Source organism: Erythrolamprus reginae, chromosome 2, assembly GCF_031021105.1.
Source record: "Erythrolamprus reginae isolate rEryReg1 chromosome 2, rEryReg1.hap1, whole genome shotgun sequence".
Taxonomy (NCBI): Eukaryota; Metazoa; Chordata; class Lepidosauria; order Squamata; family Dipsadidae; genus Erythrolamprus; species Erythrolamprus reginae.
In genome coordinates this window covers 9,706,359-9,989,240 of record NC_091951.1, presented here as the reverse complement: position 1 = coordinate 9,989,240, position 282,882 = coordinate 9,706,359, and the positions used below count along the sequence as shown (strand labels likewise).

Genomic DNA, 282,882 nt, shown 5'->3' with positions numbered 1-282,882 from the left:
GTAATTAGTGAGGCTGCTATAAAGAGCAGTCTGTGGGTTTGGCCATTGTGGAGGATTATCTGATCTTTGTGTTTCGTGACTGCTTTACTGACTTTGACTTTTTGTGTGCTGATTTTCCCCCCGCTTTGAAACTAAAGCAGAGCAAAGTGTGTTTCACTTTGTGAAAGAAGAAGGACTGTGAATTGCCTCACAGCTGCAAGCTAAGTATCACAGAACTGATAAGGGACTTGTATAAATTACCAGTTTGTTTGGAGTGCTCTTGGCTATACCAAAAGAGGGCTTGGTTTAAGTGAATTTTCATTATAAAGAACATTGTTTTGAATTTTCAAACGTGTGTGTGTCTGAAATTTGTACCTGTGAATTTTTGGGAGGATTCTACCAGAGAGCCCGACAGAACAGTCAGCAAGCCACTCTCACCCAGTCACCGATGCCCACCAAAATAATTTTTGAGAGGGGTTGAGGGGGAAGAGAGAGAAAGAAAGAAACAAAAAAGATATTTTAGGACAATGGAGAAAATATATATTTTTTACTTTATTTATAAATATTAAGAAAAAGAAAAAGGGAATAGGGGGGTAGGAAGGGATGAACAGAAAAAAAGGGGAAATATAAAAGGGGGGATGGGGAAGGGAAATACAAATTTAAGGGGTTCAGGTAAGTAGTAACATTGTACATTGTAGATTGTGAATCATAATACATATATTTCTTAATATCATTATTGTATTTCTTAAACAGTAAATAAACAGTATCCTTAGTATTATCAAAAATTATCTTAAATTTTAATAATAAATCTTACATCTTGTTTCAATAGTCTATCAATTCCTAATATTCATATGTATCTATATATATTAGATAATAGCAAATAAATGAGAATATTTTTATAAATGTAAAAAGTAAAGAGAAAAATGTACCAGATTTGTAAGAAAAAAGATTGGTAAAGGGGGAAGGAAATAAGAATATGAAAAAGGGAAACAAGAAAATATAAAAAGAAAAAAGAAAATCTGCGTGTAACACAGACGTTTTTAGGTACGACATTGTGTGAGAAGATAGTAGGAGGTGAATATGTATAGTGTAGTAAATATATTTTTGTGTATAAAAAGAGAAAATGTAGTAATTGAGATCATTGTTAGTAAGTATTAGTAGTGATATAATATATGATGTATATTCTATTAGTTTAAAAACGAATAAAAAGAGATATGGTATAAAAGTTTTTTCCAAATTTTATTGCGAATTAATTGGTTTTTGGAGTTAACTTTTTAAGTTAGTTTAGGTTTGATTTGAACATTTTTAATGTGCTCTAAAATAAGTTTATCAAAGAGAAAACAAAGAAGCTCATATAGGAAAGAGATGAAGGCTGGGGTCCATTTGTGTTTCCATGAGGAAATCTTACACAGCAGAAAAAATTGTAATTCCCACATCCTGCATTTGGGGCTGAACTAGAAGATAAGGTTCCTAATTTGCATCTAGAACAAATTCAGTTTGGGCTGACCAAACTGAATTATCCCCCAATTATTTTAATCAGAGTGAGAATCTTACCATTGTTGTTGTTGCCTAATAAATGTTGTTGCCTAATAAATGTTAAGAACTGTATACAGTATACTCAAACAGATACAAATCTGGTATCCAATCTTTCTTTCTTTTTTTAATAGATGTATGAGACATCGATATACATACTAAAATTAGACTGGCTTTATTAAAACCTCTTTACCTTGATTTATTGCATTGGCAGTTCTGTGTTAGCAAAAACTTCAGAAGAGAAGGATTTAGGGGTAGTGATTTCTGACAGTCTCAAAATGGGTGAGCAGTGTGGTCAGGCAGTAGGAAAAGCAAGTAAATTAGATTAGATTTATTGGATTTATATGCCGCCCCTCTCTGCAAACTCGGTTCACAACAATAATAAAAACAGTACATAGTAACAGATCCAATGCCCATCAATCTAATTACAATTTTAAATTAAAAAATTCATAAAACAATCCCAATATATATAAAAAACAGGCACACAGTCAATCAATCAAACGGCAAAACAACATGGGCAAGGGGGAGATGTTTTAGTTCCCCCATGCCTGATGACAGAGGTGGGTTTTAAGGAGTTTACGAAAGGCAGGGAGGGTGGGGGCAATCCTAATCTCAGGGGGGAGCTGGTTCCAGAGGGTCGGAGCCCCCACAGAGAAGGCTCTTCCCCTGGGTCCCGCCAGACGACATTGTTTAGTCGACGGGACCCGAAGAAGGCCGAAGAAGGCTTGGCTGTATAGCTAGAGGTATAACAAGCAGGAAGAGGGAGATTGTGATCCTCTTATATAGAGCGCTGGTGAGACCACATTTGGAATACTGTGTTCAGTTCTGGAGACCTCACCTACAAAAAGATATTGACAAAATTGAACGGGTCCAAAGACAGGCTACAAGAATGGTGGAAGGTTTTAAGCATAAAACGTATCAGGAAAGACTTAATTAACTCAATCTGTATAGTCTGGAGGACAGAAGGAAAAGGGGGGGACATGATCGAAACATTTAAATATGTTAAAGGGTTAAATAAGGTTCAGGAGGGAAGTGTTTTTAATAGGAAAGTGAACACAAGAACAAGGGGACACAATCTGAAGTTAGTTGGGGGAAAGATCAAAAGCAACGTGAGGAAATATTATTTCACTGAAAGAGTAGTAGATCCTTGGAACAAACTTCCAGCAGACGTGGTTGGTAAATCCACAGTAACTGAATGTAAACATGCCTGGGATAAACATATATCCATCCTAAGATAAAACACAGGAAATAGTATAAGGGCAGACTAGATGGACCATGAGGTCTTTTTCTGCCGTCAGTCTTCTATGTTTCTATGTTTCTATTCAACACTTTCTCTTATTTATCTACAATCTTAAATATTAGATATAAGGAAATGAGCTACTGAAAGTATATCTAGTTCACAATTTTAACACAGATCTACCGTACACCCGCCCGCCCTTTCTTTCCTTCTACTCTTCTCTTTCTTCTTCTTTCCTTTCTTTTCTTCTGTATGTTTATATATTTGTCAATGTGTTTTGTCTATTTGTCTCTGTCTATTGTCAAATGCATACTGTTTAAACTATCATTCGACAGGATTGTTGTTTTAATCTCTAATTACCCATTTTTCGCATTTCTTTTTTTCCTGTAATTTAACATGTCTATACTGTTAATTGTAACCAATGTATTTATTGTATATCTGTAAATAAAAACTTTTTTTAAAAAAAGAGTGAGAATCTTACCCAAAATGTAGTGTATCCCTTTCAAAGGTTAGTTGGTTGTGAGTCATTGTGAAATTGGACCTAGAGGTTCAGGTGGGCTCGTTGCTCATGTACCTACCTCCCAGCTGCATGGCAATAGCCCTGCCTGTGTTACTCAAGGAGGTAGCCGGGTTGGTGGTTGAGTTCCCCAGACTGATAGTCTTGGGGTCTTTAACATGCCGTCACTTGGCGAATCCTCAGGGTTACTGCAGGAGATCATGGCTTCCATGGCAACCATGGACCTGACCTAGGTAATTCAGGGCCGGACTCATAAGGAGGGCAACCCCTAACATGTATTCCTCTTAGGGCAGTTGAGCAATCATCTGAATTTAGGGGGCTTAGACATCTTGCCTTTGTCATGGTCAGATCATTTTCTGCTATGGCTTGACTTTAGGGCTCCAATCCTTCCTCGCAGGGAGACAGACCCAATTAGGTGGTTCAACCTCAGACACCTAATGGACCCACTGGCTTTTCAGAGGGCATTTGGAGAAATATTAGATTCACTTATAAACAATTTATTTATTTATTTATTTTATTTATTGGATTTGTATGCCGCCCCTCTCCGTGGACTCGGGGCGGCTAACAACAGTGGCAAAAAAACAGAATGTAAAAATCCAATACTACAACAGCTAAAAACCTTTGTTATAAAACCAATCATACATACAAACATACCATGCATAAATTGTAGAAGCCTAGGGGGAAAGATTATCTTAATTCCCTCATGCCTGACGGCAGAGGTGGGTTTTGAGGAGCTTACGAAAGGCAAGGAGGGTGGGAGCTATTCTAATCTCTGGGGGGAGTTGGTTCCAGAGGGTTGGGGCCGCAACAGAGAAGGCTCTTCCCCTGGGCCCCGCCAACCGACATTGTTTAGTTGAGGGGACCCGGAGAAGACCCACTCTGTGGGACCTAACTGGTCGCTGGGATTCGTGCGGCAGAAGGCGGTCCCTGAGATAAACTGGCCCGGTGCCATGAAGGGCTTTATAGGTCATAACCAACACTTTGAATTGTGACCGGAAACTGATTGGCAACCAATGCAGACTGTGGTGGAGTCCCTGGTAATTGCCTGGAATATGGCTGCAAGGGGGGCTCTAGACCAGATTGCGCCTTTTTGATGTCTCTGGCAGTAGACCCAGAAGATCACCTTGGTTCATCGAGGAACTCAGGGGGATGAATGCCAGAAGAGACGTGTAGAGGACCGTTGGAGGGACAGTAAATCTGGATCTGACTGAGCACTATTAAGTTCTTATATTAAGACTTACTTAGTGGTGCTCAAGGCGTCAAGATCCGTGTATGATTCCACCTTGATTGCATCAATGGAATCTCGCCCAGCCACCCTGTTTAGGGTGACTCGTTCCCTCCTTAACATGAGGGGGATTGATGAACCCTTGCAGGGCAGTGTTGAGGATTTTAATAAATTTATCACTGATAAAGTCACTCAGATCTGGACGGACCTGGACTCCAACTGGAATGCATTGTCGACTGATGAGTCAATTGAGGTGACAGGGACCTGTCTTAGTCCTGTTGTGTGGGAGGAGTTTGACCTGGTGACACCTGTTGAAGTAGACAAGGCCATGGGAGCTGTGAGCTCCGCCACCTATTTATAGGACCTGTGTCCTTCCTGGCTGGTTTTGGCCAGCAGGGAGGTGACCCGAGGCTGGATCTAGGTGGTTGTCAATGCTTCTCTGAGGGAGGGGTCCTTTCTGGCTCCCTTTTAAAGAAGGCAATTGTGCACCCCCTCCTCAAGTAGCCTTCCCTGGATCTGGCTATTTTAAACAACTATCGTCCTGTCTCCAAGCTTCCCTTTTTAGGGAAGGTTGTCGAGAAGGTGGTATCACTCCAGCTCCTACGGCCCTTGGATGAATGCGATTATCTCGACCCTCAACAGTCCGGGTTCAGGCCTGACTGCAGCACAGAAACTGCTTTAGTCATGTTGACGGATGGTCTCTGGCAGGCCCGGGGTAAGGGTCATTCCTATATCCGAGGAACATCCGAGACGCTCAGCGTGGGGGCGGGTGAGAGCCGCTGCGACCTGGGCGTCTCCTGAGGAGCCCAGCCCAGCTGAGGACCGGAGGGGGCTGCTGGCGGCTACTTAAGATCCCCCAAGACGCCAGAAAAGCGGAGGAACATCCGAGACGCTCAGCGTGGGGGCGGGTGAGAGCCGCTGCGACCTGGGCGTCTCCTGAGGAGCCCAGCCCAGCTGAGGACCGGAGGGGGCTGCTGGCGGCTACTTAAGATCCCCCAAGACGCCAGAAAAACGGAGGAACATCCGAGACGCTCAGCGTGGGGGCGGGTGAGAGCCGCTGCGACCTGGGCGTCTCCTGAGGAGCCCAGCCCAGCTGAGGACCGGAGGGGGCTGCTGGCGGCTACTTAAGATCCCCCAAGACGCCAGAAAAGCGGAGGAACATCCGAGACGCTCAGCGTGGGGGCGGGTGAGAGCCGCTGCGACCTGGGCGTCTCCTGAGGAGCCCAGCCCAGCTGAGGACCGGAGGGGGCTGCTGGCGGCTACTTAAGATCCCCCAAGACGCCAGAAAAGCGGAGGAACATCCGAGACGCTCAGCGTGGGGGCGGGTGAGAGCCGCTGCGACCTGGGCGTCTCCTGAGGAGCCCAGCCCAGCGGAGGACCGGAGGGGGCTGCTGGCGGCTACTTAAGATCCCCCAAGACGCCAGAAAAGCGGAGGAACATCCGAGACGCTCAGCGTGGGGGCGGGTGAGAGCCGCTGCGACCTGGGCGTCTCCTGAGGAGCCCAGCCCAGCGGAGGACCGGAGGGGGCTGCTGGTGGCTACTTAAGATCCCCCAAGACGCCAGAAAAGCGGAGGAACATCCGAGACGCTCAGCGTGGGGGCGGGTGAGAGCCGCTGCGACCTGGGCGTCTCCTGAGGAGCCCAGCCCAGCGGAGGACCGGAGGGGGCTGCTGGCGGTTTTTCTTTTCCGGTTCCGGCGGAGCAGCGGGAAGGAAGGAGGGATGCCGCTGCTCCGCCGGACTACGGTGATAACAACAATAATATAGGTAATTTTGAATTAGTTTGAACGCCAGTGTGCATGTTGGTGAGTTGAAAGTTCCTAGTCTCGGTGTCCGGTTCCTGTGTGTGCGTCCTCTCCTTGGTTTTGCCGTGGGAGAGTTAAGAGCTGGGAGCCTCGATCAGCTAGGGCTCGGAAGATGGCGGCCCCTGTGGAGCGAGTGAACTTGACAGCCAGGCAGACCAAGACGCCGAGCAGCTGTGCGGTGGGTGCGCTCGGCGCTGGAGGAGACCTGGCGGACGGAGGACCGACCATTGCGATAGGAGAGAGGAGATTGAAAGGAGACCAAGGGAGGAGGACTGGTAGATCAAGGTCTGATGGTGGGAGAGTTTTACAGACATGGATGCCCCCCTCCCTAGTCTGGGGGGGAGGGAGAGAGATGCTGAATGATCCTTGACTTTTGAATAACCTCTGCCCCTGAGAACTTGGCACTTTGAGAAAATTGGCACTTTTGAGGAACTTGGCACTTTGAAAAACTTGGCACTTTGAAAAACTTGACATTTTGGGAAACTTGGCACTTTGAGAACTTAGCACTTTTATTAGTTGCTGCTGACCGTATTTCCTAATCGAATTGAATTATTCATTATTACCTATGTTTGTATTTTTATTGTTATTTTTAGTTAGTTTTAATAGTGTTTTTAATATTAATATCGTTCTTAATTGCTATTTTTATACTGCTATCAATTTAATTGCTTTTTTAACATAATTGGGGTTTTATATAATGGGTGACTGGGGTACATATACGTGTGGGTATGAATGGAATGATTGGTATGATTGGGGGGGTCGGGGTGGGTGGGGATATGGTATGGATGAGTTGATTGACAGTAGTGCGAATGACAGATTTGGCCCACCTGACGCCCGGGAGACAGGGGAGGGAGGGACACCGATCTCTGGGGTGGCAGAGGGTCGGAATATTTCAGTGTTGCTGGGGAGAGGCAGATATGGCGGGGGCCACGGAGTTAGCCGTTCCAGGGGAACGAGGGACCGTTGCTTAATAACGGTCCCTTGTTCCAACTCTGTGAGCCCAATCCTGGGTACTGGTGATGAGTGTAACTCTGGCCCTGGACTCAGGTTGCTGCTGCTTAATGCCAGGTCGGTGGTAAATAAAGCTCTCCTCATCCGGGATTTGATCCTGGATGAGGAGGCCGACCTGGCATGTATCACTGAAACCTGGCTGGGCCCAGAGGGAGGTGTTCCTCTCTCTGAAATTTGCCCAGCTGGGTTTCAGATATGGCATCAACCTCGACCCCAGGGAAGGGGGGGAGGAGTGGCTATTATAGCCAGGGAGAGCCTTTGCCTACGTGGACTCATTGCTCCGGAAATTGCGGGTTGCGAGTCACTCTTTATGAGGTTGGACTTAGGGGTTCAGGTGGGCTTATTTCTCACGTACCTGCCTCCCAGCTGCGTGTCAAAAGCCCTGCCTGTGCTACTCGAGGAGGTAGCCGGGTTGGCGGTGGAGTTCCCCAGACTTATTGTCTTGGGGGACTTCAACCTGCCGTCACTCGGCGAAACCTTGGGGTTGGCACAGGAGTTCATGGCCACCATGACAGCCATGGACCTGACTCAAGTAGTACGGGGTCCGACTCATGAGGGGGGGCACGCACCTGACATGGTATTCCTTTCCGAGCAATTGAGCAATGGTCTGAGACTAAGGGGCTTAGAAGCAGTGCCTTTGTCATGGTCAGACCATTTTCTACTAAGGCTTGACTTCCTGGCTCCAATCCTTCCCCGCAGGGAGGCGGAACCAATGAAGATGTTCCGCCCCAGACGCCTAATGGATCCAGAGGGTTTCCAGACGGCGCTTGGGGTTATTCCAGAGGCACTCATCCACAGTTCGGTGGAGTCTCTTGCGGAGGCCTGGAATACGGCTGCTGCGGAGGCTCTCGACCGGATTGCGCCTTTGCGACCTCTCCGTGGCGCTAGACCCCGTAGAGCCCCATGGTTCAACGAGGAGCTCCGGGAGTTGAAACGCCAAAAGAGACGTCTAGAGAAGCGATGGAGGAAGAGTAGGTCTGAATCTGATCGAACACTTGTAAGAGCTTTTATTAAGACTTACAAAGTGGCGCTCAAGGCGGCAAGATGCGCGTACCATGCCGCCTTGATTGCATCAGCGGAATCCCGCCCGGCCGCTCTGTTTAGGGTGACCCGCTCCCTTCTTAACCAGGGGGGAGTTGGGGAGCCCTTGCAGAGTAGTGCCGAGGAGTTTAACACGTTTTTCGCTGATAAAGTCGCTCAGATCCGGGCCGACCTCGACTCCAATTGTAAAACAGAGTCGACTGACAACGAGTCAGTCGAGGTGACTGGGGCACGTACTTGTCCACCTGTCTGGGAAGAGTTTGATCTGGTGACACCTGATGAAGTGGACAAGGCCATTGGAGCTGTGAGTTCCGCCACCTGTTTACTGGATCCGTGTCCCTCCTGGTTGGTCTCGGCCAGCAGGGAGGTGACACGGAGCTGGGCCCAGGAGATTACCAACGCTTCCTTGGGGAGGGGAGTTTTTCCATCACTCTATAAAGAAGCGCTTGTGCGCCCCCTCCTCAAGAAGCCTTCCCTGGACCCAGCAGTACTCAACAACTATCGTCCAGTCTCCAACCTTCCCTTCATGGGGAAGGTTGTCGAGAAGGTGGTGGCACTCCAGCTCCAGCGGTCCTTGGAAGAAGCTGATTATCTAGGTCCCCAGCAGTCGGGCTTCAGGCCCGGTTACAGCACAGAAACCGCTTTGGTCGCGTTGATGGATGATCTCTGGCGGGCCCGGGACAGGGGTTTATCCTCTGTCCTGGTGCTCCTCGATCTCTCAGCGGCTTTCGATACCATCGACCATGGTATCCTTCTGCACCGGTTGGAGGGGTTGGGGGTGGGAGGCACTGTGCTTCAGTGGTTCTCCTCCTACCTCTCTGGCCGGTCGCAGTCGGTGTTAGTGGGGGGTCAGAGGTCGACTCCGAGGTCTCTCCCTTGTGGGGTGCCTCAGGGGTCGGTCCTCTCCCCCTTGCTATTTAACATCTACATGAAACCGCTGGGTGAGATCATCCAAGGACATGGGGTGAGGTATCATCAATATGCCGATGATACCCAGCTTTACATCTCCACCCCATGCCCAGTCAACGAAGCGGTGGAAGTGATGTGCCGGTGCCTGGAGGCTGTTGGGGCCTGGATGGGTGTCAACAGACTCAAGCTCAACCCGGATAAGACGGAGTGGCTGTGGGTTTTGCCTCCCAAGGACAATCCCATCTGTCCGTCCATTACCCTGGGGGGGGAATCATTGACCCCCTCAGAGAGGGTCCGCAACTTGGGCGTCCTCCTCGATCCACAGCTCACATTAGAGAACCACCTTTCAGCTGTGGCGAGGGGGGCGTTTGCCCAGGTTCGCCTGGTGCACCAGTTGCGGCCCTATCTGGACCGGGACTCATTACTCACAGTCACTCATGCCCTCATCACCTCGAGGTTCGACTACTGTAATGCTCTCTACATGGGGCTACCTTTGAAAAGTGTTCGGAAACTTCAGATCGTGCAGAATGCAGCTGCGAGAGCAGTCATGGGCTTACCCAGGTATGCCCATGTTTCTCCATCACTCCGCAGTCTGCATTGGCTGCCGATCAGTTTCCGGTCACAATTCAAAGTGTTGGTTATGACCTTTAAAGCCCTTCATGGCACTGGACCAGAATATCTCCGAGACCGCATTCTGCCGCACGAATCCCAGCGACCGATTCGGTCCCACAGAGTGGGCCTCCTCCGGGTCCCGTCAACTAAACAATGCCGGTTGGCGGGCCCCAGGGGGAGAGCCTTCTCTGTGGCGGCACCGGCCCTCTGGAACCAACTCCCCCCGGAGATCAGAACTGCCCCTACTCTTCCTGCCTTCCGTAAACTCCTCAAAACCCACCTTTGCCGTCAGGCATGGGGAAACTAAACATCTCCCCTGGGCACGTTGAAGTTATATATGGTATGCCTGTATGTGTGTATGTTAGTATAGGGGATTTTCTTAAACTCATAATATTTTAATTAATTGGATTGTATTGGATTGTTTTTCACTTGTTGTGAGCCGCCCCGAGTCTTCGGAGAGGGGCGGCATACAAATCCAAATAATAAATAATAAATAAATAAATAAATAAATCCTGGTGCTTCTTGACCTCTCAGCAGCCTTTGATACCATCGACCATGGTATCCTTCTGTGCCGACTGGTGAGGTTGGGGGTAGGAGGCACCATATTATAGTGGTTCTCCTCCTACCTCTTTGGTCGGTCACAGTTGGTGTTGGCAGGAGGTCAGAGGTCAGCTCCTAGGCCCCTCCTTTGTGGGGTTCCTCAAGGGTCGGTTCTCTCCTCCCTGTTGTTTAATGTCTACATGAAACCGCTGGATGAGATCATCCGAGGGTACGGGGTGAACTACCATCACTACACTGATGACACTCAGCTGTACATCTCCACCCCGTGTCAACTCAGTGAAGCAGTGGAAATGAGAGAGAAAAATGGGGAAGGGCTGGAAAAATATAGGAGGCCATTCCCCAAAAGTTGCTTATCAATGAAGGGATAAGGGAATATGGGGGAAAAGTGAAGAAGGAGGTGTTTGTAAGAATGGGAATTGCAAGCCTGTCTCCTCTTTGGCTGCTTTTCTTCCTGCCTATTGAATGCGAAATACAGTATTCCCTTGATTTTCGCGGGAGATGCGTTCCGAGACAGCCCGCGAAAGTCGAATTTCCGCGAAGTAGAGATGCGGAAGTAAATACACTATTTTTGGCTATGAACAGTATCACAAGCCTTCCCTTAACACTTTAAACCCCTGAATTGCCATTTCCCATTCCCTTAGCAGCCATTTAGATCATTACTCACCATGTTTATTTATTAAAGTTTATTTTAAAAAAAATTATTAAAGGCAGATGAAAGTTTGGCGATGACATATGATGTCATCGGGCAGGAAAAACTGTGGTACAGTATAGGGAAAGAACCCGCAAAGTATTTTTTAATTAATATTTTTTGAAAAACCGTGGTATAGACTTTTTGCGAAGTTCAAACCCGCGAAAATCGAGGGAACACTGTAGAATAGAAATAGAATATCCTACGAGACTAGACTTTCAATCCTGGGCCTAGAAAGTTTAGAACTAAGACACCTTAAACAAGATCTAAGTATTGCCTACAAGATCATATGCTGCAACATCCTGCCTGTCGGCGACTACTTCAGCTTCAACCACAACAACACAAGAGCACACAACAGATTTAAACTTAATATTAACCGCTCCAAACATGACTGTAAAAAATATGACTTCAGTAACCGAGTTGTTGAAGCGTGGAACTCATTACCGGACTCCATAGTGTCAACCCCAAACCCCCAACACTTTACCCTTAGATTATCTACAGTTGACCTATCCAGATTCCTAAGAGGTCAGTAAGGGGCAGGTACAAGTGCACTAGAGTGCCTTCCGTCCCCTGTCCTATTGCTCTCCTATACCTCCTATACCTTTCTTCCATTCCTTTATCTCTTCTTCTGTTCTTTCATTGGTATGTGTATATAGATATATACCCACTAAATCCCTCATTGTGTATTGGACAAAATAAATAAATGAAGAAATGAAGAAAGAAAGAAAGAAAGAAAGAAAGAAAGAAAGAAAGAAAGAGTCATAGTGGGAGTAATTGATTGCAAAGAGGAGGAAAGAAAACACACATCCCTATACAAACTTTGGTGTTGACTTCCTGTTAGAAATTCTGTTTATATAGCCCTACAGCACAAAGTGCATTGTCATTCTGTGCTTTAAGGCTTAATTGTAACAGGAAACTTTACTCCTTACAAAAAACAAACAAACAGTATATCATAGATACAAATGTATAAACATTGCCATCTAACTGGTTGAATACTGCTGTGGTTGTTGCACAAAATACATTCCAACAATGTATTCCAACACTTCTTAATTTTCTCTCTTTTGCAGCCTGAGGAGTTATAGAAACATAGAAACATAGAAGACTGACAGCAGAAAAAGACCTCATGGTCCATCTAGTCTGCCCTTATACTGTTTTCTGTATTTTATCTTAGGATGGATATATGTTTATCCCAGGCATGTTTAAATTCAGTTACTGTGGATTTATCTACCACGTCTGCTGGAAGTTTGTTCCAAGGTTCTACTACTCTTTCAGTAAAATAATATTTTAATTATTTTAAAATAATTTTAAAATATATTATTATATTATGATTATATAATAATTATATGAAGGGCTGGGGCCCCCAGGAGGCTCTTGATGCTGCTGTGCCAACATTACACAAATGAGAAAAGAGATTGTAGAGGGACATATTTCTCCCAGCATGGAACTGCACAGGGTTTTTCTTCCAACAGTGGAGGATGGAAGGATTGATATTCTTTGCAGTCAGCCTCCACCATTCAGTCAGAACTGAAGAAGCTTCTTGGATGAGAAGCAAAATGACTTCAAGGAAAAAAAACGAAGTCCAATTACCTTTTGAAAAAAACATCTTTGGGACAACATGGCCTGGAGCTTGAAAATCTCCATACTCCTTTGGAATATTGTCCCCAGAGAACTGAGACAGATCCCGCCTCTCCTGGGCTTTCAAAAATGTTTACATATCTTCCATTTTACTTGGAGCTTACAGAGGAGCCCGGAGCCATGGGTCTGATTGGGCCTGAAGGCCTTCCACCCATTTTTTAAATCTTCAATTTTAATTATCTTTGCTGCTTATATATATTTATTTTATTTTTATATTATACTTGCCACCCAGCCCAGATTTTCTGGGGCAATTTCTAAACTTGATCCATAAAATTAAAAAATGGATATGAGAGGGCGGCATACAAATCTAATAAATTATTATTGTTATTATTATTAGTAAAATAATGCTCAGAGAACTCCCATTTTATTAATATGAAATGCACTTATTTAACAAAAAATATAAATGCTTATTTAATCATAAAACCTTTAAAGGTTGTTTAATTGTAACAAAATTATTAAAGGTGGTGCAATTATTACAAAATAATTGAAACTTATTTGATATTGTTGGGAAAGTCAGTCCCATATTCCAGAGCTGTAGCTATAGTTCCGTCGCTCCCCTTCCCTTTCTTCTTCCTGGACTGGATTAATTTACGGACCATCAAAATTTTCTCACTTACCACCAGTAATCCACGGGCCACAGGTTGATGACCTGTGGACTAGATGGCCCACAAGGTCCCTTTTAGACTCGACTCGACTCCCATTCCACTCCACTCTCCCATCCCCAACCTCAACGCTATCCCATGAAGGGCTGTTGCCTCTACGAATGGGAAGGCGTGATTTTTATAAAGAGCTCCCGACGGCAAGTGTGAGGGTTGGCTGGCTGGAGAACTTCAGCGGAGTTCGGAAGGGGTGGGAGGGGCCGGAGTGAAAGTGATCTCAGTCGGAAGGCGCCAATGCCCAGATGGTTTTAGAAGAAAATGCCTCTATGCCCAGCGTGCCTCTTAACCCTGGGGGCGACGCTGGGGGTTTCCGTGCCAGGGAGCTGTTGCGGTGAGTATCTAGGTGGGCAGGAGAAGGAGGGGACGCATTTTCTGGGTTATGTGTCACTCCCCTTCCTTCCGCCTCCGTTCTCGTGAATTTCGCCGAGAGTCTTTTAAAAACTTTTAAAAAGTTGGGGTGAGGCTGCTATGGGTGAGTTCCCGAAAGGATTGGACCTCGGGCTTTGGGGTGGGAGAGTAAACTGCACGGGGGCGCCGGAGCGTGGTCTTCCTGGGTCTCTCCCCCTCCCTCCGTCACCTTCCCAAACTCCTTCCTGTTTCGTTGAGCCTCTTTTGAGACGTTTTTAAGTCTTTCTATTCCAAGCGGTTCGCGTTTAAATAATCAAACTTTAGGACTTAAAGCTTCAACTCCTAGATTTTTTATTTTTTTTAAGTTTCCCATGAAAACAGAAAGCGAAAATGAACAGAGCGAAATGTGCAAAGCGGCGGCTGCGAGGGCGGGGAGGTTGCTGCGGCGACTTACTGGAAGGATTGGAAACCTGGGGAGCAGATATGGTGGTGGAGGGGGGAAACTTAAAGGGAGGGGGAACGGGTCCTGCCTGGGTCTCTTTCGCGCGCGCAAGTGCGCACACACCCCTCCCCCTCCGTCCCAAACTCGTTTCTTCGCGCTTCATTGAGCCTCGTTTAAGGAAGTTTGAATTTATTTATTTTTTGTAATCACCTCGCCTTTGTATCTCTTATCAAAGGGAGTGAATGTGAAATATAATCACTCGGTAAAGCCTTAGTAAGTCCACCCCTGGAATACTGCACCCAGTTTTACTCATCACACTTATAAATAGCTGTTGGGATTCTAGAAAGAGTGCAGAGAAGAGCCACCAGGATGATTAGGCGCAGTGTTTCCCAACCTTGGCAACTTGAAGGTATTTGGATTTCAACTCCCAGAGTTCCCCAGCTAGCGAATGCTGGCTGGGGAATTCTGGGAGTTGAAGTCCACATATCTTCAAGTTGCCAAGGTTTGGAAAAACTGGATTAGGGGACAGGAGACTATAACATACAATGAAGGGTTGCAGGAAATGGACATGGCTAGTCTGATGAAGAGAAGGACCAGGTGAGACATGATATCAGTCTTCCAATATTTGAGGGGCTGCCACAGAGAGGAAGGGGTCAAGCTATTTTCTATGGCACACAAAGGCCAGACAAGGAATAATGATGAGTGATTCCGGGTTCCTTAGAGCGTGATTTTCAACCTTTTTTGAGCCATGGCACATTATCTACATTTACGAAACCCTGGGGCACATTGAGTGGGGTGAGGAGGGCTAAAAAAAGTTTGGACAAAAAGATTCTCTCTCTTCCTCCCTTTCGCTTTATTTCTCTCTCTCTCCTTCTCTCCCTTCCTTCCTCTTTCTTTCTCTCCATCCCTCTTTCTTTCTCTTCCTTCCTCTCTTTTTGCTCTTTCTCTCTCTCTCCCTCCTTCCCTCTATGTCTTTCTCTCTCTCTCCTTCCCTCCCTCTCTTTCTCTCTCTCTCTTGCTTTCTTTCTCTCTCTTTCTCTTGCTTTCTTTCTCTTGTTCTCTTTCTCTCTTTCTTGCTTTCTTTCTCTCTTGTTCTCTTTCTCTTGCTTTCTTTCTTTCTCTCTCTTGCTTTCTTTTTCTCTCTGAGCTTCGCGGCACACCTGATTATGTCTCACGGCACACTAGTGTGCCGCGGCACACTGGTTGAAAAACACTGCCTTAGAGGTCAGTAAGGGGCGTGCATAAGTGCACCAGTGTGCCTTCCTTGCCCTGTCCAATTGTCTCTCCTTATCTCATTTATCTTTTCTTCCATTCAAATTTGTTCACCTATACTTTTATATCTTTTCTTCTATTCGTTTCTTTAGTTATATTACTACATATCTATTCTCTTCAATGTGTATTATGTATTGGACTAAATAAATAAAATAAATAAAAAAATAAAATAACCTAGAAAAAAGGAGGAACTTTATGACAGTCAGAACAATCAACCAATGGAACAACTTGCCTTCTGGAAGTTGTGCGAACTCCATCACTGGAGACTTTGAAGAAGAGACTGGACTGCGATTTGTCAGAAATGATGTAGTGCAGAGGTGGGTTCCTCCAGCTTCACAACGGTTCAGTAGTAAACTGGTGGTGATGTCATGGAGTTGATTCTGATGGTGCTGGTCAGTGAACGCTGCCATCTTATTTTTTGGATTATTATTTATTTTTTCAAAAAAAATTGGGGGGGGGATTTTTTGCTGGTTTTTGTCTTCTGCGCATTCGCTAAAGCCAAGTTTGCAGCGCTGTGCATGTGCCACTATTTTGTTTTGGGCTTTTTATTTCTTTATTTGTATTGTTCCCTTGTTTTTGGGCACTGCACGTATGTACATGTGCATATAAAGCATGCATGCTCCCACATGATGCACTCAGGCGGTGTGCAATGCACGCACAGCCACGCATTGCAGGAGAAAGCAAAGTGGCAGCTAGGTGAGTTAGAACCCACAACTGATGTAGTGTCTCCTATTTGGGTGTGTCAGTGTATTGAACTAGATGACTTACAAAGTACACACTTGTTACAGCAGAGAGGGCTACTGTGGGTCATTAAATTTTGGAGAAGGACATTTAAAAACTAGAGAAGAACTTAAGAATGACGGGAAGGAGATTGATTGGTTGTTAAACTTTCAAATACAAAGTACAGTGATACCTCGTCTTACAAACGCCTCATCATACAAACTTTTCGAGATACAAACCCGGGGTTTAAGATTTTTTTTGCCTCTTCTTACAAACTATTTTCACCTTACAAACCCACTGCCACCGCTGGGATGCCCCGCCTCTGGATTTCCGTTGCCAGGGAAGTGCCTGTTTTTGCACTGCTGGGATTCCCCTGAGGCTCCCCTCCATGGGAAACCCCACCTCCGGACTTCCACGTATTTGTGCTGCTGCAGGGGAATCCCAACAGGGCAATCCCAGAAGCGCAAAAACGGGCGCTTCACTGGCAACAGAAGTCCGGTGGTGGGGTTTCCCAGCAAGGGGAGCCTCAGTGAAATTGCAGCATCACAAAAACACAGAGGTCTGGAGGTGGGGTTTCCCATGGAGGGGGGCCTCAGGAGAATCCCAGCAGTGCAAAAACGGGTGCTTTGGCTGGCAAAAGGGGTGAATTTTGTGCTTGCACGCATTAATCGCATTTCCATTGATTCCTATGGGGAACATTGTTTCGTCTTACAAACTTTTCACCTTAAGAACCTCGTCCCGGAACCAATTAAGTTTGGAAGACAAGGTATCACTGTAGATACAAAAGAGATTGAGTTTGGAATATGTTAAAAAAAAACCAATGTAGTAGATAAAATTTTAACTGGCCCACTATGAAAGTATAGAAGAAACAGTAATAGAAAACATGATAGAGTGGATGACCAACTTTGGTTTGATAGTTTCAAGGCAGGATTAGACAGATTCATGGACGTCAAGCATATAGATGGTTATTGAAATGGATCTCCAAGTGCTGCCCCTATGTTGGTTGAGGCAGGCAGGATTCCCTTGAGTACCACTTGTTGGGGGTCAACGGAAAGGGAGGGTCTTGCCTTCCCTTTCTGCTCAAGATCCCCATGGACAATTGGTGGGCCATTGTGTGACACAGAATGCTGGACTCGATGGGCTTTGGCATGATTCAGCAGGGCTCTTCTTATGTCCTTATGTTCTTAGGTTACACCCTCAAGCTTGAAGACTTGGAAAGGCTATGGAAACTTAATTATAAAATGACAGTATCAGTACCATATAAAGAAAACTTGTATAAGAAGTTGTACCAGTGGCATTACGCCCTAGCAAGATTGATTAAAATGTCCTAGAATTGATAACAAATGTTAGAAACAAAAACTAGCATACGGCACGTATTACAATACAGTGTTACCTCTAGTTAAGAACTTAATTCGTTCCGTGACCAGGTTCTTAAGTAGAAAAGTTTGTAAGTAGAAGCAATTTTTCCCATAGGAATCAATGCAAAAGCAAATAACGTGTGCAAACTCATTAGGAAAAAAAATAAAAGCTCGGAATTTGGGTGGGAGGAGGAGGAGGAGAAAGAGGAGGAGGAGGACAGTGGCTGCCGAAGGAAGAAGGTAAGGTGAGGGGAATCAAAAAGTCCAAAACTTTAAGGCTTAAAAAAAAAGAGAGACTCTGAGGTGGCGAGGAGGAGCACACGCCTCCCATACACCCGTGTGAGGCTGCCTCCCATCAGAGAGAGAAACCCAGGTGGGCGACAGGTGGGAACCTCCCTCTACTTTGACCGAATGGTGGCTGCTGCTGCTACCTGCTTCCTCTTCCTTCCCATGCTGAAGGGCTCTCCTCTCCTCTTGCTTGCTCGCTCTGTAGCCAGCGCCTTTCCTTCACTGTGGTGACTCCTCAGTTTGACTGAAGCTGAGTTGATCCAGGCGGGGCAAAGGACCCCTTTTTGCCTTTCTGCACCCAAATGTTCCGGGAGGCAACCTCGCACTGGGTGTATGGGAGGCAGTGCAAGGGAGTCACCAGAGCGAAGTGGTTTATACCCTCTCCAAGCGTCCAGAGAAAGGAAAACGCTCCATTCGCTGAAGTGAGTGTTTCTTTTCTCTGGGCGCTGGCATAGACTTATTCCCTCTCCGAGTGTCCAGAGAAAGGAAAATGGTTTGTTCGCTCTGGACTGCCAAAGCCTTCTTAAGCGCCACTGAACGGCTCCTCTGGCAGTCCAGAATAGCCCGAGATGGTTGGGATTAAAGGGGGAATGGCAGGAAACTGGCCGGGCCTTCGTGCAGCTCTCAAATTTCCTGGGAAATTTTTTCGGGCTTGGGTTCTTAAGTAGAAAATGGTTCTTAAGAAGAGGCAAAAAAATCTTGAACACCTGGTTCTTATCTAGAAAAGTTCTTAAGTAGTTCTCTTCTTAGGTAGAGGTACCACTGTATTTGGTGGACATGCCCAGAAACAAAAAAATTCTGGTCTATCATTTAAAATTGGTTAAAAGGAATTTTAAATTATGAATTAGAATTAAATCCAGACATTTGTCTTCTAGGAAGACAACACAAAAAGGGAAATTATTATTTAATAACGCACATATTAACAGCGGCAACAAACTGGAAAAAAGAAAACATACCAACTGAGGAGATGGTTATCGGGAAAATATTAGATTGTGCAAAATTAAGCAAACTTACATTTAAATTACAAAATAAACAAGAAAAAGAACACCATACCATATGGGGAAAACTTTGTAGCTGGGTTGAAAAGAAAAAGGAATTAGAATAATTGTAAAAGAGAGGGGAAACTGTAGAAACAGAAATGTAAATATGAATTTATTATTATTATTATTATTATTATTAGTAGTAGTAGTAGTATTAGTATTAGTATTAGTTATAGTATTAGTATTAGTATTATTTATTAGATTTGTATGCTGCCCTTCTCTGAGGACTCGGAGCGGCTTGTTGACTTGTTGTTTTTGCGTTCTTGGTATTGTTTGTGTTTTCAATAAAAATTAAAAAATAAATAAATTTTGGAGGGGCTGGAACTGCAGTACAGACCCTCTAATTCTCCTTGTCTCCCTTCCCAGGCTCGCACTCCCTGAATTATTTCTACCTGCGACTATTCGAACCCAGCCAGGAGCAGCCTCTGTCCTTCATTAGGGGCTACCTGAATGACCAGCCCATCATTCGCTATGACAGCCTCACTGGGATTGTGGAGCCTCTGGTGTCCTGGATGAAGGAATTGAAGAAGGACACCTTTCTGTCCCTTGAGTTGGTCTTCAGCAGCGAGCTGGAGAAGTTGTCAAGACTCAACCACCCGACTGATGGTGAGCAGTTGTGATTAGCTCTGGCCCAGCTCCTGCCCCAAGGACTGTGGATGTGGGGGAGACATCCACATGCCACAGGCCTGTTTTGCTTCCGGTGGAATCTGCTGATGAAGGCTCCTCTGACCAAGAAGACATGAGTGACAGGGAGGAGGAGAGTGTGGCAGACAGCTCAGAAGGAGATCAATTATCTCTCTCCTCCTTGGATTCAGAACAAGAGTTAATGATACCGCCACGCATGCGGAGAGTGATGCATAGGCAGCAACAACTGAGAGATTATTATCAAAGAAAATGAGGCCACCTGTGGTTGGGTGGAGCTGTGGTAATTAGTGAGGCTGCTATAAAGAGCAGCGTGTGGGTTTGGCCATTGTAGAGGATTATCTGATCGTTGTGTTTCGTGCCTGCCTTGCTGACTTCAACCTTGGTGTGTTGCTTTTTCCCGCTTTGAAACTAAAGCAGAGCAAAGGGTGTTTCCCTTTGTGAAAGAAGAAGGACTGTGAATTACCTCACAGCTGCAAGCTAAGTATCTCTGAACTGATAAGGGACTTGTACCGATTACCAGTTTGTTTGGAGATGAGTGCTCTTTGCTATACAAAAAGAGGGCTTAGTTTAAGTGAATTTTCATTAGAAAGAACATTGTTTTGAATTTTCAAACATGTGTGTGTCTGAAATTTGTACCTGTGACTTTTTGGGAGGATTCTACCAGAGAGCCCGACAGAACAGCTACCAGAAAGTTTCTCTTTCACCTCAAGCTAATATGTCTGTCCAGTGGGGAGATGAATAAGTTGTCTTCCGCATCTATTCCTCTCCACCCCCTGCCCTTTATCCCCAAAGCTAGGGTAGGGCTTCGCTAACAATGGTGTCCAAGAATCAGCACACAGATTTCCACTGCTCTCCTCTGTCTTCTGTGCTACCATGCATCAGGCAATGGACTCAGCTGTCCCTCCTCTTCCTCATCAACCACCTTCAGAGGTGGGGGCTGTTAACTCTCCATCTGAAGCCCAGGCTCCACCTCTGTTTCTTTCTGACAGTTCCATTCCTTCTCCGCCTTGGAGTTCTCAGGTTGCCTTGATGCTAATTCTGACTCCCACACCTCCTCCTCCTCTGATTCAGCTGATGGAGGGGCTGGCGGCCAGCGGGCCACAACAGATAGACCTTGAGTTACAACAATTTGTTTCATGACCATTATTATTTAAAATATAGGTGCTGGAGCAGTGAAGGCTTAGACAAGGAATTGTGGGGATTTATTTATTTTATTTTATGTATTCATTTGTCCAATACACAAAGACATAGGAAGAAAGATAGACATGTGATAATATAAAAGAGGGTGAAAGTGAACTTAGAGGAGAGGATCTATGAAAGGAAGAGAATATATAGGATAGTTGGAAGAAAGGAAAGACAATTGGACAGGGGACGAAAGGCACACCAGTGCACATGTACGTCCCTTACTGGCCTCTTAGGAACCTGGAGAGGTCAATCGTGGAGAGTCTAAGGGAGAAGTGATGGGGGTTAGGGATTGACACAATTGAGTCCGGTAATGAGTTCCATGCTTCGATAACTCAGTTGTTGAAATCATATTTTTTACGGTCAAGTTTGGAGCGGTTCGTATTGTTTGAATCTGTTGCGTGCTCTTGTGTTATTGCGGTTGAAGCTGAAGTAGTCATTGACCGGTAGGACATTGCAGCATATGATCTTGTAGGCAATACTCAAATCGTGTTTTAGGCGTCGTAGTTCTAGGCTTTCTAGGCCCATGATTGTTAGTCTATTTTCGTAGGATGTTCTGTTTCGAGTGGAGGAGTGAAGGGCTCTTCTGGTGAAATATCTTTGGACATTTTCAAGGGTGTTGATGTCTGAGATGTGATATAGGTTCCAGACAGATGAGCAGTAATCTAGGATGGGTCTGGCAAAAGTTTTGTAGGCTCTTGTGAGTAGAGTGAGACTGCCTGAGCAGAAGCTGCGTAGGTTAACAACTCTAGAGGCTTTTTTGGTGATATTGTTGCAGTGGGCTTTAGCACTTAGGTCATTCGATATTAGTATTCCAAAGTCTTTTACAGAATGTGGGTTAGCAGTGAGAGATTGTTTATTCAGTTCATATGTGTGGTTTGGATTCTTTTTGCCGATGTGGAGGGTAGAGCATTTGTTGGTTGATATTTGAAGTTGCCAGGTGTTAGACTAGTCTGAGACAAATTTCAGGTCTTTTTGGAGAGTGAGTGTGTTATCAGTGGTGTTGAAAAGTTTCACATCGTTGGCAAAAAGAACACAGTTTCTTTCGATATGGTCACAGAGATCATTGATGTAGAGAATTAAGAGAGTAGGAAGGGGTGGTTTTCATAAGGGAACAGATGCAGCCATAAAGCATTCTTTCGAATGGTTTCAAGGACATCCTATGCAGACCCACCTGGGGGGAAGTGGAGGAAGGACTTGCCACACTGGCACAATAAGAACCCATCAGTACAGCTAATTGGTTAAAGAGAGCCGCCCATTGCATGAGGGAATCTGAGCTGTGATTGGTTGCTATGGGAGTAAAGGGGAAATTTCCTGGTTTCCCCGTCATTTTGCTCTGTGTGTACAGGTAGTTCCTGCAATGGAGCCCCAACCTGATGTTAAGTGAGACACAGGTTGCTTTTTTCAGTGCTACTATAACTTAACAGTCACCAAGTAAACTGCTGTTAAGTCAAGGAGTACCTGTACCCTCTCACCCACCCCTCTTTGGATCGCTTTCAGGACTTCCTATCTGGCAGGTGATTTGGGGATGTCAACTCCGGGAAGATGGAAGCAAAGATGGCATTTTCCGCTATGGCTACAATGGGACAGACTTCATCAAGTTCCAGAAGGAGACCCTCAGATGGGTAGCAGCTCAGCCCCTGGCCCAGGACGTCAAGGAGAAGTGGGAGAAGGATCGAGAGTGGTCCAATAAAAATAAAGTCTACATGGAGGAGGCTTGTATTCATTGGCTGAAGAAGTACAAGTCCTACAGGAAAGACTCTTTGAGGAAGACAGGTGAGTGGCCAAATTTATTTATTTATTCATTCATTCATTTGTCCAATACACAATACATATGGAAGAGAATAGGCATGAAGTAATATATATAAAGATAATATGTAAAAATAGAGAAGATATATGAAAGGAAGAAAATATATATGATATATGAGATAAAGGAAAGACAACCAACTTTCTCCCTCCTGGCGGCGGCGGCTTTCCATCGAGCAGCAGCAGCGCCGGGAACGTCACATGAGAAAGGGAAGCTGCTGACGTTCCCTGCGCTGCTGCTGCTTGATGGAAAGCTGCCGCCGCCACCACCGGGAAGGAGAAAGTTGGTGCAGCTGCCTACAAGTAACAAGATGAACCACTGAGGAAAGGAGCCCCCCGAAGTTGCCGGTATTGCAGCTGCACCCACCTTTCCTAGAGCTTGGAGCGCTTAGACTAGAGACTGGGAGGCTGTTAAGTGGGCAGCCAGGATGGGCATGTCCCCTCAGATCTTGTAGCATTTCGGATAATAAACAAAAATTTATGTGGCTGTTTGGTATCTGAATTTTTGTTCAGATACCGGACCAATTTTTTGCCAAAAAGTTTGTTCCATATCCGAAATGTACGAGAACCAAAGCGTTCGAGAACCGAGGTACCACTGTATATCCATCCTAAGATAAAATACAGGAAATAGTATAAGGGCAGACTAGATGAATCATGAGGTCTTTTTCTGCCATCAGTCTTCTATGTATCTATGTATCTATGGTGAGTTGTCCCTGAGTGAGTTGGCCACGGTCAGTTGGCTGCATCAAGTTGACTATGGTCAGTTGGCTGCATCAAGTTGGCCATGGTAAGTTGTCCTGCAGTGAGTTGGTCATTGTCAGTTGTCCCACAGCGAGTTGGCCATAGTCAGTTGGCTGCAGTAAGTTGACTATGGTTAGTTAGCTGCGGTGAGTTGGCCATAGTCAGTTGGCTGCAGTAAGTTGTCCCATTCCTGAACCAAAAGAGGAGGCTTTTCCTGAATAACTTGAACACATTCAGTTTGCAATGTCAAAACTGAATCAAATCCCGAGCATTACAATTATTTGGGCAGCTGGAGAACCTTACCCAAAATTCTGTGTATCGCTTTCAAAAATAAATGTCAAGCACTTCGATGCCTCATCGTTGAATATCCCACAAGCTCAAGAGAATAGAAGGAGCAGTGGGAGAGGATGACCAGATAAAGTTTTCAGTGTTACCTGACCAGAAAATCTCAGGAACTCTGGTGGTGGTCTCTTTTTACAGAGCCCCCAGTGGGGAAGATGACTCTCAAGGTGGTGGATGAAAGCCTGGAGGTCCTCGTCTGCCAGGCCTATGGCTTTTACCCAAAGGACATTCAGGCCACCTGGGAACATGGGACCTCCCGTAAGAATGTGGTCCCCAACTCAGATGGGACCTATTATGTCTGGATCAGCATTGAGATCGACCCCAAGGAGAGGAACCGTTTTCGGTGTCACCTGGAGCATGACGGCTTGCAGAAGCCCCTGGCCTTGGCCTGGGAGGAGAAAACAGGTGAGACCTGGGCAATTATGACATATAGACTTATCTGTAGAGATTCTCAATCATTCAGCTCATGGTTCTCAATCATCCGGCTTCCTGTTGCTGGAGAACAGGAAGTATCATCCTGCATTTAGTGACGGGGAGAAATGATTTTTTTCTGGGGGGTGGGAGCTGGAAGTGGGAATTTGTGGACAAAGGTATGAGGTTATTGTAGGGAAGGGCAGCGGAGCACAAGCACAGCAGGCCACAGCAGGGCAGAGCAAGGAAAGGCAAGACAGTGCAAGGCAGGGTATGGTTGGTATGATATACAGGCAGTCTGGGACTTAATCATTTATCAATGATGACATGAAATCACAACACCTTCAGAAGCATTGCTTTATGGTTTGTAAATCACTTCTGGTTGTCACAAAATGTTGAAACAGAGAGAGGGGGAGGGGAGAAGAGAGGAAGGAAGGAAGGAAGGAAAGAAGGAAAGAAAGAAAAGATGGTAGAAGGAAAGGAAAGGAAGAAAAGAAAGAAAAGGAGAGAGAGGAAGGAAGGAAAAAAGAAAGAAATAGAAAGAAAGAAAAAAGAAAGAAAGGGAAGTTGAAAGAAGGAAATGAAAGGAAGAAAAGAAGGAAAAGAAGAGAGGAAGGAAGAAAGGAAGGAAGGAAGGAAAAAAGGAAGGGGGAGAGAAATAAATAAAGAACAAAAGAAAGATAGAAAGAAAGAAGATGGTAGAAGAAAGGAAAGGAAGAAAAGAAAGAAAAGAAGAGAGAGAGGAAGGAAGGAAAGAAGAAAAAAGAAAGAAAGAAAGAAAGATAGAAAGAAAGAAAGGGAAGAAGGAAAGGAAAGGAAGAAAAGAAGGAAAAGAAGAGAGGGGAAGGGGAGAGAGAGAAAGAGAGAAGGAAGGAAGGAAGGAAGGAAGGAAGGAAAGAGAGAGAGGTCACTTTACTGTTTTTCCAGTGCTTCTACAGGACTAGCTATCAGATAAGCCTTCCGGAAAGAAAATATCGTTTTATAATGCTTTATATTATGAAACCTTCTTTCATAACAAATCTATACTATGAAACTGAAACAATGTTTAATTTCTGGAAGGACACTTTGACACATTTCCTTAAACTGATTTCTTGACTTAAGCTCCTTATCAGATCACTGCCTTGATTGTGGCTTTTCCTTCTGTCCTTCAAGGCCTTTTCTTCTGCCTTCTTCAACCCCCAGGAAGTGCCCCCACATGAAGGAAGCCCCCCCCCGCTCCAAGGCTGCAGGGGTCAGAAGGAATTGTCTTGAGGGGAGGGGGGCAGTTCTTCCTTCAGGTGAGGGCTCTTCCTGGAGACTAGCGCAGCTTGGGAAATGCTTCCATTGCTCAGCACCTCTAGTTCAGGGAGCTCAGGATCTGTCTCATCATCCGGGAGTTTGAAGTCTATTGTTCCTAAAGTTGGCAAGGTTGTTTAGTCCTGATCTAGACAACCTCAATCAAAACCTCTCTTTTGATACTATGTTGTTTCAACACAACAATATTGTGTTTATAAAAAAAATATTTTTTGGGAGAATACCGTATGAGACTAGACTTTCAATCCTGGGCCTAGAAAGTTTAGAACTAAGACGCCTTAAACAAGATCTAAGTATTGCCCACAAGATCATATGCTGCAACGTCCTGCCTGTCGGTGTCTACTTCAGTTTCAACCACAACAACACAAGAGCGCACAACAGATTTAAACTTAATATTAACCGCTCCAAACTTGACTGTAAAAATATGACTTCAGTAACCAAGTTGTCGAAGCGTGGAACTCATTACCGGACTGCATAGTGTCATCTCCAAACCCCCAACACTTTACCCTTAGATTATCTACGGTTGACCTATCCAGATTCCTAAGAGGCCAGTAAGGGGCGAGTACAAGTGCACTAGAGTGCCTTCCATCCCCTGTCCTATTGCTCTCCTATATCGCCTGTTCCTTTCTTCTATTCCTATATCTCTTCTTCTATTCTTTCATTGATATGTTCTATCACTATATCTTCTTTTCTATTCTTTCTTAGATATATTTTACTATGAGTATCTCCTCTATAACTTTTATCATGTATTTTACTATGTGTATATAGATATATACCCACTAAAACCCTCATTGTGTATTGGACTAACTAACTAACTAACTAAATAAATAAATAAATAAATAAATAAATAAATAAATAAATAAATAAATAAATAATAAGGCGCACTGGAGCTTCACCCTAGCTTTGGGGTATATCAAAGGAAAAAAATTCTGCCTTCCAGCAATTTGCCTCCCAGCAAACAGTCCAAATGATATACAACATTATTAGTAAATATTACATAAATAGTTCAAGGGTGGGGGAGAGGAATTTGCTGCCACATCATTTCATCTTTTCAGGTGCAGAGAAGAAAATACAGTCCTGTATTTACTGGTATGTGAGAAGTGATTTCTTTCAGGGGTGTTGAAAGTGATAACCTAACAGCAAAGGTTATTAAAAATGATGATACAAGAGATGATTGGTTGTAGTTCTTCCTTCTGCCCTTCAAGGCCATTCTCTTTCCCCTCTGCAGCCTTGGAGGAGAGGGAAGGCTTCCTTCAGGTGGGGGCACCTTTTGGAGGCCAGTCCCCAGCATCTACTTTAGGGATCTCAGTATCTCTCTAATCAGAACCATGTTTCTCCTTCTTTAGCTACCACATTGTGGATTTCTCTGGCAGTTGTGGCTGTCCTTATCTTGGGAGCCGGGATTCTTTACCTATGTAAGTGAAACAAACACGTCCACTGACTGACCCCTCTCTCCCATCCCTGTGTCTTTCTGTGTTGACTGAGCTGTTATGGCTGGCAGAGCCTTCCTGAGAGTTTCCCCCATATTCTCTACAAGACCCTTCCCCATTTACAACATTCGGAAGAGGAGTCAGAAAGGAAGGCGAAAACAATGCAGCTATTTTTTCCCATTTCCTCTAAATCTCAGAAGGTTACACTTTCCTCTTGTTTGGGAGAAAGTTGTCAGAGTTTGTTACAGCAATCAAATTTATTATTTATTTATTAGATTTGTATGCCGCCCCTTTCCGTAGACTCGGGGCGGCTCACAACATAATAAAACAATTCATAACAAATCTAATAATTTACAATTTAAAATTTAAAGTAGTTAAGAAAGCCCCATTTTTAAGCAGACATACCTACAAGCATACCATACATAAATTATATAGGCCCGGGGGAGATATCTCAATTCCCCCAAGCCTGACAACAAAGGTGGGTTTTGAGGAGTTTACGAAAGGCAAGGAGGGTAGGGGCAGTTCTAATCTCTGGGGGGAGCTGGTTCCAGAGAGTCAGGGCCGCCACAGAGAAGGCTCTTCCCCTGGGGCCCGCCAACCGACATTGTTTAGTTGACGGGACCCAGAGAAGGCCGACTCTGTGGGACCTAATCGGTCGCTGGGATTCGTGCAGCAGAAGGCGATCTCGGAGATATTCTGGTCCGATGCCATGAAGGGCTTTATAGGTCATAACCAACACTTTGAATTGTGACCGGAAATTGATCGGCAACCAATGCAGACTGTGGAGTGTTGGTGTAACATGGGCATACTTTGGGAAGCCCATGATTGCTCTCGCAGCTGCATTCTGCATGATCTGAAGTTTCCAAACACTTTTCAAAGGTAACCCCATGTAGAGAGCGTTACAAATTTAAAAAGCATACTCAGATAACTGATACAGTAGGTTTCATTAACTTCTCTTTATATACATAACAACACTCAGGACATATATACAATACCAAGAGTGGTTCTTCCAATGTGGTAGAGTGGAGAGATTGTAATTAAGTACAAATACTGGCAGAGTAGATCAGAGAAGAATTCCAGTTTCAATTCAACAGACAGACTAGATCAGTTTTTGCACAGAGCTGAACGCAGCTTAACTGAAACCAGGCTCCAAAACTGTTTCAGTTACCAATCAGCTCCCATTGGCTGACCTTGTTTCTATACCTATACCCTTCCACTAGTTAGGAAGTTTCTCCTTGGTTCTAGGCTAATTCTCTCCTTGGTTAGTTTCCATCCATTGTTTCTTCTCCATTCACACCCACATAATATTCTCAGCAACGGTGTAGAAGTGTTTTGCCATTTCTTTTTCCAAGATGGGCCTTTTGACCCGCTTGTGATTTGTCTTTCTTGGGTGCAAATGCCAAACTAGTCAGACCAGCTTAGCTTTCTACAACCAGCCATGGTTTCTTCTTAGATCTAGCTAGGTTGGAATCGGACTTTGGAGTAGAAATAAAACTAAATGGGATAGACCTATGTTCGCGGACCTGTGGAACGTGTGCCACAAGTGGCATATGGAGCGGTAAGTTCAGATCCGACATGCACAGTTGATTTTGGGACCTTCTAGGCCCACTGGGAGTCCGGAAACAGCCTGTTTTCAGCCAATGGAGGAGGTGGGGAAGGCCCATTTTTTGTTCTCCTCAAGCTCCAGAGCCTTTCCAGGAGCCTGGGCACAGTAAAAACAGCCTTCCACACCAACCTGGAGGTTCTCTGGAGGCCAGAATGGCCCGTTTCCCAACTTGAAAGAGGCCATTTCTGGCCTCCAGAGGATTCCCAGTGGGGAGGCCATTTTTTTCGGAAGCCTGGGGAGAGCGAAAAACAGCATCACGTACCAGGAGCAGTGGGGAGGGTCATGTGCGCATGCAGGGGGCCATGGAATTTGAATGTAATAATAATAATAATGATAATGATAATAATAATAATAATAATAATAATAATAATAATAATAATTATTATTATTATTATTATTATTATTATTATTATTATTATTATTATTATTATTATGTCAGTACAACACAGCAAATGAGATCACTATGCTGGATTTCGTATTTCATCTCCAGTCAGGCGCCTCCCAAGCACCTAGGACTGCATGATGTAGCGGCGAATTATGTTTGTCGATCCCAGTAAAGCAGCCTTTTGCAATTGACAGATGGAGATTTTGTCAATTCCAATGGTTTTTAACTGTCCGCTGAGATCCTTTGGTACTGCGCCCAGCGTGCCAAGTACCACTGGGATCACTTTCACGGGCTTATGCCAGAGTCGTTGCAGCTCGATTTTTAGATCTTCGTATTTCACTAATTTCTCTAGCTGCTTCTCCTCAATTCTGCTGTCTCCTGGGATTGTGGTGTTGATGATCCATACTTTCTTTTTCTCCACGATCACAATGTCTGGTGTTTTATGCTTCAGAATTCGGTCAGTCGGAAGTCGGAAGTCCCACAGTAGTTTTGCTTGCTCATTTTCAACCACTTTTTCGGGCTTATGATCCCACCAGTTCTTTGCCACGGGTAAATGGTAGTTCTGGCACATGTTCCAGTGGATCATCTGTGCCACAGCATCATGTCTATGCTTGTAGTCAGTCTATGCGATCTTTTTGCAGCAGCTGAGTATGTGATCGATTGTTTCATCTGTTTCTTTACAGAGTCTGCACTTTGGATCGTCTGTTGATTTTTCAATTCTGGCTTTGGCAGCATTTGTTCTAATGGCCTGTTCTTGTGCAGCCAGTATTAGTCCTTCTGTCTCCTTTTTCAGTGTTCCACTTGTAAGCCATGACCAGGTCTTTTCTTTATCCACTTTGCCTTCAATCTTCTCCAAGAACTGGCCATGCAATGCTTTGTTCCGCCTATTGTCCGGAACAAAGCATTGCATGGACAGGTGTTGTTATTATTATTATTATTATTATTATTATTATTATTATTATTATTTGTATTTCCAAGGACTCTTTCCAAGGACTTTGCATAACCCCCCCCATGCTTCGCCCCCTCTTTTTTGGCATGCAATCCAAGAAAGGTTTGCCATCACTGGGATAGACTCTCACAACTGCAACAGTTGGCTGGCAAGCAAGCAAGACATGAAGAAAAAGGAAATAGCAAAGATCTTCCTCACTGTTGCTTAATTCATGATGATTCAGTATAAATTAAGGACCATTTAGTATGATTGGGAACAGCTCTACTTGACCAGCTTTGAATGGCTTCATCGGTGGTGGGAAAAAACAGCATTGGGGTATCATATGCCTTACTCTATTAGGAGTAAGAAGATTTTGACTTATTCATCAATATAATAAAATATTTTATAATATTTTATAATATAATATAAAAGCAGTCTCCTTTTGATCCCCAGGGTGTCCTCTCTGTCTTTATCAATCCTCCAGGGTGATTTAGGTCCCTAGGAATCTCCAAGCATGTCAAATTTGGCATGATCCAATGGAACCCTTTGGAGATGTGTTGTATCACCCTGATGTCAGCCCCATCTCCTCCCATCTGGGCCTTCTGAAGGTCTTCAGCATAGGTCAAGGCAGGAGCTGCTGCCCCCCAAATTAACCAGCTGTGCTCTCTTTTTGCCATCAGTCTGGTACTGGAGAGATAGAATCTTCCATCAGAAAGTGAGGACTTCTACTGACACAGAAGAAGATAAGATTCAATTAGAATCGATGCTCCAATCTGAAGTAACCATGGAGGTGAGTCTGACTGAAGTCCATGTAAGATTCAAAACTCTGGGCTTGGGAAATACCCAAGCACTTAGCGCCAAGGCCACTGAGGTGTTGGGTGGGGGAACTTTCATCTCCAAAGTCTTTCTAAGACTTTCAAGGTAACCATGAAGACCCTTGAATTGTGGGTTGCTTGGCACTCCACTGCGACTCAGCCCCTCCTGCTGGAGACTCTTTGATTGGCAGCTCTGCAGGGAAGATCCAGCTCAGCCTCAGCCTCTTCATTTTTGCCAGCGCTGCTTTGAATCCCAGTGAGGGGAGCCTCAGGGGCAATCCCCGTGCTTCAGCAGGCAACGGAAGTCCGGAGGCAGGGATTCCCAGCGGCACAAGGCAAAAGGGGTGACTTTTGGGATGGGGTTGCATGCATTATTTGCTTTTGCATTGATTCCTATGGGAAAATTGCTTCGCCTTACAAACTTTTCATCTTACGAACCTGGTCTCGGAACGAATTAAGTTTGTAAGATGAGGTAGCACTGTACTTTGCCAGTCCAAAACTGTGGTTTTGATATTTTCATTTTCTCTCTTTGCAGGACAAGACAACCTGTGAACAGCAGTTTGTTGAAGAGTCTGTGCCAATAGTTCGCAGGCGAGAAGGGAACAGACAGGGGCTCCAAAGGTCTCTGTCATGGGTTGAGGACTTGAAAACCCTGGACAAAAATTGGTCAAATTATAATCAGCTATCATGGCCTAGAAGTTAATAACTGGACCTGTATGTATTCTGAAAAGTACTCAAAGCACGACTACCTCTGATGAAGGAAAAAGTTTAGCAACTTCCAACAGCCAAACAGTCTTAGAAAGGAAAGAAATCCAGGAAACCTCCCCCTTCCCCACCCTTTTCTCTCCTCTTGAATTTGTCAGATTTTGCTACTGATGCTGCTCTTGAGAGTGGGTGGAAGCGAGAGGGCAAAAGGAGGGAGATAGGAGTGGAGAAATGTAGCACCCCAGGTGCAGTAGAAGGGTGTCAAAAGGAACTGAGGAGGGTGGTGACATTCAGGTTGGCTTAGAACAGGATGCTAAGAGACACTTGGTGCTGGGCCTTCCAAGGTCTCTTCCATCCCCCATCTCACTCTTTACGTAGGACTTTACTTAATGACTGATAAGATCATTTAACAACCTCAACTAGGAGAGCTGGGATTGCCATCCATGAACGAAGGATTCCGTTAGGATATTGAATTTAGCAGCTGGAACAGTAAAACTTATGATAGGACAGAACTTCAGAACTGAAGAAGCTCCTTGGATGAGAAGTAAAACATCTTGAAAGAAAAATCAGAAAGTCCAATTGCCTTTTCAAAAAGCACCTTTGGGAGGGGTCTGTAATATGGTAAATGATTTAGCTTTAATAGATAAATGGTCAAAGCAATGGAAACTGAAGTTTAATGTTTCCAAATGTAAAATAATGCACTTGGGGAAAAGGAATCCTCAATCTGAGTATTGCATTGGCAGTTCTGTCTTAGCAAAAACTTCAGAAGAGAAAGATTTAGGGGTAGTGATTTCTGACAGTCTCAAAATAGGTGAGCAGTGTGGTCGAGCAGTAGGAAAAGCAAGTAGGATGCTTGGCTGCATAGCTAGAGGTATAACAAGCAGGAAGAGGGAGATTGTGATCCCCTTATATAGAGCGTTGGTGAGACCACATTTGGAATACAGTACTGTGTTCAGTTCTGGAGACCTCACCTACAAAAAGATATTGACAAAATTGAACGGGTCCAAAGACGGGCTACAAGAATGGTGGAAGGTCTTAAGCATAAAACGTATCAGGAAAGACTTCATGAACTCAATCTGTATAGTCTGGAGGACAGAAGGAAAAGGGGGGACATGATCGAAACATTTAAATATGTTAAAGGGTTAAATAAGGTTCAGGAGGGAAGTGTTTTTAATAGGAACGTGAACACAAGAACAAGGGGACACAATCTGAGGTTAGTTGGGGGAAAGATCAAAATCAATGTGAGAAAATATTATTTTACTGAAAAAGTAGTAGATCCTTGGAACAAAATTCCAGCAGATGTGGTTGGTAAATCCACAGTAACTGAATTTAAACATGCCTAGGATAAATATATATCCATTGTAAGATATAATACAGGAAATAGTATAAGGGCAGACTAGATGGACCATGAGGTCGTCAGTCTTCTATGTTTCTAACTGTGACCTGGATGGCTGGGAGTCTCCATAGACCAGTGATGATGGGACCTATGGCACATGTGCCATAGGTGGCATATGGAGCCATATCTCAGGACAAGCAAGATATTGCCCTCTGTCAGCTCCAGTGCGCATGCACACGTTGGCCAGCTTATTTTTGGCCTTTTCAGATATTTTTGCTCTCCCCAGGTTTCTGGAAAGCTTCCTGAACAATACTGGAAGTCCGGACGCTTCCTGAACCCTACCGGAAGTCCGGAAGCTTCAATGAGGGCTGTACACATGCTGTGTGTGTGTGCAGTGCACATGTGTGGGGGCAGCATGGGGAGTTGTGCACATGTGCAGGGAGACACATTGCATTATGGAAGTGTTCAGAAACTTCAGATCGTGCAGAATGCAGCTGCGAGAACTATCATGGGCTTTCCCCAATATGCCCATGTTACACCAACACTCCGCAGTCTGCATTGGTTGCCGATCAGTTTCCGGCCACAATTCAAAGTGTTGGTTATGACCTATAAAGCCCTTCATGGCACCGGACCAGATTACCTCAGGGACCGCCTTCTGCTGCATTAATCCCAGCCACCAGTTAGGTCCCACAGAGTGGGTCTTCTCCGGCTCTTGTCAACCAAACAATGTCACTTGGCGGGACCCAGGGGAAGAGCCTAATTAGCAGAGGTGGGAGAAAGGCTAAATCAGACCCATGATTGGCCAGGTAGAGCAGTGTTCCCAACCTTGATCACTTGAAGATATCTGAACTTCAACTCCCAGAATTCCCCAGCCAGCGTTCGCTGGCTGGGGGATTCTGGGAGTTGAAGTCCAAATATCTCCAAGTATCAGGCCCAAGGTTAATATGTGAATTATTCAATTAACCTTGGGCCTGACACTAAGTGGCCAAGGTTGGGAAACACTAATGTAGAGAATGCATGTCTAATGATGAAGGCATTGTTGTCACAGATCTGCAGGAGAGGAAACCACATTTGGATTTGTTTAGTTTTTAAGTGGGGGTTTTGGAGGTTCAAGATGGAGATCCCCCCCACCTCATTGATGAGATGCCCAGCAGTTGAGCCTCTCTGGGTGGAGGCATTCTTCTGGGCAGGATGGAAGGAAGCACAAGGAGGAGCCTCATGGTTGAGGAATGCAATCCGTCTCATGATGCACCCAACTGTTTCTCCAACGTCCGAGATCTACTGTGACATCTAAGATGTGCAGAACTCTCACTTCCAGGAAGAGCAGAAAAGAAGGAGCAAGAACAGAACAGAACAACTGAATTGTAAGGTACCGCAGAAGTTTTCTAGTCCACTCCCCTTCTCAAGCAGGAAAACATATACCATTTCAGGCTAACAGGTTGTCCAATCTCTTCTCACATCTGGACATAAATTGTTTCAACTCCTACTCTCAAAACAATGCAATAGAGCACTGCACACCAAGACAACTAGAAACAAGAGTTTTTTTTCCATCACTGCTAAACAAATAATTCCCTCCATACTCTCAAAATATTCACTAAGGCTGCATTACTATTACTATTACAGTGGTACCTCAAGATACGAACCCCTCGTCTTACGAACAACTCGTGATACGAACCCGGGGTTCAGAAAATTTTTGCCTCTTCTTACGAACTTTTTTCGAGTTACGAACCGGCGTTCGGAGACTGCTGGGAAGAGGCGCGGCTGTTTTAAAAGGTGACAGCCGGGCAGCGGGGCTTCCCAGAAGCCTCCCGAACGCCGGTTCGTAACTCGAACAAAGTTCGTAAGAAGAGGCAAAATTTTTCTGAACCTGGGGTTCGGTTCGGGAGGTTGCTAGGAAGCCCCCCAGGCCGGCTGTCACCTTATAAAACAGCCGCGCGGCTTCCCAGCAATCGCCGAAAGCCGTTTTTTTGCGGGGGGGTTTTGGTTGCACGGATTAATTGACTTTACATTGTTTCCTATGGGAAACAATGTTTCGTCTTACGAACCTTTGTCATACGAACCTCCTCCTTGCACCAATTAAGTTCGTATCATGAGGTATTACTGTAGTCTTCTCATCATTTCTATCACCCATCTGCTCCCACTTATGACTGTATGACTGTAACTTGTTGCTTGTATCCTTATGATTTTTATTGTTTCCTGATTGTGTCAGTGTTTATTATCATTATTTATTATTATTTCTTGGATTTGTATGCCGCCCCTCTCCGCAGACTTGGGGCGGCTAACAACAATGATAAAAACAGCATGTAACAATCCAATTAATAAAACAACTAAAAACCCTTATTATAAAAGCCAAACATACAAACAAACATACCATGCATAACTTGTAATGGTCTAGGGGGAAGGAATATCTTAACTCCCCCATGCCTGGTGATAAAGGTGGGTCTTGAGTAATTTGTGAAAGACAAGGAGGGTGGGGGCCGTTCTAATCTCTGGGGGGAGTTGATTCCAGAGGGCTGGGGCCGCCATAGAGAAGGCTCTTCCCCTGGGGCCCGACAAACAACATTGTTTGGTCGATGGGACCTGGAGAAGGCCAACTCTGTGGGACCTTATCAGCTCCTGGGATTCGTGCGGTAGAAGGCGGTTCCAGATGTATTCTGGCCCAATGCCATGTAGGGCTTTAAAGGCCATTACCAACACTTTGAATTGTGACCGGAAACCGATCAGCAGTCAGTGCAGGCCACGGAGTGTTGCAGAAACGTGAGTGAATCTAACATCTAAGTTTAAATCAGAGTTTAAAGCAAAGACTTTCTCAAAGTTCTAATTTATTCTTAAAGTCATTTTGGCAAGTCTCTGGGGAAACCCAGATCGGATTTCCCCAGGATTTTTACGTCCAGGTTCCAGTTCATTCTCCTGTCCCACACCCACAAGTTTGTCACACAGACCATTAATCTTCTGCCACCAGGTCCGTGCACGCCCATCTTCTTCTGGCCCGGTGCTGACAAAAGATAACCTTGAAACTCTGAATTTATTTTGTCTACCTCTAATTCCTCATGCAACCGCCCCACCCAACGTCTATAGCAAAGTCTATGCAACCGCCCCACCCAACGTCTATAGCAATGTCTATGCAACCGCCCCACCCAACGTCTATAGCAAGAAAAGGACATAGCATAATGTGGCAGGCCAAGGCCTGCCACCTGTGGGACTGATTCTGGCTTTGGCCCAACAGATTGCTTATTTGTACCTTATGACAATAATTAAATGCTGGACCTCATGATTATTGACAAATGTGTCTTGTCTTTAATGTACATTGAGAACATATGCACCAAAGACAAATTCCTTGTGTGTCCAATCACTTCACCAATAAAGAATTCTATTCTATTCTATTCTTTAAAAACTTTCAGTGTTGGAGCATGCATTAAATATGTCAAAGGGTTAAATAAGGTTCAGGAGGGAAGTGTTTTTAATAGGAAAGTGAACACAAGAACAGGGGGACACAATCTGAAGTTAGTTGGGGGAAAGATCAGAAGCAACATGAAAATATTATTTTATTGAAAGAGTAGTAGATCCTTGGAACAAACTTCCAGCAGATGTGGTTGGTAAATCCACAGTCACTGAATTTAAACATATATCCATCCTAAGATAAAATACATGAAATAGTATAAGTGCAGGCTAGATGGATCATGAGATCTTTTTCTGCCATCAGTCTTCTATGTTTCTATAACTTCTGGAGGCAAATCGTTCCAATGAATAATTCTTCTGTCAGGAATTTTCTCCTTCATTCCAGATTGCTTCTCTCCTTGATTAGTCTCCACCCACAACTTCCAACAGAAGTTGTGAATGGTCCAGCACTTCCAGAGGAAAGTTAAAGGAAATTGCTGGCATGGTTGCCAAATAAAAGGAGTTTTTATGCATATGCTCTGGGAATGTGTTTAAGTTCAAAAATTTTGGAAGGAAGTACAGAATGAAATTAACAATATGCTAAACATTAATTGGATAATCACGAAAGAATTAGCAACACTAGTTAAATATGGGAAAATACGAGAATTTAAAGAAATCAAAACAGCAGCTTTGGAAAGTGCTCAAGCAGTAGTGGAAGGATAGCAATAAATGGACAATCCAAAATTGGTACTAGTACATGGTGGACCACATTCATTTTGAAATTATGGAAATAAGATTAAATAACTTTGATCAAAATAAATTGGACAAGCTGATGGCACAATGGAATAAGGTGAAAAATTATATCTTAAGTAGAATTTATGATGACAATGTGAAAAATAAATTCCAATCACTTTTTGTATGTAAAGAAATGTAAACCGGAGCTAAGGAAGAAATTGAAACTTATATAATATAATAATAATATAACCCCCTATGTGGTGGTGGGGTTTTATTGGTGATGGGCACGTCTTCTTTTATGTATTTTTTGATTGTTGTTAATTTAGTAAATAAACCAATAAAAAAATTTATTAAAAAAACCCACATTCATAGTCCATGAGAGGTCCTCTGAGATATAAGTGCCCAGAAATGTGAAACTACCAACCCTCTCTACCTCCTCGCTATTTATGTGCAATGGTGAATATACATCTTTCTTTCTCCTAAAGTCAATTATCAGTTCTTTAGTTTTTTTGGTGTTAAGTGTAAGATTGTTTTCTTTACACCATAATATCAGCCTTTGTACTTCATTTCTATAAGCAGACTCATTGTTCTTATTAATGAGCCCACCACTGTCGTATCATCTGCAAATTTAATAATTGCATTGGTATTATACAGTGGGGTGCAGGAAAGGGCTTAGCACACAACCCTGGGGGGCTCCTGGGCTTAGTATCTGAATGGAAGAATAATGAGATCCCATCCTTCCTGACTGTGGCCTATCTATCAAAAAATCCTTTACCCACAAACAAATCCTCTGGTTTATACCCAAATTAGACATTTTAAAAAACATCCTATTGGGTAGAATACAGTGATCCCTCGATTTTCGCGGGGGTGGTGTTCCCAGACTGCCCGCAAAAGTTGAATTTCCGCAACGTAGAGATGCGGAAGTAAAAACAGCATTTTTGGCTAAAAACTACCCCCTCGCACCCTTTTCCAAGGCTGCGCAAGGAGCCGGGCTTGAAGTTGGAGGCGGGGAGCAACGAAAGTGCAAAGGCCGGCAAAGATTGTTTTGAATGTCGGCCGCCCCCGCTCCCCCAGCGCCTCCAGCTCCCTCGTCGCTACCCCCACCCACCCGATCTGCCCCTCTCACCAGCTTTCTTGGGGCACGTGTCCTCCTGCAGCAGCGCTGGCGACTACGGCTGCTCATCCTCCTCATTCGGCCGCTAGCCACTCTGAGCGCTTTGATTCAAGAATGCCCACCCCGCCCCTCTCGCAGTCCCTTAGCTGAGAGCATTTTCGTCCCAGCTGTCAGTAAGGGAGCTGCAGGAGTGGCAGGGCAGGCATTCTCACAGACAGAGAGCAACAGACAGAGCAAGATAGAAAGGAGAGAGGGAGAGAGAGAGAGGGAGAAAGAGAGAGAGCAAGTGGGGGGAGAGTGGAAGGTAGAGAGAGAGAGAGAAATGAGAAAATGATTGAAGCTGAGAATGACAGGAAAGAGAGAGAAAGAGAGAGAAAAGTGACTCTTGGTGATGACGTATGACGTCATTGGGTGGAAAAAACCGTGGTATAGAAAAAAAACCGTGGAGTATTTTTTAATTTATATTTTTTGAAAAAACGTGGTATAGCCGTTTCGCGAAGTTTGAACCCGCAAAAATCGAGGGATCACTGTAGTGTTAAGAGCAGAGCTATAATCCACAAATATATAAGTTCCCTGTTGTTCCAAATGATTGAATACAGTATGGACCACAATAGACACAACACCATCAGTTGATCTATTACTCCTATATGCAAATTGGTATAGATCCAAAGTAGGTGGAATACTAGCCTTAATATAGTTCAACACCAGTCTCTCAAAACATTTCATGATAACAGATGTCAAAGCTATTGGTCTATAATCATTAAGGGACACCACTACCGTCTGCTTGGGGACTGGTACTATAATAGATGTCTTCAAACAGGTAGGGGTAGAGCACTGCAACAGGGATAGATTGAAAATATCTGTGAACACTCCCCTGGTCTGGTCTTCCCAGAGACAATGTAAGTCAATAGCCTCCCTTGGAATGGTAGGATCAAGCCACGTCTCTGTAAGAACCATAACACAGTAGTCCTAAATGTTTTTCTGCAGGGAAATAGCTATTATAATTTTTGACAATCATTTATTATAAAATCCCAAATTGAAAAGATACAAAAATAGAAAAAATACAAAAATACTCCAACTACTCAATTTCTTTGTATCAGAAATATATCCATCTCTTTGTTCCATGGCTCTTTAATGTAATGAGGAGAAGGCAATGATGGGGAGAAGGCAGGAGATCTCATTAAGTAGCAGAAGGAGGCCGAATTCCTGGAATGAAAAACATATTATACTTTGTTGTAAAAACTACCCTTTTAGAAGTTGGATGAAATATAAAAGGGAAGGATGCTTTAGATAATTGGTTTTTTTAACCTTCTGAACAATAATGCCCTTTCCGAACATTTTGTTACCAGGCTTCAGCAGAGTTTATGGAGTTAATTCCCTAAACTCCGCTGAAGATTTTACCTGGAATGGTTCAAAAACCAACCCACAACCTGGGAGAACAAACGTTCACTTTTGTCCTACACCCGAGCTACAGATAATCACCACTATTGCAAAATAATTCCCAAAGGTTCGTTGTGTAATTATTTGAAATAAACAAACACCAGCCAAACCACCAAAACTCCCAAGAGAAAACAATGGTAATTTTATTTACTACTTTGCAAAGAGGGTGTCCAACCATGGACATGAAGATATATTTATATCTTCCCTAAATGGCATTGGACCAGATTACCTCCGGAACCGCCTGCTACCGCTCGAATCCCAGCAACCGATAAGGTCCCACAGAGTTGGCCTTCTCTGGGTCCCGTCGACTAAACAATGTCGTTTGGCGGGCCCCAGGGGAAGAGCCTTCTCTGTGGCGGTGGCGGCCCTGGCCCTCTGGAACCAACTCCCCCCGGAGATTAGAATTGCCCCCACCCTCCCTGTCTTTCATAAACTACTCAAGACTCATTTATACCGCCAGGCATGGGGGAGTTGAGATATTCCTTCCCCCTAGGCCATTACAGGTTATGCATGGTATGTTTGTGTGTATGCTTGGTTTTTTATAAATAAGGGTTTTTAGCTGTTTTATTATTGGATTGTCACATGCTGTTTTTATCATTGTTGTTAGCCGGCCCGAGTCTACGGAGAGGGGTGGCAGACAAATCCAATAAATTATTATTATTATTATTATTATTATTATTATTATTATTATTATTATTATTATATTCGATACAATCTAAGTCAGTGATGGCTAAACTTTTTCTTGCTGTGTGCCGAAAGCGCACATGCGTGCTGGTACCCATAATGTGCCCCTGCTCATGCACTCATGCTATCCCACCAACTATGCATATGTGATTCCCCTGCCCTCCATGCATGCGTGTGACCACCCCCGCCATTTTGGGCCTAACAGGCTTCGCTGCAACCTCCTGGGACCAAAAACGGGCCATGAGGGTCACTACACCCTCGTGCATTCCTCTCCTGTGCATGCATGCACAACCCCCTGCTGCACATGCATCTCCCACATGTGCACCCCCATGCATCCCAAAAATCAACTGGCTGGCGGGAGGCATGTGTACGCATGCGTGGTAGAGCTGAGCTGGGTGGCAGATCGTGTGCCCGCAGAGAGGGCACAAGGTTCTCCATCACGGCCCAAAGTCACTAATATGTTTCCCTTATACTGTATTCCCTATTGCTGTTATAAATTTACCTCCCACCTTTTCCTCATTGGCTTAGTACTCAGGCTGTCACAACCTATCTGGAGCGTCTCAAATGAATACATTATCTCTGCCCCTGATTACATCCCCAAACCCCCAACACTTTACCCTTAGATTATCCATGGTTGACCTATCCAGATTCCTAAGAGGTCAGTAAGGGGCAAGTACAAGTGCACTAGAGTGCCTTCCGTCCCATGTCCTATTGCTCTCCTATATCACCTATTCCTTTCTTCTATTCCTATACAGTGATCCCCCGGTCATTACGAGGGTTCCGTTCCAGGACCCCCCGCAATGAGCGGATTTTCGCGAAGTAGCGCTGCGGAAGTAAAAACACCATTTGCGCATGCGCGCCATTTTTTTTCATGGCCACGCGTGCGCAGATGGTGTTTTTACTATAGCCGCAGCAGCGAGCCGAAGATTGGGGTTGGGGGTCTTACCGGCCGCCCACGAGCCGCGCGTGTGTCGGTGCGTCGCGGCTCTCTGTCCATTCTTCTCTTTCCCCCTCTCGGGCTCCGAATGCGGCGGCGGCGGGAAGAGGAAACGAGGCAGTCCCGGATCTCTTGCTTCACCGGCCAGCAAGCCGGCTGCCTGGGAAAGAGAAGAATGGAGAGAGGCATTCCCAGGCAGCCGGCTTTCTGGCCGGTGAAGCAAGCGATCCGGGACTGCCTCGTTTCCTCTTCCCGCCGCCGCCGCATTCGGAGCCCGAGAGGGGGAAAGAGAAGAATGGAGAGAGAGCCGCGCGTGTGTCGGTGCATCGCGGCTCTCTGTCCATTCTTCTCTTTCCCCCTCTCGGGCTCCGAATGCGGCGGCGGCGGGAAGAGGAAACGAGGCAGTCCCGGATCGCTTGCTTCACCGGCCAGCAAGCCGGCTGCCTGGGAAAGAGAAGAATGGAGAGAGGCATTCCCAGGCAGCCGGCTTTCTGGCCGGTGAAGCAAGCGATCCGGGACTGCCTCGTTTCCTCTTCCCGCCGCCGCCGCATTCGGAGCCCGAGAGGGGGAAAGAGAAGAATGGAGAGAGAGCCGCGCTAAACAGAAAGAAGCGGCAACTGCCCGGTTAAGAAGGGAGAATCCACCCCCTAACCAAATGGCTTTTTTCCTGTTTAGCGCTCGAACGCTGCGCTAAACAGTAAAAAAGCCGTTTGGCTAGGGAGTGGATTCTCCCTTCTTAACCGGGCAGTTGCCGTTTCTTTCTGTTTAGCGCTCCAAAGCTGCGCTAAACAGAAAGAAACGGCAACTGCCCGGTTAAGAAGGGAGAATGCACCCCCTAGCCAAACGGCTTTTTTGTTGTTTAGCGCTCGAACGCTGCGCTAAACAGTAAAAAAGCCGTTTGGCTAGGGAGTGGATTCTCCCTTCTTAACCGGGCAGTTGCCGCTTCTTTCTGTTTAGCGCTCGAACGCTAAACGTCGTCGCCGCCGGCATGGGGGGGCTTCCTAGCAGCCAAAGGCGAACTTCCCCGTTTGGCTTGGGACTCAGTTGCGAAGCCGCGCCGCTGTTTTAAAACATCGCCGCCGGCATGGGGGGCTTCCTAGCAGCCCCCCAAACCCGGGTTGGGGGTCCGGGGGGTGCTGGCAAGCCCCCCATGCCGGCGGCGACATTTTAAAACAGCGGCGCGCTTCCCAACTGAGTCCCGAAGCCAAACGAACCCGGGTGGCCGGGCGAGCAGCGAGCGAAGGGCGGGTGGCCGGACGAAGGGCAAGCGGGTGCTGGGGGGGGCTTCTCACCCTCCCGCCAGCTAGAGGGGGAAGACCCAGGGAAGCCACCCAGCAGCTGATCTGCCCAGCGCCATCTACGCATGCGTGCCCATAGAAAAAAAGGGCGCGCATGCGCAGATGGTGGAGTTTACTTCCGGGTTCAAAAATCGCAAATTACCCTGTTCGCAATGGTTGGGGACGCAATGAGCGGGGGATCACTGTATCTCTTCTTCTATTCTTTCATTGATATGTTCTATTCCTATATCTTCTCTTCTATTCTTTCTTAGATATATTTCACTATGAATATCTCCTCTATAACCTTCATCATGTATTTTACTCTGTGTGTGTGTGTGTGTGTGTGTATTATATATGTCAAATGTTTTTAGCTGGAATATACACACACATACACACCCACTAAAACCCTCATTGCGTATTGGACAAAATAAAAAAATAAAATAAAATAAAATAAAATAATAAAATAAAATAAAATAATAAAATAAAAAAAATAAAAAATAAAATAAAATAAAATAAAATAAAATAATAAAATAAAAAATAAAATAAAATAAAATAAAATATAAAATAAAATAAAATAAATACATCTCCTATCAGTCTCATTCTATCACCCCCTGCCCTTATTTACAAATTACCTTTTATGGTCCTAGTTCCTAGGGTTTCTCTCTAGAGTAACTATCATATCAGCAAATTCTGGTTAAGACCAGTTTTTAGCTTAGTAGAGGCCTTCCTATATACAATTCTTAAGCTTCAGCCCAGCCCAGTGATGGCGAACCTATGACACAGGTGCCACAGGTGGCACGCAGAGCCATATCTGCTGGCACACGAGCCATTGCCCTAGCTCAGCTCCAGCATGCATGTGCGTGCTGGCTGGCTGATTTTTGGCTTTGCTAGAGACTCTGGGAGGGCATTTTCGTCTTCCGGAGAGTCTCTAGGGGACGTGGGAAGGCATTTTTACCCCTGGAACATGGAGAGGGTGAAAAATGGGCCTACTGGGCCCACCAGAGGTTGGAAAATGGGCTGTTTCAGGCCTCCAGAAGGCCTTGGGAGGCGGGGGAGCGAGGCCATTTTCCCCATCCCCAGGCATTGAATTATGGATGTGGGCACTCGTGCATGTGCGATACCGTAATCACACACACTTTCGACACCCAAGGGAAAAAAGGTTCGCCATCACTGGCCTAGTCCATGAGATTAGACATATGTACAATGTATTTTCTTCACAGATTACAATGTCTTTCTTCTGTCCTTTCTGTAAAAACAGCAGGCTCTGCTTCTCACAGAGATGAAGCTAGAAACTCTGGGAATGAACCTTCACCCTCATTCGACACCAAGCTACAGGTATTTGCCACTGTTGCAAAATAATTTCCTTCTTAAGGTTATGAAAATAAATGTGTGGACAACCTTGGCAGATGTTTCTTAAGAAACAATTGCGGGAAAGCATGAGGTGCCCAGAGTAGTTTAAAAGCTCAGAGAAAGAAATTAGAAAAGGATTTGCCTTAATGAATTCAAGCAGTTAAAAGTGGCAGTTGGAGAACTTTGTACCCACAGACTTGGCAAGAGTCTGTTTCCTGCTTGGTTTTAACGGTTGGGCTGATCTAAATTCCAAGAAGGCAGGTGCGGATAATGAAATGGTTACTTGGGATGCCATTCTAACTCATAGAAACATAGAAGACTGAGGGCAGAAAAAGACCTCATGATCCATCTAGTCTGCCTTTATACTATTTCCTGTATGTTATCTTAGGATGGATCTATGTTTATCCCAGGCATGTTTAAATTCAGTTACTGTGGATTTACCAACCATGTCTGCTGGAAGTTTGTTCCAAGGATCTACTACTCTTTCAGTAAAATAATATTTTCTCATGTTGCCTTTGATCTTTCCCCAACTAACTTCAGATTGTGTCCCCTTGTTCTTGTGTTCACTTTCCTATTAAAAACACTTCCCTCCTGAACCTTATTTAACCCTTTAACATATTTAACTCTTTATGGGAGGATGTTTATGGAGATTCTCTATTCTCTATACAAATCTAATAAACTATTATTATTAATTATGATCCAGGTCAGGGTTGTCCTGATGATGCTTCCCCTACCCACCCTACTAAAAGGCAACTGGACTTTATTGGCTTCTTTTTCTTGTTTGAAAATGTTTTGCTTCTTGGTCAAAAAGCTTAGAACTGAACTTCAACTTGAAGAAGGTTCTTGGATTAGATGCAAAACTTTTTCAAAAAAAATGGGTTCAGATGTGTTCTATGAGAAACTTTTGTGCTCTTCTGTACATAATAGAATTCCCTATGCTACTAGGCTCGAAATTCTTGGTTTGGACAATTTGGAACTGTGTTGCTTGTAGTCAGACTTAGCTATTGCATACAAAATTGTACGTAGTAATGTTTTTACCTGTAAGTGACTTTTTCAGTTTTAATTCTAATAACACACACATAAACAACTGCTTTAAAGTCAATGTAAATCTTTTAAAACTCGACTGTAAAAATAATGATTTATGTCCATAACCCTGGGGGGCAACTTGGGCGTCCTCCTCGATCCACAGCTCACATTAGAGAAACATCTTTCAGCTGTGGCGAGGGGGGCGTTTGCCCAGGTTCGCCTGGTGCACCAGTTGCGGCCCTATCTGGACCGGGACTCACTGCTCACAGTCACTCATGCCCTCATCACCTCGAGGTTCGACTATTGTAATGCTCTCTACATGGGGCTACCTTTGAAAAGTGTTCGGAAACTTCAGATCGTGCAGAATGCAGCTGTGAGAGCAATCAAGGGCTTCCTAAAGTATGCCCATGTTACACCAACACTCCGCAGTCTGCATTGGTTGCCGATCAATTTCCGGTCACAATTCAAAGTGTTGGTTATGACCTATAAAGCCCTTCATGACATTGGACCAGAATATCTCCGGGACCGCCTTCTGCCGCACGAATCCCAGCGACCGGTTAGGTCCCACAGAGTTGGCCTACTCTGGGTCCCGTCGACTAAACAATGTCATTCGGCGGGACCCAGGAGAAGAGCCTTCTCTGTGGTGGCCCCGACACTCTGGAAGCAGCTCCCCCCGGGGATCAGAACTTTCCTTGCCTTTTGTAAATTTCTTAAGACCCATCTCTGCCGTCAGGCATGGGGGAACTGAGACATCTCCCCCAGGCCTATACAGTTTATACATGGTATGTTTGTGTGTATGCTTGCTTTAAATAATGGGGTTCTTAGTGTTTTTTAAATTATTAGATTTGTTCTTACATTGTCTTTTTTATTGTTGTGAGCCACCCCGAGTCTATGGAGAGGGGAGGCATACAAATCTAATAAATAATAATAATAAATAATAATAATGTAATAGAGTTGTCAAAGTCTGGAATGCTCTACCTGATTCAGTTGTCTCAGCTACAAATGTTCACAATTTGACTTCCGAGGACCTCAATTCATACTTAACAGATCCGTAGAAGAAGTGAGCCTAAGTACACTAACATGCCTATCATCCCTGTCATTGTATTTTTTTATTATTCCTGTTATTATTTCTGTTTGACAAATTACAATAAATAAAAATAAACAACAACAAAAAGTCCAGTTGCCTTTTGTAGAAAAAGAACTTTTGGGTCTTTATTGGAAGGGGTTTTTTTGGGGGGGAGGGGATCCTGGCACCCTTATTTCCAGTTCACTTACGTCTCAAGAGGAACACCATCAGAAGCAGCAACAGGCCAAAAGGGACGATTCCCAGCAAAGCAAATCTCGTTCTGGCTAAAGGAGGAGAAATCCATTTCTGATTAGAATAGTGAGATAGACAACCTCACCACCAGATGTACAACTGGTTGGCAAACCGTACTCAACAAGTAGTCCTTAATAGGTCTAAGTCCACAAGAAGAGCAGTAAGCACTGGGGTACCACAAGGCTCCATCTTAAGCCCAGTATTCTTCAATATCAAAGGCTACCCCCGCCAGCTTGGTGTCATCTGAGAATTTGATCAGTTGCCCTTCTATTCCCTCGTCCAAGTCGTTGATGAAAATGTTGAAGAGCACAGGGCCCAGGACTGAACCCTGTGGTACCCCACTGCCTATGTTCTTCCATGTGGATTTGGAACCGCTGAGGACAACTCGTTGGGTGCGGTTGGTCAGCCAGCTATTGATCCCTCTGCATGTGTTGTAGTCTACTCCGCTTTTTTCTAATTTGTTGATTAGGAGATGGTGGTGGTGATTTGATTTAACATATAATCAGGTTTTGTTTTTTCTTTTTTTCTCTTTTAGAAAACATATATAGATTAATATATTAGTAGATTTGTTTTTAAATAGCGAATTGTTCTAGATATTTTTCTATATTCTCTGGATTGATCTAAATAATAATAAGTTCTTTTTTCTTCTGTACAATGATGACTTCTATCTTGAGCGGAGCGATTGTAGCTCCTTTTTATGTTTTGTGTTGTGTTTGTTATGTGTCTTTTGAAAAATAATAAAAACATTTGAAAAAAAAGGAGAAGCCTCTATCAGAAACAACTTCTTACTCTGCATCTCTAGATCTGAGATAGTTTAACAGATAACCTTTTCACCCTCATTCTTCCCAATGTGAACGCTTAATTCCCTTCTACTTACCTGTCTGTTGCAGTGAATCATCAGGCGCTTTCTTCCAAGCCAAGGCCAGGGGCTCCTGCAAGCCTTCATGTTCCAGGTGACACCAAAAATGGTCTCTCTCCTTGGGGTCAATCTCAATGCTGAGCCAGATATAATAGGTCCAATCCGAGTTGGGGGCCACATTCTTAGGGAGGGTCTCATACTTGCAAACCTCTTCATCCCTCATCCAAGTGGCCTGGATCTCCTTGGGGTAGAAGCCAAAGGCCTGGCAGATGAGGACCTCCACATTGTCCCTGGCAGTTTTGTGCATCACCTTCCCTACTGGAGGCTCTGCAAAAACCAAGAAACAAAATGATTTAGAATGGAATGGAATATAAAAAAGAAATTATTTATTATTATTATTTAATAATTCACATTTTAGTTGTGGCAAGGATTACATTTGCGCAGAAATGGAAAGAAAAGGAAATACCAAAAGATGAAGAAGTATTTAAAAAAATCATGGAATGTGCAGAATTCGATATGATGACAAGACGTTTGAACAATCAAGTGGAAACAGAATTTTACAAAATATGGGACAAAGTGTATAAATGGTGGAATCTTAAAAAATAGTTTTAAAATTATATATGAATAAATTTAAAACCATTTGAATTTATTAAATTGAATATATATAGTAGAAAATTAAGAAATTAAAAGGATAAGGTTTTTAGATTGAATAAGTGATTTTAATTATTTTATAATATTGTTATAATAGATATAAAGCAGTAGATTAAAAATAGTATAATCACAGAGTATTTTTGCAATTTTAGTAATTTTAAATGCATTTTTATCTGTTTAATTAATTGACTCTAACTAGTTTAATTAAAGTATCAAAATGATATTTTAGAAATAAATTGAAAAAAATCAATAGACATGAGAACTCATTTGAGTTATATGAATTATAACATAAAATGGAAATATAGAGGTAAATTTAATAAGAACGTAGAATATTATAAACTGTATTTCTGTATTGATCTGACTATAGTTAGATTTTTCTTTTTGTATTAGTTAGACTTCTATGACAAGCAGAGCAATGGTAGCTCCTTTAAATGTTAAATGTTGTCCGTCTTGTCTGTTTAAAGAAAAACAATAAAAGTATTATATAACAAAAAGAATAGAATAGAATAGAATAACAGAGTTGGAAGGGACCATGGAGGGAGCACTTCAGACAAATAGTTATCCAACATCTCCTTAAAAACTTCCAGTGTTGGAGCATGCACAACCTCTGAAAGCAAGTTGTTCCAGGGATTGATTCTTTTAACTGTCGGGAAATTTCTCCTTAGTTCAAAGTTGCTTCTCTCTTTGTTTAGTTTCCACCTATTGCTTCTTGTTCTGCCCTCAGGTTTTTGGGAGTATAGCCAAGGGTGGGCTGCTGCCCAGAAGGGGTGGGGTGAACTCAGTGGGGTAGCGAAAACGGAGCTTCACCCCAGAGTACCTAATTTGCACTGAAAGATGAAAGAAAATGCAGGGCATCCTGCATAAGCCATGCCCACAGTGTGGTAGTAAAAATTTTGGTAGCCCTTCACTTAGTATAGACTGACTCCCTCTTCCTTGTGGCAACCCCTGAGATACTGGAACATTGCTATCATGTCTCCTTCTTTTCATTAAACTAGACATACCCAGTTCCTGCAACCGTTCTTCATATGTTTTAGCCTCCAGTCCCCTTATCATCTTTGTTGTTCTTCTCTTCACTCTTTCTAGAGTCTCAACATTCTTTTTGCATTGTGGCAACCAAAACAGAATGTTGTATTCCAAGTGTGTGTTCTCACTAAGGTATTATAAAGTGGTATTAACATCTCATGTGAAATGTTTCATAGTAGGAATGTCCTCGTATGACTGTCTCTGCTTCGCTCTTGAATGTCTAGTAGGCTTCAAAGCAGGGGTGGGCTACCAATCGCAGCCCTATCAAAATCCCTATCAAAATCCCACAGAGTTGGCCTTCTCTGGGTCCCGTCGACTAAACAATGTCGTTTGGCGGGACCCAGGGGAAGAGCCTTCTCTGTGGTGGCCCCGCCCCTCTGGAACCAACTCCCCCCGGATATCAGGGTTGCCCCCACCCTCCTTGCCTTTCGTAAGCTTCTTAAAACCCACCTCTGTCGTCAGGCATGGGGGAATTGAGATATTCCCTTCCCCCTAGGCTTATAAAATTTATGCATGGTATGTCTGTTTGTATGATTGGTCTCTTAAATTGGGGTTTTTAAAATTACTTTTTATATTAGATTTGTTTTATTTGTCTTTTTTACTGCTGTTAGCCGCCCCGAGTCTGCGGAGAGGGGCGGCATACAAATCAAATCAAATCAAATCAAATCAAATCAAATCAAATCAAATCAAATTGTAAGTAAGTAAACAAACAAACAAACAAACAAAAAACAAATAAATAAACAAACGTGCTGGGAGCGCGCCCCTGCCCAGCGCACAATTTCCGGGGTTTTTTGCTTCCGCGCTTACGGGAAAAAACCCGGAAATTGGAAACAAGAGTTGCCGGTCGCTTGCGACCAGAAAAACAAGGTAAGAGCTGCCAGCCCTGCTGCGCCACTCGTCCTCGCTCCCCCACCACACGTCTCGCCCTCGTTCCCCCTGCCATGCCCCTCATCCCTGCTTACCTGGATCACCTCCTGCAGGGGCCATGACACAGGGAGCAGGCTGGGTGGCCCCAATTCTAGCCGTGCGACCTGTTCTGTGGTCTCCCACGCTGCAGGCATCTCTCCTTTGTACCTATGCGCTCCATTTCCATCGATGGAACAGCGTCCCCCCCCTGTTCCACCTAGTAGCCCACCCCGGCTTCATAGTTTAGACATGCTAGAGCCTCCTTGGAATCAAGGAGCATTTCATTTCATTCATTTTATTGGATTTGTATGCCGCTCCTCTCCGTAGACTCGGGGCAGCTAACAACAGTGGTAAAAACAACATGCGACAATCCAATACTAAAGCAGCTAAAAACCCTTATTTTAAAACCAATCATACATACAGACGTACCATACATAAATTGTAGAAGCCTAGGGGGAAAGAATATCTCAGTTCCCCCATGCCTGATGACAGAGGTGGGTTTTAAGAAGCTTACAAAAGGCAAGAAGGGTGGGGGCTATTCTAATCACTGGGGGGAGTTGGTTCCAGAGGGCCGGGGCCGCCACAGAGAAGGCTCTTCCCCTGGGCCCCACCAAACAACATTATTTAGTTGATGGGACCCGGAGAAGGCCCACTCTGTGGGACCTAATTGGTCGCTGGGATTCGTGCGGCAGAAGGCGGTCCCGGAGATAACCTGGCCCGGTGCCATGAAGGGCTTTATAGGTCATAACCAACACTTTGAATTGTGACCGGAAACTGATCGGCAACCAATGCAGACTGCGGAGTGTTGGTGTAACATGGGCATGCCTTGGGAAGCCCATGATTGCTCTCGCAGCTGCATTTTGCACAATCTGAAGTTTCGGAAAATATAGAGAGCCCCATGTAGAGAGCATTACAGTAGTCGAGCCGCGAGGTGATGAGGGCATGAGTGACTGTGAACAGTGACTCCCGATCCAAATAGGGCCCAACTGGTGCACCAGGCGAACCTGAGCAAACACATTGGCTTTTTCCCAAAACAGGATCTCCCTCCCCACCTGCATCCTCTAATGTCCAATCTGAAAAAATCCCCCGATTTTCTTCTCCAATGGACTCACCTCTCCTCTGTAGAGCTTCCTTCCCAGAGGACAGGTATCTCTTCAGCAACACAATGCAGGTCTCCTCCAAGAAGTGTTTATTTTCCTGAGACCAGCTTGGATCATCCTCCCACTTCTCCTTGACCTTGTAGGCCCGGGACTGAGCTGTCACCCATCTGAGGGCCTCCTTGTCAAAGCTGATAAAATCCATCCCGTCGTAGCCATAGTGGAAATAGCCTACTTGGCTCCCGTCTTCCTTGAGCTCACAGCCCAAAATCACCTGCCAGGTGTAAAGCCCTGAAGTAGAAACTCAATGAGATTGGAAATGGTGGGGATTCCTCCCCACTCCCCCATGCATTTCCTTCTCCTCACCAGGAGTTTCAAAATCTTTCTAGAGGAAGAAGACATGGATGTTACTGTTAGGAGCTGCAACACTGGTTCACAAATGAATAGAGACAGAAATGGCCTTTAAAGGTGTTCTGTCTGGCTCTCTGGTAGAATCCTCCCAAAAATTCACAGGTACAAATTTCAGACACACATGTTTGAAAATTCAAAACAATGTTCTTTATAATGAAAATTCATTTAAACTAAGCCCTCTTTTGGTATAGCAAAGAGCACTCGTCTCCAAATAAACTGGTAATTTGTACAAGTCCCTTATCAGTTCTGTGATACTTAGCTTGCAACTGTGAGGCAATTCACAGTCACAAAGTGACACACACTTTGCTCTGGTTTAGTTTCAAAGCAGGGAAATATCAGCACACAAAAAGTCAAAGTCAGTAAAGCAGTCACAAAACACAACGATCAGATAATGGCCAAAACCACAGGTTGCTATTTATAGCAGCCTTACTAATTACCACAGCCCCACCCAACCACAGATGGCCTCATTTTCTTTGATAATAATCTCTCAGTTGTTGTTGCCTATGCATCGCTCTCCGCATGCGTGGCTGTATCATTAACTCTTGTTCTGAATCCAAGGAGGAGCTAGATAATTGATCTCCTTCTGAACTGTCTGCCACACTCTCCTCCTCCCTGTCACTCCTATCTTCTTGATCAGAGGAGCCTTCATCAGCAGATTCCACTGGGGGCAAAAAAGGCCTGCAGCATGTGGATGTCTCCGCCACATCCACAGTCCTTGGGGCAGGAGCTGCGCCAGAGCTAACCACAACAAAAGGGGAGGGGGAGATATATTTTTTTTCTTTCGCTATTCCTCCCATCTCCAAAGAAAAAAAATTACATCATTATCTCTGCATCCTTGGAGACCAAGAGACAAAGAATTCCTGGCATTTGAATATGGTTCCTGAAATGCATGTGTGGACGGTTTCATAGTTGCTTCATCCAGTCTGTTGTTGCCTGCCAATGAGAGGAAACTGACTTGGTGATGTTCCAGTGGCCTGTGCAGCAGAGGTTCAGCCAGGGCCTTCCAAACCTCCAGCACCTCATAGCAGAGATGAGGAAAAAGAGGCTTCTCCTCTTCTTGATGCAAGAGCCCGCAGAGCTGCCAAGAGACAGGAGTGGTTACTCCAGAGGAGGTCTCTTCAGGAGTAAGACTGGAGGCTAATTGGCCACTCCCCTAGTCTACTTAAGAACAGCAGAGGCCGCTGAAAAGCTGCAGAAAATAATATTTTTGGCTGATGTATCTGTTTTCAGTGTCTTGGGAATTCCTGTTTCTCTTCTTTGGATTTCTTATTGTGGAAGAATTCCTGAGCATTTTCCTGAACATTTGTGAGATAGCAAGAACTAATTGCATTGGTTTGAGTTAAGACTGTTTGAACTTACTCTAGCTGCTCATGAAGATTAATTAGCAGCTGACTTTTTGCAAACAAGGATTTTGGAAAAAAGCAATTTAAGGGAATAACCGAAACCAATTTTTTTCATATTACCGTCTGATTAGCCATGGAATATACTCATTATAAGATGTGTTTGATGGATATGTACCAAATGATCAATTAATTGATATTTTTTCTGTTTTGTTTTGCTAGTTTCATTTTGTTTTGTATGTCCATTTTTCTTTGTTATGTATGTTATATTTTCATTGTAGCTTTTATGTTTTGTTTTTAATGTAAATAACTCAATAAAAATTATTTTTTAAAAAAGGATTGCTTTTTGATTTGTGTGTCTGTGTGTGTGTGTCTCCACTGTTAAGCCAGTTATTAACAATGATTCATTGATTAAACTAAATTCATTCAATTGGTATGTGTGTTATGTTTGTAACTGGTGACAGAACACAGTCTTTTTGAAGTCTGCGTGGGTCGTGTGTGTGTGTCATACTGCTTCATTCTGGGAACTTGTTTCTTTCCTTGATAGTTGAAATGACAGGGTGTGGAAGTCAAGAACTGAGAGTGAATTCACAGCGGAAGGGAAGAATCTACCTGCTCACCTTCATTCTGGGAGTAGAGGTTTTGCACACTCGGTAGGTCAGGCCTGAACACCCAATCAGGGTCCAGATAGCTTTTGAGCTCCACCTTCTCCATCCAGGGCACCAGAGGCTCCATTTTCCTGGTAATGTTGTCATAGCGAGCTATGGGTTGGTCATCCAGGTGGACCATGATGAGGAACTGGAGCAGCCCCTGAATAGGTTCTGACACTTGTAGGTAGGAATAAGAGAGAGTGTGTTTGGAAGAGCCTGGAAAGAGAAGCGATAAAGGGTCAGAATTAGGAGGTCTACAACTCAAGGCCCTCTCTGAATCTCAATGTCCCGAGTAACCCTCTTTTGGAATTATGGTACCAATGAAGGTGTGTGTCCTGGTTCCCAGTATTGAACTCTGAGATGTCAGGACCCTAAAGCTTGGATCAGGTTCAAGAATCCCATTATTGAGTACTGTATTTTTCAGAGTATAAGACACGCCATTTTCCCTCCTAAAAGAGGGTGAAAATCTGGTGCGTCTTATATACCGAATGTAGTCCCACCCAGCATCTCAAACAGAGCTTTTGGAGGCTGAAACAACCTCTCAAATGGAACTTTGCAAAACTGAAAAAACAGCCCCTGAAATGGAGCTTTGCAAGGCTGAAAAAACAGCATTTCAAATGGAGCTTTGCAAGGCTAATATACCCGTTCCAGGCTGTTTGCTAAGGACACTAGCCAAATGGATGCTGATAGGCAGATTTTTTTAAAAATTCCCTCCCCAAAAACTAAGCTGCTTCTCATAGACCAAAAAATACGATACATCATATTGGCACATAGAAAGATGAGACAAGCTCTAAATCAGTAATGGCAAACATTTTTTTCCTTGGGTGCTGAAAGAGCATGCATGCACGCTATCGTACGTGTGTGAGCACTGTTCACTGTAAGCTGCACGCATGCGCATGCCCCAAAAATACCCCCCGCACATCCTTTTCCAAGGGCGCGTGCTCCCCATCCCCCTGCCAGCCGGCGTGGGGTGTGTGTGTGAGGCAACGGCAGTAGACACGGGTGGAAGGAAAGGGAGCTGCAGCCGCCCCTGCCTCCCCACGATGCCTCCGCCCCCCCTCGCACCCCTGGCCTCTCGGCGCTGCCCCCCGCCCACCCGATCCACCCCCTTTCCAGCTTTCTCCTCCTCCACCTCCTGCCTTGGGGCGCGACTTCTCCCGCGGTGGTAGCGAGAGGCTTTTCTCCACGCGCTTCGGGAATGCCTGCCCCGCCCCTCACAGCCCCTTCTCTGAGAATGCTTTCCTCCCGAGCTTTCAGCAAGGGAACTGCAGTAGAGGCAGGGCAAGCGTTCCCGAAGCACTCAGAGAAAGTGCTCTCGCAGCCCCCTCACTGACAGAGAGAGAGCAACAGAAAGAGCAAGATGTAAAGAGAGAAGGAGAGAGAAAGTAAGTGAGAAAGAGAGAGAGAGAGAGAAAGAGGGGGGGAGAGAGATAGCAAGAGAAAGAACAATAGAAAGAAAGAAAGAGAGAGAGAGAGAGAGAGAGAGAGAGAGAAAGCAATATATATAGAGAGAAATAAAACGAGAGAGAACAAGAGAGAGAGCAACAGACAGAGCAAGATGGAAAGAGAGGGAGAGAGAAAGTGAGAAAAAGAGAGAGAGAGAGAAAGAGAGGGGAGAGAGATAGCAAGAGAAAGAACAAGAGAAAGAAAGCAAGAGAGATAGAAAGAAAGAGTGAGAGAGAAAGAAAGCAATATATATATACAGAGAAATAAAACAAGAGAGAGAGAACAAGAGAGAGAGCAATAGACAGAGCAAGATGGAAAGAGGGGGAGAGAGAAAGAGAGAGAAATGACTCTTGATTTAAAGCATATGGTAAAAAGCACCCAAATAACAGACAAAAAACCCCCCAGCCGTGTGTGTGTGTGTGAACTCTTGAACCATTTCCAATAGCCCTCACCTGTTATTGGAAATGGTTCAAGAGTTCACACACACACACACACACGCACACAAGGGGGGAGGAGACAGGGATGGAAAAAGAGGAGAAGATAGTAATAATAGTAATAGACTTTGGTTTTGTTTTATTATTAATTTCTTTTAATAAAAAAGAAGGGAATTTTTTTCTTATTTATTTATTTGTTTGTTTGTTTGTTTATACTTCTATGCCACCCAGTCCCAAAGGGACTGCCACTCAGACACTATACTTTTCCGCCCACACTGAAAAAAATTAGAGGGAACATTGTTTGCAAGTAATTCATAATTCGATGCCTGGGAACTGTGAAAATAGCTTCCCCCACCCCTCCTGGAGGCCCTCTGGAGGCTGGAAACGGCCTGTTTCCTAATTTCTGGTGGGCCCAGTAGGCTCATATTTCACCCTCCCCAGACTCCAAAGACTTCCCTGGAGGGTAAAATGTCCTTCCCCATCCCTTCAGAGACTCTCTGGAAGCCAAAAATGCCCTCCCAAAGCCACTGTGAGAGCCAAAAATCAGGTGGTCGGCACACCCATGCACGTTGGAGCTGAGCTAGGGCAAACGCTCGTGTGCCAGCAGATATGGCTCCACGTGCCGCCTGTGGCACCCATGCCATAGGTTCGCTATCACTACTCTAAATTATCCCTGCGCATAGTGACAATTAAAAGAAGAGGATTTCCCCACCCCACAGGTCTCTCAGGTTACATGGGCCAATCAGTCCAGTCACAGGTTCCTACCCAGCTCCAACAGGTGTCCAATGACATGGCCTTGGTTCACATTATTATTATTATTATTATTATTATTATTATTATTATTATTATTATTATTTATTAGATTTGTATGCCGCCCCTCTCCGAAGACTCGGAGCGGCTCACAACAATAAAACAGTACAAATCCAATTGATTAAAACAATTTAAAAACCCTTAATATAAAAAGCAATCATACATCAACAACACAAAGAAAATAAATCTGTAATTAACCCTGCTGTTCTGTTCGGGTCGTATGTGACCCGAAGCCAAGTTTGAGTCCCTGTAAAAAAAAATTCTTGCATATCTGAAACTTGAAATTTCATGACTTTTCATCATTTCAGGGGTTCTCTCTATGAGAATTTTTTTTGAGGGGTGGGGGGTTTCTTTCTTGCTGAAAAGCAAAAAGTGACACTTCTTCTGTTCCCGGGTCACCCTGATCTGGACCGAAAACTCTTCATTTAAAGTGCTTATGTTTGGTCAATTTGAAAACTTTTTTCACTTGGAAAGTAGTCTGAACATTTCTGCACACAATGATATGAAAATTGAACTGAAAAAAATTATGCATATTGCTTTAATTTGGTTATAATTGAATTTTTTTCAATTTATAGATAGTTTAGCTTGCAAAATGTGTTCAATTTTACTAAAGTTGGTGTGGGATTGGTAGTTTGAACATTTCTGAGTATAAGAAAAATATAAATGAACTGAAAGAAATGTTTCATATTGGTTGTTTACAATCATAAATAAGCCCCCCCCCCTTGGCTGCTTGCAAACATTTTCACTTTATATTTACGCAAGCTTCAAATCCGAAATATTTTTAATATCTTATGCATTCATTTACTCAATTTACCATGGCTGATCATCATACAAATATTTGTGGGGGTGGGGGGGCTAATTTTTTTCTGGGGGGAAAAAAGTCACGTTTACTCTGTTCGGGTCATATAGACCCGGACCAAAATGATTTTTTTTAGGTACTTGAATTTGGTCTTTTTGAAACCTTTTTCCACTGGGAAACTAGTTTGAACATTTATGAACATAATGATATGAAAATTGAACTGGAAAAATTGAGACTTATATTTTTATTTTGATCAAAACCCCCCCCCCCATTCTTTCTGAATTTTGTGTCAATTTATATTTTTTAAGGCTACAAATCTCTAAGGAATTTTCCCCCAAAAGGTTTGATATACTAAATTGAACAATCCTGAACATAGGAAAAATATAAATGAACAGAAAAAAATGATTCTTATTGGTTTATTTTTGCCACAAAAGGGCCACCCCCCCCCGGCCTTGCTGTGTGCCATTATTTTCACTTTTTATACATATTTGGCTAGAAATATTTGGAATATCCTTTTGAAAAGCAAGCATATTGTAGCCAGACAACTAATTTTATGAAAGAAATCCATTTTACTAATTTTATGTAAGTTTGAAATTAACAGCATAATTTTTATATACATTGAAATAGGGAGGGAGAGACCTTTATGTGCAAAATAAATGAATATGCCTCAATTTTTCCAGTTCAATTTTCATATCATTATGTTCAGAAATGTTCAAGCTACCAATCCCACACCAACCTTAGTAAAATAGAATGCATTTTGCAAGCAAAATTATCCATAAACCTAAAAAAAATTCACAAAAACGGGGGGGGAGAGGCACATTTATGTGCAAAATAAACCAATAAGGATTAATTTTTTCATTTCAATTTTCATTCCATTGTGTGCAGAAATGTTCAAACTTTCAAAAAGACCAAATATAAGTACCTAAAATGATCAAGACCCGGAACATAAGATTAAGGAGGTTTTTTGAACTTAAACTAATAAAGAGAAAAGCTTGAATTTCTTCCCTAAAAGTTAAAAAACATGGCAGTTGTGTGCAACTATAGAGGAATGCAGAAAAATACATCTACCTCCCTCCTGTGTGCCACAGGGAAAAAATTCAAAAAGTGGAGGCAATGTGAGGATGGTCTTTAATGATGTCCAGAAAATAACTGGTTATCTGTGCAAGACTTTTTGTATCACCTACATTGTGCACTATGTAGAAGCTTGGACACTGATTTTTGGATTGAAATTCAAGACACTCATTATGGGCAGCTCCATGAAGCCCACAATCCAGTTGTCATGGTGGAATTAAGCTATTTGTAACTTGAAAAAAAAGATCACTTTCTTCCTCTAAAAATTAAATTATTTTGGCCTGTGAATTACCCAGAAATAAGGGTGCACTTGTGTAATGTCAGAAAATGAATGACATTTTATAAATAAACATGTTTCATTCTTCTTTTCCATATCAGATTGTAGCTCTAGTAACCATATCTTTCTATTTCAGTAGCTACGGAAGTTTTTTCCGATCCGTGTATGCCACTGAGCCTTTTAGGAGCATATCCAATAGAGTCTCATAAATATCTTTTTACAAATATCAAAGTAATGAGTGATGTCAGGTTATAGCTATCCTGCTGATGCAGGGGTGGGATTCAGCATATTCGGTCCAGATTGGGCAAGCTGTTTACTCCAATGATCAGCTGAGAGTGAACCAGTTTGCTCTGATCATCAGCTGGGCCTCCCACCTGCCCCTGTGCTATATCTAGCTACATTTCTTTCGTTTGAAGCCCAACTGATAGGCACAGCAGAGCGGATTGCTGAACCTCAGCTGTTTCACTCACTGGGCAAGTAGAAGGTACCTTTTAATGGTGTTTTCAAATGGAAATTGTTCGTGTGCTCAGCGAACTGATTGTTACACAGGTTGAATCCTACAACTGCACCCCATTCCTAAGTCTCCCCACCACCACTCTTCAATAGCAACCAAAAACAAAGCAGAAGTAAGCATGGTTTTAGTTGAAGTCATTTAGCAGGTTGACAGAGAATACTGTATTTGTAGCTGAGGGTTGAAATCAGAAGTCCTTGCTGATATCTGAACTTGCTTGTTCCCTGGCAATTTCACTACCAAAATTAGGTAACATCTTTGGGTACGGAAACATCTGCAAGAAAACAAGCTTAAATTTATGGTGGCATTTTAACTGTCATTTTAATGCGGTGACAGCTGCAAGCGGCCACTTAACTTATCTTGGCCTATTTCTGGGGGTTTTCGTTTCTTTGCATGCAAATTCAGAAATAGCACGCGCCCTCGCATGCACAAAAGCCGAGTCTCTCGCAGGGTGTGTGCGTGCGCTCCCGGCCCATTCCATGCTGTGGTTAGCTCTGGCCCAGCTCCTGCCCCAAGGACTGTGAATGTGGGGGAGACATCCATATGCTGCAGGCCTGTTTTGCCCCCGGTGGAATCTGATGATGAAGGCTCCTCTGACCAAGAAGACATGAGTGACAGGGAGGAGGAGAGTTTGGCAGACAGCTCAGAAGAAGATCAATGATCTAGTTCCTCCTTGGATTCAGAACAAGAGTTAATGATACAGCCACGCATGCGGAGAGCAATGCATAGGCAGCAACAACTGAGAGATTATTATCAAAGAAAATGAGGCCACCTGTGGTTGGGTGGGGCTGTGGTAATTAGTGAGGCTGCTATAAATAGCAGCCTGTGGGTTTGGCCATTGTGGAGGATTATCTGATCGTTGTGTTTCGTGACTGCTTTACTGACTTTGACCTTTTGTGTGCTGATTTTTCCCCGCTTTGAAACTAAACCAGGGCAAGGAAAGGAGAAGGACTGTGAATTGCCTCACAGCTGCAACTAAGTATCACATAACTGATAAGGGACTTGTACAAATTACCAGTTTGTTTGGAGACGAGTGCTCTTTGCTATACCAAAAGAGGGCTTGGTTTAAGTGAATTTTCATTATAAAGAACATTGTTTTGAATTTTCAAATGTGTGTGTCTGAAATTTGTACCTGTGAATTTTCGGGAGGAGTCTACCAGAGAGCCTGACAGAACATTCCAATAGGGCCGGGAATGGTAGCCCGCACCTGTATATAAGAGACCATCTGAGGGAAAGTGGGTGTGGTGAACAACATTTATATCATGGCAGCGGAGGGGACTTTCTGCTTTCAGATCTTTGTCATCCCTGCCAATTTCATTTTACTGAATTGTAAGTTTTGGGCAAACTGCCAGAAACACTTCAAGGACTTAGGTTAATGACTCTCTGGCTCGCAGCCCAGACTTCTCTTATCTTTGGCTCATTAGCCAGGAACACTGCTATCATGGAATTCTTTAAAATTAACCAATTTATTGCATGAACTTGTTTTACCAAAAGACTTTTGCTATGATCAAATCTGGAAAACATATGTGGCTTTTTTATTTCTGATTGTTGACCCGGCCGGACAAAACAAATAGAACAGAATAACAGCACTGGACGGGACCTTGGAGGTTTTCTAGTCCAACCCCCTGCTCAGACCAGAAACCCTATATCCTTTGTCCAGTCAGTGAAGCAGTGGAAGTGATGTGCCGGTGTCTGGAGGCTGTTGGGGTCTGTATGGGTGCCAACAGACTCAAACTCAACCCTGATAAGACGGAGTGGCTGTGGGTTTTGCCTCCCAAGGACAACTCCATCTGTCCGTCCATTACCCTGGGGGGGGGGAAATCATTAACCCCCTCAGAGAGGGTTCGCAACTTGGGCATCCTCCTCGATCCACAGCTCACATTAGAGAAACATCTTTCAGCTGTGGCGAGGGGAGCGTTTGCCCAGGTCTGCCTGGTGCACCAGTTGCGGCCCTATTTGGACCGGGACTCACTGCTCACAGTCACTCAGGCCCTCATCACCCCGAGGCTCGACTACTGTAACGCTCTCTACATGGGGCTACCTTTGAAAAGTGTTCGGAAACTTCAGATCATGTAGAATGCAGCTGCAAGAGCTATCATGGGCCTTTCTAAATATGCCCATATCACACCAAAACTCCACAGTCTGCACTGGTTGCCAGTCGCTTTCCGGTCACAATTCAAAGTGTTGGTTATGACCTATAAAGCCCTTCATGGCATCGGACCAGAATATCTCTGGGACCGTCTTCTGCCACACGAATCCCAGCGACCAGTTAGGTCCCACAGAGTTGGCCTTCCCTGGGTCCCATCGACTAAACAATGTCATTTGGCGGGACCCAGGGAAAGAGCCTTTGCTGTGGTGGCCCGGACCCTCTGGAACCAACTCCCCTCCCGATATCAGAGTTGCCCCCACCCTCCTTGCCTTTCATAAGCTCTTTAAAACCCACCTCTATTGTCAGGCATGGGGGAATTGAGATATTCCCTTCCCCCTAGGCGTATAAAATTTATGCAAGGTACGTCTGTCTGTATATATGATTGGCTTCCTAAAATGGGGGTATTTTAAATTATTTTTAATATTAGATTTGTACATATTGCCTTTTTACTGTTGTTAGCCACCCCAAGTCTACGGAGAGGGGTGGCATACAAATCTAATTAATAAATAATAAATAATAAATGAATAATAAATAAATAGTTGTCCAATAACTTAATAACTGTTGGAGCATTCACAACTTCCAAATGCAAGCCTTCTCTTGATTAATTGTTCTAATTAATCACCCCTCTTCTGGGAAATCCAGGTTTTGCTAGAAATGAACTACTCCACAAAGATCAAAGCAGTGGAAGAAGATAAAAAGTGAAAACCCAGTGGGGAAAACCCAGAGAACTCCTTCAGTCCTCAACTGGAGGAAAGCTAAGATTCTACACATGCAATCTAGGACTAGGGAGGTACTAATACCACTCTATAAAGCCTCGGGCTGCTACAGAAAGGAGGGCGTCAGGCTGTTTTCCAAGATACCAGAAGACAAGGAATAATGGATGGAAGCTGACCAAGGAGAGATTCAACCTAGAAATAAGGAGGAACTTTCTGACAGCGAGAGCGATCAACCAATGGAACAACTTGCTTGCCGAGATAGTGAAAGCTCCAACACTGCCATTTGTCTGAAATGGTGTAGGGACTCCTGCTTGAGCGGGGTGATGGTGGTAGACTAGATCAGTGTTTTTTAACCAGTGTGCCGTGGCACACTAGTGTGCCGCGAGATATGGTCAGGTGTGCCGCGAAGCTCAGAGAGAGAAAGAGAGGAAGAGAGAGAAAGAGAAAGAAAGAGAGAAAGAAAGCAAGAGAGAGAACAAGAGAGAGAAAGAAAGCAAGAGAGAGAGAGAACAAGAGAAAGAAAGAAAGCAAGAGATAGAGAAAGAGAACAAGAAAAAGAAAGCAAGAGAGAGAGAAAGAGAGCAAGAGAGAGAGAAAGAAAGAGAGAAAGAAAGCAAGAGAGAAAGAGAACATGAGAGAGAGAAAAAAAGCAGGAGAGAGAAAGAGAACAAGAAAAAGAAAACAAGGGAGAGAGCAAGAGAGAGAAAGAAAGCAAGAGAGAGAGAAAGAAAGCAAGACGGAAAGAGAACAAGAGAGAGAAAGAAAGCAAGAGAGAAAGAGAACAAGAAAAAGAAAGCAAGAGAGAGAGCAAGAGAGAGAAAGAAAGCAAGAGAGAGGGGGGGAAGGAGAGAGAGAGAAAGACATAGAAGGAGGTAGGGAGGGAGAGAGAAAGAGAGCAAAAAAGAGAGGAAGGAAGAGAAAGAAAGAGGAAGGGAGAGAGAAATAGAGCGAAAGGGAGGAAGAGAGAGAGAGAATTTTTTTGTCCAAACTTTTTTTAACTCTCCCCCCCCCCCCCCCGCCGCTCAATGTGTCCCAGGGTTTCGTAAATGTAAAAAATGTGCCTCGGCTCAAAAAAGGTTGAAAGTCACTGGACTAGATGACCTACATAGGTCCCTCCTAACTCTAATAATCTAATATAAATAGGAACCAAGGTTCTACACGCGCAACAATGAACGTTAAGGCGGTGGGAACTCAGGGACTGGAACGTCTTGGGTCCTGGGTGATCGAAGGGGTCGTTGGACAAAGGCTGAAAAAGGGAGCGCTTAACTGAGAAGACGGAACGGCAGAGCAAAAGGACAAACGTCAGTGCTCTGAGGGGCCCTTTTTCCCACGTAGAAGCCTCCGCCTCTCCAAACAGGTCCGCGCAGTCCTTCTGGGCATCGGCAGAGCGCCAGAAACGGATCTCCGGCGGAGAAAGAATCCTGAAAGGGCGGCAAGCCAGCTATGCCCACGTTTCGTCCCTTCCCCGATCCCCGAGATACTCACCGCAGCAGTCCCGCAACAAGATAACCCCCAAAGTCACCCCGAGGAGCCAGAAGGGAGCAGAATGGAACAGCATCCATGCAGTCCGGAGTCGATTTGCGCGCGAAGGTATTTTGCCCTCCCATCTATTTTGGCGCGAAAACCAGTAAGTATAAATGCAATGAGGGGGAACTAAAACCAGAAACTGAGGCAAGTTTGAACAACTATCACCTCCTACTGAATCTTTGTCTCCTCCACATTAAAAAAATGGTCCCTTTTTTAGAAGTTATTTTTACTAGTAAGCTAACTTACAATTGACCCTCAGAAGAGCTGTCTGATCCATTATATTTTTAAGAGATTAACTTTCAATGTAACTTGTTAATCTCAAAATAGTAATTTTGTTTGCCAGCTAAATTTCGGAGTGTTGTTTACAAAGGATTAATTAACAAGCCATTTTCTGTGGAATTGTTATCACTTATTTGGTCACTTATTACAGAGAATCCAGTTGACATCATTTTCAACCCAGCAATCATTTCTGATTATTCCACAGTGTTTCTTTGTCTTTTTCCAAGCCTGATTCACGCTAATTTTGGGGGAGTTAGCAGTGTGGATAAAGTACTACTGAGGCACTAATCCCTTGGTTAGAATCTTATTCATATGTATATTACAGGTACATGCAGGAAAATATCCTATTTATATTGCTGTAAGCAACCATGAGTCCCTCAGGATTGTGTGTCATAGAAGTCTAATTAAATAAATAAATAAATAAACAAATAAGTAAAGAATAAGTACGATCCAGAGTGGGATTGGTGTGGGGGATTCTAAATAACATGCAGGATGATAGAATTCTAATCCAATGTTTACTTATTTATTTATTTATTAATCAGATTTGTATTCCGCCCCTCTCCGCAGACTCGGGGCGGCTAACAGCAGCAATAATACAATGTAAACAAATCTAATATTTAAGAGGGTGGGGGCAACTGTGATATCTGTGGGGAGTTGGTTCCAAAGGGTCGGGGCCACCACAGAGAAGGCTCTTCCCCTGGGTCCCGCCAAATGACATTGTTTAGTTGACGGGACCCGGAGAAGGCCAACTCTGTGGGACCTAACTGGTCGCTGGGATTTGTGCAGCAGAAGGCGGTCCCGGAGATATTCTGGTCCGATGCCATGAAGGGCTTTATAGGTCATAACCAACACTTTGAATTGTGACCGGAAACTGATCGGCAACCAATGCAGACTGTTGTTGTTGTTTTATTGCAGAAATAAAGAACGTGCATCCAGGTGTTTATTTATTTATTATTATTATTTATTATTATTATTATTATTTATTATTTATTTATTTATACATTAGATTTCTATGCTGCCCTTCTCCTGAGACTCAGGGCGGCTTACACCAGAGCTGTTTGTAATGTTTCTAAGATAGCAGCACACACTGCCTGTACCTTAATTTGTACTCTACCTTTGTTGTGTTTGCAAATAATTGAAGGCTGCGAACATATCCCAGTTTAACATTTTGATTGATGTGTAAACTATTGTAAGATACAAAATAGAAAAGCAGTGGGAGGGGGAAGAGAAGTGACGAGAGATTGGGCAGGAGAAAAAGCATTGACTTCCGGACTTTTTCTGTTAGAGTAAAAGAAGGCATTCACATCAAATAACAACTTTATATTTTCCCATAATAGTATGAACAAGTCATTTCTATAAACCTCTTATTGATCTAATATGTAAAACCCACGATCAGAGTTTCATTATTTTTCTGCTTCAAGATCAAAGTTCAGAAGCAGTTTCCACATGGAAACAAAAGTACTGTGGTGTAGGAGGCCTAAGCAAGGGGCTGGACTAGAAGATCTCCAAGGTCCCTTCCAACTCTGTCTATTTTATTCTATATTCTATTCTATTCTATTCTATTTTTCTTTAATCAAAATAGTCAGTTTTGCCCATTTCACCCAACTCCATCAGCTTCTGCAACCATTTATCCATAATAGGAATCAAGGTGTCTTTCCATTTTTGTGAAGGCTATCCAACACAACTTCCTCTTCCTATTTTCCACAAAAATCAGCCCTGTGAAGTAGGTTGAGCTCAGAGGGAGTGACCGGTTCAAAATTCAACCATCCTGCTTTCATGGCTAAGGCAGGATTTGAACTCTAGCACCACTAGATCAAAGTTGATATATACATAATGATCTATGGTCCATCCCATAATATATGAGTAGGGGGTGCAAATTACAGCAGCACTGGAAGCACCTTTGCTATTCAATATCTACATGAAACTGCTGGGTGAGATCATCCAGGGGCCTGGGGTGAGGTGTCATCAGTACGCTGATGATACCCAGCTGTACATCTCTACCCCATGTCCAGTCAAGGAAGCAGTGGAAGTGATGTGCTGGTGCCTGGAGGCTGTTAGGGTCTGGATGGGTGTCAACAAACTCAAACTCAACCCTGATAAGACGAAGTGGCTGTGGGTTTTGACAATCCATCTGTCCATCCATTACCCTTGGGGGGGGATTATTGACCTCCTCAGAGAGGGTCCGCAATTTGGGCATCCTCCTCGATCCACAGCTTACATTGGACAACCAGGGCATGGTTTCAGCTGTGGCGAGGGGGGCGTTTGCCCAGGTTCGCCTCGTGCACAAGTCGCGGCCCTATCTGGACCGGGTGTCACTGCTCACAGTCACTCGTGCCCTCATCACCTTGAGGCTTGACTGCTGTAACGCTCTCTACATGGGGCTATCTTTGAAGAGTGTTCGGAAACTTCAGATCGTGCAGAATGCAGCTGCGAGAGCAATCATGGTATTCCCCAGGTATTCCCATGCTATACCAACACTCCACACTCTGCATTGGTTGCCGATAAGTTTCCAGTCACAATTCAAAGTGTTGGTTATGACCTATAAAGCCCTTCATGGCATTGGACCATAATATCTCTGGGACTGCCTTCTGCCGCACGAATCCCAGTGACCAGTTAGGTCCCACAGAGTTGGCCTTCTCTGGGTCCCGTCGATGAAACAATATCATCTGGCGGGACCCAGGGGAAGAGCCTTCTCTGTGGCGGCCCTGACCCTCTGGAATCAACTCCCCCCCAGAGATTAGGACTGCCCCCACCTCCTTGCCTTTCGCAAACTCCTCAAAACCCACCTCTGTCATCAGGCATGGGGAAATTGATTCCCCTGGGCCATTTCTGCTTTATGTATGGTCTGTATGAGATGTATGATTGTTTTTTATGTTACGGGTTTTAAATTGTTTTAACCATTGGATTTGTACTGTTCTGTTGTTGTCAGCTGCTCCAAATTTTCGGAGAGGGGTGGCATGCAAATCTAATAAATAAATAAATAAATAAATAAAATAAGGTAAGTACAGTCTAAGTGCCCAACCAGTATTGTCCGAGTTCTGGCAGTCAATTTGGGATTGCTACTCAACTTTCATAACTAACAATAGTTGATAAAGGAGCTATCATCCCTCCCTCATGGGATTTGCCCCCCACCCCAAACATTTTGGCTTTCCTGAGAGAGTAACCGGACTTACACTCTGCAGTTGCAGGATTTAATGACATGCAAAACAAGAATAATATATAATTTTAAAATTATGCATTGTTTTAAATGTTTATGCCAACTGACTCCCAACAACTCTGAATGGTTTACAAATGGTTAAAAATATTAAAACAAAAAACAAAAAACCAAGGGAAAAACAGAGATAATCCTCAAGAAGAAGGAGGGGGAAGAAGAGAAAGAGAAGGAGAGGGGGGAGGAGGGATAGACCAGAGGAGGGAGGGAAGCCAAGCAGCAGCTGCAGCTGCTATCCTACTTGTCAAAAGCCTGAGTCAAGACCCACGTTTTCAGTGACCTTCAAAAGGATCAGTAGGTGATGGCTCTTCAAATCTTGATTTGGTCCGGTAGTGGCCAGATCAAACCAAGTGAGTACATATAGAAACATAGAAGACTGACGGCAGAAAAAGATCTCATGGTCCATCTAGTCTGCCCTTGTACTATTTCCTTTATTTTATCTTAGGATAGATTTATCCCAGGCATGTTTAAATTCAGTTACTGTGGATTTATCAACCGCGTCTGCTGGAAGTTTGTTCCAAGAATCTACTACTCTTTCAGTAAAATAATATTTTCTCATGTTGCTTTTGATCTTTCCCCCAACTAACTTCAGATTGTGTCCCCTTGTTCTTGTGTTCACTTTCCTATTAAAAAAACACTTCCCTCCTGAACCTTATTTAACCCTTTAACATATTTAAATGTTTCAATCATATCCCACCTTTCCCTTCTGTCCTCCAGACTATACAGATTGAGTTCATGAAGTCTTTCCTGATATGTTTTATGCTTAAGACCTTCCACCATTCTTGTAGCCCGTCTTTGGACCCGATCAATTTTGTCAATATCTTTTTGTAGGTCAGGTCTCCAGAACTGAACACAGTATTCCAAATGTGGTCACACCAGCACTCTATATAGCGGGATCACAATCTCCCTCTTCCTGCTTGTTATACCTCTAGCTATGCAGCCAAGCATCCTACTTGCTTTTCCTACCGCCCGACCATACTTCTGGGAGTTGAAGTCCAAATATCTTCAAGATGCCAAGGTTGGGAAACACTGTACTAGAAGATCCGTCCTGTACTTGTTTCTATGTTATATGTACAGTATGTCTTGTCTATTTTTTATTTGTTTTATAAATAAAAAACATTTCAAAAGACCATATGCAAGATTCAATGTTATTCGAGACCTAAACGGAGACCGGAGAAGAAACACCCGAGACGAACCGGAGTGTGTGCGCACCCGTGGGGGAAAACCCGCAACTCAGCCCGTCCTGATCGTGGCCGGCAAAGCTCTGAAGTGCACCCGAAGAACCGGAGCCACCGGTAGCGGGCTTAAACAAGAGCAAACGCCGATCTCCGTGCGGCTCCTCAGCCCCTCAAGACGCAGCATTTGCCCACCTGCCTGCCTGCCCGCCTACCTACTGAGTTTATCTCTTGCTCCGTCCTCCCGCTTGCTTATTGGTCTCCCTTTGGGAACTTTCACCCGCCCACCTTCCTCTCGCTCTCCTCCCCTGTTACTCTTACTGTTCACTGCTTCAGGAAATCACCGCCTAGTCTTTTCTTCTCCGAGAGATCTTTGTTTTCCCCACGGATTCTTCTTTCCTTCTCCCTCTCTCCGTCACCTTTTCCCTCCTTGCTTCCTTGCTTCCTTCCCTCCCTTTCTTTCCTCCTTCCCTTCTTTCTTTCTCTTTCTTTTTCTTCCTTCTTTCCTTCTTTCCTTCTCCTCACTCTGTCTCTTCCACCCTCCCTCTCTCCCTCCTTTCTTCCTGTCACTCAACTATTTAGAATATAGAATAGAGTTGGGAGGAACCTCAATAACCATCAATATGCGGATGATACCCAGCTTTACATCTCCACCCCATGCCCAGTCAATGAAGCGGTGGAAGTGATGTGCCGGTGCCTGGAGGCTGTTGGGGCCTCGATGGGTGTCAACAGACTCAAGCTCAACCCGGATAAGATGGAGTGGCTGTGGGTTCTGCCTCCCAAGGACAATCCCATCTGTCCGTCCATCACTCTGGGGGGGGGAATTATTGACCCCCTCAGAGAGGGTCCGCAACTTGGGCGTCCTCCTCGATCCACAGCTCACATTAGAACAACATCTTTCAGCTGTGGCGAGGGGGGCGTTTGCCCAGGTTCGCCTGGTGCACCAGTTGCGGCCCTATTTGGACCGGGACTCATTGCTCACAGTCACTCATGCCCTCATCACCTCGAGGTTCGACTACTGTAATGCTCTCTACATGGGGCTACCTTTGAAAAGTGTTCGGAAACTTCAGATCGTGCAGAATGCAGCTGCGAGAGCAGTCATGGGCCTACCTAGGTATGCCCATGTTTCACCATCACTCCGCAGTCTGCATTGGCTACCGATCAATTTCCGGTCACAATTCAAAGTGTTGGTTATGACCTTTAAAGCCCTTCATGGCATCGGACCAGAATATCTCCGAGACCGCCTCCTGCCGCACGAATCCCAGCGACCGATTAGGTCCCACAGAGTGGGCCTTCTCCGGGTCCCGTCAACTAAACAATGTCGGTTGGCGGGCCCCAGGGGAAGAGCCTTCTCTGTGGCGGCACCGGCCCTCTGGAACCAACTCCCCCCGGAGATTAGAACTGCCCCTACTCTTCCTGCCTTCCGTAAACTCCTTAAAACCCACCTTTGCCGTCAGGCATGGGGGAACTGAAACATCTCCCCCTGGGCACGTTTAATTTATGCATGGTATGTCTGTGTGTGTGACTGTTAGCATATGGGGTTTTTAAATATTTAAATATTTTAAATTTGTCTGATTGCTTATGATTTGTTTCTACATGTTGTGAGCCGCCCCGAGTCTTCGGAGAGGGGCGGCATACAAATCTAAGTAATAAATAAATAAATAATAAAACCTTCTAGTCCAACTCCTTACTCAAGCAGAAAATCCTATGTGACCAATTTCGGACAAACAGGTATCCCGTTTCTATTTCTGAAGGCAACCTATTCTATTTGGCCGGTTGCTCTCACCATCAGGAATTTTCGCCATTGTTCTATGGGTTCTCTCACGCTTTCCTGCCATTTTCTTTCGGCCTTGCCATCAAAGGAGCCTCAGTCACCCTCTTCCCGGGGCAAATCCGGGGTCGGTCGGAAGGGAAGGCGCTCCATTTGAGCTGTTTCTCCAAGCCGGTCCTGTCACTTAGCTTAGATTCTTAAGGGCAATTTTAAATAGCCGAGGAAAAATTGGGCAGGATTCCTTTATTCTGTAAGGTTTCTCTTAAAAACTCCCTCCTGCTTGATTTTTCTTGGAGCTCTCCTGCAGCTGTTTCTCTGCTAGCAAAAACAAAAAACAAAACCCTCTAATGACAACGGAAAACGAGAAAAGAATGAAGATCGGAGGACCTAAAATCGTCCCTTGGCTTTGCTTCTCCTCCACCTCCTCAGACGAATGTCTTAAATTGGAAGGTTGCTCTGTTTCCATTTCCGGATTTTCCAGAAAGATCTGCAACAGTTCTAATATTCTAATTTTTAGCGACTCACCATGACACCACTGCGTTTGTTCTTTTCCTGCATTCCCCATTTACTGACCTCATGCTTGTCCCTTCTGGCACAGAAAACAATAAGAACACGCAAACAAAAATACATTAACCGCATTAAAACCACCGGAGAAAAGGAAGTGAGCCATTGAATCCGCGCCGAAAATTCACCTTGCTTCTCGGTAAGGTAAACCATTCTTCTCTTGCTTCCCATCTCTTTTCCAGAATTTCAGCACCTGGACAGCAACTCTCGACACTGGGATTAGGAAAATCCAGGGCTGCCCTCCTAGGGCAGGAGTCTCCAAACTTGGTGACTTGAGGACTTGACCGGCTGAAGAATTCTGGGAGTTGAAGTCTGCAAGTGCCAAGTTCGAAGATCCCTGGTCTAGGGCAGCCTTAGCAACTTTAAGATCTTTTTGTAGGTGGAGACCTCATCTACAAAAAGATATTGACAAAATTGAACGGGTCCAAAGACGGGCTACAAGAATGGTGGAAGGTCTTAAGCATAAAACGTATCAAGAAAGACTTAATGAACTCAATCTGTATAGTCTGGAGGACAGAAGGAAAAGGGGGGACATGATCGAAACATTTAAATATGTTAAAGGGTTAAATAAGGTCCAGGAGGGAAGTGTTTTTAATAGGAAAGTGAACACAGGAACAAGGGGACACAATCTGAAGTTAGTTGGGGGAAAGATCAAAAGCAACATTAGAAAATATTATTTTACTGAAAGAGTAGTAGATCCTTGGAACAAACTTCCAGCAGACGTGGTAGATAAATCCACAGTAACTGAATTTAAACATGCCTGGGATAAACATCTATCCATCCTAAGATAAAATACAGGAAATAGTATAAGGGCAGACTAGATGGACCATGAGGTCTTTTTCTGCCGTCAGTCTTCCATGTTTCTATGTTTCTATCTGTGGATGTCAACTCCCAAAATCCCTGACTCCCCACATCGGATAACCATTTGTCTGAAGTAGTGTAGGAATTCTGTCTAAGCAGAGGGTTGGACTAGAAGACCTCCAATGTCTATTCTATTCTATTCTATTCTATTCCATTCCATTCCATTCCATTCTATCAAGGTGCTGTCTAGTGACTACTGAGATCTGATATTTTAATGCGGTGACAGCTGCAAGCGGCCACTTAACTTATCTTGGCCTATTTCTGGGGTTTTCCGTTTCTTTGCATGCAAATTCAGAAATAGCATGCGCCCTCGCATGCACAAAAGCCGAGTCTCTCGCAGGGTGTGTGCGTGCGCTCCCGGCCCATTCCATGCTGTGGTTAGCTCTGGCCCAGCTCCTGCCCCAAGGACTGTGAATGTGGGGGAGACATCCATATGCTGCAGGCCTGTTTTGCCCCCGGTGGAATCTGATGATGAAGGCTCCTCTGACCAAGAAGACATGAGTGACAGGGAGGAGGAGAGTTTGGCAGACAGCTCAGAAGAAGATCAATGATCTAGTTCCTCCTTGGATTCAGAACAAGAGTTAATGATACAGCCACGCATGCGGAGAGCAATGCATAGGCAGCAACAACTGAGAGATTATTATCAAAGAAAATGAGGCCACCTGTGGTTGGGTGGGGCTGTGGTAATTAGTGGGGCTGCTATAAATAGCAGCCTGTGGGTTTGGCCATTGTGGAGGATTATCTGATCGTTGTGTTTCGTGACTGCTTTACTGACTTTGACCTTTTGTGTGCTGATTTTTCCCCGCTTTGAAACTAAACCAGGGCAAGGAAAGGAGAAGGACTGTGAATTGCCTCACAGCTGCAACTAAGTATCACATAACTGATAAGGGACTTGTACAAATTACCAGTTTGTTTGGAGACGAGTGCTCTTTGCTATACCAAAAGAGGGCTTGGTTTAAGTGAATTTTCATTATAAAGAACATTGTTTTGAATTTTCAAATGTGTGTGTCTGAAATTTGTACCTGTGAATTTTCGGGAGGAGTCTACCAGAGAGCCTGACAGAACATTCCAATAGGGCTGGGAATGGTAGCCCGCACCTGTATATAAGAGACCATCTGAGGGAAAGTGGGTGTGGTGAACAACATTTATATCATGGCAGCGGAGGGGACTTTCTGCTTTCAGATCTTTGTCATCCCTGCCAATTTCATTTTACTGAATTGTAAGTTTTGGGCAAACTGCCAGAAACACTTCAAGGACTTAGGTTAATGACTCTCTGGCTCGCAGCCCAGACTTCTCTTATCTTTGGCTCATTAGCCAGGAACACTGCTATCATGGAATTCTTTAAAATTAACCAATTTATTGCATGAACTTGTTTTACCAAAAGACTTTTGCTATGATCAAATCTGGAAAACATATGTGGCTTTTTTATTTCTGATTGTTGACCCGGCCGGACAAAACAAATAGAACAGAATAACAGCACTGGACGGGACCTTGGAGGTTTTCTAGTCCAACCCCCTGCTCAGACCAGAAACCCTATATCCTTTGTCCAGTCAGTGAAGCAGTGGAAGTGATGTGCCGGTGTCTGGAGGCTGTTAGGGTCTGTATGGGTGCCAACAGACTCAAACTCAACCCTGATAAGACGGAGTGGCTGTGGGTTTTGCCTCCCAAGGACAACTCCATCTGTCCGTCCATTACCCTGGGGGGGGGGAAATCATTAACCCCCTCAGAGAGGGTTCGCAACTTGGGCGTCCTCCTCGATCCACAGCTCACATTAGAGAAACATCTTTCAGCTGTGGCGAGGGGAGCGTTTGCCCAGGTCCGCCTGGTGCACCAGTTGCGGCCCTATTTGGACCGGGACTCACTGCTCACAGTCACTCAGGCCCTCATCACCCCGAGGCTCGACTACTGTAACGCTCTCTACATGGGGCTACCTTTGAAAAGTGTTCGGAAACTTCAGATCATGTAGAATGCAGCTGCAAGAGCTATCATGGGCCTTTCTAAATATGCCCATATCACACCAAAACTCCACAGTCTGCACTGGTTGCCAGTCGCTTTCCGGTCACAATTCAAAGTGTTGGTTATGACCTATAAAGCCCTTCATGGCATCGGACCAGAATATCTCTGGGACCGTCTTCTGCCACACGAATCCCAGCGACCAGTTAGGTCCCACAGAGTTGGCCTTCCCTGGGTCCCATCGACTAAACAATGTCATTTGGCGGGACCCAGGGAAAGAGCCTTTGCTGTGGTGGCCCGGACCCTCTGGAACCAACTCCCCTCCCGATATCAGAGTTGCCCCCACCCTCCTTGCCTTTCATAAGCTCTTTAAAACCCACCTCTATTGTCAGGCATGGGGGAATTGAGATATTCCCTTCCCTCTAGGCGTATAAAATTTATGCATGGTACGTCTGTCTGTATATATGATTGGCTTCCTAAAATGGGGGTATTTTAAATTATTTTTAATATTAGATTTGTACATATTGCCTTTTTACTGTTGTTAGCCACCCCAAGTCTACGGAGAGGGGTGGCATACAAATCTAATTAATAAATAATAAATAATAAATGAATAATAAATAAATAGTTGTCCAATAACTTAATAACTGTTGGAGCATTCACAACTTCCAAATGCAAGCCTTCTCTTGATTAATTGTTCTAATTAATCACCCCTCTTCTGGGAAATCCAGGTTTTGCTAGAAATGAGCTACTCCACAAAGATCAACGCAGTGGAACAAGATAAAAAGTGAAAACCCAGTGGGGAAAACCCAGAGAACTCATTCAGTCCTCAACTGGAGGAAAGCTAAGATTCTACACATGCAATCTAGGACTAGGGAGGTACTAATACCACTCTATAAAGCCTCGGGCTGCTACAGAAAGGAGGGCGTCAGGCTGTTTTCCAAGATACCAGAAGACAAGGAATAATGGATGGAAGCTGACCAAGGAGAGATTCAACCTAGAAATAAGAAGGAACTTTCTGACAGCGAGAGCAATCAACCAATGGAACAACTTGCTTGCCGAGATAGTGAAAGCTCCAACACTGCCATTTGTCTGAAATGGTGTAGGGACTCCTGCTTGAGCGGGGTGGTGGTGGTGGACTAGATCAGTGTTTTTTAACCAGTGTGCCGTGGCACACTAGTGTGCCGCGAGATATGGTCAGGTGTGCCGCGAAGCTCAGAGAGAGAAAGAGAGGAAGAGAGAGAGAGAGAAAGAAAGAGAGAAAGAAAGCAAGAGAGAGAACAAGAGAGAGAAAGAAAGCAAGAGAGAGAGAGAACAAGAGAAAGAAAGAAAGCAAGAGATAGAGAAAGAGAACAAGAAAAAGAAAGCAAGAGAGAGAGAAAGAGAGCAAGAGAGAGAGAAAGAAAGAGAGAAAGAAAGCAAGAGAGAAAGAGAACATGAGAGAGAGAAAAAAAGCAGGAGAGAGAAAGAGAACAAGAAAAAGAAAACAAGGGAGAGAGCAAGAGAGAGAAAGAAAGCAAGAGAGAGAGAAAGAAAGCAAGACGGAAAGAGAACAAGAGAGAGAAAGAAAGCAAGAGAGAAAGAGAACAAGAAAAAGAAAGCAAGAGATAGAAGTTATTTTTACTAGTAAGCTAACTTACAATTGACCCTCAGAAGAGCTGTCTGATCCATTATATTTTTAAGAGATTAACTTTCAATGTAACTTGTTAATCTCAAAATAGTAATTTTGTTTGCCAGCTAAATTTCGGAGTGTTGTTTACAAAGGATTAATTAACAAGCCATTTTCTGTGGAATTGTTATCACTTATTTGGTCACTTATTACAGAGAATCCAGTTGACATCATTTTCAACCCAGCAATCATTTCTGATTATTCCACAGTGTTTCTTTGTCTTTTTCCAAGCCTGATTCACGCTAATTTTGGGGGAGTTAGCAGTGTGGATAAAGTACTACTGAGGCACTAATCCCTTGGTTAGAATCTTATTCATATGTATATTACAGGTACATGCAGGAAAATATCCTATTTATATTGCTGTAAGCAACCATGAGTCCCTCAGGATTGTGTGTCATAGAAGTCTAATTAAATAAATAAATAAACAAACAAATAAGTAAAGAATAAGTACGATCCAGAGTGGGATTGGTGTGGGGGATTCTAAATAACATGCAGGATGATAGAATTCTAATCCAATGTTTATTTATTTATTTATTTATTAATCAGATTTGTATTCCGCCCCTCTCCGCAGACTCGGGGCGGCTAACAACAGCAATAATACAATGTAAACAAATCTAATATTTAAGAGGGTGGGGGCAACTGTGATATCTGTGGGGAGTTGGTTCCAAAGGGTCGGGGCCACCACAGAGAAGGCTCTTCCCCTGGGTCCCGCCAAATGACATTGTTTAGTTGACGGGACCCGGAGAAGGCCAACTCTGTGGGACCTAACTGGTCACTGGGATTTGTGCAGCAGAAGGCGGTCCCGGAGATATTCTGGTCCGATGCCATGAAGGGCTTTATAGGTCATAACCAACACTTTGAATTGTGACCGGAAACTGATCGGCAACCAATGCAGACTGTTGTTGTTGTTTTATTGCAGAAATAAAGAACGTGCATCCAGGTGTTTATTTATTTATTATTATTATTTATTATTATTATTATTATTTATTATTTATTTATTTATACATTAGATTTCTATGCTGCCCTTCTCCTGAGACTCAGGGCGGCTTACACCAGAGCTGTTTGTAATGTTTCTAAGATAGCAGCACACACTGCCTGTACCTTAATTTGTACTCTACCTTTGTTGTGTTTGCAAATAATTGAAGGCTGCGAACATATCCCAGTTTAACATTTTGATTGATGTGTAAACTATTGTAAGATACAAAATAGAAAAGCAGTGGGAGGGGGAAGAGAAGTGACGAAAGATTGGGCAGGAGAAAAAGCATTGACTTCCGGACTTTTTCTGTTAGAGTAAAAGAAGGCATTCACATCAAATAACAACTTTATATTTTCCCATAATAGTATGAACAAGTCATTTCTATAAACCTCTTATTGATCTAATATGTAAAACCCACGATCAGAGTTTCATTATTTTTCTGCTTCAAGATCAAAGTTCAGAAGCAGTTTCCACATGGAAACAAAAGTACTGTGGTGTAGGAGGCCTAAGCAGGGGGCTGGACTAGAAGATCTCCAAGGTCCCTTCCAACTCTGTCTATTTTATTCTATATTCTATTCTATTCTATTCTATTTTTCTTTAATCAAAATAGTCAGTTTTGCCCATTTCACCCAACTCCATCAGCTTCTGCAACCATTTATCCATAATAGGAATCAAGGTGTCTTTCCATTTTTGTGAAGGCTATCCAACACAACTTCCTCTTCCTATTTTCCACAAAAATCAGCCCTGTGAAGTAGGTTGAGCTCAGAGGGGGTGACCAGTTCAAAATTCAACCATCCTGCTTTCATGGCTAAGGCAGGATTTGAACTCTAGCACCACTAGATCAAAGTTGATATATACATAATGATCTATGGTCCATCCCATAATATATGAGTAGGGGGTGCAAATTACAGCAGCACTGGAAGCACCTTTGCTATTCAATATCTACATGAAACTGCTGGGTGAGATCATCCAGGGGCCTGGGGTGAGGTGTCATCAGTACGCTGATGATACCCAGCTGTACATCTCCACCCCATGTCCAGTCAAGGAAGCAGTGGAAGTGATGTGCTGGTGCCTGGAGGCTGTTAGGGTCTGGATGGGTGTCAACAAACTCAAACTCAACCCTGATAAGACGAAGTGGCTGTGGGTTTTGCCTCCCAAGGACAATCCATCTGTCCATCCATTACCCTTGGGGGGGATTATTGACCTCCTCAGAGAGGGTCCGCAATTTGGGCATCCTCCTCGATCCACAGCTTACATTGGACAACCAGGGCATGGTTTCAGCTGTGGCGAGGGGGGCGTTTGCCCAGGTTCGCCTCGTGCACAAGTCGCGGCCCTATCTGGACCGGGTGTCACTGCTCACAGTCACTCGTGCCCTCATCACCTCGAGGCTTGACTGCTGTAACGCCCTCTACATGGGGCTATCTTTGAAGAGTGTTCGGAAACTTCAGATCGTGCAGAATGCAGCTGCGAGAGCAATCATGGTATTCCCCAGGTATTCCCATGCTATACCAACACTCCACACTCTGCATTGGTTGCCGATAAGTTTCCAGTCACAATTCAAAGTGTTGGTTATGACCTATAAAGCCCTTCATGGCATTGGACCATAATATCTCTGGGACCGCCTTCTGCCGCACGAATCCCAGTGACCAGTTAGGTCCCACAGAGTTGGCCTTCTCTGGGTCCCGTCGATGAAACAATATCATCTGGCGGGACCCAGGGGAAGAGCCTTCTCTGTGGCGGCCCTGACCCTCTGGAATCAACTCCCCCCCAGAGATTAGGACTGCCCCCACCTCCTTGCCTTTCGCAAACTCCTCAAAACCCACCTCTGTCATCAGGCATGGGGAAATTGATTCCCCTGGGCCATTTCTGCTTTATGTATGGTCTGTATGAGATGTATGATTGTTTTTTATGTTACGGGTTTTAAATTGTTTTAACCATTGGATTTGTACTGTTCTGTTGTTGTCAGCTGCTCCAAATTTTCGGAGAGGGGTGGCATGCAAATCTAATAAATAAATAAATAAATAAATAAAATAAGGTAAGTACAGTCTAAGTGCCCAACCAGTATTGTCCGAGTTCTGGCAGTCAATTTGGGATTGCTACTCAACTTTCATAACTAACAATAGTTGATAAAGGAGCTATCATCCCTCCCTCATGGGATTTGCCCCCCACCCCAAACATTTTGGCTTTCCTGAGAGAGTAACCGGACTTACACTCTGCAGTTGCAGGATTTAATGACATGCAAAACAAGAATAATATATAATTTTAAAATTATGCATTGTTTTAAATGTTTATGCCAACTGACTCCCAACAACTCTGAATGGTTTACAAATGGTTAAAAATATTAAAACAAAAAACAAAAAACCAAGGGAAAAACAGAGATAATCCTCAAGGAGAAGGAGGGGGAAGAAGAGAAAGAGAAGGAGAGGGGGGAGGAGGGACAGACCAGAGGAGGGAGGGAAGCCAAGCAGCAGCTGCAGCTGCTATCCTACTTGTCAAAAGCCTGAGTCAAGACCCACGTTTTCAGTGACCTTCAAAAGGATCAGTAGGTGATGGCTCTTCAAATCTTGATTTGGTCCGGTAGTGGCCAGATCAAACCAAGTGAGTACATATAGAAACATAGAAGACTGACGGCAGAAAAAGATCTCATGGTCCATCTAGTCTGCCCTTGTACTATTTCCTTTATTTTATCTTAGGATAGATTTATCCCAGGCATGTTTAAATTCAGTTACTGTGGATTTATCAACCGCGTCTGCTGGAAGTTTGTTCCAAGAATCTACTACTCTTTCAGTAAAATAATATTTTCTCATGTTGCTTTTGATCTTTCCCCCAACTAACTTCAGATTGTGTCCCCTTGTTCTTGTGTTCACTTTCCTATTAAAAAAACACTTCCCTCCTGAACCTTATTTAACCCTTTAACATATTTAAATGTTTCAATCATATCCCACCTTTCCCTTCTGTCCTCCAGACTATACAGATTGAGTTCATGAAGTCTTTCCTGATATGTTTTATGCTTAAGACCTTCCACCATTCTTGTAGCCCGTCTTTGGACCCGATCAATTTTGTCAATATCTTTTTGTAGGTCAGGTCTCCAGAACTGAACACAGTATTCCAAATGTGGTCACACCAGCACTCTATATAGCGGGATCACAATCTCCCTCTTCCTGCTTGTTATACCTCTAGCTATGCAGCCAAGCATCCTACTTGCTTTTCCTACCGCCCGACCATACTTCTGGGAGTTGAAGTCCAAATATCTTCAAGATGCCAAGGTTGGGAAACACTGTACTAGAAGATCCGTCCTGTACTTGTTTCTATGTTATATGTACAGTATGTCTTGTCTATTTTTTATTTGTTTTATAAATAAAAAACATTTCAAAAGACCATATGCAAGATTCAATGTTATTCGAGACCTAAACGGAGACCGGAGAAGAAACACCCGAGACGAACCGGAGTGTGTGCGCACCCGTGGGGGAAAACCCGCAACTCAGCCCGTCCTGATCGTGGCCGGCAAAGCTCTGAAGTGCACCCGAAGAACCGGAGCCACCGGTAGCGGGCTTAAACAAGAGCAAACGCCGATCTCCGTGCGGCTCCTCAGCCCCTCAAGACGCAGCATTTGCCCACCTGCCTGCCTGCCCGCCTACCTACTGAGTTTATCTCTTGCTCCGTCCTCCCGCTTGCTTATTGGTCTCCCTTTGGGAACTTTCACCCGCCCACCTTCCTCTCGCTCTCCTCCCCTGTTACTCTTACTGTTCACTGCTTCAGGAAATCACCGCCTAGTCTTTTCTTCTCCGAGAGATCTTTGTTTTCCCCACGGATTCTTCTTTCCTTCTCCCTCTCTCCGTCACCTTTTCCCTCCTTGCTTCCTTGCTTCCTTCCCTCCCTTTCTTTCCTCCTTCCCTTCTTTCTTTCTCTTTCTTTTTCTTCCTTCTTTCCTTCTTTCCTTCTCCTCACTCTGTCTCTTCCACCCTCCCTCTCTCCCTCCTTTCTTCCTGTCACTCAACTATTTAGAATATAGAATAGAGTTGGGAGGAACCTCAATAACCATCAATATGCGGATGATACCCAGCTTTACATCTCCACCCCATGCCCAGTCAATGAAGCGGTGGAAGTGATGTGCCGGTGCCTGGAGGCTGTTGGGGCCTGGATGGGTGTCAACAGACTCAAGCTCAACCCGGATAAGACGGAGTGGCTGTGGGTTCTGCCTCCCAAGGACAATCCCATCTGTCCGTCCATCACCCTGGGGGGGGGGAATTATTGACCCCCTCAGAGAGGGTCCGCAACTTGGGCGTCCTCCTCGATCCACAGCTCACATTAGAACAACATCTTTCAGCTGTGGCGAGGGGGGCGTTTGCCCAGGTTCGCCTGGTGCACCAGTTGCGGCCCTATTTGGACCGGGACTCATTGCTCACAGTCACTCATGCCCTCATCACCTCGAGGTTCGACTACTGTAATGCTCTCTACATGGGGCTACCTTTGAAAAGTGTTCGGAAACTTCAGATCGTGCAGAATGCAGCTGCGAGAGCAGTCATGGGCCTACCTAGGTATGCCCATGTTTCACCATCACTCCGCAGTCTGCATTGGCTACTGATCAATTTCCGGTCACAATTCAAAGTGTTGGTTATGACCTTTAAAGCCCTTCATGGCATCGGACCAGAATATCTCCGAGACCGCCTCCTGCCGCACGAATCCCAGCGACCGATTAGGTCCCACAGAGTGGGCCTTCTCCGGGTCCCGTCAACTAAACAATGTTGGTTGGCGGGCCCCAGGGGAAGAGCCTTCTCTGTGGCGGCACCGGCCCTCTGGAACCAACTCCCCCCGGAGATTAGAACTGCCCCTACTCTTCCTGCCTTCCGTAAACTCCTTAAAACCCACCTTTGCCGTCAGGCATGGGGGAACTGAAACATCTCCCCCTGGGCACGTTTAATTTATGCATGGTATGTCTGTGTGTGTGACTGTTAGCATATGGGGTTTTTAAATATTTAAATATTTTAAATTTGTCTGATTGCTTATGATTTGTTTCTACATGTTGTGAGCCGCCCCGAGTCTTCGGAGAGGGGCGGCATACAAATCTAAGTAATAAATAAATAAATAATAAAACCTTCTAGTCCAACTCAACCCTGATAAGACGAAGTGGCTGTGGGTTTTGACAATCCATCTGTCCATCCATTACCCTTGGGGGGGGATTATTGACCTCCTCAGAGAGGGTCCGCAATTTGGGCATCCTCCTCGATCCACAGCTTACATTGGACAACCAGGGCATGGTTTCAGCTGTGGCGAGGGGGGCGTTTGCCCAGGTTCGCCTCGTGCACAAGTTTTCCCCACGGATTCTTCTTTCCTTCTCCCTCTCTCCGTCACCTTTTCCCTCCTTGCTTCCTTGCTTCCTTCCCTCCCTTTCTTTCCTCCTTCCCTTCTTTCTTTCTCTTTCTTTTTCTTCCTTCTTTCCTTCTTTCCTTCTCCTCACTCTGTCTCTTCCACCCTCCCTCTCTCCCTCCTTTCTTCCTGTCACTCAACTATTTAGAATATAGAATAGAGTTGGGAGGAACCTCAATAACCATCAATATGCGGATGATACCCAGCTTTACATCTCCACCCCATGCCCAGTCAATGAAGCGGTGGAAGTGATGTGCCGGTGCCTGGAGGCTGTTGGGGCCTGGATGGGTGTCAACAGACTCAAGCTCAACCCGGATAAGACGGAGTGGCTGTGGGTTCTGCCTCCCAAGGACAATCCCATCTGTCCGTCCATCACCCTGGGGGGGGAATTATTGACCCCCTCAGAGAGGGTCCGCAACTTGGGCGTCCTCCTCGATCCACAGCTCACATTAGAACAACATCTTTCAGCTGTGGCGAGGGGGGCGTTTGCCCAGGTTCGCCTGGTGCACCAGTTGCGGCCCTATTTGGACCGGGACTCATTGCTCACAGTCACTCATGCCCTCATCACCTCGAGGTTCGACTACTGTAATGCTCTCTACATGGGGCTACCTTTGAAAAGTGTTCGGAAACTTCAGATCGTGCAGAATGCAGCTGCGAGAGCAGTCATGGGCCTACCTAGGTATGCCCATGTTTCACCATCACTCCGCAGTCTGCATTGGCTACTGATCAATTTCCGGTCACAATTCAAAGTGTTGGTTATGACCTTTAAAGCCCTTCATGGCATCGGACCAGAATATCTCCGAGACCGCCTCCTGCCGCACGAATCCCAGCGACCGATTAGGTCCCACAGAGTGGGCCTTCTCCGGGTCCCGTCAACTAAACAATGTCGGTTGGCGGGCCCCAGGGGAAGAGCCTTCTCTGTGGCGGCACCGGCCCTCTGGAACCAACTCCCCCCGGAGATTAGAACTGCCCCTACTCTTCCTGCCTTCCGTAAACTCCTTAAAACCCACCTTTGCCGTCAGGCATGGGGGAACTGAAACATCTCCCCCTGGGCACGTTTAATTTATGCATGGTATGTCTGTGTGTGTGACTGTTAGCATATGGGGTTTTAAAATATTTAAATATTTTAAATTTGTCTGATTGCTTATGATTTGTTTCTACATGTTGTGAGCCGCCCCGAGTCTTCGGAGAGGGGCGGCATACAAATCTAAGTAATAAATAAATAAATAATAAAACCTTCTAGTCCAACTCAACCCTGATAAGACGAAGTGGCTGTGGGTTTTGACAATCCATCTGTCCATCCATTACCCTTGGGGGGGGATTATTGACCTCCTCAGAGAGGGTCCGCAATTTGGGCATCCTCCTCGATCCACAGCTTACATTGGACAACCAGGGCATGGTTTCAGCTGTGGCGAGGGGGGCGTTTGCCCAGGTTCGCCTCGTGCACAAGTCGCGGCCCTATCTGGACCGGGTGTCACTGCTCACAGTCACTCGTGCCCTCATCACCTTGAGGCTTGACTGCTGTAACGCTCTCTACATGGGGCTATCTTTGAAGAGTGTTCGGAAACTTCAGATCGTGCAGAATGCAGCTGCGAGAGCAATCATGGTATTCCCCAGGTATTCCCATGCTATACCAACACTCCACACTCTGCATTGGTTGCCGATAAGTTTCCAGTCACAATTCAAAGTGTTGGTTATGACCTATAAAGCCCTTCATGGCATTGGACCATAATATCTCTGGGACTGCCTTCTGCCGCACGAATCCCAGTGACCAGTTAGGTCCCACAGAGTTGGCCTTCTCTGGGTCCCGTCGATGAAACAATATCATCTGGCGGGACCCAGGGGAAGAGCCTTCTCTGTGGCGGCCCTGACCCTCTGGAATCAACTCCCCCCCAGAGATTAGGACTGCCCCCACCTCCTTGCCTTTCGCAAACTCCTCAAAACCCACCTCTGTCATCAGGCATGGGGAAATTGATTCCCCTGGGCCATTTCTGCTTTATGTATGGTCTGTATGAGATGTATGATTGTTTTTTATGTTACGGGTTTTAAATTGTTTTAACCATTGGATTTGTACTGTTCTGTTGTTGTCAGCTGCTCCAAATTTTCGGAGAGGGGTGGCATGCAAATCTAATAAATAAATAAATAAATAAATAAAATAAGGTAAGTACAGTCTAAGTGCCCAACCAGTATTGTCCGAGTTCTGGCAGTCAATTTGGGATTGCTACTCAACTTTCATAACTAACAATAGTTGATAAAGGAGCTATCATCCCTCCCTCATGGGATTTGCCCCCCACCCCAAACATTTTGGCTTTCCTGAGAGAGTAACCGGACTTACACTCTGCAGTTGCAGGATTTAATGACATGCAAAACAAGAATAATATATAATTTTAAAATTATGCATTGTTTTAAATGTTTATGCCAACTGACTCCCAACAACTCTGAATGGTTTACAAATGGTTAAAAATATTAAAACAAAAAACAAAAAACCAAGGGAAAAACAGAGATAATCCTCAAGAAGAAGGAGGGGGAAGAAGAGAAAGAGAAGGAGAGGGGGGAGGAGGGATAGACCAGAGGAGGGAGGGAAGCCAAGCAGCAGCTGCAGCTGCTATCCTACTTGTCAAAAGCCTGAGTCAAGACCCACGTTTTCAGTGACCTTCAAAAGGATCAGTAGGTGATGGCTCTTCAAATCTTGATTTGGTCCGGTAGTGGCCAGATCAAACCAAGTGAGTACATATAGAAACATAGAAGACTGACGGCAGAAAAAGATCTCATGGTCCATCTAGTCTGCCCTTGTACTATTTCCTTTATTTTATCTTAGGATAGATTTATCCCAGGCATGTTTAAATTCAGTTACTGTGGATTTATCAACCGCGTCTGCTGGAAGTTTGTTCCAAGAATCTACTACTCTTTCAGTAAAATAATATTTTCTCATGTTGCTTTTGATCTTTCCCCCAACTAACTTCAGATTGTGTCCCCTTGTTCTTGTGTTCACTTTCCTATTAAAAAAACACTTCCCTCCTGAACCTTATTTAACCCTTTAACATATTTAAATGTTTCAATCATATCCCACCTTTCCCTTCTGTCCTCCAGACTATACAGATTGAGTTCATGAAGTCTTTCCTGATATGTTTTATGCTTAAGACCTTCCACCATTCTTGTAGCCCGTCTTTGGACCCGATCAATTTTGTCAATATCTTTTTGTAGGTCAGGTCTCCAGAACTGAACACAGTATTCCAAATGTGGTCACACCAGCACTCTATATAGCGGGATCACAATCTCCCTCTTCCTGCTTGTTATACCTCTAGCTATGCAGCCAAGCATCCTACTTGCTTTTCCTACCGCCCGACCATACTTCTGGGAGTTGAAGTCCAAATATCTTCAAGATGCCAAGGTTGGGAAACACTGTACTAGAAGATCCGTCCTGTACTTGTTTCTATGTTATATGTACAGTATGTCTTGTCTATTTTTTATTTGTTTTATAAATAAAAAACATTTCAAAAGACCATATGCAAGATTCAATGTTATTCGAGACCTAAACGGAGACCGGAGAAGAAACACCCGAGACGAACCGGAGTGTGTGCGCACCCGTGGGGGAAAACCCGCAACTCAGCCCGTCCTGATCGTGGCCGGCAAAGCTCTGAAGTGCACCCGAAGAACCGGAGCCACCGGTAGCGGGCTTAAACAAGAGCAAACGCCGATCTCCGTGCGGCTCCTCAGCCCCTCAAGACGCAGCATTTGCCCACCTGCCTGCCTGCCCGCCTACCTACTGAGTTTATCTCTTGCTCCGTCCTCCCGCTTGCTTATTGGTCTCCCTTTGGGAACTTTCACCCGCCCACCTTCCTCTCGCTCTCCTCCCCTGTTACTCTTACTGTTCACTGCTTCAGGAAATCACCGCCTAGTCTTTTCTTCTCCGAGAGATCTTTGTTTTCCCCACGGATTCTTCTTTCCTTCTCCCTCTCTCCGTCACCTTTTCCCTCCTTGCTTCCTTGCTTCCTTCCCTCCCTTTCTTTCCTCCTTCCCTTCTTTCTTTCTCTTTCTTTTTCTTCCTTCTTTCCTTCTTTCCTTCTCCTCACTCTGTCTCTTCCACCCTCCCTCTCTCCCTCCTTTCTTCCTGTCACTCAACTATTTAGAATATAGAATAGAGTTGGGAGGAACCTCAATAACCATCAATATGCGGATGATACCCAGCTTTACATCTCCACCCCATGCCCAGTCAATAAAGCGGTGGAAGTGATGTGCCGGTGCCTGGAGGCTGTTGGGGCCTGGATGGTGTCAACAGACTCAAGCTCAACCCGGATAAGACGGAGTGGCTGTGGGTTCTGCCTCCCAAGGACAATCCCATCTGTCCGTCCATCACCCTGGGGGGGGGGAATTATTGACCCCCTCAGAGAGGGTCCGCAACTTGGGCGTCCTCCTCGATCCACAGCTCACATTAGAACAACATCTTTCAGCTGTGGCGAGGGGGGCGTTTGCCCAGGTTCGCCTGGTGCACCAGTTGCGGCCCTATTTGGACCGGGACTCATTGCTCACAGTCACTCATGCCCTCATCACCTCGAGGTTCGACTACTGTAATGCTCTCTACATGGGGCTACCTTTGAAAAGTGTTCGGAAACTTCAGATCGTGCAGAATGCAGCTGCGAGAGCAGTCATGGGCCTACCTAGGTATGCCCATGTTTCACCATCACTCCGCAGTCTGCATTGGCTACTGATCAATTTCCGGTCACAATTCAAAGTGTTGGTTATGACCTTTAAAGCCCTTCATGGCATCGGACCAGAATATCTCCGAGACCGCCTCCTGCCGCACGAATCCCAGCGACCGATTAGGTCCCACAGAGTGGGCCTTCTCCGGGTCCGTCAACTAAACAATGTCGGTTGGCGGGCCCCAGGGGAAGAGCCTTCTCTGTGGCGGCACCGGCCCTCTGGAACCAACTCCCCCCGGAGATTAGAACTGCCCCTACTCTTCCTGCCTTCCGTAAACTCCTTAAAACCCACCTTTGCCGTCAGGCATGGGGGAACTGAACATCTCCCCCTGGGCTACGTTTAATTTATGCATGGTATGTCTGTGTGTGTGACTGTTAGCATATGGGGTTTTTTAATATTTAAATATTTTAAATTTGTCTGATTGCTTATGATTTGTTTCTACATGTTGTGAGCCGCCCCGAGTCTTCGGAGAGGGGCGGCATACAAATCTAAGTAATAAATAAATAAATAATAAAACCTTCTAGTCCAACTCCTTACTCAAGCAGAAAATCCTATGTGACCAATTTCGGACAAACAGGTATCCCGTTTCTATTTCTGAAGGCAACCTATTCTATTTGGCCGGTTGCTCTCACCATCAGGAATTTTCGCCATTGTTCTATGGGTTCTCTCACGCTTTCCTGCCATTTTCTTTCGGCCTTGCCATCAAAGGAGCCTCAGTCACCCTCTTCCCGGGGGCAAATCCGGGGTCGGTCGGAAGGGAAGGCGCTCCATTTGAGCTGTTTCTCCAAGCCGGTCCTGTCACTTAGCTTAGATTCTTAAGGGCAATTTTAAATAGCCGAGGAAAAATTGGGCAGGATTCCTTTATTCTGTAAGGTTTCTCTTAAAAACTCCCTCCTGCTTGATTTTTCTTGGAGCTCTCCTGCAGCTGTTTCTCTGCTAGCAAAAACAAAAAACAAAACCCTCTAATGACAACGGAAAACGAGAAAAGAATGAAGATCGGAGGACCTAAAATCGTCCCTTGGCTTTGCTTCTCCTCCACCTCTCAGACGAATGTCTTAAATTGGAAGGTTGCTCTGTTTCCATTTCCGGATTTTCCAGAAGATCTGCAACAGTTCTAATATTCTAATTTTTAGCGACTCACCATGACACCACTGCGTTTGTTCTTTTCCTGCATTCCCCATTTACTGACCTCATGCTTGTCCCTTCTGGCACAGAAAACAATAAGAACACGCAAACAAAAATACATTAACCGCATTAAAACCACCGGAGAAAAGGAAGTGAGCCATTGAATCCGCGCCGAAAATTCACCTTGCTTCTCGGTAAGGTAAACCATTCTTCTCTTGCTTCCCATCTCTTTTCCAGAATTTCAGCACCTGGACAGCAACTCTCGACACTGGGATTAGGAAAATCCAGGGCTGCCCTCCTAGGGCAGGAGTCTCCAAACTTGGTGACTTGAGGACTTGACCGGCTGAAGAATTCTGGGAGTTGAAGTCTGCAAGTGCCAAGTTCGAAGATCCCTGGTCTAGGGCAGCCTTAGCAACTTTAAGATCTTTTTGTAGGTGGAGACCTCATCTACAAAAAGATATTGACAAAATTGAACGGGTCCAAAGACGGGCTACAAGAATGGTGGAAGGTCTTAAGCATAAAACGTATCAAGAAAGACTTAATGAACTCAATCTGTATAGTCTGGAGGACAGAAGGAAAAGGGGGGACATGATCGAAACATTTAAATATGTTAAAGGGTTAAATAAGGTCCAGGAGGGAAGTGTTTTTAATAGGAAAGTGAACACAGGAACAAGGGGACACAATCTGAAGTTAGTTGGGGGAAAGATCAAAAGCAACATTAGAAAATATTATTTTACTGAAAGAGTAGTAGATCCTTGGAACAAACTTCCAGCAGACGTGGTAGATAAATCCACAGTAACTGAATTTAAACATGCCTGGGATAAACATCTATCCATCCTAAGATAAAATACAGGAAATAGTATAAGGGCAGACTAGATGGACCATGAGGTCTTTTTCTGCCGTCAGTCTTCCATGTTTCTATGTTTCTATCTGTGGATGTCAACTCCCAAAATCCCTGACTCCCCACATCGGATAACCATTTGTCTGAAGTAGTGTAGGAATTCTGTCTAAGCAGAGGGTTGGACTAGAAGACCTCCAATGTCTATTCTATTCTATTCTATTCCATTCCATTCCATTCTATCAAGGTGCTGTCTAGTGACTACTGAGATCTGATATTTTAATGCGGTGACAGCTGCAAGCGGCCACTTAACTTATCTTGGCCTATTTCTGGGGTTTTCCGTTTCTTTGCATGCAAATTCAGAAATAGCATGCGCCCTCGCATGCACAAAAGCCGAGTCTCTCGCAGGGTGTGTGCGTGCGCTCCCGGCCCATTCCATGCTGTGGTTAGCTCTGGCCCAGCTCCTGCCCCAAGGACTGTGAATGTGGGGGAGACATCCATATGCTGCAGGCCTGTTTTGCCCCCGGTGGAATCTGATGATGAAGGCTCCTCTGACCAAGAAGACATGAGTGACAGGGAGGAGGAGAGTTTGGCAGACAGCTCAGAAGAAGATCAATGATCTAGTTCCTCCTTGGATTCAGAACAAGAGTTAATGATACAGCCACGCATGCGGAGAGCAATGCATAGGCAGCAACAACTGAGAGATTATTATCAAAGAAAATGAGGCCACCTGTGGTTGGGTGGGGCTGTGGTAATTAGTGGGGCTGCTATAAATAGCAGCCTGTGGGTTTGGCCATTGTGGAGGATTATCTGATCGTTGTGTTTCGTGACTGCTTTACTGACTTTGACCTTTTGTGTGCTGATTTTTCCCCGCTTTGAAACTAAACCAGGGCAAGGAAAGGAGAAGGACTGTGAATTGCCTCACAGCTGCAACTAAGTATCACATAACTGATAAGGGACTTGTACAAATTACCAGTTTGTTTGGAGACGAGTGCTCTTTGCTATACCAAAAGAGGGCTTGGTTTAAGTGAATTTTCATTATAAAGAACATTGTTTTGAATTTTCAAATGTGTGTGTCTGAAATTTGTACCTGTGAATTTTCGGGAGGAGTCTACCAGAGAGCCTGACAGAACATTCCAATAGGGCTGGGAATGGTAGCCCGCACCTGTATATAAGAGACCATCTGAGGGAAAGTGGGTGTGGTGAACAACATTTATATCATGGCAGCGGAGGGGACTTTCTGCTTTCAGATCTTTGTCATCCCTGCCAATTTCATTTTACTGAATTGTAAGTTTTGGGCAAACTGCCAGAAACACTTCAAGGACTTAGGTTAATGACTCTCTGGCTCGCAGCCCAGACTTCTCTTATCTTTGGCTCATTAGCCAGGAACACTGCTATCATGGAATTCTTTAAAATTAACCAATTTATTGCATGAACTTGTTTTACCAAAAGACTTTTGCTATGATCAAATCTGGAAAACATATGTGGCTTTTTTATTTCTGATTGTTGACCCGGCCGGACAAAACAAATAGAACAGAATAACAGCACTGGACGGGACCTTGGAGGTTTTCTAGTCCAACCCCCTGCTCAGACCAGAAACCCTATATCCTTTGTCCAGTCAGTGAAGCAGTGGAAGTGATGTGCCGGTGTCTGGAGGCTGTTAGGGTCTGTATGGGTGCCAACAGACTCAAACTCAACCCTGATAAGACGGAGTGGCTGTGGGTTTTGCCTCCCAAGGACAACTCCATCTGTCCGTCCATTACCCTGGGGGGGGGGAAATCATTAACCCCCTCAGAGAGGGTTCGCAACTTGGGCGTCCTCCTCGATCCACAGCTCACATTAGAGAAACATCTTTCAGCTGTGGCGAGGGGAGCGTTTGCCCAGGTCCGCCTGGTGCACCAGTTGCGGCCCTATTTGGACCGGGACTCACTGCTCACAGTCACTCAGGCCCTCATCACCCCGAGGCTCGACTACTGTAACGCTCTCTACATGGGGCTACCTTTGAAAAGTGTTCGGAAACTTCAGATCATGTAGAATGCAGCTGCAAGAGCTATCATGGGCCTTTCTAAATATGCCCATATCACACCAAAACTCCACAGTCTGCACTGGTTGCCAGTCGCTTTCCGGTCACAATTCAAAGTGTTGGTTATGACCTATAAAGCCCTTCATGGCATCGGACCAGAATATCTCTGGGACCGTCTTCTGCCACACGAATCCCAGCGACCAGTTAGGTCCCACAGAGTTGGCCTTCCCTGGGTCCCATCGACTAAACAATGTCATTTGGCGGGACCCAGGGAAAGAGCCTTTGCTGTGGTGGCCCGGACCCTCTGGAACCAACTCCCCTCCCGATATCAGAGTTGCCCCCACCCTCCTTGCCTTTCATAAGCTCTTTAAAACCCACCTCTATTGTCAGGCATGGGGGAATTGAGATATTCCCTTCCCTCTAGGCGTATAAAATTTATGCATGGTACGTCTGTCTGTATATATGATTGGCTTCCTAAAATGGGGGTATTTTAAATTATTTTTAATATTAGATTTGTACATATTGCCTTTTTACTGTTGTTAGCCACCCCAAGTCTACGGAGAGGGGTGGCATACAAATCTAATTAATAAATAATAAATAATAAATGAATAATAAATAAATAGTTGTCCAATAACTTAATAACTGTTGGAGCATTCACAACTTCCAAATGCAAGCCTTCTCTTGATTAATTGTTCTAATTAATCACCCCTCTTCTGGGAAATCCAGGTTTTGCTAGAAATGAGCTACTCCACAAAGATCAACGCAGTGGAACAAGATAAAAAGTGAAAACCCAGTGGGGAAAACCCAGAGAACTCATTCAGTCCTCAACTGGAGGAAAGCTAAGATTCTACACATGCAATCTAGGACTAGGGAGGTACTAATACCACTCTATAAAGCCTCGGGCTGCTACAGAAAGGAGGGCGTCAGGCTGTTTTCCAAGATACCAGAAGACAAGGAATAATGGATGGAAGCTGACCAAGGAGAGATTCAACCTAGAAATAAGAAGGAACTTTCTGACAGCGAGAGCAATCAACCAATGGAACAACTTGCTTGCCGAGATAGTGAAAGCTCCAACACTGCCATTTGTCTGAAATGGTGTAGGGACTCCTGCTTGAGCGGGGTGGTGGTGGTGGACTAGATCAGTGTTTTTTAACCAGTGTGCCGTGGCACACTAGTGTGCCGCGAGATATGGTCAGGTGTGCCGCGAAGCTCAGAGAGAGAAAGAGAGGAAGAGAGAGAGAGAGAAAGAAAGAGAGAAAGAAAGCAAGAGAGAGAACAAGAGAGAGAAAGAAAGCAAGAGAGAGAGAGAACAAGAGAAAGAAAGAAAGCAAGAGATAGAGAAAGAGAACAAGAAAAAGAAAGCAAGAGAGAGAGAAAGAGAGCAAGAGAGAGAGAAAGAAAGAGAGAAAGAAAGCAAGAGAGAAAGAGAACATGAGAGAGAGAAAAAAAGCAGGAGAGAGAAAGAGAACAAGAAAAAGAAAACAAGGGAGAGAGCAAGAGAGAGAAAGAAAGCAAGAGAGAGAGAAAGAAAGCAAGACGGAAAGAGAACAAGAGAGAGAAAGAAAGCAAGAGAGAAAGAGAACAAGAAAAAGAAAGCAAGAGATAGAAGTTATTTTTACTAGTAAGCTAACTTACAATTGACCCTCAGAAGAGCTGTCTGATCCATTATATTTTTAAGAGATTAACTTTCAATGTAACTTGTTAATCTCAAAATAGTAATTTTGTTTGCCAGCTAAATTTCGGAGTGTTGTTTACAAAGGATTAATTAACAAGCCATTTTCTGTGGAATTGTTATCACTTATTTGGTCACTTATTACAGAGAATCCAGTTGACATCATTTTCAACCCAGCAATCATTTCTGATTATTCCACAGTGTTTCTTTGTCTTTTTCCAAGCCTGATTCACGCTAATTTTGGGGGAGTTAGCAGTGTGGATAAAGTACTACTGAGGCACTAATCCCTTGGTTAGAATCTTATTCATATGTATATTACAGGTACATGCAGGAAAATATCCTATTTATATTGCTGTAAGCAACCATGAGTCCCTCAGGATTGTGTGTCATAGAAGTCTAATTAAATAAATAAATAAACAAACAAATAAGTAAAGAATAAGTACGATCCAGAGTGGGATTGGTGTGGGGGATTCTAAATAACATGCAGGATGATAGAATTCTAATCCAATGTTTATTTATTTATTTATTTATTAATCAGATTTGTATTCCGCCCCTCTCCGCAGACTCGGGGCGGCTAACAACAGCAATAATACAATGTAAACAAATCTAATATTTAAGAGGGTGGGGGCAACTGTGATATCTGTGGGGAGTTGGTTCCAAAGGGTCGGGGCCACCACAGAGAAGGCTCTTCCCCTGGGTCCCGCCAAATGACATTGTTTAGTTGACGGGACCCGGAGAAGGCCAACTCTGTGGGACCTAACTGGTCACTGGGATTTGTGCAGCAGAAGGCGGTCCCGGAGATATTCTGGTCCGATGCCATGAAGGGCTTTATAGGTCATAACCAACACTTTGAATTGTGACCGGAAACTGATCGGCAACCAATGCAGACTGTTGTTGTTGTTTTATTGCAGAAATAAAGAACGTGCATCCAGGTGTTTATTTATTTATTATTATTATTTATTATTATTATTATTATTTATTATTTATTTATTTATACATTAGATTTCTATGCTGCCCTTCTCCTGAGACTCAGGGCGGCTTACACCAGAGCTGTTTGTAATGTTTCTAAGATAGCAGCACACACTGCCTGTACCTTAATTTGTACTCTACCTTTGTTGTGTTTGCAAATAATTGAAGGCTGCGAACATATCCCAGTTTAACATTTTGATTGATGTGTAAACTATTGTAAGATACAAAATAGAAAAGCAGTGGGAGGGGGAAGAGAAGTGACGAAAGATTGGGCAGGAGAAAAAGCATTGACTTCCGGACTTTTTCTGTTAGAGTAAAAGAAGGCATTCACATCAAATAACAACTTTATATTTTCCCATAATAGTATGAACAAGTCATTTCTATAAACCTCTTATTGATCTAATATGTAAAACCCACGATCAGAGTTTCATTATTTTTCTGCTTCAAGATCAAAGTTCAGAAGCAGTTTCCACATGGAAACAAAAGTACTGTGGTGTAGGAGGCCTAAGCAGGGGGCTGGACTAGAAGATCTCCAAGGTCCCTTCCAACTCTGTCTATTTTATTCTATATTCTATTCTATTCTATTCTATTTTTCTTTAATCAAAATAGTCAGTTTTGCCCATTTCACCCAACTCCATCAGCTTCTGCAACCATTTATCCATAATAGGAATCAAGGTGTCTTTCCATTTTTGTGAAGGCTATCCAACACAACTTCCTCTTCCTATTTTCCACAAAAATCAGCCCTGTGAAGTAGGTTGAGCTCAGAGGGGGTGACCAGTTCAAAATTCAACCATCCTGCTTTCATGGCTAAGGCAGGATTTGAACTCTAGCACCACTAGATCAAAGTTGATATATACATAATGATCTATGGTCCATCCCATAATATATGAGTAGGGGGTGCAAATTACAGCAGCACTGGAAGCACCTTTGCTATTCAATATCTACATGAAACTGCTGGGTGAGATCATCCAGGGGCCTGGGGTGAGGTGTCATCAGTACGCTGATGATACCCAGCTGTACATCTCCACCCCATGTCCAGTCAAGGAAGCAGTGGAAGTGATGTGCTGGTGCCTGGAGGCTGTTAGGGTCTGGATGGGTGTCAACAAACTCAAACTCAACCCTGATAAGACGAAGTGGCTGTGGGTTTTGCCTCCCAAGGACAATCCATCTGTCCATCCATTACCCTTGGGGGGGATTATTGACCTCCTCAGAGAGGGTCCGCAATTTGGGCATCCTCCTCGATCCACAGCTTACATTGGACAACCAGGGCATGGTTTCAGCTGTGGCGAGGGGGGTGTTTGCCCAGGTTCGCCTCGTGCACAAGTCGCGGCCCTATCTGGACCGGGTGTCACTGCTCACAGTCACTCGTGCCCTCATCACCTCGAGGCTTGACTGCTGTAACGCCCTCTACATGGGGCTATCTTTGAAGAGTGTTCGGAAACTTCAGATCGTGCAGAATGCAGCTGCGAGAGCAATCATGGTATTCCCCAGGTATTCCCATGCTATACCAACACTCCACACTCTGCATTGGTTGCCGATAAGTTTCCAGTCACAATTCAAAGTGTTGGTTATGACCTATAAAGCCCTTCATGGCATTGGACCATAATATCTCTGGGACCGCCTTCTGCCGCACGAATCCCAGTGACCAGTTAGGTCCCACAGAGTTGGCCTTCTCTGGGTCCCGTCGATGAAACAATATCATCTGGCGGGACCCAGGGGAAGAGCCTTCTCTGTGGCGGCCCTGACCCTCTGGAATCAACTCCCCCCCAGAGATTAGGACTGCCCCCACCTCCTTGCCTTTCGCAAACTCCTCAAAACCCACCTCTGTCATCAGGCATGGGGAAATTGATTCCCCTGGGCCATTTCTGCTTTATGTATGGTCTGTATGAGATGTATGATTGTTTTTTATGTTACGGGTTTTAAATTGTTTTAACCATTGGATTTGTACTGTTCTGTTGTTGTCAGCTGCTCCAAATTTTCGGAGAGGGGTGGCATGCAAATCTAATAAATAAATAAATAAATAAATAAAATAAGGTAAGTACAGTCTAAGTGCCCAACCAGTATTGTCCGAGTTCTGGCAGTCAATTTGGGATTGCTACTCAACTTTCATAACTAACAATAGTTGATAAAGGAGCTATCATCCCTCCCTCATGGGATTTGCCCCCCACCCCAAACATTTTGGCTTTCCTGAGAGAGTAACCGGACTTACACTCTGCAGTTGCAGGATTTAATGACATGCAAAACAAGAATAATATATAATTTTAAAATTATGCATTGTTTTAAATGTTTATGCCAACTGACTCCCAACAACTCTGAATGGTTTACAAATGGTTAAAAATATTAAAACAAAAAACAAAAAACCAAGGGAAAAACAGAGATAATCCTCAAGGAGAAGGAGGGGGAAGAAGAGAAAGAGAAGGAGAGGGGGGAGGAGGGACAGACCAGAGGAGGGAGGGAAGCCAAGCAGCAGCTGCAGCTGCTATCCTACTTGTCAAAAGCCTGAGTCAAGACCCACGTTTTCAGTGACCTTCAAAAGGATCAGTAGGTGATGGCTCTTCAAATCTTGATTTGGTCCGGTAGTGGCCAGATCAAACCAAGTGAGTACATATAGAAACATAGAAGACTGACGGCAGAAAAAGATCTCATGGTCCATCTAGTCTGCCCTTGTACTATTTCCTTTATTTTATCTTAGGATAGATTTATCCCAGGCATGTTTAAATTCAGTTACTGTGGATTTATCAACCGCGTCTGCTGGAAGTTTGTTCCAAGAATCTACTACTCTTTCAGTAAAATAATATTTTCTCATGTTGCTTTTGATCTTTCCCCCAACTAACTTCAGATTGTGTCCCCTTGTTCTTGTGTTCACTTTCCTATTAAAAAAACACTTCCCTCCTGAACCTTATTTAACCCTTTAACATATTTAAATGTTTCAATCATATCCCACCTTTCCCTTCTGTCCTCCAGACTATACAGATTGAGTTCATGAAGTCTTTCCTGATATGTTTTATGCTTAAGACCTTCCACCATTCTTGTAGCCCGTCTTTGGACCCGATCAATTTTGTCAATATCTTTTTGTAGGTCAGGTCTCCAGAACTGAACACAGTATTCCAAATGTGGTCACACCAGCACTCTATATAGCGGGATCACAATCTCCCTCTTCCTGCTTGTTATACCTCTAGCTATGCAGCCAAGCATCCTACTTGCTTTTCCTACCGCCCGACCATACTTCTGGGAGTTGAAGTCCAAATATCTTCAAGATGCCAAGGTTGGGAAACACTGTACTAGAAGATCCGTCCTGTACTTGTTTCTATGTTATATGTACAGTATGTCTTGTCTATTTTTTATTTGTTTTATAAATAAAAAACATTTCAAAAGACCATATGCAAGATTCAATGTTATTCGAGACCTAAACGGAGACCGGAGAAGAAACACCCGAGACGAACCGGAGTGTGTGCGCACCCGTGGGGGAAAACCCGCAACTCAGCCCGTCCTGATCGTGGCCGGCAAAGCTCTGAAGTGCACCCGAAGAACCGGAGCCACCGGTAGCGGGCTTAAACAAGAGCAAACGCCGATCTCCGTGCGGCTCCTCAGCCCCTCAAGACGCAGCATTTGCCCACCTGCCTGCCTGCCCGCCTACCTACTGAGTTTATCTCTTGCTCCGTCCTCCCGCTTGCTTATTGGTCTCCCTTTGGGAACTTTCACCCGCCCACCTTCCTCTCGCTCTCCTCCCCTGTTACTCTTACTGTTCACTGCTTCAGGAAATCACCGCCTAGTCTTTTCTTCTCCGAGAGATCTTTGTTTTCCCCACGGATTCTTCTTTCCTTCTCCCTCTCTCCGTCACCTTTTCCCTCCTTGCTTCCTTGCTTCCTTCCCTCCCTTTCTTTCCTCCTTCCCTTCTTTCTTTCTCTTTCTTTTTCTTCCTTCTTTCCTTCTTTCCTTCTCCTCACTCTGTCTCTTCCACCCTCCCTCTCTCCCTCCTTTCTTCCTGTCACTCAACTATTTAGAATATAGAATAGAGTTGGGAGGAACCTCAATAACCATCAATATGCGGATGATACCCAGCTTTACATCTCCACCCCATGCCCAGTCAATGAAGCGGTGGAAGTGATGTGCCGGTGCCTGGAGGCTGTTGGGGCCTGGATGGGTGTCAACAGACTCAAGCTCAACCCGGATAAGACGGAGTGGCTGTGGGTTCTGCCTCCCAAGGACAATCCCATCTGTCCGTCCATCACCCTGGGGGGGGGGAATTATTGACCCCCTCAGAGAGGGTCCGCAACTTGGGCGTCCTCCTCGATCCACAGCTCACATTAGAACAACATCTTTCAGCTGTGGCGAGGGGGGCGTTTGCCCAGGTTCGCCTGGTGCACCAGTTGCGGCCCTATTTGGACCGGGACTCATTGCTCACAGTCACTCATGCCCTCATCACCTCGAGGTTCGACTACTGTAATGCTCTCTACATGGGGCTACCTTTGAAAAGTGTTCGGAAACTTCAGATCGTGCAGAATGCAGCTGCGAGAGCAGTCATGGGCCTACCTAGGTATGCCCATGTTTCACCATCACTCCGCAGTCTGCATTGGCTACTGATCAATTTCCGGTCACAATTCAAAGTGTTGGTTATGACCTTTAAAGCCCTTCATGGCATCGGACCAGAATATCTCCGAGACCGCCTCCTGCCGCACGAATCCCAGCGACCGATTAGGTCCCACAGAGTGGGCCTTCTCCGGGTCCCGTCAACTAAACAATGTTGGTTGGCGGGCCCCAGGGGAAGAGCCTTCTCTGTGGCGGCACCGGCCCTCTGGAACCAACTCCCCCCGGAGATTAGAACTGCCCCTACTCTTCCTGCCTTCCGTAAACTCCTTAAAACCCACCTTTGCCGTCAGGCATGGGGGAACTGAAACATCTCCCCCTGGGCACGTTTAATTTATGCATGGTATGTCTGTGTGTGTGACTGTTAGCATATGGGGTTTTTAAATATTTAAATATTTTAAATTTGTCTGATTGCTTATGATTTGTTTCTACATGTTGTGAGCCGCCCCGAGTCTTCGGAGAGGGGCGGCATACAAATCTAAGTAATAAATAAATAAATAATAAAACCTTCTAGTCCAACTCAACCCTGATAAGACGAAGTGGCTGTGGGTTTTGACAATCCATCTGTCCATCCATTACCCTTGGGGGGGGATTATTGACCTCCTCAGAGAGGGTCCGCAATTTGGGCATCCTCCTCGATCCACAGCTTACATTGGACAACCAGGGCATGGTTTCAGCTGTGGCGAGGGGGGCGTTTGCCCAGGTTCGCCTCGTGCACAAGTTTTCCCCACGGATTCTTCTTTCCTTCTCCCTCTCTCCGTCACCTTTTCCCTCCTTGCTTCCTTGCTTCCTTCCCTCCCTTTCTTTCCTCCTTCCCTTCTTTCTTTCTCTTTCTTTTTCTTCCTTCTTTCCTTCTTTCCTTCTCCTCACTCTGTCTCTTCCACCCTCCCTCTCTCCCTCCTTTCTTCCTGTCACTCAACTATTTAGAATATAGAATAGAGTTGGGAGGAACCTCAATAACCATCAATATGCGGATGATACCCAGCTTTACATCTCCACCCCATGCCCAGTCAATGAAGCGGTGGAAGTGATGTGCCGGTGCCTGGAGGCTGTTGGGGCCTGGATGGGTGTCAACAGACTCAAGCTCAACCCGGATAAGACGGAGTGGCTGTGGGTTCTGCCTCCCAAGGACAATCCCATCTGTCCGTCCATCACCCTGGGGGGGGAATTATTGACCCCCTCAGAGAGGGTCCGCAACTTGGGCGTCCTCCTCGATCCACAGCTCACATTAGAACAACATCTTTCAGCTGTGGCGAGGGGGGCGTTTGCCCAGGTTCGCCTGGTGCACCAGTTGCGGCCCTATTTGGACCGGGACTCATTGCTCACAGTCACTCATGCCCTCATCACCTCGAGGTTCGACTACTGTAATGCTCTCTACATGGGGCTACCTTTGAAAAGTGTTCGGAAACTTCAGATCGTGCAGAATGCAGCTGCGAGAGCAGTCATGGGCCTACCTAGGTATGCCCATGTTTCACCATCACTCCGCAGTCTGCATTGGCTACTGATCAATTTCCGGTCACAATTCAAAGTGTTGGTTATGACCTTTAAAGCCCTTCATGGCATCGGACCAGAATATCTCCGAGACCGCCTCCTGCCGCACGAATCCCAGCGACCGATTAGGTCCCACAGAGTGGGCCTTCTCCGGGTCCCGTCAACTAAACAATGTCGGTTGGCGGGCCCCAGGGGAAGAGCCTTCTCTGTGGCGGCACCGGCCCTCTGGAACCAACTCCCCCCGGAGATTAGAACTGCCCCTACTCTTCCTGCCTTCCGTAAACTCCTTAAAACCCACCTTTGCCGTCAGGCATGGGGGAACTGAAACATCTCCCCCTGGGCACGTTTAATTTATGCATGGTATGTCTGTGTGTGTGACTGTTAGCATATGGGGTTTTAAAATATTTAAATATTTTAAATTTGTCTGATTGCTTATGATTTGTTTCTACATGTTGTGAGCCGCCCCGAGTCTTCGGAGAGGGGCGGCATACAAATCTAAGTAATAAATAAATAAATAATAAAACCTTCTAGTCCAACTCAACCCTGATAAGACGAAGTGGCTGTGGGTTTTGACAATCCATCTGTCCATCCATTACCCTTGGGGGGGGATTATTGACCTCCTCAGAGAGGGTCCGCAATTTGGGCATCCTCCTCGATCCACAGCTTACATTGGACAACCAGGGCATGGTTTCAGCTGTGGCGAGGGGGGCGTTTGCCCAGGTTCGCCTCGTGCACAAGTCGCGGCCCTATCTGGACCGGGTGTCACTGCTCACAGTCACTCGTGCCCTCATCACCTTGAGGCTTGACTGCTGTAACGCTCTCTACATGGGGCTATCTTTGAAGAGTGTTCGGAAACTTCAGATCGTGCAGAATGCAGCTGCGAGAGCAATCATGGTATTCCCCAGGTATTCCCATGCTATACCAACACTCCACACTCTGCATTGGTTGCCGATAAGTTTCCAGTCACAATTCAAAGTGTTGGTTATGACCTATAAAGCCCTTCATGGCATTGGACCATAATATCTCTGGGACTGCCTTCTGCCGCACGAATCCCAGTGACCAGTTAGGTCCCACAGAGTTGGCCTTCTCTGGGTCCCGTCGATGAAACAATATCATCTGGCGGGACCCAGGGGAAGAGCCTTCTCTGTGGCGGCCCTGACCCTCTGGAATCAACTCCCCCCCAGAGATTAGGACTGCCCCCACCTCCTTGCCTTTCGCAAACTCCTCAAAACCCACCTCTGTCATCAGGCATGGGGAAATTGATTCCCCTGGGCCATTTCTGCTTTATGTATGGTCTGTATGAGATGTATGATTGTTTTTTATGTTACGGGTTTTAAATTGTTTTAACCATTGGATTTGTACTGTTCTGTTGTTGTCAGCTGCTCCAAATTTTCGGAGAGGGGTGGCATGCAAATCTAATAAATAAATAAATAAATAAATAAAATAAGGTAAGTACAGTCTAAGTGCCCAACCAGTATTGTCCGAGTTCTGGCAGTCAATTTGGGATTGCTACTCAACTTTCATAACTAACAATAGTTGATAAAGGAGCTATCATCCCTCCCTCATGGGATTTGCCCCCCACCCCAAACATTTTGGCTTTCCTGAGAGAGTAACCGGACTTACACTCTGCAGTTGCAGGATTTAATGACATGCAAAACAAGAATAATATATAATTTTAAAATTATGCATTGTTTTAAATGTTTATGCCAACTGACTCCCAACAACTCTGAATGGTTTACAAATGGTTAAAAATATTAAAACAAAAAACAAAAAACCAAGGGAAAAACAGAGATAATCCTCAAGAAGAAGGAGGGGGAAGAAGAGAAAGAGAAGGAGAGGGGGGAGGAGGGATAGACCAGAGGAGGGAGGGAAGCCAAGCAGCAGCTGCAGCTGCTATCCTACTTGTCAAAAGCCTGAGTCAAGACCCACGTTTTCAGTGACCTTCAAAAGGATCAGTAGGTGATGGCTCTTCAAATCTTGATTTGGTCCGGTAGTGGCCAGATCAAACCAAGTGAGTACATATAGAAACATAGAAGACTGACGGCAGAAAAAGATCTCATGGTCCATCTAGTCTGCCCTTGTACTATTTCCTTTATTTTATCTTAGGATAGATTTATCCCAGGCATGTTTAAATTCAGTTACTGTGGATTTATCAACCGCGTCTGCTGGAAGTTTGTTCCAAGAATCTACTACTCTTTCAGTAAAATAATATTTTCTCATGTTGCTTTTGATCTTTCCCCCAACTAACTTCAGATTGTGTCCCCTTGTTCTTGTGTTCACTTTCCTATTAAAAAAACACTTCCCTCCTGAACCTTATTTAACCCTTTAACATATTTAAATGTTTCAATCATATCCCACCTTTCCCTTCTGTCCTCCAGACTATACAGATTGAGTTCATGAAGTCTTTCCTGATATGTTTTATGCTTAAGACCTTCCACCATTCTTGTAGCCCGTCTTTGGACCCGATCAATTTTGTCAATATCTTTTTGTAGGTCAGGTCTCCAGAACTGAACACAGTATTCCAAATGTGGTCACACCAGCACTCTATATAGCGGGATCACAATCTCCCTCTTCCTGCTTGTTATACCTCTAGCTATGCAGCCAAGCATCCTACTTGCTTTTCCTACCGCCCGACCATACTTCTGGGAGTTGAAGTCCAAATATCTTCAAGATGCCAAGGTTGGGAAACACTGTACTAGAAGATCCGTCCTGTACTTGTTTCTATGTTATATGTACAGTATGTCTTGTCTATTTTTTATTTGTTTTATAAATAAAAAACATTTCAAAAGACCATATGCAAGATTCAATGTTATTCGAGACCTAAACGGAGACCGGAGAAGAAACACCCGAGACGAACCGGAGTGTGTGCGCACCCGTGGGGGAAAACCCGCAACTCAGCCCGTCCTGATCGTGGCCGGCAAAGCTCTGAAGTGCACCCGAAGAACCGGAGCCACCGGTAGCGGGCTTAAACAAGAGCAAACGCCGATCTCCGTGCGGCTCCTCAGCCCCTCAAGACGCAGCATTTGCCCACCTGCCTGCCTGCCCGCCTACCTACTGAGTTTATCTCTTGCTCCGTCCTCCCGCTTGCTTATTGGTCTCCCTTTGGGAACTTTCACCCGCCCACCTTCCTCTCGCTCTCCTCCCCTGTTACTCTTACTGTTCACTGCTTCAGGAAATCACCGCCTAGTCTTTTCTTCTCCGAGAGATCTTTGTTTTCCCCACGGATTCTTCTTTCCTTCTCCCTCTCTCCGTCACCTTTTCCCTCCTTGCTTCCTTGCTTCCTTCCCTCCCTTTCTTTCCTCCTTCCCTTCTTTCTTTCTCTTTCTTTTTCTTCCTTCTTTCCTTCTTTCCTTCTCCTCACTCTGTCTCTTCCACCCTCCCTCTCTCCCTCCTTTCTTCCTGTCACTCAACTATTTAGAATATAGAATAGAGTTGGGAGGAACCTCAATAACCATCAATATGCGGATGATACCCAGCTTTACATCTCCACCCCATGCCCAGTCAATGAAGCGGTGGAAGTGATGTGCCGGTGCCTGGAGGCTGTTGGGGCCTGGATGGGTGTCAACAGACTCAAGCTCAACCCGGATAAGACGGAGTGGCTGTGGGTTCTGCCTCCCAAGGACAATCCCATCTGTCCGTCCATCACCCTGGGGGGGGGGAATTATTGACCCCCTCAGAGAGGGTCCGCAACTTGGGCGTCCTCCTCGATCCACAGCTCACATTAGAACAACATCTTTCAGCTGTGGCGAGGGGGGCGTTTGCCCAGGTTCGCCTGGTGCACCAGTTGCGGCCCTATTTGGACCGGGACTCATTGCTCACAGTCACTCATGCCCTCATCACCTCGAGGTTCGACTACTGTAATGCTCTCTACATGGGGCTACCTTTGAAAAGTGTTCGGAAACTTCAGATCGTGCAGAATGCAGCTGCGAGAGCAGTCATGGGCCTACCTAGGTATGCCCATGTTTCACCATCACTCCGCAGTCTGCATTGGCTACTGATCAATTTCCGGTCACAATTCAAAGTGTTGGTTATGACCTTTAAAGCCCTTCATGGCATCGGACCAGAATATCTCCGAGACCGCCTCCTGCCGCACGAATCCCAGCGACCGATTAGGTCCCACAGAGTGGGCCTTCTCCGGGTCCCGTCAACTAAACAATGTCGGTTGGCGGGCCCCAGGGGAAGAGCCTTCTCTGTGGCGGCACCGGCCCTCTGGAACCAACTCCCCCCGGAGATTAGAACTGCCCCTACTCTTCCTGCCTTCCGTAAACTCCTTAAAACCCACCTTTGCCGTCAGGCATGGGGGAACTGAAACATCTCCCCCTGGGCACGTTTAATTTATGCATGGTATGTCTGTGTGTGTGACTGTTAGCATATGGGGTTTTTAAATATTTAAATATTTTAAATTTGTCTGATTGCTTATGATTTGTTTCTACATGTTGTGAGCCGCCCCGAGTCTTCGGAGAGGGGCGGCATACAAATCTAAGTAATAAATAAATAAATAATAAAACCTTCTAGTCCAACTCCTTACTCAAGCAGAAAATCCTATGTGACCAATTTCGGACAAACAGGTATCCCGTTTCTATTTCTGAAGGCAACCTATTCTATTTGGCCGGTTGCTCTCACCATCAGGAATTTTCGCCATTGTTCTATGGGTTCTCTCACGCTTTCCTGCCATTTTCTTTCGGCCTTGCCATCAAAGGAGCCTCAGTCACCCTCTTCCCGGGGCAAATCCGGGGTCGGTCGGAAGGGAAGGCGCTCCATTTGAGCTGTTTCTCCAAGCCGGTCCTGTCACTTAGCTTAGATTCTTAAGGGCAATTTTAAATAGCCGAGGAAAAATTGGGCAGGATTCCTTTATTCTGTAAGGTTTCTCTTAAAAACTCCCTCCTGCTTGATTTTTCTTGGAGCTCTCCTGCAGCTGTTTCTCTGCTAGCAAAAACAAAAAACAAAACCCTCTAATGACAACGGAAAACGAGAAAAGAATGAAGATCGGAGGACCTAAAATCGTCCCTTGGCTTTGCTTCTCCTCCACCTCCTCAGACGAATGTCTTAAATTGGAAGGTTGCTCTGTTTCCATTTCCGGATTTTCCAGAAAGATCTGCAACAGTTCTAATATTCTAATTTTTAGCGACTCACCATGACACCACTGCGTTTGTTCTTTTCCTGCATTCCCCATTTACTGACCTCATGCTTGTCCCTTCTGGCACAGAAAACAATAAGAACACGCAAACAAAAATACATTAACCGCATTAAAACCACCGGAGAAAAGGAAGTGAGCCATTGAATCCGCGCCGAAAATTCACCTTGCTTCTCGGTAAGGTAAACCATTCTTCTCTTGCTTCCCATCTCTTTTCCAGAATTTCAGCACCTGGACAGCAACTCTCGACACTGGGATTAGGAAAATCCAGGGCTGCCCTCCTAGGGCAGGAGTCTCCAAACTTGGTGACTTGAGGACTTGACCGGCTGAAGAATTCTGGGAGTTGAAGTCTGCAAGTGCCAAGTTCGAAGATCCCTGGTCTAGGGCAGCCTTAGCAACTTTAAGATCTTTTTGTAGGTGGAGACCTCATCTACAAAAAGATATTGACAAAATTGAACGGGTCCAAAGACGGGCTACAAGAATGGTGGAAGGTCTTAAGCATAAAACGTATCAAGAAAGACTTAATGAACTCAATCTGTATAGTCTGGAGGACAGAAGGAAAAGGGGGGACATGATCGAAACATTTAAATATGTTAAAGGGTTAAATAAGGTCCAGGAGGGAAGTGTTTTTAATAGGAAAGTGAACACAGGAACAAGGGGACACAATCTGAAGTTAGTTGGGGGAAAGATCAAAAGCAACATTAGAAAATATTATTTTACTGAAAGAGTAGTAGATCCTTGGAACAAACTTCCAGCAGACGTGGTAGATAAATCCACAGTAACTGAATTTAAACATGCCTGGGATAAACATCTATCCATCCTAAGATAAAATACAGGAAATAGTATAAGGGCAGACTAGATGGACCATGAGGTCTTTTTCTGCCGTCAGTCTTCCATGTTTCTATGTTTCTATCTGTGGATGTCAACTCCCAAAATCCCTGACTCCCCACATCGGATAACCATTTGTCTGAAGTAGTGTAGGAATTCTGTCTAAGCAGAGGGTTGGACTAGAAGACCTCCAATGTCTATTCTATTCTATTCTATTCTATTCCATTCCATTCCATTCTATCAAGGTGCTGTCTAGTGACTACTGAGATTTGATATCTACAAACCTAAATGCTTCCAGAGTTAAGAATTGCTTGTCTAAGTAGAAATAGTTTCCCCATTAAAAAATAATTTGTGAACATAGCAAATGTCTATGGTGATTCTCAATCTTCGAGGCCATAGTTGTTATTATTATTATGATACCCAGTTATACATCTCCACCCCATGTCCCATCAACAAAGCAGTGGAAGTGATGTGCCGGTGCCTGGAGGCTGTTGGGGCCTGGATGGGTGTCAACAAACTCAACCCAGACAAGACGGAGTGGCTGTGGGTTTTGCCTCCCAAGGACAATTCTATCTGTTTGATAGAACAGATGGGGGGAATTATTGACCCCCTCAGAGAGGGTCCGCAACTTGGCCGTCCTCCTTGATCCACAGCTCACATTAGAGAAACACCTTTCAGCTTTGGCGAGGGGGGCGTTTGCCCAGGTTCGCCTGGTGCGCCAGTTGCGGCCCTATTTGGACTGGGAGTCATTGCTCACAGTCACTCATGCCCTCATCACCTCGAGGCTCGACTACTGTAACACTCTCTACATGGGGCTATCTTTGAAAAGTGTTCGGAAACTTGAGATCGTGCAGAATGCAGCTGCGAGAGCAATTATGGGCTTCTCTAAGTATGCCCATATCACTCCAACACTCCGCAGTCTGCATTGGTTGCCGATCAGTTTCCAGTCACAACTCAAAGTGTTGGTTATGACCTATAAAGCCCTTCATGGCACCGGACCAGAATATCTTCGGGACCGCCTTCTGCTGCATGAATCCCAGTGACCGGTTAGGTCCCACAGAGTCGGCCTTCTTCAGGTCCTGTCGACTAAACAATGTCGTCTGGCGGGACCCAGGGGAAGAGCCTTCTCTGTGGTGGCTCCGACCCTCTGGAACCAGCTCCCCCCTGAGATTAGGATTGCCCCTACCCTCTTTGCCTTTCGTAAACTCCTTAAAACCCACCTCTGCCGTCAGGCATGGGGGAACTAAAACATCTCCCCCTTGCCCATGTTGTTTTGCTGTTTGATTGATTGTGTGCTTGTTTTTTTTATATATTGGGATTGTTTTATGAATTTCTTAACTTAAAATTGTAATTGGATTGGTGGGCATTGGATTTGTCACTATGTACTGTTTTTGCTATTGTTGTGAGCTGCCCCGAGTCTGCGGAGAGGGGCGGCATATAAATCCAATAAATCTAATCTAATCTAATCTATTATTTATTATTTATTAGATTTGTATGCTGCCCCTCTCCATTGTCCCAAAGCTGCTTTTTCCAAAAAGCAACTGGATTTTACTTGAAGAAATTTGCTTCTCATCCATAAAGCTACTTTGGTCGTAACTGACTGGTGGGGAATGGAAGAATTTTGTGGCCTGAAGAAGCTTCTTGGGTGAGAAATAGAATAGACTAACACAGAGGTCGGCAAAAGAGTCATTTATACCTGTTTCCCAGAGAAAAGAAAACACCTGGAACCACAAAACCTGGTGGGCATGGCCAACTCATCACTCACTCCCACTCACATGACCCCCATCCCCTGCCAGCCACACCTACCCAGGTTTTGTGACTATTTTCTTTTCTATGTGAAACAAGTCTCTCGCTCTCTTTTTCCCCCCTCTCTCCATCTCTCTTTCTCCCTCTTCCCATCTCTCTTCCCCTTTCCAATCTCTCTCTTTCTTCCATCTCTCTCTTTCTCTCTCTCTGCTGAGGAATGATCACTACCCCCTCCTCCCCTCTTGTGACTCCCTGTCTGGCTGTGTCGGAGCCAGGAGAGTGCACATGCTCAGGGAGATCATCTTTCTGGAAGCAAGAAGTGAGAACTTTCATTCTGGAAGTGAGAAACCAACAGGCTCTTTGGATACTGGATACCGCTTCTCTTTGGATACTGGATACCGCCATGGCCAGAGTGCAATCCCAGGATTTTTTTTTAAAACCCCCACCAAAACCAGTGCTGGTGTCAGACCCAAGCTGTCATTTGAGTAGAGACTTTGGCCTCCCACAATTACAGTAATTCTGTGCAAATTAGGGAGGGGTGGTTGCACGAGAGGGGAAAGTTACTAGCCACAACACATTCCTTCCGAAAACTTGTATTGCCAGTTCTGTGTTAGCAAAAACTTCAGAAGAGAAGGATTTAGGGGTAGTGATTTCTGACAGTTTCAAAATGGGTGAGCAGTGCGGTCAGGCAGTAGGAAAAGCAAGTAGGATGCTTGGCTGCATAGCTAGAGGTACAACAAGCAGGAAGATGGAGATTGTGATCCCCTTATATAGAGCGCTGGTGAGACCACATTTGGAATACTGTGTTCAGTTCTGGAGACCTCACCTACAAAAAGATATTGACAAAATTGAACAGGTCTAAAGATGGGCTACAAGACTGGTGGAAGGTCTTAAGCATAAAACGTATCAGGAAAGACAATGAACTCAATCTGTATAGTCTGGAGGACAGAAGGAAAAGGGGGGACATGATTGAAGCATTTAAATATGTTAAAGGGTTAAATAAGGTTCAGGAGGGACGTGTTTTTAATAGGAACACAAGAACAAGGGGACACAATCTGAAGTTAGTTGGAGGAAAGATCAAAAGCAACATGAGAAAATATTATTTGACTGAAAGAGTAGTAGATCCTTGGAACAAACTTCCAGCAGACGTGGTTGGTAAATCCACAGTAACTGAATTTAAACATGCCTGGGATAAACATATATCCATCCTAAGATAAAATACAGAAACGGGCAGACTAGATGGACCATGAGGTCTTTTTCTGCCGTCAGTCTTCTATGTTTCTATGTTTCTATGTTTACATCAAATGGTGCATCTGTGATGCTGGGTAAAAATAATGGTGTGGCTGCTCAGCTTGGAGATATATCCCATTTACATGAACATCAAGAAGATCTGGGGACTGCTGACACATGTAAGCATGTCTCACTAAGGAAAGACATCGAGACTTTATTACAAACTGCCTGCATACTGTTCTGCAACAGTTTGGATTGCTGTCATGTCTGCTGAATATTTGCGCAACATTCCATGCATCAAGCATTGATTGTGAGCGAGGTTGGCTCGCAACGCAAACTGTATTTGCTTGGCTGCAAACTGAGCACTTGGACATGCTGATGCGAATCTGATTTTACCAGATTTCAGGGACACAGATTAATCTCGACAAAGTGTATTCGGAATGGACAGACATGAGAAATTGTAAGATAAGACAGACTTTCAGTGACCAACCCTGTACATTACCGTAAACACTATACAAATAATATTGCAGACTTGCAGTATTATAAGTTATAATGATTTTATTTAAGTGGGTACATTGAATAAACATAACTTTGAATTTCATATAAAGCTGATTTCGTCGTTGTTTTTTAAAGTGATTAACTGTACATTACTGTAAACGCTATGCAAGTATTTTAATATTGCAGACTTGCAGGGTGATACTAATATATAACACCTTTAATTAAGCAGGTACATTGAATAAACATAACTCTGAATTTCATATAAAGCTGATTATATCATTGTCTTTTTTAAAAGTGATTAACTGTGTACATTACTGTTAATGCTATGCAAGTATTTTAATATTGCAGACTTGCAGGATGATACTGATATATAATACCTTTAATTAAGCAGGTACATTGAATAAACATAACTTTGAGTTTCAAATAACACTTATTTGGTTGTTGTGTTGGGTGACATCTGTTAAAAAAATTCAGGTGTTTAAGCATCAAAATGCATTGCTCAAACACTATACTTTTCCACACACACTGAAAAAAAGTTAGAGGGAACATTGTCCACCAGCCCAGCTTTCCAAAAAAGGAAGTAAAAGTTTTTGTAAAAAAGAGAAAGAGAGAGAGAGAGAAATTCCCAGTTCCAGCAAAATAAAAAGTTCCTGAAATAATAATAATAATAATAATTTATTAGATTTGTATGCCGCCCCTCTCCGTGGACTTGGACTTTTGAAAAGTCCAAAAGAGCACAGGCAGAGCTTTCCAAGAGTGGGAAGAGAAAGAAATAGGGAGAGAGAGAGAATGATACATACACACACATACACTCACATTCAAAGGTGGGAGGAGATGGGAGAAAGATGGGAGGGGCAGAGGGGGAGACAGAGAGGGAGTTACCTATTTCCCATAGAAAACACAACGCCACAAAACCTGGGTAGGGTTGGCTGGGGGTCATGTGACTGAATGGGAGTGAGTGACATCTAGTTGGCCACACCCATCCAGGTTTTGCACCTTTGGATGTTTTGTTTTCTATGAGAAACAGGTCCAAGTGGCTCTTTGAGTATTTAAGGTTGCCAACCCCTGCCCTAATTGTTCTATGGTCTTTTGTGTTCTGAGAAGAGTTTCCTGTGACAGATGAAACCATTAAGCAACAAGAGACATGGTGACTGTGCACTATACCCTTTTTTTATCTGTATGGCCATGTAACCATCTTCTGCTACCAACCTATATGGCAATATAACAATCCTCTGCTATCATTTCTATACAGTGGTACCTCGACATACAAATTTAATTTGTGCCAGACCCGAGCTCGTATGTCGATCAATTCGTATCTCGAACAAATGCATTTAGATTTGGCTTTTCACCCCGAGATAACTGGAAAAAATGGTATTCTTCCGCCACCTAGTGGACACTCGGCTTGTATCCCGAATTTGAGCTCGGGTGTCGAACAGAAATTTTGCTCGCGTCTCAGCTCATAACTTGGAATACTCACATGTGGAGCAGCTCGTATCTGGAGGTGCTACTGTGTAATAAAACAGATTTTCCTAACAGGTCATGGGCCCAGATAAATCAGTATAAACCCAGAGATGAATCCAGTATAAATTCAGATTAGAGGAGTTAAAGTTCAGCACAGAAAATAGAAAACCAGCCATAGTCAGCTAAAGCAAATAAGTGCAACATAATAAACAAACAAACAAACAAATAAGCAAATAAATATATAAATAAATAAAAGAAAATATTTCATTTGCCAATCAGAGACCACACCTGGAATACTGCAATTTTGGTCACCATACTACAAAAAAAGATGTTGAGACTTTGGCAACGAAGATGATCAAAGGCCTGGAGAGTAAACCACAAGAAGAACAGCTGCAGATTCAAAATTATTCAAAAACAATTGGAAATGTGTATAAATACCTATTAAATTATAGAACGATAGGTTGGATATTGAAAGACAATATGATTAGTTGGTGGAAAAATTTAGGCAAAGAGATAGATTTAGATACATGGAAAAAAGTATGGATGTATAATTAGAAAATAACAAAATCGATTTCCTTTAAAGAAAATCAAATTAAAATGTTTTATAGATGGCACCTTCCACTGTATAGAATTTCTAAAATGTTTCCGTCTGTATTGCCTATTTGTTGGAAATGTAAAAAAGAAATTGGTACATATTATCATGCGTGGTGGACATGTCCTGAGACAAAAATATTTTGGAACAAAGTAGAGAATTGGATAAATGAAATAACAAAGGAGAAGATTAAAAAATCTCCTGAATTGTTTTTATTGGGTATTTCAAATACAAAGTATAAAAAAGAAATTTATTATCTAATAATACATATATTGGTTGCAGCACGAATAGTATTCGCACAGAAATGGAAAGAAAATACAATACCAAAAGATACTGAAGTATTTAAAAAAAATTATAGAATGTGCAGAACTAGATATGATGACTAAACGTTTAAATAATCAAACTGAAACAATATTATAAAATATGGGATAAAGTATATGATTGGTGGAATTTTAAAAATGGTATTAATAATTAATTATAATATAGAATGAAATATTAAATAGTATTACTAATAACCTTTTTCTCTTTTTTCTGTTTCTATAAGCATAGAATATTTTAAAATGTAAAAAAGTTTAATTAATAAGTTTAATATCGAAAATATAGAGTTAAAATTAACAAGAATGTAACTTATATGTATGACATTTCTGCTTTGATCTGATCAGTTAGGATTTTTTATATTTTCGTATTAGTTAGACTTCTAAGACAAGAGGAGCAATGGTAGCTCCTTAAATGTTTAGTGTTGTATGTCTTTGTTTGTCCTTTTGAAAATTCGATAAATTTTTATTTTTTTTAAAAAAAAAGAAGAACAGCTGCAGGTTTTGATTAGCCTAAGAAAAGAAGAATTAGGGGAGACATGATCGTTGTATTCTAATATTTGAGGGCTGCCACCAAGAAAAGGGGGTCATTCTATTTTCCAAAGCACCAGAGGGCAGGACAGGAAATAAAAGTTGGAAACTAATCGAAGAGAATAGCAACCTGGAATAAAGGAGAAACTTCATATCAGTGAGGACAATTAACTAGTGGAACAGCTTGGCTGCAGAAATCAGTGCTCCATCACTGGAGGTTTTAAGAAGACACTGGACAGTCAGTTGTCTTAGATGGTATAAGCTCTCCTGCTTGAGAAGACCTCCAAGATTCCTTCATTTATTCTATTCTATTATAGTTAAATATGAAAATGTTACTAATAATAGAATGCATGTGCAAATGTTTTAGCATTCAACACTGGTCTTAACAGCTAATGATAGAAACACTATATTTGAACCTGAGTATATGTGGTAGTGGTGGTTGTTCAGTCAATAATACAAGCTAAATAGAGGTATTATTTACAAGATATACAATATCATAATACAGTCCATAATACATCTCTTATTTGCACACAGCAGGTACATATACTATTACATATATCCTCTTATTCTACAGCAAATATCTTTACAACAGTATATTATATTCTATATACAGTATATTGCACACAGCTCTTATTTATCTTTATAACTTAGCACACAGCAGTATAGTATATTTTGGACAGTATATTGCACACAGCAGATATAGTATATTCTACACAGTATATTCCACACAGCTCAGATACTAACCAGCATATATATATACCAGTAACCAACATTACAAGGCAGCAGAACAGACGCAGTGCAACAAAGCTCAACACAACAGAATGTAAATACAGAATGTAACCACAGAATTAATAGAGAGCAACCTCTGTCTTTCTTATACAGCTAAATCACAGCCTAGCTCATAATTGATACCTAGCTCTTAAAGTAATACTACTATTATCTCCTAACATACAATGCTGGTGTATCTTCATATACTGACATAATGTATAAACCAGGGCCTTCTGACATAATGTGTGTGTGTTTATGTAGTAATCTAATGATGTTCCAGAGGGAGGGAGTCACTACAGAGAAGGCCCTTGTGGGTGCCACCAGATATATCTCCTTATGAGATGGATCCCACAACATTAGGAGGAGAGAGGCAAGAAGCTCAGGCAGTTGCTCAGTCTCGGCAAAGAGTTACAAAGACCTCAGGGAAAATGATAAGTCCTTAGATACACACACACAAACAGAAAAATCCAGGCATGATACAGAAATCAAACCCAAATCCAAGGCAAGATGCAAGTCCAAAGTCCGAGAGGCAAGTCTGAAGTCCAAACGGAGGTAACATGAAGCATAGATCCAAAATCATTAACACACTCATTGGGAGGAACGAGGCTCCTTGTGATGGAGTAGCCCAATGATGGCAAATCTATGGCACGGGTGCCACAGGTGGCACTCAGGGCAATATCTCCTGGCACACGAGTCATACTCCTAGCTTAGCTCCAATGTGCATGTGCGTGCTGGCCAGCTGATTTTTGGCTTCTGGAAAGTCTCCGGGCGGATGAGGGAGGGCACTCTGCTCTGGAGCCTGGGGAGGGTGAAAAACAGGCTTACTAGGCCCACCAGAATTTGGGAAACAGGCTGCTTCAGGCCTTCAGAGGGCCTCTGGAGTGGGGGCATGTGAGGTCATTTCCACGATCCCCAGGCATTGAATTATGGCTGTGGGCACTCGCACATGCGCAATAGCACACAAACACACACTTTTGGCACCCAAGGGACAAAAAGGTTCGCCATCACTGGAGTAGCCTCACACTGCTACACCGGCCTCCCTTCATTCAGTCATAGAGTAGATGGATTTTCATCTTTACTGATCAGCTGCAGCTGCAATTCTTCTCCATCCTGAGCTTCTGGCTGGGTCTGTGAGCCCTCCAGCTGCAGCGGAGTCTTTCCTTTTTCTTCTCCAGGCAGGTGCTCATCTGCTTCTTTCTCTGTGGGATCCTCTGAGGTTTCTGACTTGGTGGTCTCGGCATCTTTAAGGTGTTCCTCCAGGCCCCACTCCGAAGACTCCGAAGCTTCCTTGTTCTCGTCTTCCCTTAGCTCTGTCTCCTGCCCAGAGCAACCCTGTGGAGAAAGAAGCAAACAAAGAAGATTTGCTTTCTTCAAAAACATCATCTAAAAAGCACAACAAAGAATGTTCTTTCTGCGCCAGCTCAAGAAGCTCAAACTGCCCAAGGAGCTGCTGATTCAGTTCTACAGAGGAATAATTGAATCTGTCATCTGCACCTCTATAACTGTCTGGTTTGGTGCTGCAACCCAACAGGACCGACACAGACTTCAGAGGACAGAAGGGCAGAAAAAGCAATTGCTGCCAGCCTGCCTTCCATTGAGGACCTGTATACTGCACGAGTCAAAAAGAGGGCGGGGAAAATATTTACTGACCCCTCACATCCTGGACACAAACTGTTTCAACTCCTACCCTCAAAACATCGCTACAGAGCACTGCACACCAAGACAACTAGACACAAGAACAGTTTTTTCCCGAACGCCATCACTCTACTAAACAAATAATTCCCTCAACACTATCAGACTTTCTACTAAATCTGCACTTCTATTCTACCAATTTTCCTCATCATTCCTATCACCCATTTCCTCCCATGTTGACTGTATGACTGTAACTTGTTGCTTATATCCTACGATTTTTATTAATATTGCTTCTTCATTGCTTATTTGACCCCTATAACAATCATTAAGCGTTGTACCACATGATTCTTGACAAATGTATATTTTATTTTATGTACGCTGAGAGCATATGCACCAAGACAAATTCCTTGTGTGTCCAATCACACTTGGCCAATAAAATTCTATTCTATTCTATTCTTCCATACAAACATATCAGTAGAGACCTTCAAATTTCTAGGTTCTATCATATCTCAAGACCTAAAATGGTCACCTAATATCAAAAACATCATCAAAAAAGCAAAACAAACAATGCTCTTTCTGCACCAACTGAGGAATTCAATTCAATTTATTAGATTTGTATGCCGCCCCTTCTGAAAACTCGGGGCGACTCACAGGATAAATATAAAACAAAGAATGTAGAACAAATCTAATATATTTAAAAAGTACAACTAAAAACCTTATATAACACTCAGTCAGATAATCCAATCCAGTCACACCATACATCACATTTATTGGTCAGAGGGGCATGGTCTAATTGCCCCAAGCCTGGTGATATAGATGAGTCTTAAGACTCCTGTGGAAGGCAAGGAGGGTGGGGGCAGTATGAATCTCTGGAGGGAGTTGGTTCCAGAGGGTCAGGGCCCCTACAGAGAAGGCTCTTCCCCTAGGCCCCACCAAACAACATTGTCTGGTTGATGGGACCTGGAGAAGGCCAACTCTGTGGGACCTAACTGGCCACAGGGATTTATGAGGCAGAAGGCAGTCCCATAAGTAGTCTGGTCTGATTGCACTTTGAATTGTGTTCGGCAACCAGTGCAGTCTGCAGAGTGTTGGAGAGACATGGGTGTATCTGGGGAGACCCATGACCGCTTGCACGGCTGCGTTCTGCACGATCTGAAGTTTCTGAACACTCTTCAATGGTAGCATGTAGAGAGCATTGCAGTAGTCGAACCTCGAGTTGATAAGAGCATGAGTGACCATGAGCATGGACTCCCTATCCAAATAGGGCCACAACTGTTGCACCAGGCGAACCTGGGCAAATGCCCCCCTTGCCACAGCTGAAAGGTGATGTTTTAGAGTCAGCTGTGGATCGAGGAGGATGCCCAAGTTGCGGACCTTCTCTGAGGGGGGTCAGTGATCCCCCCCCCCGGGTAATGGGTGGACAGATGGAATTGTCCTAGGGAGGCAAAACCCACAGCCACTCCGTCTTGTCAGGGTTGAGTTTGAGCCTGTAGGAAGCTCACACTGCCCAAGGAGCTGCTGATACAGTTCTACAGAGGAATCATTGAGTCTGTCATCTGCAACCCAACAAGACCAACACAGACTTCAGAGAATAATTAGAATTGCAGAAAAAACAATTGCTGCCAATCTGCCTTCCATTGAGGACCCTGTATACTGCATGAGTCAAAAAGAGGGCAGTGAAAATATTTAGTGACCCCTCACATCCTGGACACAAATTGTTTCAACTCCTACCCTCAAAACGTCGCTACAGAGCACTGCACACCAAGACAACTAGACACACACTCTACTAAACAAATAATTCCCTCAAAACTGTCAAACATTTTACTAAGTCTGCACTTCTATTTCTAGAAACATAGAAACATAGAAACATAAAAACATAGAAGACTGACGGCAGAAAAAGACCTCATGGTCCATCTAGTCTGCCCTTATACTATTCTACTAATTTTTTCTCATCATTCCTATCATCCTTTCCTCCCACTTAGGACTGTATGACTGTAACTTGTTGCTTGTATCCTAAGATTTTTATTAATATTGTTTGTTTCTTCATTGCTTATTTGACCCCAATGACAACCATTGTACCACACGATTCTTGGCAAATGTATCTTTTTCTTTTATGCACACTGAGAGCATGTGCACCAAGACAAATTCCTTCTGTGTCCAATCACACTTGGCCAATAAAGAATTCTATTCTATTCTATTCTATTCTACTCTACTCTATTCCTCCTGTGATTTTTAGAAAGAGGTCATCCCTTCTCCCACCAGTTTTTCTTGTCTTCTTTCCTTCCTTCCTTCTTTCCTTCCTTCCTTCTTTCCTTCCTTCTTTCCTTCCTTCCTTTTTTCTTTCTTTCTTTCTTTCTTTCTTTCTTCCTTCCTTCCTTTCTTTTTATTACTAGGATTACTTGGAATTATATGCTGGCCCTCTCTGAGGACTTATACTTCTAGTTCCTATTACCAAGAAGCTTTTATCCTAGATAGCCTCCTCCATGATCTTTTTCTCCCCTATCCTTCTCTCCCCTCCCCTTCCTGAACACAAATCCCCCATTTCCCCCACGTGCCCAGTTTCTACTGAGAGCCCCTTTCCTGTCTCACACTCCTTCCTTGGAACTGGAGGGCTGGAGAAGCTGAGCTTTGACTGCTTTTCCCCTGTAAAGAAGTCGATCAGAGGGGCCCCAAGAGTGGTGGAGGAGCCCTAAGCATCCTATCATCCCTCCATGGCTGCCCTGAGAAGAATGAAGATGAATTCCCCACCCCAACAGTCCTGAAGGTATTGGTTCTCTGGGATTTACCAATCCCCAAGTTTTGTCTCTTAAATAGACTTCAGCAACAGTGAGGGCTCACCTCTAATGTCACTTTGGGTGGGAGCATCGCCTGTGATTGCATCTCATTTTCAGCACCAGAAGTAGTGGAAGAACAATGTATTTCTGAAGAAAGATGATCAAGGCAAGTTGTCATTGCCTGACGGAGATTTTTCCTGTATAGCCAGCAGCCTGACATATGACAAAGAGAGAAGATAGCTAATTTATTTCTGGGGCATCAGCTGCAGCCTGAGACGGATTTAAGCTGAAGACCCAGGTGGTCTTGATTTGATTATGGATGTGACAGAAAAATCCAAACCACACAGAAAAAAACTGAGAAAAAGACAGTAGACAAAAAAAAGTATGTCTATTAACCAGATATGTATACACATATGGGATTGCAAATTAAAAAATGTGATACCTTATCAATGAGTACAATGATATGTTTATAGTATTGAATATGGCATCGATTGCCCTTTTCCTATTGTCTATATTCGGGCATGTTATTCAGGCTCAACTTCCTATTTCTTCATGTTTCCTCGGAACCATGGATCATACTTGTTTTTCTTACTCTATGAAAGTTTTTTGGCCTAAAACTGACACCGTCAACAGTCTATTTCTTAATACACATATTTTTCACTGTCTTGTGCAATTTTCTAACTGGTTAGGCATGCCAAGGTTTAAAAGTTCACTTTTCTCTCTAAAATATATGGAACATAACATTTTCAAGCCCTGTCCTCTATAGGTGTTACAGGATGAAAGGCAACATTGTTGGCTGTCTAGAGGTGCTGACCATGGGGAATTGGAAGGGACATTCCTAGGGGTTATTGAGAAATGATCAAGTTGAAACTGTCCATGTTCCTATTAGAGCTCCTATAGGACACCACAGTCCTGTTTCTCCACCACCAGTGAAGCCATTGAAGCCATTCAAAATTGGCCAGCAGAGCTGTTCCCAGGAAAGGTTTCTACTAAACCATCAGGGAATTTTATTCAGTGATGCTACACCTCTGGGAATTCTGACATTGGTACAAGACAGATCACGCTCCCCCATGAATGCTTTGATTTATACCACAAAACCCCAATCCCAACCTATCCTTGGTCACCATCAATTACTTTTAAGCAAGGATGTCAGGCTTTTGAGAATTAATACAAGACAGATGGTATTCCCCACATAATCCAAATGTGGTAGTTCTTAATCCAATCCTCACAATATTTGTTTAGATTTATACTCCAAAATCTCCTTTTTGACTCTCATAAAAATGTTGTTTGTGGGAAAGGGTCTTTTTATTATTATTTATTAGATTTGTATGCTGCCCCTCTCCGTAGACTCGGGGTGGCTCACAATAATAACAAAGACAATGTAAGAACAAATCTAATAATTTAAAAAACACTAAAAACCCCATTATTAAAAGCAAACATACACACAAACATATCATGTATAAACTGTATAGGCCCGGGGGAGATGTCTCAGTTCCCCCTTGCCTGACGGCAGAGATGGGTCTTAAGAACTTTACAAAAGGCAAGGAGGGTGGGGGCAGTTCTAATCTCTGGGGGGAGCTGGTTCCAGAGGGTCGGGGCCGCCACAGAGAAGGTTCTTCCCCTGGGTCCCGACAAACGACATTGTTTAGTCGATGGGACCCAGAGAAGGCCAACTCTGTGGGACCTAACCGGTAGCTGGGATTCGTGCGGCAGAAGGCAGTCCCGGAGATATTCTGGTTCGATGCCATGAAGGGCTTTATAGGTCATAACCAACACTTTGAATTGTGACCGGAAATTGATTGGCAACCAATGCAGACTGTGGAGTGTTGGTGTTACATGGGCATGCCTAGGGAAGCCCATGATTGCTCTCGCAGCTGCATTCTGCACGATCTGAAGTTTCCGAACACTTTTCAAATGTAGCCCCATGTAGAGAGCGTTACAGTAGTCGAACCTCGAGGTGATGAGGGCATGAGTGACTTGCGTGGATCCTGGCTGCAACTCTCAGGGAGGCTGTTTCCCACGAGATCCACCAACATAGAAAGATACAGGTTTTGAAGCAGGAGTGACATTCAGATATATTTCCCCTACCAGTTCTGTGGGTGTGAATTAGTGGGCATGGCCAAGCCAAGCCACACCCACCAAACCACATCCACAGAACTAACAGAAAAGGTCAGCCAAGTCTTCTAGTGTAGTAAAGCTGGAGATAGAAAAAAACCCGGAATTTTACTTATTGGGTATAACTAGTCATAAATATAAGAAAGAAATTTTACATTTAGTTATACATATTTTGACGGCGGCCAGAATTGTTTATGTGCAAAATTGGAAAGGGGAAAATATCCCCAAAGAAGAAGAGGTTATCAAGAAAATATTAGATTGCGCTGAAATGGATATGATGACAAGACAGTTAAAAGACCAAGAAGAACCAGAATTTTATGTAGTATGGAATAAAGTGTATATATGGATAAATAAGAAAAAGAAGAATGTATGACTTACATTTTGTGTTTCATTTAGTCTATAAATGAAAGTTTTTTTATATATATATATAAGATCAAATAGAGTTTCTTCTTTTCACTTAAAGTATTAAGTTGACTTAAAGTATTAATAAGGAATTCTTTTTCTGTATGGAAACTTAACTTCTAGAATAAGCAGGGGTATTGCAGCCCCAAATTTATGTTAAATGTATGTTTGTTGGTTTTGTCTTTTTATGAAAAATCCAATAAAGTTTATTAAAAAAAAAGTCTTCTAGTGTCCAACCTGGCTGCTTCTTGCTTCTTTCTCATGTTTGTTCTGTGTATATGAGTCTGAGAAGGAGAGAAGAGGTGAGTGGGAGGGGCGGGACAGGGTGGGGCCAGTCAGTGGTGTGATATACTGGTTCTTCAAACTGTGCATAATCACCACCGCTGGTTCTATAAAATCTGTCCAAGCTTGCTGAATTTCACCCCTGTTTTGGGGGTCTATAGATATGTACTCAGCTGTAGCGACTGCGAAAGAGATCTCGGAGTCTTGGTGGATAATCGACTAAACATGAGCCAACAATGTGCAGCAGCCGCCAAAAAAGCCAATACAATCCTAAGCTGCATCAACAGGGGAAAACACTCCAAGATCAGGGAAGTCTTAATACCACTCTACTATGCCCTGGTCAGACCATACCTGGAGTACTGTGTTCAGTTCTGGTCACCACACTTCAAAAGAGACATTGAAACTCTGGAGAAGGTGCAAAAAAGAGCAACCAAGATGATTAAGGGACTGGAAACCAAGACTTACAAAGAGAGACTGAGGGAACTGGGCATGGGTAGCCTAGAGAAAAGGAGGGCCAGAGTGGACATGATAGCAGTCTACAGGTATACGAGGGGTTGCCACAGAGAGGAGGGGATCACTTTATTCTCCAGGGCACCGGAGGGCCAGACGAGGAACAACGGCTGGAAGCTGACCAAGGAGAGATTCAACCTGGAAATAAGGAAGAACTTCCTGACGGTTAGAACGATCAACCAGTGGAACAACCTACCAGCGGACGTTGTGAACTCCAATACTCTGGACATTTTTAAGAGGAAATTGGACTGCCATTTGGTTGGGATGTTATAGGGTTCCTGCTTAGGCAGGGGGTTGGACTTGATGACCCGCATGGTCCCTTCCAACTAAAATTAAGGGAGACTAGGATGGTCCCATTTCGGCCGAAATGGGACCATCCTAGTCTCCCTTAATTTTAAAATTCCAGCTAAAAAAACATTTGACACATACAGAATATAGTTGTCGGCTATAAATAAATTAACTGCCTTGAAATGGTCCTGGGTTGGGCCTAGAGGCAAAAAGGAGCTGTGACGTTCCTTCAATATACCAGGGTGATCCGACATAATATATATATAGAAGTATAAATAAATAAATAAACAAACAAACAAACAAATAAATGTTTCACTTACAGTACAGGAAGAAAATCAGAACTACTGGGATTATGATGATGATCAGACCCTCCACAAAACCAATTGACATTCTATCTAAAGAAAGAGAAACATAGTTCTGATTAGACAGATCCTGACTTCCCTGACATGGAGCTCTAAGCAATGGAAGCATTTTCCAATCTAAACTGGCCTGCAGGCAGTGTCTCCACCTAAAGGAAGCCCCTCTCCCCCCTTGAAGGTAAAGCCGACAGAGCAAATGCCATTGAAGGAGCAAATAAATGGCCACAATCCAGGCAGCAGAAGATAACGAGGAGATTTCAGCCTGGCCCTAAAAATCAGCTTAAATACATGTGTCAAAGAGGCTCTTCTCGAGTTCACTTGAAGATAAATGGAGGGAATCAGAAGCATTTTTAGATTGTACCCATTTTTAGATTGGTTTCTTATTCTGGTCTACCTTGATAAAGGCCCAGCCTCTCCTGCTAAAAAAGGGCATTGGACCATCCAACAATGGTGAGCAATCCATTTCTGCATTTAATTTTACTGATGTACTTTCTTTAATAAATTTTTATGCCACCCATCTACCAGGAGGGTACATAACATACCTGTCTCGATAAATAAACTACAAACCCAAAAAAAATCCCTCTGGTATAGAAACAAAAAAAGCCCAGTAACCAACTTCAAAGCCCGCTACAAAAGCATATGCCAAAGAATAAGAGCAGAATGCCTCAACTACCACAGCAAACAAGAGGAAAGCCTCCTTTGCACCAAGTCTAACCGCGCTTTCTATAACTTCGTCAACAACAAACTCAATGACTCCAGACCTATTCCACCACTCATAGGACCCAATAACAAAGAATACCATGATGACCCAACCAAGGCCAACCTCTTCAACTCTTTTTTCGGCTCTGTTTTTGTCAACAGCAATGGTTCTTCCCCCATCTTCGCAAATTGCACCTCTAACCCACTAAACAACCTAACTCAAATCGTCTTCACTGTAGACAATGTAGAAAAAGCAATCCGTGACCTCAAACCCTCCCTATCTACCGGACCAGATGGTCTCTGTGCATACGGAGAGGGGCGGCATACAAATCCAATAAAATGAAATGAAATGAAATGAAATGAAATACTTCCTAAGGAAACTTTCTTCTGCTCTTGCTGAACTCCTAAGCATCATCTTCCAAAATTCCTTCAGGACCAGCATGCTCCCCAAGCTATGGTCAAAAGCAATAGTCATCCCCATTTTCAAAAAAGGAGACCCTTTACTAGTGGACAACTACAGACCAATATCTCTGTGTTGCGTCCCTTGTAAAATCATGGAATCAATCATAAATCGATCAATCACCCTCTACTTAGAATCTAATAACCTACTCTCAAGCAAACAATTTGGATTCAGAAAGAAACTATCCTGCAACCTACAACTACTTCATTGCAAAAACATTTGGACTACCCTCCTCGACCAAGGTAAATCCATCGATGCAATTTATATAGACTTCTGCAAAGCCTTCGACTCAGTGGTCCACGACAAACTACTCCTAAAACTCAAATCCTATGGCATCTCAGGACTCCTCCACAACTGGATCACTGCATTCCTGTCAAATAGGCAACAAATTGTCAAAATTGGTAGCACCATCTCCACCCCCGCCCCTGTCATAAGCGCCGTTCCCCAGGGAAGCATACTAGTCCTACCCTCTTCATTCTCTACATCAATGATCTCTGTGGCCATATTGAAAGCAACTGTGTTCTTTTTGCCGATGATGTGAAACTTTTCAACACCACTGATAATACACTCATCCTCCAGAAAGACCTGGACTTTGTCTCAAACTGGTCTAACACCTGGCAACTTCAAATATCAACCAACAAATGCTCTACCCTCCACATCAGCAAAAAGAATCCTAACCGCACATACGAACTTAATAAACAACCTCTCACAGCTAACCCACATTCTGTAAAAGACCTTGGAATACTAATATCGAATGACCTAAGTGCTAAAGCCCACTGCAACAATATCGCCAAAAAAGCCTCTAGAGTTGTTAACCTGATCCTACGCAGCTTCTGCTCAGGCAATCTCACTCTACTCACAAGAGCCTACAAAACTTTTGCCAGACCCATCTTAGACTACTGCTCATCTGTCTGGAACCCATACTACATCTCAGACATCAACACCCTTGAAAATGTCCAAAGATATTTCACCAGAAGAGCCCTTCACTCCTCCACTCGAAACAGAATATCCTATGAAAATAGACTTACAATCCTAGGCCTAGAAAGCCTAGAACTGCGGTGTCTAAAACATGATCTGAGTATTGCCCACAAGATCATATGCTGCAATGTCCTACCAGTCAATGACTACTTCAGCTTCAACCGCAACAACACAAGAGCACGCAACAAATTCAAACTCAATACGAACTGCGCCAAACTTGACTGTAAAAATTATGATTTCAACAATTGAGTTATCGAAGCGTGGAACTCATTACCGGACTCAATTGTGTCAACCCCTAACCCCCAACACTTCTCCCTCAGACTCTCCACGATTGACCTCTCCAGATTCCTAAGAGGCCAGTAAGGGGTGTATATAAGTGCACTGGAGTGCCTTTCGTCCCCTGTCCAATTGTCTTTCCTTTCTTTCACCTATCTTATATATTCTCTTCCTGTCATATTTCCTCTCCTCTAAGCCCACTTTCACCCTTTTTATATTATCACATGTCTATTTTCTTCCTATGTACTTGTGTATTGGACAAATGAATAAATAAATAAAAATAAATAAATAGAATAAATAAATAAAATATTGCAAATACGCCTTACCTGTTATTAAAGGAAAAGCCAAGACCAGGGGCTCCTGCAAGCCCTTGTGCTTCAGGTGACACCGAAAACGGTTCCTCTCCTTGGGGTCGACCTCAATATTGAGCCAGATATAATAGGTCCCATCTGAGTTGGGGGCCAGGTTCCTTTGGAGGGTCTCATTCTGGCAGGCCTCTCCATCCCTCTTCCAGGTAGCCTGGATCTCCTTGGGGTAGAAGCCAAAGGCTTGGCAGATGAGGACCTCCAGGCTTTCATTAACCACTTTGTGGGTCACTTTCCCCACTGGAGGCTCTGCAAGAAAAGCAACATCAGAGTTCCCAGAATTTGTAGTTTATATCAAGGCAATTTAATAACAGGGAAAGCTTCCTCTGACCATCCTGGCCCTCTCCTCCCTCTCGTCTCCTGAACTTCTGGGACATGGAACTCTTTAGGGGGGTCAAACTCAAAAGTTTCAATCTGGCCTTCATATAACTACAGCAGCCAGATTAGCATTTGCACAATAGTGGAAAAACGAAGACAATTTGTTCCAGATGGAAAATGGTAAGTGAATCAACTTTTGGTTCTGCCCCAAATGCAGGATGTAAAAATTAGATTTCTTTGTGAAAAAAGGATTGGATCTCAGCCATAATATTTTGCTCCTTTGGTTTCTGTTTCTTTTTCTTTGAAATTTTTTTTTTGAGGTGGGGCTTGGAGATTGGAGATTGTTTTCCCTACTGTGCTTTGGTAAATGTTCCTAATTCATTTTGGTAAATTCTCAGTCCTTTTTCTAGCAGGCACATGAAGTGTTCTGCTGGGCTCTATGGTATGAGTCTCCTGAAAATTCAAGGGTAAAAATTTCAGACACACACACACACACACACTTGAAAGTTCAAAAACAATGTTCTTTATCACAAAATTCAAAAGAAACAAAGCATCCTTTTTGTATTGCAAAGAGCAGTCGTCCCAAAACAACCTTGTAGGCTGTACAATCCCCTTAATCAGTCCTTAAGTACTTAGCTAGCAGCTGTGAAGAAATGTCACAGCCCTCCTTCTTCCACGAAGTGAGACACACACACTTTGCTCTGCTTTGGTTTCAAAGTCATGAAAAATCAACAAACAAAGTCTGGAAATAGCAAGGCAAGGTCCTGAAGAAACAACGAGCAGATAATCTTCCACAACGGCCAAGCCAGCATGCTGCTATTTATATCAGCAGCTCTAATTACTGGAGCCCCACCCAAACACAGGCGGCCTCTCTTATCTCCTGTAATATTTCTTCAAATGGTCTCTTCGATGCATAATTCTGCGCCCGCGTGGGTCTAACACTTCCTCATCCAAATCGACCGAAGATAATGGAGATTGGCTTCCTGGGCTGTGTGCCAAGCCCCTCTCTTCCGAGTCATCCCCACCTTCTTCTTCGTCCGAGGAAACTGCTCTACCTGACTCTGTCGGCAATAAAACAGGCCTATGACATGTTGATGTTTCCCCTGCATCCACCTCCACATTCCTTGGGGCAGGAGCTGGGCCAGAGCCGACCACAACATGAAGGGTGGCTTGACTTTGTAGGGCAGACAACATAAGGAGAGGAAGATGAGGATGCATAGAAAACAACAGCACAACCCGAGCCCATTCAGCCACTCACCTGTCTTTTTTAGAGTCTCATTCTGGTAGGACAGGTGTCTTTGCAGCCATTCAATGCAGGTCCTCTCCAGGAAGTCTTTGATTTTTTGAGACCATGCCAGATCATCCTTCCATTTCTCTTTGACCTTCTCGGCCTGGGGCTGAGCAGCCACCCATCTGGGTGTCTCCTTCTCGAAGCTGATGAAGTCCTTGCCATCATAGCCATAGTGCAAAAACCCTCTTTTGCTCCCATTTTCCCTGAGCTCACAGCCCAAAACCACCTGCCAGGTGTGAAATCCTGAAATACACAAAACAGGGTGAAATTGTCCAGAGTTCCTCTCGCTAGAGACCCCTCCCCCCCCAAAAAAAAACAATCGAAGTTTTTACTTCCCCCCATACCACCAGGGCAGTGAAAATGGATCTTGCCTCCCCTCTTTCTTTCAATTGTAGGAGGTATTTTGTGATTTTGTGTGACCTGGGGCTACTCTTAGTCTTTTTGATGTGGGGCAGAAGATAATGAAGACCATGAGAGAGAAGATCTTTGGGAGGGGAGGCATTCCCCCCCACCCCACCCTTTGCTGGATGGATCTCATCCTCATGCTCCTTAAAGGGATTGGTGGTCAAAGGCAGAAACAACATTGTCATTTCCTGGGATGTGGCTCATCTTAGCCCCCCAACTTTCTATTCTATGCCTGCTTGCCTCTTTCCCCAATACCCAAAGTGACAAGATGTGGGAAAGTGAAATTTGAGGGAGAATTCAGGGCTTGAAGTCAGTCCTGTCTCTGCTCACCTCCAGTCTGGTTGTTGAGTTCTGATAACTGCTCCAGGTCAGCTCTGAATATCTTCTCAGGTGCCTTCATCTCCTCCGCCTCCATCCGGGGCACCAGAGGAACTGTCTTCCCATTGAGAATGTCATATCGAGCAATGGGATGGCCATCCAGGTGGACCACAGAGAGGAACTGGGGCAGCCCTTGGCTGGGCTCTGACACCTTCAGGTAGGAATAGCACAGGGAGTGCCTGGAGGAGCCTGGGAGAGGAAAAAAGTGGAAGAGAGAATTGAGGGGAGTCTGCAACTCCAGCTCTTCCTTCAATGTTATTGTGAAAAGCCACTCTCCAACAATAAGACCAATTTTCTGCTTCACTTGGGAGGATTCCAGTCATGAAAGGAGCTAAAGGAAATCCTAGCACCTTTTGGTTGACTTTGGACATGGCCACATCATGTGAGCAGACCCTCTGGGCTCACATAGGTGCTTCTGGGCCTGACTACATGCCTATTGCCTGAAGGACAGCAAGAGTTTCACCATATGCCGCACGAATCCCAGCGACCGGTTAGGTCCCACAGAGTGGGCCTTCTCTGGGTCCCGTCAACAAAACAATGTCGTTTGGCGGGGCCCAGGGGAAAAGCCTTCTCTGTGGCGGCCCTGGCCCTCTGGAACCAACTCCCCCTGGAGATTAGAATTGCCCCCACCCTCCTCGCCTTTCATAAGCTCCTTAAAACCCACCTCTGTCATCAGGCATGGGGGAACTGAGATATTCTTTCCCCCTAGGCCTTTACAATTTACATATGGTATGTTTGTATGGATGGATGTTTGGTTTACAATAACGGTTTTTAAGTTGTTTTAGTATTGGATTTACATGCTGGTTTTTTATTGCTGTTGTTAGCCGCCCCGAGTCTACGGAGAGGGGCGGCATACAAACAAACAAGAAAGAAAGAAAGAAAGAAAGAAAGAAAGAAAGAAAGAAAGAAAGAAAAAACAAACAAACAAACAAACAAACAAATAAATAAAAGAGAATGGAGACTTCCTGCCTCTGGAAGCTATACCACACCCAGCAGTTATTCAGAATTTTATGATTGTGTTGACTTTTATGATTAGCTTTTGCCGTCTGGGACGTGGGGAGGAGGAAGAGACAACATGGACTCTAAACATTTTCTTTTGACTTTACCTTTTTCAGGCCCAATGCATTGAAATTTGTCAAAACCTAAACATTCTCTTTTAACTTTCATTCCTTGGGCAGAAACTCACTCAGAATGGATGACAAATTAAACATCAAAAGTTATTGTCCCACAGGGACAATTTTCTTCTTCTGATTATTTTCTTTCTTAGTATTTTTCTTAGTTTATCAAAAATATAAAATACAGAGGTATAAAGAGAAGTGAAAGTAATGGGAAAACAAGGGAGGAAAAGGGGAAGAGAGAAAAGTGTAAGGGAGGAAAAAGAAAAGCGTTGACTTCTGACTCCTTTTGGAGCAGTAGAATAACTTTTTACTTTTAAATGATAGTTTGATGAAAAGAAGGACCAGGGTGACTTGAGAGCAGTCTTCCAGTATCTCAGAGGCTGCCACAAAGAAGAGGGAGTAAATCTATTCTCCAAAGTACCTGAGGTTAGGAGAAGAAGCAACAGGTGGAAACTATTCAAGGAGAGAACCTAGAACTAAGGAGAAATTTCCTGACAGTTAGAACAATAAATCAGTGGAACCAAAAGCCTCCAGAAGTCGTGAATACTCCAACTTTGGAAGTTTTTAAGAAGAGATTAGACAATCAGACAATCAACCCTGATAAGACGGAGTGGCTGTGGGTTTTGCCTCCCAGGGACAATTCCATCTGTCCATCCATAACTCTGGGGGGGAATCACTGACCCCCTCAGAGAGGGTCCGCAACTTGGGCGTCCTCCTCGATCCACAGCTCACATTAGAGAAACATCTTTCAGCTGTGGCAAGGGGGGCGTTTGCGCAGGTTCGCCTGGTGCACCAGTTGCGGCCCTATTTGGACCGGGAGTCACTACTCACAGTCACTCATGCCCTCATCACTCGTACCCTCATCACCTCGAGGCTCGACTACTGTAACGCTCTCTACATGGGGCTACCTTTGAAGAATGTTCGGAAACTTCAGATCGTGCAGAATGCAGCTGCGAGAGTAATCATGGCTTCCCTAAGTTTGCCCATGTTACACCAACACTCCGCAATCTGCATTGGTTGCCGATCAATTTCTGGTCACAATTCAAAGTGTTGGTTATGACCTATAAAGCCCTTAATGGCATCAGACCAGAATATCTCCAGGACCGCCTTTTGCTGCACGAATCCCAGCGACTAGTTAGGTCCCAAAGATTTGGCCTTCTCCGGGTCCCGTCAACTAAACAATGTCATCTGGCAGGACCCAGGGGAAGAGCCTTCTCTGTGGCAGCCCCGATCCTCTGGAACCAGCTCCCCCCAGAGATCAGAATTGTCCCCACCCTCCTCGCCTTTTGTAAGCTCCTTAAAGCCCACCTCTGTCTTCAGGCATGGGGGAATTGAGATATTCCTTCCCCCCCAGGCCTATACAATTTATGCATGGTATGTTTGTGTGTATGTTTGGCTTTTAATAGGGGTTTTTAGTTATTTTAAATATTAGATTTATCATATGCTGTTTTATTATTTTTGTTAGTCGCCCCGAGTCTACGGAGAGGGGCGGCATACAATCTAAATAAATAAATATCACCCTCCTTGCCTTTCGAGAGTTGCTTAAAACCCACCTCTGCCGCCAGGCATGGGGGAACTGAGATATACTTTCCCCCTAGGCATTTACAATTTTATGCTTGGTATGTCTGTATGTATGATTGGTTTTCATATATAATGGGTTTTTAACTGTTTTTAGTATTGGGTTTTGTTATATACTATTTTATTGCTGTAGTTAGCCGCCCCGAGTCTGTGGAGAGGGGCGGCATATAAATCAAATAAATAAATGAATGAATGAATGAATGAATGAATAAATAAATAAATAAATAAATATGGATACTGGAGGTGAATAAAACGAGTTTAAGAGAAGCACCAATAATTAAACGGGATTGGTGACATGAGTTACTTGTCTGTTAAGATGGATTGTGAATAGATACACCCAGGGAAAGGTTAAGAGGGACAAAAGGAAGTAGAGAAGGAAGGGAAGAAAGGGAGGGGAGGGAAATAAGAAAGTGGGGGAGACGGAAAAAGAAGGTAGACAGAAGAGAAGGAGATAGAGGGAGGGGAGTGATATGTCATAAAGGGGAAAACAAGTGGTCAATAAAAGTATAAAAGGTGAAAATTTATTTTATTTATTTATTTATTTTTTATTTAGATTTGTATGCCACCCCTCTCCGCAGACTCGGGGCGGCTCACAACAGAATACAACAATTCATGACAAATCTAAATTAAAGTTTAAAATATTTTAAAAAACCCATTTACTAAGCAAACATACATACAAACATACCATACATAAATTGTATATGCCCGGGGGAGATGTCTCAGTTCCCCCATGCCTGACGACAAAGGTGGGTTTTAAGGAGCTTACAAAAGGCAAGGAGGGTAGGGGCAGTTCTAATCTCTGGGGGGAGTTGGTTCCAGAGAGTCGGGGCCGCCACAGAGAAGGCTCTTCCCCTGGGGTCCGCCAACCGACATTTTTAGTTGTCGGTAAGATTAAGACATGGGCTTATGTTATATCAAATAGAAATGTATAATTATGTGTATTTTGTTAAGAATTAAGGTATATGTATGGATGTATTGTGGAGAAAAACAATAAAATTTAATTTAAAAAGATAAAGATATATGCAACAAGAGAGTGTAATAGTAGCAGCAGGCTAACCTAATCCTCTCCTGCTTGTTCTTTGGTTCTATTATTGCTATTATTCTACTCAGCTCTATATTCCATTCCATTCCATTCTTCTCTATTCTTCTCTTCCCTTCTCTTCCCTATTCTACTCTACTTTTGTTACTGTTAATCTTCACAGTCTAAGATTGGTAAAAATTTAAAATTTCAAGTCCTTACCAAGGACCTAATAACTATTAAGGTAGCATCTGAATATATTAGCAATTCCAAATAAAGAGGTTTTTAAATAAATCTGAATTTTGCAAAGTATGGGAAAGTTGGTACAAATGGCTCAAACAGAAAAAATACATAAAAAACCTAAAGGAAAAATAAAATTAGACACTTTCTTACCCAAACACAATGAAAATATAGAAACAATGCAACATAAATCGATGGAACATAAAACTCCAAAAAACAATCTCATACCTTCCTCAGAAATACCCCAAATGAATACAAATGTAAGTATAGAGAACTAAAGAAAATAAATACACAATTCCACATACCTAATACCTACTATCAGGTCGCTGGATAGTGATAGTCAACATTATGCTTGACAAATTATGTCTTTACTATTGAAATTGAACATTTTAAATGCTCTAAGCTGATTTGTCTGTCTATTTTTCCTCATTTATTTATTTTTTTTCTTTGTATGTTTTGTTTGTTTTCACAGTTTTTATGCATAGAAATTTAATAAAGATTATTTTTTTTAAAAAAAATTAAAATTAACATTTCAAGTCCTTACCAAGGACCTAAGAGCAATTAAAGTAGCCTCTGAATATATTAGCAATTCCAAGTAAAGAGGGGGTGGGGTTTTTTGTTTTTGCAAAGTCAGAGCAGACAGTCTACAGCAGCGGTCCCCAAACTACGGCCCGTGGACCATATGCGGCCCGCTGATGTCATTTATCTGGCCTGCGGGTCTTTTCCAAGGCCGCACTGGAAAAGCAGTGAGAACGTCCCCCTCAATCTCATCTCACACGAGGTAAAGTAAGGCTTGCCGAAAGCCAAGCTCGGCACAACACACACACATACACGCACACACCCGCCTCCTCCTCCTCTTTAGAGTTGCTAGCTCCCGTTTTCTGAATGGGGATTGAATGGGAGTCCGGGGTTGAAGGGTGGAGGCTTGTTGGGTGAGTCCTCCGCGAGGAGAGAAGAGGGAGGGTGAAAGAGGGAAAAGAGAGAGAGAGAAGTGGAGAGAAAGAAAGAAAAGTGAAAGAGAAGGGAAAAAGACTGAGGGAAAGAATTGGAGAGGAATGAAGGGCGGAGGGAAGGGAGGAAGGGAAGGAAGGAAGGGGGAGAAAGAGAGGGAGAGAGAAAGAGAGGGAGGAAGGAAGAGAGATAGCAAGAGAGTGAGAAAGACAGAGCAAGAGACAGAAAGAAAGCAAGAGAGAGAGAGAAAGAAAGCAAAAGAGGGAGAGAGAGAGAAAGAAAGCAAGAGAGAGAGAGAGAGAAAGAAATAAGGTATGAGCAGTGTGCATAGGAATCTGTTCACAGTTTTTTTTTATAGTCCGGCCCTCCAACAGTCCGAGGGACAGTGAACTGGCCTCCTGTGTAAAAAGTTTGGGGACCCCTGGTCTACAGGTATATGAGGGTTTGCCACAGAGAGGAGGGGATCACTTTATTCTCCAGGGCACTGGAGGGCCGGACGAGGAACAACGGCTGGAAGCTGACCAAGGAGAGATTCAACCTGGAAATAAGGAAGAACTTCCTGACGGTCAGAACAATCAACCAGTGGAACAACCTACCAGCGGATATTGTGAACTCCAATACTCTGGACATTTTTAAGAGGAAATTGGACTGCCATTTGGCTGGGATGCTATAGGGTTCCTGCTTAGGCAGGGGGTTAGACTTGATGACCCGCATGGTCCCTTCCAACTCTAACAATAAATAAACAAATAAATAAACAAACAAACAAACAAATAAATAAATAAATAAATAAATAAATAAATAAACAAACAAACAAATAAATAATGAAGCTATTTTTTTTAAAAAAAAATTATTAAATTTTTATTACAACATACAAACAAACAAAAAAATCTTAAAGAAAAAGTGCCCAACACCAATAAACCCCACCACCATTTAGGGGGTTAAATTATTTACAATAAATTTCAATTTCTTCCTTGACTCCGGTTTACATTTCTTTACATACAAAAAGTGATTGGAATTTATTTTTCACATTGTCGTCATATATTCTACTTAAGATATAATTTTTCACTTTATTCCATCGTGCCATCAGCTTCTCCAATTTATTTTCATCAAAGTTATTTAATCTTATTTCCATAATTTCAAAGTGGATGTGGTCCACCATATACCAGTACCAATTCTGGATTGTCCATTTATTGCTATCCTTCCACCCTAATACCACTACTGCTTGAGTGCTTTCCAAAGCTGCTGTTTTGATTTCTTTAAATTCTCGTATTTCCCCATATTTAACTAGTATTGCTAATTCTTTTGTGATTATCCAATTAATGTTTAGCATATTATTTATTTCATTCTGTAGTTCCTTCCAAAATTTTTGAACTTCAACACATTCCCAGAGCATATGCATAAAAACTCCTTTTATTTGGCAACCACGCCAGCAATTTCCTTTTCCTTTCCTCTGGAAGCTATTGAGCTCAAATAAATCAACATTTCAAAAATTTCCATCTCCATGTATCTAGGCAGCCCTTTGGGTATTGCTCTAAAGGCTCCTAGTACTATTGGTTTCCTCCTCCATAATCACTTGACTTTGCAAGATATGATATTACAAGATTACAATTACAATTTAGATACTTACAGCCACGGTACCCCAGCAGGAGGATCAAGCAGGCCACTGTCCTCAGGCCCATTCAGGCCAGCTTGCTCAGAGTCACGGATGCCAGGCAATGGAGTGTTTATACTGTAGGGAAATCAAACAGGCCCGCTCAGAAAAAGAGGGAGGGGACAAATCTCCACCTGTCTGCCTCCAGCCCACTTAAAGGCTAGTCGGACTCAGCTTGCCCCACCCCATTTCCCTCTATGGCTGTCGCTGATGATGCAAAGCAGCTGATTTTTTTTTTCGAGGGAGAGAGGGGAGAGAATAATTGTTAAAGAGCACCAGCGAAGGGCTTTGAGACTTCCCAAGCGATCAATTGTGCTTCTCACTGTTGCATACATTTTGGAAGGGATTGTAAGGTCTTATAGTGTAATGACGATGATGTTATCCATATTTTACAGGATTTTTTTTTTTGAAAACTGCAACCCAAAGCTCATGGACATTTATCGTGGAGCAATTTAATCTGAATACTGAGGGGAAAAACAACTCATACGCGATTAACGTCTTTTCTGGGGGGTGGGACTCAATAATAGTACGTTCAGTGATACTAACAACTTTTAATTGCAATGTAAAACTTTGCATTTGGCGGGCTTTTTATTAATGGGGTGACTTTTTAGAAATAGAAATAAAATTCTTTATTGGCCAGGTGTGATTGGACACACAAAGAATTGTCCTCCCCAAAGGGTCAAGGAGAAAGCAAGAGGATGGACGTCAGTCCTTGAGGGTGAGCTCTTTCAGAGAGGGGGGCTCAATCATTTGTGGGCAAGGGCTTTTATTAAGCAAGGCAGAAAAGGGCTCCCTCTGGAGGTAAACGGAGAGTATCATCATTTATTCTTTTATTTTCTTCAGTTTCGCTAGCCATCTTGAGAGCGTCTGAAGGGTTGGGCTTCTCAGCGCAAGACAGAGCGAATGAGAGGAAACGCAGAAACAGCAGCCAGCCTCTCCCGGAGAAGGGACCTCGCAAATCACTTTCTTCTCCCATCGGGAGTCATGTCTTCTTTGGAGTTGTTAAACGCAGCTGTTTTCCGTAGCTCTGGAAGTGAACACCTGTGTTGCCTCTCCATCGATTGCTCCTTCTTTGTTGTTCAAGAGCAGGGGTCTCCAAACTCAGCAGCTTTCAGAGTTGTGGACTTCAGCTCCCAGGATTCCTGATGGCTGAGGAATTCTGGGAGTTGAAGTCCCTAAGTCTTAAAAGGTACCAAGTTTGGAGAACCCTGTTCTAGGGGCACCACAGAGAGGCTCTCTGCAAGAACTGGGGGTTTTGCCCCATTCTTCAAGTGCCTCTTCTCCCCACCCCCACCCGCACCCCAATCTCTGTGCTTGGAGGTTTAAAGAGTTCTAAGAAATGGAAAGCAGGAACAAACGAGTCTATGGAGAGGGGCGGCATACAGATCTAAATAATAATGATAATGATAATAATAATAATTTTCTCTAGCTGATAGCATAAACAATAAGATTCAGGGCAAATTCTTTCTTTGGTTCATTTATATTCCCAGAAATATAAATTCTTCATAAATGTATAAATGCTTCATGCACTGTCTTGCATCACTGTATTTCTTTCCCCACAACTTACACATCAACACAATTTCACAGCTGTTGCTGCTGCACTCACTTCAGAGGCTGAAGCCACCAAGAGAGGAAGAACTAAAGAACAACGGATGGAGCGACAGCCCGGGTGTTAAATTTCTAACAATTCAGCTGCCTTGAAATGCTTCATGGAAGTTTGCCAGACCCATCCTCCAATACAGCTCATCTGTTTGGAACCCATATCACATCTCAGACATTAACACCCTTGAAAATCATTTGTGGGCAAGTGCTTTTATTAAGCAAGGCAGAAAAGGGCTCCCTCTGGAGGCAAACAGAGGGTATCATCATTTATTCTTTTATTTTCTTCAGTTTTGCTACTTTGTGTAGTTGATGGGACTTTTTGCCTTGGCCAGTTGGATGAAGCTCTTTCCTCTGCAGCAGCTGATAGGCCGCTGCATTCTCTCCCTCACCCAAAGGTCCCTAGCTCTTCACCCCAGCCCTTTCCTCACAAAAATCCACATTCATCCACAGCCTTTTGGCCACATGGCCATCCTATCAGAACAGTTCTAACAAAATGCTACTTTTGGAAGGAAAGAATGGAACAGTTTGCTCTTTCATACACACACACACACCAGTTGAATTCCTCCAATCACTTTGAATTACAGAGGCTGGGGAATAGCAAACAAACAAACAAACAAATAAATAAATTTATATGGAATGTTACAGGGGGCTGGACTAGAAGACCTCCATGAACCCTTCAAACTCTGACATTCTGTTCTGTTCATCTAATCAGCAAAACCAAAACCAGAAACAATATTAAAACCTTCCTTGTGCTGTGCATATGTTCCTCGTTCATAAGTTGATAACAGGAAATAAAAATGCTACTAGAAGAAGTGAATATAACCAAAGGAGAAGCTGGGGAGACATTGTAAAGCTCACCATTCATTTTTACTTCCTTGTAAAATTGGGAACAAGAAGTTTTTAAATTATTGCTGTTCTGTTCGGGTCGTATGTGACCCGAAGCCAAGTTTGAGTCCCTGTAAAAAATTTTCCCTGCATATCTGAAACTTGAAATTTCATGACTTTTCATCATTTCAGGGGTTCTCTCTATGAGAATTTTTTTGGGGGGTGGGGGGCTTAGTTTTTGCTGGGCAAAAAGACTTCCTAATGTTATGTTCAGGTCACATATGACCCGGACCGAAAACTCTTCATTTGAAGTGCTTACGTTTGGTCAATTTGAAAACCTTTTTCACTTGGAAAGTAGTCTGAACATTTCTGCACACAATGATATGAAAATTGAAATGAAAAAAGTAAATTTTATTGGTTTATTTTGCGGATATAATGCATGCCCCCCCCCCCGTTTTTAATTTTTTTTCAATTTATGGATAGTTTTGCTTGCAAAATCCATTCTATTTTACTAAAGTTGGTGTGGGATTGGTAGCTTGAACATTTCTGAATATAAGAAAAATATAAAGGAACTGAAAAAAATGATTCTTATTGGTTTTTAAAAATCAGAAATAACGCCTCCCCCCATCCCCTCGGCTGCTTGCAACCATTTTCACTTTTTATTTTTTTATGCTCCAAATCCGAAATATTCTTTAAAATCTTAGGCATTTATTTACTCAATTTAACAATGCTGATCATCAAAAAATATTTTTGGGGTGGTGGCTAATTGTTTTCTGGGCAAACAAAATCATAACTTCGAGTCTGTTTCTGTTCGTATATGACCGGACCAAAAATAATTTTTTTAGGTAGTACTTGAATTTGATCTTTTTGAAAACTTTTTCAACTGGAAAACTAGTTTTAACATTTATGAACATAATGATATGAAAATTGAACTGGAAAAATTGAGACTTATATTTTTATTTTGATCAAAAAGCCCCTCCCCCCATCCTTTCTGAATTTCATGTCAATTTATATTTTTTAAGACTACAAATCCCTAAGGAATTTTCCCCCAAAAGATTTGATATACTAAATTGAACAATCCTGAACATAAGAAAAATATAAATGAACTGAAAAAAATGGTTCTTATTGGTTTATTATTGCCACAAAAGGGCCACCCCCCCCCCGCCTTGCTGTGTGCCATTATTGTCACTGTTTATATATATTTGTCTAGAAATATTTGGAATATCCTTTTAAAAATCAACCACATTGTAGCCAAATAGCTAATTTTATGAAAGAAATCCATTTTACTAAAAAAAAGTATGTAAATTTGAAATTAACAGCATATTTTTTATATAAATTGAAATAACTTTATATGCAAAATAAACCAATATGCATCAATTTTTCCAGTTCAATTTTCATATCATTATGTTCAGAAATGTTCAAGCTACAAATCCCACACCAACTTTAGCAAAATAGAATGCATTCTGCTAGCAAAACTATCCATAAAGTGAAGACTATTTCACAGAAACGGGGGGCATACATTATATCAGCAAAATAAACCAATAAGATTTACTTTTCTCATTTCAATTTTCATATCATTGTGTGCAGAAATGTTCAAGCTAGCAATCTCACACCAACTTTAGTAAAATAGAATGGATTTTGCAAGCAAAACTATCCATAAATTGAAAACAATTCACAAAAACGGGAGGGGCATGCATTATATCCGCAAAATAAACCAATAAGATTTACTTTTTTCATTTCAATTTTCATATCATTGTGTGCAGAAATGTTCAGACTACTTTCCAAGTGAAAAAAGTTTTCAAATTGACCAAACATAAGCACTTTAAATGAAGAGTTTTCGGTCCGGGTCTTATGTGACCCGAACATAACATTAGGGAGTTTTCTCGAACAGAACAGCAGGGTTTTTAAACGAGGTTGAGCAAAGGAGGGAGGAAGGGAGAAGATTCCTGCTGGGAAAGGAACTTGCCACGGTGTGTGTGTAAATGTGTGTGTGGGGGGGTGGGGACAAGCAGACAATACGCACTTTCTCTCCCCGCCCCCCCCTCCCCTTAGCTTCTTCCCGGTCGCAACTCCTTCCTGAAACTCACCGTGTTGGCTCACCAGCACTAAGGACCCCAGCACAACCCACAGGAGCAAGAGGGGCGGCAGCTGCAGCACGATCACCCTCCGACCACCAGCACCTACTCTCAATTGCACCAGTTCGCACCCGAGAATAAACGAGGGTTCCACGTGAGAGCAACACTCTCCGGCATGGCAGGGCACCGCCCTCGCTGTGTTCAATAAGTTTTCTCCCCATCCAAAGTCAACAAAGTCAACAAAAGAAGAGCTGCTTTTGAAACTTCTCACGGGCTTGTTTCCCTCCTCCTCCCCCCTGCTCCGGGCTGCCAACCCAGAAAAGACTATTTTTAAAAAGTAAGTACTCTATTAATTGGCTTAAAAATGTTTTATATTGTATCTTTTTGTCAAAATGTTGTGGCCCGCCACGACTCCACGGAGAGGGGCGGCATATAAGCCCAATGAATGAATGAATATAAGTTGGGGAACTTTGGACTCGAAGACCTCCAAGGTCCCGGACAGCTCTGTTCTGATTGGTCGATTCCTCTCCGGGAGAGATAAGCAAAGCTAAGCCGCACCTGCTGAATAGAGGCCCGCCTTGTAGTTCTTCCACACTCCCCAGAAGGGATCACTTGCTCCAGGATATGACTGCCCCTCCGAAGATCGGGGGAAAGTAGGAGAAAGAGTAGGTGTGGTTCAATAGAGAGGGGGCCTCAATCTTTTGTGGGCAAGTGCTTCTCAGCAAGGCAGACCAGGGCGCCCTCTGGAGGTTAACAGAGAGTGTCAACATTTATTCTTTTATTTTATTTTCCGTTGCTCAGAACAGCCAGCCGTCTTGGAGAGTATCCGAAGGGTTGGGCTGCTCTGCGTAATAGATTTCCAGACGGAGCGAATGAAAGGAAATGCAGGAAGAGGAGTCCAGCCTTCCCCGGAGAAAGGACCTGGCAAATCACTGTCCTGCCTTCCTTAGTGTTTATTTCTTACCAGTGCAATGTTGATAGAATGGCTTTGGCAGTGCTCTGCCCCTCTCCGTTCTCACCGGATACGTTGTGCTGCAAAAGGAGAAAATGGAGGAAGAGGACACCCAAAATTCCGTTGTACGGGGGATGCGGGCTCTCCCTTTCCCCCACTGTAACCCAGACAGCCATGAAGGATGAACTGGACAGGATAATGGTTTGCAGTCCCCCTTCACACAGACAACTCTTCCCTGGAAGAGAATCAGGGACTAGTAACCAGAAACATGATATGAATTCAAAGCATTAAAAGTTGATTACCTGCTACCTATATGGCAGGATTTGGTCTATGAACACTTCAAACTAAATTGGTGCTGGTTAAGGGTCAGTAGAATTCAATGGGTTGTGTGGCTGGATTCTGAACAGATGACATGTGTCTATGGAGATTCTCAAGCGTGGAGTCAGGAGCTTTTCCAAAAGGCAACCAGATTTTGCGCTCCCCCCCCCCCCCTTAAAAGGTTTTGCTTCTTATCCAAGAACTGAAGAAGCTTCTTGGATAAGAACTTCAAAAAACAGGAAAGTCCAGTTGCCTTTTGAACAGTCCCCTTGGGACAAATTGATGACTTGTTTAAACCTGTCCCCCAGCCCAGCCTGTTGATCTCCTACAGAGGGCTTCAGCCAAACTGGTCCATAGATCCCCTCAATGGATCCCCTCAAGGGCTCCTAACCCCTGGAAGAACCATCTCCCCAGTTTGGTACCCCCTTCCACCGTAGCCAACTTTATTTATTTATTTATTTTGTCCAATACACAATGAGGGTTTTAATGGGTATATATACTGTATATATACATATACATACATATACATACACACACACACACACACACAGTAAAATACATGATGAAGGTTATAGAGGAGATACTCATAGTAAAATATATCTATGAAAGAATAGAAAAGAAGGTATAGTAATAGAACATATCAATCAAAGAATAGAAGAAGAGATATAGGAATAGAAGAAAGGTATAGGACAGTGATGGGCAACCTTTTGAGCTTGGTGTGTCCAAATTCACCAAAAAACCGAGCATAATTCGGGTGGTGTGTCACCTTGAGAAAAAAACACTCTCACTCTCTCTCACTCTCTTCCTTCCTCTCTCCTCTCTCACTCTTTCTTTCTTGCTCTCTCTCACTCTCTCTCTTCCTTCCTATCTTCTCTCTTTTTTTTCTCTCTCTCCCTTCCTTTCTTTCCTTCTCTCTTCCTTCCACTTTTTTCTCTTTCTCTCTCTCTTTTCCTTCCTTCCCCTCTTCCCCTCCCTCTCTCTCTCTTTCTCCCTCTCTCCCTTTATATTTATCTCTTCCTTCCTTCCTCTCTTCCTCCCTTTCTCTCTCCCTCTCGTTCACTTTTCTCTCCCTTCCTTCCTTCCCTCCCTCCCTCCTTCTTTCCTCTCCTCTTTCCCTCCCTTGCTTTCCCTTCTTTCTCTCCACGTCTCCGGCGGGCAGCCGGCTTTGCTGACCAGACAAGGCTCAGGCCAGCTGCCCAGGAAAGCCCTGTGCCGGCCAGGAAAGCTGGCTTTCCGGGAAAGCAGCGCGCTTTTCATATGCGCTGCTTTCCTGCTGCAACTCTTTCCTGGGGGGGTGACCCCCCAAACTGGTCAGATTCAGCGGCGAGTAGCAAGGGGCGTGAGGGGGCTAGAGGCTACTCGCCGCTGTTCCCTGCCCGCCCACCCGCTTCGCCTCTCTTTCTCCTCCGCTGCAAGAGAGGCGCGGCAGGCATTCTCACAGTGGGGACTGGCGAAGGCGATTTTCAGTGTCAGGCGTGTGGCCCGGCGCGCGCTCTCCCCATCGCCCTGCCAACCCGCCCAGAACATTCAAAGTAAGAGCGAAGGTTTTTCTTACTTTGAATGTTCCTGGCGGGCTGGCAGGGCAATGGGGAGAGCACGTGCCGGGCCACGCGCCTGACACTGAAAATTGCCTTCGCCAGCCCCCGCTGTGAGAATGCCTGCCGCGCCTCTCTTGCAGCGGAGGAGAAAGAGAGGCGAAGCGGGCGGGCAGGGGGCAGCGGCGAGTTGCCAGGGGCATGAGGGGGCTAGAGGCATGGAGGGGCAGGGTTGGTTCATGCGCGCCCTTGGAAAAGGGTGCGCGGGGCGGGCGGCGTTTTGGGGTGCGCTGGCACAGGCGTGCGCAGGCTACAGCGAACGGTGCGGCACAATGACTGCTGCGGGCGCCAGGGGGCTGGCACACGGTGGCGGGCCAAAACTGGGGCGGGTGGCCCCCTCCCAATTTTCAGTTTGGCCGGGCCCCTGACGCCAGTCCCGGCAGTACCGGCCTATCAGCGGCCCTGCTGTACCTGTTTGCAGTCGGTGGGAAATTGGAAAGCGGGGAGATTTGCATCTTGGCCACTCCCTAAAGCTCCCCTTTTCTCGGCGGCCGCGTGTCACCGAAAATGGCTATGCGTGTCAGTGCTGACACGCGTGTCATAGGTTCACCATCACTGGTATAGGAGATATAGGAGAGCAATAGGACAGGGGACGGAAGGCACTCTAGTGCACTTGTACTCGCCCCTTACTGACCTCTTAGGAATCTGAATAGGTCAACCGTAGATAATCTAAGGGTAAAGTGTTGGGGGTTTGGGGATGACACTATGGAGTCCGGTAATGAGTTCCACGCTTCGACAACTCGGTTACTGAAGTCATATTTTTTACAGTTAAGTTTGGAGCAGTTTATATTAACTTTAAATCTGTTGTGTGCTCTTGTGTTGTTGTGGTTGAAGCTGAAGTAGTCGCCGACAGGCAGGACTTTGCAGCATATGATCTTGTGGGCAATACTTAGATCTTGTTTAAGGTGTCTTCGTTCTAAGCTTTCTAGGCCCAGGATTGAAAGTCTAGCCTCGTAGGGTATTCTACGTAGGGTGAAGGGCTCTTCTGGTGAAGTATCTTTGGACATTTTCAAGGGTGGTAATGTCTGAGATGTGATATGGGTTTCCAAACAGATGAGCTGTATTCGAGGATGGGTCTGGCAAACTTCCATGAAGCACTTCAAGGCAGCTGAATTGTTAGAAATTTAACACCTGGGCTGTCGCTCCATCCGTTGTTCTTCAGTTCTTTCTCTCTTGGTGGTTTCAGCCTCTGAAGTGAGTGCAGCAGCAACAGCTGTGAAATTGTGTTGATGTGTCAGTTGTGGGGAAAGAAATACGGTGATGCACGACAGTGCATTAAGCATTTATGCATTTATGAAGCATTTATATTTCTGGGAATATAAATGAACCAAAGAAAGAATTTGCCCTGGATCTTGTTTATGCTATCAGCTAGAGAAAAATATTATTATTATCTCAGTACAACACAGCAAACGAGATCACTATGCTGGATTTCGTATTTCCTCACCAGTCGGGCGCTTCCCAAGCACCTAGGACTGTGTGATGTAGTGGTGAATTATGTTTGCCGATCCCAGTAAAGCGGCCTTTTGCAATTAACAGATGGAGATTTTGTCAATTCCGATGGTTTTCAAATGTCCACTGAGATCCTTTGGTACTGCGCCCAGCATGCCAAGTACCACTGGGACCACTTTCACGGGTTTATGCCAGAGTCGTTGCAGCTCGATTTTTAGATCTTCATATTTCACTAATTTCTCTACCTGCTTCTCCTCAATTCTGCTGTCTCCTGGGATTGCGATGTCGATGATCCATACTTTCTTTTTCTCCACGATCACAATGTCTGGTGTGTTATGCTTCAGAATTCGGTCAGTCTGAAGTCGGAAGTCCCACAGTAGTTTTGCTTGCTCATTTTCAACCAATTATTATTATTATTATTATTATTATTATTATTATTATTAATTAGATCTGTATGCTGCCCCTCTCCATAGACTCGTTTGTTCCTTCTTTCCATTTCTTAGAACTCTTTAAACCTCCAAGCACAGAGATTGGGGTGGGGAGAAGAGGCACTTGAAGAATGTGGCAAAAAGCCCAGTCCTGAAAAGAGCCTCTCCATGGCGGTCCTAGAACAGGGTTCTCCAAACTTGGTACCTTTTAAGACTTAGGGACTTCAACTCCCAGAATTCCTCAGCCAGCAGGAATCCTGGGAGCTGATGTCCACAACTCTTAAAGCTGCTGAGTTTGGCAACCCCTGCTCTTGAACAACAAAGAAGGAGCAACCGATGGAGAGGCAGCACAGGTGTTCACTTCCAGAGCTGCAACAATATCGCCAAAAAGGCTTCTAGAGTTGTTAACCTGATCCTACGTAGCTTCTGCCTCGCCAATCTCACACTACTCACAAGAGCCTACAAACTTTTGCCAGACCCATCCTTGAATACAGCTCATCTGTCTGGAACCCATACCACCTCTCGGACATCAACACCCTTGAAAACGTCCAAAGATATTTCACCAGAAGAGCCCTTCACTCCACCACTCGAAACAGAATACCCTATGAAAATAGACTAACAATCCTGAGTCTAGAAAGCTTAGAACTACGGCGCCTAAAACACGATTTAAGTATTGCCCACAAGACCATATGCTGCAATGTCCTACCGGTCAATGACTACTTCAGCTTCAACCGCAACAACACAAGAGCACGCGACAGATTCAAACTTAATATTAACCGCTCCAAACTTGAGTGTAAAAAATATGACTTTAACAATCGAGTTGTCGAAGCGTGGAACTCATTACCGGACTCAATAGTGTCAACCCCTAACCCCCAACATTTCTCCTTTAGACTATCCACAATTGACCTCTCCAGGTTCCTAAGAGGCCAGTAAGGGGCGTGCATAAGTGCACTAGTGTGCATTTCGTCCCCTGTCCAATTGTCTTTCCTTTATCTCATATATCATATATATTTTCTTCCTTTCATATATCCTCTCCTCTATTTTTACATATTATCTTTATATATATATTACTTTGTGTCTATTCTATTCCATATGTATTGTGTATTGGACAAATGAATGAATAAATAAATAAATAATAATAAAAAAGCTTCTGAAAACAGCTGCATTTTAACAACTCCAAAGAAGACAAGATTCCCGATGGGAGAAGAATTGCGAGATCCCTTCTCCGGGAGAGGCTGGGCTGCGGTTTCTGCATTTCCTCTCATTCGCTCTGTCTGGAAAAGAATATTGCGGAGAAAAGCCTAACCTTTCAGACGCTTTCAAGACGGCTACACAAAGTAGCGAAACTGAAGAAAATAAAGGAATACATGATGATACCCTCCGTTTACCTCCAGGGGGAGCCCTTTTCTGCCTTGGTTAATAAAAGCACCTGCCCACAAATGATTGAAACCCCCTCTCTGAAAGAGCTCACCCTCAAGGACTGACGTCCATCCTCTTGCTTTCTCCTTGACCCTTTGGGGAGGACAATTCTTTGTGTGTCCAATCACACCTGGCCAATAAAGAATTTTATTTCTATTTCTAAAAAGTCACCCCATTAATAAAAAGCAGGCCAAATGCAAAGTTTTACATTGCAATAAAAAGTTGTTTGTATCACTGAAAGTATTATTTCTGTCGACTAAACAATGTTGTTTGGTGGGCCCCAGGGGAAGAGCCTTCTCTGTGGCAGCCCCGGCCCTCTGGAATCAACTCCCTCCAGAGATCAGAACTGCCCCCACCCTCCTTGTCTTTCGTAAATTACTCAAGACCCACCTATATCGCCAAGCATGGGGGAACTGAGACACCTCCCCCAGGCTTTTATATTTTATGTTTGGTATGTATGTGTTGTTTGGTTTTAAATGATGGGGTTTTATATATTTTTTTCTCTTTTAATATTAGATTTGTTCCACTGTAACATTGTTTTTATTATTGTTGTGAGCCGCCCCGAGTCTTCGGAGAGGGGCGGCATACAAATCTAATAAATTATTATTATTATTATTATTATTATATTATTATTATTATTTAATATTTTCTCATGTTGCTTTTGATCTTTCCCCCAACTAACATCAGATTGTGTCCCCTTGTTCTTGTGTTCACTTTCCTATTAAATAATATAATAATTTAATAATATATAAAATAATTATAAAAAAATTATTATTATTATTATTATTATTATTATTGAGCCCCCCCCCCCGAGAAAAGAGGTTAATCACGTATGAGTTGTTGTTTCCCCCCCCTCAGTATTCAGGTTAAATTGCTCCACGATAAATGTCCATGAGCTTTGGGTTGCAGTTTTCCAAAAAAAATCCTGTAAAATACGGATAACATCATCGTCATTACACTATAAGACCTACAATCCCTTCCAAAATGTATGCAACAGCGAGAAGCACAATTGATCGCTTGGGAAGTCTCAAAGCCCTTCGCTGGTAGTGATTTCTGACCGTCTCAAAATGGGTGAGCAGTGTGGTCGGGCAGTAGGAAAAGCAAGTAGGATGCTTGGCTGCATAGCTAGAGGTATAACCAGCAGGAAGAGTGAGATTGTGATCCCCTTATATAGAGTGCTGGTGAGACCACATTTGGAATACTGTGTTCAGTTCTGTAGACCTCGCCTACAAAAAGATATTGACAAAATTGAACGGGTCCAAAGACGGGCTACAAGAATGGTGGAAGGTCTTAAGCATAAAACGTATCAGGAAAGACTTCATGAACTCAATCTGTATAGTCTGGAGGACAGAAGGAAAAGATGGGACATGATCAAAACATTTAAATATGTTAAAGGGTTAAATAAGGTTCAGGAGGGAAGTGTTTTTTAATAGGAAAGTGAACACAAGAACAAGGGGACACAATGAAGTTAGTTGGGGGAAAGATCAAAAGCAACGTGAGAAAATATTATTTCACTGAAAGAGTAGTAGATCCTTGGAACAAACTTCCAGCAGACGTGGTTGGTAAATCCACAGTAACTGAATTTAAACATGCCTGGGATAAACATATATCCATTGTAAGATAAAATACAGGAAATAGTATAAGGGCAGATTAGATGGACCATGAGGTCTTTTTCTGCCATCAGTCTTCTATGTTTCTATGGTGCTCTTTAACAAGTCTTCGGAGAGGGGCGGCATACAAATCTAAGTAATAAATAAATAAAATTATTCTCTCCCCTCTCCCCCTTGAAAAAAAACCCAGCTGCTTTGCATCAGCAGTGGATAGCCATCCAGAGAAATGGGGTGGGGCAAGCGGAGTCCCACTAGCCTTTGTGGGCTGAAGGCAGACAGGTGGAGATTTTTCCCCTCCCTCTTTTTCTGAGGGGGGCCTCGTAAACAGGCAAATGTTTGATTTCCCTACAGTATAAACACTCCATTGCCTGGCATCTGTGACTCTGAGCAAGCTGCCCTGAATGGGCCTGACGGCAGTAGCCTACTTCATCATCCTGCTGGGGTACTGTGGCTGTAAGTATCTAAATTATAATTGTAATCTTATAATGTCATATCTTGCAAAGTCAAGTGATTATGGAGGAGGAAACCAATAGTACTAGGAGCCTTCGGAGCAATACCCAAAGGGCTGCCTAGATACATGGAGATGGAAATGTTTGAAATGTTGATCTTATTAGAGCTCAATAGTTTGACATTGCAAAAACAAAAAAAACCCCACCCCCTCTTTACTTGGAATTGCTAATATATTCAGAGGCTACCTTAATTGCTCTTAGGTCCTTGGTAAGGACTTGAAATGTTAATTTAAAAAATTTTTTTTTAAAAAAAGTCTTTATTAAATTTCTATGCATAAAAACAGTGAAAACAAACAAAACATAAAAAAGGAAAAACAATAAAGAAATGAGGAAAAATAGACAGACAAATCAGCTTAGAGCATTTAAAATGTTCAATTTCCATAGTAAAGACATAATTTGTCAAGCATATTGTCGACTATCACTATCCAGCGACCTGATAGTAGGTATTAGGTATGTGGAATTGTGTGTTTATTTTCTTTAGTTCTGTATACTTATATTTGTATTCATTTGGGGTATTTCTGTTCTGTCTGCGTTCCCCCAGACGTTAACACCAACTAAAAACAGTAGCCAGACACGCTGGGAAAAAGCAAAGTCATTTAATATCTTTGAAAACAAACACAGATAACAAAAACTGTTCTTACAAACTGGAATGCTGTGAAGCTTCACAGAAGAGTCACGAGGGCCAGACAATACAACAAGCTTCTTGCTGGCACACACACCACTGTAGATAATAAAAAACCCATGCCTCCCCCAAGTTTTCAGCCTTCAAGGCCACAAGCCAGAATCACAGACGCCAAGGATCTAAGCAAGGTCACAGGACTCCCAAAAGATAACTCTCCACAAGAGAGGAAGGGCGGGCCTGCCTTTTCAACCTTTCTGGGGAGAACCACACCCAAACCCAGCTCTTGCCTATTAGGGCTGAAAATACCTGGCTAATTGTCCCCTTCGTTTTGCTGCCCTTCTCTGCCTCATATCGATGATGGCTTGTGCGTCCTCATCTAAGGATTCCAGGCTACTCGCAGGGGAGAGCTCCCCCCTGGGGGTCTCAGGCTGTTCTCCCTCCTCCTCCTCATCTGCCTGGTCCTCCTCCTCCTCCTGTTCCTCCTCCTCCCCCTCTGAGCATGGAGCCGACAGAGTTCCAGCCGTTCCCTGAGGAGCCTCAGGCTGAATCACAACAACTTCTGAGGAAGGTATGAGATTGTTTTTTGGGAGTTTTATGTTCCATCGATTTATGTTGCAGTGTTTCCATATTTTCATTGTGTTTGGGTAAGAAAGTGTCTAGTTTTATTTTTCCTTTAGGTTTTTAATGTATTTTTTTCTGTTTGAGCCATTTGTACCAACTTTCCCATATTTTGTAAGGTTCGGATTTATTTAAAAACCACTTTATTTGGAATTGCTAATATATTCAGCCGCTACCTTAATAGCTCTTAGGTCCTTGGTAAGGACTTGAAATGTTACATTTTTACCAACCTCAGACTGTGAAGATTAACAGTAACAAGAATAGAGTAGAATAGGGAAGAGAAGAATATAGAAGATTGGAATGGAATATAGAGCAGAGTATAATAATAGCAATAATAGAACAAAAGAAGAAGCAGGAGAGGATTAGGTTAGCCTGCTGCTACTATTACACTCTCTTGTTGCATATATCTTTATCTTTTTAAATTAAATTTTATTGTTTTTCTCCACAATACATCCATACATATACCTTAATTCTTAACAAAATACACATAATTATACATTTCTATTTGATATAACATAAGCCCATATCTTTATTTGCACCTTTTATACTTTTATTGACCATCTGTTTTCCCCTTTATGACATATCACTCCCCTCCCTCTATCTCCATCTCTTCCGTCTACCTTCTTTTTTCCTTCTCTCCCACTATTTATTTATTTATATATTTATTTATTTATTTTGACCAATATTTTAGCTGGAATTTTAAAATTAAGGGAGACTAGGATGGTCCCATTTCGGCCTTGTTCTGGCCTCATCAGCTAGCCACACCCTTCCTTACTGTGATTCGATCTGGCAGCCTCTGCCTTGTAAGGCAGAGAATTAGCAGTTGAGCCATCAGACCTGATCCCTCCAGCTCTGTATATATATATACACATAGTAAAATGCATGATGAAGGTTATAGAGGAGATTCTCAAAGTAAAATATATCTAAGAAAGAATAGAAAAGGAGATATAGTAATAGAACATAGCCATGAAAGAATAGAAGAAGAGATATAGGAATAGAAGAAAGGTATAGGAGATATAGAAGAGCAATAGGATAGGGGACGGAAGGCACTCTAGTGCACTTGTACTCGCCCCTTACTGACCTCTTAGAAATCTGGATAGGTCAACCGTAGATAATCTAAGGGTAAATTGTTGGGGGTTTGGGGATGACACTATGGAGTCCAGTAATGAGTTCCACGCTTCGACAACTCGGTTACTGAAGTCATATTTTTTACAGTCAAGTTTGGAGCGATTAATATTAAGTTTAAATCTGTTGTTGTTGTGTTGTGTTGTTGTGTTGTTGTGTTGTGTTGTTGTGTTGTTGTGTTGTTGTGGTTGAAGCTGAAGTAGTCACCGACAGGCAGGACGTTGCAGCATATGATCTTGTGGGCAATACTTAGATCTTGTTTAAGGCGTCTTAGCTCTAGGCTTTCTTTCCCTCCCCTCCCTTTCTTCCCTTCCTTCTCTATTTCCTTTTGTCCCTCTTAACCTTTCCCTGGGTGTATCTATTCACAATCCATCTTAACAGACAAGTAAGTCATGTCACCAATCCTGTTTAATTATTGGTGCTTCTCTTAAACTCATTTTATTCACCCCCAGTATCCATGTTTGTTTGTTTGTTTGTTTATTTATTTATTTATTTATTTATTTATTTATTTGAGTTGCTGCTATTACACCATCTTGTTGCATATATCTGTGGTGTGTATTTGTTGGAAACAGTCTTACTGCGTATGGTAAACAAGCATAAAAGCCTCCATTGCGTTCAATTGCCATCCTCTCCCCCCCCCCCCAATTTTTTTTTAATCTCCGGGACAAAACAAACCAGATCACGCTATGTTGGTTATGTTATATTGTGTTCACTAATTAACTAACTCAAGAAGAAGGCACAAAATGGATGACGAGGGGCTGGATTTCCAGGGCATGAGAAGAAGGGTTAAATTAAAGGCTGCAGCTCTTTAGATTTGGATAGTGCTTCAGGTGCAAACAAAACTGATAATAACCCAATATATTTGCATTCTCCTTGACAACAGTCAGCAGGTATAGGTATCCTTTGCCCTCTACCCATCTGTTCATTTTTCGCCCCTTCTTCTCACCCGGCCCTGGCAACACTATCACAGAGGAAGGGGGCAGAATTAGCATAGAGTTAATTCACCATTTCCCCCCACTGGAAATCTTCCACCCAATAGCAACAGATTGAAGGGTTTCTCTTAAATATGCATAAAATGTATCAGGAAAGACTTAATGAACTCAATCTGTATAGTCTGGAGGACAGAAGGGAAAGGGGGGACATGATCAAAACATTTAAATATGTTAAAGGGTTAAATAAGGTCCAGGAGGGAAGTGTTTTTAACAAGAAAGTGAACACAAGAACAAGGGGACACAATCTGAAGTTAGTTGGGGGAAAGATCAAAAGGAACGTGAGAAAATATTATTTTACTGAAAGAGTCGTAGATCCTTGGAACAAACGTCCAGCAGACATGGTAGATAAATCCACAGTAACTGAATTTAAACATGCCTGGGATAAACATATATCCATCCTAAGATAAAATACAGAAAATAGTATAATGGCAGACTAGATGGACCATGTGGTCTTTTTCTGCCGTCAGACTTCTATGTTTCTATGTTTCTAAAGGTTTTTTGTGGCATGATGCAATGAGAATGGGTTGGAGATGCAGACCTCTAATTAGACTCTTCTTTCTTCTTCCTTCCCAGGCTCTCTGTTGCATTCCCTGTGCTATTTCTACCTGCAAACGTCAGAGCCCAGGCAGGAGCTGCCCCAGTTCTTCTCCAAGGTCTACCTAGATGACCAACTCATCGCTCGCTATGACAGACACACCATGAAAATGGAGCATCTAGTGTCCTGGATGGAGAAGGTGGAGAAAGAGGATTCCAATCACGGGGAAAAACTGTTGCTGGCTGCTGAGCAAGTCTTCCGAGATGAATTGAGGAATGCATGGCAAAATGGAGGTTACTTTGCCTTTTGTTTCTTCCTCCAGTTGATTCCTATTATTCCAAAGGAGAAATGATTGGGGTGTGTGTGATGGGATATATCTCCATCCAGGGGTGTGTTCTGGTTTGTTTTGTTGCCAGTTTGCTCAGGGAGTGCCACATGCATGGGCAGTATTTATCTATCTATCTATCTATCTATCTATCTATCTATCTATCTATCTATCTATCTATCTATCGCCCCTCGTCGTAGACTCGGGGCGGCTAACAACAGTAAAAAACAATATAAACAAATCCAATATTAAAAATAGTTTAAAAACCCCAATTTAAGAAACCAATCATACATACAAACATACCATGCATAGATTCTGTAAGCCTAGGGGGAAGGGAAAATCTCAATTCCCCCATGCCTGAGGACAGAGGTGGGTTTTAAGGAGCTTACGAAAGGCAAGGAGGGTGGGGGCAATTCTAATATCTGGGGGGAGTTGGTTCCCGAGGGTTGGGGCCGCCACAGAGAAGGCTCTTCCCCTGGGTCCCACCAGATGACATTGTTTAGTCGATGGGACCCGGAGAAGGCCAACTCTGTGGGACCTAACCGGTTGTTGGGATTCGTGTGGCAGAAAACGATCTCGGAGATATTCGTCTGTGTATGTGTGGAGGAAAAAAACAAGATGGCGGTGCCTATGGCAATGCTGAGAGGACCAGCTCAGGGGTGTGGTAGGTCTGGGTTGCTGCCGGTTCTAACGACCCAGGCCGCCAAGTTACTACCAGTTCTATAGAACCAGTCCAAACCATTAGGAACCCACCTCTGCTCCCATCTGACTAGGAAGGGAGACATCTCCAGATTATTTTCCTTCACCCAAAATACTGGCCATTGCATGATATATGGAAAGTTTGGTGTAGGCACTCTTCACTATCCTCTCTTTTGTAGAACAGGGAGGCCAAGAGTTTAAGGTTCCTTCTGGAGAAGGGTTGAAATGGAGGGGGAAAGAATCAGACTGAAAATATTTTTGGGAGGTGGGGATTGAGAAGTAGAAGTCTGGTCCTTCTATTCCCTCTTTCAGGGCTTCACACTTGGCAGGCAACTTTGTGCTGTGAACTCAGGGAAGATGGAAGCAAAGGAGGGGATTTGCACTATGGCTGTGATGGATCGGACTTCATCAGCTTTGACAATAAGACCTTCAGATGGGTGACGGCTCAGCCCCAGGCTGTGAAGGTCAAGGAGAAGTGGGAGGATGATCGTAAGTGGTCCCAGAGAAACACAATCTACTTGGAGACCTGTAGTGAGCAGTTGCAGAGTTATTTGTCCTACAGCAAAGAAGTTCTGCAACATAGAGGTAAGTGCAGGGAAATGGAGTTATGGGATGGATGGATTTTTGAATGCTGCTAGTGGAATGGGAGGAGATCTGTATTTATATTTATTTATTCATTTATTTGTTTATTTGTTTGACTTGAATGCTGCCTTGAGGAGGAAAATCACTCTCATATGGAAGGAAACCTTGCATTTATTGATTTATTTTATTTACATATGGAATTTACCAAGGTCATTCAATTAGTGGTATGCAACACTAACAGTGTAGAACAGAGGTCTTCAAACTTGTCAACTTTAAGACTTCAACTGGCAAAATTCTCCAGCTAGCTATGCTAGCAGAACAATTCTGGGTGTTGAAGTCCACAAGTCTTAAAGTTGCCAAGTTTGGGAACCCATGGTCTAGAAGGTAAGGAAGGTAACATTGATAGACATATGCATAAATCTGGGGCAACGAAAAGTGAAACATACCTCAAATCTACAATAGATCGATTATACTTGAAGGAACTTGGACGTAAGTACTTGGAAAAGAGTGTATAGCGCATCCAATTCCAATATTATAGCTAATTTCAGGAAAAGTCATTTTAATCTTTCTATGTCATTGATTTCCTGGCCTGGTCTACCTAGTAGGACTGACACTTATGGAAGATCAAGGTCTTTACATCTCCACCCCATGTCCAGTCAGTGAAGCAGTGGAAGTTATATGCTGGTGCCTGGAGGCTGTTGGGGTCTGGATGGGTGTCAACAGACTCAAACTCAACCCTGACAAGACGGAGTGGCTGTGGGTTTTGCCTCCCAAGGACAATTCCATCTGTCCATCCATAACCCTGGGGGGGGGGAATTACTATCCCTCTCAGAGAGGGTCCGCAACTTGGGCGTCCTCCTCGATCCACAGCTTACATTAGAGAAACATCTTTCAGCTGTGGCGAGGGGGGCGTTTGCCCAGGTTCGCCTGGTGCACCAGTTGCGGCCCTATCTGGACCGGGAGTCACTGCTCACAGTCACTCACACCCTCATCACCTCGAGGCTCGACTACTGTAACGCTCTCTACATGGGGCTACCTTTGAAAAGTGTTCGGAAACTCCAGATCGTGCAGAATACAGCTGCGAGAGCAATCATGGGCTTTCCCAAAAATGCCCATGTCACACCAAGACTCCGCAGTCTGCATTGGTTGCCGATCAGTTTCCGGTCACAATTCAAAGTGTTGGTTATGACCTATAAAGCCCTTCATGGCACCGGACCAGATTATCTCCGGGACCACCTTCTGCTGCACGAATCTCAGCGACCGATTAGGTCCCACAGAGTTGGCCTTTTCTGGGTCCCATCAACTAAATAATGTCGTTTGGTGGGACCCAGGGGAAGAGCCTTCTCTGTGGCAGCCCCGGCCCTCTGGAACCAACTCCCTCCAGAGATCAGAATTGCCCCCACCCTCCTCGCCTTTCGTAAGCTCCTTAAAACCCACCTCTGCCGTCAGGCATGGGGGAACTGAGATATTCTTTCCCCCTGGGCCTCTACAGTTTATGCATGGTATGTCAGTATGTATGTCTGGTTTTTATAATAAGGGTTTTTAGTTGTTTTATTATTGGATTGCTACATATTGTTTTTATCACTGTTGTTAGCCGCCCCGAGTCCACAGAGAGGGGCGGCATACAAATCCAATAAATAAATGAAATAAATAGGATTGTGCAGATTCAAAAAAGAAGGGGTTGCAGGGATGCAATAATTCGGTGAGCTTCCTCCAGATGTTGCTTTGTCTTGGTATTTGTGGAGAGAGCCTGTGAGGTGTCCCATTGCTGTTTTTGCAGAATCCCCGGTGGGGAAGGTGGCACACAATAATGTCAGTGACAAGGTGGAGATCCTCATCTGCCAGGCCTATGGCTTCTATCCCAAGGAGATCCAGGCCATCTGGAAGAGGGCTGAAGAGGATTGCAAGTATGAGACTCTCCATAGGAATGTGGCCCCCAACTCGGATGGGACCTATTATGTCTGGCTCAGCATAGAGATCGACCCCAAGGACAGGGACGTCTTCAGCTGCCACATCAAGCATGACAGCTTACAGGAGCCCCTGGTGTTGGCCTGGAAGGAGAACCCTGATGAGAAAATGCAAGACTTGGGTAGGTAAAGAAGATGTCAGGGTTCCAAATAACATCCAAAACTGAATCAGAGTCTGAGGCAAAGCAAACTTCCATGGAGCTCAAGGGAGGAGAAAGGTGTGGGGGAGATGAGCAGAGTGGGGGGGGGGGACAAAAATGAGAGGCAGGGACTCACAGAGCTCAAGAGAGGCTCTTTTCATTGGGACTCCCTCCCCCCATTCTGTTCCCCTCAGCTTTGTCTGGCCACAGCTTTTTTTTTAAGCCTTAATATTTTGGATTCTCCTAATGGGCTTGCACGCATTATTGGCTTTTCCATTGATTCCTATGGGAAACATTGTTTCATCTTACGAACTTTTCACCTTTCGAACATTGACCTGGAACCAATTAAGTTCGTAAGACGAGGTATTACTTTATTAAAAATAGAAGCATATAAAACCCTATCATATTTAAAAACCAAACAGCACATACATACCAAACATAAAATATAAAGAGCCTAGGGGAAAAGGTGTCTCAACTCCCCCATGCCTGGTGGGATAGATGGGTCTTGAGTAGTTTACGAAAGACAAGGAGGGTGGGGGCAATTCTAATCTCCGGGGGGAGTTGATTCCAGAGGGCCGGGGCCGCCACAGAGAAGGCTCTTCCTCTGGGGCCCATGAAATGACATTGTTTAGCCGATAGGACCCGGAGAAGGCCACCTCTGTGGGACCTTATCAGTCACTGCAATTTGTGTGGTAGCAGGCGGTTCCGGAGGTACTCTGGTCTAATGCCATGTAAGGCTTTAAAGGTCATAAACAACACTTTGAATTGTGACTGGAAACTGATTGGCAGCCAATGCAGGCCACGGAGTGTTGTAGAAACGAGGGCGAATCTGGGAAGCCCCACGATGGTTCTCGCGGCTGCGTTCTGCACAATCTGAAGTTTCCGAACACTTTTCAAAGGTAGCCCCATGTAGAGAGCATTGCAGTAATCGAACCTCGAGGTGATGAGGGCATGAGCGACTGTGAGCAATGACTTCCTGTCCAAATAGGGCTGCCAATTGTTGCTGCCAAGTTCCTCAGCTCAAGGACAGACACCGAACACTAGTTTTAGTACTTGGGCACAGCCAGAGAGTGCTCACTGCCAAGCAACTGTAATGAATTCCTCCCTAGTAGCTTTACTTTTATTTTATTTTAACAAAATGAAATTCAGTGGTGAAAAAAATAAAGTTCTACATTTAGACAAGAAAAGCAATAGGTACTGTGTGCGTGGTACATTTTACAACAGTAGTAACTGTGAGAGGGATCTTGGAGTTCTAGTGGACAACCATTTAAATATAAGCCAGCAGTGTGCAGCACCCACCAAAAAAGCCAACACAGTTCTATGCTGCATTAACAGAGGGATAGAATCAAGATCATGTGAAGTATTAACCCTTAACCTCCAACACTTCTCCCTTAGACTCTCCACGATTGACCTCTCCAGGTTCCTAAGAGGCCAGTAAGGGGCGTACATAAGTGCACTGGTGTACCTTTCATCCCCTGTCTAATTGTCTTTTTTTGCTTTCACCTATCTTATATATTCTCTTCCTTTCATATATCCTCTCCTCTAAGTTCACCTTAGCCCTCATTTATATTATCACATGTCTATTTTTCTTCCTATGTATTTGTGTATTGGACAAATGAATAAAATAAATAAAAATAAATAAATTAATACCACTTTATAAGACCTTGGTAAGGCCACACTTGGAATACTGCATTCAGTTTGTTTGTTTGTTTGTTTGTCCACCCCACTCTCCTCATCTCCCCCACATCTTTCTCCTTCCTTGAGCTCCATGAGTCTTTTCTTCCCATTTTTTCCCACCCCACTCTCCTCATCTCCCCCACACCTTTCTCCTCTCTTGAGCTCCATGAGTCTTTTCTTCCCGTTTTTTCCCACCCCACTCTCCTCATCTCCCCCACACCTTTCTCCTTCCTTGAGCTCCATGAGTCTTTTCTTCCCGTTTTTTCCCACCCCACTCTCCTCATCTCCCCCACATCTTTTTCCTTCCTTGAGCTCCATGAGTCTTTTCTTCCCGTTTTTTCCCACCCCACTCTCCTCATCTCCCCCACATCTTTTTCCTTCCTTGAGCTCCATGAGTCTTTTCTTCCTGTTTTTCCCCACCCCACTCTCCTCATCTCCCCCACACCTTTCTCCTCTCTTGAGCTCCATGAGTCTTTTCTTCCTGTTTTTGTCCTCCCAACTCTGCCCGTTTTTGCGATCCTGAGATTCCCCTCCTGGGATTTCCCTACAGCATTGCCAAGTCAGGAGGTGGGGTTTCCCATGGAGGGGAGCCTCAGGGGATCCCAGGATTGCAAAAACTGGAACTTGGCTTGCAACGAAAGTCTCGAGGCGGGGCATCCCAGCAGCGGCAGCAGGTTCGTAAGATGAAAAAAATTCGTAAGAAGAGGCAAAAAAATTCCAAACCCTGGGTTCGTATCTCGAAAAGTTCGTATGACGAGGGGTTCGTATCACGAGGTACCACTGTATTAGATTTGTTTCACTATAATATTGTTTTTTAATTATTGTTGTGAGCCGCCACGAGTCTTCGGAGAGGGGTGGCATACAAATCTAATAAAATAAAATAAAATAAATAAATAAAAAATAAATTGCCCTGAAGACTTTGTTCTACTTTCAGCCAGCAGGAGGCTCCATGTAGGAGTCATTTTGGCAGCTGTGGCTGTTTTTATTCTTCTGGCATCTGGGATCATCTGGATGAGTAAGTAACAAGGACATATCTTTGTAACCTTGTTCCTCCTGCTTCTCTCAATTCCCACTGTGAGGGTCTTGGGGAGATGGATCTGCTTTTATCCTAACCCTTCTGAACAATTTCCAAACAAGCTGATCAGCGGTGGTATTCAGCTGGTTCTGTCCAGTTCACCTGAACCAGTAGTGGAAATCACAGGTGCCCCTGACCACCCGCCCTGGCTCTACGCTGTTCTATTTGTGCACATTTTTCAGGCTCGGTGCATGCATGGAAGGCTCACATGAGAGTAAAGTGCATGTGCGGATGGCTGGGTGCATGTGCAGAAGTGGCATCTGCAGGTGAAGCATGCGTGCACACGGTCACATTTGCAACCAGTAGGGAAGGTTAGTGAAAACCACCTCTGAAGCTGCTCTGAAGTCTTGCACCTTGTTCTTCTCAGCTTCTACTTCCATTTGCATGTGAGCCTGCATGGGTTTTCTGCTTGTGTTATGGTGCTTCCATCCTCAACCCCAAGATGCGAGCTTTCTGCTTTCCAGCGACCAGTTAGGTCCCACAGAGTTGGCCTTCTCTGGGTCCCGTCAACTAAACAATGCCGTTTGGCGGGACCCAGGGGAAGAGCCTTCTCTGTGGCGGCCCCGACTCTCTAAAATCAGCTCCCCCCAGAGATCAGAATTGCCCCCACCCTCCTTGACTTTCGTAAGCTCCTTAAAACCCACCTCTGTCGTCAGGCATGGGGGAATTGAGATATTCATTCCCCCCAGGCCTATACGATTTATGCATGGTATATTTGTGTGTATGTTTGGTTTTTAATGAGGGTTTTTAGTTATTTTAAATATTAGATTTGTTATATGTTGTTTTATTACTGTTGTTAGCCACCCCAAGTCTATGGAGAGGGGCGGCATACAAATAAAATAAATAATAAAATAAAATAAAATAAAATAATAAATAAAATAAAATAAAATAATAAATAAAATAAAATAAAATAAAATATAAAATAAAATATAAAACAAAACAAAACAAAACAAATAATAAAATAAAATAAAATAAAATAAAATAAATAATAAAATAAAATAAATAAAATTTGAGTCCTAGCACTGCATTGTAGGGCAAACTCCCATTATTCACCTTAGCTTCTGCCCACTTAGCAATTTAAAAATATGTTCTATAGGAGTAGATAAATAGGTACCACTACAGAGGTGAGTCCAGACAGTGCTTCATGCTGATAGTTAAAATCTCCCCACCAGGGCCACCATCAGGAATTTTGGGGCCCCATACAGCCTAAGTGTCTGCCCCCCCCCCCGCCATTTTAAAACTATTTTAAGTCGCCAAGCCACTCCATCCCCCGGGGATCATTTCCCACTTCACGCCAAGCGAGGCGGTCCCATAGGCCAGTGTTTCCCAACCTTGGCAACTTGAAGATATCTGGACTTTAACTCCCAGAATTCCCCAGCCAGCGAATGCTGGCTGGGGAATTCTGGGAGTTGAAGTCCAGATATCTTCAAGTTGTCAAGGTTGGGAAGCACTGCCATAGGCTATTTCAGGAACTGGGTTAAGCCGATTGTGTGGACTCGTCCAGGAGAAAGAAAGAAGCGGGAGTGAAAAGGGAAAGAAAGATCCTGGCATCGGTCAGGCGGAGCGAGGCTTATTTATGGCTCCTTGGCACTTCTCCCTTCTTGTTGACAAAACCATGTGCTTTCTAGCGAGGGGAGAGGGGAGGGGCATCCCACACCCGGCAGCCACCGGAGAGGAGCTGGAAAGGACGAGGGGAGAGAAAAAGCAGGGTACCAGCAGTCAGGCAGGTGTCTTGAGGGGGCACTCCCATCTGGAAGGAAGGGAAGAAAGGCGAGGGCGAGCTAGGAAGGAAGGAGGGAAGGAAGGAAGGAAGGAAGGAATGGTAAAAGGGGCGATCAAGAGAGGAATGGGTGAATGAATGGATGGAGGGTAGGAAGGAAGGAAAGAGGGAAGGGACAGGAACAGAGGAAGGTTGCAAAGGAAGCAAGGAAAGGTGTGAAAGGGGAGAGTAAGAGAGGAAGGAGTGAAAGAAGGGAGTGAGGGAGGAAAGAAGGGAGTAAGGAGAAGGAAAGCAAGAAATGGAGGGAGGGAAGGAAGGAAAGAAAGAAAGAAAGGGGGAAGGGACAGGAACAGAGGAAGAAAGCAAGGAAACTTATGAAAGGGGAGAGTAAGAGAGGAAGGACTGAAGGCAGGGAGGGAGGGAAGAAGGTAGGAAGGAGAAAGAAAAGAAGAAATAGAGGAAGGGAAGGTAAAAGAGAGAAAGAAAAAGAGCAAGAAAGAGAAAGAAAGAAAGAAAGAAAATGAAAGAGAAATAAAAAGAGAGAGGGGGAATGAAAGAAATGGAAGGAGGGAAGGAAGGAGAGAAAGAAAGAGGAAGAAAGAAAGCAAGAGAAAGAAAAAAAGAATGAAAGAGCAAGAGAGAAAGAGAGAAAGAAAGAAAAAGAAACGAAAGAAAGAAAGAAAGAGGAAAGAAAGAGAATGAAAGAGAAATAAAAAGAGAGGGGGAATGAAAGAAATGGAAAGAGGGAAGGAAGGAGAGAAAGCAAGAGAAAGAAAGAAAGCAAGATAAAGAAAAAAGAATGAAAGAGCAAGAGAGAAATAGAGAAAGAAAGAAAAAGAAACGAAAGAAGCTGTGATTTTGACTATGCCGGCTCATTCCCTCCCCCGCTCTCAACAAACCACCTACCCCTCTACCGCACGAGGGAAGCGCCCGAGGGGCCGGGTTCTTCCCTTTCTCCCTCGCCCGCATCCTTGCCGCGGTGACTCACCAGGAGAAGGCTGGAGACCCACGCGGCTCCTCGGGGGGCCTTGCGGAAGGCGGCAGCGGAAGACCCCATGGCCGGTGCTGGATGCGAGGAAGGATGCTTTCTGCGCAGGTGGAGGCCGAGAGCTGAAAAGGGCACGCCTTGCCCACCCTCGCCGGAAGAGCTGCCCATCTAGCAGTCCCGCTGCCCCATTGCCCGGCAGGGGATGATGGGCAAGGGACGCCTCGGGGAAGGAGGGCAGAGCGGGAAGGGAAGGAGGGGGCTGGTGGGGGTTTAGGAAAGGGGAGCCCGCCGGGCACGAGGGAACGCTGGCCGCGCGGGGCTCCGAGGCCAGCCTTGCAGCTTCTCGGCGGGAGGAGCCGAAAGCCGCCGGGAGAGGACTGGGCTCAGCAGGAGAAGCGCCGCCCCCCCCCCCCATTATTCAATTTTCCCGGGCCCGGTATGCCGCTCCCAGTAATACCCGTCTATCAGCGGCCCTGCTCCCCACCCCTATAATCCCAGTTGTGATTCCCATTTGTGAGGTAGCTTTAGCGAAAGGAGAGTGCCTTGGGATACTGGAAGAAAGCTGTTTGTTTTTCTTTTCTGATGTGGAGTTAGCTCGCCCTCCTGTGGCACACCTTGGGAAGTACCCGAGCTTGAACCAAAGAGAGTTAGCAAGCATGCAGCCAAATTACTACTCTGCTTTAGCAGTTCAGTCTCCTGGGTAATGTAACATCACCATATACTAAATAAATCAGTAAAAGGTTTGGGGAAAAGAAAAACAATTTAGAACAATTTAATTTAATTTACTTATATGCCGTCCAATTCCATGGGACTCAGGACAGGTTACAACAGTAAAATAATACAATAAGTCAAACAGAAAACAATGAAAACAATAAAACCACAATTAAACTAATCTGTAAAACCCCAAATCAGCTATACAATCATATTATTATTATTATTATTATTATTATTATTATTATTATTATTATTATTATTTATTAGATTTGTATGCCGCCCCTCTCCGTAGACTTGGGGTGGCTCACAACAGTAACAAAGACAATGTAAGAACAAATCTAATAATTTAAAAAACACTAAAAACCCCATTATTAAAAGCAAGCAGACACACAAACATACCATGTATAAACTGTATAGGCCCGAGGGAGATGTCTCAGTTCCCCCATGCCTGACAGCAGAGATGGGTCTTAAGAACTTTATGAAAGGCAAGGAGGGTGGAGACAGTTCTGATCTCCGGGGGGAGCTGGTTCTAGAGGGTCGGGGCCGCCACAGAGAAGGCTCTTCTCCTGGGCCCCGCCAAAGGACATTGTTTAGTCGACGGAACCTGGAGAAGGCCAACTCTGTGGGACCTAATCGGTCACTGGGATTCATGCGGCAGAAGGCGGTCCCGGAGATATTATGGTCCGATGCCATATACACACTAAACAACCCCAAAAGAGAAAAATTCTCTGAATCCTTGAACTTGCTATTCAGTTCAGTGCCTTAGGATTTCCAGCAATAGCATTTGGCCTATTTTCATTGAAAATTTGAAATTGCTTTCCCTGTTACAAAAGGGTTATTATCTGGAGGTGTCTTTCTGGACTGATCCCCCCCTTCCCATTCTATCCTTTCAGAACATCAAAGAAAGAAGAGTGAGAACAGCTAAAGAGCATCCAAAACCTGGACACTTTTGGACTTTTAAATTGTTTGGAGAATCAATCTTAAGACCTTGTTTCAGCCACAGCCACAGGACAGACACTTTGTAATTTAATATTTTCAAAGGGAAGGTTGAATTTTTTTACTAGTCTTTTCCTACGACATGGTGATTAATGTTACTGGCCCTGCTTGTCGTATTAATTTAATTTCAAGCTTTAATTTATGTTTGTAAGCAATTGATATATTTATTTATTTATTAATTAATTATTATTTACTAGATTTGTATGCCGTCCCTCTCCGCAGACTCGGGGCGGCTCACAGCAGTGACAAAACAATATACAGTAATAAATCTAATATTAAAGTTTAAAATAACAATTTTACATTAAAAAGCCTAAAAACCCCAGTATATAAAAAAGCATACACACAAACATATCATACATACAGCTACATAGGCAAGTGGGGATGTCTCAGTTCCCCCATGCCTGATGGCAGAGGTAGGTTTTAAGACGTTTACGAAAGGCAAGGAGAGTGGGGGCAATTCTAATCTCAGGGGGGAGCTGGTTCCAGAGGGTCGGGGCCACCACAGAGAAGGCTCTTCCCCTGGGTCTCACCAGATGAAATTGTTTAGTCGACGGGACACAGAGAAGACCAACTCTGTGGGACCTAACCAGCCACAGGGATTCGTGCGGCAGAAAGCGGTCTCACAGATATCCTGGTCCGGTGCCATGAAGGGCTTTATAGGTCATAACCAACACTTTGAATTGTGACCGGAAACTGATCGGCAACCAATGCAGACTGCGGAGTGTTGGTGTAACATGGGCATACCTTAGGAAGCCCATGATTGCTCTCGCAGCTGCATTCGGCACGATCTGAAGTTTCCGAACACTCTTCAAACGTAGCCCCATGTAGAGAGCGTTACAGTAGTTGAACCTCGAGGTGATGAGTGCGTGAGTGACTGTGAGCAGTGACTCCCGGTCCAAATAGTGCCGCAACTGGTGCACCAGGCAAACCTGGGCAAACGCCCCCCTCACCACAGCTGAAAGATGTTTCTCTAATGTGAGCTGTGGATCGAGGAGGATGCCCAAATTGCGAACCCTCTCTGAGGGGGTCAGTAATCCCCCCCCCCAGAGTGATGGACGGACAGATAGAATTGTCCTTGGGAGGCAAAACCCACAGCCACTCCGTCTTTTCAGGGTTGAGTTTGAGTCTGTTGACACCCATCCAGACCCCAACAGCCTCCAGACACCGGCACATCACTTCCATGGCTTCGTTGATTGGACATGGGGTGGAGATGTACAGCTGGGTATCATTGGCGTACTGATGATACCTCACCCCATGCCCTACTATATCTCCATTAGATGTATCCATTTATTTATAACACAACAGAATAATAGAGTTGGGAAGGAGGATGAGGCTTGCTGCTTCATTCATAAAATTGCTCTTATTTCTACATACCAGTATATCAACATAACTGGGGAACTATCTCATCCCGGCTTAATTGGCAAGAGATGCCATTAGATACTGCTTCATGGACTAATTTCTGAGAACTATGCCAACTATTGGCGGCTTAGTAAGATAATTTGATTTCCTTGCCTTACTTGTTTCCTCGTTCTGGCTTATTAGAAACATAGAAACATAGAAGACTGATGGCAGAAAAAGACCTCATGGTCTCTTCGTAAGTCTTGGTTTCCAATCCCTTAATCATCTTGGTTGCTCTTTTTTGCACCTTCTCCAGAGTTTCAATGTCTCTTTTGAAGTGTGGTGACCAGAACTGAATACAGTACTCCAGGTGTGGTCGGACCAGGGTGTAGTAGAGTGGTATTAAGACGTCTCCGGGTCTTGGAGTATATTCCCCTGTTGATGCATCTTAGGATTGTGTTGGCTTTTTTTAGCTGCTGCTGTACATTGTTGACTTGGATGCTTACAAGTTCTTTGACCCATTTCAATCAGGGTTTCGAACAGGCCACTCTACTGAAATGGCTTTAAATCATGTATTAAATGAACTCTTAATGGCTAAGGCTCAGCGTTGAACTTCAGTTTTAATTCTCCTTGATCTTTCCACTGCTTTTGATGATCAGATCTTTAGATCATCAGATTTTGTTACCATGTTTGGCATCTCTGGGAATAACGGGGAGCGCCCTCTCTTGGTTTACATCACTTGTGACTGGTCAATCCTTTTCAGTCACATTCTGAGGACTATCATCAAATGTAGTCCCAAATTACAACTAGGATCCTACAAGGTTCTGTGATCTCTCCTTGTTTCAGATTTGGGGTTTCAGCATCGCTCTTATGCTGGTGAACACTCAAATCTTGACACCATGGTGTGGAACTCTGTAACAACTTGTTTAACTAAAGTATTGCAAAAGTATTACTTATGTGACTGACATAGGGGAAGGTTTGGCAGGGAAGGTTTGCCTATTTGCCGATGACTCTAAAGGGTGCAATAGGGTTGATATTCCTGCAGGCATTTGTAATATGGTAAATGATTTAGCTTTACTAGATAAATGGTCAAAGCAATGGAAACTGCAGTTTAATGTTTCCAAATGTAAAATAGTGCACTTGGAGAAAATGAATCCTCAATCTGAGTATTGTATTGGCAGTTCTGTGTTAGCAAAAACTTCAGAAGAAAAGGATTTAGGGGTAGTGATTTCTGACAGTCTCAAAATGGGTGAACAGTGCAGTCAGGTGGTAGGGAAAGCAAGTAGGATGCTTGGCTGCATAGCTAGAAGTATAACAAGCAGGAAGAGGGAGATTATGATCCTGCTATATAGAGTGCTGGTGAGACCACATTTGGAATACTGTTCAGTTCTGGAGACCTCACCTACAAAAAGATATTGACAAAATTGAACGGGTCCAAAGACGGGCTACAAGAATGGTGGAAGGTCTTAAGCATAAAACGTATCAGGAAAGACTTAATGAACTCAATCTGCATAGTCTGGAGGACAGAAGGAAAAGGGGGGACATGATCGAAACATTTAAATGTTAAAGGGTTAAATAAGGTTCAGGAAGGAAGTGTTTTTAATAGGAAAGTGAACACAAGAACAAAGGGACACAATCTGAAGTTAGTTGGGGGAAAGATCAAAAGCAACATGAGAAAATATTATTTTACTGAAAGAGTCATAGATCCTTGGAACAAACTTCCAGCAGACATGGTTGGTAAATCCACAGTAACTGAATTGAAACATGCCTGGGATAAACATATATCCATCCTAAGATAAAATACAGAAAATAGTATAAGGGCAGACTAGATGGACCATGAGGTCTTTTTCTGCCGTCAGACTTCTATGTTTCTATGTTTTTATGACTCTTTTGCTCCCCATGATGGAGCAAAAATTTAAAAGTACTCCCTGCCATTCGCTACAGGAGCCCAAACTCCCCAAGTTCAACTGCAAAGCCTTCTCCCATGCCCCAGCTCCCCCAGGGCGGCAGCCACAGTTTTGTCCAACCCCACTTTGTATTATTTCAAACTGACAGGAATTGAAAGGGAACTTGAAGGTCTTCTAGTCCACCTCCACCTACCCCGTTCAAGCAGGAGCCTCTTTGCTAAAGCGCTCCATTCTAATTCCCTTCTAATTTCTTGTCAGTTTGAAATAATAAAAAGCGGGAGTGGACAAAACTACAGCTGGATTATGGGGTGCCAAGAACCATAGAGATGTAATTGGAGGGAGGGAAGGGGGGAGGGAGGTAGCAGGAAAGCCCTCAGTGCTAGACTGCATTGCCACTTCAAGTACTTTTTTAAAAAATAGCGAGTCCCATTGATAGTATTGAGCCTGGCTTCCAAGCCAGCAAGGAGAGAGTTGTCTATATTCTCTAGTAGCACTGACAGGGTGAGACTTGCTCCTGAAAACGCAGTGCAAAGTTGGTGAGAGAAAGTCTCACTCAGAGCCCTTCAGCTCTGCCTCTGCTGATACAGTTCTACAGAGGAATCATTGAGTCTGTCATCTGCACCTCTATAACTGTCTGGTTTGGTGCTGCAACCCAACAGGACCGACACAGACTTCAGAGGACAATCAGAACTGCAGAAAAAACTATTGCTGCCAACCTGCCTTCCATTGAGGACCTATATACTGCACGAGTCAAAAAGAGGGCGGGGGAAATATTTACTGACCCCTCACATCCTGGACACAAATTGTTTCAACTCCTACCCTCAAAACGTCGCTACAGAGCACTGCACACCAAGACAACTAGACATAAGAACAGTTTTTTCCCGAACGCCATCACTCTACTAAACAAATAATTCCCTCAACACTGTCAGACTTTCAACTAAATCTGCACTTCTACTAGTTTTTCTCATCATTCCTTTCACCCATTTCCTCCCATGTTGACTGTATGACTGTAACTTGTTGCTTATATCCTAAGATTTTTATTAATATTGCTTCTTCATTGCTTATTTGACCCCTATGACAATCATTAAGTGTTGTACCACATGATTCTTGACAAATGTATATTTTATTTTAAGTACGCTGAGAGCATATGCACCAAGACAAATTCCTTGTGTGTCCAATCACACTTGGCCAATAAAAATTCTATTCTATTCTATTACCCCTTTGGCTGGGCCTGTTGCCGCTGTCAAACTGAAAAACATATTATATAAATTGTATAAGCCTGATCTTTTATACAATTGATTTCAAGAAATCGGAATGTAAAATTTCACAAAGCTTTCGCCTTTTTAAGAGTTCTAGCTTGCTTTTATTTTTATTTATTAATTTTATTTATTCAATTTTTATGCTGCCCTTCTCCTTAGACTCAGGGCGGCTTACAACATGTTAGCAATAGCACTTTTTAAACAGAGCTAGGCTATTGCCCCCACAATCCGGGTCCTCATTTTACCCACCTCGGAAGGATGGAAGGCTGAGTTAACCTTGAGCCGGTGATGAGATTTGAACTGCTGACCTTCAGATCTACAAGTCAGCTTCAGTGGCCTGCAGTACAGCACTCTACCTGCTGCACCACCCTGGCTCATCATTAGTCTACATGTCCATTTGCCCCTACTTGTGGTTTCTGCTGCTTATCTTCTTGTTGCCAAATCTTTTAACTTCTTATCTAATTTCAGGTACATGTTGTTACATTTCCTCCATTGTAAACTCACACGTTATACAGTTAAATTTCTCTAAGTTATCACTCCCTCCCAAAATGGGAAAATATTATTTCATAGCAGATAATCCACCAGAATTGGAAAATACAAGACAACACTACAAACACGTACCACACACACATCACACACACCATACACACAACACACAACCTTGATAATCATACATTATTTTGTGGCTTCTACATATACTGCATGGAGGTGGATATGTACAAGGAATTACTTTAAGACTCTAGTAATAAAAGAGAGAATATTTATTTATTTATTTCTTTATTGGATTTTTATGCCACCCCTCTCCATAGACTCGGGGCAGCTAACAACAATGACAAAAACAGCATGTAACAATCCAATCCAATACTAAAATAACTAAAAAAACTCTTATTATAAAAACCAAACATACATACAGACATACCATACATAAATTGTAAAGGCCTAGAGGGAAATAATATCTCAGTTCCCCCATGCCTGATGGCAGAGGTGGGTTTTAAGAAGTTTACGAAAGGTGAGGAGAGTGGGGGCAATTGTAATCTCTGGGGCGAGTTGGTTCCAAAGAGCTGGGGCTGCCACAGAGAAGGCTCTTCCCCTGGGTCCCGCCAAACAACATTGTTTAGTTGATGGGACCCGGAGAAGGCCCACAGTTTTATATGAGAACAAAATAGACAGACTTTCTCTAAAAAGAGTTTTTAGAACAAAATGATTATGGTCATGGCATTTGGGGAAAATATCTAAGAATCAGTTGTTGGCCTATGTTTTAACAATGAGCTGTGCCTTTGTATTCATATCTGATCTTAACAAAATAATATAGCATTTGGGGATGAAAATGCAGCCCAGCAGGCCAGCACTGGAAGCCAAGATTGAGAAGATCTGAACAGCCACCATGTACTTCCCTTTGGTGCTCAGGTAGGCTGGCAGAAAGGAGATCCAGACACTGCAGAAGACCAGCATGCTGAAGGTAATCATCTTCGCTTCATTGAAGGCCCCAGGCAGATTCCGAGCCAGAAATGCTACCGTGAAGCAGATGACAGCCAGGAAACTCATGTAGCCAAGCGCAACATAAAACATGGCAAGAAATCCTTCATTACATTGAAGTACAATCTCTCCTGGTTGGGAGTGCATGTCAGAATCAGGAAATGGTGGGGAGACCACCAGCCAGATGCTACAGATGACTACTTGGACAGTGGAAGAGCAAAGAATGATATAGTTGGCCAAACGCTTCCCCAGCCATCTTCTCACCCTGTTTCCTGGCTTTGTGGCCAGGAAAGCTAGGACAACTGTGATAGTTTTGGCCAAGACAGAAGAGATGGCAACTGAGAAGATGATACTAAAGGCTGTTTGTCGGAGAAGGCAGGTAGCTTGGCTGGCCAATGAAAAAGAAAGAAGTCAAATAGGAAAACATAAGGGAGAACAAGATGATGTAGGAAAGGTCCCGGTTGTTGGCTTTGACGATGGCAGTTTCTCTGTATTTAACAAAGATTGCTAAAACAACAAGAGTGGTTAAGGTCAACAAGAGTGCAAGACAAGACAAGATGGTGCCAAGATTATTATTATAGCTCAGATAGGTTGCTCTTTTAGGGATACATTGATCTTGCACTTTATTTGGATGTTGATCATCTAGACATTTGGTACAATAATCTGCATCTGCAGAAAAGAAAAACAGCACCTATTATATTCAGCCAATATTTAATGTACTTTCTGTTTCAAAAAATGAAAAATTAAAGGTAAAATTTTATGGGCTCTGAAGTGGCATCTTTCTCCTTTTAAACAGCAGTGGGTGATGCTTATGATTCTGCTCAGTTCAGCCAGTTCATCATCTCTGATCTTTCTTCCTAATGCATTCCTTTTTAAGATGCATTATTTATTTTAAATGTATGATTTATTTTACAAACAGACTAAGAAACGATTAGTATTTTGGATGATAGGCTGCTTTGCTCTGTAGTCACCCACCTTCCTGAGAGGTGATGGTCCCATCTGCACAGGGAAAACAATCATAGCAGCAAATGGGTTTCCCTTCCTGACCCACTTTGAAAAATCCAGGCACACAACTTTTCACACACCTGGAAGGAGGTAGACTCTATGCAGAAAAATGGGGAACATAAAGGACTAAATCATCATCATCATCACCACCACCACCACCAAGCAAACAGGCAAATAAATTGTAAGGCAAAGTTGGCAAAGCCCTTATTGAGCAGTTTAGAGGAGGGGTGGAACTGCTGCTCCGCCGGCTACGGTAGATAACATCAAATAATATAGGAACCCCTGGTTAATGCTATACAGGACTCGCAGTTTTGGAGAGGTGAGCATTTGCTGCCTAGGAGGACGCTCGCCCCCTGCTCCCCCTGCGCTGTTTCTGCCCCTCTTTTACCCCAGAGCCGGCAGTTTGATCAGCTGGGCTCCGAAAATGGCGACTGCGGCGTTGTGACCTGGTTGAGCCGCCTGTCATCTGCAGCATTGAGACACACCGCCTGTTGCCTCCGTTTGCTGTTTATTTGTTTCGGAGGGACAGAGAGCAGTGAGAAGACAGAGCCCCAGAGGAAGACACTCCCTTATTTAATCTGGGGAGATTCTGATGCCCCCCCCCTTGCTCCGCAGCGTTTTGCAGGCTGCTTTCTTTTCGCAAGGGGGATATCACCAGGCAATCAGCTGGGGCTCGGATAATGGCGGCCCCCTGATGAGAACTGGAGCCGGCTGCCGCTTTGCCTGTCTACTTCCTGCTTACCATCGGCTGTTGTTCGCTGTTTCTTTTCCTTTCGCTGAGTCATCTGCTTGCTGCTGCTGCTACCTTAAGTGGCTGTAATATTATCGGAACTGAGCAAGCCAGCCGGATCCTCCCCATTGAACTGGATGGTCCTGAGAAGCCATGGCGCCAGATGGTGGGGGCGCCCGGTATCGGAGGGGCCATCGGAATAGGTGGACTTACAAGGAAGGACGAGACCGAGTCGGAGCCAGAGATTGAAACTCATTTTACTGAGCCCACATGGAGTCTGTACTAAAACCATGTAAGACTGTAGAGGGACTGGAGACTGGGAGCAGAGGAGGAAAAGTGATTGTGGATCCAGAGAAAGAACTGAGAGTGCCAGCCAGTGGCAGTGGCTGGCACCAAAGATCCCAAGATCTTGAAGAACAATATACGTGGACTTCTCCTTGGTCATTGAACTTTTTTCCCCAGAACTCACTCTTTAGAACTGGTGCTGTATTGCTGACCTGATGGAATATCATCTTAATTATTTCCTATATTTTTTGCACTCTATAACTTTAGCACTTTATAACTTTAACGATTTTTTAATAATTATATGTTATTCTATTAAGATCTTGAGAATAACTTAGTGTTAATTAGTATCCTATTTTAATGTAATTGATTTTTATATTGTTTTTTAATTGAATCTATATTGAATTTTTAATAATTAATAATTTAGCTAATTTCTTAGAAGGGTTTTTTAAAACTAATGAACTATTGGGGTGGGTATGATGATATGTATGAAATGAATTATTGTTATGGGTGGGCTGGGTGGGACTTTGGTATGGATGAAATAAATGGAAATGGTATGAATGATTTGATTAGCCTACTTGACACAGGAGAGGCAGGAGGGGAGGGGGCACCGATGTCTGAGGTGGTAGAGGGTCGGAATATTCCAGTCCTGCTGGGGAGAGGCAGATATGGCGGGGGCCACAGAGCTAGCCGTTCCAGGGGAACGAGAGACCGTTGCTTAATAACGATCCCTTGTTCCTGCTCTGTGAACCCAATCCTGGGTGCTGGTGATGAGTGTAATTCTGGCCCTGGGCTCAAGCTGCTGCTACTCAATGCCAGGTCGGTGGTAAATAAAGCTCTCCTCATCCGGGATCTGATCCTGGATGAGGAGGCCGACCTGGCATGTGTTACTGAAACCTGGCTGGGCCCAGAGGGAGGAGTTCCTCTCTCTGAAATCTGCCCAGCCGGGTTTCAGATATGGCATCAGCCTCGACCCCAGGGAAGGGGGGGAGGAGTGGCTATTATAGCCAGGGAGAGCCTTGGCTTGCGTAGACTCGTTGCTCCAGAGATTGCGGGCTGCGAGTCCCTCCTGGTGAAGTTGGACTTAGGGATCCAGGTGGGCTTGTTTCTCACGTACCTGCCTCCCAGCTGCGTGTCACAAGCCCTGCCTGTGCTACTCGAGGAGGTAGCCGGGTTGGCGGTGGGGTTCCCCAGACTTATTGTCTTGGGGGACTTTAACCTGCCATCACTCGGTGAAACCTCTGGACTGGCACAGGAGTTCATGGCCACCATGACAGCCATGGACCTGACCCAAGTAGTACAGGGTCCGACTCATGAGGGGGGGCATGCACCCGACATGGTATTCCTCTCTGAGCAACTGAGTAATGGTCTGAGACTAAGGGGCTTAGAAGTGTTGCCTTTGTCATGGTCAGACCATTTTCTACTGCGGCTTGACTTCCTGGCTCCAATCCTTCCCCGCAGGGAGGCGGAACCGATTAAGCTGTTCCGCCCCAGACGCCTGATGGATCCAGAGGGCTTTCAGAAGGCGCTTGGGGTTATTCCAGATACACTCGTACACAGTTCGGCAGAGTCTCTGGCTGAGGCCTGGAACAAGGCTGCAGCGGATGCTCTTGACCGAATTGCGCTGTTGCGACCTCTCCGCGGCACTAGACCCCGTAGAGCTCCATGGTTCAACGAGGAGCTCCGGGAGTTGAAACGCCAGAAGAGACGTCTAGAGAAGCGATGGAGGAAGAGTAAGTCCGAATCTGATCGAACACTTGTAAGAGCACATGTTAAGACTTACAAAGTGGCGCTCAAGGCGGCAAGATGCGCGTATCATTCCGCCTTGATTGCATCAGCGGAATCCCGCCTGGCCGCTCTGTTTAGGGTGACCCGCTCCCTTCTTAATCAGGGGGGAGTTGGGGAGCCCTTGCAGAGTAGTGCCGAGGATTTTAACACGTTTTTCGCTGATAAAATCGCTCGGATCCGAGCGGACCTCGACTCCAATTGGAATACAGAGTCGACTGACAACGAGTTAGTTGAGGTGACTGGGGCACGTACTTGTCCATCTGTCTGGGAAGAGTTTGATCTGGTGACACCTGATGAAGTGGACAAGGCCATTAGAGCTGTGAGTTCCGCCACCTGTTTACTGGATCCGTGTCCCTCCTGGCTGGTATCGGCCAGCAGGGAGGTGACACGGAGCTGGGTCCAGGAGATTGTCAATGCTTCTTTGGGGAGGGGGTCCTTCCCAGATCCCTACAAGGAGGCACTTGTGCGCCCCCTCCTCAAGAAGCCTTCCCTGGACCCAGCCATTCTCAACAACTATCGACCAGTCTCCAACCTTCCCTTTATGGGGAAGGTTGTTGAGAAGGTGGTGGCACTCCAGCTCCAGCGGTCCTTGGAAGAAGCCAATTATCTAGGTCCTCAGCAGTCAGGATTCAGGCCCGGCTACAGCACGGAAACTGCTTTGGTCGCGCTGATGGATGATCTCTGGCGGGCCCGGGACAGGGGTTTATCCTCTGTCCTGGTGCTTCTTGACCTCTCAGCGGCTTTCGATACCATCGACCATGGTATCCTTCTGCGCCGGCTGGAGGGGTTGGGAGTGGGAGGCACTGTCCTTCAGTGGTTCTCTTCCTACCTCTCTGGTCGGTCGCAGTTGGTGTTAGTGGGGGGTCAGAGGTCGACCTCTAGGTTACTCCCTTGTGGGGTGCCTCAGGGGTCGGTCCTCTCCCCCCTACTATTTAATATCTACATGAAACCGCTGGGTGAGATCATCCAAGGGCATGGGGTGAGGTATCATCAGTATGCAGATGATACCCAGCTTTACATCTCCACCCCTTGTCCAGTCGGCGAAGCAGTGGAAGTGATGTGCCGGTGCCTGGAGGCTGTTGGGGTCTGGATGGGTGTCAACAGACTCAAGCTCAACCCGGATAAGACGGAGTGGCTGTGGTTTTGCCTCCCAAGGACAATTCCATCTGTCCGTCCATCACCCTGGGGGAGGAGTCACTAACCCCCTCAGAGAGGGTTCGCAACTTGGGCGTCCTCCTCGATCCACAGCTCACATTAGAGAAACATCTTTCAGCTGTGGCGAGGGGGGCGTTTGCCCAGGTTCGCCTGGTGCACCAGTTGCGGCCCTATTTGGACCGGGAGTCACTGCGCACAGTCACTCATGCCCTCATCACCTCGAGGCTCGACTACTGTAATGCTCTCTACAAGGGGCTACCTTTGAAAAGTGTTTAGAAACTTCAGATCGTGCAGAATGCAGCTGCGAGAGCTATCATGGGCTTTCCTAAATTTGCCCATGTCACACCAACACTCCGCAGTCTGCATTGGTTGCCGATCAGTTTCCGGTCACAATTCAAAGTGTTGGTTATGACCTATAAAGCCCTTCATGGCACTGGACCAGAATATCTCCGGGACCGCCTTCTGCCGCACGAATCCCAGCGACCAGTTAGGTCCCACAGAGTTGGCCTTCTCCGGGTCCCGTCAACTAAACAATGTCGGTTGGCGGGACCCAGGAGAAGAGCCTTCTCTGTGGCGGCCCCGACCCTTTGGAACCAACTCCCCCCAGATATCAGAGTTGCCCCCACCCTCCTAGCCTTTCGTAAGCTCCTTAAAACCCACCTCTGTCATCAGGCATGGGGGAATTGACATGTTCCTTCCCCCTAGGCTTATAAAATTTATGCATGGTACGCTAGTGTGTATGATTGGTTTTTAACTTGTGGTGTTTTTAAATTAATTTAAATATTGGATTTGTCTTACATTGTATTGCTATTGCTGTGAGCCGCCCCGAGTCTGCGGAGAGGGGCGGCATACAAATCTGATTAAACTAAACTAAACTAAACTAGATCCAGACCAATAATTTAATTTCACTCAGGTCATTAATTAATTAATTGATTTATTAATTCTTTTATGATGCCCCTCTCTGAGGACTCGAGGCAGCTTTCAATATATAATAAAGCAATATGAAACATCTTAATCCAATTAATTAAATTTGAGATCTAAAACCCCCAAAACCATAAAAACAGTCATTTCATTCAATCAACTTTCTCTCAACACATTCATTGGCCAGGGGGCAAGAATCTAATGGCCCCAAACCTGGCAGCATAAATGAGTCTGACCGGATTCAGTACAAATCTCTGGGGGGAGCTGATTTCAGAGGGCTGAGTCCCCCACAGAGAAGGCTCTTCCCCTAGGCCTTGCCAAATGTCATTCTCTAGTTAATTGGACCTGGAGAAGGTCGACTCTGTGGGACCTGACCGGTCGCTGGGATTCATGCAGCAGAAGGCGGTCCTGTAGGTATTCTGGCCCAATGCCATGTAGGGCTTTATAGGTCATAATCAACACTTTGAATTGAGTCTGGAAACCAATTGGTAGCCAATGCAGACCGTGGAGTATTGGAGAAATATGTACATGTCTGGGCAAGCCCATAACTGCTCATGCAGCTGTGTTCTGCACATTTTGTGGTTTCCAAACACTCTTCAAAGGTAAGCCCATGTAGACAGCATTGCAGAGAGGAGGTGAATATCCTGAGATTATGCTTTTAGTGAGATCAAAGAGATGGAGTCTAGGAGAATTTCTTCTTTTTTCATTTTTAGATTTTGGAATGGTTTTCAGTGGGGGATCTTTGACTTGTCTCTGTTGGCCTTGGAGAGAAATGGTAAAATGGAGCTTTTCCTGGCATCCTTCAACATTTCAGGAATTGTTTGTTGTCTTAGAAACATAGAAGATTGACGGCAGAAAAAGACCTCATGGTCCATCTAGTCTGCCCTTATACTATTTCCTGTTTTTTATCTTAGGATGGATATATGTTTATCCCAAGCATGTTTATTCGGTTACTGTGGATTTACCAACCACGTCTGCTGGAAGTTTGTCCCGAGCCTCTACTACTCTTTCAGTAATATAATATTTTCTGACGTTGCTTCTGATCTTTCCCCCAACTAACTTCAGATTGTGCCCCCTTGTTCTTGTGTTCACATTCCTATTAAAAACACTTCCCTCCTGAACTTTATTTAACCCTTTAACATATTTAAATGTTTTGATCATGTCCCCCCTTTCCCTTCTGTCCTCCAGACTATACAGATTGAGTTCATGGAGTCTTTCCCGATAAGTTTTATGTTTAAGACCTTCCACCATTTTTGTAGCCCGTCTTTGGACCCGTTCAATTTTATCAATATCTTTTTGTAGGTGAGGTCTCCAGAACTGAACACAGTATTCCAAATGTGGTCTCACCAGCGTTCTTCACAGCGGGCTCACAATCTTCCTTTTCCTGTTTGTCATACCTCTAGCTATGCAGCCAAGCAATCTACTCGCTTTCCCTAGTGCCTGACTGCACTGCTCGCCAATTTTGAAATGATCAGAAATCACTACCCCTAAATCCTTCTCTTCTGAAGTTTTTGCTAACACAGAACTGCCAATACAATACTCAGATTGAGGATTCCTTTTCCCCACCGGAATTATTTTACATTTCGAAACATTAAACTGCAGTTTCCATTGCTTTGACCACTTATCTAGTAAAGCTAAATCATTTGCCATATTACAGACACCTCCAGGAATATCAACCCTATTGCACACTTTAGAGTCATCGGCAAATAGGCAAACTTTCCCTACCAAACCTTCCACTATGTCACTCACAAACATATTAAAAAGAATAGGACCCAAAACAGACCCTTGTGGCACACCGCTTGTAACCAGGCTCTGCTCAGAATACTTGCCATGAACAACAATCCTCTGATATCTACGCTTCAGCCAGCTGCAAATCCACTGAAATATCCAGGGATTAATTACAATCTTCACTAATTTATCTACCAAGTCTTTATGTGGAACCATATCAAAGGCTTTGCTGAAGTCCAGATAGGCAATATCATAGAAACATAGAAACATAGAAACATAGAAGACTGACGGCAGAAAAAGACCCCATGGTCCATCTAGTCTGCCCTTTTACTATTTCCTGTATTTTATCTTACAATGGATATATGTTTATCCCAGGCATGTTTAAATTCGGTTACTGTGGATTTACCAACCACGTCTGCTGGAAGTTTGTTCCAAGGATCTACTACTCTTTCAGTAAAATAATACTTTCTCATGTTGCCTTTGATCTTTCCCCCAACTAACTTCAGATTGTGTCCCCTTGTTCTTGTGTTCACTTTCCTGTTAAAAACACTTCCCTCCTGAACCCTATTTAACCCTTTAACATATTTAAATGTTTCGATCATGTCCCCCCTTTTCCTTCTGTCTTCCAGACTATACAGATTGAGTTCATTCAGTCTTTCCTGATACGTTTTATACTTCAGACCTTCCACCATTCTTGTAGCCCGTCTTTGGACCCGTTCAATTTTGTCAATATCTTTTTGTAGGTGAGGTCTCCAGAACTGAACACAGTACTCCAAATGTGGTCTCACCAGCGCTCTATATAAGGGGATCACAATCTCCCTCTTCCTGCTTGTTATACCTCTAGCTATGCAGCCAAGCATCCTACTTGCCTTTCCTACTGCCCGACCACACTGCTCACCCATTTTGAGACTGTCAGAAATCACTACCCCTAAATCCTTCTCTTCTGAAGTTTTTGCTAACACAGAACTGCCGATGCAATACTCAGATTTAGGATTCCTTTTCCCCAAGTGCATTATTTTACATTTGGAAACATTAAACTGCAGTTTCCATTGCTTTGACCATTTATCTAGTAACGCTAAATCATTTACCATATTACAGACCCCTCCAGGAATATCAACCCTATTGCACACTTTAGAGTCATCGGCAAATAGGCAAACCTTCCCTACCAAACCTTCCCCTATGTCACTCACAAACATATTAAAAAGAATAGGACCCAGGACAGACCCTTGTGGCACACCGCTTGTAACCTGTCTCTGCTCAGAATACTCGCCATTAACAATAACTCTCTGATGTCTATGCTTCAGCCAGCTTGAAATCCACTGAACTATCCAGGGATTAAGTCCAATCTTCACTAATTTATCTATCAGCTCTTTATGTGGAACCGTATCAAAGGCTTTGCTGAAGTCCAGATAGGCAATATCCACAGCGCCACCTTCATCCAAAACCTTTGTGATATAGTCAAAACAATCAATGAGATTAGTCTGACATGATTTGCCCTCAGTAAAGCCATGCTGGTTTGGGTCCAATAAGTTATTATTTTTTAGATGCTGGTTTATCCTCTTTTTGAGCAGAGTCTCCATTATTTTAACTATAACTGATGTCAGGCTAACTGGCCTGTAGTTTTCAGCTTCTTCTCTACTGCCCTTCTTGTGGATAGGCACAACAGTGGCCATTCTCCAATCATCAGGAACACCTCCTGTTAAAAGGGATTGGTTAAACAAATCAGTCAGGTGGGTAGCAATCACAAATCTGAGTTCTTTAAAAACTCTGGGGTGGATGCCATCTGGACCCATTGCCTTATTTATCTTTAATTGTTCAAGTTCTTCTAAGACATCGGCCTCTGAGATCACTGGAGCTGAATCCCTACCACTAGAAGCAGTGCTCTACCTATCCATAATATTATATTTTAAGCTGCCTTCTGAGAAAACTGAATAGAAGTAGCTATTCAAATGGTCAGTGATCTCCTTATTCCCATCAATGTATGTATTATCTCCAGTACGAAGCATTATGATGCTGCAGGTTTTTTTTCTTTCTATCACTAATATATATGAAGAAGGTTTTAGCTCCCTTCTTTACAGATTTGGTGATTTCTTCCTCTTTTGAGGCTTTAGCAGCATACATTATCTGTTTTGCCTCCTTCTGTCTCATTTTATACACCTCTCTGTCAGCAATACTTCCAGGTTCTTTATACCTCCTATAGACAGACTTTTTTTCATTGACTATAGCCCTTACATCATTATTAAACTACAGTGGTTTTTTCTTCCTTGTACCTTTAGTTATTTGCTTTACATAGAGTTCCATGGCTGTTAAGATGGCCTTTTAAAATACAGTCCAGTGGATGCTCGCTCCTGCCGTTTTATCCCTTCCCTTTAATTCATTATTTAAATATCCCCCCATTTCATTGAAATTTGTTTTTCTGAAATCCAATACTTTGGTTGTAGTATAGAATTGCTCACAATCAATTTTTACATCAAACCACAAACATAAGTGGTCACTGCAACCTAAATTTTCTCCCACCTTAACCTCTGAAAGCCAATTCCACTTTGTAAAAACTAAAACTAGAATATTCTCCCTTCTAGTTGGTGTCTTAACCACCTGTGTCAGAGCTTCTCCTGTAAAGGCCTCTGCTATATTCTTACTTTTGCATGCAAGGGCACTAGGGATATTCCAGTCAACGTCAGACATGTTTAAATCACCCATAACCACAATATCTCCCTTTACTGCCATTTGGGTAATTTTATCCACCACCTTGTTTTCACAATCCTCAGTTTGCCCTGGAGACCTATAGATAACCCCAATTCTAATGTCAGAACCCTCTTTAGTTTGCATGCAAACCCAGAGAGTCTCCAGCTCTTTACATGTATTTTGAATTAGTGTTGCTTTTAAACTTTGCTTAAGATAAATGGCCACTCCACCTCCCCTTCACTCTACTCTATCATTCCCATACAATGTATATCCCGGTATGGATATTTCCCATTCATTAGACTCCTGAAATCATGCCTCAGTTATGTCAACCAGATCCAGATTATCTGTAGATATTATGGCCATTAACTCACAGAGCTTGTTGCTCAAGCTTCGAGCATTCATGCACATTACTTGAAGAACATTATTTTCATTATTAGTTTGCCCCTTATCATCAACAACTACATGCTTTATTTTTGTGCACGCTTTATTTTTTGAAAAGCTATGTGATTATGGTGGTCCAAAATTAAATACCCAAATACACAAACAGAGCAACAACAACAATATTAAATAGTCCATGTCTTCCTGTGAATCTTCTACCTCAATTTTTGCTGTTTTTCCCCTATTGCTCATTTTTATTTTGCAGGAATTAAGACTGAATAGCTTTTCCCATGCATTTCTGTAAAATATGACAACAATGGAAAGTATTATACAAATAAAATGAAGTGGACAAGGCCATTGGAGCTGTGAGTTCCGCCACCTATTTGCTGGATCCGTGTCCCTCCTGGCTGGTTTTGGCCAGCAGGGAGGTGACACGGAGCTGGGTCCAGAAGATTGTCAATGCTTCTCTGGGGAGGGGGTCCTTCCCGGATACCTACAAGGAGGCACGTGCGCCCCCTCCTCAAGAAGCCTTCCCTGGACCCAGCCATTCTTAACAACTATTGCCCAGTCTCCAACCTTCCCTTCATGGGGAAGGTTGTTAAGAAGGTGGTGGCGTTCCAACTCCAGCGGTCCTTGGAAGAAGCCGATTATCTAGGTCCTCAACAGTCAGGATTCAGGCCCGGCTACAGCACAGAAACTGCTTTGGTGGCTCTGATAGATGATCTCTGGTGGGCCCGTGACATGGGTTTAACCTCTGTCCTGGTGCTCCTTGACCTTTCAGCGGCTTTCAATACCATCGACCATGGTATCCTTCTGCACCGGCTGGAGGGGTTGGGAGTGGGAGGCACTGTTCTTCAGTGGTTCTCCTCCTACCTCTCCGGTCGGTCGCAGTCGGTGTTAGTGGGGGGTCAAAGGTCAACCTCTAGGTTGCTCCCTTGTAGGGTACCTCAGGAGTCGGTCCTCTCCCCCCTACTATTTAATATCTACATGAAACCGCTGGGTGAGATCATCCAAGGGCATGGGGTGAGGTATCATCAATATGCAGATGATGCCCAGCTTTACATCTCCACCCCTTGTCCAGTCAGTGAAGCAGTGGAAGTGATGTGCCGGTGCCTGGAGGCTGTTGGGGTCTGGATGGGTGTCAACAGACTCAAACTCAACCCTGATAAGGCGGAGTGGCTGTGAGCTTTGCCTCCCAAGGACAATTCCATCTGTCCATCCATTGCCTTTTGTAAGCTCCTTAAAACCCACCTCTGCTGTCAGGCATGGGGGAACTGAGATATTCTTTCCCCCTAGGCTTCTACAATTTATGCATGGTATGTTTGTATGTATGATTAGTTTTATAACAAGGGTTTTTAGCTGTCTTAGTATTGGATTGTCACATGCTGTTTTTATCACTGTTGTTAGCCGCCCCGAGTCCACGGAGAGGGGCGTCATACAAATCCAATCAATCAATCAATCAATCAATCAATCAATGCATGCATGCATGCATTGTTTGAACATGAAATCCAAAGCAGAGCTCCTGAATCAATTGAAGAATGGAAAAATAGAAGGTTGCAGTTTATAAGACATTCTCTGTGACTACTACACAAAATTTAGCTTCACAAAATTTGACAAAGTTGACTGAGAAAGTGTTAAAGTATGATGATATTGAAGGGGAGAAACAGGACTGCAGTTAATGCATGCCCCTACATTCTTAAACCATTGGGACATCTTGATCATATCCTGGTCAATGAAAAACTTGGCATCCTGGGATTTGTGTCTTGCATAGCTCCCAAATTTCACTCTGACCACGGAATGGTTGGGGCATTGAAACCACTTCACAATGTCAAAGTCAGCTGCCAGCTCTCCGTTTTTGCCCAGATACAGCCAATCCATAGAACGATTGTAGAACTGGGGATGTTGCAGGAAAGGGTGAAACTGAAATGATAAGAACATCCATATGACCCAGGTAACTCTACAACCTTTTGAAAGAGCAATTTGTCAAAGCTCTGACTACTGAACTCAAGCAAACCAGAACCCTGAGACCTGGCTCCTTCTCAAAGGTTTTGTTCTACTTGGCTTTTGTAGACCCAAGAAACAGACACCCCACAAAGAAAAAAGCCTCTTTGTTTTACACCTTTTCCCAATCTTATCTGTTTCCAGTGAAATGACATTGGTTCTCATGAGAAAGCATTTTGTTGTGTTTACTAATGCATTCCAAACTTTTTCTCTTATATGTTGGATAGGGTTAGGAAGGAATAAAAAATGAAAAAAAAATAGGGGCGAGTACAAGTGCACTAGAGTGCCTTCCGTCCCCTGTCCTATTGCTCTCCTATATCTTTTATACCTTTCTTCTATTCTTATATCTCTTCTTCTATTCTTTCATTGATATGTTCTATTACTATATCTTCTTTTCTATTATTTCTTAGATATATTTTACTATGAGTATCTCCTCTATAACCTTCATCATGTATTTTATTATGTGTATATAGATATATACCCACTAAAACCCTCATTGTGTATTGGACAAAATAAATAAATAAAATAAATAAAATAATAATTTACAAAATTCAAAAAAAGATGGCGGCGCCCACAAACCTGCATTGACCAATCTGGCTCAATGGTGTCATTGTGACATCACCAGTGCGACACTACCAGTTTGGGTGAAATGATCTGAACCATGAGGAACCCACCCCTGACTAGGAGTGACGCAATAGCAGTCTTCCTATATTGGAGGTGATATCACAGAGAAGAATAGCAATAGCAAAGGTAATAGCAGCAGTACATAGATTTATGTACCACTTCACAATGCTTTACAGCCCTCTTTAAGCAGTTTACAAAGTCAGCATATTGCCCCCAACAATCTGAGTCCTCATTTTACCCACCACGGAAGGATGGAAGGCTGACTTCACCTTGAGCCTGGTGAGATTCGAAATTGCAAAGGCAACAGAAGTCAACCTATATATTTTTAAAGTATCTGAGGGTAGGACAAGAAACAACTCATGGAAAGTTACCCAGAAGAGATCCAACCTAGAACTATGGGGCAATTTTCTAACAAAGAAGAACAATTAACCAGTAGAAGGACTTGCCTCCAGAAGTTGTGGGTACTTTGTCAACGGAAGCTTTTAAGAAGAGATTGCTCGGGCATTTGTCTGTCATGATAGAGGGTCTCCTGTATAAGTAGACAGTTGGACTAAAAGTCCTATAAGGTTCCTTGCAACTTTTTTCTGAATAACATTTTCCAATTGTCTTTTACCAGCCTAATGTTTTCCCTTCCCAACATTCTCCTATCTTAGAATAGAATAATAAAGTTGGAAGGGATCTTGGAGGTCTTCTAGTCCAAATCCTTGCTTAGACAGGAAACCTTACACCACTTCAGAAAAAGGGTTATCTAACATCTTCTTAAAAACTTCCAGTGTTGGAGCATTCACAACTTCTGGAGGTAAGCTCTTCCGTGGATTATTTATTTGGTCAGGAAACTTCTCCTTACTTCTAAGTTGCTTCAATCCTTGATTAGTTTCCAGCGATTGCTTCTTATTCTACCATCAGGTGCTTTGGAGAATAGCTTTGCTCCCTTTTCCTTGTGGCAACCCCTGAGATATTGGAACATTGCTATCATGTCTCCCCTGGTCCTTCTTTTCATTAAACTAGCCATGCCCAGTTCCTGCAACCGTTCTTCATATGTTTAAGCCTTCAGTCCCCTAATCATCTTTGTTGCTCTTCTTTGCACCAATATCCTTTTTGCATCGTGGTGACCAAAACTGAATGTAGTATTCAAGTGTGGCTTTACCAAGGCCTTATAAAGTGGTATTATCACTTCATATGATCTTGATTCTATCCCTCTGCTGCACACCGCTGGCTCATATTTAAATGATTGTCCACTAGAACTTCAAGGCCCCTCTCACAGTTAGTACTGTTGAGCAAGGTACCACATATACTATATCTGTGCATTTTGTTTCTTTCGCCTAAATGTAAAATCTTTTTTTCACCATTGAATTTCATTTTGTTAGATAGTGCCCATCCTATCCTATGAATAGTATATTTAAGATATAAAAGTCTTCTCTTAGATGCATCAGCGGTGGGTTTTGGTTACCTTCCCTACCAGTTCGCATCACGATGGAAGTACATGTTTTGCGCATGTCACTTCCTGGGAGTGACTCTCTGCAGGTGCCCTGAAGCCTTTTGCATACAGAGAGGGATTTTGGGGAATCCACGATGACCAGAGGACCAGTTCAGGAGCGTGGATCGCTGGTCATCACTTCTGGTTTGGTGAGTGAGTGTAAATTTCCGCTACCGGTTCTAAAAAAACCAGTCCAAACTGGTAGTAACCCACCACTGTATACTTAGGAGTATCTTATGAAAAGAACCATGCTTCTGTTCTCCATGTGCTAAATTTCTCCCTAAAATGATTTATAAATCATTTTAACTGGAAATATTTTAAGCAGATGTCCAAAGATATTTCACCAGAAGAGCCCTTCGCTCCTCCACTCGAAACAGAATATCCTATGAAAATAGACTAACAATCCTGGGTCTAGAAAGCCTAGAACTACGGCGCCTAAAACACGATACGAGTATTGCCCACAAGATCATATGCTACAACGTCCTACCGGTCAATGACTACTTCAGCTTCAACCGCAATAACACAAGAGCACGCAACAGATTCAAACTTAATATGAACCACTCCAAACTTGACTGTAAAAAATATGATTTCAACAATCGAGTTATCGAAGCATGGAACTCATTACCGGACTCAATTGTGTCAACCCCTCACCCCCAACATTTCTCCCTTAGACTCTCCACGATTGACCTCTCCAGGTTCCTAAGAAGGAAGGGACGTACATAAGTGCACTGGTGTGCCTTTCGTCCCCTGTCCAATTGTCTTTCCTTTCTTTCACCTATCATATATATTTTCTTTCTTTCATATATCCTCTCCTCTAAGTTCACTTTTACCCTTATATCTATTACCACATGTCTATTTTTCTTCCTATGTATTTGTGTATTGGACAAATGAATAAATAAATAAAATAAAATAAAAAGGATATACCTGCCAAGATTGTAGCCTTTCTACTTCAAAGGTCTTTCCCCATTGCTCGGGCTTCCTTCTCTTCCCTCTGGAGATAAAGGCCAAATTTAGGGCTCGTGTAATAGCCCAAATAGTGTTATATATGTGATAGTTGTCAAGAGACAGGGTGCCTTCAATCTTCTCCTGTGGTAGACCTTCCATGTTTTCATTCTCTTTGCATCTTGACCAGCTTTTAATGGAGATGGACATCTTTTTAAATGTACAGGGAAAGACTTTTTTACCAAACTCAAAATGGAAGAAAATAAGAGAGAAAGGCTGTCCTGTTTTATCTGTTTCTTCACCTGGATGGACATAGAGAAAATGCTGTGAACACGTCGGAAGTTTGGAAAATAGAGGTTATATGTGAGATCCCACATAGCTGTTACAATCCAGATTTTTCCTATGGTAGATTTTATTAACAACTGCAAAAGGTGGTCAATGAATGTCATTCCATAGAAATAGTGATTTGGCAATGCAGAATCTGAATAGTAAATAAATACATTGACTTGTTTCCATTTCTGATAGAAATCACTTGAAAGAGTATATTGATTGGTATTGATTCCTGATAGGCTTTGTGAGAAAAGAGCACAAATGCCATTTTGGACTAATAAAGGTCTTAATGTTTTCATGAATGTTTCTCCATTGTCAGATTCTGGAGCAACAAGACCCACTGAGGTCCACCTGAAGAACTGGATCATTTTAACAATGCCTGCATATTGGATTCATTCCTTTGGGAGCATCCGATAGAAAAAAGGAAACTGGGTTTTATCATCCAGATCATCTGAAACAAAAGCATAAGAGACCTAGAGAAAATGGAAGGAATTGGTAAAGACCAGTGAAATATTGAAAAGAAATATTGACTGAAGTATGCAAAAAACCTCCTGGAGGCTCGAGGAAAGTCTCCGGAGTCCAGGGAGGACAAAAACACCCCCCTCTGCTGTAGTGCAGGAGGCCAACTAGGCTATGCCCGCCCTAGCCAGGTCTACTCAGCAATTCAGTGGAGAAACCCTTGCTCAGTGAAGGGCTACCAACATTTTTACTACCACATTGTGGGTGTGACTTATACAGGACACCCTGCATTTTCTTTCAGTGCAAATTGGGTGCTCTGGGGTGGAGCTCCATTTTCGCTAACCCACTGCATTCCCCCCCCTGTCTGGGCTGTAGCCCACCCCTGCCTTTGCTAAAATGTTTGAAGCCTACCCCCTGAATAGAAGTTCAACAACAGTGATGTTTGACTGAAATGAAGTTTGACTGACATTATTATTATTATTATTATTATTATTATTATTATTATTATTATGTCAGTACAATACAGCAAACGAGATCACTATGCTGGATTTCGTATTTCATCACCAGTCGGGCACTTCCCAAGCACCTAGGATAGCGTGATGTAGCAGCAAATTATGTTTGCCGATCCCAGTAAAGTGGCCTTTTGCAATTGACAGATGGAGATTTTGTCAATTCCGATGGTCAATTCCGATTATTATTATTATTATTATTATTATTATTATTATTATTAATTAAATTTGTATGCCGCTCTTCTCCGTAGACTCAGGGTGGCTCACAGCAGTAATAGAAAAACAATACACAATAAAAATCTAATAATTAAAACTAAAAACCCATAATTTTTTAAAAAAAAACACGCACACAACATACCATACATAAACAATATAGGCCTGGGGAAGTTATCTCAATTCCCCCATGCCTGACGACAGAGGTGGGTTTTAAGGAGCTTACGAAAGGCGAGGAGGGTGGGGGCAATTCTGATCTCTGGAGGGAGTTGGTTCCAGAGAGTCGGGACCACCACAGAGAAGGCTTTTCCCCGGGGTCCCGCCAAATGACATTGTTTAGTTGACGGGACCCGGAGAAGGCCAACTCTGTGGGACCTCACTGGTCGCTGGGATTCGTGCGGCAGAAGGCGGTCCCGGAGATATTCTGGTCCAATGCAAGGAGACCCCTGTAAGGTTATTGTTACAGCAATTTATCAAGGAATTTTATATCTCTAGTCAGTAGTAAACATCTTCATCTTTCTTTGGAACATTCTTGGATATTCTAGGACAGAATCTGATCACAAAACACAACTTTCTCTGCTTACCTGTGGGATTTTGTAGATGCTGACCATGGTTGCAATATGGCGGGAAAGGTCAGAATTGGTCCCTTCAAGGACAGCCAGAAGATTTTTCCACCTTCCACATTTGTAATTTGGAACATTTGCCTCCCCACCTGAAAGCAGGTCTAGCAAGGCTTCAGCATTCATCTCTGCATTGAAGTGATTGTCGTAGACATAGTAGCCCAGAGTGATGTTGGGTAGGATCAGAAGATTCTGGTTGATCTCACGGATGGCAATCAAGAAGGACAGGAGGTATTTGAGCTCACCAGTGTTAGACCTGAAAAACAGGTGATAAACTATTATCCCAAATGTAATTGCAATATTTCATTCACTCCTTGCTTCCTTACTAATATTAGTAGACAGGAGCAGCAAATCTTAATTCAGGGAGTAATGAATTGATATGATGGCATAGCCATAAGTGGAACAGGATGGAAAAATATTCAGGATTGGAGGAGAGGCCACAAATGTGGATGCAACACATGAGAAAAAGAAGCGAGGAGAGATTTAATTAATTAATTAAGGGACTGGAGGCTAAAACATATGAAGAATGGCTGCAGGAATTGGGTATGTCTAGTTTAATGAAAAGAAGGAATAGGGGAGATATGATAGCAGTGTTCCAGTATAGAAACATAGAATCATAGAAGACTGACGGCAGAAAAAGACCTCATGATTCATCTAGTCTGCCCTTATACTATTTCCTGTATTTTTATCTTAGGATGGATATATGTTTATCCCAGGCATGTTTAAATTCAGTTACTGTGGATTTACCAACGACGTCTGCTGGAAGTTTGTTCAAAGGGTCTACTACTCTTTCAGTAAAATAATATTTTCTCATGTTGCTTTTGATCTTTCCCCCAAGGGGTTGCCACAAAGAAGAGGGAATTAATCTATTCTCCAAAGTACCTGAGGGTAGATCAAGAAGCAAAGGGTGAAAACTAATCAAGCAGAGAAACAACTTAGAACTAAAGAGAAATTTCCTGACAGTTAGAACAATTAATCACTGGAATAAATTGCCTCCAGAAGTTGTCAATGCTCCAACACTGGAAGTTTTTAAGAAGATGTTGGTTAACCATTTGTCTTAAGTGATGCAGGGTTTCCTAAGCAGGGGGTTGGACTAGAAGACCTCTAAGGTATCTTCCAACTTTGTTGTTATTTTAATTAAACAAAAAAAACACTTCATAAAAATCACCATATCAATCCTTCTAATAATTATGAATTTGGACTTTTGAAATTTGGAAACCAGCCTTAAACAACTGAGACTGCCAACCCTCGAGATAGTGTAGTCGCTAGAACAGCGAAAATCGGCTGTCTAGTGGCTTGAAAACTTCGCCCCCTGTGAGAAGAGGGTGAAGAGAGTAGCTGGGCAAGGGTAGAGCCCCTTTTGACCCCCCAGGGAATTTTTCGGGGGAGGTAAGAGGGAGGCTCCCTGTTGTGCCTGGCGAAAGCTCCGCTTCCGAGGTGTTTCTGCTGAATCAAAGCAGACCGAAGTGACACGACCACCCCTGCAAGTTTGTAACAACTAAGGCTTTTGGAAGAATATTGCTGCAGGCAGAGTGAATTGCGAGGAAAAAGGAAAAAAAATAGCAAGTATCGTCTTTTTTTCCAACTCTATTAAAATTCTCTTCTGAGCTCAGCGGAAGTAAAGCGGCTCTGAAAATGGTGCTGTGCTAGGCAGAAACGAAAGTGAAAAGTGAAAGTTTGAGCGAGAGTGATCGTTAGCGATCGTTAGAGATTGTAAATTCGAGCCGGCTCAAAGACTTTTCTTGTTTACTTTAAATGGACTTCCCTTGTAAACTTAACAATTAGTCTTCTGGAAGGGAGGGAAAAAGAAGGAAAGAAAAAGTGGGGATAAAGTATTTAAGAAAGAATATTAAGAAGAGAGGATAGACAAATTGATTTGGAAATGGCTTCTAAACAACAGCCCAAAGCACCATTCCTAGATCCACCAGCCACAACTATACAGGAGCTGCACCAGGCATTACAAATGGGATTTAGAAAACAATCAGAAGAGTTAGATGGAAAAATTCAGAAAATGGAGGAGAAATGGGAGGAAAAAGTTGATGGTGTGATGGAAACAATTCAACATCAACATGAGGCGATGAGGGAGGATATTGTTTTAGCATTTCAAGGGATACTGTTACAAATACAAGAAATCGAACAAGTTAATTTACAGCTGGAAAATAAAATGGAGGAGGTACAAGAGAAGATAGAAATATCAGATGCTGAATGTGTAATGATGCAATATAGATCTATGGAAGGGGCTATCAGAATAAGAGGTCTGAGAGAAAATGAAGGAGAAGATTTAAGACAAATTTTTGCAGATGCCCTGGAGAAATTTCTAGAGGATAAAGATGTTGACTGGGCTTGGAATATTGATAAAATTTACCGTGTGAACTCATGGATTGCCAGACAAAGGAAATTACCAAGAGATGTTGTTATATATTTTGTTACAAGAGGTGCAAGAAACAGAGTTATACAACACTCATTCCAAAACAAACTTCAAGTTCTAGGGCAAGAAGTTGCTGTACTGAAAGAAATCCCTCCTAAGATGTTAAAAGCAAGGAAGGACTATTCTTTTCTGGTTTCTGAGCTAAAAATGCGACAAGTACAATATAGATGGGATGTCCCACATGGATTAATAGTTACATACAAGGGAGAAAGGCATCGTCTTAATACAGTAGTGAAAGCAAGAGATTTTTATGAAAAAAATTTAAAGGCACGTCAGGAACAAGCAATAGCACCAATGAAGGAGCAGGCACAGGAAGGAGCGATGGCTATACAAGAAGGCTCAATACAACCACCAGAAGAGATAACAGTTCGGGGTAAAACCCAGAAACAACTAAAACCACAAGACCAGAGGCAAACACGCGCAGTAGCAAGGCGTAGAGAGCAAGAGACCAAGTTACCCTTGATGACATATGCCCAAGTGGTGGATGGAACGAAAGCAGTGGGAGGAGCCAGATCTAAAACGACTCCAGCGGACCTGGAGGCAGTGCTCCAGAGGCTTTCGGGTGCCAAAGATGGCAATTAAATTTTTGACATGGAATGTTAATGGTTTAAACTCACCGCAAAAAAGAAGAAAAGTATTTCATTATTTGAAACAATTTAAAAATGATATAATATGCTTGCAGGAGACTCACATAAGACTGGAAGATCAAAAGTTTTTACAGAACGCAAAATTAGGGACACCATATATTGCATCGGCCCCGGAAAAAAAGAATGGAATTGTTGTATATGTAAGACCTGATCTTAAAGTTAAAGTGATAGAAGCTGATAATCTGGGCAGATATATAATAATTGACTTAACAATAGAGACAAAGAATTTTATGGTAGTTGGAATATACGCACCTAACCAACAGCAAGGAAAATTTTATGAGTTATTACACAAAAAATTAATAAACTTGGATCGTAAATCATATATAGTGATGGGAGATTGGAATGGAGTAATTGATGTTAAAATAGACAAGAAGGGCCCTTCTAAAAATATTCAAAATAAGGCTAAGCTCCCTAAATCGTTTTTTGATATGATGGATGATATAGAATTAAGAGACTTATGGAGAGAAAGGAATGATAAAGAACAAGATTTTACTTTTTTCTCAGATAAGCATCACTCATTTTCAAGAATTGACTTTATACTAATGACAAATGATTTTTGTTCTAGGGTTAAGAAGATAAAGATTTGCCCAAGAACGCTGTCAGACCATAGTCCAGTATGGATGGAGTTGGAAACGGGAGAGAAACCTAGGAGAACGTGGCGTCTAAATGAAAATTTATTTAGATATGATAGGAATGTTTCGGAATGTAAAAAGCTGATGAAGGAATTCTTTACCTTAAATATGCAAAAGGAAACAACGATAGATATGGTCTGGGACGCAAGTAAAGCCTTTATGAGGGGGGTATTAATAAACCAGAATAATGTTTATAGACGGAAACAGAAACAAAAAAAAGAGGAATTGGAAAAAGAAATTAAAAAGAAAGAACAAGAACTGATATATAACCCAGAAGATAAGAAAATTAGAGAAATAATTACATTATTAAGATCACAATTTAACATGTTGGTTTCAGACCAAGTAGCTACTAACTTGCAATATGCAAAACATAATAATTTTTGTAATGCCAATAAACCTGGTAGATGGTTAGTATATATGTTAAGGAAAAGCAAAAAACGCGAACAATAGATAAGGTATTATATAAAGGTAAAGAGGTATTTCAACAGGATTTGATTAAAAAGGCTTTTATAGATTTTTATAGAGATTTGTACACAAAAGACAAAATACAAGGTACTGACATAGATAGATATTTAGATAAGGAGTGCATTCTTAAAATCCCCGAAGCACAAAAAGAGAAATTAAACTCATATATAACTAAAGATGAGATTTTACTGGCAATTAAACAGCTAAAAATAGGTAAAGCTCCAGGCACGGATGGTTTGACAGCAGTGTATTATAAGAGCCTTCAGGATGAGATAGTGGAACCACTTAAAGAATTATTCAATAAAATACTAGAAGGAAATAGGGCCCCTCCATCATGGAAAACAACTTTTATTTTTTTAATTCCAAAAGAAGATCAAGATCACACTCAGCCTAAGAATTATAGACCTATATCACTGCTTAATATAGATTATAAAATTTTTACAAAAATTTTAGCTAACAGACTGATGCCAATCATGCAACAGATAATACATAAAGATCAAACAGGTTTTATACAAGGTAGACAGATGAGAGACAATGTTAGACAAATTGTGAATATATTGGAGTATCTTAGGAGAGATATTCAGACTCCGGCGGTGCTAATGTTTTTAGATGCCGAGAAAGCGTTTGACAGATTGAATTGGCAATTTTTGGAAAAGATACTTCAAAAAATGCAAATGGGAGAACATTTTACTCAGTCTATTAAAGCAATATATAGAGAACAAACTGCACGGATAATAATTAATGGGAATTTAACAGAATCTTTTCAAATTGGTAAAGGTACAAGGCAGGGTTGCCCATTATCACCATTATTGTTTATATTGTCTTTGGAAATGTTGTTAAATAAAATACGTAAAGTAGAGGAAATAAGGGGGGTTAAAGTTAAGCATCATGATTATAGAGTGCGTGCATTTGCAGATGATGTGGTGGTAACATTAACACAGCCTCTACAATCTACTAAGGTATTAATGGAAATTATCAAGGAGTATGGAAAAGTATCGGGTTTTAAAATTAATGTGGGGAAAACCAAGATGATAATAAATATGACAGGGAATCCAAAAGATGGTTTGGTAAAGGCAACTGGATGTGAGATTGTGAAAAAAGTAAAATACCTGGGGGTTTATATTTCAGCAGAGAATGGAAAATTATATAAGCATAACTATGAAACTTTATGGTCCAAGATACAGATAGAGATGGATAAATGGAAAAAATTGCAATTATCACTGTTGGGGAGGATAGCGGTAATCAAAATGAATGTTTTACCTAAATTTTTGTTTTTGTTTCAAATGATTCCAATACTTAAAAATGATTCAAAATTGTCGGAATGGCAGAGAGGAATTAATAAATATGTATGGCAAGGGAAAAAACCAAGAGTAAAAATGAAAATAATGCAGGATATAAGAGAAAGAGGTGGTTTAAAATTGCCTAATTTGAAATTGTATTATGATGCAACAGTTTTGGTAACTATAAGTGATTGGGTAAACTTAACTAATGAAATGATATTGAATATAGAAGGGTATGAATTGTTATATGGCTGGCATGCATATTTGGTTTATAATCAAAAGGTGGACAGGACTTTCAAGAGCCATGTACTAAGGAATGCTCTGTTGCGTGTCTGGAGAAAATATCAAGGGATAATGGATTATAAAGTACCTATATGGGTGGCGCCCAGACACGCAATAGAGAATACTAGTACAGAACAAAGGCAAGATGTTGTAACATATAAGGAATTACTGAAATTAAACGAAGGAGTATTACAATTAAAATCTTTGAATGATTTAAAAGAAGGATTAGTGCAAACATGGTTTCAATACGCACAGTTGAATGATAGATGGCAAAAGGATCAAAGACTTGGTATGGAACAACAGGAAGGACAATTAATAAAACAAATTAAGGACCAAGGTCCAATGCACATAAAAAGAATATATAACATACTTATAGAAAAAGACTCTGAAACAGAACTAATTAAGGATTGTATGATAAAATGGTCACAGAATTTTGAGGAAACGATTACATTAGATACATGGGAAGTAATTTGGGTAAGAAATGTTAAATTCACACAAGCTCAAAATTTGAGAGAAAACTTTTATAAAATGCTTTATAGATGGCACTTGGACCCTAAAAAGTTGGCTAGTATGTATCCTGATATACAGCCTAAATGCTGGCGATGTGATTGTATGGCCGCTACTTATTTTCATGTGTGGTGGACATGTGTAAAAGTAAAAGCATTTTGGATAAAAATATGATGGATTATGCAAAATGTTCTTAAGAAAAAACTGAAGTTTATACCACAGTTGTTCTTATTAGGTATTACCACAGACTGTACAAGTATAGAGACTAAATTGATACTGAATCTAATAACAGCAGCGAGACTCTTGATCGCCCAATATTGGAAGAAGGAAGAGTTACCCACACTTCAAGAATGGACATTAAAGGTCATGAATCTAGCAGAGATGGCGAAGATATCGGCCTACATGAAGGATCACTCGAATGAAAAATATATATTGGACTGGAAAAAATGGATTGATTATATTCAAATTAAATATCACTCAAAAAAACTTCAAATAGTATATGAATAGTTTAGGATTTTTTTGTAGTATAAAGAGCCTAAATGGATTTGGGTGTGAAAGTAGTAGAGTTAGGGAGAGATAATAGTTAATATAGAATTTAAGTATGTATGATTTTGATTTTGAGGGAATTGAAAATTTGATTTCACTCTGGGAAGTTCGAGGAGGGGGGGAGGTTGGGGGGGGAAAGAGATTAGTGTAATTGTTATGGGGGAAAACTTATACATATCTTTTTGATTTATTTTATGTTTCTTATATAACCTTGAGTGGTCGTGGTTTGTAATATGAGAAATAATGTTTGAAAAGTTTCCCATTATTTCAGTTTGTATAACTTTGATAAAAACTAATAAAACTTTTTTTCAAAAAAAAAAAAAAGAGAAGATGGTGTAGCTAAAGCTCCAACAGTCCTTGGAAGAAGCCGATTATTTAGGCCTTCAACAGTAAGGATTCAGGCCCAGCTAGAGCACAGAAACTGCTTTGGTCATGCTGATGAATGATCTCTGGCGGGCCCGAGACAGGGGCTTGTCCTGTGTCCTGGTGCTTCTTGACCTCTCAGCAGCTTTTGATACTATCGACCATGGTATCCTTCTGCACCGGCTGGAGGGGTTGGGAGTGGCAGGCACTATTCTTCAGTGGTTCTCCTCCTACCTCTCTGGTCGGTCGCAGTCAGTGTTAGTGGGGGGTCAGAGGTCAACCTCTAGTTATCTCCCTTGTGGGGTGCCTAAGGGTCAGTCATCTACCCCTGCTATTTAACATCTACAGGAAACCACTGGGTGAGATCATCCAGGGGCATGGGTTGAGGTCATCAGTATGCTGATGATACCCAGCTGTACATCTCCACCCCATGTCTAGTCAGCGAAGCAGTGGAAGTGATGTGCCAGAGGCTGGAGGCTGTTGGGGTCTAGATGGGTGTCAACAGGCTCAAACTCAACTCTGACAAGACGGAGTGGCTGTGGGTTTTGCTGCCCAAGGAATCTGCCCATCCATTACCCTAGGGGGGGAATTATGTACCCCCTTGGAGAGTGTCCACAACTTGGGCGTTCTCCTCGATTCACAGCTAACATTAGAACACCATCTTTCAGCTGTGGTGAGGAGGGTGTTCACCCAGGTTCACTGTTTGCTTGAAACTGAAAGGTACGAAACTTTAACTTTGCGACTTGATGATTGCTTGTACTACTGAGAACTGTTTATAATTATAGAAATGTTGTGTGTTTCTAATCTTAGAGTAAAAGGCCACAATGACATATTGTGTATATTGATCTTACAATAAAAGAGTAAGAGAAAATATTTTCCCCCAACAGACAAAATAAAAAGGAACCAGTGCACAAACAGCTGGGCATTTTTTCTTCATTATATAATTGCTGTAGCCTTTCACATTAGCATTAATAAACAAGGCTCATTTTGGCCTGGGAACCTCAGAGGGCATTGCTAGTTGTCTTCTAACATGACCAAAGTAGTTATAGTGAATATTTGTGTGTGTGTAGGACGGCGTTCCACCCCGTGGTGGTTCCTGCCCATCCCTAGGCACCACTGAAGGTCTGCAGAGTCTGTAAGATCCTCTCCCCAAAATGGCTTTCACGCTTGCTTCTCCGGCCAACAAAGCCGGCTGACCGGGAAAGCACATTTGAAAAGCACGCATTTAAAAAGCACGCTGCTTTCCCTGGCAGCCAGCTTTGTTGGCCGGAGAAGCAAGCGATCCGGGACTGCGCGGCTTTGTGGAGAGTCAAAATCCCAATGAAGCTTCTTTTTTCTTCAGTAGTTGGTAAGGAGGCGAAGAAGAGGCCAAACTGATTTTGCGAGGGGGAGGAAAAAAAAGCCCCAGAAAGGAGTAGCCGCCTTTTCACCAAGCAAACTTGCTGCGGCATGCTTGGTTCTCCCCTCCTGCCTTCCGCCAAGTTGGATCTCTTTTCTTTTTTCCCCTTCTCCCCTCTTTGGAGGCGCAGATTTTTTTCTTTCCCCTCTTCCCAGTCAGCAGGTGCATGTGTAGATAAGTCCAACCACTTCCACCCCACCACCTGTGGGGCCGGGGGCTGGGCGCCGTGGAGGGTGAAGGGTTGGACATGGCTGCTGCCTCTTAGCTGGAGAGCCATACGGGGGCGGAGGCGACAGCAAAGTCCGGTGCTTTCCGCTCTCTCTCTCTTTCTCTCTCAGCGCAGCTTAGAGGTAACAGTGCCCGGGGACAGCAGCAGAGCTTGGAGGCTGCAGCAACACAGCACCGAGAAGGACCACCTGTTGGTCCCTTGAAGCCGCCACTGCCTCCGTTCAGGTGAATTCAGGGGGTTAGCTGGAGAGCCGGACGGGGGCAGAGGCGACAGCGAAGTCTGGTGCTGGGGCCATGTGGAGCCGCTCATCCAGGGAGCCGTGGACTGGCAAGCCGCCCTCCGCTCTCTCTCTGTTTCTCTCTGTTGCCGGCATGGTGTATGAGAGAGAGAGAAAAAAAGGGGAGAGAGAAAGAAAGAAAGAAAGAAAGAAAGAGAGAGAGAAAGTGAGAGAGAAACAAAGCAAGAGAGAGAGAAAGAGGGAGAGATAGAGGGGGAGAGATAGAAATAGAGTAAGAGAGAGAGAAAGAAAGCAAGAGAGAGGGAGAGAGAGAGAGAGGGGAGAGATAGAAATAGAGTGAGAGAGAGAAAGAAAGCAAGAGAGAGAAAAAGAGGGAGAGAGAAAGGAAGAGGGAGAGATAGAAAGGGAAAGAAAGAAGAAAGAAAGAAAAAAGAAAGAAAGAAAGAAAGAGGGAGATAGAGGGAGAGGGAGAGAGAGAAAGAGAGATACAAAGAGGGAAAGAGAAAGCGAATGAGTGAAAGAAAGAAAGTGAGAGAGAATGAGAAGAGAGAGAGAAAGAGAGAGAGGGACAGAGAAAGAAAGAGAGAGCGAGAAAGAGGGAGAGATAGAGAGGAAGAGAAAAGGGGGATAGATGGAAAGAGTGAGAGAGAGAAAGAGAAAAATGAGAAAATGAAGAGAAAACTAGGGAGAGGAAAATGAAACAAATGAGAGAGAAGAAAAGAGAGAGGGAAGACAGAAGTGGAGAGGAAGGAGTGAGGGAGGGAGGGAAGGAAGGAAGGAGAAATGGAGGGAGTTTGTTGATTTAAGTTTAAATTTACTTGTTAATAAAGAAGTATAGATTACTTTATTACTTAATTACTTCTTCTTTATTTTAAATATTGTATTTGTTCCCATTTTGTTTTTTACTTTAAATAAGATATGTGCAGTGTGCATAGGGATTTGTTCATAGGTTTTTTTTATAGTCCGGCCCTCCAACAGTCTAAGGGACAGTGAACTGGCCCCCTGTGTAAAAAGTTTGGGGACCCCTGCGTTAAGGGATTAGGTAGTTTTCATCCTTCCAATTATCCAAATCATACTAATGATGAAAAGGACCCAGAGATTTTGCTGCACCTTTCTGATGATGAAAACATGTGAGAAAGTGCACTGATGTCAATATAAAACTCAAAAGGACAATAGGATAGAACCTATATCAAAAATGCTGAGTGCATCGATGGCTCTGGAGATTGAAAGAGGATTTGGGGGCTGGTTTCAGTTCAAGCAAGGACTTTGTTTCTTTCCCTTGGATGGACTCTACAGACTAGATCTGTAGCCTCTGTCCTGGAAAATGGTTTGGTTTCTATCCACCTCTTCATCCCATTCTTCATTAAAATGAAGGTCCCATAGAAAAGGCTCACTCAGCAACACAAGCCATGTTGCTGATGCTTCTATTTGTGCTGCTTGTGTGGCTGCCAGAAGCTTGTGGGATGGGCAAAGCCAAATGTCTGCTGACTCTGGAGCAGGGTGAAGTGGACCCAGGACATCTTTATAAATCAGGATATTATTTCTTTAGTGGCATAGTTTCTGCATATGTTGTTTATTTTCAATTATTAACCTTCGACAGAAGTCCTTCACTAAAATTTAAGTCGTATGTCAATCCTCCTGCATATTATTAAAGTCACTGCATTTCCAATGAGCATTAACTATTCCAGCCCTCTGAAAATATAAGGTCTCCTCTTGATCTGCTCCTTTTGCAAACTTATTACTTCATTTGGTTTTGCAGTCTCTTGAACCCTGCTATTTTCACTGGGCTTTGGAAATAAGATAATTCTACTTTTTTTCCCCCACACCAGATTTACTGCTGGGATTAAAGACCCTTAGTTTTTCCAAAAGAAAAAGAAAGAGCCCTGGTAAAGAGCATAGGCTTTCATAGAGTTTGGAATTTTCTTTAATTCTTATTCACAAGCCCATGCCAAGAACTTAACAAACCTTTTAAAAATGAAAATATTGTTTATTGCTTGATTGCATATTTCTTTGGTTTGTTTATTTACTTGTATAACTCTTTGGCTTTGTGACACTGGGTGTCTTTCAGTTGCAAGTTTAAAGAAAAAAGAAAACATGTACACAACCAAGGGGGAAAAATCCATCACAGATCCATCCAATGGGGTAGAACCTTCTTTAAATTCTTTTGAAAATCATCTGCATGGAAACCATTTTCGGTCATTCTAAACTCTTGGTACTACTACAAAAATCTCTAGAATATAAATGAAGCAATAAAAAATGGATTCTGTTAGCCATATGGGAATTATTAAGAGAAAGGGGGAAAAATAAACATAGGATAAGATGTTGGAAAACCAACACAGGAAATTGAAATAGTATATGTGTAACCAAGTGGGAGAATGCCTTAAACGTATAATAATTTAATTTTTTCTATTATTGTTATTCTTTTTCTATGGAAATTTTTTTGAATGTTACAAGAAAGAATGATTGTGACTGAGAGGATTTAAAATAATTATTGTGAAATAAAAGTTAGTATAATTTTTTTGATATGTTTGTACCTTCAGAAAATTTTTCAGATTTTTTTCAAAATTTATGCCCCTACTTTATGCTATGGAGGACATCAATCAGAATGACCATATCTTACCCAACATCACCCTGGGTTATAATATCTATGAGAACTTCTACAAGGTAGAAATGACTACAGATCCTTTGCTGGATCTCCTTTCTGATGGGGAATCCAATGTGCCCAATTACAGATGTGGAAGGCAAAGAAACACACTGGCTGTTGTGGAAGAGGCTGAAGCTGGCATCTCCATCCAGATTTCAACCATGTTGGGCACTTATAAACTCCCTCAGGTGTGTCTTTCTTCGAGAGGCAGATATAAATCATGAATCTTTGAATCAGAGGTCCTCTGCTGCAAATGAAAAAAAGAGATTTTTTAATGGAAATGATTGTACTTGCATTTAAAATAATGTCTTCCATTTCTTTCAGATCAGTTATAGTTTTTCTTCTAGGATTCTGAAGGATAAAACTCAGTTTCCTTTCTTCTACGCGATGCTCCCTGCTGAAGGCATTCAATACCCAGGGATGGTCCAGCTTCTCCTTCATTTCAGGTGGAACGTGGTTGCTCTTGTTGCTCCAGAAACTGACCAAGGGGAGAGGTTTATGAGGAAAATGTCATCTTTGATGTTAAGGAATGGCATTTGTGCAATTATGTATCAAAGCTTTCCAATAAATATTGCTGAATGGCATTTCGATTCAAGAAACTTTTACAGATTGACAAAAGTCAATGCCTTTGTTTATGGCCCAGAAATTAGTTCGTTCTCAATAGGAATTAAATTGATAAATTCAATACTTAAAGCCTTTCTAGACTTTACAGATAAAGTGTGGATCACCACAGCTCAATGGAATCTGAGTTTTGATTTGATGTTTCTGCTGAAGAATATGGAACAAGCTGCTGGCATTTTTTCCTTTCTGATAAAGAAAAAGAAATGGGGAAACTATAATAATGGTATTATCTTGAATGATATGAAATCAAAGGTTTTAAAGAAAACCTTTAGATGTTCATCCACTAAAGATGCCTTTTCTGTGAAAGTCTGGAAACGGTGCAGACAGATCAAAGAACTGGAGGCTGTGAGGAAAGATGAGATTGATCAAATTCTGGCTCTGGACAGCTATCTTCTTTATGACACCACCTGGGCTTTGGGAAGGGCCTTAAATTCAGCTTATATCTCCACATCTAAGAGAGCAGTGAGGAACAGGAGCGTCAAGGTGGAAGCTCCGAGATTGAATGGTTGGCAGGTATTTCTTTTCCATTAGACATCTTTCCTTGAAATATGATATTTAGCTTTATAAGTGGATGCCTTGGTTACTTATTATGAAAAAAAATCATTACTCCAATCCAAGCTAATTTCAACATTCCCTTTCCTTCACAAAATGAAAGGGGTTAATCTATTTCCAAATACCGAAAGGCAAGACAAGAAACAATGGATGGAAACAAATCAAGCAGAGAAGCAAGCTAGAATTAAGGAAAAATTCCCTAACTGGGAGAATTTATTTATTTATAGTTTATTTTGGAAGGGTTCCTATGAGTCTTCTAGTCCAACCTCCTGCTGGTGCAGGAGATCCTATACCATCGCAGACATACCATTCCAGCCTCCTCTTGAAGGTCTCCAAGAGGAGGTTGTGAACGCTCCACAACCGTTCACAGCCTCCGCAGGCAGGCCATTCCACTGGTTGATCGCTCTCACCATCACAAAGTTTTTCCTTATTTCTAAGTTGAATCTCTCCTTGGTCAGCTTCCATCCATTTCTCCTTGTCTGGTTTTCTGGTGCTTTGGAAAACATTGTGACCCCTCTCCTCACTATGGCAGCCCCTCAAGTATTTGAAGACTACTATCATGTCCCCCCTGGACCTCCTCTTCACTAGACTATCCATGCCCAATTCCTGTAACCTTTCCTCATATGTTTTGGTTTCTAGTCCCTTTATCATTCTGGTCACACTCTTTTATACTTTTTCCAGGTTTTCAATGACTTTTTGTAGTGTGGAGCATAAAATTGAATGCAGTATTCTAGGTGTGGTCTGACCAGGACATTATAAAGTGGTAGCAGTGGCAGTTAAAAAGTTAAAGAGATGAGAAGAAAAATTTTACATAAATGGTATTATACACCGGCACAACTTGCACACTTCCAGGGGAAAGGGAAAGGTAATTGTTGGCATGGTTGCCAAAGGAAAGGAATTTTCATGCATATGTTCTGGGAGTGTGTTGAAGTTCAGAAATTTTGGAAGGAAGTGCAGAACGAAATAAATAAAATGTTAAACATTAATTGGATAATTACAAAAGAAATAGCAATATTAATTAAACAAAGAGAACTAAGAGATTTTAAAGAAATAAAAACTGCAGCATTGGTAAGCGCTCAAGTGGTAGTGGTATTAGGTTGGAAAGAGTCTATAAAATGGACAGTACAGAACTGGTATTGGTACATGGTTGATCACATTCATTTTGAAATCATGGAAATAAGATTAAACAAGTTTGATGAAAATAAATTGGAGAAGCTGATGGTACGATGGAATAAGGTGAAAGATTATATGTTGAGTAGAATTTGTGACGAAAATGTGAAAAATAAACTCCAATCACTCTTTGAATAGTAAACAAATGCAAATTAGAGCTAAGGGGGGGAAAAAGAATATAATCTAGTAAATATTTGAAACCCACGCAATTGGTGGTGGTGGTGATGGTTATTGTCAGTCGGGTGATGGGCACATGCACTGTGCACTGTTTTATGTTTGTTTTATGTAACCTTATGTGCAAAACCAATAAAATATATTTAAAAAAAATAAAAAATAAAAAAAATAAAGTGGTAGCAGTGGTGACACCAGCAGCAGCATCAACCATGACAGCAGGAGCTGTCGGAACTTCCCAAGCTGCTGAGGTTTGTAAAATGCACCTTGACAAGCCTTGGCAGCTTGGGAAAGTCTCCTTCTTCCTCCGTCTCTCCATGCTCCCCTTTGTGTGCTGCTCCTGCTGTCGTAGTCGATGCTGCTGCTGCCAGCATCGCCGCCACTACTGCTCAGGCTACAAGAAAGGGAAAGGAGGGGGAGATGGTGGCAAGGGGAAGGGGAGAAGATGGGAGTTGGGTTCATGTGATGCCGATGCATCACTAGGGGGACTAGGACGGAAGGGGACTCTCACTCTGAGTCACCATGCCCCCTCTTTCCTGACTGGCTCCATTTGCCTGTCCACACCTGGGAGTAGCATCTTCAAGTAGTGCCCAGAACACCTTCCTCGGTTTTCTCCTAAAACTTCTAGGCGGAGGTCTGTTAACATGAAGGTCTGTTAAAATCGGGACATTTTTGAAACCCAGCGAGACTTGGGACAAATTATTCAAAAGCAGGACTGTCCCGCCAAAAGCGGGACGTCTAGTCACCTTAGCTATGGACTAATGTGTTTGAATCATGAGTGACACTTCCCATGCTAAAGACTGAATATCCAGAAGAACAATACTAGAACTTAGACAACAGGACGCTACCTACTTCAACAATGCAACAAATAATGCAACAAAGAGAAATAAAACAGACTAAACCTCAACTGAAAGGAAAATCAAAATCACAAAAAATATTTTTAGATTAAGAAAATATTAAGAAAAAGAATTGGTTGTTCCCTTTAGAGGAATTATTTATGAGTGTTATTGTGATAAAGAAGTTTGAAGAGGAAAATGATTGGATGTTAAAACCTCTGTCCTTTACAGTCATTATTGCAATCCACATATTGAAATATAATGTTTGCAGCAGTTATTGTTCATATCCCTCCTGGCCTAGACCAAAGGGTCCTTTCCAAGAATTTCTGAATCTCTTCTTTTCCCTTCTTTTCCAGCTCCACTCCTTTCTTCAAAGGTCTGAGTTTTACAATGATTCCATTGAAGGAGTATATCTGGATGAGAAGGGAGATCTGACAGCTGACCTGGACATTGTGAACTGGATTGTTTTCCCAAATATGACTATTATAAAAGTGAAGTCTGGGAGTCTAATAAAACAGGCATCCCAGGATTTGAAATTTACCATTGATCAGAAGAATATTGCACAGGTGGAAATTATGAACAAGGTGGGATTTATATTCCACTCATGGTAGCAAAAACAGGATTACATTTTTTTGTTTGTTTTTGTGAGGGGGGATTGCTTTGAATGCCCTTTCTTATCAATTGATCAGGTTCCCAATAGTGCAGATTTCTTATCAGCTATTCAGGTGACTTTAACATAGATTGTCTTCAATTGTCACACAAACATTTTATTGAGTTTCTGGAAAGGGAGTGAATATGTCATGCAGATAACACCATATACATAGTCAAAGCAAAAAATCCACCCATCATGTCCCTGAAAAATTTAATACCTAAAGTTTAAATGAAAGCCTAAATTTGTACTGTTTCTTAAACATTAACAGGGAAGAAAAAAGGAGAATATACAGTTCAGTATGTAAAATGAACTTCACATTTCTTATTGGCTTCTAATTAGTTAAAGCTAAACCTTAAACTGGAGATCACAAACCCTTTCTTCTTTTGCCATTTTTTAAAAAAATAAGTTCATTTCCTGGGTTTTTTTCCTTTCTCTCCTCAGTCCCTGCCTGCTTCCAGGTGTGTGGAATGTTGCCATCCTGGATTCACTAAGGTAGCTCGGGAAGGGGAGATCATCTGCTGCTATGATTGTCGTCGCTGTGCAGAGGGAACCATCTCCACTATGGAAGGTAGGCGACACCAGAGAAAAGGATGGATGTCCTTTGGTTGGAAGTTATAGAATAACAGAATTGGAAGTGACCTTGGAGGTCTTCTAGTCAAGCAGGAAATCCTGTACCATTTCAGACAAATAGTTGTCCAATCTCATCTTAAAAACCTCCATTGTTCGAGCACCCATAACTTGGAGGCAAACTGTTCCACTTATTATTCATTCTAACGGTCAGGAAATTGGTTCTAGATTGTTCCTCTTCTTCATGTGTTTCCATCCAATTGCTTTCTTATATATATTGAAAGAAAAAAATGGTTTTTTTTAAACTTTTGTCGAAAGCCTTGATTCATTTTCAGTCTTAGCTTTCCTGACTTCATATTTGCAGCTTCAGTTTATTTGCTGATATTATACTGTAGGTATTTGCAAATTAATTTAGACTACTAGAGTTAGAAGTTACCTTGTAGATCATCTCGTCCACCACCACCACCACCCCGCCAGGCTTAAACAGAACATTTTTTGTGTTTTTTAAAAAAAATTGTCGAAAGCCTTGATTCATTTTCAGCCTTAGCTTTCCTGACTTCATATTTGCAACCTCAGGCTATTTGCTGATATTATACTGTAGGTATTTGCAAATTAGATTACACTACTAGAATTAGAAGGGATCTTGTAGGTCATCTAGTCCCACCACCACCCGCCATGCTTAAGCAGGAGTGCCTGCACCATTTCAGACAAGAAGCAATCCAATCTCCTCTTGAAAGTCTCAAGTGTTGGAGATTTCACAACCTCTGCAGGCAAGTTGTTCCACTAGTTGATAGCTCTCACTGTCAGAACATTTCTCCTTATTTCCAGGTTGAATCTCTCCTTGGTCAGTTTCCATCCATTGTTCCTTGTTCGGTCTTCTGGTGGCTTGGAAAAGAGTCTAGCCCCAACCTCTGTGAGGCAGCCTCTCAAGTATTGGAACACTGTTATCCTGTCTCCCCTGGTCCTTCTCTTCGCCAGATTGGCCATGCCCAGTTCTTGCAATTGCTCTTCGTACATTATAGTCTCCTGTCCCCTAATCATCCTGGTTGCTCTCATGTGTACTTTCTCTAGAGTTTCAATGTCTTGTTTGTAGTGTGGTGTGCAGGGAATGGGACCTGCAACTTGCCTTGCCTCTGCACTCTAGGGCAGTGTTTCCCAACCTTTTTTGAGCCGCGGCACATTATTCATATTTTCAAAATCCTGGGGAAGATTGAGGGGGGGGGGGCTAAAAAAAAGTTTGGACAAAAAAAATCTCTCTCTTCCTCCCTTTCACTCTATTTCTCCCTCACTCTTTCTCTCTCTTCCTTCCCTTCTTTCTCATTCTCCATCCCTCTTTCTTTCTTCCTTTCTTCCTTCCTTCCTTCCTCTCTTTTTTGCTCTCTTTCTCTCTCGCTCCTTCCCTCCCTCTATGTCTTTCTCTCTCCCTCCTTCCTCCTCTCTTGCTCTCTTGCTCTCTCTTGCTTTTTTCTCTCTCTCTTGCTCTCTCTCTCTGTCTCTCTTGCTATCTCTCTTTCTCTCTCTCTCTGTCTCTCTCTCTCTTTCTATCTCTCTCTGTCTCTCTTGCTATCTCTCTTTTTTTCTCTCTCTCTCTGCCTCTCTTGCTATGTCTCTCTTTCTCTCTCTCTTTCTTTCTCTCTCTTTCTCTCTTGCTATTTCTCTCTCTCTCTGTCTCTCTTACTATCTCTCTCTCTCTCTCTTGCTATCTCTATTTCTTTCTCTCTCTCTGCCTCTCTTGCTATGTCTCTCTTTCTTTCTCTCTCTCTTTCTCTCTCTCTCTGTCTCTCTTGCTATCTCTCTTTCTTTCTCTCTCTCTCTATTTCTCTGTCTCTCTCTCTGCCTCTTTTGCTATCTCTCTCTCTTTCTCTCTCGTTACACCACGCCGACAACAGCGGCATTGGGCAGTAGCCAGGGGTGGCGGCAGAGCGGCTGACTGTGAGCGGGAGCCCTGACGGTGGCAGCTGGACGTGCTGCTGGATGTCGTATATGCTGGTGCTGCACTGGGCATGGGTGTGGGGCTGGCACCTCTGGCCCAGCCAGCGAGCCAGTGCCAGCCCCACAGTGCCAGCATGTATGGCATCCAGCAGCATGTCCAACCACCACCATTGGTGCCTCCACCCTGGAGCACCCTCTCGCCGCCGCCATCTCCCCACGACTGCCTGGGGCCACGGCAGCCAGCACCCTCCCACTCCCACTGCCAGTGCCCTCCTGCCGGGCCCCAAAGGACACTGGTTGCCACCCCCACCAGGGAAGCTCCAGCTGGGTGTGCCGCTGCCAGTGCCTCCGCCCTGGAGCTCTTGCCACCACCATCCCCGGCTACTACCTGGTGCCACTGCTGATGGTGCCCTCCTGCTCTCGCTGATGGTGCCCTCCCACCGGGCCCCAAAGGACACTTGCCGCCGACGCCAGGGAAGCTCCAGCTTGGTGAGGCGCTGTCAGTGCCGGTGCCTCCGACCTGGAGCTCCCACTCACAACTGTCCCCCGACTATTGCCCGATGCCGCTGTTTCTGGTGCTCTCCTGCTGGGCCGCAAAGAAGGAAGGCGGGAAAAAGGAGGCACGAAGAATGAAGCTCTCCTTTTTCCTGCCTTCCTTCTTTGGGGCCCAGCAGGAGAGTGCCGGAAACAGCGGCATCGGGCAGTAGCCGAGGGACAGCTGCGAATGGGAGCTCCAGGTCGGAGGCATCGGCACCAGCAGCGCCCCGCCCAGCTGGAGCTTCCCTAGGAACTTCGCGGCACACCTGACCATGTCTCTTGGCACACTAGTGTGCCACAGTACACTGGTTGGGAAACACTGCTCTAGGGGATCAAGTGGATGTGATCAGGAAGATTAGTCCCTCTGACAAACGTGGTACCAAGCCGTGAATGGCTTTAAAGGTGATAATGAGAACCTGCAATTGAACCTGGAAGGAAATTGGTAGCCAAAGAAACTCCTGCAGGAGAAATGATATATTTGCACACCAAAATCTACACAAAACCATATGGGCCTCTCCACATTTTCAACCAACCGCAGCTTCTGAATTTCAAGGGCAGCCCCATGTAGAGTGCATTGCAATAGTAAAGACAGTAGATGACTAGGGCATGAGTAACTGTGAGTAGGGATTGTTGGTCCAGGAAGTGGTGTAACTGTCACACAACCTATAGTTGCACCAAGGCACTCCTCCAGGAGAATCCTCAGGTTATGCAGTGCATCTGTTTGGGGCAGCACTACCCCACCCAAAACCAAAGATGCCAATTCTCCATAGACCAAATAACCCCCAGACCCAAATCCACCTGGTCTTGCCAGGGTTCAGTTTCAGCATTTAGGTTTTGTTGGGTGAAACATGAAGAATTTTAAAACCGAGGCTATTTTGTTTTGTCCATCATTAAGAGAGATGCCCAAAGTGATTGGTTCTTGCATTCCTAGCAACATAGAAGATTGACGGCAGAAAAAGACCACATAGTCCATCTAGTTTGCCCTTATAGTATTTCCTGTAATTTATCTTAGGATGGATCTATGTTTATCCCAGGCATGTTTAAATTGAGTTACTGTGGATTTACTGACCACGTCTGCTGGAAGATTGTTCTAAGCATCTACTACCCTTTTGGTAAAATAATATTTTCTCACATTGCTTCTGATCATTCCTGGCATAGTTGGGAGGAAGAAAAATTAGGGAATCAATCAGGAAGGGCAACTACTGCCCAGACATAAAATCTAGCCATCTTCTAAGTCCAGGTGAAGAAGGTCTTGATATTTGAAAAAGACAATTTAATAAACAAGATTTGCAAACCGTCAGTTCACACAGAAAGACCAGCAGCTGAGTTTATCACAGAAATATCTTCCTTCTTAAAAGTGTAAGAACAGGAAAGGGCCACTGAGATCTTGATGCCAAGGTTCTACCCTTCCTGTTCATTAAACATTCCTGTATAAAAAGTTCTTTTATGTTCTTTGGATTGGTCTTCGGGGGAGGAAGGCTGCAGAGTGCTTTGGATTTCTTCTCTAACATATGGTTGATGTAAACTCTGGTGTTAACGATAGCAATAGCAACAGAATTTAGACATATACAGCTTCACAGTGCTTTAAAGCCCTCTCTAAGCGGTTTACAAAGAGTAAGCATATTTTCACCAACAATCTGGGTCCTCATTTTACCGACCTTGTAAAGATGGAAGGCTGATTCAACCTTGAGCCTTCTGAGATTCGATCTGCCAAACTGCTGGCAGCCAGTGATCAGCACAAGTAGCTTGCAGTACTGCACTCTAACCACTGTGCCACCCAGGCTCTATTGATGCAATCTCTAAAAACGGTTCTCGTTGGATTTTGGGGCCAAAATTATTATTTTTCTTTGGAATCTCTCTTTAAATCCTACCCTGCTCAAAATAGCTAACCATTATTTAAAGTAGATATTATTTTTTTCTCTTTTCAGATGCTGAAAAATGCACCAAATGTCCAGCAGATCAGCATCCAAACATCAACCAAGATGACTGTATACCTAAAACTTATATTTTCCTCTCCTATCAAGAAAAATTGGGGATCATTCTAGCTTCACTTGCCCTGGTTCTATCTTTGGTAACAGCCTTAGTCTTGGGAATTTTCTTTAAATTCCAAGAAACACCCATAGTCAAAGCCAACAATCAGGATCTCTCCTACATCTTCCTCATCACCCTCCTGCTTTCCTTCTTGACTTCATTCCTATTCATTGGAAAACCAAGAACTGCCACTTGCCTTCTCCAACAAGTGGCATTCAGCAACATCTTCACAGTTGCCATTTCTACAGTCCTGTCCAAAACAATCACTGTGGTTTTGGCATTCTTAGCCACAAAACCAGGGAATAATATACAGAGATGGCTTGGAAAGACCTTGGCCAATTCTATCATCCTTTCATGTTCTGGTATCCAAGTTCTCCTCTGCAGCATCTGGCTGGGCACTTCTCCCCCATTTCCTGAGTCAGACATGTACTCACAATCAGCAGATATTATTCTACAATGTAATCAAGGATCTGTTTCCATGTTCTACCTTGCTCTTGGCTACATGGGTTTCCTGGCTCTCATCTGCTTCATGATGGCTTTCCAGGCCAGGAATCTACCTGGGGCCTTCAATGAAGCCAAGCTCATAACCTTCAGCATGCTAGTCTTCTGCAGTGTCTGGATATCCTTTGTTCCCACCTATCTGAGCACCAAGGGGAAGTATATGGTGGCTGTGCAGGTCTTCTCCATCTTGGCTTCAAGTACTGGCCTGCTATGCTGCATCTTCATCCCCAAGTGCTACATTATCTTTTTAAGACCAGATCTCAATACAAAAGAATATTTGATGTCAAAAGAAAGTAGAAATTGACTTTTGGTACCACTTTCCCCAAAATGGCAGTCAATCACTCAAAGATATTATTTAGTACTTTAATATTCTTAAAAAAGTGAATGTGCACACATGCCTCCATATACCTAAACAAACAAACATTTACACATTTAATTACACAACTAACTACTTATTGTTAATAAGTATATTTCACTTGTTTTGTTTGTGTTTATGTATTTAGAACACTGCGATAGGAATCTCCCTTTCTAATATGTTGCTTGTCCCTTTGGTTTATGAGTAAAAGTCCAAAAATTGCACGAATCTGTTTTGAAAAGCTAATGTGTATCCCATTACTAGACTATTTACGGGACCTCCTCTTACCGCTTACCTCTCAGAGACTAATACGAGCACAAAGAGTTGGCCTCCTCCAGGTCTTATTGACTAAGCCATCCAAGCTTGAGGGACCATGGGGGAGGGCCTTCTCTGTTGCTGGCCCGGCTCTATGGAATCAACTCCCCCAATGTCCATACTGCTCCTACCCTACTTGCCTTCCATAAGGCCATGAAGACCTGGCTTTGCCGGCAGGCCTGGGGATCATAAACGAACAACCATCATGGCCAAATCGTATGAATGGTATGTATGCATATTGTTGTGAATGTTCTATCATGTTTTTTTAATGAGGTTTTTATTGTTTTAGATCTAATATTTGACTTCTTTTTTTATTTTATTGTATTTATATTGTTTATTGTAAGCCACCCTGAGTCCTTGGGGATTGGGTGGCATAGAAGTTGAATTAAATAAATAAATAAATAAATAAATAAATGAATGAATGAATGAATGAATGAATAAATGTTACAATACATGAGCACAAGTAACCCCCCCATGCTGCTGCATTTTGCAGCCACTTAACTTTCCAAATGTTGCTAAAATCTGATTTCAGATGAATGGGACTGTTTAATAAACAAAATTGAAAGAATCTCATCGGCCATATGGTAAGTTTTATCAGAACATTCCCTTAGAACCCCTGAACCTCAAGGTGTACATATTTCTTCTAATTAAGACCGTTGTTCATTGTAGATAACAGAAGAGCAGGAAGCAACCTATCAGTGCCACAATCTCCCATTAATATGACTCTGGGAATGTGTAACATGAATCAACTTCAGCCCATAGACTCTGTGTTCCACATAAAGTTACACTCGTAGGTAAAGTTTGAGAAGTTAGCAGAGTTTCACTCTCATTTTCACTCCCAGTTGTTCTAAGTCCCAGCTCAGGTCCTCAGCAGCCCAGAAGACACTTTGATAATAAATTTGTATTAACTTCTCCAATCTACATTCAAAATATTTTCTGTGTCTGTTGCTTCCTATTATTTATGGGCCCCAGTTACAATCCTCATGGGTCAGAAGTGGAAACTAGCTTCACCTTTGGAAATGAGCAAAGTAAATGACTGTAATTGAGTAATTGTAAAGAGAAGAGGCAAAGTCTGCAATGTGCTGAATTCAATCTAATTCCTAACACCGGTGCAGAGCTTGAAAAAAACATGTTTATTATGCCGCTGATCAGTTTCTGGTTACAATTCAAAGTGTTGGTTATGACCTATAAAGCCCTTCATGGCATCGGAGCAGAATACCTTCGGAACCACCTTCTGCCCCATGAATCCCAGCAACCGATTAGGTCCCACAGAGTTGGCCTTCTCCGGGTCGCTTCAAAAAAACCAATGCCGTTTGGTGGGACCCAGGGGAAGAGCCTTCTCTGTGGTGACCCCGACCCTCTGGAATCAACTCCCCCTGGAGATTAGGACTGCACCCACCCTCCTTGCCTTTCACAAACTCCTAAAAACCCACCTTTGTCGCCAGGCATGGGGAAATTGATTCCCCTCGGCTGCTCCATTTTATGTATGTTTTGGGTTGTATGATTGTTTTTAATTAAGGGTTTTAAAACTGTTTTTGTTTTTAACATTGGATTTGTATCTTGTATTATTGTTTTTGAGCCACTCTGAGTCCTCAGAGAGGGGTGGCATACAAATCTAATAAATTTAATTTAATTTAATTTATATCACCCTGGGTTTGTCTCTGCACTATTTTTGTTTTAAGACAAGCTTAAGGGAAATCTCTGGAGATTTGTTCAGAAGGCCTAGAGAACAAATTACAGAAGGAAAAAAGCAGCTCTGTCACATCCTTATTTCACTCACAGGGGAGAGGCATCCGGAGGAAAAATTCTCAAATGGACCAGATTTGGTTCTTTCATATCTGATGTTTTCTGAGTGGATTAATTTAGCAGTTTTAACTACAATTACCCTTCCTCCTCCTCCCCTTCCTCAAGTCAACCTTGAACTGGTCAGGATCAAACTCCTGGCAATGCAATGCTGAATTCTAACTCCTGTACCACCATAATTTAATTAAGCAAATGCTGGAGTCGTTAAAGGAATCCCTTTTACTTAATGGGAATATTTTACTGAAAATGAAAAGTAAAAGAAGAAAGTGGCAACAAAATACATTTAAAAATCATGGTTATATGAATACAGAACGCTGCCAATGACTCTCAAGGAAACTCAGTTGCCCAGCATCCCAAATGCAATTATGTTATCACATAATAGAATAGAATAGAATTCTTTATTGGCCAAGTGTGATTGGACACACAAGGAATTTGTCTTGGTGCCTATGCTCTCAGTGTACATAAAAGAAAAGATACGTTTACCAAGAATCTTTATGCACAACACTTAATGATTGTGCCAGGGTAAAAATAAGCAATCAAATCATATTAGGAAGCAGTCAATATAAATTGTAAGGATAAAAGCAACAAAGTTACAGTCAGACAGTCATTTGTGGGAGGAGATGGGTGATGGGAACAATGAGAAGATTAATAATAGTGCAGGCTTAGTAAATAGTTTGACAGAGATGAGGGAATTATTTGTTCAGCAGAGTGATGATGTTCGGGAAAAACTGTTCTTGTGTCTAGTTGTTCTGGTATGCAGTGCTCTATAATGTCATTTTGAGGGTAGAAGTTGAAACAATTTATGTCCAGGATGTGAGGGGTCAGTAAATATGTTTACAGCCCTCTTTTTGACTTGTGCGGTATACAGGTCCTCAATGGAAGGCAAGTTGGTAGCAATTTTTTTTCTGCAGCTCTAATTATCCTCTGATGTAGGATATCAAAGTTATCTTGCAGGTGTGTGTGTGTGTGTGTGTGTGTGTGTGTGTGTGTGCAGCCATTATAAGTCATTCCTTCTTTCTCATTAGTTGGCCATTGAATTTCATTCCCAGGATCTATTCTTCTGAAAAGCAGTCAGGATTGCTCTCCTCTAGGACTGACCGATTTCATCACCTTGCAGTACAATGGACTTGCAGGAGCTTTTCCAAAACCCTAGTTCAAAGCCCTCAATTCTTTGGTGCACAGCCTTCTTTATGGTCCAACTTTGACAGCCATGCATTGCAACTAGGAAAACAATAGCCTTGACTATACACACTTTTGTTGGCGGGGTGATGTATCTGCTTTTTAGAATGCTGTCTAGATTCATCATAGCTTTCCTCCACAGGAGCAGACATCTTTTAATTTCTTGGCTGCAATTCCCCTCTTGAGTGATCTTGGAGCCCAGGAAAATAAAATCTATCACTACTTCCATTTCTAAGGAGATAGACTAAGAGAAATAAAACTGAACTTCAGTAATAAAAACAAACAAACAAACAAATAAGGAATTATGAACTCTTTGGAAGAAGTAAGCAAAAAAATATACACTATTTTAGGAAGGTCACACAATGATTAGGGCCATCTGCTACAAATTACTATCTTCCAAGATGGAAGATATCACAGTTTACTAATAAATATGATTGCAGACAATCAGGGACCCTGAGTATGGGGGGAAATTTGCAACAGATTTACAAATATGTTTCAGGATAGGAGAGGCATAAAATGTATACAATTTATGATTCAGAAGAAATGTTACAGAAGAAATCAGATGCCACAAACAAGGGGGTATCAAACTATTCTCCAAAGCACTTGAGGGTTGAACAAGAAGCAATGGGTGGAAACTAAACAAAGGAGAGAAGCAACTTAGAACTAAGGAGAAATTTTCTGACAGTTAGAACAATTGATCAGTGGTATAACTTGCCTCCAGAAGTCATGAATGCTCCAATACTGGAAATTTTAAAGAAGAGATTGGATAACCATTTGTCTGAAATGGTATAGGGTTTTCTGCCTAAGCAGGGGGTTCAACTATAAAACCTCCAAGGTCCCCTCCACCTTTGTTATTCCATTCTATTCTACTTTAAATTTTAACGATTAGCTGCTCCTTTGCATTCAGATCTGGTCTTATTAAAATAATGTAGCACTTGGGCATAAAGATGCAGCCCAACAAGCCAGCACTGGAGGCTAAGATGGAGAAAACCTGCACAGCCACCATGTACTTCCCTTTGGTGCTCAGGTAGGCTGGCAGAAAGGAGATCCAGACACTGCAGAAGAGTAGCATGCTGAAGGTGATAAGCTTGGCTTCATTGAAGGCTCCAGGAAGATTTCTGGCCAGGAAAGCTACTATAAAACAGATGGTTGCCAGGAATCCCATATAGCTGAGCGCAACATAAAACATTGCGAGAGATCCTTCATTACACCGAAGAACAATCATTCTTGGTTGAGATTGCATGTCAAAATCAGGATATGGGGGAGAGACCACCAGCCAGGTGCTGCAGATGACCACCTGGACAGTGGAAGAAGAAAGGATGATAAAGTTGGTAAAGCTCTTTCCAAGCCATTTTCTCACTCTGTTTCCTGGCTTTGTGGCCAGGAAGGCCAGCACAACTGTGATAGTTTTGGCCAAGACAGAAGACACAGCAATTGAGAAGACGATGCTGAAGACCGTTTGCTGGAGGAGGCAGGTGGCTCTTCTTGGCTGGCCGATAAAGAGGAAGGACGTGAAGGAGGAAAGCAGAAGGGAGACAAGGAGGATGTAGGAGAGGTTCTGATTGTTTGCTTTGACAAGGGGAGTTTTTCTGTGTTTCACAAAGATTGCTAACACAAAGGCAGTAGCTAAGGACAAGGAAAGTGCAAGGGAATCCAGGATGATTCCCAAATTTTCACTGTAATCCAGGAAGGTTATTTTCTTAGGGATACATTGATCTTGCTCCTTATTTGGATACTGATCATTTGGACATCTGACACAATTTTCTGCATCTAAAGTGGAGAAAAAGAATACCAATCATCTTCAGCCATCAATCTAGTCTTTTCTATGTCACCACCAAACATGCAAAAGGAGGTAAGAAATAGAAAAACCAAAGAAAAATACAGGGACTATGAACAATGTTATTAAACTCTATGGACTCTTTTCTGCTCTTTGGTGCTGGTGGAAGAGTCATGTTTGTCCTTGGATTTCTATGGCTTATTTTTAACAGTCTAGCAATATTCCAGTATTTGAGGGGCTGCCACCAAGAAGAAGGGGGTCAATTTAGTTTTCAAAGCACCAGAGGCCAGAACAAATAAAATCTGATGGAAACTAATCAAGGAGTATCTATGGAGGTTCTGTCAATCACGTTTGTCCCAAAGGTGCATTTTCAAGAGGCAACTGGACTTTCTGTTTTTTCTTTGAAAATGCTTTGCTTCTCATTCAAGAAGCTTCTTCAGCAATTGGATGGGAAGGAAAACATCCTCAAAGAAAAACAGAAAGTCCAATTGCCTCTTGAAAAAGCACCTTTTGGATAATCAGTGAGAGAGGCAACTTGGAATTAAGGAGAAACTTCCTAAAAGTGAAGACAATTAACCATTTGAATGGCTTGCCCTATAGAAGTTATGGGTGGAGGCTCATCACTGGAGGCTTTTAAGAAGAGAGTGGACAGTGACTTGTCTGAAGTGGTATAGGTTCTCCTGCCTGAGCAGGGGCATGGACTAGAAGACCTCCAAGATCCCTTCCAACTCCATTCTACTCTATTCAACATGTTTCAGAAATCAACTAAGCAAGGTCAACTCTTCTCACATGGAGAATTGTTAGCTTTTTCATTGAAGGGTTGCTTCATTCTGGACTCACCCACCTTCCTGAGAGGAGAATGTGCCTTCTGCACAGGGTACACAGTCATAGCAACAAATGGGCTTCCCCTCTTGACCCATCTTGAAAAATCCAGGCTTACAACTGTCCACACATCTGGAGGGAGGCGGACTCTATACAAAAAAAAAAGAGGAATTGTAAAGGAATAGTGTAAAACTTAAAGATTGTGGAAAGATTCTAAGAATTGTTTAGCAATCGGTCAAGTTTGTGGAAAATAAAGATTGTGGAAGGAAAGCTGGGAAGATTCTAAGAATTGTTTAGCAATCGGTCAAGTTTGTGGAAAATAAAGATTGCAGAAGGAAAGCTGGGAAGATTCTAAGAATTGTTTAGCAATTGGTCAAACCTGATTTAAATTAAAGCCTGTAAAAAGCCTTCTAAAATAAGGAAGGAGCTGAGACTAGGAGAGGTTTCAGGTTACTGCTCCATAGAGCTTACCTGGCCCCCGACTTTGGTGAAAACGAAGTTCCTTCATAGATCTTATTTGGTTATACAGTATTTGAACTAGCCCTTTTTTTCCAAGAAAGCCTCAATACAGCTAGTCCTCAACTTACAAGAGTTGAATACGAGAACTGTGGTGGCACAGTGGTTAATATGCAATATTACATGCTAATTCTGCTGACTGCTGACTATGAGAAGTTCATCAGTTCGATTCTCAACCAGCTCAAGGTGGACTCAGTCTTCCATCCTTCTGAGTTTTTTTTGTCGAGTCACCCTGGTATGTGGCAGTAGCATTTATTTATTTATTTATTTATTACTTAGATTTGTATGCCGCCCCTTTCCGAAGACTCGGGGCGGCTCACAACATGTGGAAACAAATCATAAATAATCTAACAATTTTAAAATTAAAAGATTTAAAAGACCCCATATACTAACAGACATACACACAAGCATACCATATATAAATTAAACATGCCCAGGGGAAGATGTTTCAGTTCCCCCATGCCTGACGGCAAAGGTGGGTTTTAAGGAGTTTACGGAAGGCAGGAAGAGTAGGGGCAGTTCTAATCTCCGGGGGGAGTTGGTTCCAGAGGGCCGGTGCCGCCACAGAGAAGGCTCTTCCCCTGGGGCCCGCCAACCGACATTGTTTAGTTGACAGGACCCGGAGAAGGCCCACTCTGTGGGACCTGATCGGTCGCTGGGATTCGTGCGGCAGGAGGCGGTCTCGGAGATATTCTGGTCCAATGCCATGAAGGGCTTTAAAGGTCATAGCCAACACTTTGAATTGTGACCGGAAACTGATCGGCAACCAATGCAGACTGCGGAGTGATGGTGAAACATGGGCATACCTAGGTAAGCCCATGACTGCTCTCGCAGCTGCATTCTGCACGATCTGAAGTTTCCGAACACTTTTCAAAGGTAGCCCCATGTAGAGAGCATTACAGTAGTCGAACCTCGAGGTGATGAGGGCATGAGTGACTGTGAGCAATGAGTCCCGGTCCAGATAGGGCCGCAACTGGTGCACCAGGCGAACCTGGGCAAACGCCCCCCTCGCCACAGCTGAGAGATGTTTTTCTAATGTGAGCTGTGGATCGAGGAGGACGCCCAAGTTGCGGACCCTCTCTGAGGGGGTCAATAATTCCCCCCCCCAGGGTAATGGACGGACAGATGGGATTGTCCTTGGGAGGCAAAACCCACAGCCACTCCGTCTTATCCGGGTTGAGCTTGAGTCTGTTGACACCCATCCAGGCCCCAACAGCCTCCAGGCACCGGCACATCACTTCCACCGCTTCGTTGACTGGGCATGGGGTGGAGATGTAAAGCTGGGTATCATCCGCATATTGATGATACCTCACCCCATGTCCTTGGATGATCTCGCCCAGCGGTTTCATGTAGATGTTGAATAGCAGGGGGGAGAGGACCGACCCCTGAGTCACCCCACAAGGGAGAGACCTAGGAGTCGACCTCTGACCCCCCACTAACACCGACTGCGACCGGCCAGAGAGGTAGGAGGAGAACCACTGAAGAACAGTGCCTCCCACCCCCAACCCCTCCAGCCGGTGCAGAAGGATACCATGGTCGATGGTATCGAAAGCCGCTGAGAGGTCAAGGAGCACCAGGACAGAGGATAAACCCCTGTCCCGGGCCTGCCAGAGATCATCCATCAACGCGACCAAAGCGGTTTCCGTGCTGTAACCGGGCCTGAAACCCGACTGCCGGGGCCTTGATAATCGGCTTCTTCCAAGGACCGCTGGAGCTGGAGTGCCACCACCTTCTCGACAACCTTCCCCATAAAGGGAAGGTTGGAGACTGGATGATAGTTTTTAAGCACAGCTGGGTCCAGGGAGGGCTTCTTGAGGAGGGGGCGCACGAGCGCTTCTTTATAGAGTGATGGAAAAACTCCCCTCCCCAAGGAAGCGTTGGTAATCTCCTGGGCCCAGCTCCGCGTCACCTCCCTGCTGGCCGAAACCAGCCAGGAGGGACACGGATCCAGTAGACAGGTGGCGGAACTCACAGCTCCAATGGCCTTGTCCACTTCATCAGGTGTCACCAAATCAAACTCTTCCCAGACAGGTGGACAAGTACGTGCCCCAGTCACCTCGACTGACTCGTTGTCAGTCGACTCTGTTTTACAATTGGAGTCGAGGTCGGCCTGGATCCGAGCGACTTTATCAGCGAAAAACGTGTTAAAATCCTCGGCACTACTCTGTAAGGGCTCCCCAACTCCCCCCTGGTTAAGAAGGGAGCGGGTCACCCTAAACAGAGCGGCCGGGTGGGATTCCGCTGATGCAATCAAGGCGGCATGATACGCGCATCTTGCCGCCTTGAGCGCCACTTTGTAAGTCTTAATAAAAGCTGTTACAAGTGTTCAGTCGGATTCAGACCTACTCTTCCTCCATCGCTTCTCTAGACGTCTCTTTTGGCGTTTCAACTCCCGGAGCTCCTCGTTGAACCATGGGGCTCTACGGGGTCTAGCTCCACGGAGAGGTCGCAAAGGCGCAATCCGGTCAAGAGCCCCCGCCGCAGCCCTGTTCCAGGCCTCCGCGAGAGAGCTTCCATTTTGCCTCTTGGCCCCACTACGGGCCATATTCCAAGGCAAATAAGCTTTTTATAGCCAACAACTATAATCTATAAGTGTAATATATTTTTGCTGATAATGAAAAGGAAGAGAGATTACTATAGATTTATTTCGGGCTTATTTGCCCTCATCAGGTAGCCATACCTTTACTGGGATTTGAACCTGTGGCTTCGCTCATATACCAGGGTGACCCGACCAAAAAAATCACACATAACCCTTCCCTGCTACAAGCTGATACAGGAGGTGAGCCCGTAGCCTAGAGTCTAAGGCCACTGCCTTACAAAGCAGAATCCCAGGTTCAAATCCCAATCCCATACCTGTATATATAAACTGGGTGAAACCACACACAATAGCAGTGACTGTGAAAGGGATTGTATAGTCTTAGCAGACAATCAACTAAACATGAGCTAACTGTGTGCAGTAGCAGCCAAAAAAATTGATGCAATCCTAAATTGCATTAATAGAGGGATACAATCTAGGACTATGGGGAAGTCGTATTCATTTAATAATCATGCTACTAACTTAATAACTGCAGTGGTTCACTTAACTTAAATGGGTTTAACCTTATTTAACAATTGTCTTGCTTAGCAACAGGAATTTTATACTCAAATGTTATATATCAAAGACATTGTAAAACATTGTAAAATTTATAGACTGTCTGGAAAAAACCCATGGGTAATAATCTATTATAGGTTTTGGAACGGTGGTTGATTCAAAATAGAAATGTTCTGAATGAAAACAACTACAATCCTAAGCTGTATCAACAGGGGGATACACTCCAAGACCAGAGAGTTATTAATACCACTCTATAACTCCCTGGTCAGATCCCATCTGGAGTACTGCATTCAGTCCTGGTCACCACACTTCAAAAGAGACATAGAAACTCTGGAGAAGGTGCAGAAAAGAGCAACCAAAATGATTAGGGGACTAGAAACCAAGACTTATGAAGAGAGATGGCTGGAATTGGGCATGGATAGACTAGAGAAAAGAAGGGCCAGGGGGGACATGATAGCAGTCTACAAGTACTTGAGGGGTTGCCACAGAGAGGAGGGGGTCACACTGTTTTCCAGGGCACCAGAGGGCCAGACAAGGAACAACGGTTGGCAGATGACCAAGGAGAGATTCAACCTAGAAATAAGGAAGAACTTCCTGATGGTCAGAGCGATCAACCAGTGGAACAGCCTGCCAGCGTAGGTTGTGAACTCCCCAACTTTGGACATTTTCAAGATGAGATTGGACTGTCATTTGGCTAGGGTGCTGTAGGATTTCCTGCTTAAGCAGGGGTTGGACTTGATGACCTGCAAGGTCCCTTTCAACTATAATAAATAAATAAAATAAATAATGAATAAAATAAAAGTTTTTAAAAAATTCCCCACACCTTGTTAAACCATTTTGGCCAAATAATGGCATCCTGGTCAATGATAAACTTGGGTTCCTGAGTTCTCTGTCTTGCAAAACTTCCAAATTTCACTCTGACTAGAGACCTGTTGGGAAACTTTAGCCAGTTTATAAGGTCAAAGTCAGCTGTCAGTTCTCCATTCTTGTCCAGATACACCCCATCCATGACCTTGTTGTGAAACTGGGGTGCTTGAAGAAATAGATGAAGCTGCAATAGTAACAAAAGGGTTCATTTTAATGGGAGGCTACAATTGTTTGCATGTTTCTTTGGCTATAAATGCCAACCAGTAATTGAATATACTAAATAACTGGCTAAATATTGGTCTAGTCACTAAAGTATCATACGTTTGCTGATTCTTCCAGTTTAAAGTATGTAAATGTAAATTAGCATATTACTTAATGTTCAATTTTATAAGAATTCTGTTTTAAGAGACCTGTCTGAGAAAGATTATCTACAATTTTGTTCAGAAAACTATCTTGACTGCCCAAAAGCAATATCAGTAAATCTAAATAAGCCCAACATTTATTACAACCGTGAGTATCTCAATATACCTTTTTGTGATAGTTTGCATAATTTTCGAATCATAATTGATAGGGGAAAAACATGTGCATGTGCGGAAGTAAAAAGTCTTGCCGGAACATGGACGAACCTGGGTCTCCATCCACAATTTTGCTCTTTGCATGGGAGCAGCAGTATAACTCTGCTGAAATTCACAGAAGCTCCAGAACCATGGAGGTGAGCCCGATTAGGTGTTCCAGCTAGTAGGCCAACCCTGCCTCCATCCCCCCTCATCATCCTTGTTACTCTTCTCTTTTTCCAGATTTACTACATATTTTTTATATAGTTGCATGCAGTATATAAGTATGGTTTTACTAAGGCTTTATACCTGCCAAGGTTGCAACTTTTCTAGGTCCAAGGATTTTCTGCTTTCCTTCCGTGTTCTCCACTTGGATCTGGAGACATAGGCAATACTTAGCACTCGTGCCAGAGCATAAAAGGAGTTGTAAATGTGATGGCTGTTCAGAGAAAGGATTTCTTCAATATCCTCCTGTGCTAAAATTTCCAGGTGTTGTTTCTCCTTGCACCTAACCCAGCCTTTAACAGCCAAGGGATGCTTTTGAAATGAACATGAAAAAGCTTTGCTGGCAAACTCTTCGGTTAAAAGGGAAAGGGGTTTAACATTCTCATATTTTATCCAGTTCTTGGTCTGTATGGAGAGGGAGAAAATACTGTCCACATATTGGAAGATGGCATACCTAAAATTCAAAGTGAGATCCCACATGGCTGTTAATATCCAGATTTTTCCTGAAGAAGGTTTTAAAAAGTGTTGGAATAGTTTCTCTATCATATATATTCCATAGAAATACTGACTTTGCAACATAGATTCTGCATAGTAAATTAACACATTGACTTGCCACCATTTCAAGAATAAATCAGCTCGGAGCTTAAACAGATTCATACTGAACCCTGATAAACTTTGTGAGAAAAGAGAACAAATGTTATTCTGTAGGAGTAAAGGAATTAAATTTTTCATGAACATTTCTCCGTTGTCAGTTTGGGAAGCCACAAGAGCCACTGATGTCCATCCAAAATACTGAATCACTTTAACGATCCCCATGTATTGGATTCTTTCTTTTGGAAGCATCCAGTAGAAAAAAGGAAAACGTATTTTATCATCCATATCATCAGAAACAAATGCATAAGAGATCTGCAGAAAAATGGAAACAATTGGTAATAACCAGATTTTTGTATTTTATTACTCATATTTATAATGGGAAAATAATGGCCATAAATGAGGAAGAAGGATTCCACCTATGTTAAGGAAGATGCTTTGTGGAAGATAATAATTCCTTGCACCCTAATAGACTGTAAGAAAGAATAGTTTATATATACTTTTCTCCAAGACAATCCCTCATTCTACTACTTCTGCCCATCCTGTACTCCCAAACCAGACCCCTTTGACAATTTCTCTGATGTAATCTTCACTGCAGTCTCTAAATCCCAACAATCATACACTGAAAGCATTGAACCGTGGATCACCGCCATTGAAAAAAACATCCAAGAACTGATAAACACTAAAACTCCAAAACAAGTGTCTTGCGCCACCCCGCCACCACCTCTCAACACCCAGTCCAGGCCTCCAAAACCTATGTCTCCAAACCCTACTACTGACATCTCCACCCTGGTGCAAGATGCCATGGAACAGGAACAAAAACGCCATAACGCCGTACTTTTTGGCCTAGAGGAAAATGGGGAAACCGATCTATTAAATATTCATAGTATCATCCACAACCATCATCCTCAATCAATTGCCCCTGATGATATCTTAGAGGTTTCTAGAAGCGGCCCTGTACTAAAGTACAGTGATGGATCAATGGCTCCCCAGTTGTGCAGAATAGTCTGCAAAAATGAAACTACCAAACAACAGTTCGTTAAGACCATGAACTCCATCGCCAGAAATAACGCAAAATACAACAAACTCAGATCCAGACCAGACCTAACACTACTCCAACACATCCGCTCTCGGGAACTATGGGCCGAACTCCAGAGACGTTGTGACCAAGGTGAAACTAACCTCTACATTGACTACCGCTCTGATTGTATTAGGACCAAAACTCATAACCCTCCCTTCATCTCCAAACCCACTGTCCCTCCTCAACCATCCCACACTTCTCCACCCATCACCCCTCATCTACAAATGGACCCCCCCAGCACTTCAAGCAATGAATAGGATAGTGCGCCTCTTACTACCTCATTTCAATCCAATTTCAACTCAACTCAATCCAATCCAGTCTCACCCCTGATCACAAAATCAATCTCAAATGTAAACTAATCAATGCAAGAAGTATAATCAACAAGTTGTCTGAATTCCTCATCCTACTTGACACCAACTTATTTGACTTAATCTTTGTTTGTGAAACATGGCTGAATTCTTCCTATCCTGACTCCTTCATCACACAAAGTAACTACCTGGTCTTCCGGTCTGACCGTGAATCCCGCAGAGCGGGTGGTGTAGCCATATTCTGCAAAAGCTCACTCAATCTAAAAAACATTCAAGTTGCACATGATCTTATCCTCCCTGAAAGCCTAGTTTGTGACATTTCCCTCAACACTACACTACGTTTCCTACTGTGCTACAGAGCTCCAAACTACGACATTACCCATGCAACTAAACTAACCTCCCTCCTAACTTGGGCAACCTCCTGCCCCCATCCCATTATCTTCCTTGGTGATCTCAACCTACCACACATCAACTGGTTACTAAACGAATGCTCCACTGAACCTATACATACCACCATCTATAACGCCATCACCAGCCTAGGACTGGAACAATTAGTATCAAACAACACCAGACTCAACAACTGTCTCGACCTCATATTCTGCAACAGCAAAAGTGCTATCTATGGACTGCACACAAAAGAACCCTTCTCCAACAGCGACCACAGTACAATCAACTTCAACCTCAACCTACATCATCTAAACACTCACCAGAATAACGTGGCTCCTAAGCACAATTTTAGGAAAGCCAACTATGATCTCATAGATGTCAATCTCTCAATCTTTAACTGGCAATCCTTGTTCTCTAACTGCATCACCACTGATGATCTCTACAATATATTCTTACTCCAAATCAAAAGGCTTATAGAACTACATGTGCCACTCACTTCTTCCAGAGGTAAACGAAAAAATAACATACCTGTCTCAATAAAGAAACTACAAACCAAAAAAAGATCCCTCTGGCGTAGAAACAAAAAAAGCCCAGTAACCAACTTTAAAGTCCACTACAAAAGCTCATGCCAATGAATAAAATGAATAAAATGAATGAATAAAAGCAGAATGCCTCAACTATCACTGCAAACAAGGTAGTAAATAAAGGTCGGTAGTAAATAAAGCTCTCCTCATCCGGGATTTGATCCTGGATGAGGAGGCCGACCTGGCATGTATTACTGAAACCTGGCTGGGCCCGGAGGGAGGTGTTCCTCTCTCTGAAATCTGCCCAGCCGGGTTTCAGATATGGCATCAACCTCGACCCCAGGGAAGGGGGGGAGGAGTGGTTATTGTAGCCAGGGAGAGTCTTTGCCTGCGTAGACTCATTGCTCCGGAAATTGCGGGTTGCGAGTCTCTCTTGATGAAGTTGGACTTAGGGGTTCAGGTGGGCTTATTTCTCACGTACCTGCCTCCCAGCTGCGTGTCAAAAGCCCTGCCTGTGCTACTCGAGGAGGTAGCCGGGTTGGCGGTGGAGTTCCCCGGACTCATTGTCCTGGCGGACTTCAACCTGCCGTCACTCGGCGAAACCTCTGGGTTGGCACAGGAGTTCATGGCCACCATGACAGCCGTGGACCTGACTCAAGTAGTACAGGGTCCGACTCACGAGGGAGGGCACGCACCTGACATGGTATTCCTTTCCGAGCAACTGAGTAATGGTCTGAGACTAAGGGGCTTAGAAGTATTGCCTTTGTCATGGTCAGACCATTTTCTACTACGGCTTGACTTCCTGACTCCAATCCTCCCCCGCAGGGAGGCGGAACCAATGAAGATGTTCCGCCCCAGACGCCTGATGGACCCAGAGGGCTTTCAGACGGCGCTTGGGGTTATTCCAGAGGCACTCGTCCACAGTTCGGCGGAGTCTCTCGCGGAGGCCTGGAACAGGGCTGCGGCGGGGGCTCTTGACTGGATTGTGCCTGTGCGACCTCACCGTGGCGTTACACCCCGTAGAGCCCCATGGTTCAACGAGGAGCTCCGGGAGTTGAAACGCCAAAAGAGATGTCTAGAGAAGCGATGGAGGAAGAGTAGGTCTGAATCCGATCGAACACTTGTAAGAGCTTTTATTAAGACTTACAAAGTGGCGCTCAAGGCGGCAAGATGCGCGTACCATGCCGCCTTGATTGCATCAGCGGAATCCCACCCGGCCGCTCTGTTTAGGGTGACCTGCTCCCTTCTTAACCAGGGGGGAGTTGGGGAGCCCTTGCAGAGTAGTGCCGAGGATTTTAACACGTTTTTCGCTGATAAAGTCGCTCAGATCCAGGCCGACCTCGACTCCAATTGTAAAACAGAGTCGACTGACAACGAGTCAGTCGAGGTGACTGGGGCACGTACTTGTCCACCTGTCTGGGAAGAGTTTGATCTGGTGACACCTGATGAAGTGGACAAGGCCATCGGAGCTGTGAGTTCCGCCACCTGTTTACTGGATCCGTGTCCCTCCTCGTTGGTTTCGGCCAGCAGGGAGGTGACACGGAGCTGGGCCCAGGAGATTACCAACGCTTCCTTGGGGAGTGGAGTTTTTCCATCACTCTATAAAGAAGCGCTCGTGCGCCCCCTCCTCAAGAAGCCCTCCCTGGACCCAGCCGTGCTTAACAACTATCGTCCAGTCTCCAACCTTCCCTTTATGGGGAAGGTTGTCGAGAAGGTGGTGGCACTCCAGCTCCAGCGGTCCTTGGAAGAAGCCGATTATCTAGGTCCCCAGCAGTCGGGTTTCAGGCCCGGTTACAGCACAGAAACTGCTTTGGTCGCGTTGATGGATGATCTCTGGCGGGCCCGGGACAGGGGTTTATCCTCTGTCCTGGTGCTCCTTGACCTCTCAGCGGCTTTCGATACCATCGACCATGGTATCCTTCTGCACCGGCTGGAGGGGTTGGGGGTGGGAGGCACTGTTCTTCAGTGGTTCTCCTCCTACCTCTCTGGCCGGTCGCAGTCAGTGTTAGTGGGGGGTCAGAGGTCGACTCCTAGGTTTCTCCCTTGTGGGGTGCCTCAGGGGTCGGTCCTCTCCCCCCTGCTATTCAACATCTACATGAAACCGCTGGGCGAGATCTTCCAAGGACATGGGGTGAGGTATCATCAATATGCGGATGATACCCAGCTTTACATCTCCACCCCATGCCCAGTCAACGAAGTGGCGGAAGTGATGTGCCGGTGCCTGGAGGCTGTTGGGGCCTGGATGGGTGTCAACAGACTCAATATCAACCCGGATAAGACGGAGTGGCTGTGGGTTTTGCCTCCCAAGGACAATCCCATCTGTCCGTCCATCACCCGGGGGGGGGGAATTATTGACCCCCTCAGAGAAGGTCTGCAACTTGGGCGTCCTCCTCGATCCACAGCTCACATTAGAAAAACATCTCTCAGCTGTGGCGAGGGGGGCGTTTGCCCAGGTTCGCCTGGTGCACCAGTTGCGGCCCTATCTGGACCGGGACTCATTACTCACAGTCACTCATGCCCTCATCACCTCGAGGTTCGACTACTGTAATGCTCTCTACATGGGGCTACCTTTGAAAAGTGTTCGGAAACTTCAGATCGTGCAGAATGCAGCTGCGAGAGCAGTCATGGGCTTACCTAGGTATGCCCATGTTTCACCATCACTCCGCAGTCTGCATTGGCTGCCGATCAGTTTCTGGTCACAATTCAAAGTGTTGGTTATGACCTTTAAAGCCCTTCATGGCATTGGACCAGAATATCTCCGAGACCGCCTCCTGCCGCACGAATCCCAGCGACCGATTAGGTCCCACAGAGTCGGCTTTCTCCGGGTCCCGTCAACTAAACAATGTCGGTTGGCGGGCCCCAGGGGAAGAGCCTTCTCTGTGGCGGCACCGGCCCTCTGGAACCAACTCCCCCCGGAGATTAGAACTGCCCCTACTCTTCCTGCCTTCCGTAAACTCCTTAAAACCCACCTTTGCCGTCAGGCATGAGGGAACTGAAACATCTCCCCCTGGGCATGTTTAATTTATATATGCTATGCTTGTGTGTATGTCTGTTAGTATATGGGGTCTTTTTAAATCTTTAAATATTTTAAATTTGTCAGATTATTTATGATTTGTTTCCACGTGTTGTGAGCCGCCCCGAGTCTTCGGAGAGGGGCGGCATACAAATCTAAGTAATAAATAATAAGTAATAAACAAGAGGAAAGTCTCCTTCGCAACAAGTCTAACCGAGCTTTCTATAACTTCGTCAACAACAAACTCAATGACTCCAGACCTATTCCACCACTTGTAGGACCCAATAACAAGGAATACCATGATGACCCATCCAAAGCCAACCTCTTCAACTCTTTTTTTGGCTCTATTTTTGTTAACAGCAATGGCTTTTCCCCCATCTTCGCAAATGGCACCTCAAACCCACTAAAAAACCTAACCCAAATCATCTTCACTGTAGATCGCATAGAAAAAGCAATCCATGACCTCAAACCTTCCCTATCTGCCAGACCAGAAGGTCTCTGTGCATACTTCCTAAGGAAACTTTCTTCTGCTCTTTCTTTCTTTCTTTCTTTCTTTCTTTCTTTATTTATTTATTTATTTATTTATTTATTTATTTATTTATTTATTTATTTATTTATTATTTAGATTATTATTTAGCTCTTGCTGAACCCCTAAGCATTATCTTCCAAAAATTCTTCAGGACCAGCACGCTCCCCAAGCTGTGGTCAAAAGCAGTAGTCATTCCCATTTTCAAAAAAGGAGACCCTTCACTAGTGGACAACTACAGACCAATATCTCACTGTTGCATCCCTTGTAAAATCATATAATCAATTATAAATCGATCAATCACCCTCTACTTAGAATCTAATAACCTACTCTCAAACAAACAATTTGGATACAGAAAGAAATTATCCTGCAACCTACAACTACTTCACTGCAAAAACATTTGGACTACCCACCTCGACCAAGGAAAATCCATTGATGCAATTTATATAGACTTTTGCAAAGCCTTCGACTCAGTGGTCCATGACAAACTACTCCTAAAACTCAAATCCTATGGCATCTCAGGATTCCTCCACAACTGGATTACTGCATTCCTGTCAAACAGGCAACAAATTGTCAAAATTGGTAGCGCCATCTCCACCCCGTCCCTGTCATAAGTGGTGTTCCCCAGGGAAGCGTGCTAGGTCCTACTCTCTTCATTCTCTACATCAATGACCTCTGTGACCATATCGAAAGCAACTGTGTTCTTTTTGCCGATGATGTGAAACGTTTCAACACCACTGACGACACACTCACTCTCAAAAAAGACCTGGACTTTGTCTCAGACTGGTCTAACATCTGGCAACTTCAAATATCAACCAACAAATGCTCTACCCTACACATCAGCAAATAGAATCCAAACCACGCATACGAACTGAATAAACAATCTCTCACTGCCAACCCACACTCAGTAAAAGACCTTGGAATACTAATATCGAATGACCTAAGTGCTAAAGCCCACTGCAACAATATCGCCAAAAAAGCTTCTAGAGTTGTTAACCTGATCCTATGCAGCTTCTGCTCAGGCAATCTCACACTATTCACAAGAGCCTACAAAACTTTTGCCAGACCCATCCTAGACTACTGCTCATCTGTCTGGAACCCATACCACATCTCAGACATCAACACCCTTGAAAATGTCCAAAGATATTTCACCAGAAGAGCCCTTCACTCCTCCACTCGAAACAGAATATCCTACGAAAATAGACTAAGAATCATGGGCCTAGAAAGCCTAGAACTACGGGGCCTAAAACATGATTTGATTATTGCCCACAAGATCATATGCTGCAACGTCCTACCAGTCAATGACTACTTCAGCTTCAACCACAACAACACAAGAGCACGTAACAGATTCAAACTTAATACGAACCACTCCAAATTTGACTGTAAAAAATATGATTTCAACAATCGAGTTATCAAAGCGTGGAACTCATTACCGGACTCAGTTGTGTCAACCCCAAACCCCCAACATTTCTCCCTTAGACTCTCCACGATTGACCTCTCCAGGTTCCTAAGAGGCCAGTAAGGGGCGTACATAAGTGCACTGGTGTGCCTTTCGCCTTTCCTTTCTCTCACTTATCATATATATTTTCTTTCTTTCATATATCCTCTCCTCTAAGTTCACTTTTACCCTTATATATATTACTACATGTCTATTTTTATTCCTATGTATTTGTGTATTGGACAAATGAATGAATAAATAAAATAAAATAAAATAAAATATCAACTATTTTCCACTGTATATTTCTATACCTTCAATGTTAATACATAGTTTAATATATTGATTAGTTATGTGTCATTTTTTATTCTGATAGAATGTTCTCCTGATGAAATCAACATTCTTGCATTAGAAAAATTAGGATATCAGCCATATAAATTCTTGAATCCCTATCATTTTATGCTTACCTGTGGGATTTTATAGATGTCCAGCATGGTTGCTATATATTGGGAGAGGTCAGAATCGGTCCCTTCAAGGACAGCCAGGGGATTTTTCTGTCTTCCACATTTGTAGTTTGGAATATTTGCCTCCCCAGCAGAAACGCGATCCACCATGGCTTCAGCATTCATTTTTGCATTGAAATGACTGTCATGGAGATCGTAGCCCACAGAGATGTTAGGTAAAATCAGCGAATTTTGGTTGATCTCCCCAACAGAAATCAGGAAGGACAAGAGGTACCACATATTTAGTTTTTCATGCCTGCAAAAGGGATTATATGTAGGCTGATTATCAATATTTGTCAAAGAATGTGGAATGCCTGTCTTTGGCTAATTTTGACTCCATCCTGTTTATTTACTCAGCTTAAGGAAAATATTATTTACTGAGCTTCTGTTTATCTAAGAGAATTAAACATTATTCTGTTTGTTTAAGGTAAAAAGTTAATTAGACATTCTTCTGTTTAGTTAGAAATTACACCTCAATATGATTTGTCTGTATACATTAACCATTTTGCATTGTTACTAAAGTTAGTCAAATTGATATTTTGCACTTGTATGCACAAGAAATTTGTTATAAAAATAAATGCAAGCTTCTGAACATGGAGGCTGTTCAGCTCAGAGAAATTTCGTCCTAACTTGGACAAGCTTTGCTCAAGAAATCATGTCTCTCTGTCTTCGATTCCTACAATTATTTACCTCACATTACTCCACATTTAAGAATAGTATTATAATCACTTTTTGCTTCCTTAACATAAAAGGGGGAAATAAATATTTTTATTCTGGAAAGCAAATATGATATGATAGAAATCAATGAAAATGTGTGCGATCACTCCCCACCATGTAGGCTACAATGTTTTATACACTATTTTAAAAAGGGAAACTTTAGAAGGCTTTTAAAATGATGATGATCCTGCTGATCTCTTGTTATAAATTTGAGTAGTAGGTGAGTATAACCCCTCTCCCATGTTGTTTGTTTTAAACTAGCCAAGGTTAGGAAACACAGATCTTTACTGAGAAGTAAACCATAGAAGAAATTGTGTATATCTTCCTGTGCAGATTCTGGATGGAGTGACTCTCATTGATAATAAGTAGGGGAATATCCAAGTGCAGAATCCAAAGAAATCAAGATATTTAAATAAAAACTGGATAGCTGAGTCCTAATTAATATGTACTGGTGTTGATATTGGCATAGAGAGAACCTTCTTCTATTATGGTCTTTTCTTTTTACTTTCCTTCTCTCCTACATCTCCTCTTTTTGACAAGCCTTTCCCCTTTTGTCTTTTCTCCTCACTTGTGACCTAAGGAATAATTTTGCTATCTGCTGTTTTTTCTTCTTATTGCATATATATCAAATACCCTCTATTATTTGTATTGATTGTATAATTTTATAGTTTATGAATTATCAATATATTCAAAGAAAAAAGAGGGAGGTAAAAGAAGTCTTGAACACAATAGAGTGATACATAATATATATCTATAAGAAAATTGATATTATAGCTATATAATATATTTTATAATATATCTTATAATTAACTTAAATATACATAGTAATTTATATTGATTTTATTGATTATATATTGACTATATTTATATTTACATTTGTTAAGATTACATAGATAGATGATTGATATATTTTATGCTATTTATATTTATACCTCATGCTATATATATATATTTAAAAGACTTAGATTGTTATTACCATATATATAACAGTATTAAGAATTGTTTGAACTGACTCTTAAGTAAACACTGGAAAAATATTAAAGTGCTATGTCATAATTTACAATAAGATTTATAAGATAGTAGAACAACAAATTCAAATACTGATAGAAATGACAAGTAATACAATATCTATGCCAGTAAAGGAAGGAGGAGAAACCAGTGTCTACTACAGCTGCAGGGGTAGCTTCACCTGCTAGCCAGAGAAAAATAGATGAGATGTTAACAATTGAGAAGGGTGCACATCTGTACTACAGAATATGAGCATCATATTGAACACTGTACAAGAGACAATGCTCAAACCTCAAGAAATAATTACATAAAATCATAAGGAGTTAAAATCAGACATCTCAAAAATAGACAATAAAATTGAGACCATATAGGCCACCATACAAAAAAAGAGCAACATATTAATACAGTTAAAATAAGAACCAAAAAGAATGTATAGATCAGGGTGGAGCTCGATCACGCCGGAGGTGCGGAAGCCAAGCTTCGGCTCCGTGGCCTTCATTTCACCCTGTAGGACTCCGCGTTGCGTTGTGCCGACACCCGGACGGGGTCGGCCCAGGACAGGGGGTCTCCTGGACCCTCCGGGACGGATCGCCGCGATCCCGGGGGTTAGGGACAGCCCCGCAGCTACAGGAATGAAGAGATGCAACTAGACGGCCGTCTGGGCGCAGCCATAGCGATCGTAGACAGCGGAAGTTAAAAGAAAGAATAAGAAGTCTACAAACCGGCAGATCAGCAGATAAGGAAGATTTACAGCACCACACGGAGTCTTTTGGATCAGTGGAATTTTTCTTTTTTAAAAAAAGGACTTTGAAGGCGAACACAAACAGAAGAAAATAAACAAACTGTAAGTGATATCCATACGCGGAGGAGAAGCTTAGCCGGAACTACTTGCCTTTGTTAAATCCAACAGTATAATCTTTTTCCTATTACAATTTCTTTATAATTTTAAGATAGTGTGGTGCCCTTGTTGCTTAAAATCATATTTTTTCCTGACAATTAATGACTGATTGGATAACTACCTGACTAGATAAAGTAAAATGACTAAATGAATTGAATATCTGACCTTATGGATTGAAATCACCTTTTTATAACGGAATTTTATTGAGATTACTGAGATTATAATTGCTTGGAGTTAATTCTGGATGGCATATCTTATTTTTATATTCTTATAATTTTTTTTTGGTTGTTTTGATTCGATTTTTCTCTCTTCTCTATGGATTCAAGGAGGAGGATATATAGCTGGCTGTAAGGGGAAATTTCATTGGCTGATTGTGTTTTTGAATTCAGGGAGGAGGGGAATAGACTGGGAAGTATAAAAGGGTCAGAAAAGCCATTTTAAACTGCACTTTCTGAACGCAGAGGAAGAGGAAAGAAAAATAGTGGCCCGCGCGCCTGGCGGCGCGCGAATTATATAACTATAAACCAAAATCAGCAAAGTTTGGTAGCAATATGGGTTGATTTTCTTGCTAAGTACCTGTATTTCAATACATTATTAAGATGATTGGCTTGGTGCAGTGTAACACTTGTCTGGCTATTGTGTTCCGTAGTACCTTGTGGAACTTGGGGTGCTGCCCTCTTTGCATAAGGACATCTAGGTTAGATGGCGAGATCTCTAGATTGCAGTCCTTAGTTTGTAGCTTGCAGGCAGAAGTGGAAAGATTGTCCCAGCCACGTGCTGTAATGCAGCCAAGTGTGCAGCCTCCACTTCCACAGCGCCCCCTGAGGAGGAGGGCTGTGTGGACAACCGTTGGTTCAGGAAGATTACGTGCAGTTGAGCAAAAACATAGCAATTTTGGTCTCTCTGTATCTAATTCCTATAATGTTCTTGCGGATTTAAATAGTAAGGATGTTGAAGGTATTAGCAAGGCCCCTCAGGCGGAGAATGAGGGGATGTTCAAAGGAGAAGTTGTTGTAAACGAGGTGCATAGTGACACCAAACCAAGTCCAGTTAGTAGAAATAAAAAGAGGACACATTTTCTTGTGGGTGACTCGATTGTTAGAGGTGTTGATTTGGGACAGAGGAAGGATGAAGGTGATGAGGTGTCTCCCAGGAGCCACTGCCCGCAGGGACAGGAGGCGGATTACAAACATTATCAAGGCTGTGAGTAAAGGTAATAACGTTGATGTGGTGGTGCATCTTGGCACAAATGATTTGTCCCAGAGAAATGTTAATGTAGTAAAAAGAGATTTTAAATGTCTAAGTGTGGAGCTGGGTAAAATAACTGATTCAGTGACTTTCTCAGAGGTGTTACCGGTTTGTGGCCAGGAGGATAAAACAACTTGTATCAGAGAGTTTAATATGTGGTTAAGGCAGTGGTGTAAAGCTGAAGGCTTTGGCTATGTAAGTCATAATGTCAGTAGGTGGTCTAATAGGGAGTTGTTTAAGAGGGATGGTTTGCATCCATCATACAGAGGTACCCAGGTGCTCGGTGAGGAATTCAGAACTTTTTTGGACAGGCATTTAAACTAGGTAAAGGGGACAGAGATGCACCAGATGTGGATGAGTTCTGTCCCCGACCAATGAGGATAAATCAGTTTCTGGAAGCTTATGAAAAGGGAGCTGTAAATAAAATAGATGTAGTTGTTGATGATAAGGGACAAACTAATAAGGAAAATAATGTTCTTCGGGTAATGTGCACGAATGCTCGAAGCTTGAGCAACAAGCTCTGTGAGTTAATGGCCATAATATCTAGAGATAATTTGGATCTGGTTGCCATAACTGAGACATGGTTTAAGGATTCTAATGAATGGGAAATATCCATACCAGGATATACACTGTATAGGAAGGATAGAATAGAGAGAAGGGGAGGTGGAGTAGCCATTTATGTTAAAGAAAGTCTAAAAACAATACTAATTCAAAATACATGTAAAGATCTGGAGACCCTCTGGATTTGCATGCAAAATAAAGACGGTTCTGTCATTAGAATTGGGGTGATCTATAGGCCTCCAGGGCAATCTGAGGAACATGACAACATGATGTTGTGGTTATGGGTGATTTCAACATGCCTGATGTTGACTGGAATATCCCCAGTGCCCTTACATGCAAAAGTAAGAATATAGTAGAGGCTGTTACAGGAGCAGCTCTGGCACAGCTAGTTAAGACACCAACTAGAGGGGAGAATATTCTAGATTTAGTTTTTACAAATGGGAATTGGGTTTCAGAGGTCAAGGTGGGAGAAAATTTAGGTTGCAGTGACCATCTATGTTTGTGGTTTGATGTAAAAACTGATTGTGAGCAATCCTACACTGCAACCAAAGTATTAGATTTCAGAAAAACAAATTTTAATGCAATGGGGGAATATTTAAATAATGAATTAAAGGGGAGGGATAAAATGGCAGGAGCGAGCACCCAGTGGACTGTATTAAAAAAGGCCATCTTAAAAGCCACAAGACTTTATGTAAAGCAAATAACTAAAGGTAAAAGGAAGAAGAAACCGCTATGGTTTAGCAATGATGTAAGCGCTATAGTCAATGAAAAAAAGGCTGCCTATAGGAGGTATAAAGAGTCTGGAAGTATAGCTGATAGGGAGGTGTATAAAATGAGACAGAAGGAGGCGAAACAGATAATATATGCTGCTAAAGCCTCAAAAGAGGAAGAAATTGCAAAATCTGTAAAGAAGGGGGATAAAACCTTCTTCAGATATATTAGTGATAGGAAGAAGAAAAACTGCAGCATCACGAAGCTTAGTACCGGGAATAATACATGCATTGATGGGAATAAGGAGATCGCTGACCATTTCAATAGCTACTTCTGTTCAGTTTTCTCAAAAGACACCTTACAAAATAATACTATAGGGGGATATAGCATTGCTTCCAGCTGTACTGATTCAGCTCCAGTGATCTTAGAAGCCGATGTCTTAGAAGAACTTGAACGATTAAAGATAAATAAGGCAATGGGTCCAGATGGCATCCACCCCAGAGTTCTTAAAGAACTCAGATCTGTCATTGCTACCCCCCTTACTGATTTGTTTAACCAATCCCTGTTAACAGGAGATGTTCCTGAGGATTGGAGAATGGCCAGTGTTGTGCCTATCCACAAGAAGGGCAGTATAGAAGAAGCTGGTAACTACAGGCCAGTTAGCTTGACATCAGTTGTAGTTAAAATGATGGAGACTCTACTCAAAAAGAGGATAAATCAGCACCTAAAAAACAATAACTTATTGGACCCAAATCAGCATGGCTTTACTGAAGGCAAATCATGTCAGACTAATCTCATTGATTTCTTTGACTATGTCACAAAGGTGTTGGATCAAGGTGGTGCCGTGGATATTGCCTATCTGGACTTCAGCAAAGCCTTGGATACGGTTCCACATAAAGAGCTGATGGATAAATTAGTGAAGATTGGACTTAATCCCTGGATAGTTCAGTGGATTTCAAGCTGGCTGAAGCATAGACATCAGAGAGTTATTGTTAATGGCAAGTATTCTGAGCAGAGACAGGTTACAAGCGGTGTGCCACAAGGGTCTGTTCTGGGTCCTATTCTTTTTAATATGTTTGTGAGTGACATAGGGGAAGGTCTGGTAGGGAAGGTTTGCCTATTTGCCGATGACTCTAAAGTGTGCAATAGGGTTGATATTCCTGGAGGGGTCTGTAATATGGTAAATGATTTAGCTTTACTAGATAAATGGTCAAAGCAATGGAAACTGCAGTTTAATGTTTCCAAATGTAAAATAATGCACTTGGGGAAAAGGAATCCTCAATCTGAGTATTGCATTGGCAGTTCTGTGTTAGCAAAAACTTCAGAAGAGAAGGATTTAGGGGTAGTGATTTCTGAAAGTCTCAAAATGGGTGAGCAGTGTGGTCAGGCGGTAGGAAAGGCAAGTAGGATGCTTGGCTGCATAGCTAGAGGTATAACAAGCAGGAAGAGGGAGATTGTGATCCCCTTATACAGAGCGCTGGTGAGACCACATTTGGAGTACTGTGTTCAGTTCTGGAGACCTCACCTACAAAAAGATATTGACAAAATTGAACGGGTCCAAAGACGGGCTACAAGAATGGTGGAAGGTCTTAAGAATAAAACGTATCAGGCAAGACTTAATGAACTCAATCTGTATAGTCTGGAAGACAGAAGGAAAAGGGGGGACATGATTGAAACATTTAAATATGTCAAAGGGTTAAATAGGGTTCAGGAGGGAAGTGTTTTTAATAGGAAAGTGAACACAAGAACAAGGGGACACAATCTGAAGTTAGTTGGGGGAAAGATCAAGGGCAACATGAGAAAATATTATTTTACTGAAAGAGTAGTAGATCCTTGGAACAAACTTCCAGCAGACGTGGTCGGTAAATCCACAGTAACCGAATTTAAACATGCCTGGGATAAACATATATCCATTGTAAAATAAAATACAGGAAATAGTATAAGGGCAGACTAGATGGACCATGAGGTCTTTTTCTGCCGTCAATCTTCTATGTTTCTATGTTTCTATGACTAAGTGGGACTATTTTTCTCTTAATATAAATTTAGAGGCGTAAGGATATTTTTGGTGCTTGTCTTTTTTCACCTTGCTTTTTCCTTTTTTAAATCCTTTTTTATATAACAAGAAGACATCTATTTTAACTGGACATTACATTGGATATTACATTGGACATTTACTTGGAGTATTTTTTTATTTTATTTATTTTTTCCTTCTTTTTTGAGATTTTTATGGAAGCATAACTTATATTTGGCATACTTGGATTTAATAGTTTCCTTTCTTTTTTGATTCTCTTTTTTACCTTTTGGATTTTTCCTTTAGATTTTTTTTTAGATTTCTTCTTTATTTACCTTTTCTTAGTTAACTGATTATTATTATTGTATTGTTATTATTATTATTATTATATATATATCCTTTTATATTCTCTCTCTTCTTTTTCTCTTTTAAAGAAATTTTTTCCAGTTTTTTCTTTGTTTCCTTACCATTTTCTTCTTTTTAAAGAAATCTTCCTACCCTTTTACTCACTTCTTTCTTTCTTTTTATCTTTCTCCCTCTCCTTTTTCTTTTTTTTATTTTTAATTATTTTTAACTATTATTAATTTTTTTCTCTTTCAAAATTATATTTACATCTTTTCTCACTTTTAGTATTATATAGTTATGTGCTAAAATATTGGTTTCTCCCTCTCCCCCACCTGATCCCCCCTTTAAGGTGCCTAGGAACTCATTGAAATACTTCTCTACCCTTTCACCCTTCCTTTCTCTTTCTTTCTCTTCTCCACTCCCATTTTCTTTCTAATTAAACCAAAATAATTAATTATAACATTAATTGAACTGAATTGATATACTTAATTTCCTTCTTTCTTGTTTTTTTCTTTCATGGTTTTACTTTTCTCTTAAGAATATATAAGATTTAGATTAAAATAATTTTTAAAATAAAATAAACAACAGTGATTTTGGATTATGAAAGGTTCCCACAGGGCACAGAGTGTGACCTCAGTGACTACAATAACAACGCAAAAACAACCAACTACACCCGTCCCAACCTTTACACCTGGGGTCTCCCCAACTTCATCACCGCTACAACAAAGGACCATACCTACAATGTTGGCCAAAGAGAAAGAAAAAGACAAGTCTACGATGGACCCTAACTTCCAGATTATCCAAGAAGCCCTAGCAGACATTAAGGCATTACAAACCCAGGCAAAAACCCAAAGTGACACGAACAAAGAAGAAATGAAAACCTACCTACAAGAACTGAGGCAAGAGATGAAGGAGATGAAAGACGAAATTAAAAAAGAAATTGCGGATCTCAGAACTGAATTAACTGAAGTAAAAGGGAACGTTGTCGAAATGGATGGAAATATAAAAGTCATTCAACAAAAAATACAAGATAGCGAAAAGAGGATACAAGTGACAGAAGGGAAAATCCAAGACGTGGGACAGAGAGTAGAAGAATATGAGGACCGTAACTATGCAGCCCGCAGAGATTTTGATATAGCAATAACCAATCTCGAACTTCACTCCGCACTACATGGTTTGAGGTTCCAAAATATTGAAGAAGAAAAAGACGAAGACGTGCCTGCAAAAATGGCAGAAGTTATGGGTGCTATTTTGCAGTTAGACCCAACAGACCTGGTAAAAGAAATCGATGAAGTTTACCGAGTCCAGACTGGCTATGTAAGGCGCCATAATTTGCCCAGAGAAGTCCACATTAAATTCACAAGAAGAATTGTCAAAGACGCGATATTGAGATATACAAAAAACGAGTCCCTTAAACGCGATGGGAAAGAAATCACGATTCTGGAACAAGTTCCGAGGAGAGTCCGAGAGAGTAGAAGACAATATTATTTTCTTACAAGCATTTTAATCAGAAAGAACATTGTTTTCAGATGGCTGATACCAGAAGGGTTGACTCTAACATGGCAATCAACGAGAGTGAAAATAGAAAGTGTAGAACAAGCAAGATCTTTCCTGGCACGCAGTGGTCTGGACAGCACCGCACAAATTCAGATCCAACCAAAGCCTAGTGATGATATGTTGGGGGCTACAGGTGGTGGAGGGGAAGAAGCATTGGTGGTGAAGCAGAAACAACTTCAGATTTCACAGGATTTAATTCTGGACACTCGACTCCGAGAACCAAAAGAAGCCAAAAGGTACTATAAATAAAGATGACACATGATCTGAAAATATTTTCAGTCAATGTAAATGGATTGAACAACCCAAGGAAGAGAAACCAAGTATTAACTAAACTCGTGAAACAAAAAGCCCAGATAAACATTCTACAAGAAGTCCATATCCAAAAATCAAAAAGAAGTTTCCTTAAAAATGCAAAACTGGGAAAATTATATACTAGTTTGGCAAATCAAAAGAAAAGAGGTGTTGCAATGTATATTGACGAACTAATTGAATCAAAAGAAATATATAATGATGGGGATGGAAGGATTTTGATAGTACAATTAGATCTAGAAACAAAACCACTAACAATTGTCTCAATTTATGCACCAAATGATAATCAAAAAGAATTTTACAAAGATTTACATGAAAAAATTAATGAGTTATCGATTGAAAATATGATAATGATAGGAGACTTTAATGCAATCTCAGATGACCAAATGGATTATAATGGGAAAAGAAAAGAAAAAAAAGGTAGTCTTACCGGCGTCCTTTTGGAAAATGAGTTCAGAATTAGCATTAAAAGATATATGGCGAGAACAGCATTTAAAAGATAAACAGTATACTTTTTATTCCAACCCGCATAAGACATGGTCTAGAATTGATATGGCTTGGGCCCCTATCCAAATAATGGAGCAAATAAGTGAAATAGAAATAGAGACAAATACTCATAACCCACTATCTATATATTGGAAAGGTAAAAGGAAAATAAAGAATTGGTCAATGAATAGAACTATAATAAAAGATCCTGAATATAAGAAATGGATAGAGAAGGAATTAGAGATTTTTTAAAAAATAAATAAAAGCACAGATACCACACCTCAAAATTTATGGGATACAACTAAAGCATATATACATGGACTGACAATATCATTTATAGCAAAAAAAAAATAAAGAAAAGAAAAAATATCAAGGAACACTCCTAGAAGAATTAAGAAAATTAGAAATTTTAATGCAAAAAGAGGACAAGGATGACAAATTAAAAAACCAGAGAGAATTAATAAGACATAAACTGAGATTAATAGAACAAGAACCAATTGTAGAAAAGATAAAGAGAGCAAAACAAAATTATTTTGAGCATGCGAATAAACCTGGAAGATGGCTAGCATATAAACTAAGAAAAGAGAGAGAAAATAAAATTATTAAAAATTTGACAGATTCAAAGGGTATAATAAAACATAGAATAGAAGATAAAAAGGAAATAGCATTGGAATTTTACAAACAATTATACAAGAAAGAAGAGATAAGTGAAGATTTAATTTTTAAATATCTAGAAAAAATAGAACTCCCAGTTTTAACCGAAACACAACAGCAAAGACTAAATAGACCTATTACAGACATAGAATTAAAACAATGTATAAAGAATAAAAAAAATAATAAAGCGACTAGTCCTGATGCAATACCAGCTGAATTTTATAAATTAGAATTAGAAACAATTTTTTCAAACATGCTTGAGATATATAATCAAATACTGACAATAGGTAATTTACCAAAAACCTGGTCACAAACCTTAATAACCTTAATACACAAGGCTGATACTAAGAAAGAAAAAATTGAAAATTACAGACCTATTTCTTTGTTGAATGTCGATTACAAAATTTTTATATCAATATTGGCTAATAGATTTAAAAGTATTATAAATAATATGATACATAGTGATCAAAATGGATTTTTACCAGGAAGACAAATTAAAAATAATTTAAGAATAATAGTTAATACTTTGGAATTCTATGAGCAGCATCCTGAAAAACAAATGGCACTTATATTTAATGACTTAATGAACTCAATCTGTATAGTCTGGAAGACAGAAGGAAAAGGGGGGACATGATCGAAACATTTAAATATGTTAAAGGGTTAAATAGGGTTCAGGAGGGAAGTGTTTTTAACAGGAAAGTGAACACAAGAACAAGGGGACACAGTCTGAAGTTAGTTGGGGGAAAGATCAAAGGCAACATGAGAAAATATTATTTTACTGAAAGAGTAGTAGATCCTTGGAACAAACTTCCAGCAGATGTGGTTGGTAAATCCACAGTAACCGAATTTAAACATGCCTGGGATAAACATATATCAATTGTAAGATAAAATACAGGAAATAGTAAAAGGGCAGACTAGATGGACCTTGGGGTCTTTTTCTGCCGTCAGTCTTCTATGTTTCTATGTTTCTATTTCTGGATGCCAAAAAAGCTTTTGACAACGTGGATTGGAACTTTATGAAAATACAATTAAATAAGATGGAGGTAGGAACAAATTTTTTTAATATAATAGATGCTATATATTCTGAACAAACTGCTAAAATTATAATAAATAGTGAACAGACAGAAAAAGTAGTTATACAAAGAGGAGTAAGACAAGGCTGTCCAATATCACCATTGTTATTTATTTTGACTTTAGAAGCATTGTTGATAAAAATAAGAGCAGATAAGGGAATAAAAGAATTGGAAATTAGAAAAGAAACCTATAAAGCACAAGCATTTGCCGACGACGTAGTGTTTGTTTTGGACGACCCAATAGAATCTATTTTAAATTTGATAAATGTGATCGAAGAGTATGGGAAAGTTGCAGGATTGAAAATAAATAAGGAAAAGACACAGATATTAACAAAAAATATGACTGAAATACAGAGAAAATACTTAGGAGACCTATCAAATATGAAGATCACGAAAAAAGTGAAATATTTAGGGATATGGATGACTTCTAAAGCCGTATCTTTAAAAAATGACAATTACCTAAAATTATTAAATCAGATTAAAAAAGATTTAGAAATATGGAGTAATTTACAATTATCACTTGTAGGAAGAATCTCCACAGTTAAAATGAACATCCTTCCAAAAATATTGTTCCTTTTTCAAGTGATCCCAATAAATCCAGGAACGAAATTCTTTGCCGATTTGAATAAGACAATAAAAAAATTTATTTGGCAAGGTAAAAAACCAAGAATAAAACAAAATTCATTAGAAGATCGTAAAGAAAGAGGAGGCCTCGGCCTCCCAAATTGGAAATTATATTATCAAGCCACGGCCCTGACATGGATAAAAGAATGGTTGACATTAGAAAATCAAAGATTGCTCAATCTAGAAGGTCATGACTTGATGGTCGGTTGGCACGCTTTTGTATGGTATGATAAGTTAAAAACTCACTGATACTTTAAAAATAATGTTATTAGAAAAGCATTGATAGAAGTGTGGAATGAAATAAAGAAAAATCACTTCTTAGTAATGCCAGAATGGGTTTCATCCTTTGAAGCTATTGTACACCCAAATCTTAACCCTGCTGTTCTGTTTAAGAAAAGTAACAAATCTTCTGTTCCCGGGTCACCCTGACCCGGACCGAAAACTCTTCATTTGCAGTGCTTATGTTTGGTCAATTTGAATACTTTTTTCACTTGGAAAGTAGTCTGAACATTTCTGCACACAATGATATGAAAATTGAACTGAAGAAATTAATCCTTATTGGTTTATTTTGCACATAAATATGCCTCCCCCCCCGTTTTTGTGAATTTTCTTTAGGTTTATTGATACAGTGGAACCCCGACATACGAGCAGCTCTACTTACGAGCTACTCGAGATACGAGCTGGGAGAGTAGAGAAATTTTTGCTCGACTCACGAGCTTCCATTCGGGATACGAGCCGAGAAGAGCCGGCCTGGCTTGCTTTGCTTCCGAGCTGATGCAGAGCCGAATAAAGCGTCACGCCCCTCTGACGCTTTCGGCGGCTTCCGAAGCGATGCTGGGCTCTTTTGCCGCCAAAAGCGTCAGGGGGGCGTGACGCTTTATTCGTCTCTGCAAAGCAAAACAGCCTGGCTCTTCTCCGTTCGTATCCAGCGCTTGGTGAGTCCTTGGCTTCTGCTGGGGGTGGGGGGGATCTGAACGCTTTCTGCTGGGGGTGGGGGGATCTGAACGCTCTCCCTGGCTGGGAGCACTTTCGCTGCGAGAGAGGGCTTTCCCGAAAGGGACGGAGAAAGCCCTCTCTCGCAGCGAAAGTGCTCCCAGCCAGGAGGCTGCGAGAGAGGGCTTTCTCCGCCCTTTCGAGAAAGCGCGCCTGTCTGAAAAGATCGCCGCCGGTCTGGTGGGGTTTTGCAGCAACCTCCGAGCAACCTGGGCTCGGAGGTTGCTGCAAAACCCCACCGGACCGGCGGCGATCTTTTCAGACAGGCGTGCCGATTCTCCGCTTTTAGCAGTGAGCGGAGAATCGGCGTGCCTGTCTGAAAAGCTCGTAGCCGGCATGGGGGGATTTTCCATGGCGGCTACGATCTTTTTAAACAGATGCGCCGATTCGCCGCTCACCCGGAGTGAGCGGAGAATCGGCGCGCCTGTCTGAAAAGCTCGTAGCTGGCATGGGGGGATGTTCCATGCCGGCTACGATCTTTTTAAACAGATGCGCTGATTCGCCGCTCACCCGGAGTGAGCGGAGAATCGGCACGCCTGTCTGAAAAGCTCGTAGCTGGCATGGGGGGATGTTCCATGCCGGCTACGATCTTTTTAAACAGATGCGCCGATTCGCCGCTCACCCGGAGTGAGCGGAGAATCGGCACACCTGTCTGAAAAGCTTGTAGCTGGCATGGGGGGATTTTCCATGCCGGCTACGATCTTTTTAAACAGATGCGCCGATTCGCCGCTCACCCGGAGTGAGCGGAGAATCGGCATGCCTGTCTGAAAAGCTCGTAGCTGGCATGGGGGGATGTTCCATGCCGGCTACGATCTTTTTAAACAGATGCGCCGATTCGCCGCTCACCCGGAGTGAGCGGAGAATCGGCACGCCTGTCTGAAAAGCTCGTAGCTGGCATGGGGGGATTTTCCATGCCGGCTACGATCTTTTTAAACAGATGCGCCGATTCGCCGCTCACCCGGAGTGAGCGGAGAATCGGCACGCCTGTCTGAAAAGCTCGTAGCTGGCATGGGGGGATTTTCCATGCCGGCTACGATCTTTTTAAACAGATGCGCCGATTCGCTGCTCACCCGGAGTGAGCGGAGAATCTGCGCGCCTGTCTGAAAAGCTCGTAGCTGGCATGGGGGGATGTTCCATGCCGGCTACGATCTTTTTAAACAGATGCGCCGATTCGCCGCTCACCCGGAGTGAGCGGAGAATCGGCACGCCTGTCTGAAAAGCTCGTAGCTGGCATGGGGGGATTTTCCATGCCGGCTACGATCTTTTTAAACAGATGCGCCGATGCGCTGCTCACCCGGAGTGAGCGGAGAATCGGCGCGCCTGTCTGAAAAGATCGGAGCCAGCATGGAAAGCCCCCCCATGCCGGCTCCGAAGCACCGGGCACCCCTCAGCCGACGTCTTTTCCCCTCAGCCCTCAGGCTTGCACGCATTAATCACTTTTCCATTGTTTCCTATGGGAAACAATGCTTCGACCTACGAGCTCTTCGACATACGAGGTTCCTTCCGGAACCAATTAATTTCGTATGTCGGGGTTCCACTGTAATTATGCCTGCAAAATACATTCTATTTTACTAAAGTTGGTGTGGGATTGGTAGCTTGAACATTTCTGAACATAATGATATGAAAATTGAACTGGAAAAATTGATGCATATTGGTTTATTTTGTTGATGAAATGCACGCCCCCCCCCCGTTTTTTTAAAATAGTCTTCACTTTATGGATAGTTTTGCTAGCAAAATACATTCTAGTTTACTAAAGTTGGTGTGGGATTGGTAGCTTGAACATTTCTGAACATAATGATATGAAAATTGAACTGGAAAAATTGATGCATATTGGTTTATTTTGCACATAAATGTATGCCTCCCCCCGTGTTCAATTATTTCAATTTATATAAAAATTATGCTGTTAATTTCAAACTTACATACTTTTTTTTAGTAAAATGGACTTGTTTCATAAAATTAGTTCTCTGGCTACAATGTGGTTGATTTTCAAAAGGATATTCCAAATATTTCTAGACAAATATGTATAAACAGTGACAATAATGGCATGTAGCAAGGCCGGGTGGGGTGGCCCTTTTGTGGCAAAAATAAACCAATAAGAACCATTTTTTTCAGTTCATTTATATTTTTCTTATATTCAGAAATGTTCAATTTAGTATATCAAACCTTTTGGGGGAAAATTCCTTAGGGATTTGTAGCCTTAAAAAATAGAAATTGACACGAAATTCAAAAAGGATGGGGGGAGGGGCTTTTTGATCAAAATAAAAATATAAGTCTCAATTTTTCCAGTTCAATTTTCATATCATTATGTTCATAAATGTTCAAACTAGTTTTCCAGTTGAAAAAGTTTTCAAAAAGATCAAATTCAAGTACCTAAAAAAATTATTTTTGGTCCGGTCATATACAAACAGAAACAGACTCGAAGTTATGATTTTTTTCCCCCAGAAAACAATTAGCCACCACCCCAAAAATATTTTTTGATGATCAGCATTGTTAAATTGAGTAAATGAATGCCTAAGATTTTAAAGAATATTTCGGATTTGGAGCATAAAAAAATAAAAAGTGAAAATGGTTGCAAGCAGCCGAGGGGGGGGAGGCCTTATTTCTGATATTAAAAAACCAATAAGAATCATTTTTTTCAGTTCCTTTATATTTTTCTTATATTCAGAAATGTTCAACCTACCAATCCCACACCAACTTTAGTAAAATAGAATGCATTTTGCAAGCAAAACTATCCATAAATTGAAAATAATTTCACAAAAACGGGGGGGCATGCATTATATCCGCAAAATAAACCAATAAGATTTACTTTTTTCATTTCAATTTTCATATCATTGTGTGCAGAAATGTTCAGACTACTTTCCAAGTGAAAAAAGCTTTCAAAAAGACCAAACATAAGCACTGTAAATGAAGAGTTTTCGGTCCGGGTCAGGGTGACTCGGGAACAGAAGATTTGTAACTTTTTTTGCTCAGCAAAAACTAAGCCCCCCCAAAAAAAATTCTCATAGAGAGAACCCCTGAAATGATGAATAGTCATGAAATTTCAAGTTTCAGATATGCAGGGAAAATTTTTTACAGGGACTCAAACTTGGCTTCGGGTCACATACGACCTGAACAGAACAGCATTAAAGGAAAAGGTAAGATCTGGAAGTATAGTGATTTGTTAGATAATCAATTAAAATTAAGAACAAAACAAGAGTTATACGAGTTAGGTATAGATTTAGATTGGTGGCATTATATGCAGATTAGTTCTAGATATCAAATAGATGTAAAGACTTATATTTTTTAAAAAGAAAATAATGTACTGGGCAAATTATTATTCCAAAATCAAACAAAGATAATTGGAAATGTTTATAAATATTTACTAAATCATAGAACGATAGGTTGGATATTGAAAGATAACATGATCAGTTGGTGCAAAAATTTTGGCAAAGAGATTAATTTGGATACTTGGGAAAAGGTATGGAAGTATAATTGGAAAATAACAAAATCAATCTCTTTTAAAGAAAATCAAATTAAGATGTTTTATAGATGGCACCTTCCACCATATAGAATTTCCAAAATGTTTCCATCGGTATCGCCTATTTGTTGGAAATGCAAAAAAGAAGTTGGCACATATTACCATGCATGGTGGACCTGTTCCGAGACAAAAATATTTTGGAATAAAGTAGAGAATTGGATAAATGAAATAACAAAGGAGAAGATTAAAAAATCTCCTGAATTTTTTCTATTGGGTATTTCAAATATAAAGTATAAAAAAGAAATTTACTATTTAATAATACATATATTGGTGGCGGCACGAATAGTATTTGCACAGAAATGGAAAGAAAAGACGATACCGAAAGACATGGAGGTATTCAAAAAAATTATAGAATGTGCAGAATTAGACATGATGACTAAACGTTTGAACAATCAAACCGAAACAGAATATTACAAAATATGGGATAAAGTATATGATTGGTGGAATGTTAAAAATAGTAATAAAAACTGAATATACAAGAATAAATGACTAACTGAAAAATTATAAGATAGAATTTAATAGTTTATATGATAACTAACTGAGAAGTGTTTATTTTATTTTATTTTTGTATTACTAATAATTTGTTTATTGCTTTTTACATATATATCTATATAAAGAAATTTAGTTAATAATTTTAATTTTAAAAACATAGAATTAAATTTAATGGTAATGTAATTTGTAAGTGTGGTATTTCTGCTTAGATCTGGTAATAGTTAGAGTTTTTGATATTTTGTATTAGTTAGACTTCTATGAGAAGCGGAGCAATGGTAGCTCCTTAAATGTTCAATGTGGTATGTCTTTGTTTGTCTTTTTTGAAAATAATAAAAAATATTAAAAAAAAGAAAAGAATGTATAGATCAGAAAATGGTAGAAACCAATAAAGAACTGGAAATATCATGGAATTCATCTAGAAATGGATAGATCCTCTTATTTTTTTAAGATTTCAGACTTTTCAGAGACTAAGGAAGAGAATCTAGAAGAAATGGCAGAATTAGAGATAATATATATGTGAGACCACACAAGGAGGAACATTGACATACAAAGGGGAAGAATTAAAGGTATATGTATAGATGTATATATGGAAACTGTGGAGAAATAATTTTTAAAAATTCAAAAGTAAACTATTGCCATAAATTTTAAAGAGCCAGCAAATGGGGCCTTTAACATATTCCAATTTAAGAGGGACCACATGAGAAGAGACCAAAGAAAATGAGCAATAATGATGATGATATCAATTGTAAATAAATTAACTTCATCTCCAAGCTGAGAAATATGATCTATACCGGGGAAATATTTACTGACCAGAGAAAATGTTGTCTGGAGGGAGTCACCTTGAAGCTGTAAAAGGGACACAGAGCTTTTCTCGCTGTGATGACCCCACCAATATGGGTGTCGCCCAGTTTGAAATATGATTTCCAGTTTTTTTCGAAATGCTGGGATGAAACTGAAAGGCATTTTTCCTTCTGAATTTCACAGCTTATTTGGGGAAGCAGGGACAAAAGAAGGAGAATCATTCTTCTTGTGTCAGCTACTCATTTGTTTCAAGCAGATAGAACAGATAGAACAAAATAACAGAGTTGGATGGGATCTTGAAGGCTTTCTTGTCCAGCCCCCTGCTCAATTATAAAGAAGATTAGTTTTTGTCCAGGTTTGAGAGTTTGGTGGCTTTTTTAAAAATGCAAAGGGAAACCAAAAGAAGGTTTATGGCCTTTCTGAAGAGGATCCCAGGAAAGGAAACTTTCTCAAGTGCCTGGGCTTCAGCTTTTAATTCTCACCGATCCTGAAGGCATTCAAGGATTGCTCTTTAAGGTTGGAGGGCAACCAACCCTGCTGTTGTTCCCCTCTGTTCTAAGGAGGTCAAATCCTTGGAGATTTGTAAAGGAGACAAAGCAAATTATTATCATTGTAAAAATCTCAGGACATCCTGAATTTTCACTAGGGTTATAGAGCCGAGAAAACACATTTCCAAAGTTCCCAGGTGTGGATTCCTCTTCCCCAATGTTGTTGTTTTTTCCTGTAGGGAAAAGGTTTATCTGCTTTTTCAACAGAGAGAATGACTCTGATGTAAATGAAATTTTAGGATACTTTTTTGGACAACAGAGAATGGACCCCTGAGATATTTCACCTCATAGATTTGAATGTATTGTGAAGGAAAAGGTTAACAGAATGGGGGTGCAGTGGCTCAGTGACTAAGATACCAAGCTTATCAATTGAAATATCAGCAGTTCAGTGGTTCGAATCCCTAGTGTCTTGTGATGGTGTGACCTCCTGTTACTTGTCCCAGCTTCTGCCAACCTAGCAGTTTGAAAGCACGTAAAAATGCAAATAGAAAAATAGGAATTAATTAGCATTTGTAACTCACTGAAGATGAAGCTCTGAGCATCTCCAACTGAATGGTCTTGGATAGTAGAACCTGCAGACCTGGAAAAGGATTTTGCCAAAGATCCAGGAGAGCTGTTGCCAACTTAAACAACAAATGCTTAGCTTAGAAGTACCAGTGGCCTAACAATGAAAGACAGCTTCATATATTGATCTAGAAGCCACTGGCCCCCAAAGGACACCTCAGGTTTAGCCATGAACTCATTTTCATGGTCCTTCTTAAACTCTTAAAACTCAAAGAGAAGTATTTGCTGTAAATTTTGTAAACTGATAACTATTTATTGGGAAACATACTATGTATTAGGAAACCTGAGTGTCTTTTAAAACGTCTGAATGATTAAAAAAAAGAAAAGAAAAAGAAAAAGAAAAATAGGAATAACTTTTGGTGGGAAGGTAACAGTGTTCAATGCGCCTTCAGTATTTAGTTATGCTGGCCACATGACCACGGAGATGTCTTTGGACAGTGCTGGCTCTTGAGCTTTGAAATGGAAATGAGCATTGTTGCGGCAAAACTCAGTTACCAATCAAGGGAATGGAGACCACAAGGAGATTGCATAACTCAGCTTTATTTGATGCATGCATCAGGTTCAGAAAAGCAATGTCTGAACCCCGTGGATTGTTTTTCAGGGCCCTTTATACATTTCCAAACGAGTACAAAAAAACACACAATATGAGCCAATCAGATACTAGCTGTCAACGTTTCCTTATACAGAAAGTAGAAAAGGGTTTTACGATGTAGAAGATGCCGAATTTATGACAAATAAGAAAAAGGAGGAACCTGGAATACTGTATTCAGTTCTTGTCACCACACTTCAAAAGAGACATTGAAACTCTGGAGAAGATGCAAAAAAGAGCAGCCAAGATAATTAAGGGACTGGAAACCAAGACTTACGAAGAGAGACTGAGGGAATTGGGCATGGATAACCTAGAGAAAGGGAGGGCCAGAGTGGACATGATAGCAGTCTACAAGTATAAGAGGGGATGTCACAGAGAGGAGGGGATCACTTTATTCTCCAGGGCACCAGAGGGCCGGACGAGGAACAACAACTGGAAGCTGACCATGGAGAGATTCAACATGGAGATAAGGAGGAACTTCCTGACAGTCAGAGCGATCAAGCAATGGAACAACCTACCAGCGGACGTTGTGAACTCCAACACTCTGGACATTTTAAAGAGAAGATTTAAATAAATAAATAAATAAATAAATAAACAAACAAACAAACAAACAAACAAACAAACAAACAAACAAACAAACAAACAAACAAACACCTATACTTCGTGAGCTGCACTGGGTTCCTATTAGTCTTCAGGCACAATTCAAGACTTTGGGTATTACCTATAAAGTCCTAAATGGCTTAGGACCAAACTATTTACAGGACCGTCTCCCACCACATACCTCTCAGAGATCAATTAGAGCATACAGAATTGGCCTCCTAAAGGTCCTGTCAACTAAGCAATGCACTCTGTTGCTACCCAGGCTCTATGGAATTAACTCTCCCCCTGACATCCACACCAGCCCCACCCTGCTGGCTTTTCATAAGGCCATGAAGACCTGGCTATGCCGGCAGGCCTGGGGGCCCTGAATTAACAACGAGCTTGGCCACATATATGAATGCATAGGATTGAGGTATGTGCATGTTGTTGTGTTTATTTTATATAATCATATTAGGGTCTTAGAGTTTAGATAGTATTTTTGACTTCTTTTTATTGTTTTGTAATTTTTTATTGTTGTAAGCTGCCCTGAGTCCTTCAGGTTTGGGCGGTATAGAAGTCAAATTAATTAGATAGATAGATAGATAGATAGATAGATAGATAGATAGATAGATAGATAGATAGATAGATAGATAGACCAGGGAAAGATACCCTCCTAACTTTAGATTCGGGTTTCTCCAGTTGTACTAACATGGCCCCATTAATAAATTGGAACTTTGAAGAAGGCGAAGCCTTGAACTCTGATTTATTTATTGGATGCTATTTAGAACGCTTACAATAGGGAGTTGGAATAGGATAAGAAAAAGTGAGCAAGGATAAGAAAAGAAAAAGAAGCATTGATTTATTTTATTTTTATTTATGTATTTATTTAGTCCAATACATAATACACATTGAAGAGAATAGATATGTAGTAATATAACTAAAGAAACGAATAGAAGGAAAGATATAAAAGTATAGGTGAACATATTTGAAAGGAAGAAAAGATAAATGAGATAAGGAGAGACAATTGGACAGGGGACGGAAGGCACACTGGTGCACTTATGCACGCCCCTTACTGACCTCTAAGGAACCTGGAGAGGTCAATCGTGGATAGTCTAAGGGGAAAATGTTGGGGGTTAGGGGTTGACACTACTGAGTCAGATAATGAGTTCCATGCTTCAACAACTCAGTTGCTGAAATCATATTTTTTACAGTCAAGTTTGGAGCGGTTAATATTAAGTTTGAATCTGTTGCGTGCTCTTGTGTTGTTGTGATTGAAGCTGAGGTAGTCATTGACAGGTAGAACATTGCAGCATATGATCTTGTGGGCAATACTTAGATCGTGGCAATACTTCTGATTCTCTCTGTTACAGGGCATGAACAACTACGGTATCATAACTTTTTGTTTTACGATAATGGTAAAAAACAGTCATTTCTACAAATATCCATCAGTCTAATCTGTAAAACCCAGAATCAAAGTTTCATTCTTTGCCACATCGAGGTTGAAGTTCAGAAGTGGTTTCCATAAGCAAAGTAGTCATTTTTGCCATTTCAGCCATTGCCTAAGAACAAATCCAGGCTCCTTCTTAAGACTGCTGGATCGAAATATATAGGACAAATGACCTGAGGATCCATTCAGGTGTTTTCAAAGGGACCCATAGAAGGCCAACTCTGTGGGACCTAACTGGTTGCAGTCGGTGTTAGTGGGGGGGTCAGAGGTCGACCTCTAGGTTTCTCCCTTGTGGGGTGCCTCAGGGGTTGGTCCTCTCCCCCCTGCTATTTAATATCTACATGAAACCACTGGGTAAGATCATCCAAGGGCATGGAGTGAGGTATCATCAATATGCTGATGATATCCAGTTATACATCTCCACCCCATGTTCAGTCAATGAAGTAGTGGAAGTGATGTGCCGGTGCCTGGAGGCTGTTGGGGTCTGGATGGGTGTCAACAAGCTCAAACTCAATCCAGACAAGACGGAGTGGCAGTGAGTTTTGCCTTACAAGGACAATTCCATCTATCTGTCCATTATCCTGGGGGGGGGGATTATTGACCCCTCAGAGAGGGTTCGCAACTTGGGCATCCTCCTCGATCCACAGCTAACATTAGAACACCATCTTTCGGCTGTGGCGAGGAGGGCATTTGCCCAGGTTCGCCTGGCGCATCAGTTGCTGCCCTATTTGGACAGGGAGTCATTGCTCACAGTCGCTAATGCCCTTTTCACCTCGAGGTTCGATTACTGCAACGCTCTCTACATGGGGCTACCTTTGAAAAGTGTTCGGAAACTTCAGATCGTGCAGAATGCGGCCGCAAGAGCTATTGTGGGGCTTCCTAGATTCGCCCACATTTCTACAACACTCTGCGGCCTGCATTGGCTGCTGATCAGTTTCCGGTCACAATTCAAAGTGTTGGTTATAACCTTTAAAGCCCTACATGGCATTGGACCAGAATACCTCCGGAACCGCCTGCTACTGCATGAATCCCAGCTTTGCCTGCGGAGACTCATTGCTCCAGAGATTACGGGTTGCGAGTCCCTCCTGGTGAAGTTGGACTTAGGGGTTCAGGTGGGCTTGTTTCTCACATTACTCACTGTTGTTAGCCGCCCCGAGTCCACGGAGAGGGGCAGCATACAAATCCAATTAATAAATAAATATAATAAATAAGGAAAAAAAACATGAAATGTGTGTTAAGGATCAGCGTTCCCCGTAAGCTGTACGCGTCTGCACACTTGCCCCCCCAAATACCCCCCGCACACCCTTTTCCACGGGCACGCGCTCCCCATCTCCCTGACAGCCCACGAAGATTTTTGCAAAGATCATGTTGGCCATTACGGTGTCCTGGATTTTAACTTTGACCATGGTATCCTGCATTCTTGACTATTTGGAGTCTCCAAGCACTCTTCAAGGGTAGCCCCATGTAAAGCGCATCTCAATAATCAAGACAGGCCTGAGTGACTGTGCATAAAGCCTCCTGGTCCAAATAGGTTTGCAACTTGTAAATCAGGCAAACCTGGAGAAAGATCCCACTTGCCATAGCTGAGAGAGGCTCAGTTGTGGATCCAGGAAGACACCCAAATTGCGGACCCTGTCTTAAGGGGTCAATGTTTTCCCCCCCAGTACAACGGACAGACAGATAGAATGGTCCTTAGGTGGAAATGCCCATAACCACTTGGTTTGGTCTGGGTTGAGCTTGAGCCTGTTGGCCCCAATCCAGACCCTTACAGCTCCACACCCACCAGCCATGCCTACAGCACTGGTAAGGGGGGCGAAAGGAATTTCACCCCTGTTTCAAACTCTGTTGAAGAAGCTGATAATTTCTTTTTTTTTAAAGGTTCCCTTAACACAGCTTTGTGTTTTAGAGGCATATTATTCTGTTCCAGAGTGGAACATTTCAAAATAATGGTGATTTACTTTGCCTTCCTAATGACTCTCCAGGGATTTTCTCCAAACCTGCCTTTGAAACAAACACCAGAACAATGGAACTTTGGATGACCTCTTATCTCCAGGTCTGAAGGCATCATCATATATACCTCCTGGACCACTGAGAGTTGAAACAGAAGACAAGGACACATGAAGAGGGTTTAGTCTCTAAGATCTCTTTCAGACATAAAGATTTCACTGGGTTTCCTTTCAAGCAGGAAAGGAATCAAAGCCTCAGAATTGAGATTCATCTGATCCTTTTTAAATGGCTTCTGATGAGCCAGTGGCTAAGCAAGAAAGGCACATAATAGTTCTCATTTTTCTGCTACTCCTTACCCTGGTATCCCAGGAGATGCCACAAAGAAAATGCCCCTTAACTTTAAAAGAACATGGAAAATCATGGAGAAATCATTTCAAGCCAGGTCATTATGTCATTGGTGGAGTAATTTCAGCAAGGAAAGCTGTACGATCAATTTACAACTTCAGTGTGATTCCATCCAGCAATTTTTTTCTCTGGTGAGTAATTATGTACAGGTCACTTTGCCATCAATCCTTTTACTACTGATTTTACTTTTCTCTTTTCCCTTTACCTATATTGCTTTATGGAATGTTAGTAAGCCCATACCTGGACTACTGCACTCATTTTTGGTCATCACATTAGAAAAAAAGATCCTGAGATTTTGGAAAAGTGCAAAGAAGAGCAACTAAGATGATTAAAGGCATGGAGAAGAACAGCTGCAGGATTTAGGTTTGGCTGGTCTGGAGAAAAGAAAAGCAAGGGGTGACATGATAGCAGTATTTCAGTATTTGAGGGACAACTGATTTTTCAAGGAAACAGAGGACAAGACAAGGCACAGTGGATACAAAGCCAATCAAGGAGAGAAGAAGCCTGCAGTTAGGGAGAAACTTCCTAACAACGAGAACAATTGATCAGCTTGCTTTCAGAAGTTATAGGTATTTTGGTGATGGAGGTTTTTAAGAAGACACTTTTCTGAAATGGTAGGGTCTCCAGCTTGAGCAGGGGGTTCAATTAGAAGACCTCCAAAATCCTTTCCATTTCTCTTCTAAATTCTAAATAATTTAATTAATCTTCTCAGCAATTCCTTTTTTTAGACATTGTAGCCATTGAAATAACTATGAATATCATCCTTTTCCAGTTCCATGCATGCTTCTCACATTATTATTATTATTATTATTATTATTATTATTATTATTATTATTTATTAAATTTGTATGCCGCCCCTCTCCGTAGACATCCTATTTACCTTCCTAAGTTAAATCTTTACGTGTCTCCATTTAAGTCAAAGTAGATGTGAATGACTTTGATATTGAATTTGGGTAGTGATATGATACATAATTTATGCAGGAACCCAAAACAAGAAAGCTGGCATATCCTCTCCTTCTTGATTGCCATCCGTGAGATCAATCAGAACAATCTGATCCTACCCAACATCACTCTGGGTTACAATGTCCACGACAGTAACTTCAATGCAGAAATGAATGCTGAAGCCTTGTTAGACCTACTTTCTGCTGGAAAATTGGCAAGTGTTCCAAACTACAAATGTGGAAGTGAGAAAAATCTGCTAGTGCTTCTTGAAGGCACCGATTCTGACCTCTCCTACCATATTGCAACCATGCTGAACATCTACAAAGTCCCACAGGTAAGATTTGTGGATTTGAGACAAGGTTATAATCGATTTTGACCTAGGAGGTTTCCAAACATTTAGCAGATGGGTCATAAGTATTCAAACTGGACTGCAGGCACCCCCAAAATGTAAAGGGTTGTCATAAAGGATGTATTATGCTCAGGGCTATAGGTTGGTCTGGGATCTCAAAAAACAAAATAAGACAATGGCAACCATAGTAGCATATTTCTCAGAAGAGCTAAATGGATACTTCCCTGAAGTCAACTATTGCTTTATCTAGTATATCAAACCGAACAGGGCACAGGTTTGTTTATGCACCATTGGCTAAGAGTAAATAATTGATATTCATTTGCGGAAGGTATGGATGGGATCCATAGTATCCTCAAGTTGGTTTCATGGACGCCAGTGGTACATATAGCAATAGCAATAGCACTTAGACTTATATACCACTTCATAGTGCTTTACAGCTCTCTCTAAGATGTTTAGAGTCAGCATATTGCCCTCAACAATCAGGGTCCTCATTTTACCCACCTCAGAAGGATGGAAGGCTGAGTCAACCTTAAGCTGGTCATTGGAACTTCCTGACGTTCAGAGAGATCAACCAATGGAACAACCTACCAGCGGACGTTGTGAACTCCAACACTCTGAACATTTTAAAGAGAAGATTGAACTGCCACCTGACTGGTGTGCTTTAGGGTTTCTGCTTGGGCAGGGGGTTGAACTTGATGGCCTTCATGGTCCCTTTCAACTCTAAAAATGAATAAAAATAAATAAATAAATTTAGATTCGATCTGTCAAACTGCTGGCAGCTGGTGATCAGCAGAAGTAGCCTGCAGTACTGCACTCTAGCCACTGTGCCATTGCAGCTCTTATATACATACCATATATATATGATGGCAAGATTTTTAGCTATTCTTGGTTGTCCGTAAAAAATAATCAGGTTCCCATTCTGAAATGTGCTTCTTAGTGTTGTGAAAAATAATTAGGAAAGTGTAATGAAGTTCTAGAAAACTTCATCCCTTTTGGAAGCGCAGGAGAATATTATGGAATTCTATGCATCTGAATAGATACATATTTTTATTTTTTATTTTTTATTTTTTATTTATTTATTCATTTGTCCAATACACAAATACACAGGAAGTAATATATATAAGGATAAAAGTGAAAATAGAAGAGAAGATATATGAAAGGAAGAAAATATATGTGATATATGAGATAAAGGAAAGACAATTGGGCAGGGGACGAAAGGCACACTAGTGCACTTATGTACACTCCTTACTGGCCTCTTAGGAACCTGGAGAGGTCAATCGTGGATAGTCTAAGGGAGAAATGTTGGGGGTTAGGGGTTGACATTATTGAGTCCAGTAATGAGTTCCACGCTTCGACAACTCAATTGTTAAAGTCATATTTTTACAGTCAAGTTTGGAGCGGTTCGTATTAAGTTTGAATCTGTTGCGTGCTCTTGTGTTGTTACGGTTGAAGCTGAAGTAGTCATTGACCGGTGGGACGTTGCAGCATATGATCTTGTGGGCAATACTTAAATCGTGTTTTAGGCACCGTAGTTCTAGGCTTTCTAGACCTAGGATTGTTAGTCTATTTTCGTAGGATATTCTGTTTCGAGTGGAGGAATGAAGGGCTCTTCTGGTGAAATATCTTTGGATGTTTTCAAGGGTGTTAATGTCTGAGATGTGGTATGGGTTCCAGACAGATGAGCAGTAGTCAAGGGTGGATCTGGCAAACGTTTTGTAGGCTCTTTTGAGTAGTGTGAGATTGCCGGAGCAGAAGCTACATAGGATCAGGTTAACAACTCTAGAGGCCTTTTTGGCGATATTGTTGCAGTGGGCTTTAGCACTTAGGTCATTTGATACTAGTATTCCAAGGTCTTTTACTGAGTGTGGGTTGGCTGTGAGAGTTTGTTTATTCAGTTCGTATATGAGGTTTGGATTCTTTTTGCCGATGTGGCGGGTAGAGCATTTGTTGGTAGATATTTGAAGTTGCCAGGTGTTAGACCAGTCTGAGACAAAGTCGAGGTCTTTTTAGAGAGTGAGTGATTTGTCAGTGGTGTTGAAAAGTTTTACGTCATCGGCAAAAAGAACACAGTTGCTTTCGATATGGTCACAAAGGTCATTGATGTAGAGAATGAAGAAAAGGGGACCTAGTACACTTCCCTGGGGAATGCCGCTTTTGACAGGGACGGGGGTGGGAATGGCGCTTCCAATTTTAACAATTTGTTGCCTGTTTGACAGGAATGCAGTAATCCAGGTGTGGAGGAGTCCTGAGATGCCATAGGATTTGAGTTTTAGGAGTAGTTTGTCATGGACCACTGAGTCGAAGGCTTTGCAAAAGTCAATATAGATTGCATCAATGGATTTTCCTTAATCTAGGAGGGTAGTCCAAATGTTTTTTCAGTGAAGTAGTTGTAGGTATATATTAAATAGTTTAATTGAAGTCATAATTAGAGAGAGCTAGTGAGAATGAGAAGGGATTATGTGTTCTTGAGAACTGGACCTCCCTTGAAGAAAGAAAACTGGTCTTGTCCCTTATCACAATTATCTCCCAATTTACTTACAATTTAAAGGGAACAAAATTGAGTTTGCTGGACACTATCATTTTCTTAATATTTTTCTCCAGATCTCATATGCTTTTGTTTCTGATGATATGAATGATAAAACCCATTTTCCTTTTTTCTACCGAATGCTCCCAAAAGAAGGAACCCAATATCCAGGGATCGTTAAACTGCTGCGCTATTTCAGATGGACTTCAGTGGTTCTTATTGCTCCAGAAACTGATAATGGAGAAAAGTTTGTGAAAGCTCTAACACATTTACTGACCAAAAATAGTATTTGTGTTGTTTTCGTGCAGTGGATCCCAACATTGCGAACTAAGCCATTTAAAATGAACTCTGCTTTGTACTACAAATGGAGACAAGTCAATGTATTTATTTACTATGCAGAATCTACTTTGCAGAGGACATATGTCTATGGGATGCACCTCATCGAGAACATATTTAAATTTTTCATAAAACCTAAAGTAAAAAAAATCTGGGTGCTGACAGCTATGTGGGATCTCTCGTTCTATTTGAGACACAACACTTTCCGATACATTGATGGCATTTTCTCTTGCTCTATCCAGTCGAAGAACTGGATAAAATATGACACAGCTGATTTTCTTGACTCTTCAGTCAGTCAATTTGCAACGAAAGCTTTTACATGTTTACTTGAAAAGCATCCCTTCCCTGCTAAACGATCGGTAAGATGCAAAGAGAGAGAAGAACTGGACACTCTGTCACAGAAGGAGATTGAAAACATCCTTTCTCTTGGCCATCATATTTATCACACCATCAGGGCTTTGGCAAGGGCCTTAGATGCAGCCTCTTTCTCCAGATCCAGGAAGAGGCTAATAGGTGGATGTGCCTTGAAACTGGAAAGGCTGCGAGCTTGGCAGGTATTTCTTGCTCCATCAGAGATATCTCTGCTAAAATCAAGAATCATTGATACTACCAGTAATGTTATTGATTACTATCAGTTGAGAATGGTAAAGTAAATACAGTATAGCATATCGGTGGGTGGACATCAGGATTTTTTCAAGAGGTATTTATTCCAATGACCAGATTTGCATATCACAGTGTTCCCTCGATTTTCGCGGGGGATGCATTCCGAGACCACCCGCGAAAGTCGAATTTCCACGAAGTAGAGATGCGGAAGTAAATACACTATTTTTGGCTATGAACAGTATCACAAGCCTTCCCTTAACACTTTAAACCCCTAAGTTGCAATTTCCCATTCCCTTAGCAACCATTTAGATTATTACTCACCAGGGTTATTTCTTAAAGTTTATTTAAAAAAATATTTATTAAAGGCGGACAAAAGTTTGGCAATGACATATATGACATCATCGGCCAGGAAAACCCGTGGCATAGGGGAAAAAACACTAAGTATTTTTTAATTAATATTTTGTAATTAATATTTTTGAAAAGCTGTGGTATAGACTTTTCACGAAGTTTGAACTCGCGAAAATCGAGGGAACACTGTATATCAATTGGGATTGAAATTGATATAGTATGGAAGAGGTTGATTTGGGGAATAAAATAGGCTCCCTGTGTCAGGGTTCCAAATAGCATCCAAAAGTAAATCAGAGTCTATGACAGGAATATGACAACAAGATGGTGGATGAAATTACCCAAATGGCAGTAAAGGGAGATATTGTGGTTATGGGTTATTTCAACATGCCTGATGTTGACTGGAATATCACCAATGCCCTTACATGCAAAAGTAAGAATATAGTAGAGGCCTTTACAGGAGCAGCTCTGGCACAGCTGGTTAAGACACCAACTAGAGGGGAGAATATTCTAGATTTAGTTTTTATGAATGGGAATTGGGTTTCAGAGGTTAAGGTGGGAGAAAATTTAGGTTGCAGTGACCATCTATGTTTGTGGTTTGATGTAAAAACTGATTGTGAGCAATCCTATACTGCAACCAAAGTATTGGATTTCAGAAAAACAAATGTTAATGCAATGGGGGAATATTTAAATAATGAATTAAAGGGGAGGGATAAAATGGCAGGAGAAAGCACCCAGTGGACTGTATTAAAAAAGGCCATCTTAAAAGCCACAGGACTGTATGTAAGGCAAATAACTAAAGGTAAAAGGAAGAAGAAACCGCTATGGTTTAGCAATGATGTAAGGGCTATAGTCAATGAAAAGAAGGCTGCCTATAGGAGGTATAAAGAGTCTGGAAGTATAGCTGATAGAGAGGTGTATAAAATGAGACAGAAGGAGGCGAAACAGATAATATATGCTGCTAAAGCCTCAAAAGAGGAAGAAATTGCCAAATCGGTAAAGAAGGGGGATAAAACCTTCTTCAGATATATTAGCGATAGGAAGAAGAAAAACTGCAGCATCATGAAGCATCATTGATGGGAATAAGGAAATTGCTGACCATTTCAATAGCTACTTCTGTTAAGTTTTCTCAAAAGACACCTTACAAAATAATACTGTAGAGGGATATAGCATTGCTTCCAGCTGTACGGATTCAGCTCCAGTGATCTTAGAAGCCGATGTCTTAGAAGAACTTGAACGATTAAAGATAAATAAGGCAATGGGTCCAGATGGCATCCACCCCAGAGTTCTTAAAGAACTCAGATCTGTCATTGCTACCCCCCTGACTGATTTGTTTAACCAATCCCTGTTAACAGGAGATGTTCCTGAGGATTGGAGAATGGCTAGTGTTGTGCCTATCCACAAGAAGGGCAGTAGAGAAGAAGCTGGTAACTACAGGCCAGTTAGCTTGACATCAGTTATAGTTAAAATGATGGAGACTCTACTCAAAAAGAGGATAAATCAGCACCTAAAAAACAATAACTTATTGGACCCAAATCAGCATGGCTTTACTGAAGGCAAATCATGTCAGACTAATCTCATTGATTTCTTTGACCTTGTCACAAAGGTGTTGGATCAAGGTGGTGCCGTGGATATTGCCTATCTGGACTTCAGCAAAGCCTTTGATACGGTTCCACATAAAGAGCTGATAGATAAATTAGTGAAGATTGGACTTAATCCCTGGATATTTCAGTGGATTTCAAGCTGGCTGAAGCATAGACATCAGAGAGTCATTGTTAATGGCGGGTATTCTGAGCAGAGACAGGTTACAAGCGGTGTGCCACAAGGGTCTGTTCTGGGTCCTATTCTTTTTAATATGTTTGTGAGTGACATAGGGGACGGTTTGGTAGGGAAGGTTTGCCTATTTGCCGATGACTCTAAAGTGTGTAATAGGGTTGATATTCCTGGAGGGGTCTGTAATATGGTAAATGATTTAGCTTTACTAGATAAATGGTCAAAGCAATGGAAACTGCAGTTTAATGTTTCCAAATGTAAAATAATGCACTTGGGGAAAAGGAATCCTCAATCTGAGTATTGCATTGGCAGTTCTGTGTTAGCAAAAACTTCAGAAGAGAAGGATTTAGGGGTAGTGATTTCTGACAGTCTCAAAATGGGTGAGCAGTGTGGTCGGGCAATAGGAAAAGCTAGTAGGATGCTTGGCTGCATAGCTAGAGGTATAACAAGCAGGAAGAGGGAGATTGTGATCCCCTTATATAGAGTGCTGGTGAGACCACATTTGGAATACTGTGTTCAGTTCTGGAGACCTCACCTACAAAAAGATATTGACAAAATTGAATGGGTCCAAAGACGGGCTACAAGAATGGTGGAAGGTTTTAAGCATAAAACGTATCAGGAAAGACTTAATGAACTCAATCTTTATAGTCTGGAGGACAGAAGGAAAAGGGGGGACATGATCGAAACATTTAAATATGTTAAAGGGTTAAATAAGGTTCAGGAGGGAAGTGTTTTTAATAGGAAAGTGAACACAAGAACAAGGGGACACAATCTGAAGTTAGTTGGGGGAAAGATCAAAAGCAACGTGAGAAAATATTATTTTACTGAAAGAGGAGTAGATCCTTGGAACAAATTTCGAGCAGACGTGGTTGGTAAATCCACAGTAACTGAATTTAAACATGCCTGGGATAAACATATATCCATTGTAAGATAAAATACAGGAAATAGTATAAGGGCAGACTAGATGGACCATGAGGTCTTTTTCTGCTGTCAGTCTTCTATGTTTCTATGTTTCTATGTCTGAGGCAAAGTATTCCTCAACGTTCCAACTTATTAACAGAGCCATGTTGGCACGTCTGGGAGAAACCCAAATCTAAAGCTACCAGGGTTTCTCCACCGTTTAAAGTTCATTCCCTTGTTCCCACACCCCCAAGTTCATCACATTGACCATTCACCTTCTGCCAATGTGTCCGTTACACCTATCAGCTTATGGGCGGGGAATTTGTTATGGCCAGCATGTGACATATGCAGACCTTGGGCCTTGAGTTGGTAAAGGTGACATCCCTGATCTAGTGAATCAGAAAACCCAAGTTGGAGAAGGTTGTAATTGAAATCAAGTGATTCTTCTATAAAGGGCTGCAGTTTTTCTTATTGACAATGTTATCCTTACCATGCCAGCTTCATCATTTCCTGCAGAACACCCAGTTTCACAATAGATCCATGGATGGGGTGTATTTGGACAAGAATGGCGAGCTGGGAGCTGACTTTGACATTGTGAACTACGTGCAATTTCCAAATAGAACTTTTCTTAGAGTGAAATTTGGCAGTTTTGCAAGAGAGTCATCCCAGGAACCCAGATTTGTCATTGAATGGCCCCAGAGGTTTAACAAGGTAGCAAAAACCAATTCATTCACCACATTTCTAATATTTATATCACCAGTACTAATAAGTACAACACATTCTCTGTGCACCTCATTTAATAATAATAATAATAATAATAATAATAATAATAATAATAATGCTTGTAGTCTATGCTTGTAGTCAGTCTGTGCGATCTTTTTGCAGCAGCTGAGTACGTGATCGATTGTTTCATCTGTTTCTTTACAGAGTCTGCACTTTGGATCGTCTGTTGATTTTTTTTTTTGTCAAAGCCAGAATTGAAAAATCAACAGACGATCCAAAGTGCAGACTCTGTAAAAAAACAGATGAAACAATCGATCATATACTCAGCTGCTGCAAAAAGATCGCACAGACTGACTACAAGCATAGACATGATGCTGTGGCACAGATGATCCACTGGAACTTGTGCTGGAACTACCATTTACCCATGGCAAAGAACTGGTGGGATCATAAGCCCGAAAAAGTGGTCGAAAATGAGCAAGCAAAGCTACTGTGGGACTTCAGACTGACCAAATTCTGAAGCATAGCACACCAGACATTGTGATCGTGGAGAAAAAGGAAGTATGGATCATCGACATCGCAATCCCAGGAGACAGCAGAATGGAGGAGAAGCAGCTAGAGAAATTAATGAAATACGATGATCTAAAAATTGAGCTGCAACGACTCTGGCATAAGCCAGTGAAAGTGGTCCCAGTGGTACTTGGCACGCTGGGCGCAGTTCCAAAGGATCTCAGCGGACATTTGAAGACCAACGGAATTGACAAAATCTCCATCTGTCAATTGCAAAAGGCCGCTTTACTGGGATCGGCAAACATAATTTGCCGCTACATCACACAGTCCTAGGTGCTTGGGAAGCGCCCGACTGGTGATGAAATATGAAATCCAGCATAGTGATCTCGTTTGCTGTGTTGTATTGACATAATAATAATAATAATAATAATAATAATAATAATAATAATAATAATAATAATAATAATAATAGTAATATTAAAAATAAAAATAAAAATATGAACCCAAATTTTAAGCCTCTTTTAGGGCGGAAATGTGTGTCTTATACTCCAAAAGTATGGTAGGAATAGGAATGTTCCCAATTTTGCTGTTTCAAAATTTTTGGCCTATATCTGAAATTCCCATTAGGACCTTATTGATTTACCTTACTATTCCTTTATTCAACAAGTCATTCTTAAAACGTATTCCTTTATGTTCCCTATTTTTTTCCTTTCTGCTTAGAGTCTGCCTCTTTCCAGGTGTGTAGAAAGTTGCCAATCTGGATTTTTCAAAGTGGGTTATGAAGGGAGGCCCATTTGCTGTTATGATTTTGTTTCTTTTTACAAACGATTTGCAATCGTTTCACGTCTCCGGAGAGGAGCGGCATACAAATCCAATAAATAAATAAATAAAAATATGGTAGGAATAGGAATGTTCCCAATTTTGCCGTTTCAAAAATTTTGGCCTATATCTGAAATTCCCATTAGGACCTTATTGATTCTTCCTTACTATTCCTTTATTCAACAAATCATTCTTAAAACGTATTCCTTTATGTTCCCCATTTTTTCCCCCTTATGCTTAGAGTCTACCTTTTTCCAGGTGTGTGGAAAGTTGCCAATCTGGATTTTTCAAAGTGGGTTATGAAGGGAGGCCCATTTGCTGTTATGACTGTGTTTCTTGTGCAGAAGGCACCTTCTCCAGTGAGGAAGGTGAGTGAACAATATCAGCGGCAAAAGCCTATCTCCGGGGGCGATGGGCACTGAAGAAATATGACAATAAATAAACAGTTTCTGTTAATGTTTTGCCTCTATGTTGTACTTTGCTTGTTCTGTTCATGAAAAAAATGATAAGGAACTGGAAAAAGGACAATCCCTCACTAACTTTCATTCTTCTTCTTCTATTTAGTCAGTTATTGTTAAGTCTGTAAAAAGAAATTCTGTAAAATACTGTCTCTGTAAATTTTAAAATGTGAATAAATCAAGGTCGCGTCTGATTGGTTAAGACGCACGGCCGTTTCTTTTAGGCGCGAGCCTTTAAAGTATAAATAGAGCTGCTTTTGACACTGACAGCTCAGACGCGTTTCCTGGCTGAAGTCACTTGTTCGAGCTGAATAAACGGAACCGTCTGTACGATTCCTGACTGGTCTGATTCATTTCACTGGCGACGAGAGAACGAAGAATCCACGTGTCAAGAATGAACAACCTCCAGATCGGCCGGGCTCCCGACTTCTTCGACCCCGAAAAGTCATCATGGGACGCCTACATGGCAAAATTCGAGATTTTCCTCGAAGCGGCAGGAATGGGAGAAGCAGAAGCCGACAGGAAGCGGGCGATATTTCTAAATTATTGCGGGACTGAAATCTTCGACCTTGTTCAAACACTGACCGACCCGCTCCCGGCTAAGAACGTTCCTTGGGACGACCTCCAAACGAGACTCGCCAATCATTTCAAACCAACGAAACCTGCCGTAGTCTACAGACATCAATTTTCCAGAATGACACAACGTGAGTCGGAATCCATAAACCAATTCGCCACACGACTTCGCACGGTACTGTCAAAGTGCAAATTTGACAACCCGGAAGCTCGCCTCACCGACGCTCTTATTTTTGGGATGAAAAACGCCGCGGTCCGAAATAAAATACTAACAGAAGATGAGCCAACGCTTCAATCTGTCATCAAGCTGGCTCAAACTGCCGAAGTAGCTGACGCGGCCGCAAAAGAACTAAAGGAACACGAGAAAAAAGAAACCGTTTCAAAGATCTCCGTTGCTGGCTCCCACGCCGAGGCACCAGATGACCTCAGCCCAGCTGCCACGGACGACGACACCTGTCTTCTGCTGCCATCTGACCAAGCCAGACAGCCCAGATACCAACGACCATCCAACCCTTGCCCTGGATGCCGAGGGAACCACGCAAGACAACGCTGCCCTTTCCGCGACGCCATTTGCCGCCGTTGCAACCGGCGCAGACACATCGCAGAGGCATGCAGAGCGCCCCTTCCCGAGGAGTCCTTCTCTGCACCCCGCCAACCGAGATTCAACAATCAGGCACAACAACCGCGAGACAACAAATTTTCCAGAGGCTTCAACCGCAGAAACTACTCCACCGCTAACCATGACTACTCACGAGGTAACGCACAAACTTACGTAAATTGCGCAAATACAAAAAAGGGGAGCAAAATTGTTATCTCCTTACATTTAAATGGCAAACCCTGTAATTTGGAATTAGACACAGGGTCAAAGTACTCTATTATGCCTTGGGACAAATTTAAAATGTACATGCCAAATTTTATTAAATCTGATTTAATGCAATCAACTCTGGTTATAAGGGATTTTCAGGGAAATGTTATACCTGTATTGGGTAAAGTAGATGTGCCTGTTCAATTTAAGAAATGTAAATGTTCTCTTCCATTGGTTGTGGTTGAGGGAGCTAAACACTCCCTCCTTGGGTTAACATGGATGTCTCCTCTAGGCATTGAAATATCGGGAATTTGTAATATTAATGCTGATAATGATGTTCCTAACTTTGTTCAAGAGTTCCCTGAGGTTTTCAGCCCTACTTTGGGCACATATAATGGGCCGCCTATTTCTTTTTCTCTAGACCCAAAGGTTCCCCCTGTCAGACTTAAGCCTCGCAGGGTCCCTTTACCACTCCTCCCCAAATTGGACATCCAACTGGATAAACTTATAGCTCAGGGCATTCTAGTCCCGGTGGAACAAGGGCCATGGGAAACCCCTATAGTCACACCGCTTAAACCTGATGGCTCCTTAAGGGTCTGTGCAGATTACAAAGCAACGATAAACAAAGCCCTCCAACACCACCCATATCCAATTCCGGTAGTCCAACAGCTCCTGCACTCACTGGGGGAGGGAAGGGTCTTCTCTAAAATCGACCTCGCACAGGCATACCAACAGCTCCCGGTCGATGAGGCCACATCCCTGGCACAGACCATAGTTACTCACAGGGGTGCTTTCAGGTGCACCCGCTTACAATTTGGGGTCAGCATAGCCCCAGGCATTTTCCAAAGCCTAATGGAGCGGTTACTGGCAGGCATAAAAGGAACCACCCCATATTTTGATGATATACTTATCTCAGGGGACGACCAGTCACAATTAAATGACAGAATTAGAGAAGTATTGTCCAGGCTACAATCCAGGGGTTTGAGAGTAAAAGCAGACAAATGTGTATGGGGAGCCAAAAGCATCGAATTTCTGGGTTACAGAATAGACGGTGAGGGAATCCACCCCACAACAGAAAAATTAAAAGCCATAACAGAAGCACCCGAGCCAAATAATAAGACGGAACTCCAAGCATTCCTGGGCCTTCTTAATTTTTATTCTATCTTTCTAAAACAGAAGGCAACGGCAGCAGAACCGCTACACAGACTGCTGCAGAAGGGAATTCCCTGGACCTGGGGCACACCTGAGCACGAAGCTTTTTGCAAAATAAAACAATTATTGACATCTAAAAGCGTAGTGGTTCAATACAGCTCAACCTTGCCCATAAGGCTTACATGTGATGCTTCGGCTTATGGGGTAGGCGGGGTATTAGCTCATATAATGCCCAACAAAACAGAAGCCCCAATCGCTTTTTTCTCCAGGACATTGTCCATGGCCGAAAGGAATTATAGCCAACTGGACAAAGAGGCATTGGCCCTAGTTTCCAGCGTGAAGAAATTTCACAACTACCTGTGTGGGAGGAGTTTTGAACTTATTACAGATCACAAACCCCTATTAGGTCTATTGGCTTCCAACAAACCAACTCCTCCTTTCATGTCCCCCAGATTGATTAGGTGGGCGCTATTTTTATCTGGATACCAATATGAGTTAAACCACAAAGGGGGGAAAGCAATTAACCATGCAGATGGCCTAAGCAGATGCCCCATGCCTGAATTAGTTAAAGACCCAACCCCAGCAGAAGACATATTGCTACTAGACTTTGAGGAAAATCCTCTGACCACAGCCAAAGAGGTAGCTGAACACACCAAAAAGGACCCAATATTGTTAAAAGTTATTAACTGTATTCAAAAGGGTTGGATAGGAGATCATGAGGAAGCAGGACTAACAGAATTTAAAGCAAAAAGGTTGGAATTGTCTTATATGAAGGGTTGTATTTTATGGGGTGACAGGGTAGTCATCCCTAACAGTTTAAAACAAAAAGTGCTATGTATGCTACATGAGGGCCACCCAGGTATTGTTAGAATGAAGGGCTTGGCCAGAGGACACTTGTGGTGGCCAGGCCTAGACTCAGACATCAAGCAATGGGTAGCAAACTGTGACCCTTGCCAGGAGTCACGTCCCAATCCCCCCAAAACAACACCAATTGAATGGGAGAAACCCACTGGGCCATGGTCATGCATACACATCGATTTTGCAGGCCCTATTGGATCCCAAAACTTTTTGATTGTAGTAGATGCTTTCTCCAGATGGGTAGAAATAATAGCCATGCAAAACATCACTACTTGTGCCACCATAAAGGCTTTGTATCACTTGTTTGCCACGCATGGGTGTCCAGACATCCTGGTTTCTGATAATGGGCCACAATTGACTGCCAGACAATTTGAATGTTTTCTCAGTAATTTGGGGGTCAGACACGCCCTCACATCTCCTTATTCGCCATGGGTTAATGGTCTGGCAGAACGTTATGTTCGGGTGGCCAAAGAGGCACTGCGCAGGGCAGGCCCAGGGGAATTACAACACAATTTGGATAAATTCCTATTAATGCAACATATCACCCCAAATTCCATCACTAATAAAAGCCCTGCAGAAATTCTATTGGGTCGAAAAATAAGGTCCCCTCTGGACAGGTTGCACCCCCATTATTGTACAACAAATTATAATGATGTAACAGGTAGAATACCTGAAAGAAGTATGTACCTAGGGCAAAATGTATTTGCTAAAAATTTTGATGGGGGTTTAAACTGGCTCAAAGGAAAAATACTCCAGCAAACAGCTCCTAAAACATATTTTGTTTTACTAGAGGATGGCCGCACATGGAAGCGGCACATAGATCACCTCCGGGGGCGTTTAACACCTGACAATGATCAAACCGCTAACCAACATTCTTCCCCCCAAGCAGACTCTCACACAGAGCCTGAACTTTTTGATTGTTTAATGGACTCACCACGGCCAGGATTCTCCAACAACGACTCCGAGCCGTCCTCCTCGTCAGGAACCGGTGCAACGCCATCAAATCCTCAGCCGCAGGCCGGAGCCCCAACTTGGGCCCAGCCGCGGACAAGAGACTGCAACGAGCCATCCTCCTCCGTTGAGTTCACAGACGCAAATGATCTGCGCAGGTCTGAGCGACTTTCACGCAGGCCAAGCAGACTGGAGGATTACATCACATGGCTCACTGATTGACAGTTGCGCTCAACCAATGAGGGAGGGGTGTTAAGTCTGTAAAAAGAAATTCTGTAAAATACTGTCTCTGTAAATTTTAAAATGTGAATAAATCAAGATCGCGTCTGATTGGTTAAGACGCACGGCCGTTTCTTTTAGGCGCGAGCCTTTAAAGTATAAATAGAGCTGCTTTTGACACTGACAGCTCAGACGCGTTTCCTGGCTGAAGTCACTTGTTCGAGCTGAATAAACGGAACCGTCTGTACCATTCCTGACTGGTCTGATTCATTTCAGTTATCCTATAACAGGGGTGTCAAACTCAAGGCCTGGGGGCTGGATCTGGCCTATGATGTGCGTAAATATGGCCTGTGGGGCTACCCTGGAAACAGCAAAGGACCGGCCTACAGTTCCTCTGTCAGCAAAAACAGAGCTTGGGAAGGCCACACACATCCCTCTTGAGCTCTGTTTTTGGCTGCAATGGCCTCCTACAGCCCTCTGCCAGTGAAAATGGAGCTTTGAAGGGCTGCGAATGATCGGGCCACCACAAACCCCCCTGACACTAATGACATTGAGCTGGCCACACCCATCCTTCTACCGCACGAATCCCAGCGGCCGATAAGGTCCCACAGAGTTGGCCTTTTCCGGGTCCCTTCGACCAAACAATGTTGTTTGGCGGGCCCCAGGAAAAGAGCCTTCTCTGTGGCGGCCCCAGCCCTCTGGAATCAACTCCCCCCAGAGATTAGAACGGCCCCCACACTCCTTGTCTTTCGCAAATTACTCAAGACCCAGCTTTATCACCAGGAATGGGGGAGTGAAGATTTATTTATTTATTTACTTACTTATTTATTTACTTATTTATTTACTTATTTACTTACTTGCTTATTTGTTTATTCATTCATTCATTCATTTATTTATTTATTAGATTTGTATGCCGCCCCTCTCCAAAGAGTCGGGGCGGCTCACAACACAATAAAACAATTCATGACAAATCTAATAATTTACAATTTAAAATATTTTAAAAACCCCATTATTAAGCAGACATATATACAAACATACCATACATAAATTATATAGGTCCGGGGGAGATATCTCAGTTCCCCCATGCCTGATGATAAAGGTGGATTTTGAGGAGTTTACGAAAGGCAAGGAGGGTACAGGCAGTTCTAATCTCTGGGGGGAGCTGGTTCCAGAGAGTCAGGGCCGCCACAGAGAAGGCTCTTCCCCTGGGGCCCGCCAACCGACATTGTTTAATTGACGGGACCCAGAGAAGGTCCACTCTGTGGGACCTAATCAGTCGTTGGGATTCATGCAGCAGAAGGCGGTCTCGGAGATATTCCTTTCCCCTAGGCCATTACAAGTTATGCATGGTATGTTTGTGCGTATGTTTGGTTTTTATAATAAGGGTTTTTAGTTGTTTTATTAATTGGATTGTTACATGTTGTTTTTATCATTGTGGTTAGCCGCCCCGAGTCTGCGGAGAGGGGCAGCATACAAATCCAATAAATAAATAAATAAATAATAATAATAATAATAATAATAATAATAATAATCCTGGTGATGCCCACCTGGCCTTCCACGATCAAACACAACTTTGGTGCAGCCCTCAATGAAATTGATACCCCTGCCCTATAAGGTTTTCTTGGGAAAAAAAAATCAGAAAATATTAAAAATCTTCCTTTCTTCAGATGCAGATTATTGCACCAAATGTCCAGAAGATCAGCATCCCAATAAGGAGCAAGATCAATGCCTCCCTAAGGAAATAAGCTTTCTCTCCTATCAAGAATATTTGGGAATCATTGTGGTTTCACTTGCAGTCCTCTTCTCCTTAATTACTGCCTTAGTGTTAGCAATCTTCACTAAACATGCAAATACTCCCATTGTCAAAGCCAATAATCGGAGCCTCTCCTACATCTTTCTCATCTCACTTCAGCTTTCTTTCTTAACAACCTTCCTCTTCATTGGACGCCCAAGGAAAGTCACCTGCCTTTTTCGGCAAACAGCTTTCAGCATAATCTTCTCAGTTGCGGTTTCTTCCGTCTTGGCCAAAACAATCATGGTGATGCTAGCCTTCCTAGCTACAAAGCCAGGAAACAGAGTGAGAAAATGGCTGGGAAGGAGTTTGACTAACTCCATCATCCTTTGTTCTTCCGGTATTCAGGTGATCATTTGCAGCATCTGGCTTGTGGTCTCTGCTCCATTTCCTGATTCTGATATGCACTCCCAGTCAGGAGAGATTGTACTTCAGTGTAACGAAGGCTCTCTTGCCATGTTTTATATTGCTCTCGGTTACATGGGCCTCCTGGCCACCATTTGCTTCGTAGTGGCTTTCCTGGCCAGGAATCTCCCTGGGTCTTTCAACGAAGCCAAGCTGATCACCTTCAGTATGCTGGTCTTCTGTAGTGTCTGGGTATCTTTTGTACCCACCTACCTGAGCACCAAAGGGAAGTACATGGTGGGTGTGCAGATCTTCTCAATCTTGGCCTCCAGTGCTGGCCTACTGGGCTGCATCTTCATTCCCAAGTGCTACATTATTTTAATAAGACCAGATCTGAATATAAAGGAACAGCTAATAGTGAAAACATAAATTATTCGTTTTCTGCATTTTTCTCTCTACAGATCATAAATTATGTACATCCTCTCTTATCTCTAAAATTATTTGTATGAAACTTTAAAGTTGTGTGAACTTCGATATCTACATATTGTAACAATGATGATGTAATATTGGAATTCTTGGAAGTCTATACATTTGCCAAGACAGGCGAATGCTGTTCTAGAAAATTCATCAGTATTAGCGGTGCAATCTCTCCTTTAGTGGGAAACATTTTCTATTTGTTTAGGATAATGTCTTTACTTTTTTATGGCTATCATCATACACTGTTCAAAAAAAAAAAGGGAGCACTCAAAGAACACATCCTAGATCTGAATGAATAAAATATATTATATTATATTATATTATATTTATTAGATTTGTATGCTGCTCCTCTCTGAAGACTCGGTGCGGCTCACAACATAACAGTGATACAATGCATTACAAATCCAATAGTAGAAAAATAAAATCAATTTTAGAAACATTAATAACATAGTAAAACCCCTAACTATACAATCATACACATTCAACCTAATCCATCATACAGTAAGGCCGAAAATGTAACAAAAAAGGGGGAGAGGGTGGTAATTATCCCCACGCCTGGTGACAAAGGTGGGTCTTCAACATTTTATGGAAGACAAGAGTTCAAATCTCTGGAGGGAGTTGATTCCAGAAGGCTGGGGCCGCCACAGAGAAGGCTCTTCCCCTGGGTCCCACCAGCCAACATTGTTTAGTTGACAGGACCCGGAGAAGGCCAACTCTATGGGACCTAATCGGTTGCTGGGATTCGTGCGGCAGAAGGCGGTCCTGGAGATATTCTGGTCTGATGCCATGAAGGGCTCATTGAATATGCTCATTGAATACTTTGTTCTGTACAAAGGTGCACAACAGCATGTGAAATTGATTGTCAATCAATGTTGCTTCCTAAGTGGACAGTTTGATTTCACAGAAGTTTGATTTACTTGGAGTTATATTGTGCTGTTTAAGTGTTCCCTTTATTTTTTTGAGCAGTATATTATTATACTGTTTGTTGGAATCCTCTGGGAGTTGGGCAGCATATGCAGGATTAATAAATAATAAATAAATTGTTGTTGTTTTTGTTGTTGTTGTTATCATTACCACTACCACTACTACTACCACCTCTTCTGAAGCATATTCACCAAATGCTAGCAATATAGAGTCAAATTAAGTTTTATATCTATTGTAATATATGTGTGATTCCAAACAAATTTGCTTTTGTAATCTAAATGTTATGTGATGAAATAATTATAATTTTGCCAATTATTTTGAAAATTCTACAAAACACTACTGTTGTGAGTGCTCCTTGTCCCCCTCAAGTCATGTCAGATTCTGAAGAAGATGAGCGAGGCCCTTCTGGATACCCTGGACAGGAGGGTTGCCAGCTGATGCAGACAGTGAGAGTCAGGGAGAAAATGACCTGAGTGAACCTGAAAAACCACTAGAGGGGGCTTATATGACAATGGGGGAGTGGTCCCAGTTGGAGGATGAGATAGACATTAGAGTGGAAAGTCAGTGGATAGACCCTCACTATAGAAGATTGCTGAAAAGATGCGAGGAATTGCATAGTAAAAGGCATTAATTTACAGTCATAGCCTCTTTGGGGTGCGATGTCACTTCCAGGCAATATAAAGGCAAATGATTTGGGGCAATTGGGTGTGGGGTTTCAACGTCATTACTATTATTATTATTTATTAGATTTGTATGCCGCCCCTCTCAGTAGACTCGGGGCGGCTCACAACAATAACAAAGACAATTTAAGAACAAATCTAATAATTTAAAAAACACTAAAAAACCCATTATTAAAAGCAAGCATACACACAAATATACTATGTATAAACTGTATAGGTCCGGGGTAGATGTCTCAGTTCCCCCATGCCTGATGGCAAAGATGGGTCTTAAGAACTTTACGAAAGGCAAGGAGGGTGGGGGCAGTTCTGATCTCCAGGGGGAGCTGGTTCCAGAGGGTCAGGGCCGCCACAGAAAAGGCTCTTCTCCTGGGTCCCGTCATTCAATGGAAGAGATATTAGACTGGGGATGTGCTTGAAGAAGGCTTCAAAAACCATGATTTCTGCCTCAATAAAAAACATTCTCTGCTGTATGATTTTTGCCCAGGACTTTGGTGAGAAAATTCATATGTTTAAATGATAAATGGACTTGTTATCTAAGGAATGCTGATTAATTTGGCACCTTTTCCAAACGTTGTTTATGTGTAGCCCCGAAGAAGGAAAAAAAATCCCTTTCTCTTGCCGTTCAAAATCTGCTTTTCGTTATGTGTGGTTTTCTCAATAAAGAGATTGATTTTATCAAAACAAGGGCGGTGGGTTAGGTCAGAGGACCATGCACAGAACAACTACAGTTTAGAGGATAATGTTTACTGGTTTATTTCAGAAACTCTTTCAGCTTTTTTAACTGTACTGTTTTACAAGATTATTCCATTGTTTTTGAACTTTTTATTTTATGTTTCTCTGTCATTACAATATAAAATGTATCTTTTACATAATAAAAACATAATACAAATATTACAATAAAAGCATCAAACCAACTCAAATAACGAGCACATAATAAATGCAAATTAAATGTAAATCGCTTTAAATTTGAATGATCAATGCCTGGAATGCACTACCTGACTCTGGTTTCTTCCAAACCCCAAAAACGTTAACCTTAGATTGTCTACAGTTGACCTCTGTCTATTTCTAAGAGGTCTGTAAGGGGCATGCATAAACGCACCATTGTGCCTACCGTCCCTGTCCTACTGTCCTATTATAGTTTTTTATCATTACTTTTTACTTATGTTATGTTTATACAAACTAATATCCTATACATGTTTGACAAATAAAGAAACAAATAAATAAATAAGAAACAGTCAAAGAAACTATGATTAGATGGGCACAGGATTTGGGTTACCATATTGAATTCACAAAATGGGAAAAATCTGGCAGACAAATTTAAAATTGACATTATCAATGGTATATGGAGAAAACCAATGCAAGATGATTTATAGATGGCATCTTACTCTGGCACGCCTTACAAAGATGTCTAAAAAATATCTCCCCTGTGCTGAAAATGTCAGCATATGGTACATATTTTCATCAATGGTGGACAAGTGAAAACGCTAAAAAAGAATGAATTAAGATTAAAAAGTTGATAAAAGATGTAACAAAGAAATATACTGACTGGAAACCAGAAATTTTTCTATTGGAAATTATGCCAGGAAATTATTCAAATGGAATATATTATTTAATAATTCATATTCTATTGGTGGTAGACAAAGATATAATAATATTTATATACAGTACATGATACTAGTAAAAGAGAAACATTAGGACAGGGGACAGAAGGCACTCTGGTGTACTTCTGCACGCCCCTTAATGACTTCTTTCGATCATTTTTTTTTCTCCAACACAAAGTTAAAAAAAATACATAGTTTTCAACACAAAGTCCAGCTTATTGTCAAACTTATACAAATTTTTCCCTTTTACCTTGTAAACATTCAATGGAGGCTCTTATATCCTTCTTTCACAAAGTAATTGTAAAAACATATCATATCTTATATATTCAAAAATCTCTTAAAGTATAGCTTTTCATTATCTACTATTAAAACATTACCATAACCTTTACATTAATCTAGGGTCAACAAATTCATTTCTTATTTCAATCTTACAAATCTGTTAAGCTCATTATTCGAAAAAAACCCCAACCCTTACTGACTTCTTAGGAATCGGGAGAGGTCAACGGTGGACAGTCTAAGGGTAAAGTTTTGGGGATTAGGTGCTGACACTACAGAGTCTGGAAGTGAATTTCAGGTTTGGCATCAGCCTCGACCCCAGGGAAGGGGGTGAGGAGTGGCTATTATAGCCAGGGAGAGTCTTTGTCTGCAGAGACTCATTGCTCCAGAGATTGCGGGTTGCGAGTCCCTCCTTGTGAAGTTGGACTTAGGGGTTCAGGTGGGCTTGTTTCTCACGTTTCTCACTGTTGTTAGCCGTCACGAGTCCACAAAGAGGGGCAGCATACAAATCCAATTGATAAATAAATAAATAAATATAATAAATAAGGAAAAATCCCATGAAATGTGTGTTAAGGATCAGCGTTCCCCGTAAGCTGCACGTGTGTGCATGCGCGCACCCCCAAATACCCCCCATGCAACCTTTTCCACGGGCGCACTCTCCCCATCCCCCTGCCAGCCTGCGGGGGGGTTTCCGGGGGCGAGGAGGCACCAGCAGTTAAAGGAAAGGGAGCCGCTGCCGCTGCTGCCTCCCCACAGTGCCTACGGCCCCCTCGCACACCTGGCCTCTCGCTGCTGCCCCCCGCCCACCCGATCCGCCCCCTCTCCTCCTCCGCCGCCTCCTGCCTTGGGGCGTGACTTCTCCAGCGCCGGTGGCTGCGGCTTCTTTTCCTTCTCTTCCGTGCTCCCAGCCAGGGGGCTGCGAGAGAGGGTTTTCTCCGCGCACTTCAGGAATGCCCGCCCCGCGCCTCTCGCAGCCCCCTCGCTGGGAGCGCTTTCGTCTCAGACTTTCAGCAAGGGGGCTGCAGTAGAGGCAGGGCAGGCGTTCCCGGAGCGCTCGGAGAAAGCGCTCTCACAGCCCCCTCACTGACACAGAGAGAGAGAGAGAGAGGGAGAGAGAGAGAAAGTAAGTGAGAAAGAGAGAGAGAGAGAGAGAAAGGGGAGAGAGAGATAGCAAGAGAGAGAAGAGAAAGAAAGAGAGAGAGATAGAAAGAAAGAGTGTGAGAGAAAGAAAACAATAGAGAGAGAGAGAAAGAGAGAGAGAGAGAGAAAGAGATAGAAAGAGAGGGAGAGAGAAAGTGAGAAAAAGAGAGAGAGAGTAAGAGGGGGAGAGAGAAAGAGAGAGAAATGACTCTTGATTTAAAGCATATGGTAAAAAGCACCCAAATAATAACAGAGAAAAAAACCCCCAGCCGTTTGTGTGTGTGTGTGTGTCTGTGAACTCTTGAACCATTTCAAATAGCTCACCTGTTATTGGAAATGGTTCAAGAGTTCACACACACACACACACACACAAGGGGGGAGGAGACAGGGATGGGAAAAGAGGAGAAGATAGTAATAATAGTAATAGATTTTGGTTTTGTTTTATTATTAATTTCTTTTCATAAAAAAGAAGGGATTTTTTTTCTTATTTATTTATTTATTTATTTATTTATTTATTTTTCTATGCCGCCCAGTCCCAAAGGGACTGCCTCTCAGACACTATACTTTTCCGCCCACACCGAAAAAAAGTTAGAGGGAACATTGTTAAGGATATGTTAGATATGCATATATAGTTTTTAGAGAATGTGATAGCCTTATATGTAAAGAAATGTATATAGAAACTGAAAACCGAAATTGTTTCATCAAGTTCCATAGAGAAAATTAGCTGAAATAGGATAAAAAGTAGAACAGAAGTTAGAAATATAGGGTGGAAAATTGAAAGATACAGCAAATGTATTAAACATAATGAAAATGACAAATAGAGGAAAGACTTATAGACTGATCTAGCACTAGAACTGAAATCAAAAATGTGTTTCCTATTTATACATGTTTGTATGTTTTGTAATGTGTGCATATTATATTATAGGTTATGACCTATAAAGCCCTTCATGGCACCGGGTCAGATTATCTCAGGGACAGCCTTCTGCCACATGAATCCCAGCGACCAGTTAGGTCCCACAGAGTGGGCCTTCTCCGGGTCCCGTCAACTAAACAATGTTGGTGGGCGGGGCCCAGGGGAAGAGCCTTCTCTGTGGCGGCCCCGGCCCTCTGGAACCAACTGCCCCCAGAGATTAGAATAGCCCCCACGCTCCTTGCCTTTCGTAAGCGCCTCAAAACCCACCTCTGCTGTCAGGAATGGGGGAACTAAGATAATCCTTCCCCCTAGGCTTCTACAATTTATGCATGGTATGTTTGTATGTATGATTGGTTTTATAACAAGGGTTTTTAGCTGTTTTATTATTGGATTTTTACATTCTGTTTTTATCACTGTTGTTAGCTGCCCCGAGTCCACGGAGAGGGGCGGCATACAAATCCAATAAATAAATAAATAAATATAATAATTTTTTTAAAAAACAAGGAAAACATATTTTCTTGGCTTCACAGAGCAGATATTGAGGTGTCAGAGAGTTAAAATGTTCAATATGGTGATTTGCGTTGCCTTCTTAATGAATCTCCAAGGACTTTTCCTTTGACATAAACATCAGAACAGAGATGACATGGGATGACATCTTGGCCTGGAGTCTGAAACGACAGTACTCCACAGAGAAGTGACATTTAAGGCATGGCCATAAGAAGAACCTCTTCCCTAAGATCCTCTTCAGAGATAAATCTTCTGGGTCCCACTGCATCAGGAGAACCACCAAAGTCTTTGACTTTGGATGCCTGCAATCCAATTCCTCATTGCTTGGGACAAGTAAAAATGCCAAAAAAAATGCCAAGAGGGAATCTTCTCTTTATTCTGCTTCTGCTTTCCCAGATAACCTGTAAGATGCTGAAGGCAAAATGCTCCTTAATTTCATCACAACAAGCACCAAACTGGAAGTATCATTTCAAGCCAGGGGATTATCTCATTGGTGGGGTCATCTCTGCAAGCAAAGCTATACGTTCCATTTACAGCTTCAGTGCAAATCCCTCCAGTCAATCTTTTTATTGGTGAGTCAATTTGAAATGAAGCAAAATGAAATTCAATGTAGAGAAAAGTAAAATCTTACACTTAGGCAAGAAAAAACAAAATTACACCTATAGACTGAGAAGGATCTTGGAGACTTAATGCACTAACAGTTAAATAAGAGCCAGCAGTGTGCAGTGGTAGCCAAAAAAGCCAACACAATCTTAAACTGCATTAACAGATATAATCAAGATCAAGTGAGGTACTAATACCACTTGATAAAGCTTTAGTAAGACCACACCTAAAATACTGCATCTAGTTTTGGTCACCACACTGTAAAAGAAGATATTGAAACTCTAGAAAAAATGCAGAGAAGAGTAACCAGGATGATTAGGGGACTGGAGACTATAACATATTAAGAACAGTTACAGGAACTGGGCATGGCTGGTGTAGTGAAGAGGAGGACCAAGGGAGACATGATGGTAGTATTCTATTTTTAAAATAGAGTTTATTAAATATATACATACATAAAAGACACACATTAACAGACCATCATGTTCATAGTTTATAAGTACAATTATAGCTTTCTGTTACATCAACATACAACAAACCTTCCCCCCTCTCCCTACCCCTGCTGCCACTTTGCAGCCGATCTTAATATGATTTTACGGAAATTTGTATCAGCGAAATCATATATCTATATAAATTATACATATATACATCTCTATTTTTTTAATTGAAATAACAATAGTATTTCGGTTGAAAAGAACTGTCAACGAGTAAATAAAGTGAGGTTTATCAATATTTGGGTTATTGTTGTATTTTCAATCTCATTTAGTTATTTATTTATTTATTTACTTGTTTGTTAGTTTTTTATTTATTATTATTATTCTTCCCCCCCTCCTCCGGTCATTGACCCATTTGTAAAAATTTTCCCAAGTATCTGTATCTTGTACTTTCATATTATTTTTCAGTTGTTGCGTTAATGTATTGGATTCAGCACAGTGTAGCATTTTTTTGATCAGATCTCTCTCTGTTGGTGGTTCTTCTTTCTTCCAGTTTTGTGCTATAGTAATCCTGCTTGCCATTATTATGTGTTGTATTAAGTGGTATTCTTTTTTCTTGACTTTTAAAATCTATTATCCCTAATTAAAAAATTTCTGGTTTAAATAGTAGTTTGATTTTCGTGATTTCATATATCCAACTTCTAATTTTAATCCATATTGTTTTAATTTTTGGACGCGTCCACCACATGTGGAAGAATGTTCCATTTGTGTTTGCACATCTCCAACAGTTTGGTTTTAATTTGGGATAAATTTGGGCTAGTCTTGATGGTGATATATGCCACCTATAAAACATTTTTATAGTATTTTCCTTATATGCTTATATGGCAGTATTCTAATATTTGAGGAGCTGCCTCAGAGAGGAAGAGGTCAAGCTATTTTCTAAAGCACTTGAAAAACAGACAAAGAATAATGGATGGAAATTGATGGAAAGATTCAACCTGGAAATAAAGAGAAATTTTCTGACAGTGAGAACAATCAATGAAACAGCTAGTGAAGTTATGGGAGCTTCATCACTGAAAGCTTTCAAGACTAGATTGGACTGCCAATGGTGGTGGGGGGGGGATTGGACTAGATGACCTACAAGGTCCTTTCCAGCTCTGTTAATCAGTAATCTGTAATTTTGGCCGATGGAGTTGCTACTCCTTCTTTTGCTGCTGATCTTCTTTATCTCTTTTTATTACAATGGGATGTTCTCATTAGGTCCCTCCTAAATTGATGTCGAGGATGAGAAAGTGCATCAACACTAAAATTACACCAAATGCATGACCTGCTTCTTCAGAAACTTCAGATGAATAAATTCCTTTTTCGAATTAGAATTGTTTATTGGCCAAGTGTGATTGGACACACAAGGAATTTGTCTTTGGTGCATATGTTCTCAACATACATAAAAAATCCATTCATCAAAAATCATAAGTTACTACACTTACTGATAGCCATAGGCAACCAAATCATACTAGGAAGTTAAATAAAACAATATGAATCATAAAGATACACCAAACAAAGTTATAGTTATAAGTGGGAGGAGATAGGTAATAGGAAGGATAAGAAGAAAAGCAGTAATACAACCTTAGTAAATAGTTTTCATGTTGTTGGACTTATTTGTGCAGGAAAAAACTGCCCTTGTTAGTTCTGGTGTGCAGTGCTCTTTAGTGTCATTTTGATGGTAGAAGTTGAAACAATTTATGTCCAGGATGCGTGGGGTCTGTAGATATTTTCACAGCCCTCTTTTTGACTCGTGCAGTATGCAGGTCCTCGATGGAAGGCAAGTTGGTAGCAATTGTTTTTTCTGCAGTTCTAATTATCTGTTGAAGTCTGTGTCTGTCTTGTTGGGTTTCAGAGTCAAACCTTGGTGGTAAGTTGTGGAATTATTTATTTATTTATTTATTTATTTATTTATCTATCTATCTATCTATCTATCTATCTATCTATCATCTATCTATTTATTTATTTATTTATTTATTTATTTATTTATTTATTTAGCTAGTTAGCTAGTTAGCTAGTTAGTTAGTCCAATACACAATGAGGGTTTTAGTGGGTATATATCTATATACACATAGTAAAATACATGATGAAGGTTATAGAGGAGATACTCATAGTAAAGTATATCTAAGAAATAATAGAAAAGAAGATATAGTAATAGAACATATCAATGAAAGAGTAGAAGAAGAGATATAGGAATAGAAGAAAGGTATAGGAGATATAGGAGAGCAATAGGACAGGGGACGGAAGGCACTCTAGTGCACTTGTACATGCCTCTTACTGACCTCTTAGGAATCTGGATAGGTCAACCGTAGATAATCTAAGGGTAAAGTGTTGGGGGTTTGGGGACGACACTATGGAGTCCGGTAATGAGTTTCACGCTTCGACAACTCGGTTACTGAAGTCATATTTTTTACAGTCAAGTTTGGAGCGGTTAATATTAAGTTTAAATCTGTTGTGTACTCTTGTATTGCTGTGGTTGAAGCTGAAGTAGTCACCAACAGGCAGGACGTTGCAGCATATGATCTTGTGGGCAATACTTAGATCTTGTTTAAGGCGTCTTAGTTCTAAACTTTCTAGGCCCAGGATTGAAAGTCTAGTCTCATAGGGTATTCTATTTCGAGTGGAGGAGTGAAGGGCTCTTCTGGTGTAGTTTCTTTGGACATTTTCAAGGGTGTTAATGTCTGAGATGCGTGCATGAGTGCAGAAAAGTATAAAAAGTATGTCTTGGGTTGAATTCATCACCTCTGACCATAGCTAATCCTTGCTGGATTCAGCTATGACAGTAGTCCTCATTGCATTGAGTTGTTGATGTAAGTTGTATCTTTAATGATGGGTTTTTCGCATGTTCTCAATTGCTCATGAAATAAACCTCTAAATCTCAAAGTAAGATTTATTGTTTGTCTGTGTTCCTCTTTTTTGTTGTTAAAGAAGCAAGAAGTAAATATGACCTTGACATTGAGTTTAGATTGTGATGTGATACACCATTATTTTATGTAGGAGAGTTAAAAAGGATAACTGGTACCTCTTGTCCTTCTTGATTACCATCCGTGAGATCAACCAGAACCCTCTGATCCTACCCAACATCACTCTGGGCTACAAAGTCCATGACAGCAACTTCAATGCAGAAATGAATGCTGAAGCCTTGCTAGGACTGCTTTCTACAGGGGAGGCAAATGTTCCAAACTACAAATGTGGAAGAAAGAAAAATCTGCTAGTCCTCCTTGAAGGCACCGATTCTGACCTTTCCAGCCATATTGCAATCATGCTGAGCATCTACAAAATCCCACAGGTAGGAGGAATATAAACTTGCAATTTCTAATATTTGGTACATTTCCATTCTTGAATTTACCGGAATCATTCCCAAAAATGGGGAGATATTAATAATAATAACAATAATTTATTAGATTTGTATGCCGTCCCTCTCCGAAGACTCGGGGCGGCTCACAACAATAATAAAAAACAATATTATAGCAAAACAATATTAAATACTAATACTAATATTTAAAAAGAAGCATATAAAACCCTATCATATTTAACAAACCAAACAACACATACATACCAAACATAAAATATAAAGAGCCTGGGGGAGAGGTGTCTCAACTCCCCCATGCCTGGCGGTATAGGTGGGTCTTGAATAGTTTACGAAAGACAAGGAGGGTGGGGGCAGTTCTAATTTCTGGGGGGAGTTGATTCCAGAGGGCTGGGGCCACCATAGAGAAGGCTCTTCCCCTGGGGCCCGCCAAACGACATTGTTTAGTTGACGGGACCCGGAGAAGGCCAACTCTGTGGGACCTTATCAGTCGCTGGGATTCGTGCAGTAGAAGGCGGTTCCAGAGGTATTCTGGTCCGATGCCATGTAGGGCTTTAAAGGTCATAACCAACACTTTGAATTGTGACCGGAAACTGATCGGCAGCCAATGCAGGCCACAGAGTGTTGTAGAAACGTGGGCGAATCTGGGAAGCCCCACGATGGCTCTCGCAGTCGCGTTCTGCACGATCTGAAGTTTCCAAATTTTTTAAAAAATAAAGTTTTATTGCTTTTCTGCACAATACATCTCTATATATACCTTAATTCTAAAAAAATACAGTTATACATTTCTATTTAATAGTACATGGATCAGCATATTAATTTGCACCTTTTGTAAATTAATTACCCACCTGTTTTGTACATTAATTACCCACCTGTTTCCCTATTTATTTATTTATTTGACTTCTATGCCGCCCTTCTCAAATGACTTAGGGTGGCATACAACATTTATATCATATCACTCCCCTCCCTTTATTTCCCTCTCTTCCCTTTACCTTCTTTCTCCTTCTCTCCCGTTTCCTGGGATATATTAAATGATGGACTAGAGATACAGTATTTTTAAAGAATGCGATAGTGTTTTTATGTAGGCTTCTTCTCTAAAGACAGAATCATGTCTTTCATGGTTCATCTGTATTTAAAATAATGTTTTAAAAAATGTAAAAGTGCAAAAAATTCATTGGAGAAAAATGTAAGAATGTAATAGAAGCTCCATTTTTTTGGAAACACCTTAAATTCTTGAAAAAGCTATCATCTGACTCCAGCTCTTGATGAGCATTGTCCTGCAATCCTATGGAATTTCTCCATGCAAAGCATATTGACTTTTAACCACTGAATGTTTTGAAGCTATGACCACACTGAAAAAAGTGGTATGACCCATGCATTGCACTGTATCCGTGTGTGATTCAAAGTTGGCATCTGGTTCATATTTGTGATGATGCTTGCTAACATTTTATTGCAATTTGCAACTTTCCCAGACAACTTCCAAAAAGCAAACTCAATGGAGGGATCTAGATTTTCTTAATGACTACAGTAAAAAAAAAAGATTGTAAAATTGGATCCAATTGTGAGATTACTTGCTTAAAGATTACATGGTGTAAATTGAGGATTACTTTTATTTGTTTGACATCTTACTCAATTCTAAATTAGGAAACTCTTTTTACTGGTGTTTCATCACAACAATATCTGTTGCAGAAATCCAAATGTTAAAGAGTTTAACTTACTAATTAAAATTTGAAATGTCCAAAGAAACAATTGAATTGTTAATATACTCCATTTATATGTTTTCTTTGCAAACAATTCATATATATAATCAAATGCCCTTCTTTTAAAAGGTGGGAACTTTCTTCTCACTATATTATATTATATTCCAGTTATAATTTTGAGATAAAAATGCAAAATTTGATTTCATCAATCATTATAAATTACTTCCATTCTCTCCAGATCTCTTATGTTTTCGTTTCTGAAGATATGAATGACAAAACCCAGTTTTCTTTTTTCTATCGAATGCTCCCAAAAGAAGGAATTCAATATACAGGAATTGTTAAGGTGATCCATTATTTTAGATGGACCTCAGTGGCTCTTGTTGCTCCAGAAACTGATAATGGAGAAAGGTTTTTGAAAACTCTAATAGCTTTACTCTTGCAAAATAATATCTGTGCTGTTTTCTCACACAGTATATCAGGGTTCCAAAGGAATGCATTTAAAATACCCTTGAAGTTATATATGCAATGGAAACAAGTCAATGTATTTATTTACTATGCAGAGTCCACTTTGGAAAATATTTATTTATATGGGCTGGGATTTATAGATCAAATATTTCAATTTTTGATAGAACCCACCACTGGGAAAATCTGGATTGTCACAGCTATGTGGGATCTCGCAATGGCTTTAAGAAACATCAATTTACGACGTGTTGTCAGCATTTTCTCCTTCTCTATCCAGACAAAGGAAAGGATTAAATATGAAAATATTGATCACCTTTTGTCTTCAATCAGTGGCTTTGTTGGCAATGCTTTTATGCGTTCGCTTGAAAAACATCCTTTTTCTGTAAAACACTGGTTGAAATACCAGGAAAAAGAAGACCTGAAAACTCTAGAAAAAAAAGAAATTGAAGGCACTCTTTCTCTTGAAAACCATCACATTTATAACACCATTTGGGCTGTGGTACGAGCTTTAGGTGAAGTCTGTATATCCAGATCGAAGAGGATTCAGAAAGAAGAAAAGATCTTTGATCTGTCACCTTGGCAGGTATTTCTTTCTCCCTCAAGAACCTTTCAGCTGAATAGAACGTTAATGTCATTTACAGAAATTAGTAAAAAAAAACACAGTAGCTTATAATTTATTTATTTATTTATTTATTTTGTCCAATACATAATACACATTGAAGAGAAAGATATGTAATAATATAAGTAAAGAAAAGAATAGAAGAAAAGATATAAAGGTATAGGTGAACATATTTGAAAGGAAGAAAAGATAAATGAGATAAGGAGAGACAATTGGACAGGGAACGGAAGGCACACTGGTGCACTTATGCACGCCCCTTACTGACCTCTAAGGAACCTGGAGAGGTCTATCGTGGATAGTCTAAGGGAAAAATGTTGGGGGTTAGGGGTTGACACTACTGAGTCAGGTAGTCTAGATTCAGTAAAGAGCAGCCATTCGCGGCCCTACTAGAATGCTCAATTTTCTGTGCATGTGCGGTCATGGGCTGAAGGTGTCCCACCGAAGAGCCACCAGCACAGGTGTGGGCTGCTAGCCAGAATGCTAAGTTGGGCTTGCTGCCGCGGCTCGTGAGTGCTTGTGGGGCTTCCCTGGAAGTTGCTCAGTGTCAACCCTTTGTTTTTAAAATAAAATGTTATCTACCGGTATCTTAAGGTTGTTGTTACTGTTGATAGTTGCGAAGTTGTGTCCAACCCATCGTGACCTCATGGAGAACAATTCTCCAGGCCTTACTGTTCTCTACCATCTCCCGGAGTTCCATTTAAGCTCACACTGACTGCTTCAGTGATCCAGCCACCTCATTATCTGTTGTCCCCTTCTTCTTTTGCCTTCCATCTTTCCCAGCATTAGGCTCTTCTCCATTGAGTCCTTCCTTCTTCTTTTTTTTAAATTATTTTTTTTTATATTTTTTTTGAGGGGGGGAGAGAGAGAGAGAGAGACCTGCGCGTGCGTGTCAACCAATGAGGTCGAGTCCTTCCTTCTTATTAGGTGGCCAGAGTATTTGAGTTTCATAGAAACATAGAAACATAGAAGACTGATGGCAGAAATAGACCACATGGTCCATCTAGTCTGTCCTTATACTATTTCCTGTATTTTATCTTATAATGGATCTATGTTTATCCCAGGCATGTTTAAACTCAGTTACTGTGGATTTACCAACCACGTCTGCTGGAAGTTTGTTCCAAGGATCTACTACTCTTTCAGTAAAATAATATTTTCTCATGTTGCTTTTGATCTTTCCCCCAACTAACTTCAGATTGTGTCCCCTTGTTCTTGTGTTCACTTTCCTATTAAAAACACTTCCCTCCTGAACCTTATTTAACCCTTTAACATATTTAAATGTTTCAATCATGTCTCCCCTTTTCCTTCTGTCCTTCATCTTCAGGATTCTTCATCTTCAGGATCTAGCCTTCTAAAGAGTAGTCAGGGTTTATCTCCTCTATGACTGATTGGTTTTGTTTGTTTGTTTGTTTGTTTGTTTATTCATTCATTCATTCATTCATTTATTTATTAGATTTGTATGCCGCCCCTCTCCGAAGACTCGTGGCGGCGAACAACAATAATAAAACAACATATGACAAATCTAATATTTAAAATAACTAAAAACCCTTATTAAAAGCCAAACACACACACAAACATACCATGCATAAATTGTATAGGCCTGGGGGGGGGGGGAAAGGAATATCTTAATTCCCCCATGCCTCACGACAGAGGTGGGTTTTAAGGAGCTTACAAAAGGCAAGGAGGGTGGGGGCAATTCTGATCTCTGGGGGGGGCTGGTTCCAGAGGCTTGGGGCAGCCACAGAGAAGGCTCTTCCCCTGGGTCCCACCAAATGACACTGTTTAGTCGACGGGATCCGGTGAAGGCCAACTCTGTGGGACCTAACTGGTCGCTGGGATTCGTGCGGCAGGTTTTATCGCCTTGCAGTCCAAGAGACTCACAGGAGTCTTCTCCAGCAGCATAGTTGAAAAGCCTCAATTCTTTGGTGTTCAGCCTTTCTTATGGTCCAACTTTCACAGCCATAAGTTTGCAACTTGGAAAACCATAGCCTTGACTATAGGCACTTTTGTTGGTAGAGTGATGTCTCTGCTTTTTAATATGTTGTCTAGATTTGCCATAGCTTTCCACCACAGGATCAAATGTCATAATTTCTTGGCTGCAGTCCCTGTCTGTGGTGATCCTGGAGCCCAGGAAATAAAATCTGTCACTACCTCCATTTCTTCTCCATCTATTTGCCAGGAATTGAGGAAGCTAGATGCCATGATTTATTTATTTATTATTTGGATTTGTATGCCGCCCCGAGTTTTCGGAGAGGGGCGGCATACAAATCCAAATAATAAATAAATAAATAAATAAATGATCTTAGTTTTCTTAATGTTGAGTTTCAAGCTAACTTTTGCACTCTCTTTCTTCACCTGAATCAAGAAGCTCTTCAGTTTCCTCTTCACTTTCTGCCATTAGGGTGGTATCACCTGCATATCAGAGGATGTTGATATTTCTGCCGTAAATCTTACTTCCAACTTTTGATTCACCTAGCTACGCCTTTCTCATGATGTGCTCTGCATAATATACTGCCTTGCCAAACTCCTTTCCCAATTTTGAACCAATCAATGATATTAGGTATTCTTTCTCACCCATTTTAGCTGTAGTTCTTTACTTAGCTAATTATTTCTGCATTGTCATTATGTCTATATCTATATTGTTGTTCTTCAACATCTTCCTTGAACAATTGGAACAATTATACTGTATACTGTATTCTACACCAGCCTTTTCTACTTGGTGCCCTTTAGATCTGCCCACTGGCAATTGAAGGAACCTCATAGAGAAAAAAAAACCAGGGCAACCGTTTCATTCTTCTGGCCAAGAAAATTGCAGGGAGATATCCAGGAGCAGAATTAAACTTGAAAATATTAATGTCTTTATGGTATCAAAAATCCTAAATTTGAAAAAATGGATGACTTGATTCAAGCCTTTTCATTTTAAAAACAACCCTATATTTTTCATATCGTTCTAGATTCATTCTTTCCTGCAAAGTTCCAATTTTTACAACAGTTCCATGGATGGGGTATATTTAGACAATAACCATGAGCTTGCAGCTGACTTTGATATTGTGAACTGGTTGAATTTTCCTAATAGTTCTGTTGCCAGAGTGAAATTTGGGAGTTTTGCAAGAGGGAATTCCCAGGAACCCAAATTTGTTATTGATCATAATATCATTACTTGGCCCAAATGGTTTCATAAGGTACAAAAACCGTTTGATTAATTTTATTTTTGGTTCTAAGAAGTGCAACACATACTTATTGGTGTGCTTGCAAAGAATCTAGGAAGTGTTGCAAAGAATTTATCCTAACCACATGTTTTACGTGTTCCTCTGCTTGACTAAATCCTAAAACTCAGATGAAAATATGAACAGTAAAAAAAGTTGCACAGAAAGTTCATAGGAAGACATAATTTGCGGTGTTGTTTATGTATTCAACTTTAGAGCACCACAATCTTGATGGTTCAGAAATATAAACAATGCCAGATTAAGTTACAGTAATAAATCATAAAAATAATGTTCAGAATTAATTTGAAACAAAAATAGGCAATTCCTAAGAAGCTTACACTATGTAAAAATAGTTAAAAAATAAAAAAGGGACTGTAGAGGAGCTCTTTTTAGAAAGCTAATAGGCTCAAAGCAAAGTCTGATTTCTCATATTCTATAGTAGAGCTGTCAAACTTGTGGCCTGCAGGCCAGATGGTCATGTGTTAGCCACAATCATGCCTGGTTTAGCAAAGGGGAAAAAATGTCAATCATCATGTGACACCGCTGTGACAATGTGAGTTTGACACCCCTGTTCCATAGCATGGGGACAATAAGAAGAAGAGAAGAATCTCCTTCTAGTCTTCATCTTTTTGATCACATAGCAAGAGATGACTTTAAGTGTATATACCATATTTTTGGAGTATAAGACACATCCTTTTCCAACCTAAAAGAGGCTGAAAATTTGGGTGCGTCTTATACTCCAAATGTAGCTTTTTCTAAGCTTTTTTTTTCCAGCCCTAACTAGGTGCTAATGATCTTCCCTACTCTTCCTGGCTTGCAGCTTTTTTCATGGCTACTCCCTCTGAAGAAGTATTTTTCTAGCCCTAAGACTTTGCAGGGCATTTTTCATTGCTACTCCCTCTGAAAAAGGTTTTTTTCCAGCCCTTACGAGGAGCTAACGATCTTCACAGCTTGCAGACTTTTTTCATTGCTACTCCCTTCAAAGAAATTTTTTCCAACCCTAACCAGGGGATAAAATAATGTGTTGAAGTTGATCAGATTAAGAATGCTAGCCCTATTTTCCTCCCAAAAAACTAAGGTGCATCGTATGAATATATGTATGTATGTATGTATGTATGTATGTATGTATGTATGTATGTATGTATTTACAGTGATACCTCGTCTTACAAACTTAATTGGTTCCAGGAGGAGGTTCGTAAGGTGAAAAGTTCGTAAGACGAAACAATGTTTCCCATAGGAAACAATGTAAAATGGATTAATGCATGCAAGGAAAAAAATCACAAAAACGGCACTCCGCTGCGCAGCGCCGCTCGGCTGTCACCTTTTGAAATAGCCGGGCGCTTCTCAGCGTTCTCCCGAATGCCTAACCCGAAAAGTTCAGCAAAAGTTCAGGTTTGGGTTTGGGAGGCCGCTGAGAAGTGCCGCCGCCCGGCTGCCACCTTTTGAAACAGCCGGAGGGCTTCTTGGCATTCTCCCGAACGCCGAACCTGGAAATTCGGCAAAAGTACAGGTTCAGCGTTCAGGTTCTGGAGGCCACCGAGAAGCGCCACCGCCCAGCTGTCACCTTTGCAGAAGAGCCGCGGAGCTGTCAGCCG

At 42.7% G+C, this 282,882-nt stretch overlaps 6 protein-coding genes and 2 pseudogenes across 9 annotated transcripts; 4 read left to right on the top strand and 4 right to left on the bottom strand.

Annotated features, from left to right (window-relative positions):
• Positions 1–13,570: 13,570 nt before the first annotated feature.
• Positions 13,571–31,730, top strand: LOC139159678 (zinc-alpha-2-glycoprotein-like). 3 transcript variants are annotated; one of them, XM_070737002.1, is made up of 7 exons: positions 13,571–13,738; positions 19,242–19,481; positions 22,203–22,478; positions 23,730–23,996; positions 26,642–26,710; positions 30,325–30,434; positions 30,995–31,730. In XM_070737002.1, the coding sequence occupies exons 1-7, from the start codon at positions 13,666–13,668 to the stop codon at positions 31,160–31,162; spliced, it is 1,203 nt and encodes a 400-aa protein (XP_070593103.1). In that variant the 5' UTR covers positions 13,571–13,665; the 3' UTR covers positions 31,163–31,730. The 3 variants fall into 3 exon arrangements, with proteins under 3 accessions (XP_070593103.1, XP_070593105.1, XP_070593104.1); XM_070737003.1 differs by lacking the exon at positions 13,571–13,738 and adding an exon at positions 13,778–13,879; XM_070737004.1 differs by lacking the exon at positions 26,642–26,710 and having other exon boundaries at positions 13,599–13,738.
• A 6,999-nt stretch (positions 31,731–38,729) lies between these two features.
• Positions 38,730–62,498, bottom strand: LOC139159684 (major histocompatibility complex class I-related gene protein-like). The gene is made up of 6 exons (XM_070737010.1): positions 62,395–62,498; positions 52,667–52,912; positions 50,311–50,586; positions 46,637–46,945; positions 45,717–45,791; positions 38,730–38,933 (listed from the first exon to the last, which is right to left on the bottom strand). The coding sequence occupies exons 1-6, from the start codon at positions 62,465–62,467 to the stop codon at positions 38,908–38,910; spliced, it is 1,005 nt and encodes a 334-aa protein (XP_070593111.1). The 5' UTR covers positions 62,468–62,498; the 3' UTR covers positions 38,730–38,907.
• Positions 62,499–109,343: 46,845 nt separating this feature from the next.
• LOC139159652 (major histocompatibility complex class I-related gene protein-like) lies at positions 109,344–135,617 on the bottom strand (annotated as a pseudogene).
• Positions 135,312–162,870, top strand: LOC139159653 (major histocompatibility complex class I-related gene protein-like). 2 transcript variants are annotated; one of them, XM_070736966.1, is made up of 7 exons: positions 135,312–135,694; positions 143,480–143,581; positions 147,568–147,822; positions 148,866–149,138; positions 150,916–151,224; positions 153,854–153,934; positions 158,310–162,870. In XM_070736966.1, the coding sequence occupies exons 2-7, from the start codon at positions 143,530–143,532 to the stop codon at positions 158,339–158,341; spliced, it is 1,002 nt and encodes a 333-aa protein (XP_070593067.1). In that variant the 5' UTR covers positions 135,312–135,694; positions 143,480–143,529; the 3' UTR covers positions 158,342–162,870. The 2 variants fall into 2 exon arrangements, with proteins under 2 accessions (XP_070593067.1, XP_070593068.1); XM_070736967.1 differs by lacking the exons at positions 135,312–135,694; positions 143,480–143,581 and adding an exon at positions 144,072–144,087.
• A 1,297-nt stretch (positions 162,871–164,167) lies between these two features.
• Positions 164,168–191,065, bottom strand: LOC139159125 (vomeronasal type-2 receptor 26-like; annotated as a pseudogene).
• A 2,860-nt stretch (positions 191,066–193,925) lies between these two features.
• On the top strand, positions 193,926–203,773 carry LOC139159123 (vomeronasal type-2 receptor 26-like). The gene is made up of 5 exons (XM_070736482.1): positions 193,926–194,087; positions 194,224–195,033; positions 197,606–197,815; positions 198,343–198,469; positions 202,866–203,773. The coding sequence occupies exons 1-5, from the start codon at positions 193,926–193,928 to the stop codon at positions 203,771–203,773; spliced, it is 2,217 nt and encodes a 738-aa protein (XP_070592583.1).
• Positions 203,774–207,992: 4,219 nt separating this feature from the next.
• LOC139159122 (vomeronasal type-2 receptor 26-like) lies at positions 207,993–246,479 on the bottom strand. The gene is made up of 7 exons (XM_070736481.1): positions 246,366–246,479; positions 242,416–242,474; positions 223,306–223,597; positions 215,058–215,879; positions 214,149–214,378; positions 209,743–209,867; positions 207,993–208,891 (listed from the first exon to the last, which is right to left on the bottom strand). Exons 1-7 carry the CDS (start codon positions 246,477–246,479, stop codon positions 207,993–207,995), a joined length of 2,541 nt encoding a protein of 846 aa, XP_070592582.1.
• Positions 246,480–247,305: 826 nt separating this feature from the next.
• LOC139159121 (vomeronasal type-2 receptor 26-like) lies at positions 247,306–264,828 on the top strand. Its single transcript, XM_070736480.1, has 8 exons — positions 247,306–247,556; positions 248,407–248,701; positions 251,318–252,220; positions 255,696–255,908; positions 257,148–257,164; positions 257,488–257,614; positions 258,465–258,732; positions 263,930–264,828. The coding sequence occupies exons 1-8, from the start codon at positions 247,306–247,308 to the stop codon at positions 264,826–264,828; spliced, it is 2,973 nt and encodes a 990-aa protein (XP_070592581.1).
• Positions 264,829–282,882: the final 18,054 nt, after the last annotated feature.

What these genes read in the sequence shown, in the direction of transcription:
- LOC139159678 (XM_070737002.1), top strand. Translation starts at nt 13,666, where the DNA reads ATGCCTCTATGCCCAGCGTGCCTCTTAACCCTGGGGGCGACGCTGGGG. An exon ending in ACTCAACCACCCGACTGATG is followed by an intron (nt 19,482 to 22,202) that starts GTGAGCAGTTGT and finishes GATCGCTTTCAG; the next exon opens with GACTTCCTATCTGGCAGGTG. An exon ending in AATCTGAAGTAACCATGGAG is followed by an intron (nt 30,435 to 30,994) that starts GTGAGTCTGACT and finishes CTCTCTTTGCAG; the next exon opens with GACAAGACAACCTGTGAACA.
- LOC139159684 (XM_070737010.1), bottom strand. Translation starts at nt 62,467, where the DNA reads ATGCTGTTCCATTCTGCTCCCTTCTGGCTCCTCGGGGTGACTTTGGGG. An exon ending in GGAAGCTCTACAGAGGAGAG is followed by an intron (nt 46,946 to 50,310) that starts GTGAGTCCATTG and finishes TGGTTTTTGCAG; the next exon opens with AGCCTCCAGTAGGGAAGGTG. An exon ending in TGATTCACTGCAACAGACAG is followed by an intron (nt 45,792 to 46,636) that starts GTAAGTAGAAGG and finishes CTCCTCCTTTAG; the next exon opens with CCAGAACGAGATTTGCTTTG.
- LOC139159653 (XM_070736966.1), top strand. Translation starts at nt 143,530, where the DNA reads ATGGGCCTGACGGCAGTAGCCTACTTCATCATCCTGCTGGGGTACTGT. An exon ending in TGAGAAAATGCAAGACTTGG is followed by an intron (nt 151,225 to 153,853) that starts GTAGGTAAAGAA and finishes TTCTACTTTCAG; the next exon opens with CCAGCAGGAGGCTCCATGTA. An exon ending in ATCTGGGATCATCTGGATGA is followed by an intron (nt 153,935 to 158,309) that starts GTAAGTAACAAG and finishes CTATCCTTTCAG; the next exon opens with AACATCAAAGAAAGAAGAGT.
- LOC139159123 (XM_070736482.1), top strand. Translation starts at nt 193,926, where the DNA reads ATGACTACAGATCCTTTGCTGGATCTCCTTTCTGATGGGGAATCCAAT. An exon ending in GCACTTATAAACTCCCTCAG is followed by an intron (nt 194,088 to 194,223) that starts GTGTGTCTTTCT and finishes CATTTCTTTCAG; the next exon opens with ATCAGTTATAGTTTTTCTTC. An exon ending in AACCATCTCCACTATGGAAG is followed by an intron (nt 198,470 to 202,865) that starts GTAGGCGACACC and finishes TTCTCTTTTCAG; the next exon opens with ATGCTGAAAAATGCACCAAA.
- LOC139159122 (XM_070736481.1), bottom strand. Translation starts at nt 246,479, where the DNA reads ATGGTCAAAGTTAAAATCCAGGACACCGTAATGGCCAACATGATCTTT. An exon ending in TGGAAAAGGGTGTGCGGGGG is followed by an intron (nt 242,475 to 246,365) that starts GTATTTGGGGGG and finishes ATCCTTTTCCAG; the next exon opens with GTCTGCAGGTTCTACTATCC. An exon ending in CCAAAATGGTTTAACAAGGT is followed by an intron (nt 209,868 to 214,148) that starts GTGGGGAATTTT and finishes TTTTGTATAGAG; the next exon opens with TCCGCCTCCCTCCAGATGTG.
- LOC139159121 (XM_070736480.1), top strand. Translation starts at nt 247,306, where the DNA reads ATGGCTTCTGATGAGCCAGTGGCTAAGCAAGAAAGGCACATAATAGTT. An exon ending in TCCAGCAATTTTTTTCTCTG is followed by an intron (nt 247,557 to 248,406) that starts GTGAGTAATTAT and finishes TAATTTATGCAG; the next exon opens with GAACCCAAAACAAGAAAGCT. An exon ending in CACCTTCTCCAGTGAGGAAG is followed by an intron (nt 257,615 to 258,464) that starts GTGAGTGAACAA and finishes GTACTGTCAAAG; the next exon opens with TGCAAATTTGACAACCCGGA.